Source organism: Bos taurus, chromosome 16, assembly GCF_002263795.3.
Source record: "Bos taurus isolate L1 Dominette 01449 registration number 42190680 breed Hereford chromosome 16, ARS-UCD2.0, whole genome shotgun sequence".
Lineage (NCBI taxonomy): Eukaryota > Metazoa > Chordata > Mammalia > Artiodactyla > Bovidae > Bos > Bos taurus.
The window spans coordinates 40,182,496-40,454,233 of NC_037343.1; the positions used below are offsets into that span (position 1 = coordinate 40,182,496).

The 271,738-nt window shown below is 39.9% G+C and overlaps 1 long non-coding RNA gene, 1 other non-coding gene and 1 pseudogene across 2 annotated transcripts; 1 reads left to right on the plus strand and 2 right to left on the minus strand.

The window, feature by feature from the left end:
* The first annotated feature begins 5,349 nt into the window (after window positions 1-5,349).
* Window positions 5,350-222,641, plus strand: LOC112441831 (uncharacterized). Its single transcript, XR_003029725.2, has 3 exons — window positions 5,350-6,891; window positions 105,503-105,807; window positions 222,501-222,641. It is a non-coding gene; the product is annotated as an uncharacterized lncRNA (long non-coding RNA).
* Window positions 87,778-88,721, minus strand: LOC784385 (nucleophosmin; annotated as a pseudogene).
* On the minus strand, window positions 92,663-92,735 carry TRNAC-ACA (transfer RNA cysteine (anticodon ACA)). The gene has a single exon. It is a non-coding gene; the product is annotated as a tRNA-Cys (tRNA).
* Window positions 222,642-271,738: the final 49,097 nt, after the last annotated feature.

The window sequence follows — 271,738 nt, forward strand, 5'->3', positions numbered from 1 at the left end:
CTTCTACTTACAGACACATGTCTCTGTTTTCTTCTAATAGAGAGCTTTCACTGTGCTTCAGTTCCATAACAAAAATCTACTTTTATACAGTTGAGATAAGTAGGACACAGATTTTTCAAATCAGATAAGTCACACCTAGCTTTAATTTCCCATTCATTTAAAAGGATAACACAATCTTAGACTAAGCTTCGCTTATGCTTGGGTTTGTTTCTGTTTAAAAAAAAGGGAAAAAAAAGTCAACAGGCCTAAGATGGAACCACTTGTCCCCAGAACAGCAAACCTAGACTTAATTGCAGCTTCTACTTCTCTCAGGAATGGAATTTCTGGAAATTTCTGGTCAGCACTGATGAGGTAGCTTTGCTTGAAACTTTCTTTTCTTTTGCTAATAACCTCTTTGTCCTGTTCCATTTCTGTAAAAGCATCCATTTTATACAGCTCCTTGGAGAACTCTCCTGTTTACTAGATGGTGTGCAGCTCAATTCATGAGTTGTTGGATAAAGCTAAATAGAAAGCAAAATTTCTCAGTTGAATTTTATATTTTAACTGTTCCAAACTCTCTCTTTTGTTCCTTTGGTCCTTTTGTCTGTTATTGGGCTAGTCGTTCTATTTTGATAACTGCATCTTTATGACTTTTTGTTGCTGGCAATTTTTATATATTTACTCTTCATGTGGAGTTTATAATCAACTCCTCCAGTGCCTCTCCCCTCATTCACTTACGTGCCAACTCCTATTGAACTTTTGATTGGAATTATATAAAATTTATTATAATTTAATTTGGAGGGAATTTGACTGCTTTACACTATGAAGTCTACCCTTCTAGGAAAATATGCTGACCTCTACGTCAGGCAATTTACACATTAGTTTCATTGTATCCTCATACTAACATTATTATTTGGATATTTATTATCTCTTTTTACAGAGGAAGAAACTAAGTCTTAGGTTAGTTTAATTGTTCAAGTTCATATAGCAGAGAATGGGTAAAATGAAAATTAAAACCCAGGTCAGCAGACCAGCAGGTTTCCAAAACTGATATCCCTTCCACTCGTGTATTTGTCTCCAGTGTCGGACGAGGAAAGAAATGAGGAAGGCCTGAATTAGAGTAAGAGCAGTGGAAAAAATAAGAAGCCTGATTTGAGAGATGCTTAGGATTCAGTGATTTATTGGATTTGGGGTAAAGAGAGAGATAAAGCTGGGGCATATAGGATTAATGGGTTGGGTGGTAGAGACACTCACCAAGAGATACAACATAGGAGAGGAGCAGGGTCTCTGGGGAAAGTTATGAGTTTCGTTTTGGACATGTAGCTTTTGGTGTCATTCAGAGGTGATTGGAGGTCTGCATGAATTGTAGTGGAAGGATAAGGGCAAGGAGAGATGAAGATCCTAGTAAAGGAGTTGTTTAAATCATCCCCCAGGCCACTAGACCCCTACAGTTTTTCACTGGTGAGTCAGCCCTCTGAATCTTCATGGGATGCAGCTCCCATTGTCTAGAGTGTTTGTGTCTTACCAAGGCCTTCAAAATACCTGCCATTTCTTGCTTATCTCAACTGACTAACATGGTGCCACCTGCGGAATATACTAATATATGTTCAGATGGTCCAAGTCCCTTTAAACTAGATTATGACAGAGGGAGAGAGTATCACCTTAGAGCAAAGCCATAACTACAATATATTGTCCCTTCCATGGGAACATGAACTGTTTCTGCCCTGTTTTGATAATATGGAAAAGAATTCTTTGACCAGATCAGTGATAAACTCTTTGTTGTCGAGACAGTGCCAGTGTGCTCTAACTAAAAATGGCATGTCTATCACCGCAGCTGCATGTAGAGGTAGTATGGATGGAGTTTGTTGCAGCCCAGTGTCATCCTCTAGGATCCACATGGTTTCCTTATGAATCAGACATGAATTAAATGGAAATACGGTGAGGACTACCACTCCTGTCGTCCCCCTGCCTAGCATGCAAGATTGTTTTGATTGACTATCTCAGCTGAAAGGTAACGGTGGTAGAGTTTGGTCTTCCCACCATAATATGCCACTTTGTGAATGACTCTAGTTTGCTCTGATGGCTAAGAGGAGGAGGTGGAAGCAAATTTTAATCTTTGCAAGTTTTTTTTTTTTTTTCTTGTAAGGCAGAGGCCTCTGTGTCATCTTCAAGCAAGGGGGAATGTTAATTTTTAATATGGAGGAGTGGGCCTCTTCTGCAGGCCCAGAAAGGTCAAGGGAATCTGATGTTTCAAGGATTTTTAGAGCACTGACTTAAATGTCCTATTTTCCAGTCTCAAGGTACCATGCTTTTTGAAGCAGGGTCCTTCCTCTGGCATCCTGGACTTGTCAGAGTTGAGATTTTAAACTTGTCTGGAGCACACTGAGGTTAAGTGAAATTGCTCAGTTGTGTCCGACTCTTTGCAACCCCATGGACTGTAGTCTACCAGGCTCCTCTGTCCATGGGATTTTCCAGGCAATAGTACTAGAGTGGATTGCCATTTCCTTCTCCAGGGGATCTTCCTGACCCAGGAATCGAACCTGGGTCTCCCTCATTGTAGACAGACGCATTACCGTCTGAGCCACCAAGGTTAAGACTGGGACCCAATTCTCAGATTTTTTTAGAGCTCTAACCTCCAGCTTCAAGGGTTAGTCTTTGATGTTGCCCAGGAGGCCCTTTGACTTTCTCATTCCTTAGCACTATCGACATTTTGAGCATGAGAATAAATCTTTGTTGGGGATGATATTGTATTGTGTGCTAATGGGTGGTTAGCAGCATCGTACGAGAGGCCAGTAGCAACCTCCACCCCCTACCCTCCCAGTTGTGGCAACCAAACACGTCTTCAGACAGTGTCAAATGTTCCCTTGTTGGGGCAAAACTGACTGTGTAGGGAACCACTGCCTGAGATAAAAGGACGTTAGGGTGGGGCAAGCGGATATTATGTGCCTCAACTACTCTGATGTAATATGCCCTTCACCCCCACCCCCAAAACATGTTGAACCTGACTCTGTCCAAACCTTAGAGCACACTTACACCACAGTGGGTAGCACGGTGCACTGCCCACATCGCTTCAAGACCAAGGCACGCATTTTCAAGCAAGGAGAATGTTGACCGTGGAAGGTTCACAGCTGATGGAAATTGCCCTCAGCTGAAAGCAGCTGCCTTCTGCAAGGTTTCACACCCTTCCTGTAGGTGTGTGCATCAGGGTCAGGCCGACATGATGGCACAGTGTCACTGCCACAGTCTAAAACAACCAGATTCGGAAGGTGACATTCTGCATGATTCCATTCATACGATATTTCAGAAGAGACTAAAACCACAATGGCAAAAATCAAATCAGTGGTCGCCATGGCAAAAAGGGAGTGGGGATTGATCACAAAGTCATGTGAGAGAACTTTTGGGGATGATAGAAGCATTTTATATCTTTATTGTGGAGGCAGTTATATGAGTGTGTGTGTGTGTGTGTGTGTCAAAATTCATAGAACTGTACACTAAAAAGAGAGAATTTAACTGAATGTAAATTTACTTGATAAACTTAATTTGGAAAAAATATTAAAAAAAACAAAACAAAACAATTTTGAAGGGCCATTCTATTCCCAGAGCTACCCATGGGATAAGTAGTGGCCTTTGTCACAACTTCTTTGCAGTTCAATTTCTCCCTTTGTCTAGTCCTGCTTCTTTCTCTCCCAGAAATGTGGTATTCCTGAGAACAAACACAAATGAGATCTTCCACAAATCTCTCTCTTGGTGTCTATTCCCAAGGAACCCAACTTAAGAAAGTCTGTCTGAGAAGGCAGACAAAAGAGGATTTTAGAGTTGGAGAGCCCATCAGCTAGCTGGCAATAAGAATCCTGTCACTACTGTTCTAATAGATGCTGGCATGTGGTGAAAGTGAAAGCCGCTCAGTCATGTCCAACTCTTCACGACCCCATGAACTGTAGCCCACCAGGTTCCTCTGTCCATAGGATTCTCCAAGCAAGAATACTGGAGTGGGTTGCCACTCCCTTCTCCAGGGGATTTTCCTGACTGAGGGATCAAACCTGGGTCTCCCTCATTGCAGGCAGATTCTTTACCATCTGAGCTACCAGGGAAGTGATGAGACATGTGGTGAGTAATACAAAATTGCTTAAACTTTTCGTACAGAGTGAAGAAAGAAAGAGAAAAGCAAACATTGTATATTAACACATGTATGTGGAATCTAGGAAAAATCGGTACAGATGAAACTATTTGCAGGGCAGAAATAGAGATGCTGATGTAGGGAGTGGATGTGTGAACGTGGGGGTGGATGGGATGAATTGGGAGGTTGGGACTGACGTATGTGCACTGCCACATGTAAAACAGAAAGTTAGTGGGAAGCTGCTGTATAGTACCGGGAGCTCAGCTCAGTGCTCTGTGGTGACCTAGACGGGTGGGATGGGGTGGGTTGGGAGGGAGGTCCCAAAGGAAGGAAATACACACACACACACACACAGCTGATTCACTTCATTGTACAGCAGAAACTAACACAGCATTGTAAAGCAACTATACTCCAGTTTAAAAAAAAAACAAAACTTTTGTTGGGAACTGAGATGGGATACAAGTGAAGAGAACATACTGACAGGTGCAGTATCCCAAGCATTTGAGAAGTTCAGTCAGTTCAGTCACTCATTCGTGTCCGACTCTTTGTGACCCCATGGACTGCAGCATGCCAGGCCTCCCTGTCCATCACCAATTCCCGGAGTTTACCCAAACTCATGTCCATTGAGTTGGTGATGCCATCCAAACATCTCATCCTCTGTCAGCCCCTTCTCCTCACACCTTTAATCTTTCCCAGCATCAGGGTCTTTTCAAATGAGTCAGCTCTTTGCATCAGGTGACCAAAGTATTGGAGTTTCAGCTTCAACATCAGTCCTTCCAATGAATATTCAGGACTGATTTCCTTTAGGATGGACTGGTTGGATCTCCTTGCCGTCCAAGGATGTGAAATTAGAAAAAGACAGTAAGAATTCTGATGATGAGAAAAGTTAGTAGTGCTGAGGTTGAGAATGCCTGATCTAATGGTTTCAGCTGCAGATGATTTTTCCTTGAGTCAATAGTTGATTTGCCATTTCCTTCGCCAGAGGATCTTCCCAACCCGGTGATCAAACCTAGGTCTCCCACATTGCAGGCAGCTGCTTTACCCTCTGAGCCACCAGGGAAGCCATCAATAGTTGATTAGGGTTTACAAATTCGGTCATTTTGAAAGGTTGTTGTTGAATCACGCGAATACACCGGGATTCTTGGCCCCCGGAGGAGAAGAATTCAATCCGGAGCCAGAGACGAGGCTTGATCACTCAGAGCTTTTGTGTAATAAAGTTTTATTAAAGTATAAAGGAGATAGAGAAAGCTTCTGACATAGGCATCAGAGGGGGGCAGAAAGAGTACCCCCCTGCTAGTCTTTAGCTGGATGTTATATAGTCACTAGCAGTCTGTTAATGAAAGAAAGGAATGTCTTAAAATTCAGAATGGCACCAGGCCCCTCACCCGTAAGATGCATTTTGGGATAATCTTGGCACCAAATGGTTTATCCTGGGCCATAAAATGATTAACTTGAATCTTGAAGAAGGGCAGACCACCATACAAATAGTTTCATTTACATAGATTAGGGGAACAATATCCATACTGGTTTGTCAAGTAGGTTCTGGGCCAAGAGGCGGAACCGACTTGGAGACAGAGTTCGGGGTAAAGGCATAGTACATTAGCATAGCTTAAGACAAACATTTCCATAAGAAAAAGGCATTGGTTATCTCTAGGCTCAAGAATAGCTAACTTCAGGTGAAACAGGGTGTCATTATGGCAACACAGTATTTTAAGAGAAACCTCCCTTTAAATTTGTATAGAGAAGGAAAAAATATTGCTAGTTTGTTTCCTCCTGCCGCTTAAGAGAGATAAAAATGTCTGACACTTGCAGGCTATTTCCTCCATTTGGAGACCCCTGGCCTTCCTGCCTGTTACCCTCTCAATTTCTTCCACATTTATTAAATGGAGTACTGTAAAAAAAAATAGAGCTTTTAATGATTACCTAGGTTTACTTGCTTTCTCTAATTTTAGGAACAACCAGCTCTGGAATAATACAGTTGCAATAGTCAGAAAATCGTTATAGTTTTCACTTTAGGCCTAAATTAAATACAGATAAAATGTAAAAATGAGAATCAATAAGATTTGATAAACAGTTCCTGAAGGTAGGAAGAAGTTATAACGACTCTTGGTTTTCTAACTGAGTGTATAGTGGTGCCAGACATTAAATAAAAGAGAACAACAAGCATGAAAGATTTGGAGTTATTGAGTTTGAGAAGTTTAGCAGATTGAATATCATTCACTTCCTTTTCTCAGCCTCTATGAGAAAACTGCTCTTCTTTGAGCCTTTGATGGTGTTCTTGGGTGCGTGGCTTGCAACTGATAGAATGCAGATGAAAAGGACAGCTGCCCTTTCAAAGCCTAAGCCATAGCAGCATTGTGTATTTGTGCTCAGGGAAGGCACTTCTACCATCTACCATGAAAATAAAAAGCTCTTTCATTCTGGGTCCCAGAACAAAACACATACAGAGCAGATCTGAGCTTAACCCACACTTTGGAGCAGAACTTCCTAGCCAAGCTCATTCTAGATGAGCTGAACGAACTACAATCAATCTGCAGATTCATGAGCGTGAGAATCAATGTTTCTTTACTATTGAATGTGTGGTAGTTTGTTACGTGGCAATAAGACAGAAACAAAAACCCTGAAGGACACACGTGAAAATGCACAGTATGGATCTGGATACGCAGGTCTCAAAATTAAGAGAGGATCACAAAGGAAAAAGAATGGTGTAAGAGAAGAACCAAAGTCAGAACCCTGGGGAACATTGACAAATTGGCCATTTGTCATTTGGACATGCTCAGTTCTGAGTACTGAAGGTATTTTCTGCTGTGATTGTATTATATACTTTAGGTATAAATGTGGATATATATGTATTATGTATTACTGTAAGAATTACCTGTATATTCTGCCCAGCCAGTTACAGCTGTGATATATACACAGACTCTGGATTACTCATATATGATTAAATACCGATCTGTATTTTTCGCCACAAAGTCTGTATTTTTCATTGCTGTGCATGGGCTTTTCTCTAGTTGCAGTGAGCGGGGGCTACTCTCTAGCTGTGGTGTGTGGGCTTCTTAGTGCAGTGGCTTCTTTTGTTGCAGAGCACAGGCTGTAGAACGTGGGCTCAGTAGTTGTGACACAGCATGTGGGATCTTCCTGAACCAGGAAACAAACGTATGTCCCCTGCATCAGCAGGCAGATTCTTAACCACTGGACCACCAGGGAAGTCCCAGGGCTGGTCATCATATTATGATTTTAAAAAGGAAATTGCTCTTGCTTCTATTCATTTTACATCCCAGCTTCTTTGGTTGCCTGAATTTTGCCTCCTTAACAAAACTTCTCTCCAGACTTCCAGGTCAGTTTCCATTAGAAGCCACTCAGTGTGTCAATCTTTGAAACTGATTAGTCAATTTCTCTTTCCTCAATATTCAGTTGAGAAAATTTTGTTTTTTGCTTAGGGCACTGAAGAATCTATTTTCTTCTGCAAAGGTTGGAGGCTCCTGTTTTACTTTAGTGCTCTCTCTTTTCTTCTTCTTTCTCCTCCTCACTCCCTCTCCTCCCCTTTTCTTCTTCCTCTCTCTCCTCAATGAACGCTCCCCGCTGAACTCCGCCATTCTGCTCCTTTTTGTAGGGACATTTTCTAGTTCCTTGAGGTACTAAGAAGAGGGTTAAGAGCTGTTTTTGCTCTTGCACCTCAAATTCTACAAGTATAAAGGAAAGTTTTTTTGCTTCTTAGTTTTGTTTGTTTGTTTTTAAAAATACTGTTGATAACACAATGTTCATCTTTTAAATGCTTTTAAATGTTCCTGTTAGCTACCAGAATCACAATAGCATCGTTGACCACAAAACATGCTTTCATTCTAATGGGGCCTGGAGCCTCTGCTCTAAGTCTAGGTGGAGACAGACACAGAATTGCATGTAAACAAAAGTTCATGAAGTGCGTTGCAGATGCTCTCCTCCAGCCAACTCTTCAGAGCAACTTCCTGTTCTCATGAGGAACAAACCAGAATGAATTGCTTTATGTAGACAGGATAGGAGAAAGATAGTGTCATTTTCTCATCTGAGATTATGACTTGATACTCATCTACTTAGTTCAGATCTTTAACAGAAAGGGGAAGTTCTGATAAAAAGCTAGTTATGAGGGAAGATGATGCATTTAATTTTAGAAACATTGAATTTCAGAATCTAGTGAGTTTTTGGAACACAGAATCCAGTTTTGAAGTGCGTATCATTAGGCTTTGAACACATGGAGTTTAAGGTTCAGCGAGATTTTCCTATGGAGGTGTCCAACTGTCAGAGCTGACATAGAAGAGGTATCAGGGCCAGAGTTACAGATTTGGTCATTACTTGTATGTTTGAAGCTTTGTGAGGTGATGGGGAAACTCCTGGACTGCCAAAGCAGGGATTGAGGATTGAGCCTTGGGTTATACCCAATTTGGTACATGGAAGGAGAAAGTGAAACCAAGAAAAAAAAAGATGAATAGATATGGTAGGGAGATTGTGACAATATAGCCTTGTGCATGCAAACACCGACAGAATTCTGAGAAGGCATGTGTGCTTATGTAACTAAGCAAGGGCTTGTGTGCCCACAAGGCAGAAAGCCAAACTCTGGTACCAATTATTTGCAGCAAAGCAAGGATTTATTTGCAGGGAGTCAAGCAAAGGAGTGGGAGACAGGACTCAGAGCCATTCAACCTTGGTCTTTCAGTTAGGGATATTGTTAAGGGGAAGAACAGAAAAACTGGGATAAATCATCATCCTGTGACATTTCTTAATCATGTTTTTAGGAGTCAAGAAGTGTCCAGTTTATGATTCTCTAGCCAGGTGGCCCAAGGCTTAGGGGTCTCTGAGCTCATCTTGTCCTGGAAAAGCAACTTTAGTTTGTATATTAATATTGAAATATAACAATAGCAACTTTAGACCATTGACAATATTTACGGACAACTGCAATCTTAATCATCTGATTCTGGTTGATTAGTGGTCAGCACAGAATTGAGGTCAGGGGATAAGAAAGGGAAAAAAGTTCTGGATAGAAAGATGAATCACAACTCAGTAAGAGAACTTGTTTTCAGGAGGACTTGTTTTCAGTTATGATTGTCTGCCACGAGAAAGAGACCAGTAGCACAAAGGCTGAGTAAAAGCCATCTGATTAGGTGATGAGGAGGCACTGGGAACCTTTGAGAGATGATTCAGTGGAGTTGTGTAGACTAGAAAACAGTGTCAGCAATTAGGGGGAGATTCATTGATGAGGAAATGGAGGAGAGGAAGACAGACAACTTTTCAAAAAAATATAGGCAGGAAACAAAAAAGAAAAAGAACTCCAGGATTAAAGTCAGATGTACCTACCCTGGTAGAAAAAACTCCAGGGATCCTCACTGCTCTGACATTGGACTACTTAGGATTTTGTGATATTTATCACCTTTTTAAAAATGTGCAATTTGTTCTATGAAGACCTACAAGAACTCCTAGAACTAACACCCAAAAAAGATGTCCTTTTCATCATAGGGGACTGGAATGCAAAAGTAGGAAGTCAAGAGATACCTGGAGTAACAGGCAAGTTTGGCCTTGGAGTACAAAATGAAGCAGGGCAAAGGCTAATAGAGTTTTGCCAAAAGAATGCACTGGCCATAGAAAACACCCTCTTCCAACAACACAAGAGAAGATTCTACACATGTACATCACCAGATGGTCAATATCAAAATCAGATTGATTATATTCTTTGCAGCCGAATATGAAGGAGCTCTATACAGTCAGCAAAAACAAGACCAGGAGCTGACTGTGGCTCAGATCATGAACTCCTTATTGCCAAATTCAGAATTAAATTGAAGAAAGTAGGGAAAACCACTAGACCATTCAGGTATGACCTAAATCAAATCCTTATGATTATACAGTGGCAGTGACAAATAGATTCAAGGGATTAGATCTGATAGACAGAGTGCCTGAAGAACTATGGATAGTGGTTCATAACATTGTACAGGAGGTGGTGATCAAAACCATCCCAAAGAAAAAGAAATGCCAAAAGGCAAAATGATTGTCTGAGGAGGCCTTACAAATAGCTGAGAAAAGAAGAGAAGCAAAAAGCAAAGGAAAAAGGAAAGATACACCCATCTGAATACAGAGTTCCAAAGAATAGCAAGGAGAGATGAGAAAGCCTTCCTCAGTGATCAATGCAAAGAAATAGATGGAAACAATAGAATGTGAAAGACTAGAGATCTCTTCAAGAAAATTAGAGATACCAAGGGAACATTTCATGCAAAGATGAGCACAATAAAGGACAAAATGTTATGGACTTAACAGAAGCAGAAAATATCAAGAAGAGGTGGCAACAATACACAGAAAAACTATATAAAAAAGATCTTAATAACCCAGATAACCACAATAGTGTGATCACTCACCTAGAGCCAGACATCCTGGAATGCAAAGTCAAGTGGGCCATCACTACAAACAAAGCTAGTGGAAGTGATGGAATTCCAGCTGAGTTATTTCAAATCCTAAAAAATGATGCTGTTAAAGTGCTACATTCATTATGCCAGCAAATCTGGAAAACTCAGCAGTGGTCACAGGACTGGAAAAGATCAGTTTTCATTCCAATCTCAAAGACAGGCAAGGCCAAAGAATATTCAAATTACCGCACAACTGCACTCATCTCACATGCTAGCAAAGTATTGCTCAAGATTCTCCAAGTCAGGCTTCAACAGTACATGAACCAAGAACTTCCAGATGTTCAAGCTGGATTTAGAAAAGGCAGAGGAACCAGAGATCAAATTGCCAACATCCGTTGGGTCATTGAAAAGGCAAGAAAATTCCAGAAGAACACCTACTTCTGCTTCATTGACTATGCTAAAACCTTTGACTGTGTGGATCACAACAAACTGTGGAAAACTCTAAAGAGATGGAAATATCAGACCATCTTACCTCCCTCCTGAGAAATCTGTATGCAGGTCAAGAAGCAACAGTGAGAATTGGACAGGGAACAATGGACTGGTTCCAAATTGGGAAAGGAAGGAGTACATCAAGACTGTATATTGTCACCTTGCTTGTTTAACTTATATGCAGAGTACATTAAGCAAAATGCTAGACTGGATGAAGCACAAGCTGGAATCAAGATTGCAGGGAGAAATAGCAATAACCTCAGATATGCAGATGACCCACCCTTACAGCAGAAAGCAAAGAGGAACTAAAGACCCTTTTGATGAAGGTGAAAGAAGAGAATGAAAAAGCTAGCTTAAAACTCAACATTCAAAAAATGAAAATCATGGCATCCGGTCCCATCACTTAATGGCAAATAGTTGGGGAAACAATGGAAACAGTGACAGACTTTATATTCTTGGGCTCCAACATCACTGCAGATGGTGACTGCAGCCATGAAGTTAAAAGATGCTTGCTCCTTGGAAGAAAAGCTATGACCAACCTAGATAGCGTATTAAAAAGCAGAGACATTATTTTACCAACAAAGGTCCATCTAGTCAAAGCTATGGTTTTTCCAGTAGTCATGTATGGGTGTGAGAGTTGGACTATAAAAAAAGCTAAGCACTGAAGAGTTGATGCTTTTGACCTGTGCTGTTGGAGAAGACTCTTGAGAGTCTCTTGGATTGCAAGGAGATCCAACCAGTCCATCCTAAAGGAAATCAGTCCTGAATATTCATTGGAAAGACTGATGCTGAACCTGAAGTTCCAATACTTAGGCCACCTGATGTGAAGAACTGGCTCATTTGAAAAGACCCTGATGCTGGGAAAGATTGAAGGTAGGAGCAGAAGGGGACAACAGATGAGACGGTTGGATGGCATCACTGACTCAATGGACATGAGTTTGAGCATGCTCCAGAAGTTGGTGATGGACAGGGAATCCTGGTGTGCTGCAGTCTATGGGGTTGCAAAGAGTTGGACACAACTGAGTGACTGAATTGAACTTAACTGAATTCATTACAATTTCTCTTCGAATTTTAAAGAAATGCTCACTTTGATACCTAATTGTATTTTCCTTGTTTTGTATACTACTTTATATAAGTTTCTTGTTGTCCACACTTGGATCTTCTCCAGCAAGGATGAATGTTCATGTAACAGACTTCTTTGCTCCCATCTTCTTGGATCCAAGAACAGTTTTGGTAGACCTGAGTTCTAACTCTTCCAGTGAATGACCAAGCAGATGTGGCAATTAGCTTACCCTGATTCTTGAATTGGTTCTTAATTTGGGCTCCTCTCAGTGCTGACCTTTCTTTCTTTTCCATTAACTACCCAGGAAAACAAACTGCTTTTCAGATTAGCTGCTATTTTTAAAAAAAATATTATTTATTTATTTTTGACGGCCCTGGGTCTTCATTGCTCTGGACAGTCTTTCTGCAGCTGCAGTGAGTAGGGGCTACTCTCCACTTCGGGCTTCTCCTTGTGGTGGCTTTTGTGGAGCACAGGCTCTAGGCGCAGTCTTCAGCAGTTGCAGCACGTGGCCTCAGTGGCGTGCGGGCTCTAGGGCACACGGGCTTCCGTAGTCGGGGCTCTCAGGCTTGGTGACATGTGGAATCATCCCAGACCATGGATCAGACCCTTGTCTCCTGTGTTGGCAGGTGGGCTCCCATCCACTGTACTGGAAGACCAGACTAGCTGCTATTACTTTGTAAGGTACCTTCATAGGTGGGATTGGATGACTCTGAGTTCTTTGTCAACTTGAGGTTCTATATTTGTTTCAAATAGCAGGACTTCAAGGGAAAGAAGGGCAGAACTTGAAGATTCAACTAGCATTTGTGACCCATAGGAGAAGGGGTGGCAGAGAGGGAATGGCATGAGGGAGGTGATGAGCCACTCTGAGGCAGGGTAGGGGGCCAGCATAGGAGGGATTGTCTGGGTGAGGAGTCTGCGGTGGGCGTGGCTGGGTTTGCCGGGGCTGACCGGGGATGCAGGGCGGGACTAATAGGACCAGGGAAGAGTGGAAGTTATGCCTGGAGGAGACCTAGCAGAGAAAGCAGTGCTGAGAGGGGAGGGCAAGGTCAGAGATGAGTGTGGCCACCTCAGAGACACCTCCAGAGCACCCTGCTCACAGGAAGAGCTTGTTTGATCACTGACTCATTGTGTGGCCTGCCCTTCCTGTGCTGCAGTTTCCCCTTCTGTGAGATGAGAAGCACAATAAAAGGCCATGGGGAGGAAAAGCTAAAAAAATAGACCAAGATGCTGGTGGTGGATATGTTCTTCTATGGTTTCTACGGTAATAATTCTGGGCTGAATTTAAAAAGAGAAACCACAAGCTGTGTAAAATACACATTCACTTAGTAGTAAAATGCGTTTCAAATTGATTTTCCTCTTCCAGGGGGCAGTCACTAAAAGAGATAATTCTCTTCGAGAAAACCCCTAGTCAGGGGGTCTCTGGTTTGTCACTGAAACACAGAAACTGAATTTGGCACACACATTTTTGGCCATAAAGAAAGAAATGGCAAACAAATGTTAGTTCTTTTATTCACAATAACATTTATTGAGAACTGACCATGCGCCAATCTGCCAGCGTTATAATCGGTAGTGAGATTACAAAAATGGAAAGCATAGATTTAGCCATAAACAAGTATAGAAAGGATGCAACTAATTACAGCCACAGGAGATCGAGGCTCTATTACACAGGCGTGTGCCAGGTTCTCTGAGAGATCAGATGAAGGAGCTAGGGATCCAGGGGACAGAGGTCAGTATAAGTTCTGGAAAGGAGCTGATGGGTGAGCTGGTTCTTGGACATGTTCAGTGAGGAGGTGCAGAGGAAGGGTGGGAGGACATGGGAGGAGAACTTTGCCACTTTGGCATTAAGTCTCAAGCCAGACTATTAGAATAACAGTTCCTTAGAAGCTGACCCCATGTTTGATTCATCTTCATATGTCCCAGGGACTTTTCCCAGACCTTTGTCCCCAGTGGCACCCAATATACATTTGTGTTTGTCCAATTCACTCCTCTGACTGAAAGGATTCAGTAGCTTTCCATGATGATGGATGAATTCCATTCCCCTCTTCTAGACTCTGAAGCCCTGTGTGATCTGTATCTGTCTTGAACTCCTCTTCCGTTCCCCAGCATGACTCCATGACTCATCATGACTGGCTATTTCTTATCCTCCAGCTTTCCATGTCAACCTTTTTTCCCCAGAGAGGTCTTGCTTTATCAGCTGATCTAAGTAGGTGCCTCATACTTTATCCTGATTGTCTCCATTTTTGTACCCTATTCCTAAAATACGGCTTCCCAGGTGGCTCAGCGGTGAAGAATCCACCTGCCAATGCAAGAGACACAGATTCAGTCCCTGGGTTGAGAAGAGCCCTGGAGAAGGAAATGACAAACCACTCTAGTATTCTTGACAGAGGAGCCTGGCAGGCTATAGCCCATGGGGTCACAAAGAGTCAGACATGACTGACACATTACATTATATTCCTAAAATATTTTTCAAATAAATGAAATGTTGATGGAAACAAAATGATAATAATAATATAAGCTAAAATTTATTGAATTCTTATTATATGTTTAGCATTGTGTTTCTTTCTTTTTTCCTTTCTTTACCTTTTTTTGTGCTGCGAACACTAAATCTACTCATTCCAGAGGTAGATACATTATTAAGTACAGTTATCATGCTTCACATTAGATCTCTGGAAATTATTTTCTAATAGAAAGTTTGTGTGTATGTTGGATGCTTACTTCTTTATACACAATTACCTTATCTAGTCCTCATAAAAATCGTATAAGGTAAGTACTATTATTATTTCTAATTTATAGAAGAGGAAACGGAAGCTTAGAGAGACCAAACAAACTGACCCAGGAACCACAACTCATGATAGAGTGACATCTTAGAAATCAGGATGTTTGCTTCAGACTCAAATGTATTAAGGCCTTTAAATACTGCCTCTTGAATGTGTTTGAAAGCTCAAAGTGTTAAGCCAATGATTATCGTGTATCTATTTCAGAACAGTTTTGTGTTCTATGAATTTTTAAATGATCAAGGACATTAATCTAGAGCCTTCTACTACAATTCCTATTATCATCTATGGCATCAAATGATCATCCTTGTTTATTAGAAAAAGGGAATATGAGCTGGATTCTCTCATTTCTCTTCCTCAAATTTCTGTTGGCCACAAGTCACGTGATACCAATGGGTTTACTGTGAGTGGAGGGCTCCAAGGCAGTGCATAGGAATATTTCTGTGCATAAAAATTGCCTGGGAATCTTATTTAAATACAGTCTCTGATTCATAGGCTTGAGGTAGGGGCGGTGAGTCTGCATTCTAACAGCTTCCAGGTGGGCCCATGCAGCTAGCTGGGGGTCACACCATGAGCCACATGTTCTAGGGGTGAATGTAACATAGAATATCTGGGTTTTTCTTCTGTCCCCAACAAGGCAAATGAGTTCTAGTAACTGGCACCCAGACACAGACCTTGGTGGGATAGGTAATCACACTGGAATTTAATCTCCAGGAGATCAGCGTCCTTTCCTTCCTTCTTTAGCATGTTTTCCATTCCTGGCACAGAATTAGAGCTCGATGATTATTGAAGGTAGAGAATTTTTCCTTGCTTGGGTGTTGGTAAGAATTCATCATCTCAATCTTCCATTTCTTTCCTGTTCTGAGGTGAGTGAGTAGAACCCATACTGCAGGAAAGTGAAAGTTCTTTCCTGTACAGTAGTCCACATAAAAAGTGACAGGTGACCTACGTGAGAGAAGGAAAGAGAAAATGAAATCCTAAGACTTGAACTTCTACTTTGATTAACAGTCAAGTCCTTTTTGGGTTTGATGTTCCTCATTCCAGGCAGTATGCAGTAGACAGTTCCCTATTGCTCTGCAGTGGAGGGGGCTGCTGAACACGTTCATCCACTCATTCAGCATATATGTGGAAGCAAAATTCCAGGGACTTGAGATATATTGGTGAACAAAGAAGACCTGTATCCTCACAGAGCTTTTACTGCAGTTGGTGGAGACAAATAGTAAATTAAATAAATATTATACACTGCTGCTGTAGCTGCTGCTAAGTCGCGTCAGTCGTGTCTGACTGTGCGACCCCATACACAGCAGCCTACCAGGCTCCCCCATCCCTGGGATTCTTCAGGCAAGAACACTGGAGTTGTTTGCCATTTCCCTCTTCAATGTGTGAAAGTGAAAAGTGAAAGTGAAGTCAGCCAGTCGTGTCCAACTCTTAGCGACCCTATGGACTGCAGCCCACCAGGGTCCTCCGTCCATGGGATTTCCCAGGCAAGAGTACTGGAGTGGGGTGCCATTGCCTTCTCCAATATTATATGCTATAAGGTTATAATAGCTCAGGAAAAATGAGTTGTATAACGAGGTAGGGGAACTATGGAGTATGAGTGGAAGCATGTTATAATATTAAATAACATGGTCACAGTAAGTCTCATTGGAAAAGTGATATTTGGGGAGAGACTTGACAGGAGTAAGGGAGGAAAACAGGCAGATTTCCAGGGCAAGCATGTTGCCAGGCAGAGGTGACAACTGGTGTACAGGACCTGGGCCAGTAGAGTGGCTGCAATATTCCAAGGAGAGCAATGAGGTCAGTGTGTCTCAGTTCAGTTCAGTTCAGTTCAGTCACTCAGTTATATCTAACTCTTTGCAACCCCATGCACTGCAGCACGCCAGGCTTCTCTATCACCAACTCCTGGAGCCTACTCACTCAAACTCATATCCATCGTGTCAGTGATGCCATCCAAACATCTCATCCCCTGTCATCCCCTTCTTCTCTGCCTTCAATCTTTCCCAGCATCAAGATCTTTTCCAGTGAGTCAGTTCTTCACATCAGGGGGCCAAAGTATTGGCATTTCAGCTTCAGCATCAGTCCTTCCAATGAATATTTAGGACTGATTTCCTTTAGGGTGGACTGGTTGGATCTCCTTGGAGTCCAAGGGACTCTCAAGAGTCTTCACCAAAACCACAGTTAAAAAGCATCAGTTCTTCAGTGCTCAGCTTTCTTTATAGTCCAACTCTCACATCCATACATGACTGCAGGAAAAATCATAGCTTTGACTAGACGGACCTTTGTTGGTAATGTCTCTGCTTTTTAATATACTGTCTAGGTTGGTCATAGCTTTTCTTCCAAGGGACAAGTGTTTTTTAACTTCATGACTGCAGTCACCATTTGCAGTAATTTTGGAGCCCTCCAAAAATAAAGTCTGTCACTGTTTCCATTGTTTTCTCATTTATTTGCCATGAAGTGATGGGACAGGATGCCATGATCTTAGTTTTCTGAATGTTGAGTTTTAAGCCAACTTTTCCACTCTCCTCTTTCACTTTCATCAAGAGGCTGTTTAGTTCTTCTTTGCTTTCTGCTGTAAGGATTGTGTCATCTGCATATCTGAGGTTATTGCTATTTCTCCCTGCAATCTTGATTCCAGCTTGTGCTTCATCCAGCCTGGCATTTCACGTGATGTACTCTGCATATAAGCTAAATAAGCAGGGTGACAAAATACAGCCTTGACGTACTCCTTTCCTGATTTGGAGCCAGTCTGCTGTTTCATGTCCGGTTCTAACTGCTGTTTATTGACCTGCATACATATTTCTCAGGGGGCTGGTCAGGTGGTCTGGTATTCCCATCTCTTTAAGAATTTTCCACAGTTTGTTGTGATCCACATACTCAAAGGCTTTGGCGTAGTCAATAAAGCAAAATTAGGTGTTTTTCTGGACCTCTCTTGCTTTTTCTATGATCCAACGGATGTTAGCAATTTGATCTCTCATTGCACTACCTTTTCTAAATCCAGCTTGAACATCTGGAAGTTCATGGTTCACGTACTGTTGAAGACTGGTGTGGAGAATATTGATCATTACTTTGCTAGTGTGTGAGATGAACAATTGTGCAGTAGTTTGAACATTCTTTGGCATTGTCTTTCTTTTGGATTGTAATGAAAATTGATCTTTTCTAGTCCTGTGACCACTGCTCAGTTTTCCAAATTTGCTGGCATATTTAGTTTAGCACTTTCTCAGCATCATCTTCTAGGATTTGAAATAACTCGGCTGGAATTCCATCACCTCCACTAGCTTTATTTGTAGTGATGCTTCCTAAGGCCCACTTGACTTTGCATTCCAGGATGTCTGGCTCTAGGTGAGTGATCACACATCATGGTTATCCGGGTCATGAAGATCTTTTTTGTACAGTTCTTCTGTGTATTGTTGCCACTTCTTCTTAATATCTTCTGCTTCTGTTAAGTCCATACCATTTCTGTCCTTTATTGAGCCCATCTTTGCATGAAATGTTCCCTTGGTATCTCTAATTTTCTTGAAGAGATCTCTAGTCTTTCCCGTTCTGTTGTTTTCCTCTATTTCTTTGCATTCATCACTGAGGAAGGCTTTCTCATCTCTCCTTGCTATTCTTTGGAACTCTGCATTCAGATGGGTGTATCTTTCCTTTTTCCTTTGCTTTTTGCTTCTCTTCTTTTCTCAGCTATTTGTAAGGCCTCCTCAGACAATCATTTTGCCTTTTGGCATTTCTTTTTCTTTGGGATGGTTTTGATCACCACCTCCTGTACAATGTTATGAACCACTATCCATAGTTCTTCAGGCACTCTGTCTATCAGATCTAATCCCTTGAATCTATTTGTCACTCCCACTGTGTAATCATAAGGGATTTGATTTAGGTCATACTTGAATGGTCTAGTGGTTTTCCCTACTTTCTTCAACTTCAGTCTGAATTTGGCAATAAGGAGCTCATGATCTGAGCCACAGTCAGCCTCCTGTCTTGTTTTGTGTACTGAGTGAATTAAAGGATGAGGAAAGTCATAAGAAGTGAGGTCAGAGAGGTAAGAAAGTAGATGAAGAATTATTCAGGTAGGTCCTTGTGGGACTCTGTAAACACTTTGGTTTATGCTCTGAGTCAAATAGGGAGTGTTACAGACTTTTAACACTTATGGTGATATGACCTGATTTGCATTTTAAAAGTATCTCTCTGGCTTCAGTGTTGTGAATAGGCTGTGGGTTCAGTTCAGTTAGTCATGTCCGACTCTTTGTGACCCCATGGACTGCAGCATGCCAGGCCTCCTTGTCCTTTACTATCTCCCAAAGCTTGCTCAGACTCATGTCTATTGAGTCGGTGAAGCCATCCAACCATCTCATCTTCTGTTGTCCCCTTCTCCTACCACCCTCAGTCTTTCTCAGCATCAGGGTCTTTTCAAATGAGTCAGTTCTTTGCATTAGGTGGCCAAAGTATTGGAGTTTCAGCTTCAGCATCAGTCCTTCCAGTGAATATTCAGGACTGATTTCCTTTAGAATGGACTGGTTGGATTTTCTTGCAGTCCAAGGGACTCTTAAGAGTCTTCTCCAACACCACAGTTCAAAAAAGGCTGTGGGTGGACAAGGGCAAAACCAGAGAGACCTATAAAGAGGTATGGCAATAATCCACAATGAAGGAAACTATAAGAAAGGTGAAAAGACAGCCTTCAGAATGGGAGAAAATAATAGCAAACAAAGCAACTGACAAAGAATTAATCTCAAAAATATACAAGCAGCTCATGCAGCTCAATACCAGAAAAATAAACAACCTAATCAAAAATTGGGCCAAAGAACTAAACAGGCATTTCTCCAAAGAAGACATACAAATGGCTAACAAACACATGAGAAGATGCTCAATATCACTCATTATCAGAGAAATGCAAATCAAAACCAAAGTGCGGAACCATCTCATACTGGTCAGAATGACTGCTATCAAAAAGTCTACAAACAATAAATGCTGGAGAGGGTGTGGAGAAAAGGGAACCCTCTTACACTGTTGGTGGAAACACATATTTGTACAACCACTATGGAAAACAGTGTGGATATTCCTCAAAAAACTGGAAATAGAACTGCCATACAATCTAGCAATCCCACTGCTGGGCATACACACTGAGGAAACCAGAAGTGAAAGAGACACGTGTACCCCAATGTTCATCGCAGCACTGTTCAAAATAGCCAGGACATGGAAGCAACCTAGATGTCCATTGGCAGACAAATGGATAAGAAAGCTGTGGTACATATACACAATGGAGTATTACTCAGCTATTAAAAAGAAAGAATTTGAATCAGTTCTAATGAGGTGAATGAAACTGGAGCCTATTACACAGAGTGAAGTAAGTCAGAAAGAAAAACACCAATACAGTATATTAACACATATCTATGAATACCTACAAGACCTTTTAGAACTAACACCCAAAAAAGATGTCCTTTTCATTATAGGGGACTGGAATGTAAAAGTAGGAACTCAAGAAACACCTGGGGTAACAGGCAAATTTGGCCTTGGAGTACAGAATGAAGCAGGGCAAAGACTAATGGAGTTTTGCCAAAAGAACACACTGGTCATAGTAAACACCTACTTCCAACAACACAAGAGAAGACTCTACACATGGACATCACCAGATGGTCAACACTGAAATGAGATTGATTATATTCTTTGCAGCCATAGATGGAGAAGCTCTATACATCCAGCAAAAACAAGACCGGGAGCTGACTATGGCTCAGATCATGAACTCCTTATTGCCAAATTCAGACTGAAATGGAAGAAAGTAGGGAAAACCACTAGATCATTCAGGTATGAGCTAAATCAAATCCCTTATGATTATACAATGGGAGTGAGAAATAGATTTAAGGGCCTAGATCTGATAGATAGAGTGCCTGATGAACTATGGACGGATGTTTGTGACATTGTACAGGAGACAGGGATCAAGACCATCCCCATGGAAAAGAAATGCAAAAAAGCAAAATGGCTGTCTGGGGAGGCCTTACAAATAGCTGTGAAAAGAGAAGCGAAAAGCAAAGGAGAAAAGGAAAGATATAAGCATCTGAATGCAGAGTTCCGAAGAATAGCAAGGACAAATAAGAAAGCCTTCCTCAGTGATCAATGCAAAGAAATAGAGGAAAACAACAGAATGGGAAAGACTAGAGATCTCTTCAAGAAAATTAGAGATACCAAGGGAATATTTCATGCAAAGATGGGCTCAATAAAGGACAGAAATGGCATGGACCAAACAGAAGCAGAAGATATGAAGAAGAGGTGGCAAGAATACACAGAAGAACTGTACAAAAAATATCTTCATGACCAAGATAATCACGGTGGTGTGATCACTCACCTAGAGCCAGATATCCTGGAATGTGAAGTCAAGTGGGCCTTAGAAAGCATCACTACGAACAAAGCTAGTGGAGGTGATGGAATTCTAGTTGCGCTATTTCAAATCCTGAAGGATGATGCTGTGAAAGTGCTGCACTCAATATGCCAGCAAATTTGGAAAACTCAGCAGTGGCCACAGGACTGCAAAAGGTCAGTTTTCATTCCAATCCCAAAGAAAGGCAATGCCAAAGAATGCTCAAACTACCGCACAACTGTACTCATCTCATACGGTAGTAAAGTAATGCTCAAAATTCTCCAAGCCAGGCTTCAGCAATACATGGACCATGAACTTCCAGATTTCAAGCTGGTATTAGAAAAGGCAGAGGAACCAGAGATCAAATTGCTAACATTCTCTGGATCATCGAGAAAGCAAGAGAGTTCCAGAAAAACATCTATTTCTGCTTTATTGACTATGCCAAAACCTTTGACTGTGTGGATCACAATAAACTGTGGAAAATTCTTAAAGAGATGGGCATACCAGACCACCTGACCTGCCTCTTGAGAAACCTATATGCAGGTCAGGAAGCAACAGTTAGAACTGGACATGGAACAACAGACTGGTTCCAAATAGGAAAAGGAGTATGTCAAGGCTGTATATTGTCACCCTGCTATTTAACTTATATGCAGAGTACATCATGAGAAATGCTGGGCTGGAAGAAGCACAAGCTGGTATCAAGATTGCCGGGAGAAATATCAATAACCTCAGATATGCAGATGAAACCACCCTTATGGCAAAAAGTGAAGAGGAACTAAAAAGCCTCTTGATGTAAGTGAAAGAGGAGAGTGGAAAAGTTGGCTTGAACTCAACATTCAGGAAACAAAGATCATGGCATCTGGTCCCACCTCTTCATGGGAAATAGATGGGGAAACAGTGGAAACAGTGTCAGACTTTATTTTTCTGGGCTCCAAAATCACTGCAGATGGTGACTGCAGCCATGAAATTAAAAGACGCTTACTCCTTGGAAGGAAAGTTATGACCAACCTAGATAGCATATTGAAAAGCAGAGACATTACTTTGCCAACAAAGGTCCATCTAGTCAAGGCTATGGTTTTTCCAGTGGTCATGTATGGATATGAGAGTTGGACTGTGAAGAAAGCTGAGCACTGAAGAATTGGTGCTTTTGAACTGTAGTGTTGAAGACTCTTGCGAGTCCCTTGGACTGCAAGGAGATCCAACCAGTCCATTCTAAAGGAAATCAGTCCTGGGTGTTCATTGGAAGGACTGATGCTAAAGCTGAAACTCCAGTACTTTGGCCACCTCATGCGAAGAGTTGACTCATTGGAAAAGACCCTGATGCTGGGAGGTATTGAGGGCAGGAGGAGAAGGGGACAACAGAGGATGAGATGGTTGGATGGCATCACTGACTCAATGGACATGAGTTTGCATAAACTCTGGGAGTTGGTGATGGACAGGAAGGCCTGGCGTGCTGCGATTCATGGGGTTGCAAAGAGTCAGACATGACTGAGTGACTGAACTGAACACATATATATGGAATTTAGAAAGATGGTAACGATGATCCTATATGCGAGATGGCAAAAGAGACACAGATAAGGATATTGGAGTCTGTGGGAGAAGGTGAGGGGAGGATGATTTGAGAGAATAGCGTTGAAACATGTATATTACCATATGTGAAATAGATCACCAGTCCAAGTTTGATGCATGAGACAGGACACTCAAAGCCGGTACACTGGGACAACGCTGAGGGATGGGATGTGGAGGGAAGTGGGAGGGGGGTTCAGGATGGGGGACACATGTATACCCATGGCTGATTCATGTCAATGTATGGCAAAAACCACTACAATATTGTAAAGTAATTAGCCTCCAATTAAAATAGATAAATTAATTGAAAAAAAGGAGTATGGCAATATCCAAGTGACCAGGAATCAGGGCATTGGGAATACAGGGCCTCAAAATGTTTGATCTGAACAGCCAGAGGGATAGAGTAACAGTAAACTAAGGTGGAAATATCTCAAGGGAAAGATTAAGGGTTCAGGTTTGAGAGGTGATGAAGGATTCTGTTTCTGTTGAATTCCAAGTGTAAATATGAAGTGGGAAGTTGTGGAATTGTGATTCTAGAGTTCAGGAGAGAGGTCTGCTTTGGGTATAGAAATCTGGGAGGCCTGGCATTTAGGAGCTGTTTAAAATTATGACACTGGGTAAGTGACTGTTGACAGAGAAGAACAGAGGACCAAAGGGCTCAATCTCGGGATAGATACTCCAGCATTAAGAGGTTGGGAAGAAGAGAAGGAACCAATAAAGGAGATGGAGAAGGAATGACCCATGATGTAGGAGGAAACTAGAGTTTGGGGTCCTAGAAAGCAGTTGACAAAAAATATATTAAGGAGTAGGAATGACCTACTATGTCAAATGCTTCTGATAGGTCAATTATGGTGAGAGATGTAAATTGCTGAGAACTGATGAAGGGAGCCAGCAAAGTGGGGGTCACTGAGGACTTTGATTAGAGCGGGTATGGTAGGGTTATGAGGACTAATGTCTGGTTGGAATGAGTTTAAGAAAAGAGTAAGAGAAGAACAATTAGAGACTAATACAGGGACTCCCTTGAGGATGTTGGTAATAAAGTATAGCATATTATCAAAAGACAGAATCATGTGAGAAAATTTGAGAAAGGAGTATAAATCAATGCCATAAGGCAAGATGAAGAGTAGTATGGAAACTGAAAGTTTTTTATTGGCATAAAAATAATAGGTAGTCAAGGTGATGTTCACCTCATTTTACTGAGCTTTCTGGGTGTCATTTCAAACACCAAAATAAAATTTTCTACCCACGCCTCTGCATATCTCTAAGGAGTGTTAAAACACTTTTAAATTTTTACATTTGATCAAACATGACAGAAATGGTATTGGAGGAAAGTCGTTTCTTAGTCTTGTAAATGGAGTAAGTATATGAGAAGACACAGCCAACCCAAGAGGGCTGATTCTGACTGGTGGAGGTCAGCTCCTCAGCCTCTTTCCTTAAACTGTCTTGTTTATTCAGGACGATGGCACCTTGTTCTTCTCTGCATTCATTTGGAATTGATGTTCAACTGCTGCTGCTGCTGCTGCGTCGCTTCAGTCGTGTCCGACTCTGTGCAACCCCATAGATGGCAGCCAACCAGGCTTCCCCTCCCTGGGATTCTCCAGGCAAGAACACTGGAGTGGGTTGCCATTTCCTTCTCCAATGCATGAAAGTGAAAAGTGAAAGTGAAGTTGCTCAGTTGTGTCCGACTGTAGTGACCCCATGAACTGCAGCCTACCAGGCTCCTCCACCCGTGGGATTTTCTAGGCAAAAGTACTGGAGTGGGGTGCCATTGCCTTCTCCGGATGTTCAACTAGTAACCTTTTATAGATACAGGATTCCAACTGGATTGAATGACAGCTTTCTTTATTATCTGCACTCTAGATTCTTTATTCTTTGTAATGGAGTACATGGGTAGAAATCAGCAATTTAGAGACATGGATTGGTAAAGGGGGGTAGGCTTCAGATTGATTTCTGGTTGTTACAGTGACTTTGGGAGAATTACCTCATTTTATATTTTATTTGTAAAATGAGATGACTGGATTTGATCATCTCCTCATAGTTAACATTTACTTTTAAATATTACCAAATATTACTTTTAAATATTACCATAGTTAACATTTACTTTTACATATTACCACTGTGCTAGATGCTGCATTTTAAGTCTTTAGCTTATAGCCAAGTTGGTAAGACAGAATTTACATATAAAAGGTTAGATGACCACAAAAGGATTGGAACCAAGGCAGTCCCAGGCTTGCTAAAGGCCAAGAAAAAGTAAAAGTTTTAGATCACCCTTGCTCTGAATTACAGGAAGGGGACATCATTATGGGATGAAAAGTTAACAGCCATTTCCAAAGAAGGTATGAGTTAAGAGTTGGACTTACATTCCTTGAAGGATGGACAGGAGTGGACCTGGTGGAGAGACTTGGCCAAAGGCAAGGGGCAGTAACATTCTTGGTGTGCAAGAAGTGATAAGTTGACCCCTCTCTGGCTAAGGCTGAGCAGATGCTTCATGGTTAGGGGAAGGTTTGGGCACAAATTAATGGATGGGGCCAACAAATCCTTTTAAGATCTCCTTTTAGTCAGTGGTTGTGTTATTTCCCCTTAATGAAACTTTAATGGCGTCACTAAGAAGAAACATAACTCAGAAATTATTCATCCTGTCAAAGCCAACCATCCCCCACCTCCTCCTTGCTATAAGTGGAACTTGTAGAGAGAACAGACCCGAGATGGGCAGAGAGAAAGAGAGGGTGGTGCCCTGGGCTGGTAGTCAGGGTCAGAGCCTGTCTGGACTTTTAAGAGAACACTCCTTGGACCTGGGCTGTTTCTTGCAGCCTTCCTTGTGTGTGGAGAGAAAGGTTCTTGTAGGTCAATCCAATGTATAAATGTCCCTCTTCATTAAGGTAGCCGTGGCGTAAGCAATATATGTACCTTCTCTCCACTTTTGTAACTTTGATCCCTTGTGTTAGGAGAAGGGACATAGGAGGAGCTTGCTGGCTCACCCAGCTCAGAGCCACGCAGGGAATTCACAGGGAAAGTGCTTGTGCCCTGGGAGGGTCTGAGGAACAAGGGTGAGTGTGTGTGGGTATCAAAGGAAGGGAACATGGGCACAATGTCCAAAGGAAAACATGCCAAGAGAAGACCTTGGCTCTGCCCCTTCCACAGCCACTTTCCCTGCCTGGATGGCGCTCTTTGTGATTTCTTCATGCCCTTTCCAAGTGCACTTTTAGTGACCCTCCAGGACTTCACTGCAGGAAACTAACCTCTGCTTCTCTAATATACGATGAGCCAGTTGTCAAAAACCAACCTTCCTGTTCCTAACTGTTGCTTCTGCTGGCCTACCTGTCTGAGTTCTCATTCTGAGTGAACAAATGATCCTTTTCTTCCAGAACAAAGGAAAGTGCTTTTGTGTGAACCCTTCCACCCTCCCCCCACCCCCAGTGAAAATGCATTTCCTGGCGTTGTACTGTGGTCTGGTCTGAAGATAGGTTTTGGTTGAGGTTTCAAAAATCCTTGTAACGAACAAGGGCTCTAGGTAGATTGGCTTAGATCAGAGTTGATTTTGGTAACTTCTGTCAACTGCTAGACAATTAGGGGGATTGATGATTCATCTTGACAGCTTTGGTGCTGTTTTTTACCATAATTGCCAGAGATTATACAGATTATTCAGAAAGAGGAAAATAGTGAGTATTGTTTGAGAAATCAATCAGTCAGACATCTTCCTCTGTCTTATAATGCTATGGTTATAGCTATTGGACAATAAAAGATTTTTTTAAATGAATCTTTTCTTTAAATTGAAGAATAATTGACTTACAATATTGTATTAGTTTCAGGTGTGAGGCAAAGTGATTTGGTTATATATACATATAGGCATGTATGTATATATGTATATACACATATGTATACATACATATATATTCTTTCTCAGATTCTTTTCCATTATAGGCTATTACAAGATACTGAGTTTAGTTCCCTGTGCTATACAGCAAATTCTTGTTGTTTATCTATTTTATATGTAGTAGTGTGAACAGAGGTTTTTATGTTTGTTTGTTTTTCGTTTGATAGATATCTTCTCCCAGGAAGACAGCTACTCATTTGTGTGCCTCTCATGCACTTCAAAAGAAAGAAAAAAAAGGACATAAGAAAAGCCCAAACCCAGAACCTGTTTCCCTCCCTGCTGCTACTGCAGCAGTTTCCTCCCTGCTGCTGCTGCTGCTAAGTCGCTTCAGTCGTGTCTGACACTGTGCGGCCCCAGAGACGGCAGGCCACAGGCTTCCCCGTCCCTGTGATTCTCCAGGCAAGAACACTGGAGTGGGTTGCCATTTCCTTCTCCAATGCATGAAAGTGAAAAGTGAAAGTGAAGTTGCTCAGTCGTGTCCGACTCTTAGCGACCCCATGGACTGCAGCCTACCAGGCTCCTCCGTCCGTGGGATTCTCCAGGCAAGAGTACTGGAGTGGGATGCCATTGCCTTCTCCGAGTTTCCTCCCTAGCCACTACCAAATTAAAAATCCAATTAGAGACCAAATAACATATACAATAAATAAGGGCACTCCTTTTAGGTGGCTTGGTTAGAGGAATTTTGTAACACTTTAACACAGTTGATGGTTGTTTTTAATCTTTTCCTTCTCAAGGAAAATATAATTCAGGTCACTTGCATGTCCTGTACCTTCTATATAGTGATCAGTAGAGAAGGCGCTGGCACCCCACTCCAGTACTCTTGCCTGGAAAATCCCAAGGGTGGAGGAGCCTGGTAGGCTGCAGTCCATAGGGTCGCTAAGAGTTGGACACGACTGAACGACTTCACTTTCCCTTTTCCCTTTCATGTATTGGAGAAGGAAATGGCAACCCACTCCAGTGTTCTTGCCTGGAGAATCCCAGGGACGGGGGAGCCTGGTGGGCTGCCGTCTATGGGTTCGCACAGAGTCAGACACGACTGAAGCGACTTAGCCGCAGCAGTTATTAACTATATACAGCAGCAAATATAAGTGACATAGATTTTTCCCAGCTGACAGTATACACATGTTATTTAATCATCGCCAGTAGATACCCCCAAGGCGTTTTCTAGGGCTGCCCTGTTTTCCTGTGTGGACCTGAACAGCAGGGCCAATGAACAATCACGTGCTGGAAAGGCCAGTGACGCCCCTTGAAACAGAATGAACTATGATTGTCCGGATGACGTGACTTTTCATCGAGAGACATAACCTGTACTGAGCGTGAGAAACCCAGGCAGCAGGACAGAAGCCTTTTTTAGGTTCGTTAGTTTTTGACCTCACTGAAGATCACTTCCAGTCATCTCAGCAGTGCAGAGCCCCTGTGCTGTGGTCATCTTGATGATCTTCAGGAAAGAGGGTGTGCAGCACACGGTGAGTCCCCACACGCAGCTGAGTCGCTGAGTCAGCTGGAAAACCACAAGGGTCAGGTGTGTGTGTTGATCTCGGGGGCTCAGTTCTGTGTCTGACTCTTCTAACTACCCAGATTCACTGCTGTAAATTAGGTCCCCAGAGCCCGCTTGAATCATTGACCAGCGTAGTTTTCCACAGAGAGAGTCAATTTTTCGGTCTCTCATGTACCTCCTCCCCCTGCTTGTCACCTCCTCTACTTTCCCTGTCCTGAATTTCAGTAAACAGCCTTGCCTTCTCCCTTCTTGCCCAGACCAGAGTGTTGGGGTATTGCTGATGACTAGTTCTTCACCCCATCCAACCCATTATCAAGTCCACCATTTATATGCTTTCCATCCCTTTATATACTTTCCGCTCCTGGTCCTTTTTGGCCTGCCTTTCTGCTGCACTCTTGAACTCCATCCATACATGCATCACCCTCTTAATAAAACATTCTTTTAAAATCATATACCTGACTGTACCACTCATTCCTTTACCATGGATTTTTACTAACTTAAGAACTTCGCTTCAAATTCTTTTTTTATATATTTAATTTTATTTACTTTTTATTTTTGGCTGTGCTTGGTCTTTGTTGCTGCACGGATTTTTCTCTAGTTGCAGCAAGTGGGGGCTACTTTCTATTTGTGGTACACGAGCTTCTCATTGCAGTGGCTTCTCTTATTGCAGATCACAGGTTCTAGGGTGTACAGTCTCGGTAGTTGCACCTCCCTGGCTCTGGAGCACAGGCTCAGTAGTTGTGGTACATGGGCCTAATTGCTCCACAGCACGTGGGATCCTCCCAGACCAGGGATCAAACCCTGTCTCCTGAACTGGCAGGCAGACTCCTTACCACTGAGTCACCACGGAAGCCCTAGCTTCAGATTTGTAACACGGCTTACCTACTGCTCTGGCCTCAAGCTACCCATGTAGCTACACTGACTATTATCCTCCAGCCCCAAGTGAATCTCCCAGGTTCTCTGCTCCAAGCAGTTGCTGTTATTTAGTTGCTAAGTTCCTACTGACTCTTTTGCAACCCCATGGAGTGTAGCCTACCAGGCTCCTCTGTCAATGGGATTTCCCAGGTAAAAATATTGGAGTGGGTTGCCATTTCTTTTCCCAGGGGATCTTCCCGACCCAGAGATGGAACCTGCATCTCCTGCTTTGGCAGGCGGATCCTGTTCCCTAAATATGACAGATGAGTTTCTTGCTGCCTCCAGGCCATCCCTTTACCTGGAAATTACCATTACTCCCTCCCCGTCAGCTTCCCACACATACAGTCTTGACTTGGAACAATTCCCATTTGCTCTTCAGGTCTCAGCTTAAACATCACTTTCTTCAGTAAAACCTTCTCTGATTTCTCAGACTCTGTTAGACCTCCTAGTTATCAGTGACTCTGGTCCCCAGTATTTGCACAGTAGAATTTTCTGAATAGTATTTGTGAAGGTAAAGTGTCTTCCCCACTGGACTGTACACTCCGTAAGAGGGAGTTCCTTTTCTTTTCACCACTGTGGACCCAGGGCCTGCGGTGGTGTCTGACACATAGGAGGAACCCCCAAAAATCTTCTGCTTAATGCTGACTGTCTGTATCAGGATGGTCCAGCAAGTTTGCAGCATTCCCAGACTCAGATGTCCTTAGAATATACAGTGTGATTCTTTCACATATTGGTAAGTTCACAGTGAGGGTAGACTTCAGGGTTTGTATTGATTTTTTTGTTTTTAATTGGAGGCTATTTACTTTACAATATTGTGGTAGTTTTTGCCATACATTCATATGAATCAGCCGTGGGTGTACATGTGTTCCCCATCCTGATCCTCTCTCCCACCTCCCTCCCCATCCCATCCCTTGAAGTCATCCCAGTGCACCAGCCCTGAGCACCCTGACTCATGATTTTACAGCCCAGATGGGACCTTTCCTTCTGCTTCCTACCATGCTGGCTCCCTCTTGGCTTGTTTTTCCTGTGTGGTGTCAGTTACTTCCCAGAGCCTGCCTTCCTGCTCAGCCACGCTGAGAGGGTGGGACGAATTGAGAGAGCAGCACTGACATCGCCAGGCGCCTCTGTTCTCGGGATTCTCCAGGCAAGAATACTGGAGTGGGTTGCCATTTCCTCCTCCAGGGAATCTTGCTGATACAGGGATCAAACCTGCGTCTCCCGCATTGGCAGGCAGATTCTTTACCACTGCGCCACTTAGGAAACCCCATATATATTTTATGGTTGATTTGTGTTGTTGTATGGCAGAAACCAACACAACATTGTAAAGCAATTATCCTCCAATTAAAAAAGAACAAAGCAAATTAACAAAACTATCACAAATACAAGAGTATATGTATATAAGAATATATTTTTAAAAAAGTTTTTTGAGGTCTCAATGACGTTCAGTCACATATTTAATCCAGATGGTCTCAATAACACTTAACCCTCCCAAGGCTGCATCCTTGAAAACGGTTCCAGCTGTGGGATCCCAGGATCAGAGAAGGGGGTGAGAAGGTTCAGATTGTCTGGATCTAGCTCCTGGATCAGATGATGGCCCTGTCCTCTCCGTGACCTCCTCCAACACCGCTGGCTTCACCTTTCCTGAAAAGAGGTATGGAGGCTTCCCGAATGCTTGGCTGCTCTGCTGCTAAGTTGCTTCAGTCGTGTCCGACTCTGCGAGACCCCAGAGATGGCAGCCCACCAGGGTTCCCCGTCTCTGGGATTCTCCAGGCAAGAACACTGGAGTGGGTTGCCATTTCCTTCTCCAATGCATGAAAGTGAAAACGGAAAGTGAAGTCGCTCAGTCGTGTCTGACTCCTAGCGACCCCATGGACTGCAGCCTACCAGGCTCCTCTGTCCATGGGATTTTCCAGGCAAGAGTGCTGGAACGGGGTGCCATTGCCTTCTCCGGCTTGGCTGCTCTAGTAACTTCTAAAATATTATCTTGTGTTCATTTTAGAATCTTATGGAGGTGCTTGGGTTCTAAATCAAAACAAGCAGTATTTAACATGTTTTTTCCTAAGGTAAATTCAAAATACTTGAATGTCAGTATACTGGGTTTAAACATCATGTTTTAAGTTTATTGTTGTTTAGTTGCTAAGCCCTGTCTGACTCTTTGCAAACTATAGACTGTAGTGTTCTCCAGGCAAGAATCCTGGAGTGGGTTGCCATTTCCTTCTCTAGGGAGCTTCTTGACTCAGGGATCTAACCCGAGTATCCTGCATCGGCAAGCAGGTTCTTTACCACTTAGCCATCCCAACAGCGACATACTGACTTTAAACATCACGTTTTAAGTTAGAAGAGCCTTAAGGCTTTTCCAAGAGTCTGTTGGAACCCAGAGTTAACAGAGATACAATATTTAAATTTAAAAAGAGTTGCATATGAAGCAAGAAAGCAGGGAGGGGAGACCACAGATTTCAAGAGTAAATAAATCAGCAGTTGGTTTTAGGGGTAAAACAACTGGCGTGTACTGTGTCTAGGACTTAATTCACTCGAATGACTTATTCTTGGACAATGTCATAATTGAGAAAATGAAGATCTTTGGTTGGTGGCTTACTGGAAAAGTATTCCTGGCCAGAATCAGGTGCTGGCATCAGGTTCCAAATGTGCTTTAATAATTAGAGCTCATTTTCCCTGACTTGCCGCCTGTTTTTTTTTTTTTTCCTGCTTGTAACGCGATTAGACTGCCTCATTGTTCTTTTCACCTGTGTGTGTTTCATTTTTTTGTTTTAAATTTCAGTGCTTTAAAGATACTGGAGAAATCTGTTTCTTCTCAAGTCAGAATTCTCTCTCCGAGTGGGAGGAAGAGGCGGGGGTCACCATGGGTATTCCCTGCTCTGCGGATTTTTGAGAGAAGACACCTGCTTCAGCTGATAGGCTGAAAACAAGCTGAACAGCTGAAGCTTTTTCTTTTGATCGCTCCCATTAGGTAGTATTTTCCCACCTCACGGTTTGCTGAGCATTGATTTCCACTCAAGATAGAAGCTACCTGAGAGCGTCACTCTTTCCCTCTATTTGTCAACTTTTACTTTTTGTTTAGTCAGGCAACCCCGCAGGGGTGGAATCTTATTCATTGTTCCAAGCAGTGCATCGTCAGAAAACCTGAGTGTGTTTGCAGAGTCCTTGGTGAATAAAGTAACTGTGTCTCGGGCTTCTTAGCTGCAGGTCTGATGGCTGTTTTCCATGTTAGTTTTGTAGGTTGGGCTGTGTCCTCTTGATGAGGTTGGAGGATGAGGTACAGGGGAGAAGAGATAAGAGCACTGCTTTTTTCTTTTCTGCTAACCTAGGCTTTAAAAAAAAAAGATAGCTGCAGAATACTTGAGAGTGTAACCTGGCTTTAAAGTAAGTTCATGCCTCTCCCCACATGCACACTCATTGATTTAGCAGCTGGGACTGGCTGATTGGGATAACTTCTTCATGTGAATTTGCTCTTTGTTGCTCCCTCTCCTGAAGTTTCAACCAGCAACAGTTGAGGCTGCATTTTCCTACCAGACAAGCTTCATTCTGTAGTCAAGAGTATTTAAATACTTTTCTCTTCGGGCTGAAGGATAAAATGGAATAATCAGAAAAAGACAAATCGGTTTCACAGAGTAGAGAACTATGCTTCTTTTACACTTGACACCCAAGCCCTGAAGGTGAATATGATAGAATAAAATAGCTTTATGTAATTGAAAAACTAAATTCATTCTGAAAAAGCTTAATAGCTTTTAAGAGAAATTGGTTTACATAGTTCGTGTGTTTCTCCATTTTCAGTCCAGCAACCAGAGTGATAGTTAAAAAAATAAATCACCCTTTCTACCTGTATTGGGCTTCCCTGATGATCCAGTGGTAAAGAATTCACCCGGCAATGCAGAAGGCCCAGGTTCGATCCCTGAGTTGGGACAATTCCTTGGAGAAGGAAATGGCAACCCACTCCAGTATTCTTGCCTGGGAAATCCCGTGGAGAGAGTGTTACAGAAACCAGTACTTGAGAAACCAAGCACCACACTCGGAGAGTTGGAGAACTCAGGTTTATTATGCTGGCGGGCCCAGAGGAGTTAACACACCAATCTGTGAGCCCTGAACAAAGGGGTTACAGAATTTTTATACATGGACAGGCATGATTAAGCGGGTTTGCAGGAGCTGGGTGATTGCAAAAAGCAGGACAAGGATGAGTGAGATAAGCTCCAGTTCATAGTATCGTGAGTCCCCACTTTCTGAGACTACATGACATAGGTGATCCAGACTTTGCAAGAAACAAGCTGAATTACAGAGGCAGAATGAGCAGGAGCTTATGTAAAATCTTAACTTTTCCTTTTCAAGAGGAGACTGGCAGGCTACAGTCCATGGGGTGGCAAGAATCGGACATGACTCAGCAATGTTCACCTGTATTAAATCCTTCAGTAACTTCCCAGTACTCTGAAATTTAAAATCCAAACTCTTGTTCGTGGCCTTTCTAACCAATATTTTCTGGTGCCTGCCTACTCCCCAGCCTCATCTCATGCTAGCTTCCCTGATGTCCACTAAGTGCCAGCCACACTGGCCCCTTCAGTTGCTGAACCACCACCCTCTCTTACCTCCGGGCCTTTGCACACACCATTTCTTCTACTTGAAATGCTCCTCTGTGGCTCTTTACAAGGCTGTTTCTTTTCATCCTTTGGCTCTTAGGCTATCCTCTCAGAAAGGCCTTCCACAACCATGCTAATGGGGTTCCTCTATTATTTTCTATTACTGCATTCTGTTCGTGTAATTATCAATTTGTTTATTTTCTTAGGCAGCATCAGTCTTTCCCTGTTGCACCACAAAGATTATGCCTGCTTTTTTTCATTTCCTTTTCTTTTTGAGATGGACAGATGATCTAGAAGAAATAATTCTCTGTAAATTTAATTACATAAAACAAGGAGGAAAGATTTTAAATGTTTAGTATGATTTTGACAATTATGTATACCCATGTAACCACCACTCATAATGATACGGTGTTTTTTTCATTATCCGTGAAAGTTTTCCTCATGGTCTTCTCCTTAGTTCTTCACCAAAAGTAACCATTTACTGATTTACATTACTTCACTTTTACCTATTTTTGGCTTTCTTTCAACACAATCCCTATGAGATTCGTTCAAGTTGCTGTAGATATCAGTTTATTCCTTTTATTGCTGACTAACATTCCATTGTATGAATACCCTAAAGTTGATTCTCCATTGTCTTGTTGATGGCACTTGGGTGGTTCCCAGGTTTTGGAATAAGGCTGGTATGAACATTCTTGTCCAAGTATTTTTACGCTCATATGTGTTTGTTTCTCTTGGACAAGCACCTAAAAGTGGAATTACTGAGTCATAGGGTAGGTGTATGGAGAAGGCAATGGCACCCCACTCCAGTACTCTTGCCTGGAAAATCCCATGGACGGAGGAGCCTGGTAGGCTGCAGTCCATGGGGTCGCTAGGAGTCAGACATGACTGAGTGATTTCACTTTGACTTATCACTTTCATACATTGGAGGAGGAAATGGCAACCCACTCCAGTGTTCTTGCCTGGAGAATCCCATGGACAGAGGAGCCTGGTGGGCTGCCGTCTCTGGGGTTGCACAGAGTCGGACACGACTGAAGTGACTTAGCAGCAGCAGGGTAGATGTATATTTAAACTTCTAAAAAATGACCAGTACATTGTCCACATTTGTTTTATTGAATTAAAATATACCTGATTTCTATTTCAGGGCCTGACAACACAGTAGCTATTTACTATCTCTTTGCTGAAGGATTTAATGTTCTTCTCAGTGTTCTGAATGCCTTGAGAGGCATCTGTCAGTTATTTAAGGATGGCATTTTTATAGAAAATTACAACTCTAAGGTACAACTGAAATCATTGTGATAGACTTTAAGGATACTATGCAAGGACAATTTTGAAATTAAGCTTCAGCCTTAGTATTTTGATTTGTTTTGCCTTTTTTCCTCTTTTTTTTTTTTTTTTTTTTACAATTGACCACTACTCCATAAGCAGAAAACCATTCCTGCCCTTTGCTTCCATATGTCAAGCTCTACTGTGGGTTATGGTTATGGGTTTTACTCTGAAGAGGTCAAGACTACTCTCTAAGGAGAGCTCAGTCATGTGGGGAAACTGATGGCTAGAGTTAATGTCTAGGGTCTTCAGAGGGTCAAGGGCAGAACTGAAGTTATAGTGCTCAGCTTGGTTTTGGTGGCCTTGGCTTGCAGTGGCTTGAAGCAGGGATTTGGTTCCTGGCCAGGGTTCAAGGTCGGGTCATGGCAGTGTGAGCACCTGGTCCTAACCACTAGGCCAGTGGTCAGTGGCAAGCCCTTGGCCCTTCAGCTTTGCTGAAAAGAATTCCCACAAAGACAGAAAGTAATGAAATAAGTAAACTGTTTATTAGGAGGGAAAATAGTACAGTATGTGTGGCTAGATACACGAGCAAACTTGGGGTCATGGCCTCATGGCAGTTTAAATCACTTTTATGGGGTATTTGCTCCAGATTTTCTTTGGCCAGTTGTCTTGCTTTGCTTGGTTCTGAGTCCGTATTTGGTTTATCTCAGGGCCCTCCCGTGTGTGTGCGTGTGCACCTCTCTCAGCCAAGATGGGTTCTGGCAAAGAGGCCTATGGGAAGACTCAGCATCGCTTCCTTTCTGACCTCCAAAGAGCTTTCTAGCCTAGAAGTTTCCTTGACTCTGAGAATTATACAGTCTCTTACCTTTTATCTGGCCTTTCTTGTCTTGCTGTGTATGTTTTGGAGTTTCTGTCCACAGGGAGTGCTTTCCCTGGGGGGACCCATCTACCTCCCGGCTGGAGCTGTCTTTATTCCTTACCAGGAACTCACTAAGAAAACTCATTACTTCCTCTCAATTCAGTGAGTCAGGCCAAAGTCGACATTTAGTGGGTGGAGACAATGGGTGCCTAATTTAGAGTGAAGTCTCAAGGAGTCTCATTCCTAATTTGAAATGACCCACATGGGTTCACACTTCTGTCTCAGAACCTTTATTTCTTTGATATATATTTTGTTTCCTGGAAACTTGTAAAGTCCTGAGGGTGTTCCATGAACAGGTGAGTGAACCTGGGCTGTGGGGAGGATGGGAGTGAGGCTGGGAGAAGGAGAAATACTGTAGTGGGTGGGTGGCAATTACATGGATTTAAAAAATCAGATGCTGGTTTCCTGTGTAACTCTGTATAAGGCAAAGTCCTTCTGCAGTTCATGAATATTTGCATAACAGCTCATTAAAGTGGGAGAATTGAATCACTGGAATGTCTTGGGGGCAGTTTATTTCTATCAAGACTGGTGGAATTTTTCTGTGGTGGGCATGGCCTGCTGAGGCCCTGTAACATAACAACTTATATCATCCCATGCAGAAGCTCCTTTGTTTCTGGCAGATGATTAGGGGTTGCAGAGCTCATGAGCACTGACTCAGAAAGTGTCTAGAAAGTAAATGGGGGAAGTAAATACCATATTAAAAAATATATATTTCTTTTCTCCAGGATAGGAAAGAACTCAGAAAATATCTAGATGGAAGGACTTAAAATATTTCTTCAAAACTGTTAAGAAAAACTTGTTCATCTTTCTCACTTTTCCTACTTCAAAAAATGTTTTATGTCAACTTATAATTAAAGTTTTAACAACTCTAAGTTGTTAAAAGTTATAGCATTTGTTGTTGTTCAGTCGCCAAGTCGTGTCCTACTCTCTGCGACCCCATGGACTGCAGCATGCCAGGCTTCCCTGTCCATCACCAACTTCCGGAGCTTGCTCAAACTCATGTCTATTGAGTCGGTGATGCCATCGAATCATCTTATCCTCTGTCGTCCCCTTCTCCTGCCTTCAGTCTTTCCCAGCATCAGGATCTTTTCCAAATTATAGCATAGGCCAGCTAAAATGGTTTAACAAACTATTTTAAGGGAAGACAGACAATTTTACATCAAAACTGATATGATATTGTTGGAAAATCAGGTACTAGATTTAGCTCTGATCTTAGTAGCCTTAGGAAAACAATAACTAAAAAAACAGACATGGTCCTTGTTATTTGATAATGGGAATCATAAAAATCCATTTAGAGGGTTTTTTTTTTTTTGGTATTGAATTCCCAAGAGAAATTAACTTAGTCTTGTAAAGGCTAATAAAGAAATGGACATGTCTGCAGAAATATCCTATGAGTAATTTTCTCTCACATTCATGATCCTTCAAAATTCAAAGGCATAATATTATGCCTTTGAATTATACAAACTTAAGGAGTTTGTATGGAGTCCTAAGCTAATATGTCTTATTTAAACATTATTTGACACAGAATTAGAATACTGAGAATTTATTGCTGGAGTTCTTTAACTTTCTTACACTATGGACCTCTCTTTAAAACACCATTTTATAGGTATGAAACAACACAGAATTACAATGAAATTAGTTGTATTGAAGTATGGATATTGATATATTTGAAAATTTGTGATATATTAATATGTTAACATATTAAGATATCAGCATGTCTGCAAAGTATTGTAGGTTAACATAGGGATAAATGTAAACACTGTTTTAATGTTTGTACAACTGTTAATGTGTTAAGGAAAATATCAGTGATCTCTGATAGCTACAGATATGGCTGATATTACTGTGATTTATTTCCTACAATCATAAAAGAAGATGTGTTAAATACCAGTTTAAAGTTAATGAAAAATCAAGATGCGTTTTTGTTTTCCCCATTCAGATTCAGGAATTCCTCTCTATTCTATCAATGGGCTCCTTGGGATCTATGAATATGATGTTAATGACCAATGATTTGGAGCTGGGGTCCCTAACCTTGAAGCTGTGGACAGGTATCTCCTGTCAAATCAGCAGTGGCATTAGGTTAGAAATAAAGTGCATAACAAATGTAATGCATTCAAATCATCCTGAAACCATCCCCCTCTATCCATGGAAAAATGGTCATCCGTAAAACCAGTGCCTGGTGTCAAGAAAGGTTGGGAATTGCTGATTTAGAGGAATTGAAGATGACAGAGGATGAGATGGCTGGATGGCATCACTGACTCAATGGACGGGAGTCTCAGTGAACTCCGGGAGTTGGTGATGGACAGGGAGGCCTGGCGTGCTGCGATTCATGGGGTTGCAAAGAGTTGGACACGACTGAGCGACTGAAATGAACTGAACTGAACTGAAAGTAACTCATCTTCCTTTGTTTTGGTCAGGAGCTTAATGAGTTGATCCAAGATTGCTTGAGTGAATTAAGGAAAGATGTTCTTTATAAATAAAGGGAGATCCATCAGCTTTAGATTATGAGAAACAAAGTTGATGTTATAAAAACATTTCTTAGTCTTCTATTTGATTTGATTTATTTATTTTTAATTATTTCTTGAACAATCCTTTAACAATAATGAAAACTATTTAATTTTCTTATGCCCTGGCCAAAAAAAAAAAAAAATACGGATGTTAAGAATAAGTGAAAGAATGAGTGAATAAATCTTTTTCTTGATATTTTTATTCTCAAGCTTCAGTTCTTTCAGTAAATCTTTCTCCAAGCTGCTAACAAGTAATAAATGTGTCAGATGGAATTTCGTTTCACCTCTCAATTTATTGGCTTGTGGATATTAGAGAGCTTTTAGCCAAAGAAAAAGAAAGGAGAAATCATGGAACTGAAAGATAAGAAAATTGTATCAGTACCAGACGTAGGGAAATTCTTGAATTTAAGAAGGACACCAACAAATGCCAGTCTGGTGCTCAGAAAGTCAAGAGGAGTGAGGCCTTCCCTTCTGCTTATCCTTTCTTCTCTTCTCTTCTGCTTTTCCATGATTCACAGCTGAGAATGCAAAGACAGAGCAGAAGGAAACCAAGGGGAAAGCAGAAAGGGTGGTGAGAAGGAGGAGTGGGAGGACATAAAGGAAAGTAATCTCTATTTGTGCCAAATATTTCACTAACAAGCCATCATTCATGGACCAGTTGGAGCTCTGTAGTGTATACCTATTGAGTGGTGGGGTTTCTAGAATGGGATATCTTAAAGTGTGGACCAAGGACCACCTGTAGTAGTTTGTTTCAAGTACAGTCTTCTAGGCCTATCTCACAGCCTACTCAGTCAAATATCCCTGTGCGTTTTCACTAGCTTTCCAAGTGGTTCCAGAGCCCTTAAATTTGGAGAACTACTATGATGAGAGAGCAAAATTTGCTTGACTCTTGCTAAGGCAAAGTAAATCTAATTCTATCCCCCTCCGCTCCCCTCCCCAACTTGTTAGGCAGGAAAGAAAATATGCTCTTTCACTCACAGGTACACTTATTGCACTAGAATTCAGAAATTTGGCCAAGCAACAGCTGTTTTCTCCCTTTCAGGCAATTATTAGCAAGGAAGTATGATAGGCAGCACTCTCAAGTTAATTTGCAGAAACCTCATGCCCTTCTTTTTAGCAAATAAAATAGAGAAGGGGTAGAAGCAAGTTCTCCTGCTGGTCCTGAGTATGGAAGTGTGTTGGGCTGGGGGAGAGATTTTTACCCATGAGTATATGCTGATCATTCTTAGATGACAGGAAGTAGATGTAGAATCTATATATTCAAATACATTTATATTATCCAGAGAAAAAGAATTATAAAAGCAATTCCCAAATAAGTTATATTGACTTTCAAAAGCAAGTTCTCTATGGTATCACTTTTTTTTGTGAGCAAAAATTACTTTGGCCATTGTAAAAATCCATTTTTTCCATCTTATGAGGACATACTGTAAAGCTGGAGTTAGGCAGTCCAAAGCAGTCTCACTTACCTAGATATTTTCTAGTGCAGTTTTCCATACTATTTTTTAGTTCATGATACTTCCATTAATTCCCAGGTCACACCAAATTACACATGAAGATCCTTCCCTATTCAGTCGTCTCTCTAGTCGTATTCTATACACCATGATCAGAAATGAAACTTCTTAAATATAAATATGAAAGTAAAACATAATAGATATGACTCTACTTGAACATACAATGAAATTCATGGGCTAGAAGTAAACTATAAACCTTCCCCTAGAAATAAATGAAATAAAAAATTTAAAAACACAAGGGTAGACTTTGAAACTTTTATTTTTGAAGTGAAAATAATGATGACTTTAGAGTTCCTCTTTGGTCTTCCTTTTACCTACAAAGTGAGCATTTAAAAACACACAGGGCTGAATTTTTTCACCACCATTCAGGTTATCTTTTAGACACATGGTATGAATTTGTCACATGAAGATCATTTCATTTGACATTTCAACAATTTAAAAACTCCCAATAGAGCATTTAACTCAGACACTGACCGTTTTCTTAGGACCATTGGGATTTAAGGGGATGAGGCCTAAGTAGCCTAAGTCCTGGAGAAATCGTCTGTTTCGGAATGATACTGTCTTTCTGTTAATCATCTGAATGGTTTGCTTTCATATTTTTATAGGTTAGACTCTTTGTCCTAAGAATTAGTCAATTTCACGTTATCCTGTAAATTTTTGTCATTTGGGGGACTTAATGTTATAGCATCACTTCAAAGTATAGTGTCTTGAAGTGTGACTTAGTGATTTAACATTTGTAAACTGGCTGGAAGAGACTTTGAGAAGCCTATCAACACCCATCCTCTTACACAGACTTTTGCCTCAATAATGCAGCATAGATGGTATATGTTCATATTTTAATAAATCCTAGAAGTTGCTAATATCACTCCTAGTTGCTGTTTTTATTTCATGATGCCCAAGGTTTCTTTGATAAATTCCTTCATTTATCAATTGCCTAATAGGAGAAACTTTTAACCATGTAAAGCTGACAAGAGTCTGTCTTAACTGGCTGTTGACTGGCTCCCCCTTTTTTCTTACAATCATCGTAGACTGCCATTTCTGCTCTGCTGATCTGGATTTGGTTGGTCTAGAATTGAAAGCTTACTAAGGACAGCTGGATTTTAGTTCAGTGGATAATAACATTTAGATATTTTATCCTTTTTAGGGAGAAGGCTGTAGAGGGAAGTTAGAAAGAGCATTTGTATATTGCTGACCTAAATGTGGTCCCAGGGACTGCTCTGTTGACCAGAACAAGGGAAGTGATCTTCTCCTTTCTGCACTAGATTGTACTTGGAGCTTACGTTTATTTCAGTAAGTCCCCTGTAGGAGTGTCCTGGACAAACTGGCACATCCAATGTAAAATGATCAGGACATATGAGATTTGGAACCCTTATTAGAGAGTTTAAAAGAACTAAGGTGTATATCCTGGAGAAGAATAGAGTAATAGACATCATAGGCATCTTCAAGTAACTAAAGGACTGTAATGTAAGAAGGTTTAATTTTGCTCCTTATGTGAATCCAGACAAAAAACTAAGGCCCATGGGGCCTTGCTATGGGTGGAGAGGTGGGGAGGAGTTGCAAGGAGTCAGATTTCTTTTCAGTGTAAGGAAGAGGTTTTGTGTGTGTGTTTTTTTTTTTTTAAAGATTTATTTATTTTTGGCTGTGCTGGGTCTTCATTGCTTTGCATGGGCTTTCTCTAATTGTGACCGGGGGTCTACTCTTCGTTGGGGTGTGAGGGCTTCTCATTGTGGTGGCATCTTTTGTCACTGAGCACAGGCTCTAGGGTACACAAGCTTCAGTAGTTACAGCACACAGGCTCAGTAGTCGTGGTTCACGGGCTCTAAGAGCACAGGCTCAGCAGCCATGGCACATGGGTTTAGTTGCCCCACAGCATGTGGAATCTTCCCAGATCAGGGACCAAATCTGTGTCCCCTGCATTGGCAGGCAGATTCTCATCCACTGTACCACCAGGAAAGTCCAAGGAAGAATTTTTTTTAACCAATTCTCCATACACAGAACATTTTGCTTTGAGGTATAGTAAGATCTCAACACTGAGGGTATACAAGCACAGACAGGACAGCAATTAAGTTATACTATAGAATAGACTTCAACAAGGAAGGTTTGATCAGTTGACCTTAAGTTCTCTTCCAAACCTTCAGATTTTATTTTAGGCATGTAACTTTAACCTCTGGGTCTTCATTTCTTTAACTTGAAAATAAGGGCTTTGTACTAAGTGACTTTCAAAGTTGCTCATAGCATTGACACTGATTCTAAGAAGGAGTCTACACTTATCTTGCTCTTCTACTTGAGGTCTGTGTCCATGAACCACAGCTCATCTAGGGGCTTAGGGGCTCAGCAGTGACCTCTCCTTAAGGACTCTTCTATGTGTCTCCAGTGAGACACCTGGCCAGTGGGTCTAAAATGTAATCCAGTTGTTCCTTCAGCAGAGTAGGGCTCTGGAAAGAGGTGGAATCAGAACAGTCCTGATGGTCATATGGCAGACATGTTCTCAATCCAGTGTTTGTCATGAAAGTAACAAAGTCAACTGACTTGTCCGTAATTCAACAGTTGAACTTAGTAGACTGTAATAAGTATTCTTATAGAGTATCACTCAGTAGGAAAGCTATGGTTTTTCCAGTAGTCATGTATGGATGTGAAAGTTGATGCTTTTAAACTGTGGTGCTGGAGAAGACTTGAGACTCCCTTGGACAGTAAGGAGATCAAACCAGTCAATTCTAAAGGGAATCAACTCTGAATATTCATTGGAAGGACTGATATTGAAGCTGAAGCTCCAATACTTTGGCCACCTGATGCAAAGAGTCGACTCACTGGGAAAGACCCTGGTGATGGGAAAGATTGAGGGCAGGAGGAGAAGAGGCAACAGAGGATGAGATGGTGGGATAGCATCATTGACTTGAAGGACAGGAGTTTGAGCAAGCTCTAGGAGATAGTGAAGGACAAGGAAGCATGGCATGCCGCAGTCCGTGGGGCTGCAAAGAGTCAGACGCCAGTTAGTGATTGAACGACAAGCGAGGGTTCAGTTACTAATCTGTAGACTTTTGGATTTGCTCTTTAGAGACATATGAAAACCCCTAACAGGTATTATTTCTCTCCCTCCTGGAGAAGCTGTGTTGGTGTCATCTAGAGCCTTATCTTGCATCTTCCTCCACTCATGCCTCTGCAGGGTTTCCTATCCTCGCCCCCTCTTCTCTCTCCTTGTGACTGGCTGTCATGTGGGTGGAAAAGTGCAGAGACTCATCTTGTTTTGCCACTCTCTGGGGAGACCGATCTAAAGTACAAACAGAAAACCGAATATCATGATAGAAAAAAATTGCTGAAATTATTTTGAACAGTCAATAAGAAAACCATGCAGCAAAACCCACATCAAAAGGCCAGTTGTTGGGGTATACCTTTCAAATTCTATTAACTGCAGAGGCCATGTACAGGGAGGGAGCTATAGAGGTGGAGATGTTTAAAGAAAGAAAATGTCAGATTGATAGTGAAAAAAAAATTGAATAACAAGTTTGAAAAAGTGAGACAGAATATTTCCACCACAGAGAATAAAGACTTTAGCTTCCAAGAGGTGTATGTGACCCCTTACCGTTGTTTCACTTTGTGAGAAGATACTTGCAAAGTCTTTCTGGTGGATGCCACTGGAAGGTGTTTTGATGAACTTCCCTGCCGTAGGCTTTTCTTGTTTTGTACTGTCACAAAGGGTAATTTTATAGGTTTGGTTAAGTGGACAGAAAACAATTGGAGCATAGTTGGGGGTAGGGACATTTGGGAATCTTTTCTAAGTAGAATGTGAGTGGAGACAGGAATTCTAAACTGGTATCATGCAGGTGTTTCAATAATACTGTGGGTTTGTTTGTGATCACCCTCTTACCCTCTTGGGAAGTTTGCTATGAGCCATATGTTTACACGGCCACTGTCACAACGTTGCCTTTGGCTCTGCTTTGCCTGGCAATGTCAATGACTAGACAAATACTCTGTTTTATCACCAGAGATCCAGAAAGGACTGGGTCTAAGCATAGAAAACAATCAGAAATCCATAGTAAAGATGCATAATTGATTCCTGGACTCGAAGTCATTCTAATAGTTCACTTTTGAAATCAAATAGAACAATCTTATTTGCATCTGGGAGTTCACATCATCAATATAGTAACATCTTAGTCCGGTGAATATGTGATCAGAAGAGGCTCTTTAAGAGTTCCATAGAAAATGTGAATATAAAAGAGAAGGGCTAAACAGCAGCTCCTAGCTAAAGCCAAAGGGAAGGAGGCATTTCCCTTCTTTGGGATGTTGGCATGTGAAAGTTGTAATTTGTAATCCACAGCTAAGGCTTGGGGGCCATGCCATGCCTGCATGCTTAGTTGTGTTTGACCCTTTGTGACCCTTGGGCTGCAGCCCACCAAAATCCTCTGTCCATGGGGTTTTCCAGGCAAGAATCCTAGAGTGGGTTGCTATTTCCTTCTCCAGGGGATCTTCCCGGCCCAGGGATTGAACCCATGTCTCTTGTGTTGCAGGAGGATTCTTTACCTGCTGAGCCATTGGGGAACTCCCTGCATGGCCCCCCCACCTGCCCCCACCCCCCAGGGCTTGGGGGCCAGAAAGCTCAAATTTTTCTTACAAATGGTATAATATTGGGCAATATTTTTAAGTCCTCATTTTCTTTTTCTTAAAACAGGGATAAATGCTAGTGCTTATATGAATCAGTTAAGATGCCTTTGATTATGAATAGTAGAAAACTCAAGATAGTTTAAGGGAAATAAAGTTTTGAAGTAGGCCTAGCTTCAGGTGTGGTTTGATCCAGCTACTCACAATTTCATTGGGCCTCTAGCTGGATTTCTTTACAAGTCTCTTGCTGCGTCTTCCTTCTTGCATCAGTTATGCCCTCAGACTGTCCCACTTCAGGGAAGCAACAATGGTCATGGCAGTTTTAGACCTTACACCCTCATATCCCACTATCTAAAAGAAGAGAGTTCTCTTCTGGTAATTTCCATGGAAGGAGGAAGAACCTTCTTTCCAAGAAGCCCTCAGCAAAAGTCTCCTATGTCTCAAAGGCCAGAATTAGCTCATGAGTACACTCTGAACAATCACTGGGCAAAAGGGGTGGGATGATAGACATAAGGGTCACTTCCAGAGCTGAGGGTGGTGTCAAACCCACATTAACCACCACGTGAAGACTCTAGGAGAGGCAATTCCTCAAAGAAAAATGTGAATCTTGTTCCAGGAAAAGGCGGAGAAAAATGATGCCAGAAGGCAACCAAAAGCAGTTCCCTAGATGGTGGTTGTAAATGTGTTAGCAGGGTTCCTGACTGTGCAAAGGAATAGATAAACATAATAATCACTGTTTATATTTATAATTTCCTTTTCCTCCTTCTCCAAGGAAATCTTACATAAATTTAGTAACGATTCAGGAACCCTATCTCCCAGTTTTATGGTTTAAAGAGAAAAGGCTTTGAAGTTAGATCAGGATTTGAATTCCAGCTCTGCTAGTGCTATGACTGTGGGCAACTTCATTCTCTGAGCCTCAACCTCCTTCACTGAACAAGGGAAGGAGTGGTAAATAATATCTGCTTTTCAAGCTTGACTTACACAAATGCGATAGAGTTGGAGTGAGACCCAAGTTAAAGTTTGTACAGTGGTAGAATCAATAGAACAGTGACTTGTATTTAGAAATGTATATTGGTGATTTCATCTGCTCTCATTTTTAATGTCTCTCATTTGCCTGGTGACTGCATATGTGATATTTCTCCTTCAGGGATACTGAGACATTGAATTGAGAGCTTTAAAAGTTTAAATTAGGAGGATGTGTGGGGATATAGCATAATGTGAAATCAGAGGACACATATTTCCTCCTCCCCTACCAGACTGATTCTCTCATATATGGCTCTTATAAATAATTAGGAAATATTGAACTACTTTTGTTTGTATCCATTCATCCTTTTCTTTTGTTTCTTTTCATTTTGTTTCCGCCCCTGCATACATGTTTGGCTTGCTGGTACTGACTAGTGGCAGCTGTAGGTACTGCTTAAGCTTGATAGTGGCATTAGTCTTTTAAAAAAAATTTTAAGCCATTTTATTGAGATATGATTGACATTAAAAACTGTACACATTTAATGTATGTAATCTGAATCTGGAGAAAAGTGTGTGTGTGTGTGTATGTGTATTTGTACCTGGTTTTACTGAGCTCTTCAGAATTCTGGCTCTGGTGTTGAGCTAGTACATAGCAGGATTATGTCCAAGTGATTAGCAACATGACAATAGTCTCAACTGAGGTTTTTCAAAGTTGCTGTGTGCGTTTGTCACTAGAGAGGGAAAGTTCATCCGGCCGCAGCCTGAGCGAGGACACTGAGAGCCTGCACCTGGCCTCCCCAGGCCCCTTTCTGTGAGATCCTGTGGTTGTACTGTTGATCCTGTGCTACTACTGTGTCTTTCGCCTGCTTAAGCTTTGTCATTTGGATCCTGTGAATTTTCTTTAACGATCCAACTCTGTTTAACTGCCACTGATAGGGAAGGAGTAACTCATTGTTGGCTTCCCTGGTGGCTCAGACAGTAAAGCGTCTGCCTGCAATGCGGGAGACCCAGGTTCAATCCCTGGGTTGGGAAGATCCCCTGGAGAAGGAAATGGCAACCCACTCCAGTATTCTTGCCTGGAAAATTTCATGGTTGGAGGAGCCTGGTGGGCTGGGGTCTCAAAGAGTCAGACACGACTGAGCAACTAACACTACTGCTACTTGCTGCAGTGACACTTGTTATTAGCTTTGCAACTTGGGTGATTTATCCAGTGTCTCTAGCTGAGGGTTTTAGGCAGTAAAATCAAGAAAGTAGTATTATCTACTATATCCCTCTAACATACTTCTTCTAAGATTCAAATGAGATATGTGTGAAAGACTGTGATTAAGTTTAAAGCATTATATACATATGTATTATCTCAATTATTATTAAAAAGTACTGCTAGTAGTTCTTAGTGTACTTAATCTTAGTGATAGTTGTAATACTCTGAAGTGATCGTAGAATAACTAGCCAAGGTAAGAGTAGAGAAACAGCTAGCATTAAGGGGAAGGTCAAGAAAAGGCACCATTTGAAAAAGAAAATAATGAAAGTCAACTGGTAAGTGGTACCCTTTGCAAAGCCATTTGTCAAAGCCCGCTCTGAGGAATAATTTCTGTGTAGCTGATGTGAATTTAGGAAATATACAGGTACAAATAAGATAAGTTAAATGAAACTCATTTTTACTAATTAAAATGTACATTGTAGTGACAATCTATATTAAGGTAGTAAGCATTTTTCTGTTTTGCTATCATGATTCCTGGTGACAGATATCAGTTGTGAGTATCAAATGTTAGAGCTTGAAGGGACTGTAAAGGACATTTGATCCATTCCGTTCCTTTACTGTAAAGATGTTTTAAAGATGAGGAAAACTGAGATCCAGACAGGGGGTGAGACTTTTCTGAGATCAGATTCAAGTTATTAACAGAGTTAGGAGTAACACCCAGTTCTGATTCTCTACCCCATGTTCTTTCAGATACATGGTTCGGTAGGTTTGATTAAAGTCCCTTGCAGTTCAGGGGTGAAGAGTACAGAAGGTCTCTGCCAGTAAGGATTTTATAGTCTAATGCAGGAAGCAGGAAAGAAACCAATTATACTAAGTGAGATGAGAGATATCATAAACATATAAGCAACATATCAATACATTTTTGGGGAAACATTTAGAGACAATTTATTCTCTATAGAAAAACTTCTCAAGTCTATATATATACAGCAACGATTGTTTTCAGAGCTCTAAAATAACAGGCAAAGTTCCTAGGAATCCTCCTGGTATGGTGGCCCAAGGTCCCTTGGGTAACAAATATAAAGAGACGGTGGTGCTTGGGGCATCAAAATGGAAATCCTTGACATATACACACTATTAATACTATATATAAAGTAGATAGCTAAGAAGAATCTGCTGTAGAGCATAAGGGACTCTACTCAATACTCTGTAATAGCCTATAGGGCTTTCCTGGTGGCTCAGGGGTAAAGATTCCCCCTGCCAATGCAGGAGACATGGGTTCAATTCCTGGGCTGGGAAGATCCCCTGGAGAGGGAAATAGAAACCCACTCCAGTATTCTTGCCTGGGAAATCCCAGGGCAGAGGAGCCTGGCAGGCTATCGTCCATGGGGTTGCAAAAGTTGGAAATGACTTAGTGACTGACCAACAATGGCCTATAGGAGAATCTTTTCAAAGGGCGGATGTGTGTGTGTATATATATATCTCTCTCTCTATATATAAAACTGATTGACTTTGCTGTACACCTGAAAGCAACACAACATTGTAAATCAGCTATACTCTAATTAAAATTAAAGTATAAATAAAAGCTGTTTTTGAAATATACTTTTAAAAAAAATGGCAATCTTGAGAAACAGACTTGAGACAAAGGCTACGTTTGTCCATCTCTGTTGGGCGTGTTGGAGCACTCCGCAGGACGGCAAGATCACCACCCTGAGGTTGTGTGGAAAGAAGGCACTTGCCTTGGGACACTTGTTATCTGTTGGTGATTACTGGTTTCCAGGATGGTACCAGGATGTTTCAATCCCCTCCAGCCTCAAACTCAGGAATTTATCCACACAGTGGGCTGTCATACACAGGCACTTAAAGAACTGTAGGAAGGAAACTGATGTTTACTGAACTTCTAATGTGGCCAAACGTAGCACTAGATGCTTTATATGTGTAATCTTATTACTCACAACAAAGCTTGAGGTAGAGTTAGATTTGGTTTGACTATAATTTCAGCCTTCCTTGAATCCCTCCTTACCATTTGTTCATTTCATGAGTATTTTGTGTGTGATTTCAAAAACCCTCTTTCAGGAAGCTGCTAAGTCGCTTCAGTCATGTCCGACTCTGTGCGACCCTAGAGACAGCAGCCCACCAGGCTCCCCTGTCCCTGGGATTCTCCAGGCAAGAACACTGGAGTGGGTTGCCATTTCCTCCTCTAATGCGTGAAAGTGAAGTCGCTCAGTCGTGTCTGACTCTTAGCGACCCCATGAACTGCAGCCTACCAGGCTCCTCCGTCCATGGGATTTTCCAGGCAAGAGTACTGGAGTGGAAGGGGCTTCTCTAATTCTTCTTCCTGAGCTGGAACCTTGTTAGGAAACTTTAGGAACCTTCTCCTTAGCCAGAACCTTTCATTAAGAAATTGGAAATGACCCATGTGTCTATCAATAGATAAATGGTGGAAAAAATTATGAAATACTAGGAACTATTAAGAATAAATACTGACCTGAAAACATGACTATGGTATGTTTTTAGCAATTTCAGTTCAATAGCATAGCATGACCTCGATACAAAACTGTGTGTGTGTGTCTAAAGTTATACAACAAACTGTTAATCACGGTTTCCTCAAGAAATGAACTTGGAACAAGTAGGGATAGAGGCAGGCTAAAAGGGTGTTGGAAATGAGAGGAACTACAACACATCTTTTACTTATATTGTGTAATTTTCACATGATGAAATTATAAGCAGCTTTTAAAAAGGATTATGAAAGTCCCTTTTATCCTTGTTTTGTTCTATTGGGTTTCAAATCGGAATCATCTAAACTCTCAATGTAATAGCAGAGATTGGGGGAAATCACTCACTTTTTAACCTTCTCTTTATTAGAGCTTTGCCTCAAAGATGCTGGCGTGACCTGTCAGCCTACTAGCAGACGCTCGGTGCTGTCTCTTCAACCCTGTCCTTAGACCAGGCACAAGGAGTCATTCTGTGTTTGAAAAACTTCCTTCCTTTGTATTTGAGGTTATTTGGTAGATTCTACAGATGTATTCAGACAAGAACTGACCTTCAGCATGAATACAACTGAGGCTATTAATCTCTGACCTCCATATGTAGGAATTATTATCTCCATCATATGACTGAGGCAGTTCAGAGAAGTTGAAGGGGCACTGAAATTAAAGAGTACAAAATTGCATATATGACTTTAATTACCTGCTAGATTACCAGATGAAAATTTGTGGTAAGTGGATGAAACAAGAGTTACAGTGAAATAAGTTCACAAAAAATCTTATTTTTGATCATTTTAATGTGATCATTAAAGTTCTGAGTGCTTTTTGTCTGATTTATTTTTATGACTATGAAAAAGGGCAGTTATTAAATACTGTTGGTGATTTGACTCTAAAATCAAAAATTTAAGACTAATAATTTCAAACTGCCTTGGTCAATTTAATTGAAGCTATCTTGAGATTTCTATGTTGAGCTGTTAAAATTTACAAGTGCTGGTCTGTCTGATTTGATTTCTAAAGTTCTGGCTCTATCAGTGTGTAAGGCATATAAGCTTGACAAACCAGTCATTTTCCTTCCCTGGTATCTAGTTTTCTGGTCTGTAAATTGAAGTGTTTGAACTAGATAATCATCAAGATTGGCATTATTCTGAGTCTCTGAAAGTTCTCTTTGGTTCACAGCTCACTTACATAATTAGGTAAATTTACTTCTGAGAACTTTTCAGCATATCCTCTGAATATTAATGTCAAAACTGCGTAAATATCTTAAATAAAATAATAAAGTGGCTTATAAGTAGATTAAATGCTTTCTTGTACTTTATTACTGAGTTCTTATTGAAGTTAACTTGTCAAGGACTAGTAAAAGCTATGTTTGGTCTAATTTATCTCTACACCAGTATTTCAAAAATATTATATAGGAATCTAAGACTAACATAATGCTTACCCAGAAAAAAGATAGCTTTTCTAAATTATATTTATCTAGATAAAAGAATCAAATTCTTAAATAAAAACTATTGGAAAAACTCTATAGAAAGACTTAAAAATGTGGAGGAGTGTCTTGCTCTATTCCATATTTAGCATATGACTGTGCAGGTTCTATGCTGCTCTGAATAATAAAGACTTGGACCTAAGAGAGAATATGTCACCTCCATTATCATTATCACTAAAAATAAAATTGATCTCCTTTATTTGTCCTCCTATGTGGTGAGGAGGTATCTATACAATATCAAATTATAGAATAATTGAATTTCAGAACTAAAATGGACTTTAAAGACAATGTATTCAAACCAGCTCATTTTATTTCATAAAGCTCGTTCAAATCCCAGTGATGTTTCTTTCTAATATTGAAGACACTCAAAGATACTTGTATCCACTTACTTTTCTCCTATTTTATTTATATGTGCATATATTACTCTTGCCTGGAAAATCCCAAGGGTGGAGGAGCCTGGTAGGCTGCAGTCCATGGGGTCACTAAGAGTCGGACACAACTGAGCAACTTCACTTTCACTTTTCACTTTCATGCGTTGGAGAAGGAAATGGCAACCCGCTCCAGTGTTCTTACCTGGAGAATCCCAGGCACGGGGGACCCTGGTGGGCTGCCGTCTCTGAGGTCGCACAGAGTCGGACACGACTGAAGTGACTTAGCAGCAGCAGTGCATATATTAATATTCATTCTATTTAGTATATATTTCTGAGTTTTCACAAATGTATGCAGTCATATCATTACCAATACAACCAAGATACAGAATGGTTTCATCATCCAACAATTCCTTATACAGCTCATGTATTAATTCTTCCTCCATCATCAACCCCTAGCAACCACTGTGTTCTCTGTTCCTATAGTTTCAACTTTTCCAGAAAATCAGAGAAATGGAATCAGACAATATGTAGCCTTTTCAGTCTGGCTTTTTTCCCCCCATTTAGCATCAATCATTTTTTGGAGATTTATTTATGTTGTTGTGTGTATCAGTAAAATACATACTTTTTGTTGCAGAATTGTATTCTATTTTATTGATGTATCACGGTCTGTTTATCCAGTCACCTGTTGAAAGACATTTGCTTTTTCCTAGTTTTTAGTGATTGTAGTAAAGCTGTTATAAACATTTGCAAATAGGTTTTAGTGTGAACATGTTTTTATTTTGGGAGGGGGAGGTAAAGTCAGTGAGTGAGTAAAGTCAGTAGGCTATTTTTTAAAAAGATTTTATTGGAGTATAGTTGTTTTACACTATTGTGTTTCAGGCGCATAGCTAAGTGAATCAGTTATACATATATCCACTCTTTTTTAGCTTCTTTTCCCATATAGGTCATTAGAGAGGGCTGAATAGAGTTCCCTGTGCTATGCAGTAGGTCCTTATTATCTATTTTATATTTAGTGGTGTGTTTATGTCAATCCCAATCTCCCTATTTATCCTCCCCATTTCCTCCTGGGAACCATGTTTGTTTTCTACACCTGTGACTCTATTTCTGTTTTGTGAATAGGTTCATTTGCATCATTTTTTTAAGATTCCACACAAAAATGATATCTTGATACTTGTATTTATCTGTCTGACTTACTTCACTCACTATAACAATCTCTAGGTCCATCTACGATGCTGCAAATGACATTTCATTCTTTTTATGGCTGAATAATATTCCATTGTATGTATGGACCACATCTTCTTTATCCATTCTGCTGTCGATGGACATTTAAGTTACTTTCATGTCCTGGCTATTGTAAATAGTGCTGCAATGAACATTGAGGTGTGTGTATCTTTTCAAATTATGGTTTTCTCTGGGTATCAGCCCAGGGATGGGATTGCTAGGTCATATGATAGCTCTATTTTTAGTTTTTTAAGGAACCTCCATACTGTTCTCCATAGTGGCTTTACCAATTTACATTCCCACTAACAGTGTAGGAGGATTCCTTTTTTCCCACACCCTCGCCAGCATTCATTGTTTGCAGATTTTGTGATAATGGCCATTTTAACTGATGTGAGATGATACCTCGTTGTACTTTTGATTTGTATTTCTCTAACAATCAGTGATGTTGAGCATCTTTTCATGTGCTTCATGGCCATCCAGCCATGTCTTCTTTGGAGAAATGTCTATTAAGATCTGCCTATTTTGGGATTGCTTTTTTAATTGAGCTGAATGAGCTGTTTGTATATTTTGGAGGTTAATTCCTTGTTGGTCACTTTGTCTGCAAATATTTTCTCTCATTCTGGGTGTTATTATTTCTGATTATGGTTTTATTTGCTGTACAAAACCTCTAAGTTTAGTTTGGCCCCAGTTGTTTGTTTTTGTTTTTATTTTCATTACTCTCTGGTGGCTCAAAAAATCTTGCTGCCACTTATGTCAGAGGATTCTGCCTATGTTTTCCTCTAAGAGATTTATAGTATCAAGTGTTACATATAGGTCTTTAATCAATTTTTGAGTTTATTTTTGTGTATGGTATTAGGAAGTATTCTAATTTCATTCTTTCACATGTAACTATCTAGTTTTCCCCACTTATTGAAGAGACTGTCTTTTCTCCATTGTGTATTCTTGCCTCCTTTGTCATAGGTGGGTGAGTTTATCTCTGGAATTTCAATCCTATTCCATTGATCTATATTTCTGCTTTTGTGTCAGTAACATACTGTCTTGATGACTGTAGTACAGACTGAAGTTAGGGAGTCTGATTTCCTCAAGCTCCATTTTTCTTTCTCAAGATTGCTTTGGCTACTCAGGGTCTTTTGTGTTTCCACACAAATTTTAAGATTTTTTTCCTAGATTTGTGAAAAATGTCACTGGCAATTTGATAAGGATTGCACTGAATCTGTAGATCATTGGGTAGTATAGTGATTCTGACAATACTGATTCTTCCAATCCTAGAACATGGTATGTCTTTCCAACTGTGTCATCTTCAGTTTCTTTCATCAGCCTCATAGTTTTTGGTGTATGAGTGTTTTGCCTCCTTAGGTAGATTTATTCATAGGTATTTTATTTTTTTTCATGTGATGGAAAATGGGATTGTTTATTTAATTTCTCATTCTGATATTTCATTGTTAGTATAGAGAAATGCAAGAGATTTCTGTGTATTAATTTCATATCCTGCAACTTTACCAAATTCATTGATGAACTCTTAAGTTATCTGGTAGCATCTTTAGGATTTTCTATGTATAGTATCATGTCATCTGCAAATAATCTTCCCTTGTAGCTCAGTTAGTAATGAATCTGCCTGCAATGCAGGCGACCCAAGTTCTATTCCTGGGTCAGGAAGATGTCCTGGAGAAGGAAATGGCAACCCACTCCAGTATTCTTGCCTGGAGAATCCATGGACAGAGGAGCCTGGCAGGCTACAGTCCATGGGGTCGCAAGTGTCAGACATGACTTAGTGACTAAACCACATCTGCAAACAGTGACAGTTTAACTTCTTTTCCAGTTTGTATTCCTTTTTTTCTCTGTTTTGCCATAGAATTCTAAAACTATGTTGAATAAAAGTGCTAAGAGTAATAAGACATCCTTGTCTTATTCCTAATCTTAGGGGAATAAGCTTTTGATGGTGGAGTATGATGTTAGCTGTGGGTTTGTCATATATGGCCTTTATTATGTTGAAGTAGATATGTTGAAGCCCATCTATGGGCTTCCCTGGTGGCTCAGACAGTAAAGAATCCACCTGCAATGTGGGAGGCCTGGGTTTGATCCCTGGGTTTGGAAGATCCCCTGGAGGAGGACATGGCAACCCGCTCCAGTATTCTTGCCTGGAGAATCCCATGGACCGAGGAGCCTGGAGGGCTACAATTCATGAGGTCGCAAAGAGTTGGACATGACTGAGCAACTAAGCACAGCACAGCACAGGTTCCCTCTATGCCCACTTTCAGGAGGGTCTCTCTCTGTCTCTCTTTTTGTTTTTAATCTTAAATGGGTATTGAATTTGAACTCAGCTTTTTTGTGTGTCTATTGAGATGGTCATACAGTTTTTATTCTTTGTTATATGGTGTATCACAATGATTTAATTAGATTGTCTTTTTATTTGCTGAAGTGTCTTTTGCAGAGCACAAGTTTTTAATTATGGTGAAATTCAGTTTACCAATTTTCTTCTTTTTTGGTCACGCTTTTGTTGCCATATCTAGGAAGTCTTTACCTAACCTAAGGTCACAAAGACTTTCTCCTTAATTTTCTTCTAGGAGCTTTTTTGGGCTTCCCTGTTTGCTCAGCTGGTAAAGAATCTGCTTGTAAACCAGGAGACCTGGGTTTGATCCCTGGGTTTGGAAGATTCCCCTGGAGAAGGGAAAGACTACCCACTCTAGTATTCTGACCTAAAGAATTCCATGGACTATACAGTCCATGGGGTCCAAAGAGTCAGACACAACTGAACAACTTTCACTTTTATTTATGGTCTTCCCTGGTGGCTCAGTCAGTAAGAGTCTGCCTGCAATGTGGGAGACTCGAGTTCAATCCCAGCTTGGGAAGATCCCCTAGAGAAGGAAATAGCAACCCACTCCAGTATTCTTGCCTGGAGAATTCTATGGACAGAGGAGCCTAGTGGGCTACAGTCCATGGGATCACAGTCAGACATGACTGGGGGACGAACACTTTCAATTTCAGGAACTTTATGGTTTTATGTTATGCATTTAAGTCTTTAATCTTTCTTGAGTTAAATTTTTAATATATGGTTATGCTGTTTCATTTTTCTGAATCAGTTCAGTCAGTCAGTTTGGTTGCTCAGTCATGTCTGGCTCTGCGATCCCATGAAGCGCAGCATGCCAGGCCTCCCTGTCCATCACCAATTCCTGGAGTCCACCTAAACCCATGTCCATTGTGTTGGTGATGTCATCCAACCATCTCATCCTCTGTCATCCCCTTCTTCTCCTGCCCTCAATCTTTCCCAGCATCAGGGTCTTTTCAAATGAGTCAGCTCTTCGCATCAGGTGGCCAAAGTACTGGAGTTTCAGCTTCAACATCAGGCCCTCCAATGAACACCCAGGACTGATCTCCTTTAGGATGGACTGGTTGGATCTCCTTACAGTCCAAGGGACTCTCAAGAGTCTTCTCCAACACCGCAGTTCAAAAGCATCAATTCTTCGGCACTCAGCTTTCTTCACAGTCCAACTCTCACATCAATACATGACTACTGGAAAAACCATAGCCTTGACTAGATGGACCTTTGTTGGCAAAGTAATGTCTCTGCTTTTTAATATGCTGTCTGCTGCTGCTGCTGCTAAGTCGCTTCAGTCGTGTCTGACTCTGTGCGACCCCAGAGACGGCAGCCCACCAGGCTCCCCCATCCCTGGGATTCTCCAGGTAAGAACACTGGAGTGGGTTGCCATTTCCTTCTCCAATGCATGAAAGTGAAAAGTGAAAGTGAAGTTGCTCAGTCGTGTCTGACTCCTAGCGACTCCATGGACTGCAGCCTACCAGGCTCCTCCGTCCATGGGATTTTCCAGGCAAGAGTACTGGAGTGGGGTGCCATTGCCTTCTCCAAATATGCTGTCTAGGTTGGTCATAACTTTCCTTCCAAGGAGCAATCATCTTTTAATTTCATGGCTGCAATCACCATCCGCAGTGATTTTGGAGCCCAGAAAAATAAAGTCAGCCACTGTTTCCACTGTTTCTCCATCTATTTGCCATGAAGTGATGGGACTGGATGCCATGATCTTAGTTTTCTGAATGTTCAGCTTTAAGCCAACATTTTCACTCTCCTCTTTCACTCTCATCAAGAGGCTCTTTAGTTCTTCACTTTCTGGCATAAGGGTGATGTCATCTGCATATGTGAAATTATTGGTATTTTTCCCTGCAATCTTGATTCCAGCTTGTGCGTCTTCCAGCCCAGCATTTCTCATGATGTACTCTGCATATAAGTTAAATAAGCAGGGTGATGATATACAGCCTTGACATACTCCTTTTCCTATTTGGAACCAGTCTGTTGTTCCGTGTCCAGTTCTAACTGTTGCTTCCTGACCTGTATACAGGTTTCTCAAGAGGCAGGTCAGGTGGTCTGGTATGCCCATCTCTTTCAGAATTTTCCACAGTTTGTTGTGATCCACACAGTCAAAGGCTTTGGCATAGTCAATAAAGCAGAAATAGATATTTTTCTGGAACTCTCTTCCTTTTTCCATGATCCAGCAGATGTTGGCAATTTGATCTCTGGTTCCTCTGCCTTTTCTAAAACCAACTTGAACATCTGGAAGTTTACGGTTCACATATTGCTGAATCCTGGCTTGGAGAATTTCGAGCATTACTTTATTAGTGTGTAAGATGAGTGCAATTGTGCTGTAGTTTCAGCATTCTTTTACATTGCCTTTCTTTGGGATTGGAATGAAAACTGACCTTTTCCAGTCCTGTGGCCACTTCTGAGTTCTCCAAATTTGCTGGCATATTGAGTGCAGCACTTTCACAGCATCATCTTTCAGGATTTGGAATAGCTCAACTGGGATTCCATCACCTCCACTAGCTTTGATCATAGTGATGCTTCCTAAGGCCCACCTGACTTCACATTCCAGAATGTTTGGCTCTAGGTGAGTTTGTTTATCTGGATATGAAAGTATAATTTTCCTAGCACTATTTGACTAAAAGACTATTGTTTCTTCAGTGAATTGACTTTTGCCTTTGTCAAAGTCAGTTGACTTTATATGTATGGATCTATATCTGAACCTTTTCTTCTCTTCCATTCATCTAAGTGTCTGCTCTTCTGTCAGTAAAACACTATCTTTCTCATCGTAGTTTTGTAGCAGGATTTCTCAGTCTCATCACTATTGATATTTTGGTCCAGGTAATTTTGCTGTAGAGATTATCATAGGCGATTTAGCAGCATGGTTGGCTTCTCTTTTCCAGACATCCCCTGAATCATGACAATCAAAAAAAAAAAAAAAAATCTCCAGACATAGCTGAAATGAACTAAGGGAAAAAAATCATCTCTGGTTGAGAACCACTGATTTATACAGTAAATCTTGACAATCATACTGTTTTCTTCTTTTTTCTAAACTGTGTTGGCTATTCTAGTTCCTTTGCTTTCTAACATAAATTTGGGGGTTAGTTAGTTGATTTCCATAGGAAATTCTGCTAGAATTCTGATTGGGATTATATTGCATCTGTGCATCAGTCTAGGAAGAAGGGACATCATAACACTACTGAGTCTTCCAATCCATAAACACAGTATATCTCCACATTTATTTAGGTCTCCTTTGATTTTGTTTTCATTAATGCTGAGTTGTTTTCAGCACAGAGTATATTGGTGTATGTAGATATATGCGTTTGTATCAAATATACATTTCCTAAGTATTTCATTTTTATGCTATTATAATTTTTTTAAATTCTAGTTACTCTTTGCTATTATTAAGAAATACAGTTGACTTTATATATTAATCTTATATTCTGTAACCTTGCTAAACTTGTTAGTTCTAAGAGTTTTTCTCATAGGTTCGCTGGGATTTTCTCCACATACAAACAATTTTATTTCTTCCTTTCCAATCTCTGTGGTTTTTCATTTTCTTCTTGTTTTGTTGTGCTAGTTAGGTGGGGCAACAGCAGTTATTGTTGTCTTGGTGTCAATACTAGGGAAACAGTCATTCAGTTCAGTTCAATCGCTCAGTCATGTCCAACTCTTTGAGACCCCATGAACCACAGCATGCCAGGCCTCCCTGAGACCCCATGAACCGCAGCACGCCAGGCCTCCCTGTCCATCACCAACTCCCGAAGTCCACCCAAACCCATGTCCCTTGAGTCGGTGATGCCATCCAACCATCTCATCCTCTGTCGTCCCCTTCTCCTGCCCTCAATCTTTCCCAGCATCAGGGTCTTTTCAAATGAGTCAGCTCTTTGCATCAGGTGGCCAAAGTATTGGGAGTTTCAGCTTCAACATCAGTCCTTCCAATGAACACCCAGGAGTGATCTCCTTTAGGATGGACTGGTTGGATCTCCTTACAGTCCAAGGGACTCTCAAGAGTCTTCTCCAACACCACAGTTCAAAAGCATCAATTCTTCAGCACTCAGCTTTCTTTATAGTCCAATTCTCACATCCATACATGACCACTGGAAAAACCATAGCCTTGACTAGACGGACCTTTGTTGGCAAAGTAATGTCTCTGCTTTTTAATATACTGTCTAGGTTGCTCATAACTTTCCTTCCAAGGAGTAAACAGTCATTATTTCTCCATAAAGTAGCATTAGTGGTATATTTTTTGTAGCTGCCTTTTCAGATTAATGAAGCTTTCTTTTGCTTTTGATAGTGATGTTGAGAGCTTTTAACACGCTGGACATTGAGTTCGGTCAAATATTTTCCTACCTGCATTGAGATGATTGTACAGTTTTTCTTTTAAGTCTGTTATGAATTATACCGGAGTGATTTTCAAAAGTTGAAACATCTTTGCATTCCTGTAATAAACCTCTCTTGCTCATAGTATATAATTATATGCTCCTGGAATTGATAAAATCTGTTGAACTTTGGTGTCCATATTCAGGAGGGATACTGTTTTGTAATTTTACTCTCTTGTAATGTCTTTGTCTAGTTTTTGTATCAGGCTAATGCTGGGCTCATAAAATGAATTAGAAAGTTGTTCCTTCCTATTCTATTTTCTGAAAGAAATGTATAGATTTGGTATTTCTCCCTCATATGCTTGGTTGAGTTTAGTAGAGCATTTCTTCTGGCCTCTATTATTCTCTGTTGAGACTTTTTAAACTTCATATTCCATTTCTTTAGTAGAATATTCAGTTTACTATGTTGTATCCCCCTCCCAGAAATATTTGATATGTGGTATTTTCATATTTGTGTAGTTTAAAATATTTTATACCTTCTCCTAGACTTCCACTTTGACAATGAGTGAGTTATAAGGATGTGGTTTAACTTCCAAAAATTGGGTAATTTTCAAATATCTTTAGTTTTAAATCTAATTCCATTATGGTCAGATGTGCTCTCTAGTAGTCTTCTCAGTTGACTATTATTTGGGCATTGTCTAGAACAGAGGTAAATAATTTTTTTGTAACGTGTCAGATAGCAAATATTTTGACATTTAAGACCATATAATTTATCCCTCAACTACTCATTTCTGCTTTTGTGGCACAGAAATAGCCACAGAAGAAATGCAAACAAATAGGCATAGCTGTGTTCCAATTAGACTTTATTTATAAAAACAGATGGTAGATTGAATTTGGCCTGCAGGTCATAATTTGCTGACCCCTGATCTACCTTGGTGAATGTTCCATGCACACTTAAAAATGTATATTCTGTTGTTGGATGGAATACTTTATGAATATTAATTAGGCAAAACAGGAATAATATTCAGGTCTTCTTAATCCTTGATTTTCTACTGTTCTGCTGATTATGGAGGTATTTTGAGGTCCCCAAGAATAATTGTGGATTTGTGTATTTTTCCTTTTAGTTCTCCATTTTTGATTCATGTATTTTGAAGCTCTGTTGTTTGCCATATACATATCTGGATTGTTTTGGGTTCTAGATATATTGACCCCTTTTTCTCCCTAGTGATCCTTGTTTTGACATCTGCCTGGATGTTAATATAGTCATTCTCACTTTCTTTAGTTGTGTGATGGCATGTTTTATCATTCTCCATCCTTCTACTTTAACCTGTATATCATATTTATAGTTTCTTGTAGACAACATGTAACTGAGCCTTTTTTGTTTTTCCTATCTGACAGTCTTTGTCTTTTAATTGGCATGTCGAGACCACTTTCTTTGAATGGAATTATTGATATGGTTGGATTTAGGTGTACTCTCTATTTATTTTAGATTTTCCTTTTCTCTGTTTTTTACCTATTCACCATTTCTCTGGTTTTTGTCTATTCACCATTTTCTGCCATGTTTTAGATTATTTCAGTTTTTTTAAAAAATATTTTATCTCTTGGCTTCATGTCTTTGTATTTTTTTTTAGTTGCTGTTTTAGGTCTTTCCAATATACATATCTAACCTTTCACAGTCTACTTAGAGTTAGTATTTTACCACTTCAAGTAAAGGTTGAAGTTTTAATCATGTAGTTTTCTTTATTTTCCTGTCTCCCTTTGTATTACACTTTTCATGCATATTACATTTGGGGTCCCAGGTGGCACTAGTGATTAAAGAACCCACCTGTCAATGCAGGAAACATAAGAGATGCAGATTTGATCCATGGGTTGAGAAGAGCCCTTGGAGAAAGAAATGGCAAATCACTCCAGTATTCTTGCCTAGAGACTCTCATGGACAGAGGAACCTGGTGGGTTATAGTCCCTGGGGTCTCAAAGAGTCGGACATAACTGAGCAACTGAGCACACACACCAGTGTATTACATTTATATGCATTGCAAATCCCATCAGACAATATTATAATTTTTGCTTTTAATAGTCACACCTACTTTAATGAATCTAAGAGGAAGAAATAAGCTTTTATCTAGATATCTTTAATCTCCATGTTGTATCACTTTCAGTTAGCCTGAAAAATTCCTTTAGCGTTTTTCTTAGAGCAATTTTGCTAAATATGAATTGTCTCAGTTTTCCTTCATCTTAAAATGCCTTAATTTCACTATATTTTTCCTTACTAGGTATTTCATTAGTTAAACACAGAATTCTGGTTTGCTAGTTATTACATTATAGTTACTTTAAAAGAAAATTGTGTCACTATCTTCTGGTCTCCATGTTTTCTGATAAGAAATCCACAGTAATTTGAATAATTTTGCCTCTTTTTGTAATGTGTCATTTTCCTCTGGTTATTTTCAAAACTTAAAAAAAAATCCTTGATTTCCTGCAAATTTATTATAATGTATGGAGGTATAATTTTCTTTGAATTTAACCTATCTGGGGTTTTCTGAGCCTTTTGAATTTCTTTCTTTCACAAAGTCTGGAAAGTTTTCAGCCATCCTTTTCCCCCTTTTCACATTTTTCTGTGATTCCAATAACTTAAATGTAAACCTTTTGATATTTTCCTATAGGCTCGTTCCCCCACCCCCACCCCCAGCCAGTATTTTCCCTTTCTGTTCTTCAGGTTTGAATAGTTTCTGTTGATCTATACTAATTTTCTGACTCTTTCCTTTTTTTTTTAATCTCCCTTGAGACCACCTAGTGAGTTTTGTATTTCAGATTCTAAAATTTCCTCTTTTTTTTTTTTTTTTTCCAGTTTCCCTTTCTTTATTGAGAGCTTCTATCGCTACATTTATTTCAGGAGTGTTTGCTTCTTGGAGTCTGGTTACTATAGCTGGTCTAAATTTTGTCTGATTCCAATATCTGTGTCATCTTACAATTGACTTTCATTGATTCTTATTTTCCTGTGAGTTGTCAAATTTCCCTGGTTCCTTGCTTGTCCGTAGATTTTTTTTTTTTTCAATTGTATCCAGACATTTTGGATTTTATATTGAGAGTTGGTCCTATTAAACTCCTCTGGATAAGGTTTTTCTTTTCTTTTTTTTGGCAGTTAATCTTTAAATTTAGATTGAGAGTTTTCTTTCATTTTCTCTTCGTGGCCTTTCAAGGTCTTTGCTCTTCTGCTTTTACTCTGTCCTGCACATGGGCACTCAGAGATGAATTCCGGACATGTGGCTTTATCCACAAAATTCAGAGATCTCCCTCTCTGACTGTTTCTCTCCAGTGTATCCCCTAAACTCTCTGGCTTCCAGGAGCTCCTTTTCCTGATCATCTGACTAGAAAAAAGTTTATTTGAAGTTCTAGTGATCTTATTACCCATAATTTATGCATGACTGGGGCAACCCTCAGTACCAAGTGGTGAGAATAAAGGGGGAGAGAGAGAGGCAAAAACATAAAAGTCATTTCTTCACTCTTTTTGTATCAAAAGGTTCCCTTTATTTGAGTTACTTTGGCCAGAAACATGGATTTTCTCCCAGGGATTTTGATGCTGGAGTAACGGTGATTACATTTCCGATTCATGATTCGGGTTGCCCTTGGTACAGGACTGGAAGGAAAAATAGGAGAAAAAAACAAAAACAAACAAACAAACAAAAAAACAGTGGGAATCACTTGGGTCAAAGTGGAAAGGCAAAAGAGGAAAAATACCAAAGAAACTCGTCTCTATATTAATTTCTCAAGTTTAGGTTCTCCTCCCTAATCTTCTTCAAGGTAGTTGGTTTTGTGTGTTTGTCCACAGTTTTTCTGTAATCGATAGGAGATACAGGCTGCAGGGGGCTTGCTCCACCTTGGCTGGCAATAGGGGTCCTTCATTTTTACTCATATTTGTGATGATTGTTAATTGCTCACAGTGTCTGACACCTAGAAGATGATCAATGAGTATGTATTGATTGAAAGGATAAATGAATAAAAAGTGAAGGAGAAAAGGAGGAAAGGAGAAAAAGGAAGGAATAGGAAATATTGGGAAGAGAAACAGAGGGATGAATTTAGAATATTAGGTTCCTAAAAGATTGCAATGGTTTCAGGCATAATTCTACATTATGGTCACTAGATGGCAGTAGAAACCAAGGTCTACTTCACAGTCTTTTAAAAACATACTCAACAATGATTATATAACAATATATTTATAGATTAGGAAATGAGAGGAGTGGTTGTGGAGAGGGGGTGGCCATGAAAATTAATAAGAGTCAATTTCTACCTTTCAGGATTTCACAAATTAACAGAAAGAAAGACTAACCATAGCATAAATCAGACTATGGTAATCCTACAGTAGAAGTGTAAACTAATATTAACATAAGACAGGAAGGGGTATTAATTCTGATTTACAAAAACTGAAGAAGTCTTCACTGAAAACTTTTGTGGTTGGCTTTGACAGTTGGGTAAAGGTTGAACATACCAGGTCGGAAGAGGGAGGAGGTATTCCAAATAGAGAGTACAGATCTGGGAAGAATACCTGGAGAACAATAAATCCTGAAATGTGGCTGCAGCATAGCATATGTGAAGGAAATCATGGAAGTCGATGTTGGGAAGCTGAGTTGGCATCACGTTATGGGAGTTCTTACATGGGGGAAGGGTGTTGTTTCTGAGTCCTGTGTACATGCTCCCGTCTCTGGCCAGGGTGCTGGGAGTGCTCGCAGTTTTTAGCAACAGTCCTCTGTGGTGGAGCAGCTTGTCCCAGAGCCTTGGACAGCTCCTGCTGGATCAGAAGCTCAAGACGCAACATCCTCTAGGGTCCCAGAGGGAAGTTACATAAGTGCCTTGGCTGGGTGGGCTCCTTGCCAGATGTGGTCAGTCTGAAGGTCCTGGGTGAAAGCTTGTTATCATGTGGTGACCTGGACCCCGTATTACTAAGTCTTCTAGTTTTTCAAGAGAGTTCGGAAATGCAAATTTATATGAAATTTCCTGGTTTTTTTTTTTTTTTTTTTTTTTTAATGCTGGCACTAATTCATAGTTTAGGAAGCACAGAGTGAGCCAATCAAAACTATCTGTGGGCTGGAGTGGGCCCTTGGGCAGCCACTCCTTCCTGAGAGTCGTCTGTAGGCTCCTTTCCTGATCTCTGTCATGGCTGAGGTCCAGACCTAAGTGTCCATGGAGGGAGTTCCTCTTTGCTGATTTTTCTGTCCGTGTGTGGAAAGGTTTCCTAATGGTGTGTCTCAGAGCGACTCCCCCCAGCCCTTCCTATGAGCTACCCCTATGCCCAGCCCTCTGCCTTCCCCTCTATGTAAAAGCCACCAGGCTGGCCACTCAGGGTGGTGGCTGGCACGCAAAGCACTGTATTCCTGGTGTTTCCTTATGTCGTGGTGTTTCCTTTCCTTATGTTTTCCTTAGGTACATCAGTTCAGGTTTTAACAGTGACCCTGATGGTTCTTTGGTGTTCATTCAGAAGTTACTGTGGTCTTCAAAATTTTCTTTTTAAATCTATTGGTTCTTTAAGCTTCTAGGTTGCATTTAAAATAGGATAGTCTACTTACATATCTATACATAGATTTTAATCACTTACTATTTCTTATTAATTAGAACTGGGGGAGAATTGGGGGTTTGTGTTTCTCTTGCTGTTGCCTTATTATAGCTCTGTGAACCCCAAAGGGTAATCAGTATTCTTTGTTCCCTGAGTCCATAGAAGCTGGGAATCTGGTTCAAGGACTCTAGGGTGCCTGAGAAATGGAAAATGGAGAAGCAAAGGATTCAGGTTCAGAAAGGAGATAGAAAGATTCTTTCCCTCTTTTTCTTTTCCTGTGATCAGAGCTCCAGGTAGCGTAGTAAGAGTCAGAAAGTCACAGCAGAAAAGAATGGATTCTGAAGCCATACTCTCTGAGGTTCTATTTCAGTTCTTCCCCTAATAAGGTGACTTTGGGGCCATCACTTAGCTTCTCTGTGCTTTAGTGTTCTTATCTGTGAAGTGGTGATATTAATAAATTATCTCATAGAGCTATCTTGAAGATTAAAATGGCCCAATGTACATGTAGAAGGTAAGCAGAGAGGTATTTGTGGGTGTGTTTTAATATGAATGCTGCTGTAGCATTTACTTTTAAAGACCAGTTAGAGATAAAATTGAAGAATTAACAAGATGATTCCAGCTTGTTGTGGATGATTCCAATCAACAAGGAATTCCAGCTTCACTTATCCCGCAGGAGTAAATACTTCTTTTGTGTGTCTATGTGAGCATGCATAGAGGTTGAAAGTCAGTGGTGACTTGTGTCCTATTTGATTATGAATTTTCACCAGGTGGCAGCAGAGTATTATGAGACATCACAGAATTCAGTGTCCTACTCAGACCACAGAGTAGAGACCAGCAAGCGATGGTGGCTTGAATATCTGTCCACTGATGTCGGTTGGGTGTTTAAGTTTCCTGCTATTATTGTATTCCTGTCAGTTTCTCCCTTTGTGTCTATTTCTATTTATGTATTTGGGTGCCTGTATGTTGATGAGTGTAAAATCCTCTTCTTGCATTGATCTTTTTTTTTTTTAATTAAAAGTATTGATTTATTTGTCTGCCCTGGATCTAAGTTGCAGCACGTGGGATCTTTGTTGAAGTATGTAGAATCTTTAGTTTTGGCATGTAAACTCTTAGTTGTGGCATGTGGGACCTAGTTCCTTGACCAGGGATCAAACCCTGGGCCCCCTGCATTGGAAGCATGGAGTCTTAACCACTGGACCACGAGGGAAGTCCCTTGTGTTGATTTTTTCCTCATTATATAGTGTCCTTCTTTACCTTTATGCGCTTTGTTTTAAAGTCTATTTCATCTGATATGAATGTTGCAACAGAGTTAGCAGATGCAAACTATCACATATAGAATTGATAAATAATAAAGTCCTACTGTATAACATAAGGAACTATATTAAGTATCCTTTCCATATGATGGAAAAGAAAATGAAAAAGAATATAAATATATATATGTGTGTGTGTGTGTGTGTATGTGTGCACACACATAATTAAGTCACTTTGATGTACAGCAGAAATTAATACAACATTATAAATCAACCATACTTGAATAAAAAAGAGTAAATGAGAAAAGAGAGGGGTTGGCTTATTCAGGGCAGTCCTCATTCTGAAAGCAGCTCATTAGATCTGGCAAGTCAAGCTCCAATATGAGTTCAAAAATACCATCTCCATATAAAAACTAGCAGAGAAATGTCAGGTGGATGAGGGGAGAGATGCTTGGAGAAATCAACATGGGAGTGACAAGAGAGTACCTCACTGAGTCAGTGTGTGTGGAAGTTCACTAGTGGGTATGAAATTCAGGGCCTGATCTGTATGTTGGAAGGAGAACCAGTTGTCTGTCTAGTTTGCCTGGTGAAGTCCTGAAGGTGTTCTGTTCCACAGTTTAGCCCAGGCTCACCATTATGGCTCATCTGGGTCAGCTTTTGTCTCTGGAAGATCACTGTTATAATGTAAGTACAGGACATCCCTCCAACCCCTTTGGGACAAAAGTTTAAGTCTTATTAACTGAGATCAATTCTTCGATTAGTTTATGCCACTTTGAAAGAGTGAATTGTCTCAAGGAAGGGAGTGGAAACCAATAGTTTTAAGCCAGAAGTGGAGGGAAAGGTTAAAGTCATACTACAGGATCAGAATTTAGGGTGAATTCCCACTCCTCATTTTGGCTGACAGCTAGGAGCTGGCCTGGCCCTATCAGGTAGGATATTGCTGGAGCTGGCCCTGTACTCTTGGCTAGGCTGTGGTGTTCTCCGGTTGAACAGAAACAATTTCACTCAACCCCAATATCTGACAAGGCCAGTCTGCAACCACAGTGGGCAAGGCAAAAAAAAAAAAAAAATTGTTACTCAGGTCTGAGCACAGATACAAATGAGAGCACTGTCAAAAGTGAGCAAAAAAATGACCAAACATGCTAATAATCTGATGAATATGAGTGAGTGAGTTATATTTCTTTGCTGATTAAAGTTTGGCCATGTTTCACTCCTCATACCTTCTTCTCTGGTGGCTCAGACAGTAAAAATCTGCCTGCAATGCAGGAGACCTCTGTTCGATCCCTGGATCAGGAAGATCCCCTGGGGAAGGAAATGGCAACCCACTCCAGTATTGTTACTGGGAAAAATCGAATGGACAGAAGAGCTTGGCGGGCTACACTCACGGGGTCGCAAAGTGTCGGATACAACTGAGTGACTGACGCACAGCACACACTCCTCACACCTTCTAGGTAAGAATGATCAGGATACGCAGTCATAGAATCCTGGCAGTATCCTGCCCAGACCAAGGCCTTGTTTCCTTAAATCCTCCCTCCAAATCCCCTAACACAAGGTTCAGTAAGAGAGTGCTGGATGTTTGGGAAGAGGATAGAATTGGAGAAGAACATGCCCCAGGAAATGGAAAGAAGGATGAGGACAAAAACCTCTCTGCTTCACAATGGGGCCTTGGGAAGGCCCTCATTTCTCTGTGTTCAGCGACCAGAAGCCAAGGACCCTGGCTGCATGTGTTGCTGACATTCATCCTCTGTTCCATATCTGAGCAAAGGAGCCTGTGGTCCTGCAGAAGCCTGGCATCTGGGATGGGGAGTGAGTTCATTCAGCCCACTGCCTCTTCTCCTTCCTAAGCAGCTGACTCCTTCTTCTGATGTGGTTTTGTGGTTAGACAGTAAGCAGCACGGCTCATGTGGACATGGTGTGCTTTCAGTTTCTGAAAGTGAGTCATGTTGACTTTCCTCTTGGGAGTAAGAGTGACCCTTGCTGAGAAGGACTATATGACTAGAAAGAAGAAACACCAAGGCCACCAGTGCCAGAGTGTTTACCACTGCAGGTAGTCACTAGTTTCTGGGAGTGGTATGTGTCATCGCTGTAAGCAAGGTGAACTAGGAAGAGGAATTTGGTTTTGAATCTTCAAGTATTTGCCAATGTTTGAAGTTTTTATTCTCACTCATCCATTGGAGTGATGCCAATGGCAAAAGAGCTCAGGATCTATCAGATTAGATCAGATCAGTCGCTTAGTCATGTCCGACTCTTTGCGACCCCATGAATCGCAGCACGCCAGGCCTCCCTGTCCGTCACCAACTCCCGGAGTTCACTGAGACTCACGTCCATCGAGTCAGTGATGCCATCCAGCCATCTCATCCTCTGTCGTCCCCTTCTCCTTCTGCCCCCAATCCCTCCCAGCATCAGAGTCTTTTCCAATGAGTCAACTCTTCACATGAGGTGGCCAAAGTACTGGAGTTTCAGCTTCAGCATCAGTCCTTCCAAAGAAAACCCAGCACTGATCTCCTTCAGAATGGACTGGTTGGATCTCCTTGCAGTCCAAGGGACTCTCAAGAGCCTTCTCCAACACCACAGCTCAAAAGCATCAATTCTTCGGTGCTCAGCCTTCTTCACAGTCCAACTCTCACATCCATACATGACCACAGGAAAAACCATAGCCTTGACTAGACGAACCTTTGTTGGCAAAGTAATGTCTCTGCTTTTGAATATGCTATCTAGGTTGGTCATAAGGATCTATAGATGGACTCAAATAAATTTATATTCGATCAGCTGGTATATGATGGGGAGGGTTTCCAAGAGGATTATTTGCTATTATTACATCTTTAATCCTTGTGTCTACTAACAAGCTCATGATACTGGACCACTCATAAAGGTCCTAAGAAATCATGGCATACCTGTTGAGAATTGAAGTTGAACTTGTAAAGAGCCAATAGACAAAAGAAGGACTTTCTTCTTTGTGGGTCCATTTGGTTAATCTTTCATGAAAGAATGTAAAGCCAGGAGGAAGCTATGAAGCAGTCATGTCACTGCTTCTGGGCCCTTGATAAGCATTGTTCTTTAATTGTAGCATTCTTTCACACTGAGCCAGGATGTAGCCTCAAGACATTTCTTATCTCTGTGCTCCAGACAGCCACTACACCAGATCCCAGTGGGCATCTAGAACATCCCAACGTCTGTTCTAGATTCTCAGTTTAACTTTGCTCTTGAGTATCCAGGTTATGGGAGTGCCACATTGAGGAGGTTGTATTTCTTTCCTCAATAAGTAAATCCTTTTTAGTTGAAGAAAAGAGCAAAGGGAATTATTCTTGAATTCTGCATCACTGATCCATCAACTATTACCTATTGCCTTGTTAAGTTATTTGGGTGAGATTAAGAGAGTTATGAGAAAAGGCCTATTGTGGAGAAAGATGAGGCATTCTAAACAGTTTGTGTCTATAAGTATGCAAATACGGCGGCCACTTCATGGGGCTGAATTTTCAAGGCAATATGACATTCAATTCTTTTTAGGTATTAGGCCTGTCATTTGGTAGTTGCTATGAGGTAGGGGGTAGCATCTATTAGGGCAGATTAGATTCAGTAAGGAGACTTATTAAACTGTTAACATTTTAGAAGATTTAGCATGTGATAGCTATTTATGCATCTTCTATAAAATGTACTTTTAAAATCATAATATATTATTAAATACAGTGCCACCTGAGTCTTGGTTGCACTTAATAGATATAAGCTCTAGATTATATCATCAGGAAAGGGACTTATTGGAAGGCAACTGCTTCAGAGAAGCAGCAAGAAGGTTAGAAAACAGACTTCCATCAAAAGACATTTGCTACACTTATGTCAGACTGACACAGGAGCTCTGTGCTTGTCTCACTTCTCTTCATACCTGGAGTCCTTACTCTTTTGTAACATGAACCCATTTGGCTATCAAATGAAGTCTATGAACCACTTCTCAGAATATTTTAAAATCTGTCAGATAAAGTATGCAGGCTTATAAAAGAAACCAGTTATACTGAAATATGGTTATCAAAATATTAAAAAATCCCATGTGTGGGATATATAGCAACATATATGCTTCTTTATTAATGCATTAGATAAACTTAACTGGTGACTCTAATATTGCAGCTTCAGGAATGATGAGCATAAGTGTATCTTGGGTATCTGTTAGTAGTTTACAATATCTGTAAGGATTATAAAGAAGATGAAAATACTTAATTTCAATAGGAGACAAGGTCACAATTACTGCTAATACTACTGGGGTTAGTTTATTGCCTACATTCTTAATTGAAGGACATGAAAAATTGTAGTTAGAAATTAGAGGAAATAATAGTGTATATATTTTTTCAATTCAATTTCATGGATTTCCCTTTATTCTGTTTATAGATTCCAGGTTAAGAATTCCTATTTTAGACTGTGAACTCCTAATTCAGCTTTGTGTGTATGTGATCCCCTTTTGTGAAACATCTGTATGTATTCCTCTATGTATGTATAACCCTAACCCTAACCCTAACCGTCTAGGTGGATAGCTTTTTTGTCTGTAATGAGTGGAACATTATTTTTCCCCCCAAGCACTCATGGAAATAACTGAAACATGAAGCAACAGATCCCAACCACAGTACAGATCATCATTCAGTACTGGTGGTTCTTGGCTTGCTTCTGTCTGGAAGAACTCCCGCTCAGCTCCTCTGCTGTCGTGGTACTCCTTGTTTTCCCAGTCATATCAGCCAAACGCTATGGTGCAGTCTCCTATGGTTCCACTGTGGGAGCTGGATGCTATTTTGGGTTGAATGGGTAGTGATACCCTAATATTTCCTCTGAGAGGACATGGGTTTTACAGTAGTGGTTGTCCACCTAACCCTCTCTGAGGAAAGGAAATTAACTTCTTTCTTGACAGTCACGATGATTTTCTGTCATCATCATACTACTATCATCGTCTTGATTTATCAGAGGATTTCTTTCTATCTCCCATTGCCCTACCTTCAGCTTCTCTGCCTTCCAGTTGCATATTATTTCTTGTTTTACAATTGTGTTAAATGAACTGGTGCTTTGTATGTGTCCAGTACGAGTCTATTATGACCATATTAATTGTGTTGTTTGTCCTGTTAGTGACCCAAATATCTATTACTTACTTGGATCTTTATATCTACATCTGTGATGCTTTTGCTCCAATGCCCCATGTTACAGTTCAATGACCCTCTGAAAGGAAAAAATTAGAACTGGAAATGACTTACAGACTGCACACGGTTATGTTTGTCTCCTTCCTGCCGCCTTTATTTCATCACAAAATATGGAAATAAAAACAATGTCAAGTGTGAAAACGTGGCATAGGGAAAAACTCTTTGAAATATCTGGTGGGTAAAAATAGTAACAATAACAACAGCAAATAAGTTTTCCCAGTGACCTGAGCTTTGAAAAACTAATAGGTATTGCTGAATATTTTTCATCTCATTGATCAAAGCATCTACCTCCAAGAATAACAAAGATGCTTTGAACTCAGAAAATGAATGAAGAAATTCATTCTGACCCACTCCACTCCATTTATTCCGTAAACATTTTTGGGGGGATTGTCTGTGTACCAAGAACTGTGGTTAGAGAACTTTTAGAAGACACTGTTGTGAATTAGATCATATACTGGTTTGGAATCACAACAATGCTGAGATACAGCAGAGATTATTATCCTTCTTGAAGAGATGAGGAAATAGAGCACAGAAAATGGAAATGACTTGATTAAAGTTGGCCATCTATTTTCTGTCAACAACAGAGCTAGAGTTCTGAGATTCTGAATTTGTATCTAGTTGTCCTTCAGAAGCACAGACACAAGTTCGTAAAGTAAAGTAACTTTTGAAGATCACTCTTCCAAAACTATTTTTATTCAGTTCTTCTAAAACCAGCTGTTTATTCACCGTGAGTTCATTTCTCCTTAAAAAAGCACCAGCCAAGAGCTCTGATTTGAGGAGCTTGAGTCCAGGCTTACCTTCAGTCATTCTAGACCAGTTGACTGTACTTTTTTTTATTAAACTCAGGAGAAAATAGAATTCCCTTCAGCATAATTGTCTCTTTCTTCAGGGCATTCCTATGTGACTTTAGTAAGTATTCATTGAGCAGGTGCTGTATGTAGAGTTTTGTACTCCTATTCACTCAGATGCCCAGTCCTTGGGACTTTTAGGCTGAAAAGACCTAAGGAGAGAATTACAGAGTTATCAGATATGGTGATCTGAGGTGTTTCTAAGACATAAACTACTACTGAGGTATGGCCTCAAGGGAAGAACAGTTGACCTACTCTTTCTCCTATACTGTGTGAAACTGTATTTTGATCCATTCCAGTAACTATTTGTGTGAGCATGAAATGAACTGAACTTTTGTTATGTAGAAATAATTATTTGAATATAAGATAAAGAAATAATTTCTTTTTGCTTCATTTTTCTTCCTTCCCTCTTTGTTCTCTTTTTCTATCTCATTTTATTTTTCCCAAGAAATACTGAGTTTAGAACCAACAAAGGAAGAGAGATATTGTATGAATAAAACATGATGTTTGCCTCAAGGAGATAGATATATGTTCCAGTGTAATGCAATGTGTTTTTCAGTAATGAAGCTATACATAAATAATTCAACCGCCTAGCTATTGGGGTTAGCCAGAGGAAGCTTTAGACGTGGGTGAAACCTAAGTAGGGTCTTAGAGAATTGAATAAAAGTCTGACAGATAGATTATTTGTGCTTATAAAGTAAAAACTCAATGTACTCCAAAAAATAAGTGTTAGAAGTCACACAGACTATTTTTCTGGTTACCTTTATTAGTCGTGAGGGAAAAGAAAACTTAGATTGAGAATTAGAAAATATTCGAGAAGCCTGACTCCAACTCATAAAATGTGGCCTTTAAGAAATTGGCCAGTGACTGAAACACTACCCATTTCTATTAGAGCATTTCCTGCTTGTAGGTGATCTGAGGGTTCTGGTGGAAGGTCTTTAGAACTGATGCCTGGCAGATTCTCTCCCCCAAATATAGTCTTTTCTAGCTCTTATGGGGGCCCCCAACAACTCAAAACTGAAATTGTTAGTTAAACCACAGCTTTAACTACTCAGCCCCCCAAGTCTTCAGTCATACTTGTCAATTACCCCTACGCCCACACAGAACCTGCCTTTTTTGTCTGGGTGATGCCAGTAAACCCACCTCTGACTAGGATCAGACCATATAGGAGGCTTAAAGCCCTATGGGATTTTCAGAATGTTTAATAGGGTGTCAAAACATCTATGGGGGACGGCCCCTAGAGACCCTGTGCCAACTGACTTCTACCCACCCTCATACGTCACATATATGGCAGCTTTATTCTGAAGTTCATTGGCAGTAAATTCTTATGAAAAAGTATACAACTTAAAAAGAATTATCAATTAACTCATTTCTGGAGACGTTTCATTTTTAGGAGGAAAAAGCCTACTGACAAAACTAAACTTCCGGGGGATCAATCCAGATTTAGTTCAATTTCCAAGCCTTCTATTCTAACGTGTGTGTTCATTGTATGAGACAATTAATACTCAGACTAATACCCTGAAAAAAATTGATTGTTGGCTATTTTGTACTTCTGAATGCCAGAAATATTAGAGCAATAAAATTTTAAACAAAGAAGAGTTAATGGTAGATTAACTATAGAATTAACTTGGAAGTTTTCTGTGTGCTTGGGTGAATTGATTTCTTAATGTATGTATTTCTTAATGTATTCTTATATTTTTTTTTTTAAAGAAAGTTTTAGAAGCACTGTTTTTCTGAGACAAAAAGAAAATGTGTTCAAAAAGAAAATGTGTGCACAGAAATGATACTTAATTACATCATATGCATTTAATAGCTTTTATTTCTTTGTACCTGATTGTTTCACGCCTTATTTCCAAATGAACATAAAGAAAATAGGTGCAAAAATAAATGCTTTGGCTCAGCCACAAATTCTATCTGCATTTAAACACAGTTGCAAATCAATCACTTGTGGAACTTTTTTAAAATTATGCTCCTCTCTCCACTCTCTGCCATTTTTATTCACCAAGTCTGGGATGATGTCTGAAAATATTGAGAGATGTTTTCAAAGTGATTCTGATGTTTTTCCATTTTGAGAACTACCCGTTTAGATTATTTTGTAGCCCTTGTATTCCCCATTTTACCTCTTCCCAGTTTGCTGCTTAATATTTATTGAGGGGACTTCCCTGGTGATCCAGTGGCTAAGACTCTGCACTCCCAGTGCTTGGGGCCAAGGTTTGATCCCTGGCCAGGGAACTGGATTCTGCGTGCTAGGAGTTCATGGGCTACAACTAAAAGACCCCATGTGCTACGGCTGGGACCTGGCACAGCCAAATAAATGAATAAAAATAAATATCTTTAAAATGTATGTATGTATTGACTAACTTTTCTTTGTCCTTGATTATTTCACATCTCCTTATTTCAAAATGAATACAAAGAATTTGGAGGCGATCCCTGGCAGTACCTAGAACGTCTAGTAGATCCAGCTGGTTCGAATGTAGCATAGAGTCCTGTAGAGGAGAGAGAGGTCTGAGGAGGAGAAAGTGGAGAAACTTGAGTACCCAGAGATCCAAGTGGGAGGCGGACAGACTGGCTACCTGATGGGGATGTAGGAGCGGAGGTCAGTGTGTGTGGGCCTGCTCACTCGTGTCCAACTCTTTGCGACCCCATTGACTGTAGCCTCTCAGGCTCCTCTGTCCATGGAATTTTTCCAGGCAAAATTCTGGAGTGGGTTGCCATTTCCTCCTCCAGGGGATCTTCCTGACCCAGAGATCGAACCCGAGTCTCATGCATCTTTTGCATTGGCAGGTGGGTTCTTTTCCACTGTGCCACCTGGGAAGCCCAGGAGCTGAGTCAAGGGCACTGGTATAAGGCTGAGGAGAGCCAGTTGTTATCTAGCTCTTCCTGTTCACAGGAATGATGCAGAGGATTGTGAATCTTAGGATGGAGCTCTTGATCTTTTGCTTAGTTGGATTCTTGGTTTCAGAGAGGAATTGATCATCTCCCTGGGACCTGCTAGAATGGATTCAAGCTATCAAAGGGATTGACAGTCTCCATTCAAATGGTTCCACAGAGCTTTAACTCTCAATGGAATGTTGACTTGCAATCTCTCCATTTTTATCATGTAAATACATACAGCTGAGAACATCACCGTGAACCAGGAAGTAAGCATCTACCATTAGTGGAAAACTGTCCAAAGAAGTGACTTGTAAAGGACAGGACTCTTGAACACAAATATTTTGGTCCTATACCAGCACTCTTCTCTACTTCTAACTTAAGCTTCTGATTTGAGTGCGCTGTCACCCATGGATTTGAAATCTGATGTCCTCTCAGTTTTTTGCTTTCCAACCTTGCAGGAATTTCCCCAGCATCCCAGCACCCCTTGAGTTTCACTCCCCACTTGAGTCGTAGCTTTCCAGGAGTTCTGTTGCTTCCTCTTCTTTCTTCCCCATTTTTACAAACACTGCAGCACAATGACTCTTCCTTGCCTTTTATGAAACCACATAAAGTCATAACAAGCCAATGATAATTCTCCAACAGGGTATATTAGAGTTTTATTCTTTCTATGTGTCTTGGGAAAGGGTGTATGAAATTTGTCTCAAATTTACTGTATTTCTAATGGAGATATGTGATCACTGTTCATTTTTTTCATTTTTCTTTGTCTTGGTACTACAAAGGTAATTAGTTCCTGAACCTTAGTGACACATTTGATGGATAAGGATGAAGTGAGATGATTTTCAAAAATGGTATTTCTCTCTTAAGAACAAAATGAATTCTCTTCAGAGAAGAACAATTCACATGATTGTGAAACAATATGATTTCTGTCTTAAAACTACTGGAAGTCTTTGGAAGGAATGATGCTAAAGCTGAAACTCCAGTCCTTTGGCCACCTCATGCGAAGAGTTGACTCGTTGGAAAAGACTCTGATGCTGGGAGGGATTGGGGGCAGGAGGAGAAGGGGATGACAGAGGATGAGATGGCTGGATGCCATCACCGACCTGATGGACATGAGTTTGAGTGAACTCTGGGAGTTGGTGATGGACAGGGAGGCCTGGTGTGCTTTGATTCATGGGGTCGCAAAGAGTCGGACACGACTGAGTGACTGAAGTGAATTGAAGTGAAGTGACTGTTGCTCAGCTGTGTCTGACTCTTTGTGACCCCACAGACTGTAGCCTGCCAGACTCCTTTGTCCATGGAATTCTCCAAGCAAAAATACTGGAGTGGGTTGCTATTCCCTTCTTCAGGGGAACTTCCTGACCCCGGGATCGAACCTGGGTCTCCTGCATTGCAGGCAGATTCTTTACCACCTGAGCTACCAAAGGACCCATAAAACTACTTGAAGCACTGAAATTTCTACTAATCTGGAATAAGACAAAAGTTAATTTTGGTAGATTCACTGTGTATAAAAAAGGATGCATTCATCATAAGCAGCATTTTAAAGCAAAAAATAGCATTAAGGGTTGTTTCAAATGTAAAACACAACCTCAAAAGACAAAGGAAAATTGAAATTTGCCAAAGTTTACCAGAATGTGTATATATACAAATTTACAGGTTCAATTTTCATGCCATTAGCTATTGAGCCTAGTAGACAAACATATTTAGGTATCATTTTTTATTTTCCTTTTTAAGTTAATAGACTTTATTTTTAGTATAATTAAAGAGGTTTACAGAAAAATGGAGAGTTGCCATACTGCTCCCTCTTCTCACATGCAGAATTTCCCTTATTCTTCACATCTTGCTTTGCTGTGGTGGATCTGCTACAACTGGTAAACCCATACTGATATATCACTATTGAAGTGAAGTGAAGTTGCTCAGTCGTGTCCGACTTTTTGCGACCCCATGGACTGTAGCCTACCGGGCCTTTCCGTCCATGGGATTTTCCAGGCAAGAATACTGGAGTGGGTTGCCATTTCCTTCTTCAGGGGAACTTCCTGACCCAGGGATCGAACCCAGGTCTCCCACAGTGTAGGCAGACACTTTACCGTCTGAGCCACAAGGGAAGCCTTGTAAACCCATATTGATATATCACTATTAATTAAAGTTAATAGTTCACGTTAGGGTCCCCTATTTGTGTTGTCCAGTTCTATGGCTTTTGACAAATGCATAATGTCCTATATCCACCTAATGGTATTGTATTGAATAGTTCTATCATCTTAAAATTTCCCTGTGTTCTGCCTAGTCATCCCTCCTTCCTTCTCCCTGAATTCCTGGCAGCTTGGAATTTAGGGAGAATGGACAACACAGTAGAGACTGTGTTTTTGCTGTCTCTATAGTTTTGCATTTTTCTCAAATGTCATGTAGTTGGAATGATATAGTATGTAGTCTTTTCAGACTGGCTTCTTTCACTTAGCAGTATGCACTTAAGATCTTTCCATGACTTAGTAGCTCATTTCCATTTATTTTATGAATGTACCATACCTTAATCTATTCACTTATTGATGGACATCTTGGCTGTTTCTAATATTTGGCACTTATGAGTAAAACTTCTATAAATGTTCATGTGTAGGTTTCTGGGTGGACGTAATTTTTCAACTCACTTGAATAAATACCAAGGGGCACATTTCTGGATCGTATGGTAAGACTGTTTAGTTTTGCAGGAAATTGCCAAGCTGTATTCCCTTCAGCAATGAATGAGAGTTCTTGTTGCTCCACATCCTAATTGGCATTTGATGTTGAATTTGGATTTTCACCATTCGAATTATTGTGTCATGGTACCTCACTGTTGCTTTGATTTGCGATTTTTCTAATGACATGTGATGCTGAACAAATTTCCATATACTTATTTGCCATCCATATATCTCCTTTAGTAAAATGTTTGTTCAGAGCTTCTGCCCATTTTCAAATGGAATCCCAAAGTGTTTAGTAATTAATTAATTGAAAAGTTTATTTTCCCTATTGTTGAGTTTTAAGAGTTCTTTGTAAATTATGGATATAATTTGCCAGATACTTGTTTTGAAAACATTTTCTTCCCATCTGTGGCTTGTCTATGCAATTTCTTAAGGGATTGTCTTTTTAAAACTAGGTGTGTTACACAAATAAGCAGTTTTCTTGGTTTTCTGGGAGTGTCCAGTTACAATGTTATGAAAGAGGAAGACAGGGAGATTTTATTTTAGTAAGAAAAGTTCTCTTAACTATGATATCGTAAAATGAATTATCACAGGGACTCAGAGGAACATGTAAATGTCAAATTTCATAGAATACACTGTAGGGGTAATTGGTGTCCTTTAAGAAGTAAACCCATACTAGTGGGACATGTATGTTCTCGCACAGGCCTGGTGCTCGTGACCTTTTATCCTGAAACTTCTGTCTTGCGCTCACTCCATTCTTTTAATTTCCTTCTCTCTTGACTTACTGATCACCCACCATTTACATCTCAGTCTGAACCCCTCATGTTTATTGTCCAATGTGTGGTATTGAATCAAGAGCTTGGGCTTTCTCATCAGGTAGGTTGAGCTCAGCTCTCTGATCTGTAAATCACAAGCTATGTGACTTTAGGGAAGTTGTTATCTTCTTATAGCCTGTTTCCTTCTGTGCCTGCCCAACAGTTAGTTGAGAAGATTGCTGTATATTCTCCCTACCTTTATAGCCTATAACTCTTTTTGACTTTCAGTTTTCCTTGTTTGAGGCTGAATATTTCTCCAAATAACATTGAAAGTGATAACTCCCTTCCTTCCTCCCAAGCAATTCCTCTCTTATAAGTGTCCTGTGGTCAGCCCCACGTGGTCTGTTCTGGTCTCTTGGTAAAGCCCCCAAACAGACATAGTTAACTGAGTCTTGGACCTGCAGCTTCCCTTTCTCCTTTAGCTGTTGCTATTTCTACCCTTTTTAGAGGCACTGAATTCATTTATACTAACAAGTGTTTAGTGATGAACTACTATGTACTTAGCATTGTGATGCAGTTGAGGGGCTCACAAAAAGGAAGAGAATGTCTTTCCTTCAGATTGATGATCTACTTGGAGAGACAAGATATAATGGTAAAACCGACCCCCATATTAGACAGTGTGTGCCTAGAGGTTAGGTACAGTCACGTGAGCTGGTGCTTTTGTAGTATTCACTGGTATGTCACCCAAGTGACCACTACCCAGGTTTGGGCCCCAGACTCTGACCAAGAGAGATACCTGTTGGCTAAAGGAATCCAGAGGAATGAACACAGCCTTGATAGTGAGGGACAATGAAGAGAGGTTTATAGCATGATTGGAGTCAGTAGCTGGGGATCATTGGAGACTATAGAAACCAGCTACTCTGAGGAGTGGGAAAGAATCTGACTATTAGACACAGGTTCCAGGAATAGGAGAATCTTCACTTTTTCCTCTCTCCCACTTTGTTCCTACCAATTTACTGTTAGTTTTATGGCTATGGACAAACATCTAGTGAGAACCAAAATTTGCAAGACTTCCATTATGAAATAAAATTACTAAATTTAATGTCAGATTTTGTCTTAAAAAAATTCAATGCTTTTTTTTTTTTTTTTAATAACCAACCTGGGTGCAAAGACTACTTTAGAAATCTTACAGAATGAAAAAAAAGTAAATGCATAAGACAAATGAGACATTGGGAAAAAAAGTGTGGGGGATACTAGATGAATCCAGGAGTGAAGTTAGAATGTAACATTTACGCTATAAAGTTCCCTACATTTGTTGGAGTTGGGCCTGTCTAGGAACTAACCAGAAAAGTGAACATGATTGTTTACAAAATTTATAGGATTCCCTAGGTAACAGTCAATCCGTGTAGGAATGTAAGAGGAAAGTAACCATTCCTGATACTAGGCCATGGAAAGTTTTTTCCCTCAGGGCCTTCATATAAAGATTTAGAATTTAAAAATTTGACTTCAACTTTTGTAAGAATTTCATTGTATGAGGGAAGGAGGAGAATGTTTACTAATCAGAAACCATCATCTTTGATTTCTTTACATCAAAATTATAGGTGCTCTGTGACAACCATACTTAAGGCTGATTAACATTGTTGTATGGCAGAAATCAACACAACATTATAAAGCAACTATCTTCCAATTAAAAAAAAATTAAAGGGTAAATTAAAAAAAAACTTTGCTTTTATACAAAAAAATTTATAGGCTTTCTTTTCTACTTGAATATACCCAAGACCTCTCCAAAATTTCCTCATGATCAACAAGGGAAGAGGGGGAGGGATCCTCATGACATTAAGAAAGGAAAGATGAGACATCTTGACATTGAATCCCCCATATTATTTCCTCTCCCTTACTTTCTGCTACGGACAATTCCTTGTGGCTCAGCTGGTAAAGAATCTGCCTGCAATGTGGGAGACCTGGGTTCAATCCCTGGGTTGGGAAGATCCCCTGGAAAAGGGAACGCAGCCCACTCCAGTATTCTAGCCTGGAGAATTTTCCATGGACTGTACAAAGAGTGGGACACAATTGAGTGACTTTCACTTCACTTCATGGATAATTATTTTCCCCTTAAAATTTGTATGTTGAGGTCCTAATACCCAGCACCTAAGAATGTGACTGCATTTGGAAACAAGGCCTTTAAGGAAGTGACTAAGTTAAAATGATTTCATTAGGGTGGGCCCCAATCTAGTGGGACTGATGTCCTAATAAGAAGAGATTAGGACACACAGACAGCGGCCCATCTCTGGTATGCACAGAGAGGCAACCATAAGAGGACACAGCAGGAAGGCAGCCAAACTGGCCAAAAACTTGACCTTGGACTCTGAGCCTCTACGACTCTGAAGAAACAAATTTCTGTTGTGAAATCCATCTAGTATGTGATACCCTTTTATGGCATGCGTGTGTAGTCACTTCAGTCATGTCCGACTTTTTGCAATTCCATGAAACATAACCCATCAGGCTCCTCTGTCCGTGGAATTCTCCAGGCTAGAATACTGGGGTGGGTAGCCTTTCCCTTCTCCAGAGGATCTTTCTGACCCAGGGATCAAACCTGTTTCTCTAGCATCTCCTGCATTGGCAGGCAGGTTCTTTACCACTAGCACCACCTGGGAAGCCCTAATAAATGACATACCTTCTAATTGGTCTTATATGCCACTGCAAGATTCCCTTGGCTCAAATTTACTTTGATCATGTCAGTATTCTTTTGAAAAACTGAAAGTTTAAACTTCCTATTCTCGTATTTATGATTTTCAAAAATCTGACCCCAATCTGCCTTTCCCCAACTTAATCCACACTACACAAACCTCCTCTAGTAAAACAGCTCCATATCATCTCCCAGGTGTGCTTTGTATCTTTCCTCATTCTATGTGGAATATTGAAATTTCCATCCTTTGAGATCTTACCCATCCCTCAGTATCCATCATCTCAACTTCCCACTCATCTATAAAGCCTTTGATTATCTTAATTATTAAAAGCATTTTTTCCTCTTCTGAGTTCTTACAACATTTTGTCATTATTTATTCACAAGTCTTATTCCTCCTGTTTGAGGGTAAGATCCTGAAAAGTTCAAGTCACATTTTTATGCCTATATGTAAAGTTCCTAGCACAACTTCCAAAGAAAAGGTGATTCATTCATTTATTCATCCGTACATTGCTCTTAGCCACGTGTTATATTAGTCTGTAGAGGATACAACAGAGAACAAAACAAATGTGGTCTTTGCCCCAGGGGACTTACCTCCCATTGGAGATGCAGATAAATGAGTAATCAAGTAGGTTAGAGGTTGTTGTTAGCACCTTGATAGAGAATAATGTCATGACTTATTTCAGATAGTGTGCTTTGGGAGGGCCTGCTAAGGAGGTGCCATTGAAGCTAAGACATGTAGGGAAGAAACCAGCCCCAAGAAGCAGGTTAAGCAAGGAATGAATTTTGTGCTCCAACTAACATGCTTAGAGCACAGTGAACAAGAGGGAGTGTGGCTGGAGGTGAGGGCAGAGAGGAGGCGACCACTAGGTCCTGCAATGCCTTGGGAAGGGGTTTGGGTTTTCTTAGGAAGCCTTCAAAGAATTTAAGCAGGCAGGTGTCATGGAATGCTTTAAAAATCTCTCTGCTATGCAGAGAATAAATTGTAAGAGTGAAAACACAGAGACATATAAGGAGAGTATTGTGGTATCCAGGTTAGAAGTGGTGGGTTGCAAATTAGGGTGGCAGTGGAGAAAGAAGTGGATGAGGTGTAATATTTTGGAGGTGGCCTTACAGATGGATAGGATGTGGGGAAACTGAAGAAGAAGGATTACTCCAAGATTTCGGTTTCTATTAGCGATGTTTTTCCTTATTTAATTGTAAAATAGGACCTAATGATTAAAAATAGTCTTACACAATATACACATACACACACTATAGGAAAATAAAGGCTCCCAACTTTGTTAAATTATGCTTCCCTAATAGCTCAGTTGGTAAGGAATCCACCTGCAATGCAGGAGACCCTGGTTCGATTCCTGGGTCAGGAAGATCCATTGGAGAAGGGATAGGCTATCTACTCCAGTATTCTTGGGCTTCCCTTGTGGCTCGGCTGGCAAAGAATCTGCCTACCATGCAGGAGACCTGGGTTGGGAAGATCCTTTGGAGAAGGGAAAGGCTACCAAATCCAGTATTCTGGCCTGGAGAATTTCATGGACTATCCATGGAGTTGCAAAGAGTCAGACATGACTGAGCAACTTTCACTTTCATTTGTTAAATTCTACTTGTCAAGGACAATAGCTTTAATAGTTGAATATATGCTGGGAGCTGGCCTGAGGAGCTCCACCTGTGGCAAAGGTCATGAGGGAGGAGGCTCGGCATACGCAAAGGCGGGGTCGAGCCTCAGGAGTCCCCCTGGAAATTCTCGAGCATCTACCCCCAAAACCAGAGTCTGCCTACTTTCTGCTTTGTGCTCTCACCTACACCTCTGACTTTATGGGGGTCTGTCCCCCACTACCTCTCTCTGAAAAAAGAGTTAGCTTACAGCTCCAGTTAATAATTCCTGGGTGTGACAGTGTTTCAACCTACAAACTCCTTTGGAAATCCTCTAGCCTGCCTGAATAGGTTTTTCCGGCCACATGTGATTGTTCAGAGCCTCCCAACTGTGAGAGGCAGGAGATGTTCTAAACTGTCTAAATACAGATTCCTTTGAGTAATTAAAAGATTGATTAGAAATTGTATTGGTGAAGGGTTTTTCACTTGTTGGGCCAACGTTTACTGCTAAGTCTCCATATCCCTTACCTACTGTGTCCTTGGCAGTGTATTGATTGATATAATGGGTGTATAGAAATGTAAGTAGTAGCCTCAATGTTTGTAACCTTGGACCCTTGAGTTAATTCTTTTTTTGATTGAGCCCACCTCACCTTTGCCCTATAGGAATGCAACTTTATCTAATGCTTTTTGGAGGCTGGTGCCTGACTTTAGAATAATCACCTTTAGAGAAAAATAAGTTTCTTAAAATGTTAACAGGCCTTCCTGGCCATAAGATGATGTAAATCACCTAAACTTTTGCATATGATAAGTTTGAAAGCCTGGCTTCGATTAGGATCAGGAACTGCTGTCCTTGCATGACTCTACCCCTTCCCCCATTATCCTCTATGCACAACTTAAGGTATAAAACTACTTTGGAAAATAAAGTACGTCCTTTTTTTCACTGAAATTTGGTCTCCCCATGTCATTCTTTATTTCACCTTCTGGCTGAATTTTTCCTCTGAGGCGGGGAAGCTCGTCAAGCCTACTAATTTTGCCTGGGCTTCTAAGCTCTGACCCGGGGAGGCCTTAGTGTCTCCTCTCCTTCGGGAGAACGGGAGGACGCCTGCGGCCTTCGTAGGTGACGTAAATTCCCTGCTTTGGAATTTTATTCAGCCTCTTTTCTTCACTGAATTTCTTCGCTGAGATATCCTTATTTCACCACTCTTTATATCCTTAATTAACGTTTAATTAAACAGTTGTTTCCTGATCCTCGCTGATACCGTCCCTGCTTTGAATTCCCTGGATCCACCGGGGCTGGACCCTGGCAAATATATGTTTAACACATATACATACACACACACACACACACACACACACACATATTTTTAATGCTTGTGGGTATATGTGTGTGGTAAAAATGGAAAACGAATGTCATTCAAAGCAAAAACCAGCTATAGCCACCTCTAACCTCTCTGGCATAGCAGAAGTCTATCTTATGTAAACAGTATCTTACTTAGAAAAATTACCTTGGAGGCCTTTTTGGTGAGTGTCCTGGGGAGAGAGGGGAAAACAAAGTGAAAGGTGAATTACTCTGAAAAACCAAGTGAGGGGATAACCTGATCTGTGGGTAGCCTGGGAGAGAGTTTCTGAAAATGAAAGATGGAGGGAGAGGGGACACAGATGGAGGGGCTATCCAGTAGGGAGCTGAGGAAATCCTTGGTATGTAGTGGATGTGATCAAGGAACTTTGGAACAGGAGTGACTCTTATTTCTACATGGTTCTCAGCTTTGCTGGACTCCCTCCTAAATTTTCATTAAACTTCTGTTACACATGACAGTTTCTAGTGGTGATTTAGCTTAAAGCTAAATAAAAATAGGAAATTGGTATTTAGCATGAGCAAGGCAGTCTTGGCAGTCTTGTGACTGATTGCCACAGGTAGTGAGAGTCAGGTAGTTGAGAGTAAGGAGAATCAGGCTGCAGAGTAGATAGGAAATAGACATGATTTCTTATCTCTGTTCTACGGATGAAAAATTCCCTCAGTTTGAATTTAGGGACTTAGGTACTTGTACCATTTTATTTAAGTAGTTAAAAAATATTTTATCCCTAAGGGTGGGCAGCAGAATTTGATTGTGTGTGTGTGTGTGTGTGTAACATATGAACTGTGTTCAGTGTAGATCCAGGTATCTGGCTATAGTTCTTTCATTATTTAAAATGCATCAACATCCCTGGCAAGGTATGACAAAAGCAGTAGTGGGCAAGAAATCTTTGCATTTTCAGGGTCTTGGATGGCCCCATAAATAAGAGTTGGCAGCATTGTTAGGTGACTTTTAAATTTAGGTTTTTCACCTATAAGTTGAAGTTTTTCAACTTCAGCATTTAATTATTCTGTATTTGAAAGGTCACTAGAAACCAAGAGTTTTTTTTGTTTTTTTTTTTTTAATAGTGTTGAAACTGGAAAAAAAAGTTTAATCAATTTCCATTCAAACCAAGCTCCCCTCTTGCATTTTTTTCCCTTTGGGGAGGTTATGGGGTAGATAGAGGTTGTGGAGAACAAGGCGGTTATTGTTTTTGTGAAACTTTTTGGTTTTGACTCTGACCTTTATCTTATAATAGAAGGTAGGGTGTTCTGTATTAAATGGAAGAAACCTGTGGTGAGGGAACAAAGAAACCGTAATAGGGGAAGCTTAGATATAACCTAACAGAGAGCCCATATTGTCTAGGGAGAATCATTTAGTAGCAGTAGATAAGTTCTAAGTAGGACAATGGGGTGACCTGTAGCTGAATTCCAAAGATCAGTAGTTCAAGGACATTTCATAGGCTTCAGAAATCTATTTGTCTTGCCAGTATTGATCAATACCACCCTCTTTCCCCCTAGCTATATTCATAGGTCTTCTTTTTTTATTTTTTTTAATTAGCTTATTTATTTTAATTGGAGGCTAATTACTTTACAACATTGTGGGTTTTGCCGTGCATTCACATGAATCAGCTCTTCTTGATTCTCATGATGTTTAGGAAAACACTGGCATATTCAGATGCCTTCAGAAAAACAAACAAAATCTTCAGGGTTACTCAAATCCACCCACAGCCACATCCTTCCAAACATGCTTATTTCCATAAGACCTATATCTTTAGAAGATGGGAGGAAGGAAGAGATGTGAAAGGTTTTAGATCCAGTTCACCCTTTAGTATTTCCCAGATTTATAATATGCATAAATGATAAAAGTGAGGTTTTATTCTTGGTTCTGTTGTTGATCTTGGGAAATTTCTAAAGAACCTAGGTGTTTTTTGTAACAAAGAACCCCAGGGCATTGTCAGGACCAAACTACTTTAAATCTTTTGCATGTTATTAACTTAATAAATGATTTTGCTTTCAACTTTTGTTGTTCTAGGTTATATACTTGCTTGCTAATCACAAGAAAGTGATTATTTCAGCTTTTTTTTGCTTTTTTTTTCATGAGATTCTTATTTTGTTTGCAGTTAGATTTATCACTTTCTAGGGTACTCCACAGAAAGCATAGTTACCTTGGGACACCAAATGCTTCATGAAAGTAATGATCTGGCAGCTTGTTAGAAGGGAAAACCAAATAACCAAATGAACCGTCTGTTTTTCCCTTTCCTTTAGACTCAATCAAAAGAATCCACAGTAAGTCTTCAGAAGGTGCTACCCCTAATCCCAGCTGGGGAATTCCTTGGTTCTTTCCAACAATTATGGTTTACCAAGAACTGTCCTTACTTTGTGCTGTAATCTACAGCATCTATAACACCATGCTTGCTCAAGAAGTTGCCTGCTTTTTGGCTTGAATGCCTACCATGTTTAGGCAAGAGCAACTTGAAGCAGAGAACTCTTTTAGGACAAAGATAGTGTCTTATTCATCTGTTCATCCCTAGGGCTTAGAACAATGCCTGGGACAATGGAAAGTGTTAAGTGTTAATCGCTCAGTCATGTCCAACTCTGCGACCTCATGGACTATAGCCCACCAGGCTCCTCTATCCATTGAATTCTGTAGGCAAGAATACAGAAGTGATTAGCCATTCCCTTCTCCAGGGGATCTTCCCAACCCAGGGATTGAAGCTGGGTCTCCTGCTTTGTAGGCAGATTCTTTACCATTGAGCCAACAGGGAAGCCCAAAGGGACACTATTTACCAAGGGTGTTGAGGAAGATCACTTCGGGATTGATCTCAAAATGGTGCAGCTCTCTGCATCCTGGCCGCACGTTGGGAAACATGTTCCTGGTTCTTTGGTAAAGAACTCTGTGAATTAAAATACCAGGCCTTCTTTGGGGATTGACTCTGAGCTGCTGGGATAATAAATTGTTAATAACAGGAATTCAGAAGTAGAAGTCACAGTGACGAGATTTGCAGCTGCCAGTGGCTGGTCTCTTAACTCTGGTGGGAGCAAGGACCCACTGCCAAGTGGTCAATGTGTTCTGAGCAGAGTAATGATTGTAAGGATAGAGGCTGCAGTGAGAGAGGTTGGCATCTATTCAGCGCAACAGGAAACCCTGGGATACCAGGGAAAGGTAAGAGTTGGGAGTTTGGAGACCATAGCAACAAAGTTCAGGGATTGAGGAGGTCAAAGACACTCAAATTGCTGTTCATCATGGGCAGATGAGGGCCTGGGGTAGAACAGGGTAGTCACAATACTCATAGATCCATTGAGTCAAACAGTTGATTTGATGAACAGACAGAGATGGCAGCTGGCTTTCTTAACAAGTCCATGATTCCATCGTTTTAGTGAGAGCAGATGATTTGTGAGTTCCCAAGAGAAAATTGTGCTGTTGAGCAGAGATGCCATTTTCCCATGAGGGAGGGGTGTTTGAGCAAGTGTGTTCTCTATATGAAAGGCCTCTGGAGATTAGATCAGATGTGCAGTTGGGGTTTGCGTAGGGGCAGCCCACAGGTGAGAGGCACCTCATTAAGTTTGTGTCTGAGTGGGCTGAGCAAGTGGGGAGGTTGCGAGGAGCCCCACAGGCTTCAGAACGTTGTCAGTTCCAGTCCCGTGTGAGTGGTTGGCTGGCTGCACACCTGCTGCTGTGTCTCTAGCACAGCTCTGCGTGCACACTTTGAAAGTGTTCTCACATGTAGATCCTGTTTATGTAAGAAGTTAGATCAAACACCCCCACAGTGCTTTAAGTACACACTGGATGGGTATCCTCTTACCCCTGCCATGACTCAATACACAGAGCAGAAATGCTGCTCTGTTCTCTAGACTCTGAATTTCCAAAGTAGAATCACTTGAGAATCACAGAAAACCATCCCTCTCTCAATAAGTGCTGTCCTGGCCAGCTAACCTCCATGGCTTGCACTGCTGCAGGGCTGGGGGGTTATTGATTAAAGGAAAAAAAAAACAATTTTTTTACAGATTTTTTTTAATGGACAATTTTTTTTTTACTTTATTAAAATACTGAGTTTATTTCACATGTATATTTTTGTCTCCCCACCATTTCCATCTGTTTGACCACCACTACTACTATTCCTATCATAACATTCCATACATACTTAAAACCAAGCAAAGGGTGGAGTTCCATCTTTAAAAACTAAACAGGCATTTTGGACAACACATTCTTGGCAATGGAACGTGGACAACATTTATCAGACACGGTAGGGAAAGTTCTCACTCTGCATTATAAAAAGGACAGCCAGATATCAACTGTTACAGAAATGAAATAAGACAGAAAATTTTTAACAAACTATTTAAACTATTTTCTTAAAGAGACTTCCTCCACTGCCAGAGATCTTGAATAGCCTCCTGGTCAGTCATCCGGAAACAATTCTTCACATAATTGATAAACTTGGCTTCCACTTTGGGAAGGGAACCACGTTTTTCTATACTTGCTTGCATTTTTGCTTTAATGTCTTCTACAGAGCTAGGTCCTTTCAGTGTTTTAGGTGTTTTTTCCTGTTTTTTGAAGGATTCTTGACCTTTTGATCTTGGTGTTGATGGTTTTGAGTCTTTTCCATTTTGGTTCGATTTTTGTGCATTTTTGGCTGGAGTATCTTGTACAGATTTCTTTACTGGAGCTTTTTCTTCAACTTCCTCATCAAAATCGTCATCATCTTCATCATCATCGTCATCGTCGTCATCATCTTCATCTCCATCAGCAGCAAGCTTCACTTTCTTCTGGGGAACCTTGCTGCCACTTCCAGGGGCAGAACGCTTTCCAGATATACTTAGGAGTTTCACCTCCTCCTCCTCCTCCTCTTTTGACTCTGCATCTTCCTCCACGGCTACTAAGTGCTGTCCACTGATATGCACAGGCCCTGAACCACACTTCAGCCGTAAGACCACAGGTGGTGTAATTTCAAAGCCCCCAAGAGAAACCGTTGGCTGTACAGACATTTCCAAAGTTGCCAGTGTTACTTTAATTGGACTGCCTTCATAATTCATCGCCTCTGCTTCAACAACGTGTAACTCATCCTTTGCTCCAGCCCCTAAACTGACCGTTCTTAAACATAACTGGTGCTCATTTTCATCATTATCCACCTTGAAGTGATAATCTCTGTCAGCCTTTAGTTCACAACCGAAAAGATAGTTCTGGGGCCTCAAGGGGCTCATGTCCATGTCCATTGAATCCTCCATGGGTTGGCTGCACGCACTTATGTGGGAGAGAAGCCGGAGGGAATTGAAAGACTACTATTGGAACCAGCAGCCGTGTAGGACGGAATCACACCAGGGTTAATGGACTATTTTTAAAGTCTTTAATTAGTTACAATATTGCTTCCATTGTTTATGTTCTGATTTTTTGTTTGTTTGTTTGTTTTTTTTGCTGCCAGGCGTGTGGGCTCTTAGCTCTGTGACCAGGAATCGAACTTGCACGCCCTGCATTGAAAGGTGAAGTCTTAACCATTGGACCTCTGGGGAAATCCCAGAAAAACCAAAATTAATATAAATGAATCACTTACTTTTTCATGTTCACTTTCTTCCATTCTGAAGCTCTCCTTCCTCTCTCTAGTATTTTCCTATCATCTTTCTCTTCAGTTAATTGGAATGAATTGCTCAACAAACTTGTTATTCAAACATGAGACATCTTTTTGCTCTTTAACTATTTGTTTGCCTGCTACACATTTTCTCAGCAAGGAAGCCAAAATTTCTCTTGAGGTTCTCCTACTTAAATTGCCTAGTAACTTCAGGGTTAACGCTATGTAAAAACAGAACGGGGGTCTGGTCAGTGGGGACTGTGAAGACCAGTCTTGCACCTCTCTGCAGCAGGGCTTGTCCACAGCAGCAGTGGTACCCTTGGTGGCCCTGACACCTCCATTTTATGCAGCGGTTCTTCATCTGCACTTGGCCTCTGTTGGCTTTCATATGGCTCTAGCAGAAGGTTCTTTTGGTTCACACACACAGACAACTAGGGGCAGAAACTGACCAACACTGAGAGGTTTAGTTGGGTTCTAATAACTACAGCGAAAGAAAGTGAAGTCACTCAGTCGTGTCTGACTCTTTGCGACCCCATGTACTGTAGCCTACTAGGCTCCTCCTCCATCCATGGAACTTTCCAGGCAAGAGTACTGGAGTGGGTTGCTATTTCCTTCTCCAACTACAGTGAAAAGAGAGTCAATATTCTCCACCTTTTCTGGTGACCATTATCACCCAAATGGTAGCACTCTTTTAAAGCCACAGAAAATTCAACATCTCTTTAATACTTTTCTCCTATGAAAAGAGTGCTTCATTGTGGTGGACAGAATATAATCATTCATAAATCCACTTTCCTCCCGTTCACATAGGAAGACTTCATTTTCCAGCCTTCCTTGCTTCAAGGTGGAAACTGTGATGAGAAACACACAGAAAATATGGGCCCACGTGCCCTATTGTCCCCAGGTTTTGCCATAAAACCTTTCCACGTGCCCTTTGCTTTATCTGCATGGCTGAAAGTAAAGGATTCCAAGATGGTAAAGCCATGAGTAGGGAATAGCCTGAGCCCTGAGTCACTGCTTAGAGGAAAGTCACCTATTAATAGGAAAGTAGTCAGTCTGCACGATCTCTTGGGAGCATGAGAAATATGTCTGTATTTTGTGAAGTCTTGAGATTTAGGGGTCTAATTGTTATCATAGAAGAGTCTATCCTTCTTTAACCGGTACACTTATTACTCAAGGCAATTTGTCACACCCCTAACCCAGACAATGTCATCCAGCTTATTTTTGCATAAGCAAGAGGAGCCTTTTATATTTACCCACAGTGAACAGAAAGGTTTGCTTCAGACAGACTTGCTTACTGACTCCTAGACTTTAAAGGGGTTGACATTTCTAGGATTACACCTACATCAGTCAGCTTGGCTCAATTATACTATGATAAAAAATGACCTCCAAATCCAAGTGGCTCCTATCAACAAAGGTTTATTTCTTGCTCAATTTACATTTCCATCACTGGTCAGTTGAGGCTCTTGCTCCATATCTTCATTGTGAGATCCAGAATGACGATGCAGCCTCTATCTGGGGCGTTGCTAGGCTCATGGAAGAGGGAAGTGGTCCCCAGTGAACTTCATGCTAGCTCTTAAACTTCTGCTTGTAAGTGGCAAGCATAACTTCTGCTTGCATTTGATGGAACAAAGCTTACACGGTTAAGCCTGATGTCATGGAGGGTGACATATAATCCTGCAGGGAAGAATACTACAGAAAGGGGAACTGGAATGTTTGAAAGAATAATAACATTATCTATCAAAATCCTCAAGGTACACCCTTCTTATTTTTGGTCTTGACAGGCATCCTGTTATTTTTTAAAAGGTGTAGGATAGGATGCTAGTGGGCATTTGCTTAACTTAAATATTTTGAAAATACATCCTTCCCTAGTGTTGAGTCCAGAAAGAGGCTTACTTCTTTTTTTTTTTTAATTTATTTATTTTAATGGAAGGCTAATTATTTTACAATATTGTATTGGTTTTGCCATAAGGCTTACTTCTTAAAAGAAAGACAAGAGTATCAACTAAGAAACTCAGTGCTCTTTATTTTTATTGGAGTGTAATTGCTTCACAGTGTTGTGTTTCTGCTGCACAATGAAGTGTATCAGCTATATGTATACAAATATCTCCTCCCTCTTGGACCTCCCTCCCACCTCCTCTGCATCCCACCCCTCTACCAAAACTGTCCTTGGATCCAAGAATATGGGAGAAAGAAGTCTGTTACATGAACATTCATCCTTGCTGGAGAAGATCCAAGTGTGGACAACAAGAAACTTATATAAAATAGTATACAAAATGAGGAAAATACAATTAGGTACAAAAGTGAGCATTTCTTTAGAATGCGAAGAGAAATCATAATTAATTCAGTTAAGTTCAGTTCATTCACTCAGTCGTGTCCGACTCTTTGCAACCCCATGGACTGCAGCATGCCAGGCTTTCCTGTCCATCACCGACTCCCAGAATTTGCTCAGACTCATGTCCATCGAGTTGGTGATGCCATCCAAACATCTTGTTCTCTGTTGTCTTCTTCTCCTCCTGCCTTCAGTCTTTCCCAGCATTACTCAGTGCTATTTAAATAAAATTTTGCAAAGGGATACACAATCTCCTTTGCTCCCTTTTCTGGTCAGCTTCTCTTTTTGTTAGCCTCATAACAGAATAACTTTCTTGGGCTATATCAGTTTTTTAGTGTTGCTATTACAAGTTATCACAAATTTAGCAGTTTAGCACCCATTTATTATCTTGTAGTTCTGAAGCACAGAGATCCAGTCACAGCATCCAAGACTCTGAGTCTCGTAGGACTGAGATGAGGCATCAACAAGGGTCTGGAGCTTGCTTCCAGGTTCATTCAGAATTTGGCCAGGTCCAGTTGCATGTTGGCCTGAGGGATCTGTTTCCTTGTTTGCAATTGGTCAGGATATGTTACTAGTTTCTAGAGGCTACCAATATTCCCTGACTTATGGCCCCGTTCCTCCATCTTCAAAGCCAGCAACCATGTGGGTTGAGTCCTCAAGCTTCTAACCCCTCTGACCTTCCCCTTCTGCCTCATCTGGCCTCCACTCACCTCTTTAGCCACACCTCTCTGAATCCTCTGCCTCCACTTCTGCTTTTAAGGGCTCATGTGACTATGTTGGGCCTACCCAGATAATCCAGGGTCATCTTCCTATTTTAAGCTCAGCTGATGTGCTATGCTAAGTCGCTTCAGCCATGTCTGACTCGTTGTGACCCTATGGACTGAAGCCCTCCAGGCTCCTCTGTCCATGGGATTCTCCAGGCCAGAATACTGGAGTGGGTGGCCATTTCCTCCTCCAGGGGAAGCTCAGCTAATGAGTGAACTTAATTCCATCTACAAAATCTCTTCACAGCAGTGCCTAGATTAGAGTTTAATGGCCAGGAGGTGAATCTCAGAGAAGGGTGGGGCACTTCCTTAGAATTATGCCTACCATGAGTTTTAGTTATATCTGTGCACCAGATAATTGGAAATTTTCCCTGCATCCTTTCATCTTGTCCTCAAGTCTAGTAGGTTTGCTGGTATAAAAATCTAGGAGAGAAAACTATAAACAAGGCAAGTCGCTCAGTCGTATCCAGACTTTTTGCGACCCCATGGACTGTAGCCTACCAGGCTCTTCCATCCATGGGATTTTCCAGGCAAGAGTACTGGAGTGGGTTGCCATTTCCTTCTCCAGGAGATCTTCCTGACCCAGGGATTGAACCTGGGTCTTCTGCATTGTAGGCAGACACTTTACCATCTGAGCCACCAGGGAAGTCAATCTAGGAGAGAAAACTCTATAAACAAGGCAAGTCCTAAGCACAGTGACTTCCCTGACTAGACCTTGAAGTTAGGAACAGAACTTTACACTCTTTCCTACCCAGCACCCTACAACTTGTGCCCAGTAGAGGGTCTATAGGAACTCGCTGTTCCTGCTGCTATTGCTATTTTTGCCTTGGCTGCTAAAGAATGAAATAGACCTACCTCTACATAAGTTTCAAGCAAATTCAGAGGGCCTGTGATGTATTACATGAAACACAGTCTTTTAAAATAGCTAAATTTCTAGCTCAGAAAATGGTCCCTCAGGATGGCTCACAACCTTTTTCCACCCATCAGCCTCAGCCTACAATGTAACCTCAGTTTATGGAGGAGTAGGGTGAATATGCGTGCATGTTTATTTATTAATATGAAACCTGAAAATGTGATGATTTCTGAAATTATTAACAGAAAACTTAGGTGGATTCTAGCAGAAGACTCTTTTACTCCCCACTTCATATTCTTCTGTGGTCCCCGTGGAAAGGAAGTTCCATCAACCCTTCCATCCTTTCTCGGAAGTACATGCAAGGGGGTTTCTGTGTTTCTTTCCACCTCTTACATGCTTGTCTCCAAGGGAAAAGGAATAGCTAGTCTTATGGGGCAGAGTCTGATGTCCTCTGGCCTGGGTCCTGTGTCTTAGAGAGTAGAGGAATGGACTTTCTGCTTTCCCCTGCACTGACTACAACGTGGGTAGGTAAGAACAGTGTGCTCCTTCCTCTTCCTCCTCCTGTATGAGAGCTGTACCAGGGTCAGTGCTGGGGTTTGCCCTCTGGAAGCAGGCACAGACAGAACTTTACTCTCCTGGGCTTTCTTGGTTTCTCTGTCCTACTGTTGATGTGCCTGTGAAGTAGCTGGGTAACAATTTATATAATCTTCTTAACAGACTTGATTGACTCTCCCAAGCTCTGGACTTAAGAAAGTCTCATTTTGACCTCAGGTCCACGGTGAGTGTTTTAGCAGGGAGTTCATTACTATGGGAGTTACTGGGCTTCATGAATAAACATTTACTTCTGATTTGGCACACCCTGAATTTACTCAGTGATGACAACCCAGAGAAGAGTTGGAGACCAGGATTAGCCCATCCTGGTCTTCATCATTATAGATATTTCTATCATCCTAAAGTAACAAAGAGTATTTCTTAAAAGGCTAGTACAGTTCAGTTCAGTCGCTCAGTTGTGTCCGACTCTTTGCGAATCCATGAATTGCAGCACGCCAGGCCTCCCTGTCCATTACCAACTCCTGGAGTTCACTCAGACTCACGTCAATCAAGTCAGTGATGCCATCCAGCCATCTCATCCTCTGTCGTCCCTTTCTCCTCCTGCCCCCAATCCCTCCCAGCATCAGAGTCTTTTCCAATTAGTCAACTCTTCACATGAGGAGGCCAAAGTACTGGAGTTTCAGCTTCAGCATCAGTCCTTCCAAAGAACACCCAGGGCTGATCTCCTTCAGAATGAACTGGTTGGATCTCCTTGCAGTCCAAGGGACTCTCAAGAATCTTCTCCAACACCACACTTCAAAAGCATCAATTCTTCAGTGCTCAGCCTTCTTCACAGTCCAACTCTCACTTCCATACATGACCACTGGAAAAACCATAGCCTTGACTAGATGGACCTTTGTTGGCAAAGTAATGTCTCTGCTTTTGAATATGCTATATAGGTTGGTCATAACTTTTCTTCCAAGGAGTAAGCATCTTTTAATTTCATGGCTGCAGTCACCATCTGCAGTGATTTTGGAGCCCAGAAAAATAAAGTCTGACACTGTTTCCACTGTTTCCCCATCTATTTCCCATGAAGTGATGGGACCAGATGCCATGATCTTTGTTTTCTGAATGTTGAGTTTTAAGCCAACTTTTTCACTCTCCTCTTTCACCTTCAAGAGGCTTTTTAGTTCCTCTTCACTTTCTGCCATAAGGGTGGTGTCATCTGCATATCCGAGGTTATTGAGATTTCTCCCGGCAATCTTGATTCCAGCTTGTGCTTCTTCCAGCCCAGCATTTCTCATGATGTACTCTGCATATAAGTTAAATAAGCAGGGTGACAATATACAGCCTTGACGTACTCCTTTTCCTATTTGGAACCAGTCTATTGTTTCATGACCAGTTCTAACTGTTGCTTCCGGACCTGCATACAGATTTCTCAAGAGGCAGGTCAGGTGGTCTGGTATTCCCATCTCTTTCAGAATTTCCCACAGTTGATTGTGATCCACACAGTCAAAGGCTTTGGCATAGTCAACAAGGCAGAAATAGATGTTTTTCTGGAACTCTCTTGCTTTTTTGATGATCCAGCAGATGTTGGCAATTTGATCTCTGGTTCCTCTGCCTTTTCTAAAACCAGCTTGAACAATTGGAAGTTCATGGTTCACATATTGCTGAAGCCTGATTGGAGAATTTTGAGCATTAATTTACTAGCGTATGAGATGAGTGCAATTGTGCCGTAGTTTGAGCATTCTTTGGCATTGCCTTTCTTTGGGATTGGAATGAAAACTGATCTTTTCCAGTCCTGTGGCCACTGCTGAGTTTTCCAAATTTGCTGGCATATTGAGTGCAGCACTTTCACAGCACCATCTTTCAGGATTTGAAATAGCTCCACTGGAATTCCATCACCTCCACTAGCTTTGTTTGTAGTGATGCTTTCTAAGGCCAGCTTGACTTCACATTCCAGGAGTCTGGCTCTAGGTGAGTGATCACACCATCGTGATTATCTGGGTCATGAAGATCTTTTTTGTACAGTTCTTCTGTGTATTCCTGCCACCTCTTCTTAATATCCTCTGCTTCTGTTAGGTCCATACCATTTCTGTCCTTTATCGAGCCCATCTTTGCATGAAATGTTCCCTTGGTATCTCTAATTTTCTTGAAGAGATCTCTAGTCTTTCCCATTCTGTTGTTTTCCTCTATTTCTTTGCATTAATCACCGAGGAAGGCTTTCTTATCTCTTCTTGCTATTCTTTGAAACTCTGCATTCAGATGCTTATATCTTTCCTTTTCTCCTTTGCTTTTCACTTCTCTTCTTTTCACAGCTATTTGTAAGGCCTCCTCAGACAGCCATTTTGGTTTTTTGCATTTCTTTTCCATGGGGATGGTCTTGATCCCTGTCTCCTGTACAATGTCACGAACTTCAGTCCATAGTTCTTCAGGCACTCTATCTATCAGATCTAGTTCCTTACATCTATTTCTCACTTCCACTGTATAATCGTAAGGGATTTGATTTAGGTCATACCTGAATGGTCTAGTGGTTTTCCCTACTTTCTTCAATTTAAGTCTGAATTTGGCAATAAGGAGTTCGTGATATGAGCTACAGTCAGCTCCTGGTCTTGTTTTTGTTGACTGTATAGAGCTTCTCCATCTTTGGCTGCAAAGAATATAATCAGTCTGATTTCGGTGTTGACCGTCTGGTGATGTCCATGTGTAGAGTCTTCTCTTGTGTTGCTGGAAGAGGGTGTTTGTTATGACCAGTGCAGTTTCTTGGCAAAACTCCATTAGTCTTTGCCCTGCTTCATTCTGTACTTCAAGGCCAAATTTGCCTATTATTCCAGGTGTTTCTTGACTTCCTACTTTTGCATTCCAGTCCCCTATAATGAAAAGGACATCTTTTTTTTTTTCGGTGTTAGTTCTAAAAGGTCTTGTAGGTCTTCATAGAACTGTTCAACTTCAGCTTCTTCAGCATTACTGGTTGGGGCATAGACTTGGATTACTGTGATATTGAATGGTTTGCCTTGGAAATGAACAGAGATCATTCTGTCATTTTTGAGATTGCATCCAAGTACTGCATTTCGAACTCTCTTGTTGACCATGGTGGCTACTCCATTTCTTCTGAGGGATTCCTGCCCACAGTAGTATATATAATGGTCATCTGAGTTAAATTCACCCATTCCAGTCCATTTTAGTTCGCTGATTCCTAGAATGTCGATGTTCACTCTTGCCATTTCTTGTTTGACCACTTCCAATTTGCCTTGATTCGTGGACCTGACATTCCAGGTTCCTATGCAATATTGCTCTTTACAGCATCGGACCTTGCTTCTATCACCAGTCACATCCACAACTGGGTATTGTTATAGTTAGACAATGAGTACAGTTAATATTCAAATTATCCTAAAAAAGAATACAAAAAAGATGAAAACCTTAAGTACAAAAATAGGTAAAAGGTCCATTTTGGGATCTGGTCCTGCCTCTCTCTGTGTCATCTCTTGTCACCTTGACCTTCTAGCTCAGATTTTTCTCCCTCATCCTGCTCACCCCAGAATGTGCTAGGCTGGTTGGTCCCTGTCTCTGAGCATCTGACTTTGCTATCAAATCTCTATTTTATTTCCTTCACAACAATTTTAATCATTGATATTTTTCTTTTTAAAAATTTGTTTACGTGGTGGGTTAATTTGCCAGGGCTGCCAAAACAAAGCATTAGAGATTGGCAGCTTAAACAACAAAGTTATTTTCTCACAATTTTGTAGGCTAGAAGTCCAAGATCAAGGTGTCAGTGCGGTTGATTTCTTCTATTCCTTGACTTGTTGATGGCCATCTTTTCCATGTTTCTTCACATGGTCTTCCCTCTCTATATGTCTGTGCCCTAAACTCCTCCTCTTATAAGGACACCAGTCAATTAGGGCCCACATCAATGACTTTATTTTAACTAAACTACCTCTATTAAGATCCTATCTCCAAATAGAGTCACATTCTGAGATACTGGGAGGTTTAGCCTTCAATTTGTGAATTTGGGGGAGTCACATTCAGCCTTTAACACCTATATATGGTTTATTTTTTCACTACCAAAATATAGGTCCTTTGGTATAAGGTATCTATTTCATTAGATGCTGTGTCCAAAGTACTTAGACTTGTGACTGGAGTGTAGTTAGTGCATGCATGCTCAGTTGCTTAGTCATGTCCAACTCTTGAGATCCCATGGACTGTAGCCCATCAGCTCTTCTGCCCATGGGATTTTCCCAGGCAAGAATGCTGGAATGTGTTGCCTTCTCCAGAGAATCTTCCTGACCCAGGGATCAAACTCATGCCTTCTGCCTTGGCAAGTAGATTCTTTACCATTGCACCACCTGGGAAGCCCATAGAGTTAGTTCTTAGTGTGTAAATATTTGCTCAATAAATGGAGGAATTTGAATAGGTTAGATATCTGTACAATTAAGACAGCTTGGATATTTACAGGATTTGATGGTCGATAACATCATTTAATGGGAAATAGATGGGGAGACAGTGTCAGACTTTATTTTTCTGGGCTCCAAAATCACTGCAGATGGTGATTGCAGCCATGAAATTAAAAGGCGCTTACTCCTTGGCAGGAAAGTTATGACCAACCTAGATAGCATATTCAAAAGCAGAGACATTACTTTGCCAACAAAGGTCCGTCTAGTCAAGGCTATGGTTTTTCCAGTGGTCATGTATGGGTGTGAGAGTTGGACTGTGAAGAAAGCTGAGTGCCAAAGAATTGATGCTTTTGAACTGTGGTGTTGGAGAAGACTCTTGAGAGTCCCTTGGACTGCAAGGAGATCCAACCAGTCCATTCTGAAGGAGATCAGTCCTGGGTGTTCATTGGAAGGACTGATGCTAAAGCTGAAACTCCAATACTTTGGCCACCTCATGCGAAGAGTTGACTCATTGGAAAAGACTCTGATGCTGGGAGGGATTGAGGGCAGGAGGAGAAAGGGACGACAGAGGATGAGATGGCTGGATGGCATCACTGACTCAATGGACATGAGTTTGAGTGAACTCTGGGAGTTGGTGAGGGACAGGGAGGCCTGGTGTGCTGTGATTCATGGGGTCTCAAAGAGTCGGACACGACTGAGTGACTGAACTGAACTGAATATGTGAAGAGCAAGGCAGGAAAATCTTAGATGATTTCTAACTTAGATGATTTAATGACTAGTGGTGCTTCTCAATGCAATAGGAAACACAAGAAAAGGATTGGGGTTTGGGGGAAAACTTTGCACATGCTGAGTTAGAGATAATTTGGAATATATTCAAGTGGAAATGTTAAGGAGACCTTGTATGGCATGTGGAGAATGCAGTGGAGAGATCTTGGTTAAAAATATAGATTTGGGGATCATCACTTCATAGTAAATACTAAAATCAAGATGGCAAATGAGATCACCCATGGTAAAGAAGCTGCCTGCAATGCAGGAGACCCAGATTCATTGTGAAGATCCCCTGAAAAAGGGAATGGCTATCCACTCCAGTATTCTTGCCTATAAAATCCCACAGACAGAGAAGCCTGTAGCTAGAGAAGCCTGGCTACAGTCCGTGGAGTTGGAAAGAGTTGAACACGACTGATCGACTAACATTTTCACTTTCAAAAAGAACATAGAAAGAGACCTAGGACAAAAGCAAGGAAAAAACTAAAGTTTAAGGGTTGAGTAGAGGAAGCAAAGTTTGAGAACAGAAAGAAGAGAGTAGAAACAGCATATCATAGAATCCGAGGAGGAAAAAATATTGAAAGTAGTGGTCACCTATGTCAAAGGATAAGAAGTGTTTCTCAAAGGCTATTCCAAGGAATAATCCTCCCATGAAATACTATTTGGAAAAAGATTCTGTGGGCAACTAAGTGAGAGAAATGCTGAAGTCTACTTACTTTTCTTGCAGAATCACACAACAATTTAGCATATTAATGTCTTTGAAAAGTGTTGATGTTAAGAAACCTATACATTTTAATTTCTAATGTAATGTTTCCAAAGCTTATTTGACCTTAAATCTCTCCCTGTTTTTCTCACATAACTAGTCTGAATAATAGCACAAAGAACTAGAACCCAAGGAATTCTCTTTGGGAAACAATGTGATAGCATAATCAATTAGGTAAGCATTGAAAATAGCCCTTTGCATTTGACAAGTTAAGGGGTTTTGTTGGTATTGCTAGAGTGGGTTTCTATTGAGTGATGGGACCTGAAGGAAAAAAAATTATACAGGAGGCATAATCTCCTTCTATAAGCTTGACCTCAAAGAGGAGGATAAGAATTAGGAAAGAGTCTTGCATGGATGCTGTGTGGTGGTGGTGAAGTTGCTAAATTGTATCCAACTCTTGCAACCCTATGGACTGTAACCTGCCAGGCTCATCTGTCCATGGGATTCTCCAGGCAAGAATACTGGAGTGGGTTGCCATGTCCTTCTTCTGTGTGGATGCTGTGTAATATTAGGTTAATACATTTAGGAGAGAAGGAAATGGCCAAGTTTATAGATAACAGAGACATTGAGAAAGAGGTAGCAAGAGAAACTGAATTATCAGCAGAACCATATCTATAAGGAAATAGGGGGAAACTGAGATCAGAAAAAAGTTCTCCAGAAAGGAAAGGAGATGCAATTGTCCATACAGGATAAGAGGTTGAAAAAGTCCATGATAATCTCAGTTCCTCAGACAAGAACACGTCTCGGAGTTTATCTTTGGTGCTGAAACAAAAAGGTGCTCTCCTCCAAATCCCCCTTCCCGAAAAAGCTCATGTCTGATCTTGTTCATGTGAAAGTCCTTTCCAAATCTTATTATTGCTATGGTCAGAGAGTTACTTCTGCTTTGAAGTCCTAGGTAGGCATGGTTTTCCTGAGCCTTTTAATCATCTAGTTTCCTTTAGGTCTCTGCCTCTGGGCAGAAACTTGTCCTATGCATTTCAGTCATGTCCAACTCTGTGCAACCCCACAGATATCTATACTTGGACTTTTTCCTTCCTAGTATTATTTTAATTTTTCTTAGTTTTAAGCTGCTAAAGGTCTTAAGTCCGATCCTATTTTTCTTCTTCAACTATTAGTCACCATCTACAAGCCTGAAAGCCATCTCACTTCTTTCCATGTGCTCAACAAATATTTATTTTGGCCACATACTATGCACCAACTATTGTTACAAGCACTGAAGATAAAAACATGGTAAATAAAAATATTATTGACTTTACAGAACTTCCATTCTAGTGAAGGACTCAGGCAAAGAAGAAGTAAAGATTAAATTAATTACAAACTTGCAACCATTACCTTGCTGACAAAGATCCATATAGTTAAAGCTATGGTTTTTCCAGTAGTCATGTATGAATGTGAGAGTTGAACTACAAGGAAGGCTTAGCACCAAAGAATTAATGCTTTTGAAGACTCTTGAGAGTCCCTTGGACTGCAAGGAGATCAAACCAGTCAATCCTAAGGAAACAAATCCTGAATATTCATTGGAAGGACTGATGCTGAAACTGAAGCTCCAATACTTTGGCCATGTGATGCAAAGAGCTGACTCATTAGAAAAGACCCTGATGCTGGGAAAGATTGAAGGCAGAAGGAGAAGGGGATGACAGAGGACAAGATGGTTGGATGGCATCACCGACTTGATGGACATGAGTTTGAGCAAGCTCCGGGAGATGATGATGGACAGGGATGCATGGTGTGCTGCAGTCCATGGGGTCGCAAAGAGTCAGACATGACTGAGCAACCGAATAACAACAAATTGATTTCTTAGGTTGGTCACCAGACAAGAGGAAAATTACTTAGAAGGAAGGTGTGGCTTGGACTGGATAATTGAACAAAAACTATTCAAAGAGCAAAGATGATAGGCAAGCTGTATCTGAAATACCAGACTAAAGAGTTGAAGGCAGTTTATCAGATCATATGAGAGAGCAAATCTATCATGATTCACAGTGGAAAGACCAACATGTGGGTAACCAAACAACATGTTTAAGACAGTGGGTAGCTTTTAGAGCTGCAATCTTTTGGGTTAACTTTATCCCTGTTTTCTGAAAGCAGCCCTACTTAAAAGTTTTTGTTAAATAACTGCCCAAAGGTCTAAGTCTATGCATTCTTAAGTTATCAGTAGCAGGGGAAAGCAGTCAGGAAGCATACTTTATGATTTGGATTTTCTGTTTAGGTTGTTCAACAGCCAGGCAGTTGTCATTGTATTGACGGAAGTAGTTCTCTCCCTACTGGATGCAAGAGGCTCTCTCTATTTCAGGAAAACAAGACTATTAGGAAAAATAGTCTTGTGTCAGTTATGAAGATGTTGAGTTTTTGGTGTCTATGAAAAGGCCAGTTACTTTAATGCCTCAACCTAGAGTTTAAGAAGGAGATCTGGGTTGGAGACAAAATATCTGGTATTGTCTTCTCCAATAGAAATGGACAAGACTGCCCAGGAATGGTGTACTGTGCTTTTTATTATTTAGAGCAATATGCCAGATAGGGAAGGAAGTGAGTCTGAAAGGGCTAACTGGGAGAAACTTGATTGGGTTATTAGATTGGTGGATCTGGTTAAGATGAAAAGCAGGTATAGGGAGGGTAGCTGAGTGAGAGAAATGGAAGAGTAAAAGAGACTGGGTGACTGACTTTAGTCTTTTGAATCTAGAGAAATTCTGAGGGACACAGTTGTAGATGTGTCTGAGGAGTGATTGACAATGAGGAGAGGTCCGGTAGAAAAGGATTGTTAGGGAGGGCATGAAGGAGGGGCAGCACAGAGTAGCTCTAATGGTGGACGCATAGGAGAGATTAGACCACAAAGGGGCTTCAAACACAGGAGGAGGGACATTAGAAAGGTGAAGTATAGTGGGCTCCAGTATGGTGGAGACACCTGGTCCCAGATGCCTTCTGGAGAGATCCCTGTAAGTAAACACACTTCAGTTCTTTTAGAGTCAGTCATAGCTTGAGATAGCTTATGGAGATTTATATACATATATAAATGAAGATTATTTATATACTTACTTTTGGTTGTGCTGGGTCTTTGTTGCTGCACCTGGGCTTTCTCTAGTTGCAGCAAGTGAGGGCTACTCTCTAGCTGCAGTGTGCAGGCTACGTGTTGTGGTGGCTTCTCTTGTTGCAGAGCATAGGCTGTAGGCGGACGGCTGTGGCACACAAGATTTTGTCGCTCAGGGGCATGTGGAATCTTCCTGGACCAGGCATCGAACCTGTGTCCCCTGTATTGGCAGGCAAATTCTTATCCTCTGTACCACCAGGAAAATCTGGGTTACATTTTTGAGGGAATATTGGTTGTTGAGGGTTTGGCAACTCAGATTTTTGTGACTCTCCATTGCATTGGTTCAGGGGTCAGAGTTGTTGATGTGCAGACTTACACTAGGGCTTCTGGGTAGAGGTCCTTGTTATGAGGGATCTGTAATCCAGGAGTTGTACCCAGTACAAGGAATCCGTACTGATCATTTGTCCCCTGAATCCCTTCAAATGTAGCATCCATCCTATGGGATTTATGCAAGCTCAGACAGGGATTGGGAGAGAAACAGGGCTCTATCTAACTTATTTCTGAGTACCCTAAAATCACTGTGGATGGTGACTTCAGCCATGAAATTAAAAGATGCTTGCTCCTTGGAAGGAAAGTTATGACCAACCTAGATAGCATATTAAAAAGCAGAGACATTGCTTTGCCAACAAAGGTCCATCTAGTGAAGACTATGGTTTTTCCAATAGTCATGTATGGATGTGAGAGTTGGACTATAAAGAAGGCTGAGGGCTGAAGAATTGATACTTTTGAACTGCGGTGTTGGAGAAGACTCTTGAGAGTCCCTTGGACTGCAAGGAGATCCAACCAGTCCATCCTAAAGGAGATTAGTCCTGGGTGTTCATTGGAGGGACTGATGTTGAAGCTGAAACTCCAATACTTTGGCCACCTGATGTGGAGACCTGACTCATTTGAAAAGACCCCGATGCTGGAAAAGATTGAGGGTGGGAGGAGAAGGGGACGACAGAGGATGAGATGGTTGGATTGCATCACCATCACAATGGCCATGGGTTTGAGTGGACTCCGGGAGTTGGTGACAGACAGGGAGTCCTAGCATGCTGTGGTTCATGGGGTCACAAAGAGTTGGACACGATTGAGCAACTGAACTGAACTAGGAAGTGACTGGAGGAACAAAGTTGAGAAGATAGAGAATGGAAGCACTTTGGAGCATTGTATGTTGAGATAAAAGTTTAAGTAGAGACTGAATGAATATCAGGTACAAGGTCAGAGCCCAATGTGGGGCCAGAAGTCACTTCCAAATTCGCCAAACCAAGGAGATGAAATGAGGTTAGTAGGTCACATGTATTCCAGAAAAATAGAGAATGGTAAGATATGAAGTGGGTAAAAAATGAGGTCTAGTTATTAATATCAGGGTAGAAGAAAAAGGAATTTGGTTATGTGCCATATAGCATATGATTGGTGTGGTATTAATAGTATGACTCCCCTTTTAAAAATAGAAACTATAAGCAAGGTGAAAATACAGCCTTCAGAATGGGAGAAGATAACAGCAAATGAAGCAACTGACAAACAACTAATCTCAAAAATATACAAGCAACTCCTGCAGCTCAACTCCAGAAAAATAAATGACCCAATCAAAAAATGGGCCAAAGAACTAAATAGACATTTCTCCAAAGAAGACATACAGATGGCTAACAAACACATGAAAAGATGCTCAACATCACTCATTATTAGAGAAATGCAAATCAAAACCACCATGAGGTACCATTTCACGCCAGTCAGAATGGCTGCAATCCAAAAGTCTATGAGCAATAAATGCTGGAGAGGGTGTGGAGAAAAGGGAACCTTCTTACACTGTTGGGAATGCAAACTAGTACAGCCACTATGGAGAACAGTGTGGAGAGTCCTTAAAAAACTGGAAATAGAACTGCCTTGTGACCCAGCAATCCCACTGCTGGGCATACACACTGAGGAAACCAGAATTGAAAGAGACACGTGTACCCCAATGTTCATTGCAGCACTGTTTATAATAGCCAGGACATGGAAGCAACCTAGGTGTCCATCAGCAGATGAATGGATCAGAAAGCTGTGGTACATATACACAATGGAGTATTACTCAGCCATTAAAAAGAATACATTTGAATCAGTTCTAATGAGGTGGATGAAACTGGAGCCTATTATACAGAGTGAAGTAAGCCAGAAAGAAGAACACCAATACAATATACTAATGCATATATATGGAATTTAGAAAGATGGTAATGATAACCCTGTATTCGAGACAGCAAAAGAGACACAGATGTATAGAACAGTCTTTTGGACTCCGTGGGAGAGGGAGAGGGTGGGATGATTTGGGAAAATGGCATTGAAACATGTATAATATCATATAAGAAATAAATCACCAGTCCAGGTTCGATGCAGGATACAGGGTGGTGCAGTGGGATGAGCCAGAGGGATGGTACAGGGAGGAAGGTGGGAGGGGGTTCAGGATGGGGAGTACGTGTACACCCGTGGTGGATTCATGTGGATGTATGGCAAAACCAATACAATATTGTAAAGTAATTAGCCTCCAGTTAAAATAAATAAACTTAAATTAAAAAAAAATAAAATTCAACATTCAAAAAAATAAATAAATAAAATGGAGAAAAATAGAAATAGTATAAATAAAAAATAAGCCAAAATATTGTTGCATCAGAGAATTAACTCTTGGCAACTTCTAGCTAGCATGGTGATCTTGAACAACCTCTTAAAAGTCTATGGCACTGTGTGTTTTCATCTGTAAAATGTAAGCAGTTGGATCAAGTGATCTCTTGAAGTTTCTAGTAGCTCTGTGATTCTACAGCATTTATTCTTTCATCTTTCAGACCCCTGCCATCTTCCCCCAACCCCTTCAAGGGTCCCATATCACATTGAAGGGGTCAGTGGCTTTCATGCAAGGCCAGCCTTAAAGATTTGTTTTCTTTCTAACATTTAGAATTGAAGTAACTGCAGACATTTGGAGAGGCATAGCTCATAGCCTACTGAAATTTAATGAATGACCTAACTTCTCTAGAAGATAAGATGACTGCATTGTTTATATTTTGTTGTTTGTTACCAGGCAATCAATATGGACTTCATTGAAATATCGTGTGTCAATTGGATTTCATGCCTTAATCACACTGGCAGGGAAAAGAGTGTAGTGGCTGCTTTGGAGAATGGAGGAAGCCGGAAAGAAAGTAAAGAGTGAAGATACAAGATGACAATGGGGTGAGATCCAGGGAAGAGAGAAGGTCATAGAGCTGAGAAGGAATTGACTTTTCTTCATGTTAAGGGTGGCAGAGGGGAAGAATTCAACTGATTACTAGACAGGTACATCTGGATCCAGGAATAACAAACCATATGGTGTCCAACTCCTTCAAAATGGTGAGTTTCATAAGCATTCTAATTTATCTCATGTGGACATTGCATAGTCAGAAGATGTATGCTGTGAACATTTCTTGATGGAAACAGGCCAATCAAAGTGAAGTTTTCCAAATTAGTCTTTGAAAGGACCATGTACCTTTAGTTGAGAAGCTGAGCTGAGAGGATTTGGATGAGGTGTTGGAAGTTATATATTTTTTGTTTTTCTTTTGAAATATGAGAGTTGGCTTGGACTACACAAACTATTTTCTTCTCATTCCTCTATTACCACACATTTAAAAAGTGTCAACAAGCTGCTGTTTTTCACTGACTGGCTTATTACAGGAACAATATCCTACAGGAAGGGGAGCAGAGTCATAGGGAAACTTAAAACTTTACTTATGGCCATGATGTCTCTTAATGCCGATTTCACAATAGATTTTTCTCTATATGACATACACATCCCTTCCCCACTTCAGTACTTGATAGTAACTCACTCCCTATAAGGAGATTAAGGATTTTCTCTCTTCTCATCCCTTTATCTCATCCCCTTCCTTCTAACAAGCTGAATTTGGATGTGAAGTTTATCAGAGGGATTCTTGGTTCACCCGAATTTGCCATCTCCAAATCATAACTTATTTTTAAAAAGAAAATTTGAATCCCAACTTCATAAATGTTGCAACAAATAGCTATCAATGCTACCTTTAAATACACCCTGGAAGCAAGTAACATCTGAGAGATTCCTTTTGACTCCAGGTTATTAGATTCTGTGATTCTTTTGTGATTTTAATTGGAAATGGGGGTGAAATACCCATAGGTGACTATAATCTACAGGGGTAAAGAAATTAGGAAAAAGATGTGATGTGGGCATAACAGCCTTGAAAAATGCATTGATATTTCTTTAAGAGAACATATTTTTTAGGGTGTAGTTTGAGTTGGATCTTTCATAATCTGGCTATCTTCTAATTTTTCCTATTTTCCTTCTAATCAGCACCACATTTAGTAAATTATTAATATTCAGTGATGATTTCCTTCATTAAAACAACCAGAAGAATTTTTTTTTTCATCTGGATATCATTAAACATGGAAGAAATTAGGGACAATTAAACAAGAAATGATTCTCAGCCAAATTTGACATTATTAAAAAAAAGCCTTCTGAGAGCTTAATTTAACTTGCACATGACCCCCCTGAGAGCAGGAAAATTATTTAATTCCAGACAAATTTATACAATTCTAGAAATATATGATCTAAATTTCATGCTGTATAAACAATTTTTTTTCTCTTAAGAATTGATACCAGTTACTTCCTGATTGGTACACTGGGTTAGAAATTAAAAGATCTTAAATTTGAATAAATAAGACAGATAAAGACAATGAAGCATGAAGAACTATTAAAAGAAAGTTTTAAAGAAAACTGCTTCTTATCTTTAATTCAACTTTTTAGAAACCATTGCTGTTTTTAAACTTTGAGAAATTCCTTCTGCTACATCACTCCCTCTTCTACTTTCTCTCTTCCTTTTCTTGTGCCTGTACATGAAATTATTCAGTCACAACTTGACCAGTAGCCTGCTTATATTGTCTGGACACAAAGAAATTGTGCCCACATGTGTGGAAACCAGTCCCAGTTCAGCAGGAAGGGAATTCAATTTGGATCTCAAGACCCCAGAGGAAGTTCTGGATTTTCCTTTTACAGGTTGTGTGACTTTAGGTGAATCATCTAACTTTTTGAACTTCATTTTATCATTTGAAAAATCAAGGCAATAAAACTTATTCCATGAAGTTCTTATGAGGATTATATAAGGTGTTTATGAATAATACTTTACCCAGTAGATTGCTACTCAGTTTGTAGTTAAAGAATTAATCAAATTTAGAACCTGAAACAGATATGTGGTAATTCATCTGAGGGTCTTCTAAGGCAGAACTCACACTTACACATTTTCCTGAAAGGCCTTGGATTATATCACGTGGCAAAGTTCCTTTTTGTGTAAATGCTACCTGTGGGTGTAATCACTTGTTAGTATTTGGTTACATTGTTACTATTTTCTGATTAATTATGAGAGGGGAATAGTTTCTGTCCTGGCAGCATTTTTCTTTTATTTTGGTGCTTTTTGTCAGATATCTGTGAGATACATTTCCCCCTAAGTTCTGACCTTTAGGTTAATGTGGAATGAATATTACAGCAAGATAAGAGCTCCACAGGGTGTAAATAAATGTCACTTTTCAAATAGAAACCAGCATATGTGCTAGAAAAGAAAACCGAGATTTTTGGCTGGTCCTGTCTTAGAAACAGTAGGCTCTCTAATAGAAGAGGCTTCACATAAGGATCTATAGGTGGTGCAGAATAAAACTTAAAACTACTGAAAGACCTAACAAAGCAATATTTCCCAAGATTATACACTGCAGAAGATATTAGAAACAACTAAATTTATCACTCCATTTCATTCCTCAGGATCTCAGATGTCAGGAAAAAGATCAAGGTCATTAACTCAGATGGTGCTTCTATTGGTCAGGTGCGAGCTCTGCTGCTGCTGCTGCTGCTAAGTCGCTTCAGTCGTGTCTGACTCTGTGCGACCCCATAGACTCATTGGAAAAGATCCTGATGCTGGGAAAGATTGAAGGCAGGAGGCAAAGGGGACAACAGAGGATGAGATGGTTGGATGATATCACCGACTCAGTGGTCATGAGTTTGAGCAAACTCTGGGAGATGGTAAAGGACAGGAAAGCCTATGCTTTAGTCCATGGGGTCGCAAAGAGTCGGACACTACTGAACGACTGAACAGCAAGATTTTTAGATCAACATGAACTCAAGTTTTATTTAAAAATTTTATTCCATTTTAATTGTATTTATTTAGCCATACCATGAGGCATGTAAGACCTTAGTTCCTCCAATAGGGGTTGAACCTGTACCCTCTGCAGTGGAAGGGTGGAGTCCTAACCATTGGACCCACCAGGGAAACTCACATTGCATTCTTCAGTTCTTTATTTTTCAAAGTCTTTTCATATCCATTATAAAGTTAGGGAAGTCCCCATGAACTCTAATTTTATAATGGATATGAAAATACTTTGAAAAATATAAAATTGCATGCAAATGTGAAAGCTTATTATTTTAAAAAGTAGGATGTGAGAGTTAACATTTACTTCTCTTAAATTCATTTGGGCCCCAAAGATGAAGAGCACACCTCAAGAGAGTAGAATTTTGTCCAATCTAAACTTCTCTGGTTGGTATTTCCCTTTTAAATTGTACTCATACCTAGTTTCTTTGTTCACTTATAATCCTTATGCAGTTAAATGTCTGATTTGAAGAACCCGATGTGTAATTTCCTTTTCTTATCATAAACCCCAAACACAGCATTGTTCCATCTCAAGATGGCTAAGCAGACTAACAGTTTGTACCCCTGAAAACCTGGAAAAGTTCTGATGTCCCAAGTGCTTCAAGGAAAACTGCCACAATCTCTTGGTGAAATCTATTTCTCCCAGATTTTTCTTGGATATCTTTGACTGTAGATTTCTATAATATGCTCAGAATTGTGAAATGTGTAACTAATTGTGCAACAGAATTATGAAGTGTTCCTTCCCTTACGTAGCTTATAGTGTGACTAAGGAAGTAGGAAGAAAAAGTCCATCCATGAAATTAAGAAACAAATACAAGTTATTACTAATTCAGATACTTACTGAAAAGCTGCTTTAGGCTCACTCTAGGGGTTTTGCCTGGAAAATCCCATGGATGGAGGAGCCTGGTGGGCTACAGTCCATGGGGTCTCGAAGAGTTGGACACGACTGAGCGACTTCACTTTCACTTCTCACTTTCATGCATTGGAGAAGGAAATGGCAACCCACTCCAGTGTTCTTGCCTGGAGAATCCCAGGGATGGGGGAGCCTGGTGGGCTGCTGTCTATGGGGTCGCACAGAGTCGGACACGACTGAAGTGACTTAGCAGCAGCAGCAGCAGGGGTTTTGCAGGGAAAGTATTTCAACCTTGTTTCTGAATGCTACATTATAGCAGTTCAGTCCATTATGGAGGTCAAAACTCTTAATATTATTGAGCATTGTCCTTTGAAATTATTTTACCAAACCACTGATAGAGTGGGAAGGTGAATGTCACGAGTAATTCCCCTTCTTCATTCTTCTTTTTCCTCAACACCCCATCAGGGAAAAACCCCTCCTATCTCTAGAACTTGCACGAAAAACCAGTGAAATAATCCGGCGATACTAAGATTAGTGACCCAACCCCTGCTTAACTAGCACATTTCAAAACCACATATGTCAAGGTCTTCTCTACATATAGGTCAGTGTGTGGTTTCCTCCGCTGTGGCTACTCTGGGAAGAGAAAGCAACAGTTTTCTTGTTTAAAAAAGGTGCTCGATGTAGCAAAGACTAAGGGGGAGATCGTGGGCTGAAAAAAACACAGGAGGACCTGAAGGTCATTTTATTCATCTGGAAATTCTCCCACTGGCCACTGTTCCTCTCAGGCCATTGCTCTTGTTTTGTGTAAACTGGTTTTGCTCTAGTTGAGCAGGTCCCATGCTGAGGAAGGGCAGTGTGGCTTGGTGGGCAAAGTGAGGAGATGGCCATCAACATATGTGGGCTGAATACCCACTTTCTTGTGTCTCTTACATCAACAGTCAAGTATTGCTGCTAAAAGACCCTTGAAGACTGAGGGAGAAGGGAAAAAGGCATGTGTTCATGAAATAGTAGTGGAATACTGGAGGAGACAGGGGGAGATAAAGACATGGTAACTGCTTATGGGGGGCGGGGGCGGGGAGGTATTCTGTTTTTCAGTGTCTGGGTGGTGGGTCGTGGGAAATACATCAGGGCATTCTCGTGTCAATTCAGGAAAAGGGCTGATTTTAAGTCAAGAACAGGGTAAATCTTTCCATGCTTCTTTATCATCAGAAGAGATCTTGGGTTATAGTCTATTAGGTAATTTCTCCTCCCTTGAGGCAGAATAAGGTATTGGTTAAAAGTTCAGAATCTTTTTAAATCACTTTAAAGTGTGATTTAAAAATCGATTTCCAACACGATTGGAAATGTGTGATCTCTGACAATTTATGTAACCTCTCTATGCCTCAGTTTCCTCTCACTTGTACAATGGAAATGAAAAAGCATCATCTCACAGAGAATTACAAGGATTAAATGGGTACATAGACATAAACTGCTTGGCACATCATCAGCACTTAATAATTATTTCCCATGGAAATCACCTGCTAACCGTCCCCTGCCCTCTCCCTGCCAAGCCCAGGCCGCATAGCCTAGTGGTGGAATGCATGAGATTTATGGTTAGATTGGGTCTGGAGTCAGCCCAGTTGTGCCCCTGGCCTGCAGTGGGATATGGGACAAGTTATTTAATCTTTCTAAGCTTTGTTTACTCCATCTGTACGTTGGGATAATAGTGATATTTACCTCATAGTTTGTTCTGAGGAATGAATGAATGCAAGTTCCTCTTGCAAGATCTGGCACACAGTAGATGCCACTTCTCTAATACATGCACACATATCACACACACAGACCACATTTGCACATACAAAATGATTTTTCATCTTACAAGATTGCCTCTTCCTTCCTTGAAAAGAAAACCTGAAGAAACGTCATCTTTCCTAAGGCAGTGCAGAATAATGACCCTGAACTGATTACTTATGCCTAGGTCACACTAGAGGTAAAGAACCAGCCTGCCAATGCAGGAGATGTAAGAGACATGGGTTCCATCCCTGGGTCAGGAAGATCCCCTGGAGGAGGGAATGGCAACCCACTCCAGTATTATTGCCTGGAGAATCCCATGGAGAGAGGAGCCTGATGGGCTCCAGTCCGTAGTGTTGCACAGTCGAACATGACTGACATGACTTAGCACCCATGCACTGAGAAAAATATATCCTTTTCAATTCTCCCTTACATTTTCCCTTTCTATCTGCTACGTCAGGAGCAGAAGACCAGGGAAATTGATGACAAAACGGGGGAGGGGGGTGGGGAACAGAAGAGGACCAAAGCTGACTTAGCATGTGTCTGCTTTTCTCATGAATAACTGACTTTCAGGACTGGATACATAATTTGTAGGGCTCAGAGCAAAATGAAAATGCATGGCCCCATGTTCAAAAGTAATTAAGAATTTCAGGACAGTGACATCAGGGCATTAAACCAAGCACATGGCACACACAGCCACGGATCTGTAATGCTGGCCCTGCTCTCAGTTCTAGGGCAGCTGGAGAGGGGAGGCACTGAAGCCCCTTTTGTTGTTGGTTTGAAGCTAACTTGTCTGTTCTTTCTATCTGAGTCTAAATGAGCCATGTGGGCTTACTTCCAGGGGTATGGGAGCCTGGAGACTGGGAATATAAAGTATCAGATACCCCTACCTCTGAGGGGAGGTGAAGAGAAATTGGGTTAGAACTGTCTAACCCAATCAATTAATCAATCAATTTGATCAGTTCATAGGAAATCCTCATAACTGTAGGAGGGATTGTCATACACAGGGGTGAAAAGTATAGTAATACCAGTCATTAGAGAATATTTGTGGGTGTGGCTGTGGTCTATAATGATGTAAAATGGTCACTTTCATGGTCTTAGAATCAGTTCAGTTAATTTCTTCTGCTTAACAAAATTTTAAACTCTTAAGAGGATTTATCTACCTCTTTTATTCACTTATTAGAGAAGTGAAAGCTTGACCTTCCTTCTAACCTTGTTAGAGACTACTGTACTAGCTTGAGGGCATTAGGAGGAAGATAGGCAGTAAACACATTTCAGTCTTCGTGCCTGCATGCATGCTAAGTCACTTCAGTCTTGTCCAACTCTATGCAACACTATGGACTATAGCCCACCAGGCTCTTCTGTCCATGGGGATTCTCCAGGCAAGAACACTGGAGTGGTTTGCCATTTCCTCCTCTAGGGGATCTTCCGGAACCAGGGATGGAACCCGAGTCTCTTATGTCTCTTGCACTGACAGGAGGTTTCTTTACCACTAGCGCCACCTGGAAGCCCATTTCAGTTTTCAGGAGCTAGAAATGCATATCATCCTTTATATCCATATTATCCATATCCTTTTATCTATTTTGTACCTTGCAGGGTAAATTTGGTGATGAACTTGAATTCTTTGAGAGACTAACAAGAACATATAGGCCATGGACAGAGGAGCCTGGCGGGCTGCAGTCCATAAGGTTGCCAAGAGTCAGATGCTTTGGCTCTTTAATTCTTTGAGAGACTACCATGTGGCTCAAAAGGCCTATATGTTCTTGCTCTGTGACCAAGTTTGGGAGGGTGGGCCCTGGAGATGCAGCAGCAGAGATCCTGGGAATGAATGTGGGGATAAATAGGGTAGAGAAGGGGGTTTCAAGGAAAGCTGCTAGAGTTAGAGGAAGGAGAAAGGTGGTGAGGAGGAGAGAGTTTTGGGGAGAAGGAGGTACTGCAATGGGGGGCTGGAGAGAGGAAGAGAGAGCCCTGGAATAAGGAAGTCCAGGTTGAAAGGTTCTGAAGTTAACTTGTAGGTTAGGAAGTCCCAGGAGGAGGGGAATAGCAGGCCCTTTCCTTTCTTAGACAAACTGAAAGCCCCGAGGGGCCACGGAGAGAACTCTGTTCATTGTAGATCCACTGGCACTACCACCCCTTAACTCTTTGGGTGGTTCTCTACTTCTCCCAGCAATTCAGAGTTCTTACCTGGAGGATTCCATGGATAGAGGTGCCTGGTGGGCTACAGTCCATGGGGTCACAAAGAGTGACTAAGACTCCCCCCTCATCCCCCGCCCCAGCAATTCAGTCCTTTAAATGCAAAGCCAGGGTGTGCAACAGGGGATTTCTAATCCCAGTCTGAGCCAGACCACAGATTCCAGGGGAGCGAGTGATTGAGATGGAGGGAATAGGTCAAAGAGAGAGAAGGAAAGCACACGAGGAGATCAATGATGGGTAAAGAAGGAAGGAGAATGGAGGGGACTGGCTGGGGTAGAGTGAAGCATGGGCATTTTTGTCTGTTATGTCTTTCCTACTTTTTTAAATAACAATTTTAAAGTGATATTTGAACACCATATATCTCATCTTTTAAAAGTATATAATTCAGTGTTTTTTTAGTAAAGTTATAAACTTGTGCAACAATCACAACTAGAATTCAAGAACATTTTTATCACCCCTGTAAAAAAAATTACCCGTTAGCAGTCACTCTGCATTCTCCCCTTGCCCCTAGTCCCTGGAAACCACACATCTGTTTTCAGTTCCTGTAAATTAGCCTGTTCTAGACAGTTCATGTAAGTGGAATCATACAATATGCAGTCTTTTGAAACTGGCTCCTTTCACTTAGCATTAAGTTCTTAAGGTTCATCCAGGTTATAGCATGTATCAGTTTTGTTTTCACTTTTTGGGTATAATAAATAATGGTGCTAAGAACCATTTTTTTTTTTTTAAATTGGGGTATAGTTTCTTTACTGCTGCTACTGCTAAGTCGCATCAGTCGTGTCCGACTCTGTGCAACCCCATAGATGGCAGCCCACCAGGCTCTGCCGTCCCTGGGATTCTCCAGGCAAGAACACTGGAGTGGGTTGCCATTTCCTTCTCCAATGCATGAAAGTGAAAAGTGGAAGTGAAGTCATTCAGTCGTGTCCGACTCTTCGAGACCCCATGGACTGCAGCCCACAAGGCTCCTCCGCCCATGGGATTTTCCAGGCAAGAATACTGGAGTGGGCTGCCATTGCAATGTTGTGTTAATTTCTGCTGTACAACAGCATGAGCAGCTATGTATACATACATCCATACATATTTCCCTTTCTCTTGGACCTTGTACCCTGCCCTATCCATCCCTCTAGTTCACCATAGAGCACCAAGCTGAGCTCTCTGTGCTATACAGCAGATTCCCACTATCTATCTGTTTTATATATACAAGTTTTTGTGTGAACATATGCTTACATTTCTCTTGGGTATGTAACTAGAAGTAGAATTGTTGGGCCATGTATAATTCTGTGAGGAACTGCCATACACTTTTCCAAAATGCTGTGCCAAGTTTCTCCAGTCTACCGCATGGACTGTAGCCCACCAGGTTCCTCTGTCCATGGGATTTCCCAGGCAAGGATACTGGAGTGGGTTGCAATTTCCTTCTCCAAAATGGCTGAACCATTTTAGAACTTCACCAGCCATGAGTGAGAGTTCTAATTTTTTCACATCCTTGCCAGCACTTGTTATTTTCTGTCTTTTTGCTTTTAATCATCCTAGTGGGAGAAGACAATGGCACCCCACTCCAGTACTCTTGCCTGGAAAATCCCGTGGACGGAGGGGCCTGGTAGGCTGCAGTCCATGGGGTCTCGAAGAGTCGGACACGACTGAATGACTTCACTTTGACTTTTCACTTCCATGCATTGGAGAAGGAAATGGCAACCCACTCCAGTGTTCTTGCCTGGAGAATCCCAGGGACGGGGGAGCCTGGTGGGCTGCTGCTATGGGGTCGCACAGAGTTGGACACGACTGAAGCGACTTAGCAGCAGCAGCAGCAGTGGGAATGAAATGTTATCTCATTGTTTTTTTAATTAAAGTATAGTTGGTTAACAATATTATGTTAGTTATAGGTATACAGAAAAGTGATTCAGATATATATACACAGCACATATACAGACTATTTTCCATTATAGGTTATTACAAGATAGTGAATATAGTTCCCTGTGCTATACAGTAAATGCTTGCTGCTTATCTATTTTATATATAGTAGTTTGTTAATCCCATACACATAATTTATTCTCCCTTTCCCCTCTTGTAACCATAGGATTTTTTGCTCTGTGAATCTGTTTCTGTTTTGTACATAGATTAATTTATATATTTTTTGATTCCATATATAAGTGACTTTTATCTTTCTCTGACTTGACTAAATATAATACTCTCTAGGTTCATCTGTGTTGCTGCAAATAGCAATATTTCATTCTATTTTATGATGGAGTACTATTCCATTGTGTGTATGTATGTATACATATTGCTATTTAGTCTCTAAGTCATGTTCAACTCTTTTGTGATCCCATGGAGTGTAGTGTGCCTGGCTTCTCTGTCCATGGGATTTCCCAGCAAGAATACTGGAGTTGGTTGCCATTTCCTTCTCCAGGAGATGTTCCCAACTCAGGGATTGAACCCACATCTCCTGCACTTGAAGGTGGATTCTTTACCACTGAACCACCAGGGAAGCCCTATGTGTACACACACACACAGACACACACACACACGCAAACATATACACATACAACACGCGTACATATGCTACATGCTTTTAAGCCAGTCATCACCTGGTGGACACTTGGGTTGTTTCCATGCCTGGCTATTGTATTAATGCATAGTGATGCTATGGACATTGGGCTACATGTATCATTATGAATTGGAGTTTTGTCTCTTCTGGACATATACTCAGGAGTGGGATTGCTGAATTACCTGGTAGGTCTATTTTTAATTTTTAAGAAAGCTTCATATGGATTTACATTTAAAATATTGTGTTCTTAAGCCACTTAAAATAATTACTTTTACAAATAATAAACAATTAGTAAAACTGTTTTTAATTCTGTTTTTAATTCTCAAAAATTGCTACGTTTTTCTATTTGATTTAATTTTAGTTTTAATTTTTAAAATTGAAGTATAGTTGATATGCAATATTGCATAAGTTATAGGTGTATAACATAAAGATTCACAATTTTTAAAGGTTTATATTCCATTTATAGTCACTATATAATATTAGGTATATTCCCTGTGTTGTAGTTTATTTATCTTATACACAGTAATTTGTACCTCTTTGTACACATCTCTGGAGAAGGCAACGGCACCCCACTCCAGTACTCTTGCCTGGAAAATCCCATGGACGGAGGAGCCTGGTAGGCTGCAGTCCATGGGGTCACTAAGAGTCAGACACGACTGAGCGACTTCACTTTCCATTTTCACTTTCATGCATTGGAGGAGGAAATGGCAACCCACTCCAGTGTGCTTGCCTGGAGAATCCCAGGGACAGGGGAGCCTGGTGGGCTACTGTCTCTGGGGTCGCACAGAGTCGGACACGACTGAAGTGACTTAGCAGCAGCAGCATACACATCCTATACCATGATTCTCTCCCTTCCCTTCTCCTCACTGGTAATCACTAGTTTGTCCTCTATATCTGTGAATCTGTATCCTTTTTGTTATATATAAACCATACAGTGGTTTTTTAGATTCTACATATAAGTGATTGTCTTTCTCTGTCTTATTTCACTTAGCATAATACCCTTCAAGTCCATCCATGTTGTTGCAAATCTCTCATATCTTCTTTATCCTTCCTTTGTTGATAGAAATACAAATAATGCTGCTATGAACATTAGGGTGCATGTATATTTTCAAATTTAGTGGGTTTTTTTTTTTAAGATGTATACTCAGGAGTAGAATTGCTGAGTTATATGAAAGTTCTACTTTCAGTTTTTTGAGAAGCCTCCCTACTGCTTTTCACAGTGACTGCACCAATTTACATTCCCACCAATAGTGTGTGAGACTTCCCTTTTCTTCACATCCTCACCAACATTTTTTGTGTTTTGGCCATCTGCATGTCCTCTTTGGAAAACATGTCTATTTAGTTCTTCTTTCCATTTTTAAATCTTTTAAAAAAAAAGTTGAATTATTTTTTTGTAAATTAATTTATTTTAATTGGAGGCTAATTACTTTACAATATTGTAGTTGTTTTTGCCATACGTTCACATGAATCAGCCATGGTGCACACGTGTCCCCCATACACGTACGTTAATGTTGAATTCAATAAGCTGTTTATATATTTTTGATATTAAACTCTTACTGGTCCTATTATTATCAAATATGTTCTCTCATTCAGTGGGTAGTCTTTTTGTTTTGATGACTCCCTTTGCTGTACCAAAACTTTTAAGCTTAATTAGTTCCCATTTGTTTATTTTTGCTTTCATTTCCTTTGCTTTAGGAGACAGATCCAAAACAAATATATTATTTCAATTGATGTCAAAGACTGTTCTGCCTAAGTTTTCCTCTAGGAGTCTTATGGTTTCTTGTCTAACACTTAGGTCCATTTTGACTTTATTTTTGTATATGGTCAGTCAGTCAGTTCAGTCGCTCAGTCGTGTCTGACTCTTTGCAACCCCATGGGTTGCAGCACACCAGGCTTCCCTGTCCATCTCCAGCTCCTGGAGTTTACTCAAACTCATGTCCACTGAGTTGGTGATACCGTCCAACCATCTCATCCTCTGTCATCCCCTTCTCCTCCTGCCTTCAATCTTTTCCAACGTCAGGATCTTTTCCAAAGAGTCAGATTTTCACATCAGTTGGCCAAAGTATTGGAGTTTCAGCTTAAGCATTAGTCCTTCCAATGAATATTCAGGACTGATTTCCTTTAGGATGGATGGTTGGTTCTCCTTGCAGTCCAAGGGACTCTCAAGAATCTTCTCCAACACCACAGTTCAAAAGCATCAATTCTTCGGCACTCAGCTTTCTTTATAGTCCAACTCTCACATCCATACATGACTACTGGAAAAACCATAGCTTTGACTAGACAGACCTTTGTTGGCAAAGTAATGTCTCTGCTTTTTAATATGCTATCTAGGTTTGTCATAGCTTTTCTTCCAAGGAGTAAGCGTCTTTTAGTTTCACGGCTGCAGTCACCATCTACAGTGATTTTGGAGCCCCCAAAATAAAATCTGACACTGTTTCCACTGTTTCCCCATCTATTTCCCATGAAGTGATGGGACCAGATGCCATGATCTTCGTTTACTGAATGTTGATTGTTAAGCCAGCTTTTTCACTCTCCTCTTTCACTTTCATCAAGAGGCTTTTTTGTTCCTCTTCACTTTCTGCAATAAAGGTGGTGTCATCTGCATATCCGAGGTTATTGATATTTCTCCCAGCAATCCTAATTCCAGCTGTGCTTCATCAAGCCCAGCATTTCACATGATGTACTCTGCTTATAAGTTAAATAAGCAGGGTGACAATATACAGCCTTGACGTACTCCTTTCCCAATTTAGAACTAGTCTGCTGCTCCATGTCTGGTTCTAATTGTTCCTTCTTGACTTCCATACAGATTTCTCAGGAGGCAGGTCAGGTGGTCTGGTATTCCCATCTCTTTCAGAATTTTCCACAGTTTGTTGTGATTCCACACAGTCAAAGGTTTTGATGTGGTCAATAAAGCAGAAGTAGATGTTTTTCTGAAACTCTCTTGCTATTTCTATGATCTAATGGATATTGGCAGTTTGATCTCTGGTTCCTCTGCCTTTTCTAAATCCAAAATATTAGGAATATATTTAAAAAGGAGCTCCCCTGGTGTCTCAGATAGTAAAGAATTTGCCTGCAATGCAGGAGATCTGGGTTCAATCCCTGGGTTGGGAAAATCCCCTGATGTTTAACAAAAGAAATGAAAGACTTTTACATTGATACTATAAAACATTGTTGAAAAATATTTTTAAAAGACATAAAAAAAATGGTAAAACAACCAACTTTAATGGATTGAAAGACAGCATTTTTGAGATGACAATAGTCCCCATATTACTTAACAGATTCAACATAATGCCTATCATATCAAGGACAGCTTTTGAGGGTATAAACTAGCAAATTGATTCAAGAAATTAATGTAGAAATACAAATAAATACGAATAGCCAAATACCAAAAAAACAATTATCAAAAAAAGACACAAAGAAGAAGAAAGTTTGAGGATTCATGTTTAATGATTTCAAAGCTTACTATAATGCTACAGTAACAAAACCAGTGCGCTGGCATTAGGATAACAGGGGTTCCGGGGAGAGAAGAGAGAAGGAAAAATATCAATCATGTATTTGAAAAAATTATGATTGAAAATTTCTCAAATCTAATGAAGGAAACAGATATCCAGGTACAGGAAGCACAGAGGGTCCCACACAAGATGAATCCAAACAGACCTACAATAAGACATACGATTAAAACAGCAGATGTTAAAGATAGAGAGAATTCTAAAAGCAGCAAGAGAGAAACGAAAAGTCAGTTACATGTGAAACCCCATAAGGCTATTAGCTGGTTTCTCGTCAGAAACTTTGAATGTATGACAGTCTGAAAAGGACTGCTGCTGCTGCTGCTAAGTCACTTCAGTCGTGTCCGACTCTGTGCGACCCCAGAGACAGTAGCCCACCAGGCTCCCCCGTCTCTGGGATTCTCCAGGCAAGAACACTGGAGTGGGTTGCCATTTCCTCCTCCAGTGTATGAAAGGGAAAAGTGAAAGTGAAGTCGCTTAGTCGTGTCCGACTGGTAGCGACTTCATGGACTGCAGCCCACCAGGCTCCTCTGTTCATGGGATTTTCCAGGCAAGAGTACTGGAGTGGGGTGCCGACTACAAAGTCCTAAAAGTGAAAAACCTGCAACTTTACCAAGTAAGTTTATCATTTAGAAAAGGAGAGATAAAGAATTTCTTAAGCAAAAATAAAAACCCACCATCACTACCACCAGCATCAACAACAAAACTATAAAAGAATTCAGTGATACTAAATCTATTCTAAAAGAAATATTGAAAGCTCTTCTCTAAATCATAATAGGAATGGCAAACATACAAAAGTATTGAAGATCACTTAAATATGCAAGTACGTAGATTTAAAAACAATAAAAAATTTTTGTAAGAGTTATTATAACACTATAATTAAATTTTAGTGCTAAAATTAATAGCAAAAAGATAAGCATGAAAATGTAAATAGGGCATAAAATTACAAAATGTGAGGGAGAGAAGTAGAAAAATATAAATTTGTTTTGTGTTTGAACTTGTACAACTATCAGTTTAATGCAAGAAGCTATAGTGATGGGTCAACCATACTTGAACTCCAGGGTAGCCACAAATCAAAAATATAAAATAGATTCATAAAAAAGAGAAAGTAACTCAAGCATACTACAAAAGAAAATCATCAAACCACTAAAGGAAAAACAAAAAGAAATAAAGAACTACAAAAACAACTGGAAACAAAGTTTACAATGACAGTATTTGTTTATGTTAGTTGCTCAGTTGTGTCTGACTCTTTGTGATCCCTATGGATAATTACTCTAAATGCCAATGAACCAAATGCTCTAATCAAAATGTATAAAGTGGCAGGCTGCATTAAAAAAAAAAGAGGACCTACAGTACGCTGCCTACAAGAGACTCACTTTAGGGTGAAAGACATGCAGACTGAAAGTAAGGGGATAGAAAAATAGAGTTTGTGTAAACATAAATAGCAAGAGAGCAGGGGTAAGCCATATGCATATCAGACAAAATAGATAGACTTTAAAACAAAGGCTATAAAAGCAAAGATATTATATAACAGTAAAGGTATCAGTACAAAAAGATATTATACTCGTTAACATACATATGCGCAGTACAGGAGCACCTAAATATATAAAACAAATACTAATAGACATGAAGGGAGAAACTGACAGGAATACAATAGTAGTAGAGGACTAACACTCTACTGAAATCAATGGACAGCTCATTCAGACAGAAAATCAGTAATGCAGAAGTCCTAAATAACCCGATATACCAGTTGGACTTAACTGATATCTACAGTCAACTATATCCAACAAAACAGACCATACATTCTTTTCAAGCCCTCGTGGAATATTGTCTAAGATAGACCATATATTAGGTCACAAAACAAGTCTCAGCAAATTTAAGGGGACATTGTTTCAAACATCTTTTCTGACCACAATGGTATAAAAGTAAAAATAAACCACAGAGAGAAAAACGAGGGAAGAACAAACACAGAAAGAACAAAGAACATACTAAAAACAACAACAAAGGAGTCAATAATGAAATCAAAGAATAAGTCAGAAAATACCTAGAGATAAATAAATGAAAATATAACTTTACAAAATCTATAGGATGCAGCAAATGTGGTTCTAAGAAGGAAGTTCATAGCAATAGAGGCATAACCCAAGAAACAAGAAAACTCTCTCCCTAAAATCTAGGAATAAAACCACCATATGATCCAGGAATCCCATTATTCAGCCTATACCCTGAGGAAATCAAAATTGAGAAAGACACATGTACCCAACTATTCACTGCAGCACTATGTATAATAGCTAGAACTTGGAAACAACCTGGATGTCCATAGACAGATGAATGGATAAAGAAGATGTGCTACATATATACAATGGAATATTACTCAGCCATTAAAAGGGACACACTAAATGTGTTCTAATGAGGTGGATGAACCTAGAGTCTATTATACAGAGTGAAGTAAGTCAGAAAGAGAAAAATAAGTATCATGTACTAATGCATATATGTAGAATCTATAAAGTTAGCATTGATGAATTTATTTGCAGAGCAGCAATGGAGAAACAGACATAAAGAACAGACTTATGGACATGAGGGGGTGGAAGGGAGGAGGGAGAGGGTGAGATGTATGGAGAGAGTTACATGGAAAGTTACAGTACTAAATGTTGAATAGCCAATGGGAATTTGTTGTATGTCTCAGGGAACTCAAACAGGGACTCTGTGACAATCTAGAGGGGTATCAAGAGGGATATCACCGGCAGCATCTGGGAAACTCACAGAAAACTACTACAGCTTATCTATGAATTTGGTTATGGTTGCAGGATGAAAAATTAATATACAGAAATCTGTTGCACTTCTCCACACTAGCAACAAACTATCAGAAAGAAACAGAAACAATCTCACATATCATTACAACAAAAACAATAAAGTACCTAGGAATAAACTTACCTAAAGCAGGTACCCTGCTTATTTAACTTATATGCAGAGTACATTATGAGAAATGCTGGGCTGGAGGAAGCACAAGCCGGAATCAAGATTGCTGGGAGAAATATCAATAACCTCAGATATGCAGATGACACCACCCTTATGGAAGAAAGTGAAGAGGAACTAAAAAGCCTCTTGATGGAAGTGAAAGAGGAGAGTGAGAAAGTTGGCTTAAAGCTCAACATTCAGAAAACTAAAATCATGGCATCTTGTCCCATCACTTCATGGCAGATAGATGGGGAAACAGTATCAGACTTTATTTTGGGGGGCTATAAAATCACTGCAGATGGTGACTGCAGCCATGAAATTAAAAGATGCTTACTCCTTGGAAGGAAAGTTATGATCAACCTAGACAGCATATTAAAAAGCAGAGACATTACTTTACCAACACAGGTCTGTCTAGTCAAAGCTATGGTTTTTCCGGTAGTCATGTATGGATGTGAGAGTTGGACTATAAAGAAAGCTGAGCACTGAAGAATTGGTGCTTTTGAATTGTGGTGTTGGAGAAGATTCTTGAGAGTCCCTTAGACTGCAAGGAGATCCAACCACTCAATCCTAAAGGAAATCAGTCCTAAATATTCATTGGAAGGACTGATGCTTAAGCTGAAACTCCAATACTTTGGCCACCTGATGCAAAGAACTGACTCATTGGAAAAGTCACTGATGCTGGGAAAAATTGAAGGCAGGAGGAGAAGGGGACGACAGAGGATGAGATGGTTGGATGGCATCACCGACTCAATGGATATGAGTTTGGGCAAGCTCCAGGAGTTGGTGATGGACAGGAAAGCCTGGCATACTATTGTCCATGTGGTTGCAAAGGGTCAGACACGGCTGAACAGTAAATTGAATTGACTAATATTTTGTTTTTTTTATGATATTGTAAATGGAATTATTTCTTTATTTCTTATTCAGATTGTTTATTGTTAATGTATAGAATGCAAGTGATTTTTGTATATTTATCTTGTCTCTTACAAGTTTTATGAATATGCTTATATATTTTAATAGCTTTCTTACTGATTCCTTCAGTTCAGTTCAGTCACTCAGTCGTGTCCGACTCTTTGCGACCCCATGAATCACAGCATGCCAGGCCTCCCTGTCCATCACCAACTCCCGAAGTTCACTCAAACTCACGTCCTTCAAGTCGGTGATGCCATCCAGCCATCTCATCCTCTGTCGTCCCCTTCTCCTCCTGCCCCCAGTCCTTCCCAGCATCAGAGTCTTTTCCAATGAGTCAACTCTTCGCATGAGGTGGCCAAAGTACTGGAGTTTCAGCTTTAGCATCAGTCCTTCCAATGAACACCCAGGACTGATCTCCTTTAGAATGGACTGGTTGGATCTCCTTGCAGTCCAAGGGACTCTCAAGAGTCTTCTCCAACACCACAGTTAAAAAGCATCAATTCTTTGGCGCTCAGCTTTCTTCACAGTCCAACTCTCACATCCATGTATGACCAGTGGAAAAACCATAACCTTGACTGGACGGACCTTTGTTGGCAAAGTAATGTCTCTGCTTTTCAATATGCTATCTAGGTTGGTCATAACTTTTCTTCCAAAGAGTAAGCATCTTTTAATTTCATGGCTGCAGTCACCATCTGCAGTGATTTTGGAGCCCCCCAAAATAAAGTCTGACACTGTTTCCACTGTTTCCCCATCTATTTCCCATGAAGCGAGGGGACCAGATGCCATGATCTTCGTTTTCTGAATGTTGAGTTTTAAGCCAACTTTTCACTCTCCTCTCTCACCTTCATCAAGAGGCTTTTGAGTTCCTCTTCACTTTCTGCCATAAGGGTGGTGTCATCTGCATATCTGAGGTTATTGATATTTCTCTCGGCAGTCTTGATTCCAGCTTGTGCTTCTTCCGGCCCAGCGTTTCTCTTGATGTATTCTGCATATAAGTTAAATCAGCAGGGTGACAATATACAGCCTTGACGTACTCCTTTTCCTATTTGGAACCAGTCTGTTGTTCTATGTCCAGTTCTAACTGTTGCTTCCTGACCTGCATACAGGTTTCTCAAAAGGCAGGTCAGGTGGTCTGGTATTCCCATCTCTTGAAGAATTTTCCACAGTTTATTGTGATCCACACAGTCAAAGGCTTTGGCATAGTCAATAAAGCAGAAATAGATGTTTTTCTGGAACTCTCTTGCTTTTTTGATGATCCAGCTGATGTTGGCAATTTGGTCTCTGGTTCCTCTGCCTTTTCTAAAACCAGCTTGAACATCAGGAAGTTCACAGTTCACGTATTGCTGAAGTCTGGCTTGGAGAATTTTGAGCATTACTTTACTAGTGTGTGAGATGACTGCGATTGTGCGGTAATTTGAGCATTCTTTGGCATTGGAATGAAAACTGACTTTTTCCAGTCCTGTGGCCACTGCTGAGTTTTCCAAATTTGCTGGCATATTGAGTGCAGCACTTTCACAGCATCATCTTTCAGGATTTGAAATAACTCCACTGGAATTCCATCACCTCCACTAGCTTTGTTCGTAGTGATGCTTTCTAAGGCCCACTTGACTTCACATTCCAGGATGTCTGGCTCTAGGTGAGTGATCACACCATCGTGATTATCTGGGTTGTGAAGATCTTTTTTGAAAAGTTCTTCTGTGTATTCTTGCCACCTCATCTTAATATCCTCTGCTTCTGTTAGGTCCATACCATTTCTGTCCTTTATTGAGCCCATCTTTGCATAAAATGTTCCCTTGGTATCTCTAATTTTCTTGAAGAGATTTCTGGTCTTTCCCATTCTGTTGTTTTCCTCTACTCTGGGCTGGAAGAAGCACAAGCTGGAATCAAGATCGGCAGGAGAAATATCAATAACCTCAGATATGCAGATGACACCACCCTTAGGGCAGAACGTGAAGAGGAACTAAAAAGCCTCTTGATGAAAGTGAAAGGGGAGAGTGAAAAAGTTGGCTTAAAGTTCAACATTCAGAAAACTAAAATCATGGCATCTGGTCCCATCACTTCATGGGAAATAGATGGGGAAACAGTGGAAACAGTGTCAGACTTTATTCTGGGGGGCTATAAAATCACTGCAAATGGTGATTTAAGTCATGAAATTAAAATACGCTTTCTCCTTGGAAGGAAAGTTATGACCAACCTAGGTAGCATATTCAAAAGCAGAGACATTACTTTGCCAACAAAGGTCTGTTTGGTCAAGGCTATGGTTTTTCCAGTGGTCATGTATGGATGTAAGAGTTGGACTGTGAAGAAAGCTGAGTGCCAAAGAATTGATGCTTTTGAACTGTGGTGTTCAAGACTCTTGAAAGTCCCTTGGACTGCAAGGAGATCCAACCAGTCCATTCTAAAGGAGATCAGTCCTGGGTGTTCATTGGAAGGACTGATGCTAAAGCTGAAACTCCAGTACTTTGGCCACCTCATGCGAAGAGTTGACTCATTGGAAAAGACCCTGATGCTGGGAGAGATTGGGGGCAGGAGGAGAAGGGGACGACAGAGGATGAGATGACTGGATGGCATCACTGACTCGATGGACATGAGTTTGGGGAAACTCCGGGAGTTGGTGATGGACAGGGAGGTCTGGTGTGCTGCAATTCATGGGGTCTCAAAGAGTCGGACACGACTGAGCAACTGGACTGAACTGAACTGGGGAACTTCACATCCATTCTCTTCCCTCCATTCATTGCTGGGCTGCTGGTTTTCACAGCTACCATGCTTCTAGGGTTGCTGGATTTCAAGGCTAGCTTGGAGCTAAGGAGAGGACCATGGGAATAGAGTAAGTTAAAATGTCACAGAGCTTACTGTTCTTACTGAGATTAAGCTGTTTTTCTTTAATAAATACCCCTCTGATTTTTGTATGACCTTGGTTAATTTCCAAAGTTCAAAAAAAGTTGATTTTGACACATCCTTCCCAAATTTTCCTGCTTTTATGGAGGAACAGATTTTTGGGTGCCTTACAATGCCATCCTAGAAATATTCCTTTTCCCTAATATTTCAAACTTTTTCTCTCCTGATTATAGAATAAAATTTAGAAAGTGCATAAAAGCATGCAGACATTTAAAAAGTCACCTTTGAATATAAGTTCATCATCACTTTAAGTATCTCTCTTTCTGGATTTTGTTTTATGCATTTCCTTAAGTTTATTAATTACTTAATTAATTATTTTCCCTGACTGAAGTAGTCATGAAGGTGAGGAGTAGAAAAGAGATTTGAGGAGAGGAGGATATTGTACCTGGAGCCTGGAGAGAAGGTAGAGTTGAGGAAGAAAGAAGTTCAAGTTGAAAAATGCAGAATAATGTAAGGGAAAAAAATAGAATTCCACCTTCCAGCAACAAATACTGGTGGTATATTGGGGTGTCTAATTTTCTGTTGTGTCTATGAATACATGTATAAAATATACACGTTATAGCTACATGTTCACATATATACTTATATGGACACACATAAACATATGTGTCTGTGTGTGAGTGTATTTTTAAACAAATTGCAATCATATGGTTTTATGCTTTTCCCTTATATAATCAACATTTGCTGGAAGTCTTTAAGTTAATTTGGAAGCCCGTTTTTCCATTAAGTAGATATATTTTAGTAAAACACAGTTCTATCATATTGGGCAGCCACACAGTTTCCAGTTTTGCAGTATTTTTAAAAATATTACCTCAAATTTCCTTGTGTACTCCTAACCTGAATTTCTGGTTAGTTCATTAATATAAATTCCTAAAAGTGTCCCTTTATAATTTTTAGTAAAACCTGTAGTACATGTTTTCAGTTTTACACAAGGGTGAACACTGGGTTGAACAAGGGCGTCAAAGACTTCTTCTATTCCTACTATGTTAAGTAATTTTTAAAAAATAGAAAGGTACAGAAAAGTACACAGACCAAAGTGAACACACCAGTGTGCCCATCATCCATATCAAGGCGACAGTAGTGATGACAGCAGTAGTGATGAGAATGCGGTACAGCACTGTGCCAGGAATCGTGGGAGAAACGAGAGACACAGAGAGATTGTCCTTTTATGTGCACATGCATATATTACTAGTTGTATGTCCCTTAAAGAGGTCCAGCTATCCTAAGGTCAAGGATGCTGGGGAGAGAATTTTCAAGTGAGGAGTGTTAATCAAGGGAAGCAAGGGAGTACCCAGACAGGTGTGTTGTGAGAGGAGACAGTACAGTGGTAATAACAAGTGAGCTTTGGGGCAGTCCCATAGTGTGAGATGAAGAGAGACGCTTTTTGCTTGACTTTATGTCTCTTACCTTAAAAGTTGTGGCTCACTCTCTGAAAGCTTACTATGTTCCTAGAACTGAGATGGGCCCTATGCAGGTGGGATAGTAGGATCTTAGAGAGGTTAATCTGGGGCTGAATTTCAGTGTCTCTACTTTCTATCCAGGTGATCTGGGACAAGATACTCAAATTTTCTGCAACACAAGTTCCTCTTTTGTAAAGCAAGAATAGAAATGTGTACCTCACAGGATGACTGTCAGTATAAAATGAGCCAACTCAAATTTAGAGCATGCAGCATAGTGCCTGAAATGCGGTGAACACGTAATAAACAAATATTATTCCTTTTTTCCTCTCACAGGATACAGACTCTTTTCTCAATGAATTTATAGTTAACGTCTTTTTTTTTCCTGATTACTCAAGATTGTATTTATTATTTTTTTAAATATAAATTTATTTGTTTTAATTGGAGGTTAATTGCTTTACAATATTGTATTGGTTTTGCCATACGTCAACGTGAATCCACCACAGGTATACACATGTTCCCCATCCCGAACTTCCCTCCCTCCTCCCTCCCCGTACCATCCCTCTGGGTCGTCCCAGTGCACCAGCCCCAAGAAACCAGTATAGTTAATATCAAGGCAAGAGAAGAGGGAATTCAATAATTGGAGACCACGTGTACTAAAGTATGAAGTGATGTGGTCAGATAATAGGAGAAAGAATGGTATAGAGAATGAAAACATAAGTGATCCTTCATTTGCTGTACTTCCCTTTCTTTTGATTAAAATGTTTTTCATGTGCCAGCCTATACAATATACTCAACCTAATTAACCATAGGTGTCAAGATCTATGAGACTATATAAAAATTTTACAAGTTAGGTGAGCTGTTCACCTTTGGTCAATTTAAGAGACAAATATTGGGCTCCCCAAACATGGAATAAAAAAATGGTAAGTATCTTGTTCTGGAAACTTGCTCAGTTTGCTGCATATCTTCTCTGGATTCCCAAGAAAATTTTTGCTGTTTTATTCTATAGCTTCCTCACCAGTTATCAGAATTTAAGTAGATAAAATGTGGGCACAATTTGCCAAGAGAAACTGTAAAGAAGGGAGATATAGAAGAGGAATAAAAGGGTGATTCTTTATAATTTTGTCAACCTTATCCCTTCTAACCTGTTAAGGCTTATGTGTCTTCCTTTGTTACAGTGAGTGAATAAAGTTTACAGGTGAAGGGAAGAAGCTTGAAACAAGGACATTTAGCTATACACCAGTGCTGGTCTGTAAAATTCTAAAAGATACCAAAAGGGTCTGAAATAAAATATGAGGATACAAGTAAAAGACATTTAAGAATTATAAAATTTTTCTTCTAAATAAAATTGCAGAAGCCAAACTTTATATAATCTGAGAGAGGCAGAAGGGTAAAAGTAATGTAGGCAGAAGAGCAATGAAATGGAACTTTAGGGAAAAAAGAGAATTTTACAAAAAGGGAGGTAGGTTGGAAGAGGATGCAAAAAAGAAAGTAAGAAGGAAAAAAAATACGAGTAATCCCACAAGGAAAATAAACACAGAAGTCAAACTGAGTGAGTAAGAATGAGTGTGTGAAATAAAGATGGAATGAACCAACAGGGGACTGGGGAATGCCCAGGGTAGGAGCAAAAAATGGGGACCTTGAAAAAAATGAAAAGAGAATAATGTAATAGTATTCAGTAATGGTTGAGGAAATGATCAAAAGTCAATGATGGACAAGGGTGAAGATTGGGAGAAAAATGGTCATCGGATTATGTTGACATGAAAGTGAAAATAAGGCTATGCCTTTGAATCCTGATCTGTGTGAAGTAAAGCCAAAAGCACAGACTTGTTAGCTTATGAAGTGACATAAAGGGTTATCAAGGGAGACAGACTAAGGGCACCTAGTATCCGTTCCTATTACAACTCTTCCAAGAATCCTGTTCTATCCGAGAACCTTGGGGGAATGAATACCTGGTAAGAATAACATACACAACGTATAGATTCCTAGTTCATAGCATGTAAGGGTTAGTTAAAAACACACCAAAAAATAACGAAACAAGGAAACGTACAGACCCATCCTGAAGCACATTTATAGGACCCATCTCTTCATCTCATTTATTTACATAAATGTAAAAAAGTCGACCAAGTCTTCAAGTGGTTTGTTAACTATTTTACCTACTAGAGAAAGGTAACTATTTTCATTCAGCAGAAAATTCATTCAACAGATCTTCATCAATAATTTACTGTATGTCAGATATGTCCTCTAGGCAATGCGGATCTAGTCAGCCAACAATAGAATAGAGTTTCTCTTTTTCTTCTAACTTGGGTCTCTTTGTGCACTCAGTTTGGGGACAAGGCGGGAATTCTGGCAATGTTGTTAATGGTAAACATGGAAGGATTATCACAGGGATAGCTTTATTAATCCCATCTTATAACGAAGCACTGACTTGAAAATCTCCTTAGTGGTAGGTACAACTTTGCTGCCCATAGGGCCCCACGTTTGGTGTTGCCACATTCAGGGTGCATGAGATCAGAGCTGTGCAGTGACTCGGAGCAGGAGCAGGATCAGAAGGGGAAACGAGAATGTGGTACTCTTCATGAGGGGATGCAGCCGAACGTTAGAAGAGACTTACTTGCTTATCTATTTTTAGCACATCCTTCTGCTTCTAGCGATATTCAGGCATGACAGGCTGGCTTGAACTGGCTACCCAGTCTAAATTTCCTCTTTATTTACAATACAGTAGATTGGGAAGGGAGGTATATGTGAGTGTGTAGTTTCTGATGCTTACATTATTAACAAAATGGATTGTGGCTGCCCTGAATGTTCATTTAAATGCAATAAAATATTAAAAAAAGAAAACTTAGCATGACCTTGGCACCTGGGGATGCTCAGTTATGTAGCCTGTGAATAAAAGCCCTATAGGGGCCTCACTGTGTGACTTTTCACCACCTCTCAGTTCTTACTGGCCTCCTCCCTTCTAAGCCTCAGCTGAGGGGGTCACCCAACAGCAAGAGATTTGTTTTCTGTGACATTTGCTATTTGTTGCTGGCTCACTGTTTCGGTGGGGGAGGTGTCATGCTAAAGTTTCTAGGGGCAGTAGACCATGCACTTTTTGACACTATTACTCATTTCTCTCATGGAGAATGTCACCAATGTCACTTCCCCCATTTTTTTTTTTTTTTGGTGTATTGGAGCTGCCCAAGTTCGTGTTGTCACTCAGGCGGCAAGTGGCAGACTTCACAGCCTCAGAGAAAGTGGGGGAGGAGGTGGCTCACCTCGTCTCTCCTTCTCTGTTCAGATGTTTCTGTGCTGAAGAGTGCCCGTTCGGCTGCCGAGTCTGCTGCCCCTTCAGCTGGCTTGGTTTGCCCTTCGGGGCTTTGTGGTGGGAAGCCTCTTGCTTATGTTAGCTAGTCTGAGATCGTTGATGGGTTGTCGGGCTCCAGAAGGTGAACCCTTTAACAGAAATGTCTGTTGGTTTCAGTTTCTGCTCTTGACTCTGTGAAACCAAGGCACGGGGTAAAATTTCTCAGTTTTGTTTTCTCGTGTTCCGAGGTCTTTCTTTCTTCCCTCCAACATTTTAATGCACGAGAGGGCTTGCTTTCTGAGCATCAATTTAAATTTATGTTTAAACTCTATTTTCTCCTTAGCTTGAGAGGAATATTAAAAACACCCTGGGTTTCCTCTGTGTGTGCAGGGCATGCCTCAGAGCCTCAGGCCCGTGTTCCCACAGGTCAGCTGCTGTAATCAGTCTGAGCAGCACTGGATCAATCCAGGTTGTAGGGTCCTCTGGAGTCAGTCAACACATGTATGTCACTGAGTCTTCCCATGACCAGACCCTGAGTGGACGCTACAGACAAGGGGCCTCATGCCTCCTGGAACATCCATTCTTTTTATATTGTATACCATCTTTGGGGCCTGGGCTGCTAAAAAGCACACTTCCAGCTTGAAGAAGCTCTCATCTATTATTTTAAAATCCCCCCAAAAGATGATTCCACAGTGACTCTCCCTGTTATGTTCGGGGAGGATTGTTGTCTGGTAGACTTTCTGTCCAAGTTATATGGTGTTGGTGCTCAGCCAGGCAGTTCACCCAGTGCAGGGGAGGAGAGCAGCGTCATCCTGACCCAGCCGCTGTGTACGTGCCTCCGTTTCCTCCTGGTGACCCATGCTTCCACTAGTCTCATTGGTGTCCGAAAACAAACCTGAGAGCCAGAGCATTAAGGGAACCACCGGTGACAATGGCTAAGCCTCTGGCCAAGGCTCTCATGATCTCTAATTTATTGCCAGCTGGCTGTGTGACCTCGAGTCAATGACTTATCTCTGTCAGCCTCAGGTTTAGGGCTATTGACAAATATTAGATGAAATAAAATATTTTCAAATTTAGCATTATGCTTAGTACATAGCAAAAATTTGATAAATAACAGTTACTTTTATTAAGGAGCGTCACCTTAACTATTGTTTAAGAGTGTCACTGTCACAAGAATGTTACAGCCCATCTCACTCATCTGCCCACTTGGGACCTTGATCTCCTGTCATTCATCTTTCTCCTGTCCTTGCTCCTCCCCACCATCACCATCATAATTTGCCAAGCTCCGGCTATGCCAGGTGAGGTGAGCAGTGAGAGCATTTAATTGCACTGTGTCATGTAGTCCCTACATCACTCCTTTCAGTCTTGGCTCAATTTTTTTCTTTTTGTTGAAGCTGACTTTCACCCTTTTATTTAAGATTGCAAACCTGACCCCCACACTTCCAGTTTCCTGCTTTTTCTCCCTCTTGGACTTACCTTCTAATATACTGCATGCTTACTACATTTCCTTAGTGTTTATTTTTTGTTTATATCCTCCTTTAGAATGTAAGTACAGGAGACTTCCTGGTGGCCCAGTGGTTAAGAATCTGCCTTCCAATGCATGGAATGCCTGTTCCATCCCTGGTCAGGGAGCTAAGATCCTACATGCTACTGAGCAACTTAGCCCAAAAGTGGCAAGAACAGGTGCACGAGAACTAGAGAAAGCCTGCACAGCACAGTAAAGTCCTAGAACAGCCAAAATAAATAATAATTTTCAAAAAAAAATGTGAGTTACCATAAGGGCAGGGATTTTTTTTTTTTTTTAAAGAAATCTCACTCTGTCTTTAACAGGTGCATCTTAAGTACCAATAGAATGCCTGACACAAATAAATGCACAAGTATTTCTTCATCTAATGCGTGAATGGTATTGATTGGGCAAAAAAAAAAAAAGTGTGACCATAACAATCCTCATTTTACAGATAAAGAGAATGAATTCTGGTAAGTTATGTAAACTGACTAAGGTGAGAGCTAGTAGGTTTTGGAGTCTGGGTTTAAGTTAATCTGAAAGCCCAATCTCTCTATCATTTTCCTCTTCCACTCTTGTCACTTAAGTACACTTGGGAATTTTTAAGGAATGTTTCCTATATGCTCACACTTGCCAGGTAGCAGCACAGCTATGGGCTTGAAGCCCTTAGGTGGCAGAGCTAGGTGGTCTGTCAATGTGGAGGAGAAGATCTCTGTTTTCTTGGTGTTCCTCCCTTTTAGAAGCACCCCCAGAGAAGTGTTTCCTGTAGACTCATGCTTCCCAGAGGGTGGCTAAGTCTTCAGTGTGACTTACAGCCATGAGTACATGGGCTGGACTAGGTGTGACTGAAGTAACAGCTGCCATGCTGCACTCATTCATATCTTCACTTTCCTCTGACAACTGATGTTTGTAGTTCATGCTGGTGTGAACAGTGTCGTGTGATTTTTGAAAAATCTGAGTGATAAACAAACACATGAAAAGATGCTCAACCTTGCTCATTACTAGAGAAATACAAATCAAAACTACAATGAGATACCAACTCACACCTGTCAGAATGGCCATCATCAAAACGTCTACAAACAATAAATGCTGGAACGGGTGTGGAGAAAAGGGAACCCTCTTCGCATTGCTGGTGGGAGTGTAAATTGATACAGCCACTATGGAAGACAGTATGGAGATTCCTTAAAAACTAGGAATAAAACTAACATATGACCCAGCAATCCCACAACTGGCATATATCCTGAGGAAACCATAATTGAAAAAGACTTATCTCCCAGTGTTCATTGCAGCACTATTTACAATAGTCAAAACATGGAAGCAATCTAGATGTCCATTGACCATCAACAGATGAATGGATAAAAAAGTTGTGGTGCATGTATACAACTGAATAATACTCAGCCACAAAAAGGAGGAATGCATTTGAGTTAGTTCTAATGAGGTGGACGAACCTAGAACCTATTACACAGAGTGAAGTAAGTCAGAAAGAGAGATATAAATATTGTATACTGACGCACATATGTGGAATCTGGAAAGATGGTACTGATGAATTTATTTGCAGGGCAGCAATGGAGAAACAAACATAAGAGTACAGACCTATGGACACAGGGGGAGGGGAGGAGGGAGAGGGTGAGATGTATGGAAAGAATAACATGGAAACTTACATTACCAAATGTAAAATAGATAGCCAATGGGAATTTGCTGCATGCATCAGGGAACTCAAAAGGGGGCTCTGTAACAACCTAGAGGGGTGGGATAGAGAGGCAAATGGGAGGGAGGGGACATGGGTGAACCTATGGCTGATTCTTGTTGCTGTTTGACAGAAAGCAACAAAACTCTGTAAAGCAATTATCTTTCAGTTAAAAAATAAATTTAAAAAATCTGATCAATAAGCATAGATCTATTTGTATATAGAAAGAGCTCTATTAGCAATGTTGTGGCTGTTCCCAGGAGGTGAAGTGCTGAATAGCATCTCTGAATCATGGTTTGGCTTTAGTTTTTCTGAGAGTTTATAAGATCCCCTTGGGAAAGTCAGTGGGCAAGATGATGATTGAGAAACAGGAGTCACCACATAGGTGACCCCATAGTCATCCTCATCTTGCAGGGCTGTTGTATGGGACCATGCTTTGGGCATCTGATAGAAATGTCATCAAATGGAGTGGCTGCCCTGTATTTTCTGCTTCTCATCTCACCACCACATGCAGCCCTCAGGAGCAGGGCAAAGCAGGGGCATTCTCTGGTGTGAAAAGAGCATCCTCAGCTGGCTGAAGGTGAAGAGGTAGAGGAGTTCATAGGAGCTTCAATCAGCACAAGGGCATGACAAGCCAAAACATACGAATGTGGACCTGGCTTCCTAACATATTCTGTATTAAAGTTAAAAAAGATGATCTGATTGAGGTGAGAGACACAGTGAAGATAGTCCTCATCATATCTGTGTCTTATATCACATTGCTTAAGTTAGACCAGTTGGCTGGATTCCTACCAGAAGTGTAAGGGTCTTTTTGCTAGAGTTCTCAAAGTAGGGGAAGATGGCAAGAGTTTGTCACATTCAACATTCACTATGGACCGCCTCTCACTCAATGTTCTTCTTGGTTAAACTGTTTATTTTGTATTGGGGTATAGCTGATCAACAGTGTTGTGATGCTTTCAGGTAAACTGAAGGGACTCAGCCATACATATACATATCCACTCTCCCCCAAACTCCCCTCCCATCCAGGCTGCCACATAACTTTGAGCAGAGTTCCCTGTGTTACACAGTAGGTCCTTGTTGGTTATTCATCTTAAATATAGCAGTGTGTAACTTACAGTTGCTGGGGGGAAGGATGGGAAAAAGAGTTAGGGAGTTTGGGATGGACAATTATTCAGCATTTTGGAATAGGTGCCAACACACCCAACTGTATCTGTGTCTTCCAGATCTAGAGTCTCTCTGTTTTCTTTTCAGAGAACAAATCTTCAGATTTCTGCAAAACTAGGAAAAAGGAAATAGAGAAGATGAGGGAACCTAGGGACTCTTAACAGCTTCTGAGATAGTATTCCACTCAGGCTTCCTTATTTCAGACATCCCTTTGACCCCAAGTTCCAGAGACCCTGGGGCTTCTGGTTCCTGAGAACTCTGCAGGTTCTGTGATGTTAACTGGGTTGGTTCTCCCCATCTTTGTCTACTGTTAGGATGGGACATGATGGGACACTTGCCCATCTCTTGCTAGCTTCCAGACTGTGGAGCTGGGGTCTCTTCAGTTCTCCCATTGTTATGGAGTTGGGTCTTGTTAAAGCTCCCTTTACTGCAGTTCTGGTTTCAGGAAGGGTTGAAGGTAGATGGGTGTATTAAGTCATCCACCTTAGCCTTTAACCTGCTGTTGCTGCTGCTGCTGCTGCTGCTAAGTCGCTTCAGTCGTGTCCGACTCTGTGCGACCCCATAGATGGCAGCCCACCAGGCTCCCCCATCCCTGGGATTCTCCAGGCAAGAACACTGGAGTGGGTTGCCATTTCCTTCTCTAATGCATGAAAGTGAAAAGTGAAAGTGAAGTCACTCATTCGTGTCCAACTCTTCACGACCCCACAGACTGCAGCCCACCAGGCTCCTCTGTCCATGGGATTTTCCAGGCAAGAGTACTGGAGTGGGGTGCCATCACCTTCTCTGAGCCCTTAACCTAGATTCTCCCCAAATACAACTTCTTTCTTTTGCCAGGAACTCATTTGATCTTCAGGGGGACTCATCTGCTGGCTATCAAGGTAAAAAAAAAAAATAGTTTGATAACGTAATCAGTTCCTTTATATAATGCTCAGTCTCCCTACGGGAAAAATGCATTCTCTCTGGTTGCTCCCTTTTCCTCCTGTGTTTCTCCCATGTATCTACACATGTGGGGAAGGAGGTTCTAGGAAGAGGACTTTGTGTCTTTGGGTCCCATGTTCTCTGGAATCCAAGTGAGGTTCCTGTTTACCTGGCTGCTATTGGCTTTGCTGGCATTTTCTTGTGCAGTTGGTAACTCTCATCTTGCTGCCCCATTTCTCTCCTGGCTTCTCATAACCTGGCTGTGCCCCTTGGGCTGGGATGGCTTATACCTGGTTCCCACTGGCTGCAGGCCTGAATCTCTGCCATGTGCTACTGCTGATCCACTGGCCCACAGGTCCACCTCAGAATCAGAAATAGGGCCACTGTCACTGGGGAATCAGTGGTTGATCTGTCGGTCTTGCCTCACCCCCAACAGACCATGAGAACCAAAACTTTGGAAAGCTAAACTTTTGAGATTTCTTCCTCCCTGGGCCTCCTAATTGATGTGGTCATGTGCCAGGCTGGTGCAGGAGGTAATTATTTTCCAGGTCGAGTAGGGAGGAGAAACTCCTCCTGACCACAATGTTACCTGACTGTAGCTCCCCTTCTAGGGGCCAAAGCCTGCAAGGGGGGCAATTGGGACACATGTGGTTAACAATCTTCCTCTTCTGCCTCCCCCAACTTTCTTTTATTAAAAAATGAAGTGAGGATGACTTTTTCTTTTACCTCCTGAGTAATTTATTCCTTTTATCTTTGCGCATCAAGCCTCCCCAGGGACTTGCCCATCATTGGTCCAAGGTTCTATCATTCCCACACTACAGGTGATCTATATAAATGTTGGGTTAAGGGGCTTTATTTCCTCCATATGGACTCTATTCTGACTGTACGGACTCTGTAGCCCACCAGGTTCCTCTGTCCATGGGATTCTCTAGGCAAGAATACTGGAGTGAGTTGCCATGCCGTCCTCAGGAAAATAAAAATTGTCTTCTGAATAAATCTATTTTGTATATCAGAAAATGAATATTTGCTAATTTTTCCCCTTTGCATTTCTTTTGTAAAGTATTCTAGTATTTTCCCCGAGAAATGGACTCCTTGGACTGACGTAGTCAAAAAAGGGAAAAGAGAGAAGCAGGTATTTTTTTCAAAATATTACACACAGAACTTGTGATATAATTACATTACTGTAGGTTGAAAAGAATCAGAAAGCCTGGGATTGGTTAAGCATTAAGTTCCTGAAAAGGTCTTGAGCTGTGGGCTTCTGGTTCCTGGAACAGAGTTTTGGGCAGAAGCTGACCATATGAATATTAGCTTATGAGGTGAGACCATTTCTAAACATCTTTCATTGTAAAATCGGGGTGATTAAATGAGAACTTTGCAAAGCACTTATAAGAGCTTCATCTATTGTTCTCATCATTACGAATACATACATGCATGCTTAGTCGCTTCAGTTATGTCCGACTCTTTGCAACCATATGGACTGTAGCCCACCCGGTTCATCTGTCCTTGGGATTCTCTAGGCAAGAATACTGGAGTGGGTTGCCATGCCCTCCTCCAGGGGATCTTCCCAACCCAGAAATCAAACCCACATCTCTTCTTTCTCCTGCATTGCAGGCAAATTCTTTACCCACTGAGCCACCTTGGAAGCCATTACTAGCACTACTTCTATTAATGCTGCATTCAGCAGAAGTCTATTGTTTTGATTTGAAACATTTCAAATGTTGTAGTCTTGCTAACTTAGGGTGCTCCTTTTCCAAATGACCTAGAATCAGTGGAAACATCTTTGAACTGGGAGAAAAATAGTTGTAGAGAGAAGCCAACACAGTAAGGAATTTCAGAAATAATTAATGGTAACACACTGATGAACAAATGAGTGGTTTGGCTGGAGAGGTCACCTTGGACAAAGCTTGCCCAAACTTTGTCAACCTTGGTCTACTTTTGTTCTTTGACATTTGTTTGAAGTCTCCAAATTGGTGAATATTTTGGTCAGGTGGACTTAAAGGGTGAAAGAACTTCTATACATATGAAAAAAACAATTTAACTCTTAACTAATTCCATGGAATAAATAAAATGACTAACTTTTTTGTATATATATACACATATATACCCACACACATATATTAATTTGAAGTATAATGGATTACAATGTTAGTTTCACGTGTACTACACAATGATTCAGATATATATATGTGTGTATGCATGCGTGTGTGTATATATTTACTTTTTCAGACTATTTTCCCTTATAGGTTATTATAAAATATTGACTATTGTCCCCTGTGCTATGTTAAAATGACTAGTTTGATATGTTTAACTTAAAACATTTAGAAAACATTGAATGTGCCAAAATCTTAAAGGTTATTATTAGGCTATGGAATTTTGAGTGATTTTTAATACTTTTCTTTCCCCTATGAAATCTCCAAGCTTTCTTTATGATAACTGTTACTCAGATCATCAGAGAAAATGATATATGGAAAAGCAAAAAGATAACATAGAACTGAGTTTTATATCTTTAAAAAAAATGTATTTTTATTTATATTTGGCTGTGCCAGGTCTTAGTTATAGAATGGAGGGTCTTCATTGCTGCATGCGGAATCTTCTAGTTGCGGCAGGCAAATTCTTAGTTGGAGTGTGTGAGATCTAGTTCCCTGACCAGAGATCAATCCCAGGCCCCCTGCACCATGCTGCTGCTTCTAAGTCACTTCAGTCACGTCCGACTCTGTGCGACCCCATAGACGGCAGCCCACCAGGCTCCCCCGTCTCTGGGATTCTCCAGGCAAGAACACTGGAGTGGGTTGCTATTTCCTTCTCCAATGCATGAAAGTGAAAAGTGAAACTGAAGTCACTCAGTCGTGTCCGACCCTCAGCGACCCCATGGACTACATACAGTCTTCCAGGCTCCTCCGTCCATGGGATTTTCCAGGCAAGAGTACTGGAGTGGGCTGCCATTTCCTTCTCCACCATGAGCAGAGTCTTAAAACTGGTCCACCAGGGAAGTCCCTGAGTTTTATATCTTAAGATAATTGATCCTAAGGCTTGTTTCCTATTTTACCATTCCATGTGAGCCTACATACATTTTTAAAATATAATTTGAAATAGCTCAGTTTATACAAAGTATCATACTAATCTCCTAGCAATGTGATTGTTGCTAAAGATTAGTTTAGAAACAAAGATCAGCGCAAGTTGCTGCCTTTCATCAATGTTAATGTTAAAACTTAAAACAAGGGAATCTGATAAGAATGTTATTCCTGGGTTTAAATGAATATTTAAAGATTTTGTATGTGTATATAAAACATATATTTGTGTATATATGTGTGTATGCATGCAATCATTCACATATGCACAAGATATAATATGCAAGTAAAAATAAAAAGATATTTTGAAAAATGAAGCAAGTCTTTCTCTGTATGATAAGAAGAGTGCCCCTAAGGTCTCCGCCAACTACAGAATTCTCTTTTTCTGTGATTCAAACCAGAACTATATAGCATCAGTATTCATTGGAAGGACTGATGCTGAAGCTGAAGCTCTAATACTTTGGCCACCTGTTGGGAAGAACTGACTCATTAGAAAAGACCCTTATGCTGGGAAATATTGAAGGCAGGAGGAGAAGGGGACAACAGAGGATGGCATCACCAACTCAATGGCCATGAGTTTGAGCAAGCTCCGGGAGTTGGTGATGGACAGGGAAGCCTGGTGTGCTGCAGTCCATGGGGTCACGAAGAATCAGACACGACTGAGCGGCTGAACCGAAGGTCTCCACCAGCTGCAGATTTCTCTTTTTCCATGATTCAAACCAGGACTACTCATGGGAGAAAGTTGAGAAAAACTCACAACTGGCCACATGGTGGTGCAGTGACTCCTCATAGAAATAGTGTTGCCCAGCTTCCAGAAAGCAAATCATTACACCCCAAAGTTAAGTTATTCCAGAAGATGCCTGACCACTTTGACAAGTGTCAGGTTCCTGGCAGGAGCAGAAACTTCATCATCTTCCTGTACACAAAGATGTGGTTAGAATCCTGGCAAAGTCAGTACTGGTGCATGTGACTTTATTATCTTCTGGTCTTGTGACTGAAAAAGATATTTGGGTATTGAATTGTCTATAGACTGTTTTCTCTTGTTCTCCTTAAAGCAATGAATTAAATAATGACTAGTTTACTATCTGCCTCTATAATAATTTTTCCTTTAGCCTTAGTCAGCTGTCTCTTGGCCCTGCCTCCCAACTACTGCTGCTGCTGCTGCTGCTGCTGCTAAGTCACTTCAGTCGTGTCCGACTCTGCGATCCCATAGACGGCAGCCCACTAGGCTCCTCTGTCCCTGGGATTCTCCAGGCAAGAACACTGAGTGGGGTGCCATTTCCCACTAGTTGTGTTCTAATTCTTCTCCTTTCCTTCTCGGCTAAGTTAACACTACCATGTCTGTACTTCATCTACTCTTCAACTCATCTCAGTTTGGAGTCCACATTCGCTTTTACAGGTCATCAATGAACTTTACATTGCCATGCCAGAGGATGCTTCTGCAGTCCTTATCCATACACCCCATCCTAAAAGTCTCTGGCCTTTACTTCCTTAACTCCAATTTGTCCTGGCAGTCCTCCTAATTCCTTGGTTATTCCTTTTTGGTCTTCATGAACTCTTCCTATTGTGCATATCCATTGACCATTAGTGTATCCCAGGGTTACAAAGCTGGAGGCTATTATACGGAGTGAAGTAAGTCAGAAAAAAACAAATGCTATATATTAGCGTATATATATGGAATTTAGAAAGACGGTAACAATGATCCTACATGCAGGGCAGCAAGGGAGACGCGAATGTAGGGAACAAACTTTTGGACTCAGTGAGAGAAGATGAGGGTGGGACAATGTGAGAGAATAGCATTGAAACATATACATTGTCATATGTAAAATAGATAACCAGTGCAAGTTTAATGCATGAAGCAGGGCACTCAAAGCCAGTGCTCTGGGACAACCCATAGGGATAGGGGGTGGGAGTTAGGAGGGGAGTTCAGGATGTGGGGGGGACACATGTAAACCTGTGGTTGACTCATGTTGATGTATGGCAAGAACCATCACAATATTGTAATTATTCTCCAATTAAAATAAATGTTTAAAAAATAAAAAAATTTATTTCTGTCTGTACACACTTTGCTTGGGCAATCTCATCACTATCATTATTTTATCCATCAGTGGAATAATGATCAATGCCAAATTTTTATCTTTAGCTTTGACTGTCATTCTCTACTGGCCACCTTCAGGCCTCGCCATCAACCCCCACCCCCACGCCTTACAATGCTGCGTGGCTTCTTTGTTGCTAGTTTACTGGTACTACCATCTAGTTGCCCAAACCAGAGACTTAAAGAGTCATGTGAGATTTCTCATTTCCCTAAACCTCCTATGTCTAGACAATCAGCAACTTTAGCTCTTAAATATTTTTTCAAATCTGTCTTTTTAGCCCTGTCCCTTGTATCAGTGATGTCGTGCAGGCCCTTAGCCTCTCTTTCTTGGTGCACTGTAATATGTAGTCAGTCTCCTTTCTTCTGTCTTGCTTCCCTTCAATTTAGCCTCTACAATGTAGAGAGAATACTCTACAAAACCACATCATTTAACCTCCTTCTTTAAACAATTTTAGTGGCTCCTCCTCATTTACAGATCAGAGTACAAAGCTCTTACTATAGTTTACATAGCCCTACAGGCCTGGCTTACTCCCTCTGGTTGATTCCTGAATTCTCTCTCACCAGTTCTTGTTCTCAACATTACAACCTAATAATACCGCCTCTAGTTCCTCACTCCTTCCCCATTGTCTGTGTCTCTGGATTTATTTATTTTGTTCCTTTTGTCTCAAACTCTCCTCCCATTTTACTTTGTCTTAATAGCTCTTACTCATCTTTTAACATTCTTGTCACATGATATCTCTCTGGGATGTTTTCCTGGAAATCCTAGTTGAACTAAATGCCCCCCTTTCTCACTCTCATAGTACTGTGTTTACCTACAATCTAGAACTTCCCAGGTTTTAATAAAATGATATATTTTGATAAGTACTTGTCCACTTCAATGGGCATGAGCTCCTTGAGAGGAGGGGTCACATCTACTTATTTTTCTCACCACCAGTTCCTAGCACAGGGTTTTGTGCATAATGAGTGTTTGATAAATTTTTATTGAACAAGATTTAAGATTTCTTGAGCCTCAGAGTCCTTGAGGGTGCTCTCTGAAGTCTGCTCTAGTTCTTAGAAAATTAAATATGGTTTTAGTTGGGGCCAACTTCCTGGAAGAGAGAAGACTTGAGCTGTGCTGTGAAGAATTGGGTGGATGGTGTTTGAATGATAATCAGACGGAACACTAACATTGTGTTTCTGACACAGAGTAGGGGGAGATGAGTTTGGGTTGGTAGAATTGGCTTATTAGAAACTTCTGATGAGGGGCAGGTGGATTTGGGCTTATCTACACAGGCAGAAGAAGCACTTGAGATTCTTGAACAGAGGAGTGATATTTTCAGAGCCATCCTGCAAGAAGAACAATCCAGCACAAGATACAAAACCAACTACGTGGGAAACAGGTGGGAATCAGTGAGGCCAAGGAGATATCAAGGCTGTTCAACAGGGGCCAGATGCTGAGGGCATGGATCAGAGTGGCAGTTGAGTGAAAAAAAAAAAAGAGTTTGAGCCATTAGAGGAAAAATAAACAAAGACTGATTGCATGTCATAACAACAGAAAGCAAAGAGTCATGACATTTTCAGATACAGCAGCAGAAAGTTAGGGATATAATGAACAAAAAAGGAATTTGGAGAGGAAGGATGGTTTATGGGTTAGCAGGTGACTTTAGTTTCAAATCTTTTAATTTGAGATGATGAAACATTGCAATACTTCATAGGTACTGCTGCTACTGCTGCTGCTAAGTTGCTTCAGTCGTGTTCGACTCTGTGTGACCCCATAGACAGCAGCTCACTAGGCTCCTCTGTCCCTGGGATTCTCCAGGCAAGAATACTGGAGTGGGTTGCCATTTCCTTCTCCAGTGCATAAAAGTGAAAAGTGGAAGCGAAGTCGCTCAGTCATGTTCGACTCTTAGCGACCCCATGGACTGGAGCCTACCAGGCTCCTCCATCCATGGGATTTTCCAGGCAAGAGTACTGGAGTGGGGTGCCATTGCCTTCTCCGTCATAGATACTAGGTATGCTTAAGAGATGCTGTATGCATTTGAGTGGGTGAATGAATGAATGGAATCTTAATGAAAGAGTTCATCAGGCATATGGAATCTCTGACTGAAATCTCTTGTCGGATAGACCATGTCTGGAACTGTGACTTAGATTTATAAATTATCAACTTAGAGTTGTGAGAACTACTGGAGTACATGAACTTCTGGAGGAATTTTTAGAGGGGGAGAGAAAGGCAGAGGACTCAGGTGTGAGCCTGGGGTGCTTTCTTTCTCTGAAGTAAACAGAAGATCCATTGAAAGCCAATGAGTGTGTTAGGTTAGCTAGATACAGATCTGTTGCTCTGAGCCTGAATAGTCTATAATACAGTTACACAGCTCTCAAATATAACAGAGTTGTTGGAATCTATCAGAAAACAAATTTGCAGTCATGAAAGCTACTTTTCAACATACGTGGCATATAAGTAGTCAGAATATAAGAAAGTTTTTGTAGATTAATAAGAGAAAAATGAATATTCCAACAGAAAAATGGGCAAGAGGTATAAGCAGGAAATTTTGAAGATAAATATAAAAGTATAAGAAATATGCAAAAGTGTGTTCAAGCGCACTGGAAATAAAAATAAGATAATACGATCTTGCTCTTAGCAAGCAGGAAAATTTTTAGTTAAAAGCAATACCCATGGTTTTAGTGCTTCGCAGGTGGCTCTAGTAGTAAAGAACCTGCCTGCCAAGACAGGAGATGTAAAAGATGTGGGCTCGATCCCTGGGTCAGGAAGATCTTCTAGAGGAGGAAACCCACTCTAGTATTCTTGCCTAGAGAATCCTATGGACAGAGGAGTCTGGTGGGCTACAGTCCATAGGGTCACAAAGAGTCGAACATCACTGAAGCAACCGGGCACATACACATGCACCCAGAGTTAGCAATGGTGTGGGAATCAGACACTTTGTGAAAAAGTAAACTCATGAAAACCTTCTGGATGCCAGTGTGGTGATAACGATTATATTTAATGCATTGATTTAGTTCTGTGAGTTCTTGAAATTTGAAATAATAATTGCTTCGCACTGATATAAATGTGTGTTTATTTCAACTTTGTTTACAGTTATACAAGGTATAATATAAACATCTTGCTGATCTTAGTAGTTATTAAGGTGAATCTGTACATTGAATTGTTTTTAACTATCATTCTGAATATCTGGCATTGCAACTCTCATAATTGTAACTATTTCTTATGTTATGCTCAGACACACTGATTATTTTCATCTGGTATTTAATTTGATTTATTAATGACACTTAGCTTTCCTCATTTACACTTGCACTTCCTCTCCTTCAAAATTCTCTATCAGCTTCATTCTTGTTGAATCTCATTTTGATGTGGTGAACTATCTAGTCTCCTCTTTTCTCTTCTTAATTGAAATATAGTCTATGATATTGTGTTAGTTTCAGATATACAACAAAATGATTCAGTTATCTATTTCAGATTTATTTCCATTACAGTTTACTACAAGATATCAAATATAATTCTCAGTATTACTGCTGCTGCTGCTAGGTCGCTTCAGTTGTGTCTGACTCTGTGTGACCCCATAGATGGCAGCTGACCAGGATCCTCTGTCCCTGGGATTTTCTAGGCAAGAATACTGGAGTGGGTTGCCATTTCCTTCTCCAATGCATGCATGCATGCTAAGTCGCTTCAGTTGTGTCCGACTCTGTGCGACCCCATGGACAGCAGCCCACCAGCCTCCTCTGTCCATGGGATTCTCTAGGCAAGAGTACTGGAATGGCTTGCCATTTCCTTCTCCACTCTGTATTACAGTCCTTGTTTATTTTACCCAGGGACGGGGGAGCCTGCTGGGCTACTGTCCATGGGGTCACCCAGAGTCGGACACGACTGAAATGACTTAGCAGCAGCAGCAGCAGTATATATCTATTAATCTCATACTTTCAATTTATCTCTCTCCTCCTTCCCTGTTTGGTAAGCATAAGTTTGTTTTCTATGTCGGTGAATCTGTTTTGTAAATAAGTTCATTTGTATCATTTTTTTAGATTCCATGAGTAAGGGATATCATATGATATCTGTCTTTCCCTGATTGACTTCACTTAGTATGATAAACTCTAGGCCCATCCATGTTGCTACAAATGGCATTATTTCATTCTTTTTTATGACTGAGTAAGATTCCATTATATATAGGTACCACATTTTCTTTATCCATTCATCTGTTAATGGACACTTAGGTTGCTCTCATGTGTTGGATACTGTAAATTTTCTGGTCTCCTCTTAATGTTTCAGGGACATATCTTTTGCAGTTTATCACAATGTCTTGTGCTCTGATTTACTGCATAGAAATCAGTAATTTTTATGCTTCTTAAACTATTAAATCTTTGAAAAAGTGAAGCGGTGGTTCATAAATGCAGAAAATAAGCTGTCAGAAATACATTTTTCAGATACATTTATACTCCAGATCAAGATAAAAATAGATGATTTGTTTAACTTTGCATGCTTTAAATTCTAAATCTACTTTCTAAAAAATATTGAGTAAATACAAACTTGGAGGCTTATTTGCTTATTGTTTAATTGCGAAGTTGTGTCCAACTCTTTTAAACCCCATGGATTGAAGCCTGCCAGGCTCCTCTGTCCATGGGATTTCCCAGGCAAGAATACTGGAGTGGGTTGCCATTAAAGTGAATAAACTCATCAATTGCCATGATCAATACGTATAAAGAATTTAGTTAACCCTAAATGTTACTAGTTTTATTTGCCAGGGGGATAATATATAAACAACTTCCTCCTGACTCTTGGGAAGTTATCCTAATGCTTTCTAGATAATGATAGATAGATGACGAATATTTGGATACACTGGGAAATTGGTTAAAAAATTATAAATACACAACAAACTAAACTATTTTACTTTTCTAACAAACACAGAATGAGGTAAGTGACTGCAGTTGTTCGTTACTGCTTGTTCAGTCTTTGTTTCTTTGATATTGCCAAGAACCAGGAGGAGAAAAGAAGCCCAGTTATTAGTCATTAGGCATGTCAGAATGGGTTACATGTTCAAGTTCAGTTTAAGTTTATACTGAAGTTTTACACTGCTGCTCATTTTTACTGAACTGGTTTTTTTCTCCCTGAGGCAATGACATATATTTGGCATATTTACAAATGCTGAGCAGCATGATTTCATTATTTTGTACTGAAGGGAGTCAGAACATGCACAGGTGGTTTTTAATTTATGATGGTTTGATTTAGAATTTTTCGACTTTACAGTGGTGCAAAAGCAGTATGAATTCAGTAGAAACTTTACTTGGAATTTTGATCTTTTCTTCAGCTAGCGATATGCAGTAAGATACACTCTCATGATGTTGGCCAGTGGGAATGAGCCACAGCTCCTGTCAGCTACGCTATCACAAGAGTCAACAGCTGATCAACTTACAACCAGCTGCCCCCAGCCAGCCATTCTGTTTTTCATTTTAAGTTCAGTATCCAATAATATGAGATATCCAGCACTTATAAAATAGGTTTGTGTTAGATGATTTTGCCAACTGTAGGCTAATGAAAGCATTCTGAGGACATTTAAGACAGGATTGACTAAACCATGATGTTTGGGAGGTTAGGGGTATTAAATGCATTTTTGACCCAGGATATTTTCAACTTATGGTGGGTTTATGGGGATATTACCCCATTGAAGTTGAGGAGGATGTGTAGCTTTATACAAATCTCATTTGAAGTATTACCGTAACTATGGAAACATATTATTTCTCATAGGTGTGCTGTGCAGAGAAAAGATCACAAATGTTGATCATCAATAAAGATCTGATGTCCCAAGGACAAGTCACTGGACAATTCTAGTCATCTGTGGTGGAGGGCTTTAAAGATTCTAGGAGACACCTTAGAGAACTTGTTCCAGGTTCATGCTGCCCATCTCACAGGAATGGAGTTAAATATGTTTATGCTTCAGCTTACCAGTGTTTTTAAAAAATCTGTAAATGATTTACTATTTCTGTTGTGTTTGTCATGTGGATAATTCTGGTATTTGGCCAGAGATCTAGGGTTGCAAATCCTAGAGTTCTTTGAGGCTGAAGCTCCTGACCCAGACATTCCTCCCAAGAGAAATCAATGAGGTTCAAGTAAGGCAAAGCACATTTAGTATTTCTATGGAATCCTCGATTCAAAGACCAATATGGTTACTTGTTATGGAGTTAGAGACTCCTCTTTACCTAAGTCCCTACTGAAGTAATTCTGTCTCCTTGCCCTTCCTGGCCCTGTCCAGTGTTGGCTTCTATACCATTCAGTTCTCAATACCAGAGGAAGCAAATCCAAGGAGGTGCAAAATAGAGAGTATTTTTTTAGGATCTAGCATATCTGTGGTTTAACCTGTATGCCTCAGGGGAGCATACTCAGTCACATAAGTGAAAGTTACTTACTGAGGCTTGGAGTTTTAATGTTTGTTTTATAAAAAGCTCTATTTCCTAGTTCTTTAGTTCTGTTAATGTTTTTGAATTTAACCCAAAAATGATGGTTAGGGGAAGTAGAGAGGAAGACATCAATAAGTAATAATTATAGAGAGACAGGATGGAAGAAATATATCAAAGTGGTCAAGAGAGGCTTTGTTGCCAGATTGCCTAGATTAAAACGCTATTTCTGTCACCTCATAATTTAGCCAAGTGCTTAATGATTTTGCTCTCCTGTTTCCACATCTGTGAAATGAAGATAATAATAACTGTAAGAATTAAAGAGGCAAACGTTTATATGCTCTAGGTGCTTCACGTGTTTATCATTATTCAGGCATATCATTCCTCCATGACCACAGTCATGTTTCTAGGAAGTGGTCATCAATGTCCAGAAAATTTTAATATTGACTTTACAGTGGACACAGGTACCCTTGTTTGCCTTAACTGCTCAAATTGACTGATTTTAAAAATAGGCAGACAATATATACTAAGTTGTAATGGCAAGTACAGTTGTTGGTAACGTAGAATGTTTTGGTCTGATTGGTCAGTTCTCTTTATGTGAAAAAAAAATTGGGGAGAGTAAAATTGTAAAAAAATTGGGTAGTATTATATATAAATATTAAAAATTATGGGCAGCCATCGCAGCGATGGCGTCGGGGAGGCGACGCGGGGGCCGCGGAGAGCGAGCGGCTGACCTTAAAGAAAAAAATAAAAATAAAAAAAATAAAAATTATGTATAAATTGGGTTGTAAAATTATAATCAGAAAGTTGAAAGAAAGACAAAATTATGTCTTCATAGATTATGAAGATATTATGTAAGGTGTTCAACTTTGATCAAATGAACTCATCATCTCTCTTAGAACAAACATGTATGTTGGTAGGTTAGAACTATCTTTATCAAATGCCATAGAAAACATTAGGCAAAACTGTGCTTTTTAGGCTTCTTATTTCTAGACTCCAAGTAATCTGTCTCCAGTGCCATTAATAGTTTTCAATTTCAGGTAGAAAACACTAACATGGTTGAATTTTCAGGTTCATTAATTGCAGTCATATTGTAGTCTTATTTTTCTGAGTTTACATGCTGTTTTCCCTGATTCAATTCGAGGTTTGCAAATCTCAGGCACATAGTTTTAGAGATACCGTTTTAGAGTATCGCTTGTCAAATGTTAATGAGCACAGGAAGTACCTGGACATCTCGTTGAAAAGCAGAATGTGGCTCAAGAAGTCTGGAATGGGACCTGAGTCTCTGAGCTTCTAACAGCTCCAGGTGCTATCAGTGATATTGGTCCAAAGATGTACTGTAAGTAGCAAGTTTGTAGGTGACTTGTGCATCCTAATGTCCCCTATTGCCTCTAACTTTTTCCTGTTAGAAAAAAAATACAATTTTTAAGTTCCGGAAATGGCATATGAAGTGAGTAGCTGCACACAGGGGATTCTCTTTTGTTTCCGACAGCATATCACTTCTCTGATCATTTCATATGGCTCTTATTAGAATGTTTATGAGAGTGTTTTGTAAACTGTGAAGAGTTATACAAACTAAGTGGCCTGCCTGCATCATTAACCATCTCATAATAAATAAATCATCCTGGCCATGTAGGTTGTCCGTGTACCTGCTGCTGCTGCTAAGTCGCTTCAGTCGTGTCCAACTCTGTGCGACCCCATAGACGGCAGCCCACCAGGCTCCCCCGTCCCTGGGATTCTCCAGGCAAGAACACTGGAGTGGGTTGCCATTTCCTTAGCAAAGCAATGCCTGTTATTCATAGCATCTGTCCTTGTATTTTGACATGGGTTTTTGTTTGAATTCATTGTTGTGTTTTGTGAAGTCTAGCACAGGGAGTGCTCCTTCCAAGGAATGAGTCTTTTGTTTACACTTTCTGTGAACATTTCTTTGAACAAATTGCCAAAGTGTATTTTTTGGTACACCACAATCTCTGTTGTAAGTTGATATTTCAAACATATGCTCCATATTTGATGAAAATTTGTTTTGCTATTTTCACTTGATGGAGTAATAAACATCATACTTGCTTTTAGACACTTTGGCCACCTCATGCAAAGAGTTGACTCATTGGGAAAGACTCGGATGCTGGGAGAGATTGGGGGCAGGAGGAGAAGGGGATGACAGAGGATGAGATGGCTGGATGGCATCACTGACTCAATGGACGTGAGTCTGAGTGAACTCCGGGAGTTGGTGATAGACAGAGAGGCCTGGCGTGCTGCAATTCATGGGGTCGCAAAGAGTCAGACATGACTGAGCGACTGAGCTGAACTGAGACATTGTTGATACTTTTAGGCATTATTGATATATGTAGATTTAGATTTATTTTTAGATATTGTTGATACATTTTAGATATTTTTAGACATTGTTGAATTATCATCATAACAACTACCATTTTTGGAGTTCCTACTTTATACCATTAACTGTATATAATGTACGTACATTTATTTTTTCCTAATCATTGAAACGTACTTGGAATGCGAGGATTTTGTATTGGTCAGGACAGGTTCAACTAAGCTGTGGTAACAAATCGCCCCTAAAATTTCAGTGCTTTAGCAAAACAAACATTTATCATCCAGTCATGTAAAGTTCAATGCTGGTCAGGAAGGATTCTTAATCCTATAAGACCATCATCTTGATTTCTGCCTGGCTCTTAATTTATAAAGATGACTGAGTGACAACATAGGAGATCAATGGCATTGAAAGAAAAGTTTGTCATTATTCCCTGTTCCCCTAGAAATAGCACCTTGACTTACCATGCAGGGATACTGGGGGAAGCACCAAAGTTAGTTAAGAGGCAGAAGCAGGAATAAGGGGAAACACATAGGTCCAGAATCTTTATTGTGTTTTCTGTGGGAAAGGCAAAGCAGGGCAGGGAAACTGCTTAGGACTGGTTTGAATTATGTTGGTAGGCTCTGGGCAATAGGGTTGGTCTCTAGTTCTCTGGTACCTGGCCCTGAGTGATTTAGGGCAGGAGAAATGCTGGCCTGGTATATGAGAGTTAGATAAAGAAGGCAGCTGAATATAAGGACTTGGGATTTGGTTGGAGGGTTTGTAATGTAATTTTTGTGCACTCAAGAAAGCTGGGTCACAGGGGAGATGTAAACAACTTTGGCCATTTGGTTCTGATTAATGGGCTTCCCTTGTGGCTCAGCTGCTAAAGAATCTGCCTGCAATGCGGGAGACCTGGGTTTGATCCCTGGGTTGGGAAGGTCCCCTGGAGAAGGGAAAGGATACCCACTCCAGTATTCTGGCCTGGAGAATTCCCATGGACTGTATAGTCCATGGGGTCACAAAGAGTCAGAAACGACTGAGTAACTTTCACTTTCACTTCATGTAGACAACTACAGAAGCTAAGAAAGCACAGAGCACATCTTGACACATGGCCTCTGAGTTTACCATAGCATGAGAAGAGAGACCTGAATGTGTCCATGGGATATTTTTAAAGATCAAATCTCCCTTTCCATATCCTACTTCTAATGGCCTTAGCTCACTCCTTGGAAAGCTGAGAAATGCAATCTTTGTATTGATTAGAAAAAGAAAAACAAGGGTTTGGTGAACACATGTGTTGGCTCTGCCATACTACAATTATCTCCAATTTATAAAAGAGCAAACTAAAGTTCTGGTAGATTGTGGTTTATTCAAACTACTCATCTTGCAAATAGAAAAGCCAGGGATTGAGTCTAGACTTTCCAAAGTCCTCACCTTTCCCTGTATCACATGACCTCTGAACTGAATATGATAATCCTGAGCATGATAGATAAAATGGGCTGACTGATCATATTTCACAAACGTGTAATTGAGAAGGCACTTAGGGGGAGTTTAATTTATTTTAATTTTTTAACCATTTTTAGAATTGAAGTAATTAATTTACAATTTCCCTGGTGGCTCAGATGGTAAAGAATCCATTTGCAAGGCAGGAGACCAAGGTTCAATCCCTGGATTGGAAGATCCCCAGAAGAAGGGAACGGCAACTCACTCCTGTATTCTTGCCTGGCAGGCCCCAGTCCACGAGATTGCAAAGAGCTGGACACAACTGAGCAACTAACATACACGCACACACACACACACACACACAGAGTTAATTTACAATGTTGTGTTAGTTTCAGGTGTACAGCAAAGTGATTCAGTTATACCTATATATGTGTATATCTATCTTTTTTCAGGTTCTTTTCCATTATAGGTTATTACAAGATATTGAATATAGTTCCCTGTGCTACATAGTAAGTACTTGTTGCTTATCTAGGTACAGGGGTTATAATTAATAAGTGTAAAATTCATAAAATAATTGAATGAAGAGTTTAGAAACCACCTGGGTCTTAGTCCCATTCAGATCATTAAATACAAAGAAAATTGTCTAGTTTTTCAGTTGCATTATCAAATTTGGAAGATCAATAGTTGGAGGCTTAAATGAGCCTGGTAAATAACAGTTAAAGACCTTCAATTTTTCTCTGAAGAGAGAGAGATGAAGAGCATAGTCTTATCACTAGCAGGTACTTTTTGGTGAAGTAGATTGCTGAGAGTCTGGCCACCATTCTTGGGGTCACCATACCACATTCTTGTCAGTGGTACCTAGATAACACTGCTGGGGAGAGTGTTATCATTGCTTCAACATTGCTGCTGATGAGGTCAAGGAGGGTACTGTCCAACACACGGGTACAGAAAGTCCCCAGTTTTCACCACAATGAGTTCCTGGAAATTATGTCAAAAAGCACATAAACTGGATCTTATTTTGGCAAATAATATTACACTTTGGGGGAGTGAAGGTTGTCCTACTGATCAAGTCGTAAATATCAACTAACTTGATTTTTTTTGAGGGGGGGGGCCTGTTGGTAAGTCAGAATTTTTTTGTCCAATGTGATGTAGTTTTTTAATATACTTCACAGATATATATATATTGGTGTATGCATGTATATATATATATACCTGCTGCATTCTAGATGCTATACTTATAAAGGAGGACTGCTGTTTCATCTTTTTTCAAAATGTCATGATCCAGGGGTATAAAGTTTACAGTGCTGAGACCATCATTTCCAGAGGCATGAGGGATGCTGAAAAGGGCTTTGTAGTGGGACTCTGGAGACCTTTACTTATTGGGCATAACTATTCATTGGCTGGAGAAGGAAATGGCAACCTACTTTAGTATTCTTGCCTGGGAAATCCCATAGACAGAGGAGCCTGGGTGGGGGGCGGGTGCGGAGCTACAATCCATGGAGTCGCAAAGAGTCAGACACGACTCAGCGACTAAACAGCATTCATCGGCTCCGTTGTCAAGGGCAAGTCATTTATTTGGGGGCTATTGTTTTCTTCTTGTATAATTATGAGGAGGCTGATTTTCTTAGGTTCTTTCTACCTCTGTATCCTAGTTACGTTGTGTAGGATATTGATCTGGGTCATCTTAGAAAGCATTTCCCCCTTTGTACTGCTATTGAGGCAAGAAAATGAATGTGTTTTGAAATAAAAATATATTTTATAGTTTGTTGCATAAATAACACACATTTTCCATGGTGATCTGAAACACCACAGGCTTATGGTGAACAGTTATTACCTCATCTCTTACTCGCATGTCTGTGAGTAAGTCACACATGTAGCTGAAAACTGCAACTTCTCTCTCCTCCCAGAAAGTGTTAGGAATGTATCCTTTGTCTATTGTATGACATTTATTTACAATTTAAGGAGGAAGAAAATTAATAATGAAACTTGAATAATCACCCATAATGTTACTGGTTTCCATATAGCCCATTATTGAAGACTCATTTATTTATCTCTTGCCATCTGTTGGCATTTGATCAAAAACCAAAAGATGCAAAAATGAGTCATGGCTTCGTGAGTCTTACTCTCTCTCTCTGTACCCTTTACCTTTATGGCTGCAAGTGAGAAAGAAGGTGTGTCATACCCAAACCCACTGATAGCCAGTAACAGAGGAAATGAAGGGAGCTCTTCAAAGCCCAAGCCAAGAATGTGTGTTTGTTGTGGTGACTAGCTTGGAAAATGAAAGTTTGATGTTGTTTTTCTGTGATAATTATTTTGATCTTCCAATGTTATACTCCTGAGAGAGGAGAAAAAGCAGGAAACAGAATTTGGTGTAGTGCACGTTTCCTGAAAGAATGGGGATTCCATAGCTCTTGTGAATGTTTTGACATTTGGTGTCACTGAACAAAAACACTGCTACGGGTTAAATGTTCGTGTCCCTCCAAAATTCATATCTGAAGCTCTAAGCCCTGATGTGATGTTATTAGAAGGCGGGCCTTTGGAACAGAATAAGGTTTAGATGAAGTTGTGAGGGTGGGATCCTCATTATAGGATTACTGTCTTTTTAAGAAGAGGAAGAGAGCACTCTCTACGTACCCAGGATGGGCTATGTGAGCACAGAGTGAGAAGGAGGTTGTCTGCAAGCCAGGAAGAGGGCCTTCACCAAGAACTGAGGGCTTTCACCACTATCACCTTGACCTTGGACTTTTCAACCTCTGAAACTGTGAGAAATAAATGTCTGCAGTGTAAGCCTCGCAGCCTATGATACTTTCTTACAGCAGATGCTGAAGATGATGTTTACTATTTGTGAATAAACTGCTTTGGCATTTAAATTCCCCAGGATATATAGATTCCTAGTAAACAGAATGTAAAGAGCCAACTCATTGGAAAAGATTTTGATGCTGGGAAAGATTGAGGACAATAGGAAAAGGGGTGATAGAAGATGAGATGGTTGGTTGGCATCACTAAATTAATGGACACGAGTTTGAGCAAACTCTGGGAAATACAGGATAGGGAAGCTTGGTGTGCTTCAGTCCATGGGGTTGCAGAGTCGGACATGACTTACCAACTGAACAACAACAAACAGTATTACTTTCTGACTCTGGTACTGGTATAACCATATTATCCCTCTTCTCACCTCACACCTCCTATGCTGAGATAACCTACCACCAGCTGAGCTGACCAAGACATACACCTTGTATTGAATGAAGTGTACCTGTTACAAAGGGGAAATCAGAGTACTTTTCCTCCCATAAGGGTGGCTCCATCCTAAAATAGCCAATAAGACTTCTTTGCTAGAACCCGATCAAGTAGCTATTTTAGGTAAAGGGAGCTATCCTGTAGCACTGGTATATAGTATCACCAAAGTACTTTTTAAATCTTGAATCATAGATAGTCAAATTGAGGAGGAGACCTAGCAGTCATCTAGTGTAATAGATGAAGAGACCCAGGAAAGTTGGTGATTTCTCCTGGTTCCATAGTCATTAACCATCACTTTTAGCACCTTGATCTCCTGCAGCTAAATCTGGTGTTGCTCCCATGGGGTTACTTAGAATACATCAGATAACAATTCCTCATATCTCTATCTATTAATATCTGTCTGTCTATCTATCTAGAATATGTTTGCTTTTATTTAAGAATTTGAAATAGGGCTTCCCTGATGGCTCAGCAGCAAAGAATCGACCTGCCAATACAAGAGACGTGGGTTCAATTCCCTGGAGATAGAATTTCAGTATTCTTGCTGGGATAATTCCATGGACAGAGGAGCCTGGCAGGCTATAGGCAATGGGGTCTGAAAGAGTCAGACATGACTTAGCAACTAAACAACAACAACAAGAAGAATTTGAAATACCATGTATGGTATATACTTACACGAATTTATAATATCTTAAAAAATTTTTTTATTCTGGTAAAAGTCACATAATATAAAACATACTATTTTAACCATATTTAACTGTACGGTTCAGTGGCACTAAGTGCATTCATGTTGTTGTGCTACTTCCACCATCATCATATAATATTTTAAAGACACTTAGTATTATACAGTGGAGAAGGCAATGGCACCCCACTCCAGTACTCTTGCCTGAAAAATCCCATGGACAGAGGAGCCCCTTAGGCTGCAGTCCTTGGGGTCGCTGCGAGTCGGACACGACTGAGCGGCTTTGCTTTCACTTTTCACTTTCATGCATTGGAGAAGACAATCCAACCTACTCCAGTGTTCTTGCCTGGAGAATCCCAGGGACGGGGTAGCCTGGTGGGCTGCCGTCTATGGGGTCACACAGAGTCAGACACGACTGAAGCAACTTAGCAGCAGCAGCAGCAGTATTATACAGTACCTATTTGTTATTACCTATTTAGCTCTTTTTCTTCTTCCCTTTTTTTTGGAAATGTCTCTTTTTATTATGGTAAGAACACTTAAAATGAGATCTACCTCATTAACAAATGTATAAGTACATAGTACGCTATGGCTAAATATAGTCACTGTGAGGAACAGCAGATCTCTAGAACTTCTTCATATTATAGAACTGAAACTTTCTACCCGTTGAACAGCAACTCTTCATTTCCCTCTTCCCCCAGCACCTGGCAACTACCATTCTACTCTCTGCTTCTATGAGTTTGACTATTTTAGATCCTTCAGATAAGTGGGTTCATGCAGTATTTGCCCTATTTAACTCAGCGTGGTGTTCCCCAGGTTCATCCATGTGTCTGTATATGGCAGGATTTCCTCCTTTTTAAGGAGGACTAATATTCAATTATATATGTGTATATATACACACATACATTTTCTTCATTCATTCATCAATGTATTTTATAGATTTTTATCTTCAAATGATTTTCACATGTAGAACAAGAAACAAAAAACAGGAAGCTTTTATTCCTCTTTTTTCCTCTATTATGGTGAGTACAGTGTTTTGTACATGATTGCTACTCAATTTTCATTTACTATTTTACTCTGTAAAATATTGTTAGAAAATGTATTAACTATTTCAGCCTAACCATTGTAGAAATTAAGGCAAAGGCCTGTCTGGCTCTACCAACTCTCTGTGCCTCAATAGTCTTAACTAAAGTTTGGAGATGACTGTACCCTTTCCTGATAGGATTAGTGCATCAGATAGAAGATGACTACAAATTCTTGGCTACTTTCCCCATCAACATCTGGTGACTATTTCTCCTTCCCTTGAATCTGGGCTGGGCTGTGACTGCTTTAACCAACAGAGTAGTTTGGAAGTGATGCCATGTCAACTCAGCCCTAGCCTTTAAGACAACAGAAAGCTTCTTCCAACTTTCTAGAGCCTGAGCTTCTATGTCTCTAGCATCTCCTGCATTGGCATGCAGGTGCTTTACCAGCTGAGCCACTAGGGAAGCCCATTATGCATTATAGTATAGTATACTATAGTGTCATATGTTATAGTATAGTATATAATATTAATCAGAGATAGTCACAGGCCTCTTGGGACCATGAGATTTCAATTTAGCATATTGGTGGCTCAGATGGTAAAGAATCTGCCTGCAATACAGGAGACCTGGGTTCAATCCCTGAGTAAGGAAGATCCCCTAGAGAAGGGAATGACTACCCACTCCAATATTCTTGCTTGGAGAATTCCATGGACAGAGGAGCCTGGTGGGCTACAGTCCATGGGGTCACAAACAATCAGACACGACAGTGATGAACATTAACTTCAACACAGTATATTAACTTGAGATATGAGATTGAGCCATGAGATTTCAATTGGTATATTACTTATGGGTTTATACTCTTCATTCATTAATTCACTTAACAAATGTTTTTTGAACATGAAAACTGTGGCAGGAGCTGTGTGAGTTCCTGGGAAAACAGGAATGAATTAGCAGACAAGCATCTTGCTATCAGGGTGCTTAGTTTTGTGGGAGCAATTTATTAATAAGTGAACAGATAATTATCTTTCAAAGAAAAGTGTTATGCAGGAAATAAATGTTATTGTGAGACTGAAACACAGAGAGAAGCATGGCAGACAGGGAGGTCAGGGAGCAACTATATTGGCGATAAGTTCAATTCAGTTGCATCTGACTTTTTTACGACCCCATGGACTGTAACATGCCAGGCTTCCCTGTCCATCACTAACTACCAGAGCTTGCACATACTCATATTCATCAAATTGGTGATGTCATCCAACCATCTCATCCTCTGTCATCCTCTTCTCCTCCTGCCTTCAATATTTCCCAGCATCAGGGTCAGTTCTTCATCTCAGGTAGCCAAAGCATTGGAGTTTCAGCTTAAGCATCAGTCCTTTCAATGAATATTCAGGACTGATATCCTTTAGGATTGATTGGTTTGATCACCTTGCAGTCCAAGAGACTCTCAAGAGCCTTCTCCAATGCCACAATTCAAAAGCATCAATCTTCAGCACTCAGCTTTCTTTATGGTCGAACTCTCACATCCATACATAACTACTGGAAAAACCATAGCTTTGACTAGATGGACCTTTGTCGGCAAAGTAATGTCTCTGCTTTATAATATGCTGTCTAGGTTAGTCATAGCCTTTCTTCCAAGGAGCAAGCATCTTTTAATTTCATGGCTGCAGTCACCATCCACAGTGATTTTCGAGCCCAAGAAAATAAAGTCTGTCACGGTTTCCATTGTGTCCCCATCTATTTGCCATGAAGTGATGGGACTGGATGCCATGATCTTAGTTTTTTGAATGATGGGTTTTAAGCCAACTTTTTCACTCTCCTCTTTCACTTTCATCAAGAGGTTCTTTAGTTCTTTTTCACTTTCTGCCATAAGGGTGGTGTCATCTGCGTATCTGAGGTTATTAATATATCTCCCTGCAACCTGATTCCAGCTTGTGCTTCATCCAGCCTGACATTTCATATGATGTAGTCTGCACAGAAGTTAAATAAGCAGGGTGACAGTATACAGCCTTGATGTACTCCTTTTCCAATTTGGAACCAGTCCATTGTTCTGCGTCTGGTTCTAATTGTTGCTTCTTGATCTGCATACAGATTTCTCAGGAGGCAAGTAAGATGGTCTGGTATTCCCATCTGTTAAAGAATTTCCCACAGATTGTCATGATCCACCCAGTTAAAAGCTTTGGTGTAGTCAATGAAGTAGAAGTAGATGTTTTTCTGGAACTCTCTTGCTTTTTTGGTGATCCAACAGATGTTGGCAATTTGATCTCTGGTTCTTCTGCTTTTTCTAAATCCAAGTTGAACACCTGGAAGTTCTCAGTTCATACTGTTGAAGCCTGGCTTGGAGGATTTGGGGCATTACTTTACTAGCGTGTGAGATGAGTGCAAGTGCATAATAGTTTGAACATTCTTTGGCATTGTCTTTCTTTGGGATTAGAATGAAAATTAACCTTTTCCAGTTCTGTGGCCACTGCTGAGTTTTCCAAATTTGCTGGCATATTGAGTGCAGCACTTTCATAGCATCATCTTTAATGATTTGAAAGAGCTCAACTGGAATTCTATCACCTCCACTAGCTTTGTTCATACTAATGCTTTCTAAGGCCCACTTGACTATGCGTTCCAGGATGTCTGGCTGAAGGTGAGTGATCACACCACCATGGTTATCTGGGTCCTGAAGATATTTTTTTGTACAGTTCTTCTGTGTATTGTTGCCATCTCTTCTTAATATCTTCTGCTTCTATTAGGTCCCTACCATTTCTGTCCTTTATTGTGCCCATCGTTGCATGAAATGTTCCCTTGGTATCTCTAATATTAGAAATAGGCTCCCTTTTGTCCTCCAGGCCTCAGCCTAACTGTTTTGTCTGGGGATGTTACTCCAAGCAAAGAGGAGCAAGTGCAAAGTTCCTGAGGGAGGAAAGTTCTAGAAAAGAAAGGGAGACAGAGTGCCTGCATCCTACTGTGAGATGAGGGTGGGGCGGGGTGGGGGAAGCTGAGTAGGGACCTTATGATTCAGGGCTTTGTTTACTCCATCTTAACAGGAACTTTGGGTTTTACTCTAAGTGAGAAGGAAGCAAGGCTTCCCTGGTGGCTTGGTGGTAAAGAATTCCCCTCTAATACAGAAGACACAGGTATGATCCCTGGATCAGGAAGATCCCCTGGGGAAGGAAATGGCTACCTGCTCCAATATTCTTGCCTGGGAAATCCCATGGACAGCCTGGTGGGCTACCATCCATGGGATTGCAAGAGTCAGACATGACTTAACGACTAAACAATAATGAGAGACAGGCCTGGTTTATATTTGAGAAAGACTTTTCAGAATGATGTAGAGAGAATGGATTTATAAACAGAGAAAGTGAAAATGAGAGAAGAGCATTTAGGAGGCCACTGTGGAAGTCCTCAGAGAAAAGGGAACAGATTCGAGGAAAAACAGAGATGCTGGGCTGGATGACTTACAAGCTGGACTCAAGATTGCCAGGAGAAATATCAACAACCTCAGATATGTAGATAATACCACTTTAATTCCAGAAAGCAAAGAACTAAAGAGCCTCTTGAAGAAGGTGAAAGAGGAGAGTGAAATAGCTGGCTTAAAACAGCATTTAGAAAACTAGGATCATGGCATCTGGTCCCATCACTTCATAGCAAATAGATAGGAAAAGGAAAAAAATGGAAACAGTGATAAATTTTATTTTCTTGGGCTCCAAAATCATTATGGATGGTGACTGCAGTCATGAAATTAAAAGACACTTGCCCCTTGGAAGAAAAGCTATGACAAACCTAGAGAGTGTGTTAAAAAGCAGAGACATCACTTTGCTGACAAAGATATGTCTAGTCAAAGCTATGGTTTTTCCAGTAGTCATGTGTAGAATTAATGAGAATTGTACCATAAAGAAGGCTGAATGCCGAAGAATTGATGTTTTCAAACTGTGGTGTTGGAGAAGACTTTTTAAATTATTTTTTAAAATTTATTTATATTTTAGTGGAAGGATAATTGCTTTACAGAATTTTGTTGTTTTCTGTCAAACCTCAACATGAATCAGCCATAGGTATACATATATCCCCTCCTGTTTGAACCTCCCTTCCATCTTCCTCCCCATCCCACCCCTCTAGCTTGATACAGAGCCCTGTTAGAGTTTCCTGAGCCATACAGCAAATTCCTGTTGGTTATCTATTTTACATATGGTAATGTAAGTTTCTATGTTACTCTTTCCATACATCTCACCCTCTCCTCCCCTCTTGCCATGTCCATAAGTCTATTCTCTATGTCTGTTTCTCCCTTGCTGCCCTGTAAATAAATTTTTCAGTACCATTTTTCTAGATTCCATATATATGTGTTAGAATATGATATTGACCTTTCTCTTTCTGACTTACTTCACTCTGTATAATAGGTTCTAGGTTCATCCACTTCACTAGAACTGACTCAAATGCATTCCTTTTTATGGCTGAGTAGTATTCCATTGTGTGTATATACCACAATGAACGTTCCTTAAACATTCATCTGTTGATGGACATCTAGGCTGCTTCCATGTTTTAGCTATTGTAAATAGTGCTGGAATGAACAATGGGGTACATGTGTCTTTTCCAATTTTTGTTTCCTCGGGGTATATGCCTAGGAGTGGGAATGCTGGATCATATGGTGGCAACCCACTCCAGTGTTCTTGTCAAGAGAATCCTATGAACAGAGGAGCCTGGTGGGCTGCTGTCCACAGGGTTGCACACAGTCGGACACAACTGAACGACTTAGCATGCATGTACACATGTATTGGAGAAGGAAATGACAACTCATTCCAGTAATCTTGCCTAGAGAATCCCAGGGACAGAAGAGCCTGGTGGGCTACAGTCTATGGGGTCGCACAGTCAAACATGACTGAAGCAACTTAGCAGCAGCAGCATGGTGGTTTTATTCCTAGTTTTTAAAGGAATCTCCATACCACCTTCCATAGTGGCTGTATCAATTTACATTCCCACCAACAGTGCAAGAGCGTTCCCTTTTCTCCACACCCTCTCCAGCATTTATTGTTTGTAGACCTGATTATGGGCTTTCTTGGTGGCCCAGATGGTAAAGAATCCGTCTGCAATGCAGGAGACCCAGGTTCAATCCCAGGGTTGGGAAGATCCCCTGGAGAAGGAAATGGCAACCCACTCCTATATTCTTGCCTAGAGAATCCCATGGACAGAGGATCATGGTGGGGTATAGTCCATGGGATGGCAAAGAGTTGGACACAACTGAGCAACTAACAATTTTACTTTCATTTTCAGACCTGTTGATGGCCATTCTGACCAGTGTGAGGTGATATCTCATTGTAGTTTTGATGTGCATTTCTCTAATAATGAGCAGTGTTGAGCATCTTTTCATGTGTTTGTTAGCCATGTGTATGTCTTCGCTGGAGAAATGTCTGTTTAGGTCTTTTCCCACTTCTTGATTGGATTCTTTGTTTTTCTGGCATTGAGTTGTATGAGTTACTTGTATATATTGGAAATTAATCCTTTGTCAGTTGTTTCATTTGCTATTATTTTTTCCCATTCTGAGGATTGTCTTTTCATCTTGCTTATAGTTTCCTTTGCTGTGCAAAAGCTTTTAAGCTTAATCAGGTCTCACTTGTTTACTTTTGTTTTTATTTCCATTACTGTAGGAACCGTGGGTCATAGAGGATCTTGCTTTGATTTATGTCATCGAGTTTTCTGCCTATTTTTCCTCTAAGAATTTTACAATTTCTGGCCTTACATTTAGGTCTTTAATCCATTTTGAGTTTATCTTTGTGTATAGTGTTAAGGATCCTGACGCTGGGAAAGATTAAGGGCAGGAGGAGAAAGGGATGACAGAGGATGAGATGCTTGAATGGCATCACCGACTCAATGGACATGAATTTGGGTAGACTCCGGGAGTTGGTGATGGACAGGGAGGCCTGGTGTGCTGCAATTCATGGGGTCGCAAAGAATCAGACATGAGTTAGCAACTGAACTAAACTGAACTGATAGTGTTAAGAAGTGTTCTAATTTCATTCTTTTACATGTAGCTGTCCAGTTTTCCCAGCACAACTTATTGAAGAGGCTGTCTTTCCCCCATTATGTATTATTGCCTCCTTTGTCAAAAACAAGGTACCCATAGGTGCATGGATTTACTTTTGGGTTTCCTACCTTGTTCCATTGGTCTATATTTCTGTTTTTGTGCCAGTACCATACTGTCTTTATGACGGTAGCTTTGTAGTATAATCTGAAGTCAGGAATGTTGATTCCTCCAGTTCGATTCTTCTTTCTCAAGACTGCTTTGGCTATTTGGGGTATTTTGTGTTTCCATATCAATTGTTAATTTTTTTGTTCTAGTTCTGTGAAAGATGCCATTGGTAATTTGATAGGGATCACATTGAATCTGTAGATTGCATTTGGTAGTATAGTCATTTTCACAGTATTGATTCTTCCTACCCAGGAACATGGAATATCTCTCCATTTGTTTATGTAATCTTTGATTTCTTTCATTAGTGTCTTATAATTTTCTGTGTACAGTTCTTTTGTTGCCTTCAGTTCAGTTCAGTCACTCAGTTGTGTCTGACTCTTTGCAACCCCATGAATTGCAGCATGCCAGGCCTCCCTGTCCATCACCAACACCCGGAGTTCACTCAGACTCACGTCCATCGAGTCAGTGATGCCATCCAGCCATTTCATCCTCTGTCATCCCCTTCTCTTCCTGCCCCCAATCCCTCCCAGCATCAGAGTCTTTTCCAATGAGTCAACGCTTCGCATGAGGTGGCCAAAGTACTGGAGTGGTCAGTTCAGTTCAGTTCAGTGCAGTCGCTCAGTTGTGTCTGACTCTTTGCGACCCCATGAATCGCAGCATGCCAGGCCTCCCTGTCCATCACCAACTCCAGGAGTTCACTCAGACTCACGTCCATCAAGTCAGTGATGCCATTCAGCCATCTCATAAGTAAGTTTACTCCTAAATATTTATTTCTTTTTGTTACAGTGGTGAATGGGATTGATTTCTTAATTTCTCCTTCTGATTTTTCATTGTTAGTATATAGAAATGCAAGTGATTTCTGTGTATCGATTTTGTTTCCTGCAGCTTGGCTAAATTCACTGATTAGCTCTAGCAATTTTCTGATACTGTCTTTAGGGATTTCAATGTACACTATCATGTCATCTGCAAAGAGTGAGAGCTTTACTTGTTCTTTTACAATCTGGATTTCTTTTATTTCTTTTTCTTCTCTGATTGCTGTAGCTAGGACTTCCAGAACTATGTTGAATAATAGTGGTGAAAGTGGACACCCTTGTCTTGTTCCAGGTCTTAGGGAGAATGCTTTCAGTTTTTCACCATTGAGAATAATGTTTGCTGTAGGCTTATCATATATGGCTTTTACTATGTTAAGGTAGGTTCCTTCTATGCCCATATTTTAAAGAGTTTTAATCATAAATGGGTGCTGAATTTTGTCAAAGGCTTTTTCTGCATCTATTGAGACTATCGTATGGTTTTATCTTTCAATTTGTTAATATGGTGTATCACATTGCTTGATTTGCATATATTGAAGAATGTTTGCATTCCTGGAATAAACCCAGCTTGATCAAGGTGTATGAGCTTTTTGATGTGTTGCTGAATTCTCTTTGCTAAAATTTTGTTGAGGATTTTTGAATCTATGTTCATCAGTGATATTGGCCTGTAGTTTTCTTTCTTGTCTGATGTTGTTGTCTGGTTTTGGTATCAGGGTGATGGTGGCCTCACAGAATGAGTTTGGAAGTGTTTGTTCCTCTGCAAATTTTGGAAAGATTTTTAGAAGGCTAGGCATTAGCTCTTCTCTACATGTTTGATAGAATTCTCCTGTGAAGCCATCTGGTTCTGGGCTTTTGTTTTCTGGAAGATTTTTGATCACAGCTTCAATTTCAATGCTTGCAATTGGGTTGTTCATAATTTCTATTTCTTCCTAGTTCAGTCTTGGAAGATTGAACTTTTCTAAGATCCTATCCATTTCTTCCAGGTTATCCATTTTATTGCCATACAGTTGTTCATGATAGTCTCTTATAATCCTTTGTATTTCTTCATTGTCTGTTTTAACCTCTTCTTTTCTATTTTTAATTTGTTGATTTGACTTTTCTCTCTTTTTCCTTCTGAGTCTGGCTAAAGGTTTGTCAATTTTGTTTATCTTCTCAAAGAACCAGCTTTTAGTTTTATTAATCTTTACTATTGGTTCTTTCATTTCCTTTTCATTTATTTCTACTCTGATATTTATGATTTATTTCCTTCAATTTTGGGGGCTTTTTTTGGTTCTTCTTTTTCCAGTTGTTTTAGTTGTAAAGTGTGGTTGTCTATTCGATATTTCTCTTGTTTCTTGAGGTAGGATTGTATTGTTATGAACTTCCCTCTTAGAACTGTTTTGCTGCATCCCATAGGTTTTGAGTTGTCATGTTTTCATTGTCATTTGTTTCTAGAAATTTTTTTATTTCCCTTTTGATTTCTTCAGTAAACCATTGGTTATTTCAAAACATGTTGTTTAACCTCTATGTGCTTTTGTTTTTTACAGTTGTTTTTTTTTCTTATAATTGATATCTAGTCTCATAGAGCTGTAGTGGAGAAGATGCTTGATACAATTTTCTTAAATGTACTGAGGTTTGGTTTGTGACCCAAATCAAGCCTGGTCTACCCTGGAGAATATTCCATGTGCACTTGAGAAGATGATGTATTCTGCATTTGGATGGAATGTCCTGAAGATATCAATGAGATCCATCTCATCTAATGTATCATTTAAGACTTGTGTTTCTTTATTAATTTTCTGTTTTGATGACGTGTCCATTGGTGTGAGTGGGGTGTTAAAGTCTCTTACTATTATTGTGTTATTGTCAGTTTCTCCTTTTATGTCTGTTAGTGTTTGTCTTATGTATTGAGGTGCTCCTATGTTGGGTGCATAGATGTTTACAATTATTATATCTTCTTCTTGGATTGATTCCTTGATCATTACGTAGTGTCCTTCCTTATCTCTTGTAATCTTCTTTATTTTAAGGTCTATTTTGTCTGATGTGAGGATTGCTACTCCAGCTTTCTTTTGCTTCTCATTTGCATGGAATATATTTTTCCATCCTCTCACTTTCAGTCATATGTGTCTTTAGGTCTAAAGTGGTTTTCTTGTAGACAGTGTATGTATGGGTCTTGTTTTTGTATCTATCCAGCCAGTTTGTGTCTTTTGTTTGGAGTATTTAGTCCATTTACATGTAAAGTAATCATTGATATATACGTTGCTATTGCCATTTTCTTAACTGTTTGGGGTTGATTTTCTGGATCTGTTTTCTTCTCTTGTATTTCTTGACTATATAAGTCCCTTTAACATTTGTTGTAAAGCTGGTTTGGTAGTACTGAATTCTCTCAACTTTCGCTTGTCTGAAAAGCTTTTTATTTCTCTGTCAATTTTGAATGAGATTTTTGCTGGGTGCAGTAATATTGATTGTAAATATTTCCCTTTCAGTACTTTAAATATATTCTGCCATTCCCTTCTGACCTGCAGAGTTTCTTCTGAAAGATCAGCTGTTAAACTTATGGGGTTTCCCTTTTATGTTACTTGTTGCTTTTCCCTTGCTGCTTTTAATATTCTTTCTTTGTGTTTAGTCTTTGTTAGTTTGATTAGTATGTGTCTTGCCATGTTTCTCCTTGGGTTTATCCTGTATGGAACTTTTTGTACCTCTTGAACTTGATTGACAGTTTCTTTTTCCATGTTGGGTAAATTTACAACTATAATCTCTTCAAAAATTTTCTCATATCCTTTATTTTTCTCTTCTTCTTCTGGGACCCCTATAATTTGAATGGTCATGCGTTTGATACTGTCCCAGAGATCTCTGAGACTATCCTTAGTTCTTTTCATTCTTTTTACTTTATTCTTCTCTTCAGAGCATTTTATCTTCCAACTCACTGATTCGTTCTTCTGCTTCAGAGAGTCTGCTACTGATTCCTTCTAGAGTATTTTTAATTTCAGTAATTGTGTTGTTTGTCTCTGTATGTTTATCCTTTAATTCTTCTAGGTCTTTGTCAATTGATTCTTGCATTTTCTCCATTCTGTTTTTGAGGTTTTTGATCATCTTTACTATCATTATTCTGAATTCATTTTCAGGTAGTTTGCCTATTTCCTCTTCATTTATTTGAACTTCTGTGTTTCTAGTTTTTTCCTTCATTTGTGTAGTATTTCTCTGCCTTTTCATTTTTTTTTTTTTAACTTATTGTGTTTGAGGTCTCCTTTTCCCAGGCTTCAAGGTTGAATTCTTTCTTCCTTTTGGTTTCTGCCCTCCTAAGGTTGGTCCAGTGGGTTGTGTAAGCTTTGTATTGGGTGAGATTTTTGCTGAGTTTTGTTTGTCTGTTTGTTTGTTTTTCCTCTGATGGGCAAGATTGAGTGAGGTGGTAATCCTGTCTGCTGATGAGTAGGTTTGTATTTTTGTTTTGTTGTTTAGATGAGATATCATGCACAGGGTGCTACTGGTGGTCGGGTGATGGTGGGTCTTGTATTCAAGTGGTTTCCTTTGTGTGAGTTTTCACTATTTGATACTCCCTAAGGTTAGTTCTCTGGTAGTCTAGGGTCTTGGAGTCAGCACTCCCACTCCACAGGCTCACGGTTTGATCTCTGGTCAGGAATGAAGATCCCACAGGTGGTTTATTATGGCATTAAGTGAGATTAAAACAAATACCCAAAAACAAGTAACCAAAGATGAACCCCAGATGGCAGTTACAAAATCAGGCAAATACTAAATAATGGAATGCACACATATACATATATACCCATACGTAAAATCAAAGCAATCCAGCAAATATAAAGTACAATAGATTGACCTGGCAAAGAAAGGAAATAAAAAATTATACCTACCAGTTAAGAACAAAACTAACTAAAGCACAAACTGGAAAACAAAACTAAAGCAAGGTGCCAACTGGGGAATAAAGCAATCAAAACAAAACTAACAAATATATTGAGAGGAAAAGAAAGAAAAAAGAAAGAAAGAACAGACACCCAAAGTTAAATAGATGTAGATAAAAAGGATTTATATACATTAAAAATTAGGTTCAAGGGGAAAAGAGCAGTAAGAGAAGCAACAAAGAAATAAATGTAGAAAAAATAATAACAGGTTTAAAAAAATAAAATTAAAAAAGAGACAAAAAAAAAAAAAGGAAGAAGAAGAAGAAAAGAAAAAGGAAAACTCCACAGAACAGCAGAAGCCCAGTGTAGAGGCAGAGGTTTATAACAACAATAAAAAATGTAACTGGGAAAAAAAAAAAAAAAACCTCAAAAGCTTAATTAGATTTCACAGTGCCAATAAAATCAATAACTGCAATGGGGCAGGGTGGGGGAGGGGAAAAATCTGAAAGTATCTACAGAACAAGTAAAAACAAAAAAATAATAAATGTTTTTCTTGGGTCACTGCTATCAGTGTCCTTTCCCTCACTGGGAGTCACAGTCCACCTCACCTCCCTAGGATGCCCTCCAACACTGTGCTGATCTCTGCACCTGCTGTGGGGGCAGCTCAGATGCTAATCTAGTCCTACTCCTGTGTGTTCTTGCCTCCAATGTCCACAGCTATCAGAACTAGTGCGTTTTGTTTTGTGGGAACTCTCAATGTCCTTTTATGTATGCCATAGACACAGAGTCTGCCTAGCTGGTCATTTGGATTTAATCTTCAGCTTGTACAGCTTGTGGGAAGGTTTTGAGTCTTCTTCCTTAGCCACACTGCCTCTGGGTTTCAAGAGTGGTTTTATTTACACCTTTGCATGTGGGTCATCCACTGGGGTTTGCTCCTGAGGCTGCCTTGGAGGATTTGGGTCTGCCACAATGAGTGCCAGGTGTGGAGGTTGCGCAGTTGCTTGGGTTACAGGGATTCTGGCAGCACCAGCCACTAAGGGGAGTTGGTAGCTAGGGCTGCAGGAAATACAGTGCTTTAGAAGGGTATGGCAACCAGTATTGGCCAATACGCTCCAACATTCTTGCCTGGAGAAGCCCCTTGACAGAGAAGCCTGGCATGCCACAGTCCACAGGGTCATAAAGAGCTGGATATGATTGAAGTGACCCTGAATGCATGGATTCAAAACTTTTTTGCCTGTGACAGTTCTGCCCCAGTGAGGTTGAGCATGAAGGTAGCACAGCTGCTTGGCTTACAGGGACCCTGGCAGCACCAAGTGTGCAGGGACATGGACTGTCTCTGCCACAGGAGTTATGGCCCTATCAGAGTCTTTTTTTTTTTTTTTTGAGCCTCTTGTAGCAGCTTATCAGAAGGCCTCTTTGGCCAGTTTTTCTCCATAGCTCTCCCTATTCAGACACTTAGAGGGCTCCCTTACCTGGGATCCTTCTCTGTTGTTCGGCACATCAGGCATATAGAGGGGACCCCCTGGCTGCAGTCCTACTGTAGATCGGCATGTCAGGCACTTAAAGGGGCACCCTGGGTAGTGTCCTACTCTGTAGTTCAGTGTATCAGGCGTATGATGGGCCAGCCTCTCTGTTGTTCACCTCTGGATGCTGGAGTGTGGGGAGAGAGAGGCTATGGTGACGGCTCCACCAACTACGTGTTACTCAGCAGTATCACCTTATTCCATGGATGCCTGTCTTTCCTCCACAGACATTTCCCACTACAGTCTCTTCCCTCACATCCCCTCTATCCCATCTCTCTGCAGTCAACAGCAGCCCTCGTACTGGGATTTCTCCACAATCCCTAAACTCCAGCTCCAAGCTGCTGTGCCTTCTAGGGGACCTGCATTGCCTGTCCAGGGTATGTATGGCTGTGGCAAGGCCTGTCTGATTCTCATTCCATTTAGGGTGCCACAAGCAGCTGTTTCACTCTCAATCTTAAATGTTTCTCCTCTGACTCAGACAATTGCCCAGATGTGGGGATCGGACCCCTGCTTCAGTTCCCCCACCTGCCAAGGGCATGTCCAGTCCTACTAACACTCCTGTTTTTCCCCCTAGTTCCTTCATCCTACTGAGTCTTGCTTGGTTCTGTATATTCTTTTCCTCTGGTCAGGTACTCCTGTCCCCTCTGAGCTGGTGTTCTGCATGCACTTCTGTGTCTGAAGGTGTATTCCTGATGTATCCATGGAGAGAGATGTATTCCACATCCACTTACTCCTCTGCCATCTTGGAGAAGACTCTTGAGAGTCTCTTGGACAGAAAGAGACCAAACCAGTCAATCCTAAAGGAAACCAACCCTGAATATTCATTGGAAGGATTGATGCTGAAGCTGAAGCTCCAATGCTTTGCCACCTAATGAGAGCCAACTCATTGGAAAAGACCCTGATGCTAGAAAAGACTGAAGGCAGGAGGAGAAGGGACGTATGTATGGGTGTGAACATGTAACTGATGATTTTTTGTAAGCCTCTTAAGGGTTAGAACTTTGCCTAATTTACAGGGTCTAAGACAGTGATTTCCAACCAGGACAGAGGTGGGAAGGGCCAACAAAAGTCATCTATGAGTTTCCTTGCAAGTACAACCTTTCCCACCTCAACCTCCCTCTCCTGGAAGATTCTGAGACAATCATCAAAATAAGCCATGATTACTGATGAGAACCTATGTTATTCCTGAGATGTTTTTGCATAAGAAAAATGATGAGAACCCAGATCCTAAACAATAATATTGCATATTTGTTTAATTCAATTGAGAATGGTCATGTGCTTCATGGTATTTCAAAGTTATAGATATATATAATTATAAGATTATGTCAACTATGTCAATTATTGGAAATGTGAGATAATGTGAAGTAAGTAGGATATACTCATATAAAATAATATGAATACAAAGACTTTATTTATGTAAAATATTCAGGATATTTTACAGAACTGAATAATGCAACTGAATAATGCAATTGGCTTTTGTTTAAATTTTATTGGATCCTTTTCTTTCAAAATTGGGTAAATACAAACCTCAGTATTCCATGACAGATCTTCTATACAAAATTAACTCTCCAGATGCTTCTAGCAATCAGGATCTTTTTACCAAATTAGTGTACGAATGACTTCTGTAGAAATCCCCCTCAGAAATACACAGAACATAAAGTCCTAAGGATAAATCCTTTTTTTTTTTTGGTTTGTACTTTTCAGCTTTCTTAAGACACACTTGACCCCCAAACTCTTTCCCCAAGGGACACCTGTTAATATTTCCCAGACCTATTATCTGCATAACAGCCTCAGGGAAAATATGGGTTCAGGGTTTATTTACCCATGTCCATGGGCTTTGGTGACTCATCATGAGTTTTTCCTGTTATAACAGGATGAGGAGCCCCTTTATAGGATCTTAAAATTCTGTTTTCTCTTTACCTTGTCAATCATTTAAAAGGACTTTGAATATTATATCTGATGACATTTTCAATACATATTTCTCTAGACTCTTTTCTTGAAATATATTGGTCAAAATGAGACTATCATAAGATAGGACAAATCCTATAGCACTTATTATATACTGCCAGATGACCTTCCAAAGTGATTGAACAACTTCATTATTTTATGAAATATAAATGTATTTTTACATTAATTCACTGAATGTAAAGTAGTGGCTTACACTTGTTTTAAATTATATTCTTTAATTATTATAAAGGTTGAAACTTCCCCACATGTTTTGTCACCATGTTTACTAATCTATAAATTACTCACATTGTCTTAATTCTTGTTAAACTTGGCTATCTTTGTGAAAAGTTAGAAATATACTCAGGAAGTAGAAATGGAAACTGAATACAAACTACTTGATTTTTTTTTTTTTTTACATGGGACTAAAAAATCAGGCCCAGTTGACTGAACTAGAAGAAGGCAGCCTCACCTCTTCCCTCTCCCCACATCCCACCCTCTCTTCTCTCCCCAGAGAATGTAAGCTTCATGAAAGCAAGGAGCATGTCAGTCTTTTCATTTACACTGTGCTTGTCATGTAGTTGGTACTTAATAAATAGTAATGGAGAGAAAGAAGAAGGAAACAAGGGAGGATGGAGGGAGGCCTTGTCCTTCTCAAAAATGTCCTAGTAATTACATTATCCTTGAATTTATTTAGCATTTAACAACATAAAATGTACTGTAATTATTTTTTTTTTTCATATTTTCTTGATCAAGTCACATAAACCGACTGGCTCCATTTTACTGGACGGGTCTGGGAGGAGATTCTCTGAGGTTCCATTTGGTCTTAAGATGATGCTGTGATCTGAAAGATATATTCCAAGAAGAACTTCAGTCCAAACTTCACTAGAGAAAAAAATTTACATATCCAGTACAAGCAGGAGTGTCCCTTTTTTGGACTTTCCCCATCCCTTGCACGAATGGGCACACACACACGATCACACACACACACACACACACGCACACACACATGATCACAGGCTAATTCCTGCCTGAGAATCTTTGCTCAGGGAATTTCCCCTCCTAAAATACCCTATCCTTCCCTCTCTGCTCACCTACATCCTTCCTACCCTTCAAAGCTTTGCATAAGTTGTATTTGAAGCCAAAGAATCGTAAAGCTGCTGCCTCTATATTGTCTTGACTTTCTGTTTTTCCTCTTAAAAGTTTTAAGATTCCTGTGAGCCCCTCCAGACTTCTCCAGTAAAGATGGCCAGTAGCTCCAGCAGATCACCAGGCAGGGACCCTGTCCCTGCCCACTTCTGATGAAACTCTCAGACCTTGGAGAGGTCCCTGGCCATGCCCCGGGGCAATCCCCCCGGGGCCTGGAGCTGACGTGGTTTGAACTCCCACGCAGAGCTGCTCTGCCCTACTTCTGGATTTTACTGTAACTTGCTTAGCAGCCAGAGGTGCTGAAGATGCAGAAAGGCCCTGTGGGTTTGCTTTTGATAATGTTTCCAAAACTGTTAGCATTTCCTGCCCTTGTTAATAGTCTCCTTGAACTCTTTTTTTTTTTTTTTTTCTTTTTTGTGGTCATTGCCTGTCCTTCCTGGGCTTCATCCCATTATTCCTTATTATTCATTTTGATTATTCACAGTTCTCTTTCTCAGTGTTTCTCATCAGCATGCTATGACTTTTCCACATTCCATTTCTGTCTCCTTTGCCCCATACTACCCTCCCCCAAACACCCTGATCTCCCCTGCCTTTCTTCCTTCTGTAATCACTGTGATATCTTTCCTCTGGCATCCAGTCACTGTCCCTTACTTCCGTTAATGTTATTTAAGTAACAAGCTTCTTAAGGAAAAAAGAATCCACAATTTAGTGGAATATTTGATACCAGACCAATCTTAGTTCAAATTTGACTTTTGACCCTATTTGTTTGACCTTGGGTGAGTTACTTTAACTGATTTGAGTCTCAGCTTTAACCTCTCTTAAAGAAGGATGATGGGGCTTCCTAGGTGGTGCAGTGGTAAAGAACCCACCTATCAATACAGGAGACATAAGAGACATGAGTTAGATTCCTGGGTCAGGAAGATCCCCTGGAGAAGGAAATGGCAACCCACTTCAGTATTCTTGCCTGGGAAATCCTATGGACAGAGGAGCCTGACAGGCTACAGTCTGTGGGGTTGCAAAGAGTCAGGCACAACTGAGTGACTTTATACACACACACATACACACACACACACACACACACACACACACACACACAAAGAGGGATGATACATTTCAAATTTCACATATTGTAAGGTTCAACGAGTTACTTTCAGAGAGTGCTTGATATCTAACAGGTAATATTTCTCTTCTATTTCTATTTTCTACCTTTTTATGATGAAATTACTCTGTTTGTCTATGATTGTTAGCTTTCTATTCGTTCATTTATCCAGCAAGCACTTGAGCTCTGAGTACAGGGGAGGCACGGGTAGGATTGGAGATACGTTGATGAAATGTGCTAGGCAATGTCACTGCTCTCAGAGTTTATGGTCTAGAGGGAGACTCAGGCAAGTAAACTGGCATCCTGCTCATCATCCTCCCTGCCCCCCGCTTAGGAAAATCTTCATGAGCACATGTTTCCATGTGTCAGATACTGTGTTTCATGTTAGAATCCCACATGAGTACCACTTCCCCTTGAGGAGCTGCAGCTTTGCAACTGCTTTATGTGTCAGATAGAATGATAATTCAAAGAAAGAAGTGACCATTTATGGAGCGGATCAGAGAGAGGAGAAGGGTGGGGTGGGCTTCACTTAAGAGGTGAGTCTGGGAGGGGTTGCAGATCATGTTCAGGGTTGTGGAGTAGGGTTCCAGAGCGAGCTCTATATCTGAAAGATAACAATATGAAGTCATATGGCTCTCCTGGGCAATGAGAGTGCTGCAAGGAATTTAGTTCTGCTGGTGTATAAGCAACAAGGTGGAGAATGGTAGGAAATGTGCTGATTAGTCATGAGGGACTTGACTTGAATGCCATGACTGAGAGTTTGTGTTTCGGAAGCACAGGAGAGTCAGTAAAGTACATACAGAAATTCATTTAAGAAATCTAAATCTACTGGCTTGTATAGCACAGGGGACTCTACTAAGTATTCTGTAAAACTTATATAGGAAAGGAACTTGAAAAAGAATGGGGAAAAAATGTAAGTCACTCAGTCATGTCCAACTCTTTGAGAACCCACTGACTGTAGCCCACCAGGCTCCTCTATCCAAGGAATTCTCTGGGCAAGAATACTGGAGTGTGTAGCCATTCCTTTCAGTAGAGGATTCACAACCCAAGGACTGAATCTGGGTCTCCTGCTTTGCAGGCAGATTCTTTACTGTCTGAGCGATGATGGATAGATATATATAAATACTGGACTCACTGTGCTGTATACCTGAAATTGGCACAATACTGTAAGTCAACCATACTTCAATTAAAAAAAATTTTTTTAAACAGGTAGATAGGGAAGAGTCAGAAGGCAGGGGATCTAGGAACTAGGATGCTGTGTCTCTCTAACAAATGAGGAAACTAAGGTATGGAGAGGAAAAGGAGCAGTTTTCAAGGTCATAGAAGGGACAAGATGGGATTCAGACCTAGGTAACCTGACTCTAGAGCCTACATTCTAGCATGTTTGATGAACTGAAAATGAAATAACACAGATAATTGTAAACCTTAAACTTTAGTCACTCATAAGCTTTATGTTTAATTTTTAAAGTTCATTTATTTTCATTTGTAACTGACATGGAGTATAGTTGCTTTACAATGTTGTGTTAGTTTCAGGTGTACAGTTAAGTGATTCAGTTGAACATATACATATATCTATTCTTTTTCAGATTCTTTCCCATATAGGTTATTACAGAACACTGAGTAGAGTTCTTTGTGCTGTACAGTAGATCCTTATTGATTATTTTGTATATAGTAGTGTATATATGGTAATCACAAACTTCAAATTTATCCCTCCAACCCCCCTCCACCTTTCCCCTTTGTTAATCATAAGTTTGCTATCTAAGTCTGTGAGACTGTTTCTCTTTTGTACAAACACTTTTCTACACTGAGTACAATTTTTGTAGGTTCCACATATAAGTGATATCATATATTTGTCTTTCTCTGTCTGACTTTATATGATAATTTCTAGGTTCATCTATGTTGCTGCAAATGGCATTTCATTTTTTTTTTTATGGCTGAACAAAGGTCCGTCTAGTCAAGGCTATGGTTTTTCCTGTGGTCATGTATAGATGTGAGAGTTGGACTGTGATGAAAGCCGAGCACTGAAGAATTGATGCTTTTGAACTGTGGTGTTGGAGAAGACTCTTGAGAGTCCCTTGGACTGCAAGGAGATCCAACCAGTCCATTCTGAAGGAGATCAGCCCTGGGATTTCTTTGGAAGGAATGATGCTAAAGCTGAAACTCCTGTACTTTGGCCACCTCATGTGAAGAGTTGACTCATTGGAAAAGACTCTGATGCTGGGAGGGATTGGGGGCAGGAGGAGAAGGGGACGACAGAGGATGAGCTGGCTGGATGGCATCACCGACCCAATGGACGTGAGTCTGAGTGAACTCCGGGAGTTGGTGATGGACAGGGAGGCCTGGCATGCTGCGATTCATGGGGTTGCAAAGAGTTGGACACGACTGAGCGACTGAACTGAATATCCGATTGTATATATGTACCACATCTAAATACATTCATCTGTTGGACATTTAGATTGCTTCCATGTCCTGTTGTAAATAGTGGCTGCAATGAACATTGGGGTGCATGAATCTTTTTGAATTATGAATTTCTTCAGGTATATGCCCAGGAGTGGGATTTCTGGGTCATATGGTAGTTCTACATTCAGTTTTTTCAGGAACCTCCATATTGTTGTCCATGGTGGCTGTTCCAATTTATAGTCCCTGCATTCCAGCTTACATTTCCTACAGTGTAGTAGGGTTGCCTTTTCTCCAAACTCTCTCCAGCATTTATGTTTGTAGACTTCTTAATGATGGCCATTTCTGACTGGTGTGAGGTGGGACCTCATTGCAGTTCTGATTTGTGTTTCTCTAATAATTAGCAATGTTGAGCATCTTTTCATGTGCTTTTTAACCATCTATATGCTTTGGAGAAATGTGCATTTAGGACATTTAGGTCTGCCCATTTTTCAACTGGGATTTTTTTTTTTTTAATTGAGCTGCATGACCTGTTGCCTTGTCATTTGTACTGTTTGCAAATAATTTTTTTTTTTCTCATTCTGTGGCTTGTCTTTTCATTTTGCTTATGCTTTCCTTTGCTGTGCAAAAGCTTTAAATTTAATTAGGTCCAAATTGTTTGCTTTCATTTTTCATTACCTTAGGAGGTGGATCCAAACTATATTTTTATTGCTGTGATTTATGTCACAAAGTGTTCTATGTTTTCCCTCTAAGGGTTTTATAGTGTCCAGTCTTTCATTTAGATCTTTAATCCATTCTGAATTTATTTTTGTATATGGTATTAGAGAATGTTCTAATTTCACTCTTCTACATGTAGCGGTCCAGTTTTTCAAGTGCCACTTATTGTAGAGACTGTCTTTGTTGTATATTCTTGCTTCCTTTTGTCAGATTATTTGACCATAGGTGTGTGGGTTTATTTCTCCTGTTTCATTGATCTATAAGTCTGTCTTTGTGCCAGTGCTACACTATTTTGATTTCTGTAGCTTTATAATATAGTCTGAAGTCAGGGAGACTTATTTCTCCAGCTCCATTTTTCTTTCTCAAGATTGCATGTACTATTTGGGGGCTTTTGTTTTTCCACACAAATTTTAAGATTTCTTGTTCTAGATCTGCAGAAAATAGTATTGGTAATTTGATAGGGATTGCATTGAGTTTGTAGATTACTTTGGGTAGTATAGTGATTTTGATAATATTGATTTTTCTGATCCAAGAATATGGCACACTTTTCCACCTGTGTCATCTTCAATTTCTTTCATCAGTATCTTATAGTTTTTGGAGTATAGGTCTTTTGTCTCCTCAGATAGGTTTATTTCTAGGTATTTTATTCTTTTTGATGTAATGGCAAATGAAATTGTTTCCCTAATTTATTTTTCTCATGTTTCATGGTTAGTATATAGAAATGCAACCAATTTCTGCATATTAATTTTGTATCCTGCAATTTACCAAATTCTGACTAACTAATAGTTTTCTGGTAGCATCTTCAAGGTTTCTTGTGTATAGTATCATGTCATCTGAAAACAGTGACAGTTTGACTTCTTCTTTTCCAGTTTGTATTCTTTTTTATTCCCTTTTTGCTCTCTAATTGCCATGTCTAGGACTTTCAAAGCAATCTTGAATAAAAGTGGCCAGAATAGATCCTTGTCTTGTTCCTGATTGTAGAAGAAATGCTTTCAGGTTTTCCCTGTTGAGTGTGATGTTAGCTGTGGGTTTGTCACATATGGCCTTTATTGTGTTGAAGTATGTACCCTTTATGCTCACTTTCTGGGGAGTTTTTATCATCAATGGGTGTTGGATTATGTCGAAAGCTTTTCCTGCATCTATTAAGGTGATCATATGGTTTTTATGCTTCAGTTAGTTAATGTAGTATATCACATTGATTGATTTACAAATATTAAATAATACTTGCATCCTTGGGATAAATCCCACTTGATCATAGCATGTGATTCCTTAATTGCTGGATTCTGTTTGCTAAGATTTTGTTGAGGATTTCTGCATCTATGTTTATTAGTGATATTGGCCTATAATTTTCCTTCTTTGTTGTATGTCTTTCTGGTTTTGGTATTAGAGCGATGGTGGCCTCATAGAAAAATTTTCGAAGTGTTCCTTTCTCTTAAGTTTTTTATAATAGTTTCAGACGGATAGGTGTTAACTCGTCTCCAAATGTTTGATGGAATTTATCCATGAAGCCATCCGGTGCTGGACTTTTGCTTGTGATTGGTCTGTTCATATTTTCTGTTTCTTCCTGGTTCTGTCATGGGAGATTGTAGCTTTCTAAGGATTTGTTCATTTCTTCTTGGTTGTCCATTTTATTGGCATATAGTTGTTTGTAGTATTCTCTTATGATCCTTTGCCTTTTTGTGGTATTAGTCGAAACTTTTCAATTTCTAATTTCATTGATTTGAATCCTCTCCCATCACTTATTTCTGCTCTGATCTTTATGACTTCTTTCCTTCTACTAACTTTGAGTTTTGTTTATTCTTTTTTCCCTAGTTGCTTTAGATGTAAGTTTAGGTTGTTTATTTGAGATTTTTCTTGTATTGCCATAAACTTCCTTCTTAGAACTGCTTTTGTTGCATCCCATAGGTTTTGGGTCATTGTGTTTTCATTGTCATTTGTCACTAGGTATTCTTTTATTTCCTCTTTGACTTCTTCAATGATCTATTTATTGTTTAGCAGTGTATCATTTCTCTTCCATGTGTTTATGTTTGTTTGTTTGCTTTACAGGTTTTTATTTTTCTTTTAGTTGATTTATTATCTCATAGTGTTGTGGTTGGAAAAGATGCTTAATATGATTTAAACTTTCTTAAATTTACTGATGCTTGATTTGTGGCCCAACATGTGAACTATTCTGGGGAATGTTCTAAGTGCACTTGAAAAGAATGTGTATTCTGCTTTCAGATGGAATGCTCTATAATTATCAATTAAGTCTGTTTGGTCTAATGTGTCATTTAAGGCCTGTGTTTCCTTACTAATCTTCTGTCTGGAAGATCTGTCCATTGATATAAGTGGCATGTTAAAGCCCCCCACTATTATTGTGTTACTGTCAATTTTTCCTTTTATGGCTGTTAGCATTTGTCTTATATATTAAGGTCCTCTTATGTTGGGTGCATACGTATTTGCAATTGTTATATCTTCTTGAATTGATCCCTTGATTGTTATTTAGTATCCTTCTTTGTCTCTTGTAACAGACTTTATTTTAAAGTAAAGACTGTTACTATTTTGTCTGATATGAATATTGCTACTCCAAGTTTATTTTGATTTTTATTTGCATGGAATAGCTTTATCCATCCCCTCACTTTCAGTCTCTCTGTGTTCTTAGATCTAAAATGGGTCTCTTGTAGACAGCATATATATGGGTCTTATTTTTGTATCTATCAAGCCAGTCTATATTTTGGAGCATTTAATCCATTTACATCTAAGGTAATTATCAATATGTGTGTCTTACTGCCATTTTGTTAACTGTTTTGGATTTGTTTTTGTTTTGTTTTTTCCTTCCCTGTTTTGTTCTCTTCTTTTTCGATTTGATACCTATCTTCAGTATTATGCTTGAATTCTTTTTCTTTGTGTGTATGTGTATATCTAGTATAGAATTTTGGTTTGTAGTTACCATGAGGTTTTCATACAGGAGTCTACACACACACACAAGTTGTCTTTAAGTTGCTGGTCTCTTAATTTCCAATGCACCCAATATCCTGCATTTGTATTCTCTTCTCATGATTGCTGGTTTTGAGATTACATTTGTGTGTGGATGATTTCCTATATTTTTTGTATGTTACCTTTACCAGTGAGCGTTCCCATTCATAATTTTCTTGTTTCTAGTTAAGCCCTTTTCTTTTCCATCTAGAGAATTCCCTTTTGCATTTCTTGTAATGTTGGTTTGGTGGTGTTGAATTCTCTTTAGCTTTTGCTTGTCTGTAAAGCTTTTGACTTCTCTGTCAGCTCTGAATGAGAGCCTGGCTGGATAGAGTATTCTTGGTTGTAAGTTTTCCCTTTCATAACTTTAAATATATTGTGGCACTACCATGAAATTAAAAGATGCTTACTTCTTGGAAGTAAGGTTATGACCAACCTAGACAGCATATTGAAAAGCAGAGACATTACTTTGCCAACAAAGGTCCGTCTAGTCAAGGCTATGGTTTTTCCAGTGGCCATGTATGGATGTGAGAGTTGGACTGTGAAGAAAGCTGAGCACCAAAGAATTGTTGCTTTTTGAACTGTGGTGCTGGAGAAGACTCTTGAGAGTCCCTTGGATTGCAAGGAGATAACCAGTCCATCCTAAAGGAGATCAGTCCTGGGTGTTCTTTGGAAGGACTGATGCTGAAGCTGAAACTCCAATACTTTGGCCACCTCATGTGAAGAGTTGAGTCATTGGAAAAGACTCTGATGCTGGGAAGGATTGGGGGCGGGAGGAGAAGGGGACGACAGAGGATGAGATGGCTGGATGGCATCACTGACTCGATGGACATGAGTCTGAGTGAACTCCAGGAGTTGGTGATGAACAGGGAGGCCTGGCATGCTGCGATTCATGGGGTCGCAAAGAGTCGGACATGACTGAGCAACTGAACTGAACCGAACTGACCCTCTGACCTGCAGAGTTTCTGTTGACAAATTTTCTGATAATCTTTTGGGGATTCCCTTGCATGTTATTTGCTTTTTTACCTTGTTGCTTTTAATGTTTTCTCTTTGTCTTTAATTTTTGTCAATCTGGTTAATGTGTGTCTCTCTGTGTTCCTTCTTGGGTTAATCTTGTATAGGATTGTTTGCACTTCCTGGACTCTTGCCTGGAAAATCCCATGGATGGAGGAGCCTGGTAGGCTGCAGTTCATGGGGTCGCGAAGAGTTGGACACAACTGAGCGACTTCACTTTCACTTTCCACTTTCATGCATTGGAGAAGGAAATGGCAACCCACTCCAGTGTTCTTGCCTGGAGAATCCCAGGGATGGGGGAGCCTGGTGGGCTACCATCTATGGGATCGCACAGAGTCGAACATGATTGAAGCGACTTAGCAGCAGCAGGACTTGGGTGACTGTTTCTTTTCTTGTTAGGGAACCTTTCAGCTGTTATGTCTTTAAGTATTTTCTCAGGCCATTTCTCACTTTCTTCCCCATCTAGGACCCCTGTAATGTGAATATTGGTGTGTTTAATATTATTCCAGAGGTATCTTAATCTGTTCTTATTTCTTTTCATTCTTGTTTCTTTATTCTGTTCCACAGCAGAAATTTCCACCATTCAGTCTTCCAGGTCACTTATCTATTTTCCTGTCTCATTTATTCTATTAATTCCCTCTAGTATATTTTTCATTTCATTTATTGTATTATTCAATTGTTTGTTCTTTATATCTTCTAGCTTTGTTAAAAATTTCTTGTATCTTCTCACTCTGTGCCTCCATTCTTTTTCCAAGATCTTGAATCATCTTTACTGTCATTACTCTGAATTCTTTTCCTGGTAGATTGTCCATCTCCATGTCACTTAGTTGTTCTTGGGTTTTATCTTGTTCCTTCATCTGGGACATACTCCTCTGCTGCCTCATTTTGTCTAATTTTTTCTGTCTGTATCTGTTCCGCAGGCTATAGGATTGAAGCTCTTTTGCTTCTGGTGTCTGCCCCCTAGAAGGTGAGACTATTCTAGAGGCCTGTGCAGACTTCTTGTTGGGAGGGACTGGTGCTTGCCCACTGGTGGGTCTTGTCCCTCTATTGGGCAGACCATGTCAATGACTGTGTTTAGAGGTGACTGTGGACCACGGAAGACTTTAGACAGCCTGTCAGCTGGTGGGTTGGGCTGTGTTCCCACCCTGTTCATTGTTTGACCTGAGGCATCCCAGCACTGGAATCTACAGGCTGTTGGGTGGGACTTTATCTTAGCATCAAAGTGGTAGCCTCTGGGAGAACTCACACCAATGAGTACTCCCCAGTACTTCTACCACAAGTGTCCTTGTCCCCACAGTGAGCCACAGCTACCTCTGCCTCTCCAGTAATCCCTCCAAGATCAACAGATAGGTCTGGCCCAGTCTCCTATGAAGTCACTGGGTCCCAGTGGGCACAAGACTTTGTTTGCACCTTCCTAGAGTGTATTACAGAGAAGGCAATGGCACCCCACTCCAGTACTCTTGCCTGGAAACTCCCATGGATGGAGGAGCCTGGTAGGCTAGAGTCTATGGGGTCGCGAAGAGTTGGACATGACTGAGCGACTTCACTTTCACTTTTCACTTTCAAGCATTGGAGAAGGAAATGGCAGCCTACTCCAGTGTTCTTGCCTGGAGAATCCTAGGGACGGGGGACCCTGGTAGGCTGCCATCTGTGGGGTTGCACAGAGTTGGACACGACTGAAGCGACTTAGCAGCAGCAGCAGAGTGGATTCCTCCAATCCTGTGGAATTTCTGCAATCAAGCCATGCTGGCCTTCAATGCCAGGTGCTCTGGGGGCCTCTCTTCCTGATGCCAGACCCCCAGACTGGGGAGCCTGATGTGGGGGTCAGGATTCTCACTCCTGTGGGAGAAACTCTGTGATAGAATTGTTTTCCAGTTTGTGGGTTGCCCACCTGGAGGGTATGGAACCAGTGGTATTGCAAATATGCCTCTCATACTGTCTGTGGCTTCTTCTTTGTCTTCTGATGTAAAATAGCTTGTTTGTTAGGTTCCAATCTTTGTGGATGGTTGTTCAGCAGTTACTTGTGTAATTTTGATGTTTTTGCTATAGGGAGTGAATTCAAGTCCTTCTACTCTGTCATCTTGACTTCCTCCCCTTCCGTTTAAAAAACCTAAATTTTAGCATCAAAATCCCCCAAAGATTTGTTAATGCACATATTGCTGAGCCCCATCTACAGATTGATTCAGTAGGTGTAAATGGGGCCTGAGGATTTGAAATGCTAATGAGTTCCCAGGTGATGCTGAGACTATAGAAGTTGAAAAGATGGTGAAATCAGAGCATTAGAGTACTCAAGAAAAGACAGTGGTATAGTTAGTAAAAATATGCCTTGATGCAAAGGGAGCATGTTCATCAGGAAATTGAGTGTAGAGTCTGTTCGAGGCAGGGAAGCTGATATGAGCAGGGCATAGCTGTGGGAATGTGATGAGGAATTAAGGCCTCACAGAAAGGTGGGTTCATGTTGGAAAGACATGGAAGATAGGACTGGAGATAAGATTAGAAATACAATCCTATCTCAAGACAGATTCCAAAGGGTCTTGAATATCTAGCTATTGAGCTATGGATCCTCTGTGTAGATAATTTAAAGCTTACTGGAACTGGTTTACTCAGAGTATTTATTTAGGGGTGGTATAAATTATAAATTGGAGAAAGGAGATAAGTTAGAGGGAGACCCCAGTCCCCACCCTCATTGCTCGAGCAGAAGAAGAGCCCCAAGTATGTTCCTCAGACGTTCATTCCTGAGTTTTCATCTGGCTTCCTCTTCCTCCTTTACCTAGTTGCCTAAACTTTAAACTTTATGTTCTTATTTATTTTCCATTTCTTTCTCTAACCTGTTTTTCATATTTAATTCATTTGTTAATCTTTTATTTTGTTTAATCTGTAAGTCTGACTTTTTAACATTTCAAATATTTTATATCATTGATGAAATATCTTTAGACATAATCTTTTATCTTTTCCTTTATTATTTTAAGCTTCTTATCTATTTAAACTTTGGCTTCTTATTTATTTAAAGGATCCAGATTTTATTTTTTTAAGTCAAATCATAGGATCTTTAGTAAGAAGGTTTCTTTGGTACTATCTCTCAAATTTAATTCTTATAGCTATTTTTGTTGCATTTATTTTGTTTGCAGGTTCAGAATTTTATTTTCAAAATTTAATACTTGTTCTCATCTTAAATTTTAACCATTTTTGTAAGACTTTGAGGTTTTTATTTTTCTTTCCTTTATTCTCATTCATTTATTTTCTCTTTTCTATAAGGTGTAGAACATCTTTGATTTCCTGGAAATTGTATACTGAAATTTCATTTTTTGCCCCTTTTTGATAAATACAAGCCTTAAAAATCTAAACCTTCTGATATGTATAGTTATATGTATTACAGAGAAGAATAAAATAGGAAAACAGTGATTGTGAGTAGAGGGAGGGCCTATCTGCAAACTGACATTTAAATAGTGGCCTGAATACAATGAAAGATGCAGCCTCGTATATTTTTGGTATAAGAACCTTTGAGATAACTTGAATAGCATGTACCAAAGCCCTGAGGTAGGAGCATGTCTGATAAGTTCAGACTTAAGGAGACAGTGGCTGAAGGGGCAAAACAGTCAAAAGAAGAGTATTAAATAACATTAGGGAGGAGTGGTGAGTTATAGATATTCATGTATGGCCTTATAGTCATTTTAGTAACACTGGATTTTATTTTCATAAAATTGAGAAGTCCTAAGGGCTTCTAAGTTAGAGAAGGGATATGTTCCCCTTTATACTTGTATAGGATCCCTTTGGTTCTCTTTTGAGAATATACAAGAGAAGGGGAAGGGGAAGAAGAAGGAAGCTAGTCCAATAATCTGGACAAAATATGAGGGTGCAGTTGGGCTAGGGTGGAGGCCATGAAGGTGGTGAGAAGTGGTAAGATTCTTGATAGATATAGAAGTGTGAGTTGACAGAATTTGATGATGCAGTAAATGGGGGGTATGAGAGAGAAAGAGAAGTTGAGGATGACTGAAAAAAATTTGATCTGAGGAGCCAGAAAATAAATTGCCTTATTTTGAGATGGGAAGACTACAAGAGAAGCAGGCAGTACATACGGAGAGCATTGGGGTGGAACCAGGTTTTCGGATTTGATGAGATTAGTTTTCAATAGATTGATTTGCAAGTTTGGATGGTAGACATCCAAATTGAGATATCAAGTACGTAACTGAATAAATGAGTCTGGAGTTCAGCAGTCAAGTTCCATAGAAGATACAAGTTTGCATTTCTGAAGTATTAGCATAGAGATGGTATTTAAAACTGTGACGCTAGATCAGATCACCTAAAACAGTGCTTTTCACTTTAGGACCACAGCTATAGTGAGAAATGCGTATCATGCTACAATGTGGTACACAGGCACACGCATGCTGATTCAAAATGGATGAAACAAAACTGATCCTCACCACAGATGTCGTACTCTGACATTTTCAGTGATATTTCTTTTATTTCATTAAAAATAACTGGTAATTGCCCTCCAACTTAACCTCACCATCCACTAATGGGTGGCAGCCCACATTTTGAAAAGCCTTGACTTAAGATATGAATAAAAGCAGAGAAGAAAAGAGGTTTGAGGATTGAGTTATGGTGCCCAGGGAAAAGTTTGGTGTTTAGGAAATGAGGAGGGGCCAGCACAACAGCCTGAGAAGGTGTGGTCAGTGGAGAACCAGTCCTCTTGGACACCACATGGTCTGTATCTCTGCTCCCAACCCCCCTGGTTCTGGCTCTCTCTCATGTCCCCTCCTCTGGCCGCTCTCCTCTCCACTACTTCATTCCATGGATGGGCATTGTATTTCTGATCATCCTATTCGTGATGCCAATTGTCTTGCTGCATCTCACTGTGTGTACTATTCATTGAACCTGGGGTAGGCAATGCATGAGCTGGAAGACTGGAATGAAACTCAAGTTGCTGTAGGAACTACACATGCGTTTATTCTCTCCTGGATGGTACAGTACCTGTAACAGCAGACACACTATATCCTCTCCTCTCCTGGCTGACCCAACAAACACAGCCATGATGCAACAGTAATATGCCTCCCCTTTTTAGGTGGAGGTTATACATGTGTTGGAGAAGACTCTTGAGAGTCCCTTGGACTGCAAGGAGATCCAACCAGTCCATTCTAAAGGAGACCAGCCCTGGGTGTTCTTTGGAAGGAATGATGCTGAAGCTGAAACTCCAGTACTTTGGGCACCTCATGGGAATAGTTGACTCATTGGAAAAGACTCTGATGCTGGGAGGGATTGGGGGCAGGAGGAAGAGGGGACGACAGAGGATGAGCTGGCTGGATGGCATTACCGACCCAATGGACGTGAGTTTGAGTGAACTCTGGGAGTTGGTGATGGACAGAGAGGATTGGTGTGCTGCGATTCATGGGGTTGCAAAGAGTCGGACACGACTGAGCGACTGAACTGAACTGAACTGATACATGTGCATAGCACAAAGTAGCCCATGACCAAGCAAGTACCTCCTGATGTGGATGCACAATGCTGTAAGTGATCTCAGCTGTTACATAGTCATTATTTACAAAAGGTGGGGCAAGAGAGCCTGAACACGCAATCTTGGCTAATTTGCTCTCTCCCCATAGGCATGGAGGCATCCCCTTCGCTGTCTAGAAACTAGTGTGTTTAACTGACATAGATCATGTGTTTGGGACTAACATAGTGGGATTACAGCCCATGCAGAAATGAGGTATAAATCAGTGTTAATTTTTTTTTCTTTCTTTTTAAAATATAGTTGATTTACAGTATTTCAGGTGTACATCAAAGTGATTCAGTTTTAAAATTTATTCTTATTTTTTTACCATTTTTAAATTGAAGAATAGTTAATTCATAATGTGTTAATTTCAGGTGTACAACAAAGTGATCCAGTTATACGTATGTGTATGTGTATATATCTATTCTTTCTCAGATTATTTTCCATTATAGGTTATTATAAGATAATGAATATAGTTCCCTGTGCTATATAATAGGTCCTTGTTTATCTGTTTTATATATACTAGTGTGTATCTGTTAATCTCAAATTCCCAGTTTATCCATATTTTCTTTTCTTAACATTTCTTAGCAATCTGCAGCAGAGCAGACTTCTCACTGGCCCTATTTCTTGTTTGCTGTGCTATGCTGTGCTAAGTTGCTTCAGTTGTGTCTGACTCTTTGCGACCCTATGGACTGTAGCCCATCAGACTCCTCTGTCCATGGAATTCTCCAGACAAGAGTACTGAGTTGGGTTGCTGTGGCCCCCGCTAGGGGATCTTCCTGACCCAGGGATAGAACCCGTGTCTTTTATGTCTTCTGCATTGTCAGGCGGGTTCTTTACCTCTAGTTTAGGCCTTAGGTACTCACCGCAATTTCAGGTCTGCCCAGCCCCTTCTTCCCCCAAGTTCTGTTTTAATTTCCTTTCCCATGTCTAACCAGGAGAGCATGCCAAAATTCTGTTTGTCTATTAAATGGAGAAATGCAGCTTAACTTTGAGCCATCTTTCTCTTTCAGACTAAACATGGGGTCTATTTTTACGTAAGTAAGGGCTTATTAAGATGCTTTTCTAAACAAAAAAGAAGTTTTCTTCCCCAAAATAACTCTGCACACCTCTTGAGGGAAGCCAACCTGAATATACAGAGCTTTCAAAACCTAATTTTTCCATTCCTGAATGCTATGTCTGTTGTTATGTACCACATATTGCTTTTCTAATTCTTGGACTCCAAAGAAGAGTTCTGGCAACTGCAACAGTTGGGTGGATTGCCACAGTTGCTGATGATAATGCTGTTTCTATTATACTTGATTATTTTAATTTTGAAATAGCTAGTTATATAATTTTATTTATCAAAATGAGTGTATAAACAAAATATAACCAAATATTGAAAAACACACTTTAAAAAATACAAACCCACTTAAAACTTTAAAAATCCAATGTGATAAACTATATTTAAAGCAGGATATCTGACATGATGTCAATATTCAATTAAGGAGACACAAGTTTGTTGTCAGAGGTATAGCTCCCAGGGCTACGATAAAGAAACTTATTTTAAAATTTCTTCTGTAAAAGACTATAAAATGACTCTGTTATCATAGAGCATATGCCAAAGGAATCATTAGTTGCACAGGATATTATGCAATAATGTCAAATATTAAGGCTGTACATTTAAGCTAATTTCCACATTGTTTGACTCCAGGGTTGCATCAGCATGAAAAAAAAAAAAGTGAAGTGATTGTGGAAAATGTTCTTGCTTAGAACAGAGGTTGGTCTGGCATGCTTCCTATTTTGTAAATAAAGATTTGATGGAACATAGCCAAGCCCACTTATTTAGTATTATTTCTGGCTGTTTAGAATAGTGAAGTTGAGCAGTCAGACAGAAACTTTACGGCCTTCCCACTGCCCTTTAAGACTAAAATATTTACTACCTGCACCTTTATAGATAACGCTTGCTGATGGCTTTAGAAGGTCAAAAACTGTTGCTCAAAGTTTTCAGTCTTACTGTTATGATGTCTTTCAGTTCAGTCGCTCAGTCATGTCCGACTCTTTGCAACCCCATGAATCGCAACACGCCAGGCCTCCCTGTCCATCACCAACTCCCGGAGTTCACCCAGACTCACGTCCATCGAGTCAGTGATGCCATCCAGCCATCTCATCCTCTGTCGTCCTCTTCTCCTGCCCCAAATCCCTCCCAGCATCAGGGTCTTTTCCAATGAGTCAACTCTTCACATGAGGTGGCCAAAGTATTGGAGTTTCAGCCTCAGCATCATTCCTTCCAAAGAACACCCAGGACTAATCTCCTTTAGAATGGACTGGTTGGATCTCCTTGCAGTCCAAGGGATTTCCAAGAATCCTCCAACATCACACTTCAAAAGCATCAATTCTTCGGCACTCAGCTTTCTTCACAGTCCAACTCTCACATCCATACATGACCACTGGAAAAACCATAGTCTTGACTAGATGGACCTTTGTTGGCAAAATAATGTCTCTGCTTTTGAATATGCTATCTAGGTTGGTCATAACTTTCCTTCCAAGGAGTAAGTGTCTTTTAATTTCATGGCTGCAATCACCATCTGCAGTGGTTTTGGAGCCCCCCAAAATAAAGTCTGACACTGTTTCCACTGTTTACCCATCTATTCCCATGAAGTGATGGGACCAGATGCCATGATCTTAGTTTTCTGAATGTTGAGCTTTAAGCCAACTTTTTGACTCTCCTCATTCACTTTCATCAAGAGGCTTTTTAGTTCCTCTTCACTTTCTGGCATAAGGGTGGTGTCATCTGCATATCTGAGGTTATTGATATTTCTCCCAGCAATCCAGCTACAAATATGAAAAATTAATTTTGATTCTATTAAGATATTTGATGAGAGAAATTTAATTATTGTGAAAGTCTTGAATTTGTTCTTTTAGTATATATGGTAATATTTTTCCTTTTCTATAAAGTGGCAAACTTGAGAGATTATTTTGGCAAACCACTCACACACAAGTGTATGGATTTTTTTAAAGTTTTCTGTAAAAAACTGGGAAACTAATAGTTACTGCTAGGTATGATTGAATGAGAGACATTTGCAATAAATCAGTTTATGTATTTTGTTATTCTGCTTGACATGTAAGTTATAATAAAGCATTTATGTTTACATGATTTAAGAGGAGATATCAAAGTAATTATGTAGTGATTAGCCAAAGAGAAGACACATTTGTTTTACTCTAATACAAGGTTTCTGAGATTAATGCCAGCTCCCAGAAGAATGTTAATAAATGTAATAGACCATTATTTTAAAGAGATACTTAGAAACTCTTAACTCAAAAATTCAATATGGGTTTTATTTAGCACCTCCTATGAGTCATTTTCCTGGAGGAAGAAATCAGGACTCCCTCAATTTCCTTTTCTTCTACCTCCAAACTTATGTAAAGAGTCCTTTTTTCCTCTCAGGAAAAGTTGTATCTTCTCTAAGGCTGACCTCCCATGTATGAGTACACATCATATGTCCTGTTTCTGCTGAAACCTTATTCATTCATCAAGCCCCATTGCCTCCTATATCTTTGGTCTGTTCATCTTCACTAGAATCTTCCTACCAGACTCAGTTTCTGCCCCGCCCTTGATAGAGTCTCTGTGTTGTTGTTTAGTCTCTAAGTCATGTCGGACTCTATTGTGACCCCATGGACTGTAGCTCTCCAGGCTTCTCTGTCCATGGGATTCTCCAGGGAAGAATACTGGAGTGGGTTGCCATTTCACCTTTCAATTTTGACACTTTCATTCTTTCACTTTTCACCAGGAACATTCTTAAACTACTTGTTCCACTGATTGTTCCTGTTCACTGAACCCTTGTTGATCTGACTGCTACTCGCTCGTGTTGCTGAAAGTGCCGTTCCTTCAATTACTAACAACCATATTGCCAAATCCAGGGTTCCATTTTCACTCTTCAAACTGTTAACCATTCTTTTCCTTTGACTTCTGGCACTTCCTTTCTCCTTGATTCTTTTTCTATGACTTTGTTTCTTTCTGGATCTGCCCCTGGCTGCTCCCTGCACTTTTTTGTAGCTCTGGATTTTCTTTCCTTTGTTGTTTACCACTTCCCCTTTCATTCCATGTCTCTAAACTTATAGAGACTCCAGCATTCAGGCCCTTATGAATACCTGTTCTTAAATTCTATCTCCTGTCTACTTGACCCAGACACCAGGATGCATCACTTCAGTGCTCTCTTGCCAGAAAACTCATCATCCTAATTACCCTGTCCTTCTTCCATTATTTCCCCAAATTCCTTGACATTGGGTCTATCCAACACACTTTTTCTCACTTTCCTCTGGGCTATTTCATTAAGCTGGAGAAAAATCACAACTCTTGCTCTTCGGACTGAACTGAGTGTGGCATAGCAATCCTTTTATGTGCACTTGATCCCCTCTTTCTTTGTATTGCTCTAGAGGATTTTATTTCATATATTTTTCATTTAAACTTCTTAACCCTCACTCATTATTCTTATTTAGAGCAGATATCCTTGTCTATCAGTTTAGTCAGTTGCTCAGTCATGTCTGGCTCTTTGCAACCCCATGGACTGCAGCACGCCTGGCTTCCCCATCCATCACCAACTCCTGGAGCCTATTCAAACTCATGTCCATCTTGTCGGTGATGCCATCCAATCATCTCATCCTCTGTTGTCCCCTTCTTCTCCTGCCTTCAATGTTTCCCATAATCAGGGTCTTTTCCAATGAGTTGGTTCTTCACATCAGGTGGCCAAAGTATTGGAGTTTCAGCTTCAGCATCAGTCCTTCCAATGAATATTCAGGACTGATTTCCTTTAGGATGAACTGGTTGGATCTCCTTGCAGTCCAAGGGACTCTCAAGAGTCTTTTCCAACACCACAGTTCAAAAGCATCAATTCTTCAATTCTCAGCTTTCTTTATAGTCCAACTGTCACATCCATACATGACTACTGGAGAAACCATAGCTTTGACTAGACAGACCTCTGTTGGTAAAGTAATGTCTCTACTTTTTAATATGCTGTCTAGGTTGGTCCTAGCTTTTGTTCCAAGGAGCAAGCATCTTTTAATTTCGTAGCTGCAGTCAAGTAATAATTTGAGATTTATTCAATTTTTTTATCCCTTCACTTTGAAACTTCATTCAGTTCAGTTCAGTTCAGTCCCTCAGTCGTGTCCGACTCTTTGCGACCCCATGAATTGCAGCACGCCAGGCCTCCCTGTCCATCACCAACTCCGGTTGGAAGAGGGTGTTTGCTATGACCAGTGTGTTTTCCTGGAAAAACTCTGTTAGCCTGCCCCCTGCTTCATTTTGTACTCCAAGGCCAAACTTGCCTGTTACTCCACGTATCTCTTGACTTTTTACTTTGGTGTTCTAATCCCCTATGATAAAAAGGATCTCTCTCTCTCTCTTTTTTTTTTTTGGTGTTCTAGAAGATCTTGTAGTTCTTCATAGAACCATTCAACTTCAGCTTCTTCAACATAAGTGGTTGGGGCATAGACTTGGATTACTGTGATGTTAAATGATTTGCCTTGGAAACAAATTGAGATCATTCTGTCATTTTTGAGATTGCACCCAAGTATTGCATTTCAGACTCTTTTGTTGACTGTGAGGGCTACTCCGTTTCTCTAAGGGATTCTTGCACACAGTAGTAGATATAATGAATTAAATTACATCCTTTACTCCATTCCTACTAACTCTTCCTCCATTTCTACATCTTTAACTTCTCCTACTCTGAGGAGGAGGTATCTGTCTAAAAATTTGCCTAATGGTAATTTTGGTGCTATACTCTAAATTCCCTCTTCTCCTCTAGGACTTGGATCTTTTATTCAACAGTCACATCATCCCCATTATGCATTTTCAACCTCTCCTCTGTGAGTTAAATCTTTAAAGCCTACAAACATGTTCATATCTCTCCAGCATTTAGCAACAACTACAGCTAAAACCATAACCAGCTCACTCTCACTGAATTGAAACTCCTGCTCATAAATGGCTGTGGGGGCCACCTTCCTGGAAGGTAATTTGATAATATGTAAACATTCATAAAATATTGATTCTTTTAGCTACCAACTTTTCTCTACCTATACATATAACTTAGTGGAGGGGATTGGAAAATTTACTATTTAAAAAATTGTGTCTCTTTCCAAATCTAAATTCCACTGTGTGATGTATTTAATAAATGATAGTCATCTATATTTAAGGAGATTCTCAGTCAGCTAGAAAAGTAAAGTCAGATGAAAATGGCTCATTCAAATCCTTCCTAAATTGTTGATGTTAGGTATTATTCCATTGTTTTGGGACAAAATCTAACTTAAATATGTTTAAAAATTTAAAGATATTGTTCACATAATGAAAAACATTAAAACTGAGATTAATTTCAGCTAAGGCCTGACACAGTAGCTCAATTTGTCTCCACAGAATTTGTTTCTTTCTGTTTTCCTGTTCTGCCCTCTGTGGTGTCAGCTTTATTCTCAAAAATCATGCTGGTTCCCCATCCTGCATACCCATGGTGCAAATTTCACATCTTCACACTACCCAACCGGAGACCAACGGAGAACCTATTTCTGGTAACTACTTCATAAATTATAAATTAATTTCTTGGCTTAAGGAAATTAAATACTGATTTTGTTATTGTTCGGTCACTCAGTCATGTCTGACTCCGAGAGCCCATGGATTGCAGCATGCCAAGTTTACTGTCCTTCATTATCTCCCAGAGTTTACTCAAACCCATGTCCATTGAGTTGGTGATGCCATCCAACCATCTCATCCTCTGTTGCCCCCTTCTCTTCCTGTCCTCAATCTTTCCCAGCATCATGATCTTTTCCAACGAGTGCTGATTGGCTTAGGCTAATTTTAGGGCCCACATCTGGAGCCAGACTGAGGTCAGTCTTATCTAAGTAGTATGACTAAGAATGGGGAGGGCTGAATTCTCCAAAGAAAAATGAGAATATTCTTTGTGAGACATGAAGGAAAAGATGAACAAATGTCTACCCTTTCCATCTGCATGAGCCCATCTCAAATTGAACACAGGCTGGTAAGAAAAGGAAGAGTTCTACATGGGTGTGGCAAAACAGAGAAGGAAGAAATAGCCCCAAAAGTCCACCTTTTTAAATACCCATTCCTTAGTTCTAAGCAGGAGGGTTTCCTGGTTTGAGTTATTAACTTTTGGGGTGGATATGACTGATATCACATTGGTATTAGTGACCTTTCCTGTTTAGTCTCCATTAAAAATCAGATTCCCAAGAATATCAAAGAGTTCATGCATATCTGCATGCAGAATAAGAAGGATATGTACCTTAGCAGTCCAACCTTATGACCAGCAGCATCTCCTCTCCCTGCGCCCATCTCCCCAGACACTGTTATATTAAAATAAGAGGTGCTTTTATCATTTTTTTATCTTGATCTACATACTCATTATGATAAAGAATCTAATGATTATTCATTCCGTTATCTCATTTAAGGGGACTTGCCTGGTGGTCCAGTGTCTAAGACTTTACCTTCCAGTGCAGGGAGTGTGGGCTTGATCACTGGTCAGGGAGCTAAGATTACACATGCCTTGTGACCAAAAAAAAGAAAGTCCCCAAACCCCCCATTATCGGAAGTACTATTGTAACAAATTCAATAGACTTTTAAAAAGGGTCCATATAAAAAAAAAAAAAACTTTAAAAATTATCTTGCTTAATAGCATAGGCAGTAAAACTCTAGCAGTCTAACAGGCACAGTTACTGCTACTGTGGTCTTATCATAGTTCCCCATAGTTCATCAGTGAACTTAACACATATTCTTCTTGCTTTATCATCTAGAACAAGAAATCACAAAGTGATCCTAGAAAAAAAATCACATATTTACCATATAATGAAATCTGTAACACTCTTAAAAATCATTTTCTAAAATATTTAAAAGTTAGAATATATCTTTATGATATTTAACAATTTTCAGAAGCAGTATGCACAACTATATAGCAGATTTAATCCCAAGTTGCAAATACATATTTACACAGATAAATTTATAAAAGACAATATAGAAATACACCAAAATGTTAATGATGGATATCTCTCAGTGCTGACATTTATGACGTTTATTTTCATTTTCTTTTTTTTTTTTTTTAATGGCTAATGGGCATAAGTCTCGGTCCATAATAAGAGGGAAGAAAAAAAAATTTTCTTTAGTTTTTCTGCAAATAAGTGTAAGTTCTATTTCAAACCCTCAGTTGAATGGGGAGGTAGAAATTTATTCAGAGTTTCCGGATCTATGACTAAGTTGCGGGTATATTTGGCAGGCCAAGGCTGTGATTCTGGGAACCAATGAGCTAGCTCTCTGCCATCATCTGTCTGTACTGGCAGAAGGTCGAAGTCAACTCCTATCTGGCTTCAGATGTCAGTTCACACAGCTCAGCGCTCTGCTCTCTTGCTGCAAGGCCTCTCTGAGTTTGGTTTTCTCTCGGCTAACTCTATGGCCTTCTTGGGTGTTCCTATGCCATCCAGAGCATAAGAAATTTGATAAGTTGTGTAAATCCCAGTCGTCCATGTAGCTAGTCCTCTGCCACTGCTCCCAAGCAAGCTAGGTTCAGAAAACTCCAAAAATCCTGCCATTTTTTCAAATCACACGTAGAAAACCAGGCACACGTTTCTTCTTCTCTGGAGTCTCTCACACTCACCTGGATTTTCAAGCATGACCCCCTCCCTCAATTCTGAACTAGAGCCGGCACCAGGGATACATCAATACGGAAGTTCTTCAACTTTCCCTTCCCTTTTTCTAAGTCTGGAGGCTGATTTGTGATGGGGCTGGGAAAAACTGATTCTTATATATCACATATTTTCCCAAATCTTTTTAGTTATGACACAAGGTAGATGCATGGAATTCTGTAAGGCAAAATGTTTTTGAATCTCAAAATATTAGGTACTTTGGTTTTAAAACCCTAAGTAATTTTCTCTATTTCCAAAGCATTTTCCTTCTCTTGAGAAAATGTGTATGTTGCCTTTTAGTATAAATGAAGAAAAAAAACATTGTTAACAAGGAGTGGAAGTGAAAAATATATAGATAATTTGTATATCAAAATATGATCTCTGCATTTATTTCCAAATTTTTTCTTTTTGAATAAATTTAACATATAACATCATATAAATTTAAGATGTACAATGTGTTGCTTTGATACATTTGTACATTGTGATATGATTACCATTGTAGTGACATCATCACATTACATAGTTATAGTATACTGTTGTTGTCTATATTGATTATACTGTGCATTAGATCTCTGTGGCTTATGTATTGTTTGTTGCAAGTTTATAGCCTTAAACAACATACATTTTGTCCCCTTGCCCCCATTCCCTGGTAACCACCATTTACTTTCTGTTTTTAATGAGTCTGGGTTTTGTAAGATTCCACATAAAAGTGATATCATATGGCACTTGTCTTTCTCTGTTTTCCTTATCTCACTTATAATGAACTTAAGGCCTATCCATGTTGTTGCAAATGGCAGGATAGCCTCATTTATCATGGCTGAATAATATTCCAAATGTTTTTTGTAAAGCATATTTGACTTTTGTGATCAGAAAAAAAAAGACATTAGGTAAACACACAAACCACCCTCCTTGGATCCTTTTCCCCATGTGGGTTCTACTGCTTCTCTTGCCTTCTCTTCCCAGTTGCTCTCTTCCACAAAATGTTACTCTTAGCTTCCTGTTATCTTTAAACCACTTCTGCCAAATATAACAGACTCTTTAATGTTTGTTTTGACCACTTCTCTTTCACACTGCCATTTCCGATTCCTCTCAGGTTGGCAATCTTCCTTCTCCTGGAGTCTGAGACATCCCTGTATTTTGGCATCTGCACATCTGTCTGTTTTCCTTCTCTTTTGCAGTGTCTCTTCTTTCTTTGCTTTTGAATGTTGGCTTTCACCAGAGTTGAGCTGTTGACTTTCTTTTTGCTCTGTTAGCTCTCTCTTGGCTGATCTTTACTGTGTCAACCTTGGCTTTAATTACTTACCACTGATAATCTGCTCTTGGCAAACATAGATCCATACCTATAATCTCTCTACTGGGCCCTAGAAGTCAGCTTCTCATATCCATGACATCCAAACTAATCTCATTTTCTTTCTTCTTAATTTGTTCTTCCTCCCATACTTCCTCTCTCTAAGAATGGCACTTCCATAGATGCAATTATAAAAGACAAAAATGTTGCAGTTATGACATGTTCCTCTTTTACTTTTGTTTCCTCCCTAATTGATTGCTGACCATGTTGTATTTGTCCTCATTCCTCTATTCCCACTGAAACTGCATTCATTTGGTACAGATTATCCCTTTTCCTGAACTGCTGCTATAGGCTTTTAACTAGTCCCTCTGATTTCCATCTCCTATGATTTCAATCCATTCTCCTTTCTGGATATCTGTAGGGTGCTACTGTTTTCAAAAATAAATTTATTTTCATGTTAATCAAAGTTACTCATATACATGATTTAAAAGAACTAAACATTCTAGAAAGCTGCTTATAAAATAAAGTAGGTTCTGCCACTGCCTCCTGTATCTAACCCCATTCCTGCATTTTGCAGGCTATTCCTTTTGCATTTCCTTCACAATTCTAAAAGCATTAATATATGATTATATCTCATTTGTTTCAGTTTCAGGAATTATCTATTGACTTTCCATCATGGAAGATAAGGATTTATTGCTTTCTTACTGAGGCTCCACTCCAACACCATCAAACACACACACACAAATTCTCCTTCAATTATTTTTGAATCCTAATTGTATTTTTATAATTATATTGTAACTTTGGTAAGATCAGTGTTCAGTTTATGTTATTATAATTGTTTGAACACTATTCAAAGCCCGACTGTGTCTGGTGTTCTCCCCTTCCTTACGTCAGCCAAACTTGACACCAATTCCTGGAGTTAGGGTGGATTCCACAGACTACAGACCTCACTTCAGACATTAGTCTCAAGTATTAGGTTCCTCAAGTTACCTCTACTTCTGTCCAACTTGGCTACAAATCCAGGGGTTCAACAGTGTCCTCCTTAGACTTAGTAATTGCTAGCATAATTCACAGAACTTAGGATGGTTGTTTCCTTCCCCTTACTAGATTATTTTAAAGGACAGCACTTAGGAACAAACAAATGGCAGAAATACACAGTGCAAAATCCCCTGGAGAAGGGAATGGCTACTCACTCCAGTTTTATTGTCTGGAGAATCCCATGGACAGAGGAAGTGGGTGAGCTACAGTCCACAGGGTCACAAAGAGTCAGACACATCTGAGCAACTAACACTTGTCAGGAGGGTGGAGGAGCAGAGCTTCCACGCCCACTCTGGGAACACCACCCTTCTGGCATCTCAATGTGTGCATCAACCCAGAGCTTTCCAAACCCTGTTGTTTAGGGATTTTTATGAAAATTTTATTATTTAAGCACGAATGATTAATTCATTGGCTGTTGGTGATTCAATGCAACCTCTAGCCCCTCCCCCCTTCCTGGAGGTTGGGAGGTTGAGCTGAAAATTCTAGCCTTCTAATCAAATGGTTGGATCCTCTGGCTACCAGTCCCCATTCTGAAGCTTTCTAGAGTCCCACCAATAGTCACCTCATTAGGATAAACTCAGGTATATTTAAAAATGGATTATTATGAATAACAAGGGATACTCCTATCACTGAGGAAATTCTCAGGAAGCTCTGTACTGGGAACCAGGGACAAAGATCAAATGTATTTCTGCTTACACCACTCCATGTAGGAAACTACAATTAAATATATCTCTTTTCTTGTACAACTTTTTGGTTTCTGTTTTCCCTGAAGTTAACAATTGTCTTTCTTTGGTGTGTTTGTTTGGTTTTCTTAGATTCTCCCCCATAAATATAAATCCTCCCCACAATTTTAAACCACCAGATGTTCTAATATTTTTATCTTCTTGGAAATCTCTTTCTGGAGATTTCTGAATGGCTGCCCAAATCTGCACTTGTTTTTCTAGGCCTACTGCACACCTGCCACCTTGGGATCTCCCTTTCCTATTACCCCAGGGATTTTCCTCACCTCTCTTCTGCATTAAATCCCTGATTGCCATTCGTGTCTTCATTTCCTTATTCTGGTGGAGTATATCTGCAAGGAGCTTCTTGATAAAGAGTATACAGAAAAAAAGTTATTTGAAACCTCACGTGTCTAAGCAATTATTTTCATTCTTTTGTGTTCAACTAATATTTTGACAGGTGTGGGAAAAATGGCTGGCTGTCCACAAGAAATCTGTGCTCTTCCTTTCATTGTAAAGAGCTGTTGGTAGAAATTCTTGGCTACCCAGAAACTAGATTTTCTTGACTCCCATCATCTAGGAGTTGGTAGATGACTAGTTCACACCTGTAGTAGGTGAAGAAAAGGGGTATGAATCACTTCTAGGTCAATGAGCTGAATAAGTCTGTCTCTTCCATCCCCTTCTTTACTCTCCTTTTCATCCTTAATCTGAAGGTGGCTGCTGCTGCTGCTAAGTCGCTTCAGTCGTGTCCAACTCTGTGCGACCCCATAGACGGCAGCCCACCAGGCTCCCCCGTCCCTGGGATTCTCCAGGCAAGAACACTGGAGTGGGTTGCCATTTCCTCCTCCAATGCATGAAAGTGAAAAGTGAAAGTGAAGATGCTCAGTCATGTCCGACGCTTAGCGACTCCATGGACTGCAGCCTACCAGGCTCCTCCGTCCATGGGATTCTCCCGGCAAGAGAACTGGAGGGGGTTGCTATTGCCTTCTCCAAATCTGAAGGCAGAGGACTACAAAGTCCATGAAGACAGAAAAATCATAAAATTTTAGAAGATGCTTTTCTGAATCAATAAGCAGAAGGCCATTTTTCCATACAGGAATACATACTGCTTTGTAAGTAAATAAGAAGTAAACTTTTATTGCATTAAACCTCTGAAGTTTGGAAGTTTATTTGTTACAATAGCTAGTACTATTCTTAAAAATTTTATTTGTACTGGGTTTAAAATTTCAGGTCACAAATCATCGTCCCTCAAAAACTTGGAATGACTGATCCATTATCTTCTAGCTTTCACCTTTGTTGTTGAGAAATGCAATGTTGTTTTAATGTCTAATTACTGTATGTGACCTTGGTTTTCTTTTCCTTGGATGGTTTTAGAGTATTCTTTCTATGGCCAGAGTTTGAAACTTCATGGTGATCCATCTTAATTTAGAGTGTTTCCTCTGAAATATTTGATGAGTAGTTGGTAGGAGCGGTCAAATTGAAAATGTAACTTTCTGGGAAATTTTATTGAATTATTTCTTTGATAATACTCACTCCCCGCTCTTTTCTTATCTTACCTGCAAGAGAATTCAAGCTAATCAGATTTCAGGCTTTTTTTTTTTTACAATTCTCCCAACTCTAAACTTTTCTCTCCTATTTTCTTAATTTATCCTGTAAACTTTCTATTGTACTTTTTATTCTGCTATTGTTTTCAATTTCCAAGAGCTCTCTTCCCCCATTATGCTTTCATATTAGAAATTTTTCATATTTTTGTTTATAATATTTTCTTTTATATATCAGAGAATATTAGTGATGATTCAAGCTGGATTTCTTCCAAATTGTCTGATGTCTGTTCTGAAGGTTGAAGGCTTTCCTTAAATATCTGATAATTCTTGCATGTCTGCTTACATTTGGATGGTAAACTAGAAAATTGACCAGAAGCTTTATGGAGTTTAGTGGGATTTGTTGACCATTGGGCTTCATTTCATGATGACTTGACCTGGTTGTGTTTGGGGGACCCACCAACTTGTCAGTATTTGTAGGTCTTTTTTATAGGATTGGGTTGAATATTCAGTTAAGAATCTTTTCCTCTTATGCCTAGAGCATATAAGCCTGGTTACTAGCATCTGGGAGATGAATGGGAAACCAGGATGGGGATTCACCATTTAAGATGTAGACCGTTACTCAATCTGAGTTAAAACAGAACCCTCAGGGGTGCCTATTATCCATCATCCATCTCTTCTGCTAAACTTTTTATCGAGAATAAACATCTACTTTTCTTCAAGCAGAGGTAAGGAGCTAGCTCCCATCTATGTGCAGAGAGTACCTGGACTTTGTTGCTTCTTAAACAGATTTTTTTCATCCAGTCCCTTACTTCCAGCCCTGTCCTCATTCATCATTTTAGGGATAGCTAAAATCACCAATTTCTGAACCAGTTTTGGTTTAAAAGGCGAAAGATTTATACAATCTGAAGAGAAAGCAAAGTATACGCCCACTGCTGGTTTAAGGTTAAGCTTCTTGTTTACCACAGATTAAGGTTCACTCATCCAATTTTCAGCTTCAAAATTTTGGTCTTCTTCTCTCATCTATATTTGTCCTTTTGATATGCCTTTTAAAAAGTGTATGTGTGTGTTTATAGTTTTATCATGGAAGTGTGCATCCCTAGATATTCTAGTTTAATTTTGCTATTAAAAACTTGTTCACATGCCATTTAAATCTCTTTTAATCTAAAGATTTATCTTCTGTTTCTCTTTTTCTTAAAGTGTATTTGTTGGAGAATTTGGGCCATTGACTTGCAGAGTTTCCTATAGACTAGATTTTGCTGATTACACACTAATGTATTTCAACATTTTCTCTTCTTTTGTATTTTCTGAATTTGGTAGTTGGATCCAGAGGTTTGATAAAACTCATGTTTGTTCAGTTTCGTAAGATTAGAGATAATGTTATATATTCTTTCATCAGGAGGAAACTAACCTTTGTTTTTACTCTCTTCCTGGGTTAGCAGCTGTTAATAGTCAGATACTTAGATTCACTAGTATACTGAAGGTTGTAAAATGTTGATGTTCTAGTTATATCATATTGTTTTCATTTTTAGCTGGAGTAATTTTCTATGGAGACATTTTCATTCATATATTATTTTTTCATGCAGTGATCTGTTCTAGACTGTGGATTATCTTTTCATTCACTTATCAAGTGCTCTTCACAGAGAAAATTTTTAACTTTTGATAAAATTCAGTAATTTAAATTGTACTAATGAAAGAACATCTATAGTACTTTCCATGTAGTAAAAGTTTAATCTGGAGGGGGGAGTGTTTCTTTTAATAACTCTAAAATTACTTATTAGCAATTCCATTTCTGAGAAGATGGAGTAGATGTAATTTCCCCTTATCTTTCCTATAAGTATAACTAAAACCCATGGGGAGTATATATAAATAAAACATAAGAAAGATTTGAAAGAGAAATGAGGACAGATTAGTAGAAATTTCAGGACTGTGGAAGGTCACAGTGGTAAGTTTCCAGAGGTTTCTGTTTATCTTATATATCCCAGATTTGAAATTGAAGGCAATAAACTGGAAATAAAAAGGGGCACAGACAAAAAAAGACCCAAAAAAAGCCTTCTATCTTTAGCCAAAGGAATAAAATGGGACACCTAGTGATATAGAAAACTTTGGTATAATGACTACTCTACTCTAGCCAAATATCACGGAAAAAACTGTGGCCTTCCCCAAAGCAAAAAAAAAAAACAAAAATGCTGAGTGGGGAGATTAGACTGAAACCCTCACCAGGCTGTAACAAGTTTCCCTTATCACCACTATCATCACATCATCCTCCCACACCTTCCTCTCCCTGGGGAATGGGGGTAAGGAGACTGAGTAGTAGGTATAGTAGGGATTCGTTAAGTGCAGTAGGGAGGTTGAATAGTAGGCATAGTAGGAATACTGAGTAGGGAGCCAAGACTTTTTGTCTTTACCAAGCAGAAGTAAGGCTACATTCTCCTCTATGGTGTCAGTAGAGGCCACAAGAAAAGCTGTCATTAGGTACTTTACCTCTTCTGGCCAGGGAAATATCCGTGGAAGCCCCTACAGAGCAGGACTCCTAGTCCTCCCTTCAGTAATGAGGAGTTCCCTGGTTGGGTGTCAACAGAGGCCATGTGAAGCACATGAACTTTTATTAATATACCCACCTGGCAATGTTAAGGTGGTATATTCCTCTTCCCAGTATCAATGGAAGCAAGCTACACCAGTTTAAATATAATTTGGAGTCTTATAAGTACCCAATTTGTGGAGAAGGCAATGGCACCCACTCCAGTACTCTTGCTGGAAAATCCCATGGATGGAGGAGCCTGGTGGGCTGCAGTCCATGGGGTTGCTAAGAGTCGGACACGACTGAGCAACTTCACTTTCACTTTTTCACTTTCATGCATTGGAGAAGGAAATGGCAACCCACTCCAGTGTTCTTGCCTGGAGAATCCCAGGGGCAGGAGAGCCTGGTGGGCTGACGTCTATGGGGTCACACAGAGTCGGACATGACTGAAGTGACTTAGCAGCAGCAAGTACCCAAATGGCCATGTTTATCAATAATCCCTCATTACATCAAGAACCAGGAAGACATCTAACTGAATGAAAAAAAATCAATAGATACAAACACTGAGATGACAGAGATATTAGAATTATCTGACAAAAATTTTAAAACAACCATCATAAAAATGCTTCAATGAGCAGTTATAAACACGCTTAACCAAATGAAAAAAAAAAAGAGCTTTAGCAAAAAAAAAAAGAAAAAAGTGTTCAACAAAGAATTAGAAAACATAAGAACCAAATGGAAACTTTAGAATTTAAAATGCAATAGCCAAAATAAGAAAACTCAATGGATGAGTTCAATAACATAATGTAAGGAACAGAGGAAAGAATCAGTGATTTGAGGATAAAACAGTAGAAATCACCCAAATCTGGAAAAAAAGAAAAAAGCTGGGGGAAAAAAAAAAAAAAAAAACAATCAAGCAAAACCTTACATACGTGTAGGGCTATAACAAAATATATAACATTCATGTTATTGTTAGAGTCCTAGGAGAAGAAAGTTTATAGATTCAAGAACTTAAGGGGGCACCAAACAGCATGAACTCTCTAAAACTTCACATCAATACACATTATAGTATAGCTTATGAAAACTAAATTAAACTTGCTCGGTCATGTCCGACTCTATGACTCCCATGGAAATTCTCATGCCAGAAAACTGGAGTGGGTAGCTGTTCCCTTCTCCAGGGAATCTTCTCAATCCAGGAACAGAACCCAGGTCTCCCACATTGCAGGCAGATTGTTTATTAATTGAGCCACATGGGAAGTTTTATGAAAACTAAAGACAAAGAAAAAGTTTTAAAGCAAGAAGAAAGAAGCAACATCTTAGCTTTTGAGGAAGAACAGTTTGAATGATGACAGGTTCTCATCAGAAACCATATAAGCTAGAAGTGATACATTTTTCAAATGGTGATAGGAAACTACTATCAACCTGTTATCCTATATCTAGTGAAAATATTCTTCAGGAATTAGAAGATAATTAATATATTCTTAGATGAAGGAAAACTAAGAGAATTTCTTTCCAGTAGATCTATTGTACAAGAAAGCCTAGGAAAACATTTCACAGTATATACAATTTGTTATATATTTGTTAATATATGGGCTTCCTGATAACTCAGCAGTAAAGAAACTGCCTGCAATGTAGGAAGCTTGCAGGAGACATGGGTTTGATCCCTGGGTCAGGAAGATCTGCTGAAGAAGGAAATGGCAACCCACTCTAGTATTCTTGCCTGGGAAATTCCATGGACAGAGGAGCCTGGCAGGCTACAGTCCATGAGTTACAAAGAGTTGGACATGACTGTTAATATATAGCAGATTATTACATTGTACACTTTAACTGTGTTCCAATTATATTTGTCAATTGTACTTTAGTATAGTTAGAAAAAAAATTTGTTAAGATTATTTTATAAACTTCAAGAAAAGAAAAAAGAAAGGCCAAATGAAGTTTTCTAAACAAAAGAAACAACACAAAAAGGAATCTTGGAATATCACAAAGAAAGAAAACACAGTAAGGAAAAAAATGGATAATACATTAGACATTCATTCTTCTCTTGAGTTTTGTAAATTATATTTGAAAATTGAAGCCAAAATATAACATGTTTTAATTGGTTTTAAACGTATGGAGAGAAAATGTTTATGACTATAAGCTAGAGTGGATAAAGGAAGATAAAGGGAAATAAGAATTGTGAGAGTTAATTTCATGTATCAATTTGCCTGGGCTGGGTTATGCTCAGATAGCTGGTAAAACATTATTTCTGGCTATGCCTGTGAGGTATGTGAGGTATTTCTGGCAAAGATTAGCATTTGATTTAGTAGACTGAATAGAAAGAGCCACTCTTACCGACGTGGTCAAGTATCCAAACGTCTGAGGATTTGAATGGAACAAAAGAGTGAAGGAAGGGCAGATTTTCTTCTTTAAGCTGAAACATCTCTCCTTGCCTACCAGTGGACATTGGAGCCTCTGGGTCTAGGGCTTTTGGTCTCCAAGTCTTTTACCAGTAAGCCCCCTGTTTCTCAAACCTTCAGATTAATACTGACCATCTTTCCTGGTTCCCAAGCTTGCACACAGCAGATTGCAAAACTTCTTGGCTTTCATAACTGCGTAAGCCAATTTCTATAATAAATCTCCTCTTATATGTCTATCTCTACATCTATATATCCTATTGGTCTAATTTCTCTGGAGAACTCTAACACAACATTTCTGCCATTTATTCAAACTAGTAAATGACCACACCAGTGGGCTATAATAAATTATGCATATATAATGTAATATCTAGAGCAACTACTAAAGAGTTATACATAAAGATACAATAAAATACTGTATAGACAATCAAAATGGAAATGTAAAAAATTCTGAAGCAAACTGCATGGAGATAAGAAAAGGAGACCAGAGAAATGAAAAACAGAGAGGAAAGCAGAAAAATCAAACTGGCAGATGTGAAGCCCTAAATATACACAATTATTTTAAATGTAAATGATCTACATGCATTGATTAAAAGTAAGTGATTCCCAGAGTGTATTAAAAATTATAATCTGACTATATATTGTCTATTAGAAACTCAAATATAGGAAATTTAGATATATTGATATAAGCAAGTTAAAAGTAAAAACTTCTTGCGCATATTAAAAGAAAGCAGGAGTGGCTATGTTAATATCGGATACATTAGACTCTAAGAAGAGAAAATTACCAGAGAAAATGTATGTAATTAAAGAGTCAATCCATCAGTAAGACATAAAATCTTGTGTCTTGCCAAAATATTGGCACTAAATATATATGTGCCAAATAATAGAGTTGCAAAACATGTGTAGCAAATACTAACAGAACTGGAAGAAGAAATAACAAATCCAGACTAACATGTTGGAAACTTTAACATTCTTTTCTCAAAAATTTGACAACTAAGCAGAAAATCAGCAAAGGTATAGAATTCAATACCATCAACGAGCAGTTATAATTGGCATGTGTAGAACAATTTACTCAACATACATTCAGTACAAATTACCCAAGAAATATATACCAAGATAGACCATATCATGAGCCAGAAAACAAATCTAAATAAATTTTTAAAAATTTAAATCATACAAAATATGTTCTCTGATCACAAGAAATCACTTACAGAGACATAAAAGGAAAGTCTTCAAACACTTGCCAAGTAAACATCACGTTTCTAGATAACCCATGGGTCAAAAGCAAATCTCAAAAGAAACTTAAAAAAAGTACACTAATGTGATTGAAACATAAATAGCACCATATTAACATTTTTAGGACACAATTAAAACAGTTCTGAGAGAAAAATTTATAGTACTAAATAAATACACCAAAAATACCAAAAAATCTCAAATAAATAAGCTTCCATCTTGTGTTAAGGAAAATAATGGCTCCCTAGAACCTGTGAGAGTTGGACTGTGAAGAAAGCTGAGCACCGAAGAATTGATGCTTTTGAACTGTGGTGTTGGAGAAGACTCTTGAGAGTCCCTTGGACTGTAGGGAGATCCAACCAGTCCATTTTAAAGGAGATCAGCCCTGGGATTTCTTTGGAAGGAATGATGCTAAAGCTGAAACTCCAGTACTTTGGGCACCTCATGCGAAGAGTTGACTCATTGGAAAAGACTGATGCTGGGAGGGATTGAGGGCAGGAGGAGAAGGGGACGACAGAGAATGAGATGGCTGGATGGCATCACTGACTCTATGGACGTGAGTCTGAGTGAACTCCAGGAGTTTGTGATGGACAGGGAGGCCTGGCGTGCTGCGATTCATGGGGTCGCAAAGAGTCAGACACGACTGAGCGACTGATCTGATCTGATCTGAGAACCTGTGAACATGTTATCTTAGATGGCGACTGCAACTTTGTAAATGTGATTAAGTTAAGGATATTGAGATGGGAAATTATCCTGATAGTACCAATGTAATCACTGCTGCTGCTACTGCTGCTAAGTCACTTCAGTCATGTCCAACTCTGTGTGACACCATAGACGGCAGCCCACCAGGCTCCCCCGTCCCTGGGATTCTCCAGGCAAGAACACTGGAGTGGGTTACCATTTCCTTCTCCAATGTAGGAAAGTGAAAAGTGAAAGTGAAGTCGCTCAGTCATGTCCGACTCTTAGCAACCCCATGGACTGCAGCCCACCAGGCTCCTCCATCCATGGGATTCTCCAGGCAAGAGTACTGGAGTGGGGTGCCAGTGCCTTCTCCAAATGTAATCACAAGGCTCCTTAAAAGACAGAGTCAGAAGTGTCAGAGTGAGAGAGACTTTAAGGTACTGCTATTGACTTTGAAGATGGAAGAAGGAATCATGAGCAAAGAATACAGGCAGCCTCTAGAAGCTGGAAAAGGCAAGGAAATATAGTCTCCTCTAGAGCCTTCAGAAAGAAAGCAGACCTACTGACACTTTGACTTTACCCCATGAAACTTCTGACCTACACAAGAGTAAGAAAATAAATTTAAGTCATTAAATTTGTGATAATTTGTTATAGCAGTAATAAACTAATATAGATTTTGGTGCCAAAACCAAAATCCTGTTGTAGTAAACCTTTATAACTGGAAGTGGCTTTGATATTGGGCAATTGCAGAGGCTGGAAGAATTTTGAGAAACATAATAGATGGCTTCCTAGAAACTTGTTGTTTAGTTGCTAAGTCGTATCCAACTCTTTTGGGACCCAATGTGCTGTAGCCTTCCAGGCTCCTCTGTCCATAGAATTTCCTAGCCAAGAATACTAGAGTGGGTTGCCATTTCATGTTAATGTCTGCTAGTGAGAACTCAGAAGTGAGGAATTTGGTAAAACAAAACAAAACATATTGTCTTGGAGAATACCTTAATCATCATGAGCAGACTTTTTAGAAATATGCATATTACAAAAGCTACTGGTGAGGGCTCAGGTGAAAATGAGGAACAGGCTATTGAAAGTGTGAAAAAAAAGGCTCCTTGTTATATACGAACAGAAAACTTAGCTGAATTGTGTCCTTCTGGTTATGTGGGAAGCAGAACTTGTAAGTGATGAACTTGGAAATTTAGCTGAGGAGATTTCCAAGCAGTGTTGAAGGTACAGCATGTTTTCTTCTTCTTCTTCTTTACAGTAAAATGGGTGAGGATAGAGATAAATTAAGGGAAGAACTGTTAATTAAGAAGAGAATAAGGCTCGATGATTTGGGAAATCCTCAGTCTGTCCAAACTTACAAATATGCTAAAGTTAGAAGAGTCACTGCCAGGAAAACACTCTGATGAGAAAGCGAAGGGTGTGGCTAGACAATCTTTTGTTATTGCCTTGAAAGGAATCAAATACCACTGTATTCAGTCATACAGGGGTCACTGAAGAAATTAGATGCGTGACTCATGAAGCCCCTCAGCCACCTCAGCAGAAGCCAAAACTAAAAATAACATTATCTAGGGAAGATCCATGGAGCGGTCTGTTGTTTCATGGAGTAAATCCCCTTACATACAAAGGAGACCCACAAGTTTCTAGAAGGTTTTCTACCAACAGAAACACTGTCCACTTGGACTTAAATGAATAGATAGAGAATAAAATGATAGTTGACCTTCCAAAATTCTACAGGAGAGAAGTAGGTTGATGAAAGTATTTATCTTCAAACACATATACTTCATGAAAAAGGAAGGAAACCCCAAAGGCAGAGCCTCAAGGTCAGAGGGAAAAGCCTCAAACTCAGTGGTTGGAGCCATGAGCCACTAAGGATTACTTTTAGGTCAGAAACCCAGTATTGTTTGCCCATCTTAATAAATAAAACTCAGCCACATCTTAAGTAGTAATGGAGGAAACAGAAATTATAATCCTTTTCAAATTAAATGACTGTACTAAAAAGAAAGTCTTCCCTGATGGCTCAGTGATAAAGAAACCTCCTGCCAATGCAGGATACACAGGTTCAGTCCCTGGGCTGGGGAGATCCCCTGAAGAAGGAAATGGCAACCCACTCCAGTATTCTTGCCTGGGAAATCCCATGGACAGAGGAGCCTGGTGGGCACGGGCCACACAGGAGAATTGAGTGGGGATGTACTGGGACACACTGCTTCTGCATCCCTCAAGTCTTTCGTGGTGACACTAATCTTTGCAATCCCTCCAGCAGTGTGATAGTACCTTTGGTTTACTATTTTCCTAGCAAGAGGCAGTTCTAGTGGCTTCCACTTTGCCTTTCCTATGATTATAGCCCTCACTCTACAAGTCAGGGCACTAAGGAGATTCTACCAACTGCTGAGCATGTATTCTTGAAATAGAGAGACAGCCACAGAAGGGACTTCCCTGGCAGTTCAGTGGTTAAGACTCCATGCTTCCATGTAGTGGGTACAGGTTCAATCCTTGATCAGGGAACTAAGATCCTACGTGCCACATGGAAAAAAAAAAGAAGAAATAGCCACAGAATAGGTTTGGTGTCCCACCACTCCCTCTCTGAGATGGATCTGAGCTAAAACTCCACCTCTTTACCTAAACTTTATAAGCCTCTGCTCTGCCTGGTGGACCACAGTGATGTTTTGGGTCTCCTGGAATTTGTGTTAGTTCAGAGTCAGTGTCCAGTATTCCATGAAAGGTCTGACTATTTCCTTTTCTCCAGTGCACAGTAACTCTGGTAAAAAGCCATATATCCCTTTGCGGAAGGCTGGGGAAAAAGTTAACAGTATACATCTTATCTATCTCAAGAGGTTTATTGTGAGTAATTGACTCATATAGTTATAAAGACTGAGAAATCCCACAATCTGCCATTTGCAAGCTGAACTATACACCAGGAAAGCTGGTGTATAGTTCTAGTGAAAGTCTGAAGGCTTGAGAACAGGCATACCAATGATGTAAGTCCCAGTATAAGGGCAGGAGATGACCAATGCCAAAACTCAAGTAGTCAGAGAGCACAAAGTCTCCTTTTTCTGCCTTTTTATTCTTTTCAGGCCCTCATCAGATCTAATGATGCCCACTCACACTGGAAAACACAATGGACTTTACTCAGCCTAGTTATTCTAATGCTAATCTCTTCTGGAAGCCCACCCTCCCTCACACACCTAGAAATAACATTTAATCAATTATCTGGGCATCTTGTGACTAGGCAAATTGGCATAAAATTAACCATCACATTTCCATTGCTCCCTATTACCTCACTAGCTCAGGTTACCATGGCAAGCCTCTCACAATCAGGTATTTCAAGGCAAAATGAAGGCACATATCTTTAGGAACATGAGATTATGACAAGCTTGCCTCAAAATTTGATTGCAGCATCATTAATTCTGCCATTCTGTAAGCATCCAGTCAGGGATTTATACACCTGTTTCCCTTTCCTAAATACAGTCTTCCAAACCAACTGGGGGTTTTCTTGGGACCTCCCTTCTCATTTCTCTTGGGGTACTAGAGGAGGAAGCTGCTCTGTCTTCTGTAAGAACGAAGAAGCTGCTTAGGGTGAGAGGAGCTGGAGGAGAACTCTGGCAAGCACCCAGAGGTCTGGGAGGTTCTATCATGTTTCCTCCAATTTTTTTTTTTATACTCTTGTTCTAACCTCAAGGTAATACCAGAAAAACAGAGTCTAAATTTGTGAGGTAGAAGTAGGAGCTGGGAACACAGACCTACTGCTAATTTGCATATCCAAGTTCATTTAAAAAAAATACATATGGAGCTCTCTCCTCTCTGGCCCTGATGCCTTGCTCTGCTGCTGCTGCTAAGTCACTTCAGTCGTGTCCGACTCTGTGCGACCCCAGAGACAGCAGCCCACCAGGCTCCCCCGTCCATGGGATGCTCCAGGCAAGAACACTGGAGTGGGTTGCCATTTCCTCCTCCAGTGCATGAAAGTGAAAAGTGAAAGTGAAGTCGCTCAGTCGTGTTCGACTCTTCGCGACCCCATGGACTGCAGCCTACCAGGTTCCCCCATCTATGGGATTTTCCAGGCAAGAGTACTGGAGTGGGGTGCCATTGCCTTCTCTGGATGCCTTGCTCTAGGTCATGTTAAATAGGTTTATTAATTTCTGATTTGTTGTTTCTCTAATTTTGCATGGCATTGGATATTAAAAAAACAGACCTTTCACTTTTAGGAATGTATCATATGGATATAGTTGTCTGTGTCAAGGATATGTGTACACGATGTTCATTCTGACACTGAAAGTTGAAAAAACTTATTATTCAGTAAAAGGAGAGATGGTTCAGTAAATTATGATCCATCTGTGGAGGCAATACATGGAATAGTGGTTAAAAGCATGGGCTCTGAAGCTAGAGGGCTTCCCTGGTAGTTCAGCTGATAAAGAAATTGCCTGCAATGCAGGACCCGGGTTTGATTCCGGGGTTGGGAAGATTCCCTGGAGGAGGGATAATTTTGGGGTTTCCCTGGTAGTTCAGACGATAAAGAATCTGCCTGAAATGCAGAAGACCTGGGTTCTATCCCTGGGTTGGGAAGATTCCCCTGGAGGAGGACATGGCTACCCACTCCAGTATTCTTGCCTGGAGAATTCCCATGGACAGAGGAGCCTGGCGAGCTACAGTCCATGGGGTCGCAAAGAGTCAGACACAACTGAGTGTCTAAGCGTGGCCCACCACTCTAGCTGAAGCTAGAATGTCTGTTTCCAAATTTTGACTCTAATATTTACTAGCTGTGTGACTAACCCTCAACTTCCATATCTATAAAATGAAGATACACTAATCCCTACCTAATATAGTTATTGTGTGACTTTGAATAAATTTTTTGTTCTGCTTGAAAAAATTAAAAAAATAAGATCTCCAATGTTATCAGTGACAAAACTTGAAATGTTCGTATACTTCACAGGCAGCATTGAGAAACTATCAATATTCAACAGTATTTTACATTTTTAAAGAACTTGCATTTTTGTACAGGTTCAGTTCAGTTCAGTTCAGTCACTCAGTAGTGTCCAACTCTTCGCGACCCCATAAATTGCAGTACGCCAGGCCTCCCTGTCCATCACCAACTCCCAGAGTTCACTCAGACTCACGTCCATCAAGTCAGTGATGCCATCCAGCCATCTCATTCTCTGTTGTCCCCTTCTCCTCCTGCCCCCAATCCCTCCCAGCATCAGAGTCTTTTCCAATGAGTCAATTATTCCCATGAGGTGCCCAAAGTACTGGAGTTTCAGCTTTAGCATCATTCCTTCCAAAGAAATCCCAGGGCTGATCTCCTTCAGAATGGACTGGTTGGATCTCCTTGAAGTCCAAGGGACTCTCAAGAGTCTTCTCCAACACCACAGTTCAAAAGCATCAGTTCTTCAGTGCTCAGCCTTCTTCACAGTCCAACTCTCACATCCATACATGACCACAGGAAAAATCATAGCCTTGACTAGATGGACCTTTGTTGGCAAAGTAATGTCTCTGCTTTTGAATAGGCTATCTAGGTTGGTCATAGCTTTCCTTCCAAGGAGTAAGCGTCTTTTAATTTCATGGCTGCAGGTTAGTTAATATCTAAAACCCAGGTACTCTCCAGACAAGCTGGCCATCTCTAGATATCTGCCCAAATCTTCATGTTACACATGGGACTATGTCACTAAAGGCCAACACCCTTGGCCATTGCTGAATCAGGAGAAAATTCCCCTAGGAGTTCCCATCTTCTGCTTTCCTAATGTTCCAATAAAGAGATTATGAGCTGATCAACCACATAGACAGAGAAGTTCAGGACGCTCCCCATATCTCAGTGGTTTCACTGTGGAAAGACTTCATTAGACTTTCAACAGCAACAAAGTTGACAGGTGGTGGCCCAGCTGCAGGTTTACTTCGCACTATTTGCATCTGAGCCTTTGCTAACACAGGGCTTCACAACCTATACAATTCCTTCATTTTTTTCCTTAACTTAAAGCTTCTCAGATTTATTTTTCTTAAGGCCTATGCATTTTCCCTAGAGCCTCAGCCAACTCTTACCTGACTTTCCTCCAAACTATTTCACCACTTCCTTTCAGTTTTCAGTTCAGTCACTCAGTAGTGTCCAAACTCTTTGCGACTCCATGAATTGCAATACACCAGGACTCCCTGTCCATCACCAACTCCCGGACTTCACCCAGACTCATGTCCATAGAACGGTGATGCCATCCAGCCATCTCATCCTCTGTCGTCCCCTTCTCCTCCTGCCCCCAGTCCCTCCTAACATCAGAGTCTTTTCCAATGAGTCAACTCTTCACACGAGGTGGCCAAAGTACTGGAGTTTCAGCTTTAGCATCATTCCTTCCAAAGAAATCCCAGGGCTGATGTCCTTCAGAATGGACTGGTTGGATCTCCTTGCAGTCCAAGGGACTCTCAAGAGTCTTCTCCAACACCACAGTTCAAAAGCATCAATTCTTCGGTGCTCAGCTTTCTTCACAGTCCAACTCTCACATCTATACATGACCACTGGAAAAACCATAGCCTTGACTAGACAGACCTTTGTTGGCAAAGTAATGTCTCTGCTTTTGAATATGCTCTCTAGGTTGGTCATAACTTTCCTTCCAAGGAGTAAGTGTCTTTTAATTTCATGGCTGCAATCACCATCTGTAGTGATTTTGGAGCCCAGAAAAATAAAGTCTGACACTGTTTCCACTGTTTCCCCATCTATTTCCCATGAAGTGAGGGGACCAGATGCCATGATCTTAGTTTTCTGAATGTTGAGCTTTAAGCCAACTTGTTCACTCTCCTCTTTCACTTTTATCAAGAGGCTTTTTAGTTCCTCTTCACTTTCTGCCATAAGGGTGGTGTCAGCTGCATATCTGAGGTTATTGATATTTCTCCTGCCAATCTTGATTCCAGCTTGTGCTTCTTCCAGCCCAGTGTTTCTCATGATGTACTCTGCATGTAAGTTAAATAAGCAGGGTGACAATATACAGCCTTGATATACTCCGTTTCCTATTTGGAACCAATCTGTTGTTCCATGTCCAGTTCTAACTGTTGCTTCCTGACCTGCATACAGGTTTCTCAAGAGGCAGGTCAGGTGGTCTGGTATTCCCATCTCTTTCAGAATTTTCCACAGTTTTCCTTTGACTGTGATCCACACAGTCAAAGGCTTTGGCATAGTCAATAAAGCAGAAATAGATGTTTTTCTGGAACTCTCTTCCTTTTTCCATGATCCAGCAGATGTTGGCAATTTGATCTCTGGTTCCTCTGCCTTTTCTAAAACCAGCTTGAACATATGGAAGTTCACGATTCATGTATTGTTGAAGCCTGGCTTGGAGAATTTTGAGCATTACTTTGTTAGCGTGTGAGATGAGTGCAATTGTGTGGTAGTTTGAGCATTCTTTGGCATTGCCTTTCTTTGGGATTGGAATGAAAACTGACCTTTTCCAATACGGTGGCCACTGCTTAGTTTTCCAAATTTGCTAGCATATTGAGTGCAGCACTTTCACAGCATCATCTTCCAGGACTTGATATAGTTCAACTGGAATTCCATCACCTCCACTAGCTTTGTTCATAGTTATGCTTTCTAAGGCCCAGTTGACTTCACATTCCAGGATGTCTGGCTCTAGGTCAGTGATCACATCATCGTGATTATCTGGGTCGTGAAGATCTTTTTTGTACAGTTCTTCTGTGTATTCTTGCCACCTCTTCTTAATATCTTCTGCTTCTGTTAGGTCCATACCATTTCTGTCCTTTATCGAGCCCATCTTTGCATGAAATGTTCCCTTGGTATCTCTAATTTTCTTGAAGAGATCTCTAGTCTTTCCCATTCTGTTGTTTTCCTCTGTTTCTTTGGATTGATCGCTGAGGAAGGCTTTCTTATCTCTCCTTGCTATTCTTTGGAGCTCTGCATTCAGATGCTTATGTTTTCTTTTCTCCTTTGCATTTTGCTTCTCTTGTTTTCACAGCTATTTGTAAGCCCTCCCCAGACAGCCATTTTGCTTTTTTGCATTTCTTTTCCATGGGGATGGTCTTGATCCCTGTCTCCTTGTACAATGTCATGAACCTCCATCCCTAGTTTATCCGGCACCCTGTCTATCAGATCTAGTCCCTTAAATCTATTTCTCACTTCTACTGTGTAATCATAAGGAATTTGATTTAGGTCATACCTGAATGGTCTAGTGGTTTTCCCTACTTTCTTCAATTTCAGTCTGAATTTGGCAATAAGCAGTTCATGATCTGAGCCACAGTCAGCTCCCAGTCTTGTTTTTGCTAACTGTATAGAGCTTCTCCATCTTTGGTTGCAAAGAATATAATTAATCTGATTCCGGTATTGGCCATCTGGTGATGTCCATGTGTAGAGTCTTCTCTTGTGTTGTTGGAAGAGGGTGTTGGCTATGACCAGTGCATTCTCTTGACAAAACTCTATTAGCCTTTGCCCTGCTTCATTCCATATTCAAAGGCAAAATTTGCCTGTTACCCCAAATGTTTCTTGACTTCCTATTTTTGCATTCCAGTCCCCTATAATGAAAAGGACATCTTTTTTGGGTGTTAGTTCTAAAAGCTCTTGTAGGTCTTCACAGAACCATTCAACTTCAGCTTTTTCAGCATTACTCGTTGGGGCATAGACTTGGATTACTGTGATACTGAATGGTTTGCCTTGGAAATGAACAGAGATCATTTTGTCATTTTTGAGATTGTATCCAAGTACTGCATTTCAGACTCTTTTGTTGACCATGATGGCTACTCCATTTCTTCTAAGGGATTCCTGCCCACAGTAGTAGATATAATGGTCATCTGAGTTAAATTCACCCATTCCAGTCCAGTTTAGTTCTCTGATTCCTAGAATGTCTGGAACTCCAAGTGATGAGACTAGTTTCTTCTAGCCCTCAGTTACTTTAATGAATTCCCTTATTCCCTTTATTGAAACAAACAAACAGAAAAATGCAATTCTCTATTTAACCTCTGTTTCCTTCTTGTCCATCCTGTCTTATGGAGGCTGCATATTCCTCTTTATTCAACAAATTCATCTCTATCAAATTCTCATTACAGAGCTTCCAGAGTAATGGTTCTGAAAGAATGGTCCCCAAACCTGGAAATTGACTAGAAAAGCAAATTTCTTGGCTTTACTCTAGGTCTATTAAAACAGAAATTCTGGGAATAGGGTTCAGCAATGTGCTTTTGAATAAACCCTCCAGATGATTCTTAAGCACAATCCCAGTTGTTCACCACACTTAAAACATTTATTCTCACTTTCCATAGCTGAACAGGTCCCCTAAATCAAAGGCAAAATCAAAGTGCACAAATACTAATCTCCTCAGTTTCTCACTTCTATATCTAGAAGCTTACTATCAGTAGCATTCTTTCCCTATTTCCATTCTATTTCATAGGATATGGTGGTACCATCCATATACAATATTCTCTAGCCTCGTTTGGAGTCTTGGTCTACCCTGGTGGCTCAGTGGTGGAGAATCCGTCTGCTAATGCATAGGTTCAGTTTGGTTCAGTCACTCAGTCATGTCTGACTCTTTGTTGACCCCATGGACTGCAGCATGCCCAGCTTCCCTGTCCATCATCAGCTCCTGGAGCTTGCTCAAACTCATGTCCATCGAGTTGGTGATGCCATCCAACCATCTCATCCTCTGTCATCCCCTTTTCCTCCTGCCTTCAATCTCTCCCAGCATCAGGGTCTTTTCAAATGAGTCAGTTCTTCATATCAGGTGGCCAAAGTATTGGAATTTCAGCTTTAGCATCAGTCCTTCTAGTGAATATTCAGGACTGATTTCCTTTAGGATTGACTGGTTGTTCTCCTTCCTGTCCAAGGGACTCTCAAGAGTCTTCTCCAACTTCAGAGTTCAAAGCATCAGTTCTTCATTGCTCAGTTTTCTTTATGGTCTAACTCATATCTATACATGACTATTGGGAAAACCATAGTTTTGACTATACAGACCTTTGTTGGCTAAGTAATGTCTCTGCTTTTTAATATGCTGTCTAGGTTGGTAAACGGAGAAGGCAATGGCACCCCACTCCAGTACTCTTGCCTGGAAAATCCCACGGACGGAGGAGCCTGGTAGGCTGCAGTCCATGGGGTTGCGAAGAGTCGGACACGACTGAGCGACTTCACTTTCACTTTTCACTTTCATGCATTGGAGAAGGAAATGGCAACCCACTCCAGTGTTCTTGTCTGGAGAATCCCAGGGGCGGGGGAGCCTGGTGGGCTGCTGTCTATGGTGTCACACAGAGTCGTACACGACTGAAGCGACTTAGCAGCAGCAGGTTGGTAATAACTTTTCTTCCAAGGAGCAAGCATCTTTTAATTTCATGGCTGAAGTCACTATCTGCAGTGATTTTGGAGCCCAAGAAAATGAAATATGTCACTGTTTCCATTGTTTCTCCATCTATTTGCCTTGAAGTAATGGGACTGGATGCCGTTATCTTTGTTTTTTTTGAATGTTGAATTTTAAGCCAGCTTTTTCCACTCTCTTCTTTCACCTTCATCAAGAGGATCTTTAGTTCCTCTCACTTTCTGCCATAAGGGTGGTGTTATCTGCATATCTGAGGTTATTGATATTTCTCCTGACAATCTTGATTCCAGCTGTGATTCGTCCAGCCTGGCATTTCTCCATATAAGTTAAATAACCAAGGTGACAATATATAGCCTTGACATACTCCTTTCTCAATTTAGAACCAGTCTGTTGTTTCATGTCTGGTTCTAACTGTTGCTTCTTGACCTGCATACAGGTGTCTCAGGAGGCAAGTAAGGTGGTCTGGTAGTCTCATCTCTTGAAGAATTTTGCACAGAGTGTGTGATCCACACAGTCAAATGCTTTAGTGTAGTCAGTGAAGCAGAAGTAGATGTTTTTTCTGGAATTCTCTTGCTTTTTCTATAACCCAACAGATGTGGCAATTTGACCTCTGGTTCCTCTGCCTTTTCTAAATCCAGCTTGAAAAAAAACAGGCAAAACAAAGGAACAAAGTCTCTGAAACCAGTTAAGGTTTTATCTCATTCTTTTCATTGGTTATCAAGTTTTTTAAAGTTACCCATATTTTCTGTAAACAGTTCCTCAGCTCTTTCTTTTCCAGTAAAAATAATGTATTACAATCACTTCCCTGAAACTGCTGTCTCCAAGGTCACCAAAACACTTCTAAACACCAAATCTATTTAACTGGAAGACAGCTAAGGAACTCTCTCTGGGTCTAATTTCTATCTCTCTGGACACTCCTACTTGTTTTTCCCCCAGATATTGTTGTTTTTACTTGTTCATTATATATGTTTGTCCCACAGGGTTTCATCTTTCATCCTCTTCTCACAGTGAACACTTTCTCTGGGTGACCTCATTCCTGCCTATTTCCTTCACTGCATCCAAATCACTGTCTCTGGTGTAGATGCTCCTGAGTTCCAAATCTAAATGTCCTGCTGCCCATGGATTTCTCCATCAAAATTTCTGTTAGGCACTATAGACTCAACAGATCATAACCAGGATCATAGTCTTTCTCATAAAATCTGCTTCCTGTTTTATCTGCATGCATGTGAGCACTTAGTCATCTGGAAGTCATTCTTCTGCTCCTTATCCCCATAAAGTTGTTCTTATTTGACTTTCTTCACACTCCTTCATACATTCCTTCTCTTAGTTCATCTTATCCATAGTCATTGCAATATTTCCACCATTGTCTTTCTTGTCTGCTTTCTAACCTGCTTTTAACCTCAAGCTTTCTACTACTGTTATTTGGTTCCTATTCCAGTCAGATAAGTCAAAGGGAAAAGCTATGTTCAAGAAGCCAAGGTGGAGCAGAGTGGTGGTGTGTAAGGAATAGCTTCTTACCCCAAATTGCAATATATCATGCTAACTCATGAATATCAATATTATGTCCAGAGGGTAGAAAGTCTAAATCAATGTCATTAATGTAAGGCAGAAATGAATGGTGAGACTCCGAGGATGGACCATAGAACCAAATGGGGCAAAGAATCCTGGAAATCTTTTGGAGAATTTTGAAGTGTGTGGTGGGTATAATGGATGAGTTGCAAGGTGGGGCACAGGTGCTTTGTTTATGTGGTTTTCCATAATAAGTAATATAGGTCACCTGGAAGCCTTTAGGGGCTTCTCTGGTAGCTCAGACAGTAAAAAATCTTCCTGCAATGCAGGAGACCCAGGTTTGATCCCCAGGTCAGGAAGATCCCCTGGAGAAGGGAATGGCTATGCTTTAAATGATTATATGGAACAGAAAGTGCTAGAAATATATTCTAGAAGGAAAACCACATCATATTAATTTCCTGCTTAAACTACCATATCAGTTCAGTCACTCAGTCGTGTCCGACTCTTTGCGACCCCTATACCACATGATAAAGTCAAAAATTCTTGCCATGATTCACCAGACTCATTGTGATTTGATCCTTGGTTAACTGCACAGCCTTCTTTCCATCCCTCCTAACACATGTGCCTCAGACACAGCCAGTTACTTAGAAGCTCCTGAAAGTAGCAAGCCATTTGGTATCGTAATGTAGGGTGCTTTTCAGGAATGCCCATTTCCTGACCTGCCAGTCTGCTATTCTCTGGATTATTCTTTGAGACTCATCTTAAACAATTCCTCTTCCTTGACGCACTATGTGTTTTTGAGCAGATCTATGACATAATAAAAGGAGGGCATAGCAACCCATTCCAGTATTCTTGCCTGGAGAATCCCATGGAGAGACGAGCTTGGTGGGCTATAGTCCATGGGATCACAGAGTTGGACATGACTGAAGTAACTTAGAACATGACATCAGTTCAGTTCGGTTGCTCAGTCGTGTCTGACTCTTTGTGACCCCATGAATCGCAGCACGCCAGGCCTCCCTGTCCATCACCAACTCCCGGAGTTCACTCAGACTCACGTCCATCGAGTCGGTGATGCCATCCAGCCATCTCATCCTCTGTTGTCCCCTTCTCCTCCTGCTCTCAATCCCTCCCAGCATCAGAGTCTTTTCCAATGAGTCAACTCTTCACATGAGGTGGCCAAAGGACTGGAGTTTCAGCTTTAGCATCATTCCTTCCAAAGAACACCCAGGGCTGATCTCCTTTAGAATGGATTGGTTGGATCTCCTTGCAGTCCAAGGGACTCTCAAGAGTCTTCTCCAATACCACAGTTCAGTAATGTCTCTGCTTTTCAATATGCTATCTAGGTTGGTCATAATTTTCCTTCCAAGGAGGAAGCGTCTTTTAATTTCATGGCTGCAGTCGCCATCTACAGTGATTTTGGAGCCTAAAAAAATAAACTCTGCCACTGTTTCCACTGTTTCCCCATCTATTTCCCATGAAATGATGGGACTAGATGCCATAATCTTAGTTTTCTGAATGTTGAGCTTTAAGCCAACTTTTTCACTCTCCTCTTTCACTTTCATCAAGAAGCTCTTTAGTTCCTCTTCACTTTCTGCTGTAAGGGTGATGTCATCTACATATCTGAGGTTATTGATATGCGTATCTCCTCACCGCTGCCCTCGGGGAGTAGTTCCTCTTGGCCCTCCTGTGCCTTTGCAGCACATGACATAATAAAAGATGTATTTTAGAAACAGAACTCCATGGCTACAAGAAAAAAAAGAAAGGCAGAGACACTAGTTCTACCTGCAATGATCATAGAATAAAGTAATGGCTGTGTAGGGGTAGAGACATGACTGTAACAAACAAACCAAAACAAATGTCATAGGCTTTTTATGATTGTGATATATTAGAGTAACTTTAAATAGCATCTATTGGGTATTTTTGCTGTTGTTCATTAGCTCAGTCCGACTCTTAGCAACCCCAAGGACTGCAGCCTGCCAGGGTTCCTTGTCCTTCACTATATCCCAGAGTTTGCTCAAACTCATGGTCATTGAGTTAAAGATGCCATCCAACCATCTCGTCCTCTGTCACCCCTTCTTTTCCTGCCCGTCAACCTTTCCCAGCATTAGGGTCTTTTCAAATAGTCAGCTCTTCCCATCAAGTGACCAAAGTATTGGAGCTTCAACTTCATCATCAGTCCTTCCTATGAATATTCAGGGTTGATTTCCTTTAGGATTGATTGGTTTGATTTCCTTGCAGTCCAAGGGACTCTCAAAAGCTTCTCCAGCACCATGGTTTGAAAACATCAGTTCTTCAGTGTTCAGCCTTTTTATTCTCATATCTGTACATGACCACTGGAAAAACCATAGCTTTGACTACAGGGACCTTTGTCAACAAAGTGATGTCTCTGCTTTTTAATATGATGTCTAGGTTTGTAATAGCTTTATTCCATGAAGCAAGCATCTTTTAATTTCATGGCTGCTCTGTTTTTGGAGCCCAAGAAAAGAAGACCTGTCACTGTTTCCATTTTTTCCCCATTTATTTGCCATGAAGTTATGGGACCAGATGCCACAATCTTAGTTTTTGAGTATTGAGTTTTAAGCCAGTTTACTCACTCTCTTCTTTCACCTTCCTCAAGAGGCACTTTAGGTCCTCTTTGCTTACTGCCATAAGGGTGGCGTCATCTGTATATCTGAAATTATTGATGTTTCTCCTGGCAATCTTGATTCCAGCTTGTGATTCATCCAGCCTGGCATTTTGCATGATATACTGTGCATATAAGTTAGATAAGCAGGATAACAATATACAGCCTTGACATACTCCTTTCCCAATTTGGAACCAGTCTGTTGTTTCATGTCCAGTTCTAACTATTTCTTCTTGACCTACATACAGGTTTCTCAGAAGGCAGGTCAGGTGGTCTGGTATTCCCATCTCTTTCAGAATTTTCCACAGTTTTTTGTCATCCATACAGTCAAAGATTTTAGCATAGTCAATAACACAAAAGTAGATATTTTTCTGGAATTCCCTTGCTTTTTCTATGATCCAAGGGATATTGGCAATTTGATCTCTGGTTCCTCTGCCTTTTCTAAATCCAGCTTGTACATCTGGAAGTTCTCAGTTCATGTACTGCTGAAGCCTACCTTGAAGGATTTTGAGCATACTCTTGCTAGCATATGAAACGAAAGCAATTGTATGTTGAACATTCTTTGGCATTGCTCTTCTTTGGGATTGGAATGAAAACTGACATTTTTCCAGTCCTGTGGCCACAGCTGAATTTTCCAAATTTGCCAAATTTTCCAAATTTCCAAATTTGTTCCATATTGAGTGGAACACTTTAAAATATCACCTTTAAGGATTTTGAGTAGCTTAGCTGGAATTCCATCACCTCCACTAGCTTTGTTGGTAATAATGCTTCCTAACACCTACTTGAACTTCCCTGGTGGCTCAGATGGTAAAGCATTTGCCTACAATGCGGGAGACCTGGGTTCGATCCCTGGGTCAGGAAGATCCTCTGAAGAAGGAAATGGCAACCCACTCCAGTACTCTTGGCTAGAAAATCCCATGGATGGAGGAGCGTGGTAGATTACAGTCCATGGGGTTGCAAAGAGTTGGACATGACTGAGAGACTTCACTTCAAGACCTACTTGACTTCACACTCCAGAATGTCTGGCTCTAAATGAGTGATCACACCATCATGGGTATCCAGGTCATTAAACCTTTTTTTGTACAGTTCTGTGTATTCTTGCCACCTCCTCCTAATCTCCTCTGCTTCTGTTAGTTTCTTAACATTTCTGTCCTTCATTGAAGACTTTCTTATTTCTCCTTGCTATTCTTTGGAACTCTGTATTCATTTGGGTATATCTTTCCCTTTCTTCTTTGCCTCTTGCTTCTCTCCTTTTCTCAGCTATTTGTAAGGCCTCCTCAGACAACTTTTACCTTCCGGCATTTCTTTTCTTGGAGTGGTCTTGATCACTACCTCCTGTACAATATTACAAACCTGTGTCCATAGCTCTTCAGGCACTGTCTATCAAACCTAATCCCTTCAATCTATTTGTCATTTTCACTTTATAATCATAAGGATTTGGTTTAGGTCATACCTGTATGGCCTACTAATTTTTCCTACTTTCTTCAACTTAAACCTGAATTTGGCAATAAGGAGTTCATGATCTGAGCCACAGTCAGCTCCCGGTCCTGTTTTTGCTGATTGTATAGAGTTTCTCCATCTTTGGCTGCAAAGAATATAATCAGTCTGATTTTGTATTGACCATTTGGTAATGCCAATATGTAGAGTCGTGTCTTGTGTTATTGGAAGAGGTTATCCCCCACCCAGTAACTAAATAAGATAGTCTTTTTAAGATCTACAGTTTATTTTAGGTACTCTTGATTTTAGAGATCCCCACCTCACATAATGCCAAATGAATTGCTCCCCGTCCGACATTAAATATATTAATTACAAAAAGACTGAATCATGTTCATTATTGAAAAATGTTATGTTTTGTTAATATTGACAAAAAGCTGTTTGTTACATTTTTCTGGGCAAAGTGTAATAAGAAATATGCATAGGTCCAAATCACCATGGCAGAAAAAAAATGTCTTGTATTGAGATTTTGGGCCTCCCTGAGGGCTCAGCAGGTGAAGAATCTACCTATAATGGAGGAGACACAAGAGACACTATTTCTGTGCTAGCAAGGAATAGAGAACTGATTAAAAGGTCAGTGACTTCCAGGATTCAGAATGATGTTTTTCAAAAAATAGTAAGTCTTTATCAACACTAAATGGTAGTTTTCATCTTCCACATTTCTCCTTCTTCTCATATTCAGCCTTTTCAGTGATAATATTATAAGCCAATACAATCTTCCAGAAAAAATAATAATTTTTTGAGCTAGAAGGAATTATTAACAATTTTCTTTTTTCCCACTGCTAGTTCTCTCCAAATACTCTTCTGGGGCTGGACCTACAGTACTTAATGTGAAACAGGTCTTGAGGCCATGTTTGTTCCTTTCATCCCTGACTGAGTGGAATACTTCAAGTATTTAACTAGGCTCCAATATCCTGAGGGAGTATTCAGCATCAAATCATAGAAAAGCATGACTCATGAAGCAATTGTGTAAAATGATGAAAATTCTTTTACTGTTCTCCTTTAATCTCTCTTGCCTGTGTTGATTAGGTCTCCAACTACCAAAGCTGTAAGGCCAAGGGAGGTTTACCTCGTATTGTGAGAAAAAGAAAATAAACCTGACAATTTTCATCTCTTCTCTAAGAAACTGAAGTCTATCTACAAGAAAACCAAGGCTTCCTTTATTTTTAGGTAAGAGAAAACATTGCATTTCTTGTGGGAAATTCTTAGAGCCACTCGCACATTGTCAGCCACTTTTTGAAGTCACAAACAAGATCAAACAACATCCTGCAAAGCCCTGAGTATATAGTGAAAGAAAAACTCCTTGTGTCTCTCTCAGGGAGATACCCAGGCAGAAGGAGAAACCTGGCCTACCTATTTTACTTCTATAAATATCTAGATAAAGGGAGTCATTTATCCTTTATGTTTTAGTCTTTATGCTTTATGTTTCAGTCTTTTGGTGCTATTGGAAATGAAGTATTTCTTTTTCAGTAAATTTTCCATTTAATGGGAACTTATTTCTTTAAGCACCACACTTTATTTTTATCACTATTAATTAAAAGATCTCTTTAAAAATATATACTGTTTTGCCGTGTTAAATAATATACTGGATAGCATTTAATATTCACTTGGTAACCTTAGGTTATCATTATGATGTCAGTTACTAAATTTCATTTTCCTGAGAGGATTCTGAAATATATAAAATGCTACTTGTCACCACATTAATCTGCCTTAGGTAGTACTAAATCCTGTAGCTTTGCTGTGTGGACTTTATCACTCTTACTGTTTTGTCTTCAAGAAATATTTTGTTCTTGGGGAAATTAAAAGAGACATAAATGACTAGACAGATATATCATGTTCATGATTCAAAAGATACAATATTTTAAAGATATCAGTTACTCAAAAATCTGTGTGTAGATTCAATGTAATCACAATCAAAATCTTATCAAGTTTTTTTTTAATTGAAACTGAAAGCTGATTCTGAAATTTCCATGTAAATGCAAGAGACCCAGAATATCCAAGACAATTTTTTAAATGAAGAACAAAGTTACAGTACTCAGATTTTAAGAATTATATAGCTATAAAACTATAACCATAAAGCTACAGTAATGAAGTCAGATGGTTAATAGGGTTAACTGATTTTCAATAAAAGATATTAACCCATTCAATAAGGAAAGTATAAACTTTTTAACGAGCAGTCCTAGAGCAATTGGTTATCCTTATGCAAAAGTAATATTGGGCTTTCCTGGGAGTTCAGCTGGTAAAGAATCTGCCTGCAATGCAGGAGACTTGGGTTCAATCCCTGGGTTGGAAAGATCCCCTGGAGAAGAAAAAGGCTACCCACGCCAGTATTCCGGCCTGGAGAATTCCATGGACTATATAGTCCATGGGCTCACAAAGTGTTAGACACTACTGAGCAACTCTTACTTTCCTGCAAAAGTAACCTTGACCCTTAACTCACACAATACATAATACTTAATTTGGAATGGATCATAAATCTAAAGAGAAGATATCAAACTATAAAAGTCTAAGAAACAAAACATAAGCAAAAAGTCTACAAGACACCAGATTTGGCAGTAAGCTCTTAGGTTTTCTGTGACCAGATAGGCTAGAGTTCACAGGGTTGCACAGAGTCAGATATGACTGAAGCAACTTAGCATGCGTGCATGACTACAGATGGACAGCAGAAGGGAATTTTAAGGATGATGAACCTAGTCTGTATGGTACTGCAGTGGCAGATAAAGGTACTCTGTGCTTTTGATAAAACCTCTAGTAGTGTGCATCACAAAGAGTAAACTTCATTTTATGCAAATTTTTGAAAAATCAAGTAGGATGTTGAAGAGATCCTGGAATAGAACACAGACTGTGTTAAACAAATACAGATACATGACATAATCTTCCTGAAAAGGATGAGGGAGAAAGGAACCATCACAGACTAAGAAAGACTAAAGGAAAAATGACAATAAAATGTAATATGGCATCCAAGATGGGCTCCTTGAACAGCAAAAGACATTAACAAGAAAACTGATAAAATCCAAATAGAGTATGGAATTTAGTTAATAGTGATACAAATACTAGTTTATTAGTTTTGGTAAATATGCCATAGTAATTTAAGTTAGTTGTGTTAGGGGAAATTGAAACTGGGTGAGGGATATATGGGAATTCTTTTGCAACTTTTCTGTAAATCTAAAATTATTTCTAGATAACATGTTTAAATGAATTAATAAATACCTAAGAACCTATAATATGCAGTTTATGTATACTAATTTTATATAAACCTAATTTATGTATCTTGATATAAATGATGGAATAAATAAATAACTGAGGAAGAATGAACAAATCTTCCTTACAGAAGAATTGCAAATAATAAATGCAGAAATAGCAGATTCATGTTGATATATGGCAAAACCAATACAATATTGTAAAGTTAAAAAATAAAATAAAAATTTAAAAAATAAAAAAAATAAAGTTATGTGTTATAAAATAAATAAATAAATAAATGCAGAAATAATGAGAGAAATACAAAATCACCATTACAACACCAGAGCAATTATTGGTGCAGGCGGAGTCTATTGATGGGTACTAAAATTAGCGGGTAAAACTTTAAGGAGAAAGAGAATACTTGCAGTTTCAAAGTAACTGCCCCAAATATGAATTGCCATGGTGGTTTTAACATATGGCCACAAATTTTTTGATACCCTTTTCTCCAGGAAGTGGAGGTTTGAGTATGGGTTGAACTTAGTGACAAGCTTCAAATGAATAGAATATGAGCTGAGAAAAATAATCACTTTACAATGACGAAACCTGGAAGATACCACCCTACCAAGTGGTCAAGTTAACATCACCAGTAAAAAGTCTCCTTGATATCGTGTATTGCTGATAATACAATGAAAATGTCACTTCACCTTGTTCTATTCTTCATCTTCTAAATGCATAACCTCATAAGAAAAAAAAAATTATAGTCATGAGAAAGCCTCAGAAAAACTCCAACAGAGGGATATTCTACAAAATACCTGAGGCATACTCTACCAGTGTCAGTCATGAGAAACGAGGAAAGTCTGAAAAACTGTTATAGACTAATGACTAAATGAATTGGATCTAAAAATGGGAACAAGTTAAAAAAAAAAACAACTGGAGAAATCTGAATAAAGTCTCTAGTTAACAGTCTTGAACCAATGCTAATTTCTGGTTTCAATAAATGTAATATGCTTATGTAATATGACATTAAGGGAAGCTGAATGAAGGGTATATGAGAATTCTCTGTGCTATCTTTTTAACTGGAAAATAATAAATCTGAAATTATTTTGAAATCAAAAGTTAAGAAAAATCACAAAGTATTTTAAAGTTATTGCTTCCATTGCAATAATTTTAAGATACTTTGTGATTTTTTTTAACTTTAGATTTCAAAATTATTTTAGACTTATTATTTACAGTTGTACAGCATTGTAAAGCAGTTTTTCTCCAATTAAAAAATAGAAATAAAATAGTTATTGCTTCCAAATATTATTGCATATTTGAATAAAATATGTTAGAATTAGCTTAGTAAAATAGTGGTTAAGAATGAGAGCTTTAATTTTAACCAAATAAAACTCAGTTCTGCCTTTTATTAGCTCTGTAACTTGGGCAAGTTGCATAATTCTTCCAAGTCTCAGTTTCTTATCTGTAAAATGGGAATGATATTAGATAACTTCTAGGTTTTATAAGGATTAAAGAAGATAATGCATAGAATCTAGCACATAAGAATTGCATAATATATTTATTATTGTTATTAAAAAATACTACTACCGTTGCTTATGTCTAAATAACCAAATATAAATGAAGACTATCCTCTGTGCTGAGATTTTTCACTTTAACCTACAAATAGGGAGAGAATACATTGTGAAGGTTTCGCAGATACTGGCAAAGAGGCCCTCAGCATGGCTGCTTTTAGCTGAGCAGACAGCTGGCTTTTATGGGAGGCAGGGGGCTGCCAGGAAAGGGTTGGTGGATCATGGCTCAGATGGTAAAATTCTTAGCCAAATATGAAGAGCAAGAAAGTCCCAGGAAGATATTGTGCTGGTCTTTTTTTTTTTTTTAATGTATTTTATTTACTTATTTTTGGCTGCACTGGGTGTTTGTTGCTGGGCACGGGTTTTCTCTAGTTGCAGTGGGTGGGGGGTTTCTACTTGCAGTGCACATGCTTCTCTTGTTGCAGAGCACAGTCTCTAATAATAATACGGTTGTCTGTAGTTGCAGCACACAGGCTTAGCTGTTCATAGCATGTGAAATCTTCCCAGGCCAGGGATCAAACCCACGTCCCCTGCATTGGCAGGCAGATTCTTATCCACTGGACCACCAAAGAAGTCCTGTGGTCATCTTCAGTCAGTCAGTCAGTTCAGTTGCCCAGTGGTGTCCCACTCTTTGCAACCCCAAGGACTGCAGCACGCCAGGCTTCCCTGTCCCTCACCACCTCCCGGAGATTACCCAAACTCATGTCCATTGAGTTGGTGATACCATCCAACCATCTCATCCTTTGTTGTTCCCTTCTCCTCCTACCTTCCAATCTTTCTCAGCATCAGGTTCTTTTCAATTGAGTCAGCTCTTTGCATCAGGTGGCCAAAGTATTGGAGTTTCAGCTTCAACATCAGTCCTTCCAATGAACACTCAGGACTGATCTCCTTTAGGATGAACAGGTTGGATCTCCTTGCAGTCCAAGGGACTCTCAAGAGTCTTCTCCAACACCGCAGGTCAGAAAAATCAATTTTTCAGTGCTCAGCTTTCTTTGTAGTCCAACACTCACATCTATACATGACTACTGGAAAACCTTGGCCTTGACTAGATGGACTTTTGTTGGCAAAGTAATGTCTCTGCTTTTGAATATGCTGTCTAGGTTGGTCATAACTTTCCCGCCAAAGAGTAAGCATCTCTTAATTTCATGGCTGCAGTCACCATCTTCAGTGATTTTGGAGCCCCCAAAAATAAAGTCTGACACTGTTTCCACTGTTTCCACATCTATTTTCCATGAAGTGATGGGACCAGATGCCATGATCTTAGTTTTCTGAATGTTGAGCTTTAAGCCAACTTTTTCACTCTCCACTTTCACTTTCATCAAGAGGCTCTTTAATTCTTTGCTTTCTGCCTTAAGGATGGTGTTATGTGCATATCTGAGGTTATTGATTTTTCTCCTGCCAATCTTGATTCCAGTTTGTGCTTCATCCACCCCAGAGTTTCTCATGATGTACTCTGCATATAAGTTAAATAAGCAGGGTGACAATATACAGCCTTGACATACTCCTTTTCCTATTTGGAACCAGTCTGTTGTTCCATGTCCAGTTCTAACTGTTGCTTTCTGACCTGCATATAGGTTTCTCAAGAGGCAGGTCAGGTAGTCTGGTATTCCCATCTCTTTCAGAATTTTCCACAGTTGATTGTGATCCACGCAGTCAAAGGCTTTGGCATAGTCAATAAAGCAAAAATAGATGTTTTTCTGGAACTCTCTTGCTTTTTCGATGATCCAGCAGACGTTTGCAATTTGATCTCTGGTTCCCCTGCCTTTTCTAAAACCAGCTTGAACATCTGGAAGTTCACAGTTCACGTGTTGCTGAAGCCTGGCTTGGAGAAATTTGAGCATTACTTTCTTAGCGTGTGAGATGAGTACAATTGTGCGGTAGTTTGAGCATTCTTTGACATTGCCTTTCTTTAGGATTTGAATGAAAATTGACCTTTTCCAGTCCTGTGGCCACTGCTGAGTTTTCCAAATTTGCTGGCATATTGAGTGCAGCGCTTTCACAGCATGATCTTGCAGGATTTGAAATAGCTCAACTGGAATTCCATCACCTCTACTAGCTTTGTTTGTAGTGGTGCTTCCTAAGGCCCTCTTTACTTCACATTCCAGGATGTCTGGCTCTAGGTGAGTGATCACACCATTATGACTATCTGTGTTGTGAAGATCTTTTTTGTACAGTTCTTTTGTGTATTCTTGCCACCTCTTCTTAATATCTTCTGCTTCTGTTAGGTCCATACCATTTCTGTCCTTTATTGAGCCCACCCTTGCATGAAATGTTCCCTTGGTTCTCCTAATTTCCTTGAAGAGATCCCTGGTTTTTCCCATTCTGTTGTTTTCCTCTATGTCTTTGTACTGATCACTGAGATAGGCTTTCTTATTTCTCCTTGCTATTCTTTGGAACTCTGCATTCAAATTGGTATATCTTTCCTTTTCTCCTTTGTTTTTAGCTTCTCTTCTTTTCAAAACTATTTGTAAGGCCTCCTCAGACAGCCATTTTGCTTTTTTGCATTTCTTTTTCTTGGGGATGGTCTTGCTCCCTGTCTCCTCTACAATGTCACAAACCTCCATCCATAGTTCATCAGGCACTCTGTCTATCAGATCTAGTCCCTTAAATCTATTTCTCATTTCCACTGTATAATCATAAGGGATTTGATTTAGGTCATGCCTGAATGGTCTAGTGGTTTTCCCTACTTTCTTCAATTTAAGTCTGAATTTGGCAATAAGGAGTTCACGATCTGAGCCACAGTCAGCTCCCAGTCTTGTTTTTGCTGACTGTATAGAGCTTCTCCATCTTTGGCTGCAAAGAATATAATCAAGCTGATTTCAGTGTTGACCATCTGGTGATGTCCATGTGTAGAGCCTTCTCTTGTGTTGTTGGAAGAGGGTGTTGGCTATGACCAGTGCATTCTCTTGGCAAAATTCTATTAGCCTTTGCCCTGCTTCATTCTGTATTCCAAGGCCAAATTTGCCTGTTACTCCAGGTGTTTCTTGACTCCTACTTTTGCATTCCAGTCCCCTATAATGAAAAGGACATCTTTTTTGGGTGTTAGTTCTAAAAGCTCTTCAAAGAACCATTCAACTTCAGCTTCTTCAGCATTACTGGTTGGAGCATAGACTTGGATTACTGTTATATTGAATGGTTTGCCTTGGAAACAAACAGAGATCATTCTGTCGTTTTTGAGATTGCATCCAAGTAATGCATTTTGGACTCTTTTGTTGACCATGATGGCTACTCCATTTCTTCTAAGGGATTCCTGCCTGCAGTAGTAGATATAATGGTTATCTGAGTTAAATTCAACCATTCTAGTCCATTTTAGTTATCTGATTCCTAAAATGTCAACGTTCACTCTTGCCATCTCCTATTTGACCACTCCCAACATGCCTTGATGGCAACCCACTCCAGTGTTCTTGCCTGGAGAGTCCCAGGGACGGCAGAGCCTGGTGGGCTGCCGTCTATGGGGTCGAACAGAGCTGGACACGACTGAAGCAACTTAGCAGCAGCAGCAACATGCCTTGATTCATGGACCTAACATTCCAGGTTCCTATGCATTATTGCTCCTTACAGCATTGGACTTTACTTCCATCTCCAGTCACAGGCAGAACAGGGTATTGTTTTTGCTTTGGCTCCATCTCTTCATTGTTTCTGGAGTTATTTCTCCACTGATCTCCTGTAGCATATTGGGCACCTACCAACCTGGGGAGTTCATCTTTCAGTGTCCTATCTTTTTGCCTTTTCATTCTGTTCATGGGGTTCTCAAGGCAAGAATACTGAAGTGGTTTGCCATTCCCTTCTCCAGTGGACCACATTTTGTCAGACCTCTCCACCATGACCCGTCCATCTTGGGTAGCCTTACAGGGCATGGCTCATAGTTTCATTGAGTTAGACAAGGCTGTGGTCCACATGATCAGATTGGTTAGTTATCTGTGATTGTGGATTTCAGTCTGTCTTCCCTCTGATTGAGAAGGATAAGAGGCTCATGGAAGCTTCCTGATAGGAGAGACTGACTGAGGGGAAAACTGGGTCTTGTTCTGAAGGGCAGGACCATGCTCAGTAAATCTTTAATCCAATTTTGTCATGATGGGTGGAGCTGTGTTCCCTCCCTCCTAGTCATGCTATGGTGGTGGTCTTAGTCATGCTATTTTTCACTCTGACTTTCCAGACACTGCTATTTATTCCTCTGAGAAAGGGAAAAACAAACACATAAGGGCATTCTTGATCAGTCTCTTCAATGCTCTTTTCACTTTCACCCAGTGGGAAACTCACATAGCTCTAAATAGGTGTTTTTATATAGGAGTAACAAGACTTCCCTCATAGCTCATTTGGTAAAGAATCTGCCTGCAATTCAAAAGTCCAGGGTTCAGTTCCTGGGTTGAGAAGATCCCCTGAGGAAGGAAATGGCAACCCACTCTAGTATTCTTGCCTGGAGAATCCCATGGACAGAGGAGCCTGGCAGGCTACAGCTATAGTCTATGGGGTTGTAAGAGTCAGACACAACTGAGCGACTAAGCACAGATACACGCAACAAGGCCATACAGTACTAACCCTGAACATTTTGATCCAAAACCAAGTTGACATCATGAACATGATGAAGTTGGATATAGTCCCTGAAACCCTGCATGTTAGTCCCAGCTTGATAGTTCTGTGAATATTTGTGTATGAGTGAGTGGTTATTAGTGTTCACTTGGTTAAACCAATAAAACCAATGTTATTCCTTCCATGCTAACCCAAACCTCAGATGCCTGTTCTTTCAGTAAATATATCACACACCTTACATGTGAATAGGTTTTGCCATGGGCAAAGCTGTCTCTCAGGCAGCTTATTTAAGTTTTTATTATTATTTAAGGCTTTAAATTATTTAAGGTTACTTTTAAAAGTTTATTATTATTATTTAAGGTCTTACATTTGAGGTCTTTTGGGTAATAAAACACTCAGTGATTTCTGCTTTTTTTCTCCAGTGCCCCCTTCTCTTCCTCACCCTTCTTTTCTACTAGGAATAAGGTCTTTTGCTGCATGCAACTACCCCATCTCCACAGCTTCATAATTTTAGCATAGCATTGGGCTTCCCAGGTGTTGCTAGTGGTAGACAATCCGCTTGCCAAGGCAGGAGACTCAAGAAACATGGGTTTGATCCCTGGGTCAGGAAGATTTCTGAAGTAGGAAATGGCAACCCACTCCAATATTCTTACCTAGACAATTCCATGGACAGAAAAGCCTGGTGGGCTACATCCATGGGGTCTCAAAGAGTCGGACTCAACTTAGAAACTGAGCGTGCATGTAATCTTTTTTATTGCTCCTACTGGCTCAGCACATAGTATGTGTGTGATTGAGATCCACAATTTCCTGTGTTGGCTGAGCAATTAGTATTTTGATAGAAAGACAGAAAAGATACATGCAAATGGGTCAAAACAGGGTAATAAGTGAGCTGCTGAGAATGCTGGATCAAAGGTAGTTTCAAAAGATGACAAGTAATAAAGAAAAGGAAAACAGAGGCAAAAAACAAACAAAAAAAACCCCTCACCTTCTTAATTTTCCTCATGTGAGCTCAGATAGTGAGGAGCCATGGTGATACTAGCATTTCCACAGCCCTTTCTAAGGAGTTTTCATAACTGTCTCATCTGATGCTCAGAGCAAGCAGTGAGGTGGGAAAGGAGGATGCCCCAAGGGCCCAAGGTCAAACCAGGTTTTAACGTTCCAAACCCAGAGTTGTTTCCCTTCCCCTACCAACTTCTAGAGGCTCATCTACATGGGAATGGACTCTAGAGGGGAAGGGCTTATTCTTAAAAAACCATTTATACTGAGAAGAGCAGAGGAAGCTGACTTTACCTGATGACTCAGAACTAGAAAGCACTGCCATGCACACTCATCGGACATCTCTGCTATGAGGATGCATAGATGCATCATTCCCTCAGTCTCCGGCTTGGGTAGGGTGTGCTGGGACAAGCTCTCCACCTTTGCTGCACTCATGTCCTGTACCCTTCCCTATTCCATCACCCAGGAGAGACTCCACTATCTGCCTTTTTCAGGGGGACCCTTACCAGCCCAGAACATGTGGTATAACCAATTCACCATTTATTATTAAAATTCTTTGATGTCCTTCTTTTAGTAAAAATTTTAATTGAACTATAGTTAGTTTACAATATAGTCTTTGTTTCTGCTGTATAGCAAAGTGAGTCAGTTATACATATATTCACTCTTCTCTAGATTCTTTGGTCATTGTATAGGTCATTACAGGATATTGAGTAGAGCCTCCTGTGCTATACAGTAGGTCCTTATTAGTAATCTATTTTATATATGGTAGTGTGAAGTTTAAAATGTTGATTCTATCTTGAACTTACATAAAAGTTACAACAAATCAATTTTTTTCTGAAACATTTGAGAGTAAGTTTTGACAGGATGCCCCTATCATACTTTAAAGCTAGATTGTACTCTTAACAAATGAGGATATTCCCCTGTATAACCACAGCAACCATCAAAATCAGGAAACTAATACTGACATATGCTATTAATACCATCCTATCTTATCCTTTCACTGAGGTTTCAGTCAGTGTCCCAGTGATGTCTTTATAAGGAAAGGATCCAGTTCAGAATTACACACTGCGTTTAGTTGTGTCTCTTTAGTTTGCCTCTATCTTTGGTCTTCTTTTCTTGACTTTCAGGATCTTGGTACTTTGAGGGATTACAGAATTGTTTTTGTTTTTTTTTTGGAGAGTATCCAGTTTTATTTCTCTCAGGCATAGCATAGAAGTGATGCTGCATTCTTCTCATTGCATCTTGTCAAAGAGCATGTAACTGATTTGTCACATTACTAATGATTCTAGTTTTATCATTTCATTAAGATGATATTCCCCAAGCTTGTTCAGTTGTTAAGTCATGTCTGATTCTTTTTGACTCCATTGACTGTAGCATGCCAGGCTCTTCTCTCTCCACTATCTCCTGGAGTTTGCTTGAATTCATGTCCATTGAGTTGGTGATGCTAGCTAACCACCTTATCCTCTGCTGCCCCCTTATCTTTTTGCCATCAATCTTTCCCATCATCAGGATCTTTTCCAATGAGTCGGCTCTTCGCATCAGGTGATGAAAGTATTGGAGCTTCAGCAACACTCCTTCCAATGAAAATTGGTTGATTTCCTTTAGGATTGACTGGTTTGATCTCCTTGCAGTCCAGGGGACTGTCAAGAGTTCTCTCCAGCACCACAATTTGGAAAGCATCAATTCTTTGGTGTTCAATTTTCTTTATGGTCCAACTCTCACATCCATACATAACTATTGGAAAAACCATATCATTCTTTACTAAAGGGGACCAGAACTCCTTAGAGAAATGACTGATTCCATAGCTGGGGTAGGGTTGTTGACATTTCTCCTGGCAATCTTGATTCCAGCTTTTGATTAATCCAGTCCAGCATCTTGCATGAGGAACTCTGCATATAAGTTAAATAAGCAGGCTGACAACATACAGCTTTGACATATTCCTTTACCAGTTTGGAACCAGTCCATTGTTCCATGTCCAGTTTTAACTGTTGCTTCTTGACCCATGTACAGATTTCTCAGGAGATAGGTAATGTGGTCTGATATTCCTGTCTCTTGAAGAATTTTTCACAGTTTGTTGTGATCCACAAAGTCAAAGGCTTTAGTGTAGTCAATGAAGCAGAAGTAGATGTTTTCCTGGAATTCCCTTGTTTTCTCCATGATCCAATGAATGTTGGCAATTTGATCTCTGGTTCTTCTGCCTCATCAAAACCCAGCTTGTACATCTGGAAGTTCTCAGTTCACATACTGCTGAAGTGTAGCCTGAAGTATTTTGAGCATAATCTTGCTAGCATGTGAAATGAGCACAATTGTGTGATAATTGGAACATTCTTTGGCATTACCTTTCTTTGGGATTGGAATGAAAACTGATCTTTTCCAGTCCTGTGGCCACTGGTGAATTTTCCAAATTTGCTGACATATTGAGAGCAGAACTTAAACAGCATCACTTTTTAATATTTTTTTATTACATTTATTTATTTTAATTGGAGGTTAATTACTTTACAATATTGTATTGGTTTTGCCATACATCAACATGAATCCACCATGGGTGTACACGTGCTCCCCATCCTGAACCCCACTCCCACCTCCCTCCCCATACCATCCCTCTCGGTCATCCCAGTGCACCAGCCCCAAGCATCCTGTATCCTGCATTGAACCTGGACTGGCGATTCGTTTCTTATACGATATTACACATGTTTCAATGCCATTCTCCCAAATCACCCCACCCTCTCCCTCTCCCACAGAGTCCAAAAGACTGTTCTATACATCTGTGTCTCTTTTGCTGTCTCACATACAGGGTTGTCGTTAGCATCTTTCTAAATTCCATATATATGCGTTAGTATACTGTATTGGTGTTTTTCTTTCTGGCTTACTTCACTCTGTATAATAGGCTCCAGTTTCATCCACCTCATTAGAACTGATTCAAATGTATTCTTTTTAATGGCTGAGTAATACTCCATTGTGTATATGTACCACAGCTTTCTTATCCATTCATCTGCTGATGGACATCTAGGTTGCTTCCATGTCCTGGCTATTATAAACAGTGCTACGAGGAACATTGGGGTACACATGTCTCTTTCAATTCTGGCTTCCTTGGTGTGTATGCCCAGCAGTGGGATTGCTGGGTCATAAGGCAGTTCTATTTCCAGTTTTTTAAGGACTCTCCACACTGTTCTCCATAGTGGCTGTACTAGTTTGCATTCCCACCAACAGTGTAACAGGGTTCCTTTTTCTCCACACCCTCTACAGCATTTATTGCTTGTAGATTTTTGGATCGCAGCCATTCTGACTGGCGTGAAATGGTACTTCATAGTGGTTTTGATTTGCATTTCTCTGATAATGAGTGATGTTAAGCATCTTTTCATGTGTTTGTTAGCCATCTGTATGTCTTCTTTGGAGAAATGTCTATTTAGTTCTTTGGCCCATTTTTTTGATTGGGTCATTTATTTTTCTGGAATTGAGCTGCAGGAGTTGCTTGTATATTTTTGAGATTAGTTGTTTGTCAGTTGCTTCATTTGCTATTATTTTCTCCCATTCTGAAGGCTGTCTTTTCACCTTGCTTATAGTTTCTTTTGTTGTGCAGAAGCTTTTAAGTTTAATTAGGTCCCATTTGTTTATTTTTGCTTTTGTTTCCAATATTCTGGGAGGTGGGTCATAGAGGATTCTGCTGTGATTTATGTCGGAGAGTGTTTTGCCTATGTTCTCCTCTAGGAGTTTTATAGTTTCTGGTCTTATGTTTAGATCTTTAATCCATTTTGAGTTTATTTTGGTGTATGGTGTTAGAACGTGTTCAAGGTTCATTCTTTTGCAAGTGGTTGACCAGTTTTCCCAGCACCACTTGTTAAAGAGATTGTCTTTTCTCCATTGTATATTCTTGCCTTCTTTGTCAAAGATAAGATGTCCATAGGTGCATGGATTTATCTCTGGGCTTTCTATTTTGTTCCATTGATCTATATTTCTGTCTTTGTGCCAGTACCACACTGTCTTGATGACTGTGGCTTTGTAGTAGAGCCTGAAGTCAGGCAGGTTGATTCCTCCAGTTCCATTCTATTTCTCAGGATTGCTTTGGCTATTCGAGGTTTTTTGTATTTCCATACAAATTTTGAAATTATTTGTTCTAGCTCTGTGAGAAATACCATTGGTAGCTTGATAGGGATTGCATTGAATCTATAGATTTCTTTGGGTAGTATACTCAGTTTCATTATATTGATTCTTCCCATCCATGAACATGGTATATTTCTCCATCTATTAGTGTCCTCTTTGATTTCTTTCACCAGTGTTTTATAGTTTTCTATATATAGGTCTTTAGTTTCTTTAGGTAGATATATTCCTAAGTATTTTAATCTTTTCGTTGCAATGGTGAATGGAATTGTTTCCTTAGTTTCTTTCTATTTTCTCATTATTAGTGTATAGGAATGCAAGGGATTTCTGTGTGTTGATTTTATATCCTGCAACTTTACTATATTCATTGATTAGCTCTAGTAATTTTCTGGTGGAGTCTTTAGGGTTTTCTGTGTAAAGGATCATGTCATCTGCAAACAGTGAGGGTTTTACTTCTTCTTTTCCAATTTGGATTCCTTTTATTTCTTTTTCTGCTCTGATTGCTGTGGCCAAAACTTCCAAAACTATGTTGAATAGTAGTGGTGAGAGTGGGCACCCTTGTCTTGTTCCTGACTTTAGGGGAAATGCTTTCAGTTTTTCACCATTGAGGATAATGTTTGCTGTGGGTTTGTCATAGATAGCTTTTATTATGTTGAGGTATGTTCCTTCTATTCCTGCTTTCTGGAGAGTTTTTATCATAAATGGATTTGAATTTTGTCAAAGGCTTTCTCTGCATCTATTGAGATAATCATATGGTTTTTATTTTTCAATTTGTTAATGTGGTGTATTACATTGATTGATTTGTGGATATTGAAGAATCCTTGCATCCCTGGGATAAAGCCAACTTGGTCATGGTGTATGATCTTTTTAATGTGTTGTTGGATTCTAATTGCTAGAATTTTGTTAAGGATTTTTGCATCTATGTTCATCAGTGATATTGGCCTGTAGTTTTCTTTTTTGCGTGTGGGGGATCTTTATCAGGTTTTGGTATTAGGGTGATGGTGGCCTCATAGAATGAGTTTGGAAGTTTACCCTCCTCTGCAATTTTCTGGAAGAGTTTGAGTAGGATAGGTGTTAGCTCTTCTCTAAATTTTTGGTAGAATTCAGCTGTGAAGCCATCTGGACCTGGGCTTTTGTTTGCTGGAAGATTTCTGATTACAGTTTCAATTTCTGTCCTTGAGATGGGTCTATTAAGATATTTTATTTCTTCCTGGTTCAGTTTTGGAAAGTTGTACTTTTCTAAGAATTTGTCCATTTCTTCCACGTTGTCCATTTTATTGGCATATAATTGCTGATAGTAGTCTCTTATGATCCTTTGTGTTTCTGTGTTGTCTGTTCTGATCTCTCCATTTTCATTTCTAATTTTATTGATTTGATTTTTCTCCCTTTGTTTCTTGATGAATCTTGCTAATGGTTTGTCAATTTTATTTATCCTTTCAAGGAACCAACTTTTGGCTTTGTTGATTTTTGCTATGGTCTCTTTTGTTTCTTTTGCATTTATTTCTGCCCTAATTTTTAAGATTTCTTTCCTTCTGCTAACCCCGGGGTTCTTCATTTCTTCCTTTACTAGTTGCTTTAGGTGTGCTGCTGCCTAGTCACATCAGTCGTGTCCGACTCTGTGTGACCCCATAGACAGCAGCCCACTAGGCTTTCCCCATCCCTGGGATTCTCCAGGCAAGAATACTGGAGTGGGTTGCCATTTCCTTCTCCAATGCATGAAAGTGAAAGTGAAGTCACTCAGTCGTGTCCGACCCTTAGCGACCCCATGGACTGCAGCCTTCCAGGCTCCTCCGCCCCTGGGATTTCCCAGGCAAGAGTACTGGAGTGAGGTTCCATTGCCTTCTCTGTGCTTTAGATGTAGAGTTAGGTTATTTATTTGAATTTTTCTTGTTTCTTGATGTATGCCTGTATTGCTATGAACTTTCCCTTAGCACTGCTTTTACAGTATCCCTCAGGTTTGGGGTTGTTATGTTTTCATTTTCATTTGTTTCTATGCATATTTTAATTTCTTTTTTGATTTCTTCTGTGATTTGTGGGTTATTCAGTAGCGTGTTGTTCAGCCTCCATATGTTGGAATTTTTAAGTTTTTCTCCTGTAATTGAGATCTCATCTTACTGCATTGTGGTCAGAAAAGATACTTGGAATGATTTCAATTTTTTTGAATTTACCAGGGCTAGATTTATGGCCTAGGGTGTGATCTATCCTGGAGAAGCTTCTGTGTGCTCTTGAGAAAAAAGTGAAATTCATTATTTTGGGGTGAAATGTCCTATAGATCTCAATTAGGTCTAACTGGTCTATTGTATCATTTAAAGTTTGTGTTTCCTTGTTTATTTTCTGTTTAGTTGATCTATCCATAGGTGTGAGTCGGGTATTAAAGTCTCCCACTATTATTGTGTTATTGTTAATTTCCCCTTTCATACTTGTTAGCATTTGTCTTACATATTGCAGTGCTCCTGTATTGGGTGCATATATATTTATAATTGTTAGATCTTCTTCTTGGATTGATCCTTTGATCATTATGTAGTGTCCTTCTTTGTCTCTTTTCACAGCCTTTGTTTTAAAGTCTATTTTATCTGATATGAGTATTGCTACTCCTGCTTTCTTGTGGTCTCTATTTGCGTGGAATATCTTTTTCCAGCCCTTCACTTTCAGTCTGTATGTGTCCCCTGTTTTGAGGTGGATCTCTTGTAGACAACATATATAGGGGTCTTGTTTTTATAACCATTCAGCCAGTCTTTGTCTTTTGGTTTAAGCACTCAACCCATTTATGTTTAAGGTAATTATTGATAAGTATGATCCCGTTGCCATTTACTTTATTGTTTTGGGTTCGAGTTTATATGCCTTTTTTGTGTTTCCTTTCTAGAGAAGATCCTTTAGCATTTGTTGGAGAGCTGGTTTGGTGGTGCTGAATTCTCTCAGCTTTTGCTTGTCTGTAAAGCTTTTGATTTCTCCTTCATATTTGAATGAGATCCTTGCTGAGTACAGTAATCTGGGCTGTAGGTTATTTTCTTTCATCTCTTTAAGTATGTCTTGCCATTCTCTCCTGGCCTGAAGAGTTTCTATTGAAAGATCAGCTGTTATCCTTATGGAAATCCCCTTGTGTGTTATTTGTTGTTTTCCCTTGATGCTTTTAATATTTGTTCTTTGTGTTTCAGTTCAGTTTAGTTCAGTTGCTCAGTCATGTCTTTGTGGTTGATCTTTGTTAATTTGATTAATATGTGTCTTGGGGTGTTTCGCCTTGGGTTTATCCTGTTTGAGACTCTCTGGGTTTCTTGGACTTGGGTGATTATTTCCTTCCCCATTTTAGGGAAGTTTTCAACTATTATCTCCTCAAGTATTTTCTCATGATCTTTCTTTTTGTCTTCTTCTTCTGGAATTCCTATGATTTGAATGTTGTGGCGTTTAAAATTGTCCTGGAGGTCTCTGAGATTGTCCTCATTTCTTTTAATTCATTTTTCTTTTTTCCTCTCTGATTCATTAATTTCTGCCATTCTATCTTCTACTTCACTAATCCTATCTTCTGCCTCTATTATTCTATTTGTTGCCTCCAGAGTGTTTTTGATCTCATTTATTGCATTATTCATTATATATTGACTCTTTTTTATTTCTTCTAGGTCCTTGTTAAACCTTTCTTGCATCTTCTCAATCCTTGTCTCCAGGCTATTTATCTGTGATTCCATTTTGATTTCAAGTTTTTGGATCATTTTCAATATCATTATTCAGAATTCTTTATCAGGTAGATTCCCTATCTCTTCCTCTTTTGTTTGGTTTGGTAGACATTTATTCTGTTCCTTTCAGTTCAGTTCAGTTCAGTTGCTCAGTCGTGTCCGACTCTTTGTGACCCCATGAATCGCAGCACGCCAGGCCTCCTTGTCCATCACAAACTCCCGGAGTGCACTCAGACTCACGTCCATCGAGTCAGTGATACCATCCAGCCATCTCATCCTCTGTTGTCCCCTTCTCCTCCTGTCCCCAACCCCTCCCAGCATCAGAGTCTTTTCCAATGAGTCAACTCTTTGCATGAGGTGGCCAAAGGATTGGAGTTTCAGCTTCAGCATCATTCCCTCCAAAGAAATCCCAGGGCTGATCTCCTTCAGAATGGACTGGTTGGATCTCTTTGCAGTCCAAGGGACTCTCAAGAGTCTTCTCCAACACCACAGTTCAAAAGCATCAATTCTTCGGCGCTCAGCCTTCTTCACAGTCCAACTCTCACATGCATATATGACCACAGGAAAAACCATAGCCTTGACTAGATGGACCTTTGTTGGCAAAGTAATGTCTCTGCTTTTGAATATGCTCTCTAGGTTGGTCATAACTTTCCTTCCAAGGAGTAAGTGTCTTTTAATTTCATGGCTGCAGTCACCATCTGCACTTGGAGCCCAGAAAAATAAAATCTGACACTGTTTCCACTGTTTTCCCATCTATTTCCCATGAAGTGATGGGACCGGATGCCATGATCGTTTTCTGAATGTTGAGCTTTAAGCCAACTTTTTCACTCTCTTCTTTCACTTTCATCAAGAGGCTTTTTAGTTCCTCTTCACTTTCTGCCATAAGGGTGGTGTCATCTGCATATCTGAGGTTATTGATATTTCTCTCGGCAATCTTGATTCCAGCTTGTGTTTCTTCCAGTCCAGCGTTTCTCATGATGTACTCTGCATATAAGTTAAATAAGTAGGGTGACAATATACAGCCTTGACGTACTCCTTTTCCTATTTGGAACCAGTCTGTTGTTCCATGTCCAGTTCTAACTGTTGCTTCCTGACCTGCATACAGATTTCTCAAGAGGCAGGTCAGGTGGTCTGGTATTCCCATTTTTTCAGAATTTTCCACAGTTTATTGTGATCCACACAGTCAAAGGCTTACCTGCTGGGTATTCCTCTGTCTCTTCATCTTGTTTATATTGCTGAGTTTGGGGTGGCCTTTCTGTATTCTGGCAGTCTGTGGAGTTTTCTTTATTGTGGAGTTTCCTCGCTGTGGGTGAGGTTGTATGGGAAGCTTGTCAAGGTTTCTTGGTTAGCGAAGCTTGTGTTGGTGTTCTGGTGGGTGGAGCTGGATTTTTTCTCTCTGGAGTGCAATGAAGTGTCCAGTAATGAGTTATGAGATGTCAATGGGTTGGAGTAACTTTGGGCAGCCTGTATATTGAATTTCAGGGCTCTGTTCCTGTGTTGCTGGAGAATTTACATGGTATGTCTTGCTCTGGAACTTGTTGGCCCTTGGTTGGTGCTTGGTTTCAATGTAGGTATGGAGGTGTTTGATGAGCTCCTGTCGATTAATGTTCCCTGGAGTCAGGAGTTCTCTGGTGTTCTCAGGATTTGGACTTAAGCCTCCTGCTTCTGGTTTTCAGTCATCTTTTAATATTTTAAATAGCTCAGCTGGAATGAGAATATTTTTTTTTCAGAAGTAAAAAATACATACATACATATATATATATATATACACACACACACACACACATACATACACACACACACATACACACATATATACAGAGCCTAGTGAGGAATGTATGTAGATGTATCTGTGTGTGCACACCCATTTTTGTCTATATTTATCTCTGTGTGTGTATATGTATATACACATGTACAAAAAAGCCCAATTGGCCAGTACCTTCAGTTACAGTCCAACACTACATGGTTCATTCTAGTTTTCTTCCTTCCCACATTTATAACTCTTTTCCAACAACAAGAAAGCATATACTTCTTATTTGATCAATCTCCTTGTTTGTAACTAATCTCTTATTGTCATTGTCCTAATCCTGCCATGAACCCCTGTCTAACATCACCTGAGTTCAGATATCCTGGGCTGACTACATCTTCAGGCTGAAGCTCCCTGGTGCCTCATGGGCTCTAATGTTTCCAACAGGATTCCTCTCCTCATCTTGCTCAGGTTATATTTACACGAGGTGCCCCCTTCATCTCCCTTGGATACAGACACTTATGCAGGGCACCTACATGGATACTCTCATCCACATACTTAGACTCTTCCACCCATATCAAGCTGCCCTCCTGTGTAGACATCCTCCTTATCTGCCTCTTGGGCTCTAATACCCCCACCCTATGCTCCTTTCTTTGTTGACCTTCTCTGCATCTTTCTGTGCTTCTGCCACATCATGACCTTCCTGCCAGCCCCCTGCCAGGATGAATACTTTGTTCTCTTCTCACTCTCATTGGACCATTTTGGAAGCCTGACTAACTTCCTTTAGGCTCTCCAACATATGCCAGGCCACTCTTCTTCACAGACACCCTCCTCACCCTCCTTGGGCTATGGCTTTTATGCAGACACCACCCATCACTCATAGGCTCCCACATCTTAGATCAAGATGTTCCCTCTCCTCTCCCACATTTCAGTGCCTGTCTTGCTCAGCCCTACCTATTGCCTTCGAACTGTACAGCTCAGGAGGGGTGGGGAAAAGGGATGAGAACCATTTCTGAGATTTTTTCCTTTTCCTTTTTTTGGCTTATTTTATGCATTTGTCTTTTTATTTTAATTTATTTTTAATTGGAGGATGGTTGCTTTACAATGTTGTGTTAGTTTCTGCTATACAATAACATGAATCAGCCATAGGTATATTTATGTCCCCTCCCTCTGGAACCTCCCTGCTACTCCACCCCCCATCCCACCCCTCTAGGTCATCACAGAGCACATGGCTGGGCTCCCTGTGTTATACAGCAACTTCCCACCAGCTATTGATGTTACACGTGATAATACTGTTTCTTATTTCAAGATTCTTGGACTCCACATAGAAAAGCAACTGAACATAAAGTAAATTTAGTACCAAGATTTTTAAATAATTGTGAAGGGAAGTAGAATTGAGTTAAAGCCTAAAATAAAATGACCTTTGAAAATCTTAAATAAGAGATTTCAAGTTTCCAGGATTTTTGTAAGAAGGGCAAGTCCCAATTTATTTCTCCAAGCTCCTTATGATATGTTGATGCCTATGCTCTGCCTGTCAAAATAGTTTACATTTCCAAAATTAGTTTAGGCTGCATGTTCAGAAAAACCTCCTTTATAAGTTCTGGCTCTTGGGAGGTGGGAAGGGGGTTCAGGATGGGGAACACATGTACACCCATGGCTGATTCATGTCAGTGTATGGCAAAAACCACTACAATATTGTAAAGTAATTAGCCTCCAATTAAAATAAATTAATTAAAATTAAAAAAATAAGTTCTGGCTCTTGCACCTCTTCAACTTGACTACTCAAAACAAGAATTCTGAATCATTTGATTATAACTGACCTTTGATTATAAAATGCCCTTTTTTACTTTCCAATTGTTTTCCATGTGTAGTAACAGACTGCTCCACAAGTTTGTGAAAATTTTTTGTAGCCCCTCCTCCACCCAGAGTCTAACAGAAGGTTAAGCTCACTAAGCTAGATTTGATGTAACTGATACTTCAGAGACAAAAAAAAAAAAAAAAAACACCACACCCAGAGTCAGAAAGGGGACTTCCCTTGATATCACTCTTTCTCTGTCTCCCCTTAACCACCCTGACCTCATACCTACCCCCAGCCTCCTGCTGCATCTAGATTCGTTTGTGTTGTTATTGTCTGAGGCATAGGGGAGGCAGAAGCCATTTATTTACTGAAGGTATTGCTTGCTGAGTAATACTTGGAGAAATACATGGGTTTCTGACACAGTCACCAGGGACCAGCAGCTTCTACCACAGTTGATGTGTTCATCTTTGGTCAACGACATAAGAACACATTGGAATTTCCCTGCGCTGCTGAGAGGAATGGAAGAAGTTGAGGACAGGCTGAGAGGAGAGAAGTACATTCTTAGGGGTGCAAACTCCAAGTTGTTCTGATAACCAGAGATGCCAGCTTTGTTTTCCCTTTTGTTTGTATTAACAGAGAAATTATTCGCTGGGATTGCCTCAAATAGGGGGCTTACCAGGTGGCACCCCAGGTGGCACTACTAATAAAGAAACTGCCTGCCAATGCAGGAGACATAAGACATGTGGGTTCAATCTCTGGATTGGGAAGATACCCTGGCTTAGGGCATAACAATCCACTCCAGTATTCTTTCCTGGAGAATCCCACGGACAGAGGAGCCCGAAGGGCTGCAGTCTAATGGGTGGCAAAGAGTTGGACATGACTGAAGCAACTTAGCATGCAGGCATGCCTCAAATCGGGATTTGTCTTGTCTAATATTACTGACTACCTTGACCTCATTGAGAGTCTGGAGACTTTGTTAGAAATAACTTTGAATAATCCCTTGGATACCCCATTTCTTTTAAAATAAGTAAAGGGAATGTATACTCAATCTACTTGAACAGATACTGCCTTCTCAGAAAGCATGGCTTCTTCATAGAATATTATTATTACTTTCACATATTATTATGTTCATTCTTCTTTATTAAATTATTAATATACCTGTTTCTTAATTAGCAGTAATGTTATGATATTTAGGATTTTTTTTTCTGTGAATGGATAAATGATATTTGTATTTTTCAGAGTTTTTAAAACCACTTTATTGAAGTATGATTGACGTACAAAAAGCTATACATAATCAATTGTGCAGTTAGTGAATTTGGAGATAAGTATACAGCAATGAAGCCACCACCTCAGCCAGTGCCATAAACGTATCTCTTACTTCTGTAAGTTTATTGCCATCCACCATCTTTTATTTGTGGTAAGAACTCAATCTAAGTTCTATCTACTTAGCAAAATTTTAAGAATATGATATGGTATTGTTTACTGTAGGCATTGTGCTGTACAGTAGGTCTCTAGGATTTATCTTGCATAACTGAAACTCTGTATCCTTTGACTCATCCTCCCCATTCTCCCTTCCCTTTTCCCCCCTGGAAACTCTCTGCTTTTATCAGTTTGACTATATTTTTTTCTTTTTATTTTTTAGTTTGACTATTTTAGATTCCTCATAAAGGTGAGATCATTAGTAACTGTTTGTCATTCTGTGTCTGGTTTATTTCACTTATTATGCTATCTCCCAGATTCATCCATGCTGTTCCAAATGGCAGGGTTTCCTTCAGTTTTAAAGGCTGAATAATATTCCATTGTATGTATATGCCAGAATTTTCCTTATCCATTTATTCAATGATGAATACTTAAGTTGCTTTCATATCTTTGCTATTTTGAATTATGATGTAATGAACATGAGAACACAGATATCTTTTCAAAATCCTGATTTCAATTTCTTTGGATATACACTCAGAAACAAGATTGCTGGATCTTCTGGAAGTTCTATTTTTAATTTATTAAGGAACTTCCATACTGTTTTCCATGATAGCTGCATCAATTTACAATCCTACTAACAGTGTACAAGGGTTCCCTTTTCCCCACATTCTCAACAACACTTGTTACCTTTTGATTTTTGACAATAACCATTGTAACAGTTGTAAGGTAATGTCTCACTGTGGTTTTGATTTTCATTTCTCTGATAATTAGTGATTCTGAGCACCTTTTCATCTACCTATTGGCCAACTGTATGTCTTCTTTGAAGAAAGGTCTATTCGAGTCATTTGGCTATTTTTTAATCAGCTTTTTTCTTTCAGTTGTAAGAATTTCTTATATATTTTGAGTACTAACCTTTTATCAGATACATGGTTTTCAAATATTTCCTCCCATTCTATAATTTGCCTTTTCATGTTGGTGATTGCTTCTTATGCTGTGCAGTTTTTTAGTTTGATGCTATTCCTCTTGTCCTTTTTTTGTTGCCTGTGTCCAGGATTTTATTTCTGAAGTTGCAAGAATAAGAAAAACACAGATTTTAGGCACAATTTTGCATTATTGGCTTCAAAATTTAAACTTATTTTTTAAATAAGATGAAACTTTACTGTTGAATATATGTGATTTACCCAATGTGTATTGATTATCAACTATGTGCAAGTTGCTGCCTTGGGGTTAAGAATAGAAAAGGATAAGCAGAGAGAAAAGAGACAAATTCTCCATCTCTGGGGGCATTATAAGTTAAAGGGAGGAAATTAAATAGATAAATAACAAAAAGATATTTTGTATTGAGTGAATTAATTCTCCTGAAATTAATTCTTCCTGAGAAAAATTTTCCAAATGAGACAAATTTGTGAATTCTCTTTTAATAGATCAAAGTCTGAAAGCATGAGAAAGTAAGAATTCAGGGAAAGACAAGCAGTAGACTGGGGCTATAGCAAATGATCCCTAGGCAATATATGTAGGAAATAATTCTGAAGAAGCAGTTTGGAGTTAGATTATGAAGTCTTAGTTTCTACATTAAGGAACTTGCAGTTTATTCTCATAATGGTATGGGAGAGGCTTCTAGGAAACTGAGTGACATGAACTGATTTTCAGTGTGGGGACTGAGCAGTGGAGTGAATGGGAGTTTGTATCATAAAGTAAATCACCTATTTGTTTATTCCACAAACACTTGTTGAGTATCCAATGATTGCTGGTGATACTGAATCTGATAAGACAAGATTTCTGTGATTGAGAAGCTTCTGGCCTAATGACAGATATAGTGCCAAGTAATCAGTGCTTTGGGGCTTCCCAGTTGGCACTAGTGGTAAGGAACCTGCCTGGAAATGCAGGAGATGTAAGAGCCTTGGTACAGTCCATAGGGTCACAAAGAGTTGAACATGATGAAGTGACTTACCACACATGCACAATCAGTGCTTTGATAGTGGTAGCATAGGATAGATTTAAATGAGACTGGTAGGTAGAGGTAATGATAAAAGAAAGCTATATGGGTCAATGACATGGGTTTGCAAAAATAGGTCCACATTAGCTAGACTTGTATTAGAGGTGTGTGTATGGATTTGTGTGACAATGGTGGTGAGGGGTGTGTAGAAATTGGGTACTTCAGGTAGAGAGGTTTTCATATATAAATTCGTGGACATGGGACACATTTTCAGAAGGGATATGTACCAAATTATTTCATGTGAATGAACTGGACTGTCTATAGTGGGTATGGTAGGAAATGAGCCTAGAGAAGAAGGCAGAAACTAAATTGTGGAAGACTTTAGTTGGTCCATGAAGATTTTTTTTTTTACTTTAATACTGTTGGGTGGGTCAAAGAGTTCTTTTCCTCTCTTGTGTATCTCTAGTGCTTGGAATGCTAAATACCTTATTTGTTAGAAAATGAATAAGTCGGTTAATGAAAAGTGAAGGCAGGAGAGGACGATACATTATCTTCTTCCAAAAGTCCTCTTCCATTTTAAGAATAAAACTTTTTTTTTCATGATAGAATATGATCTTTATTTTGGAAAATACAGCAATAAAAACATAAAATAATGTGGACATATTTGATATCAAGCATTTCTTCATAAATTCATGCATTTACTTAAAAAAAAAAAAGTTCATTCAGGTTTTCCATACCATCTTATGGAGAAACACAAATGGACTTTTTGGCCTATCCAATAAATGCAATGGGAATCTGTAAAATTTAAGTAGGAAGTGGCATAATCATATTTGGACTTGAGAAAGATCACATGTAGTTATTTGTAAATAGACACTAGCCAAATTAGAGGTAAGAAGTCTGGTTGAGAGAGTGTTGTAGTTGCCCAGGTGAAGAGTAATGAGACTCTGAATTAAGCCAAAATGGGGTGAAATTGATGGATTGAAGACTTTTAAGACAGTAAAAGCTATGGAGTCAAAAGAGAGGTTGGGTTTGTAAGGCTGAGTGAGAGGGAGCATTCTACTAGGATGCTTAGTGTTTGGCTGTGAACACATAGAAAAGCAGGATGTCATGGATTGGAATAGAAAATATTGGAGAATACAAATTGTGAAATTATTTGTTCTAGCTCTGTGAAAAATACCATTGGTAGCTTGATAGGGATTGCATTGAGTCTATAAATTGCTTTGGGTAGTATACTCATTTTCACTATATTGATTCTTCCAATCCATGAACATGGTATATTTCTCCATCTATTAGTGTCCTCTTTGATTTCTTTCACCAGTGTTTTATAGTTTTCTATATATAGGTCTTTAGTTTCTTTAGGTAGATATATTCCTAAGTATTTTATTCTTTCCATTGCAATGGTAAACGGAATTGTTTCCTTAATTTCTCTTTCTGTTTTCTCATTATTAGTGTATAAGAATGCAGGGATTTCTGTGTGTTGATTTTATATCCTGCAACTTTACTATAATCATTGATTAGTTCTAGTAATTTTCTGGTGGAGTCTTTAGGGTTTTCTAAAACCTCGAATAGCCAAAGCTATCTTGAGAAAGAAGAATGGAACTGGAGGAATCAACCTGCCTGACCTCAGGCTCTACTACAAAGCCACAATCATCAAGACAGTATGGTACTGGCACAAAGACAGAAATATTGATCAATGGAACAAAATAGAAAGCCCAGAGATAAATCCACGCATCTATGGACACCTTATCTTTGACAAAGGAGGCAAGAATATACAATGGAGAAAAGACAATCTCTTTAACAAGTGGTGCTGGGAAAACTGGTCAACCACTTGTAAAAGAATGAAACTAGAACACTTTCTAACACCATACACAAAAATAAACTCAAAATGGATTAAAGATCTAAATGTAAGACCAGAAACTATAAAACTCCTAGAGGAGAACATAGGCAAAACACTCTCTGACATACATCACAGCAGGATCCTCTATGACCCACCTCCCAGAATATTGGAAATAAAAGCAAAAATAAACAAATGGGACCTAATTAAACTTAAAAGCTTCTGCACATCAAAGGAAACTATTAGCAAGGTGAAAAGGCAGCCTTCAGAATGGGAGAAAATAATAGCAAATGAAGCGACTGACAAACAACTAATCTCAAAAATATACAAACAACTCCTGCAGCTCAATTCCAGAAAAATAGATGACCCAATCAAAAAATGGGCCAAAGAACTAAATAGACATTTCTCCAAAGAAGACATACAGATGGCTAACAAACACATGAAAAGATGCCCAACATCACTCATTATTAGAGAAATGCAAATCAAAACCACTATGAGGTACCATTTCACGCCAGTCAGAATGGCTGTGATCCAAAAGTCTACAAATAATAAATGCTGGAGAGGGTGTGGAGAAAAGGGAACCCTCTTACACTGTTGGTGGGAATGCAAACTAGTACAGCCACTATGGAGAACAGTGTGGAGAGTCCTTAAAAAACTGGAAATAGAACTGCCTTATGACCCAGCAATCCCACTGCTGGGCATACACACTGAGGAAACCAGAAGGGAAAGAGACATGTGTACCCCAATGTTCATTGTAGCACTGTTTATAATAGCCAGGACATGGAAGCAACCTAGATGTCCATCAGCAGATGAATGGGTCAGAAAGCCGTGGTACATATACACAATGGAGTATTACTCAGCCATTAAAAAGAATACATTTGAATCAGTTCTAATGAGGTGGATGAAACTGGAGCCTATTATACAGAGTGAAGTAAGCCAGAAGGAAAAACATAAATACAGTATACTAACGCATATATATGGAATTTAGAAAGATGGTAACAATAACCCGGTGTACGAGACAGCAAAAGAGACACTGATGTATAGAACAGTCTTATGGACTCTGTGGGAGAGGGAGAAGGTGGGAAGATTTGGGAGAATGGCATTGAAACATGTAAAATATCATGTAAGAAACGAGTTGCCAGTCCAGGTGCGATGCACGATACTGGATGCTTGGGGCTAGTGCACTGGGACGACCCAGAGGGATGGTGTGGGGAGGGAGGAGGGAGGAGGGTTCAGGATGGGGAACACATGTATACCTGTGGCGGATTCATTTTGATATTTGGCAAAACTAATACAATTATGTAAAGTTTAAAAATAAAATAAAATTAGAAAAAAAGAAAAAGAAAAAAAAAAAAAAGAACTGCCTTATGATCCAGCAATCCCACTGCTGGGCAAACACACCGAGGAAACCAGGAGGGAGAGACACATGTACCCCAATGTTCATCGCAGCACTGTTTATAATAGCCAGGACATGGAAGCAACCTAGATGTCCATCAGCAGATGAATGGATAAGAAAGCTGTGGTACATATACACAATGGAGTATTACTCAGCCATTAAAAAGAATATATTTGAATCAGTTCTAATGAGGTGGATGAAACTGGAGCCTATTACACAGAGTGAAGTAAGCCAGAAAGAAAAATACCAATACAGTATACTAACACATATATATGGAATTTAGAAAGATGGTAATGATACAAGACAGCAAAAGAGACACTGATGTATAGAACAGTCTTATGGACTCTGTGGGAGAGGGAGAGGGTGGGGAGATTTGGGAGAATGGCATTGAAACATGTATAATATCATGTATGACATGAGTCGCCAGTCCAGGTTTGATGCACGATACTGGATGCTTGGGGCTGGTGCACTGGGATGACCGAGAGGGATGGTATGAGGAGGGAGGAGGGAGGAGGGTTCAGGATGGGGAACACATGTATACCTGTGGCAGATTCATTTCGATATTTGGCAAAACCGATACAATATTGTAAAGTTTAAAAATAAAATAAAATTTAAAAAAAAAGAAAAAATATTGGAGAATAAAGAAGAGAGGGTTTGGGGAGAAAACTGCTAAAGTTAGGATTGGACATGTTGAGTTTTAAGATACTTATGGGCCATAGTTCTGTAGCCATTAACAGAGCCCTGAGTAGCCCTGGTATTTAAGAGTGGGAAAGAGGGAACTATGAAGAAGAAGGAGGGAAATCAAAAGCATGGTGTCCTATAAATGAAGAAGACAGAGTTTCACAGATGTGTCAGTGAGCAGCAATATCAGATATCACGAGAACAAAGAAGGAAAGAGCAGAAACAAGCTTGGAGCTTGTTGGAGACATTAGAAGTATGGTAGAGATAGGAGCTAGATTGCTATGAGTTGAGAAATGATGAGATCTGTAAATTAAAGGAAGAGGAAGCAGCAAGCCCCCTCCCCTTTCTCTTTTAAAAGAAGCATGGATTCTTAGAACGAATCATTGCCATTGATTTGGCATTGCTGGGTGATGTTTAAATATGTATATGTTGATGGAGCTGTACAGTTGCTGTGCCCACTACAGCTTCCCTAACCTGACGTTTGCTCTCTTCTCTGATCTTCGAATGCAGTGCAGCCAGGTGAGGACAGCTAGAAGGATGAGACCCAGTCACCAGAATGGACTAGGCACTTGCTGAGGACAGTGAAAGTAATGTTTTGTGGCAGATAGAACAAAGAACATGAAATGGACAAGCATCTGGTTTACATCAAGGAGCAGCTTAAGAATGGGTAGACAGAGGGGTCCCAAAACCAGAAACATTGGCAGAAAAGACCCAGTGGACCCAAAACATTTCAAAGTTCTTGAGATTAAATGCTAGTTCATGTCTGAGTAATAGAAAACCTGTAGGCCGTGGCTTTAGAACCACAGCATCATTCTTATGTAGGAATTCTGGGAAAAACCCCAAGGGGTTATCTCTTTGGGTTAGATGGAGCTGCCTGCTTGCAGACATGCAAATAATAATAAATATGTTTGATCTTTACCCATTTACTAAATTATAAGCTTCTAGATGCCGGGAAATCTGGGAGAGCAGGGTTTGTTTTTTTCAAAAATAATCATCATCATGTTTTGATAATTGAAGATACAGGCTTATTGGAAAACAGAAATGTTTAATTACCGAAATGTGTAGAAAGTGAAAGTTTCCCATAATCAACCACCCACCCCCATAACCACTGTTAATTGGTATATCTATGCAATTACCTGGGTTTTTTTTTTTTTTACAAGAATGGATAATACTGTATATGTTTTGTGACTTTGTGATTTCAGTGATGAGTGCCCTTTCTGTCAATACACAGAGACAACTTTCAGGCTTCATCTTCCTTAACAAACCAACAGAAACAAAACTTGTATTCTGTAGTGTACAGATTAATGAAATTATTTTAACAAATTCCTGTCAACAGACATGTGGGTTGTTTCTGGTCTCTCACCATTTCAGATAGACTGTAGTAAGCGTTCTTGCATATGGATCTGCATAAGCATTTCTATTGGATATATGTCTATTTCTAAAAATGCATTTATAAAAATTATGTATATTTTGCCAAACTGCCCTGGGATAGCTGTTAAAGAAGTTGCAAACAGTATCAGTAGCAGGGGTTCTCATCTTGGATTACGTGAACCATGGATATGATCAGAGTGTCTGAACTACAATGGGAAAAAAATTAGCATCTTCATTTTCTCTCACCTCTGAAATTTAGCTTTCAATTGCTAGTAATAACAACAAACCACAGTAGTTTTACCAATAGTTGTGATTTTCTCACTAATCGAATTCATTGTTGCTGTCAATATCTTGAAATATTATTTGTTTTTTCACTACTTTGAAATTAAGGTGGCTTTAATTCCTGTCAGTGTATCTTATTATTTAATGCGTTTAAAAAGTAGGTATATTTCAATATCACAGGTTTTAAAATATTGATAAATATTTCAATATACTTACTTCCTTTGTAATAGTGTGTACTTTATGTTTTTACGAGCATTTTTATGACAAATGGTCCACAGCCTTCTCCATACTGTCATAAACTGTGGCGCAAGAAGTGTTGCAAATTCCTAAGGCTTAGAGGCAAGTACATGAAGTGAGAATTATAATAGAATTAATAAGAAATACTTATGGTGCTATGACAAGCCAGATGCTATTCTAAGTACATTACTTATATTAACTCATTTAATCTTTACAACAACCCAGTTAGGGAAGTTATCTATTTTCACTTATAGCAAAGAAAATAAAGCACAGGGAGGTGAATTTGCCCGGGGTCACACTACTAAACCAGTTGTGTAGGCAGGCTGTGACCTCAGCATTGCACTTCAGGGTCTGTGTACTTACCTCCTTGGATAAACTGGTTTCAGAGAAAAGTATCTGCATGTGTGAAATAGTGAAGTCTTCACCTGGTCACCCTGACTTCACACCCTGACCTGAAAAGTGTGATTCGATATGTGCATCTTTACCTACTGTGTTGATGGAAACATGGGGGCAGGATACATAAAAGAACTAACAGAGAGCACAGACTCCCTGCTTCTGAATATAGTTAATATCTTCTTACCTATGATGATTCTCATTCACTCACAAATTCATTTATTCCACAAATATCTTGTACCAGGTACTTTCCCTGGCACTGGGGATGTAGCAGAGCATCAGAAAAATACAGTTCCTACCTTTCTAGATCTTATACTGTGGTCAGGAAATTGAGACAAATAAACAAATCCATGGGAACAAACAAAATGAACAAGGTCATTTCATAAAAGATAAGTGCTATGAATATGCTAAAACAGGGTGATGGGACAGAGTGACACAGACAAGGGTGGGAGATGCAACTTCAGCTGAGTGGTCAAGAAGGGCTCTACCCCAGGGTGGCATTTGGGCTGAGACAACAGAGATTTAGAGGACCCAAGCTCTCTGAGGACCTAAGGGACAGTGACCACTCCATGGTCAGATGTCCGAATGTATGAAGGAGATTGCTGAGACAGGGTCAGGTCATGGGAGAGGAGTGGGTGGTGAGAATGGGCCACCTTTTGGGGAAGATGTCTTCTCTGACTAACTGGTAAAGAAAGACACTTTGAACCTTCCCTTCTCATACTTTCTCAGCAGGAATTTCTCAGCATCAGAGCCAGCCCTTAAAAATCTCTAGTGTTAAATGCTCTTGAGACAGGATCAAGTCAGATCTCTCCTTCACTAGCTCTCTGCCTGAACCCTTTTTCACTTGACCCTTTCCACCAGCACGTGTTGTCTTTACATGTTTTCAAGTTGTTCTTCACTCCCCCAGGGACAAAATACCGGGAAGGAAAGAGACTTTGCCAGTTACAGAATACTGACAACACACTGTCACCCCAAATAGGCAGACTCATCTCCAGAAAAGTGAGTCTGTCCACAGTTTCGACTTTCAGTTCTGTTTTGTTGTCTCACCACTGACCAATTTTCTGTCAATAGAGGGTGAATTGACTTTAGTGGGAGTGGTTACTTCTACTGTGAATCTAAGAAAATCAAAGTAAAAAGTACAGGAATAAAAGAGATTTCAGTGTAGCCCAGAGGAGATCAATAAAACCAGGGTAGCAGAGGTGTGGGCTTACACTCATAAAATCATTAGCTTCCTTTCAGCTTTGTAGGAAGCCTCCAGGTGCTAAGGGAAGAGATGCTGAGCAGCTTCTCAGAGGGACACATATTCCTGTGGGGGTTCACACTGTTCCCAGGAAAGCCCTAATGAGCTGGCCGTGGAGGCATACGCTGTCTGTGGTTGTGAAAATTTTTTTTAAAGGGAAGGGAGTTTCACCCTGAGTTTTTAACTTAAAATGGGCTAACGTTAAAATATTTTCTGCCTTTCTAAAGCAAAGTCAGATTCCTTCCTCCTCCCACACAGATTTTTCAAACTGTCATCTGATCTTCTTCAATGTCTTAGAGCAAGGAGGGGGAAGACAGGGCAGAATGACTCAAATAATTAAATAGACCCTAGCAGGCAGGAAAATAAGAGGCCATAAGATAGAAACCAAGAATCCTAGAGAAGCTCCCATTATATACAATTGACCCATTTCAGAATTTTACATATTTTTATTTATTTATTTTCATATTTTTCTTTTTTAATATAAATTTATTTATATTAATTGGAGGCTAATTACTTTACAATATTGTATTGGTTTTGCCACACACTGACATGAATCTGCCATGGGTGTACATGTGTTCTCCATCCTGAACCCCCCTCCCACCTCCCTCCGCATGCCATCCCTCTGGGTTCATCCCAGTGCACCAGCCCCGAGCACCCTGTATCATGCATCGAACCTGGACTGGTGATTCGTTTCACATATGATAATATACATATTTCAATGCCATTCTCCCAAACCACCCCACCCTCTCCCTCTCCCACAGAGTCCAAATTTTAATTGGAGGATAATTGCTTTACAATATTGTGTTGGTTTCTGCTGCGCAACAGCGTTAGTCAGCCGTAAGTATACATATATCCCCTCCCTCTGGAGCCTCCCTCCCACGCCCCTCACCCCACCCCTCTGGGTCATCATAAAGCACCTGGCTGAGCTGCCTGTGCTATACAGCACCTTCCCGCTAGCTAGCTATTTTACACATAGGAATGTATATATTTCAATTCTACTCTTTTAGTTCATCCCACTCTCCTTCCACTGCTGGGTCCACAAGCTCATTCTCTCTGTCTGTGTCTCTATTCTTGCCCTGCAAATCAGTTCATCAGTACCATTTTCTAGATTTCATATATATGCATTAATACGTACATGTTTTTAAAGTCCTTTCTAGCTAAGCAGAAAGATCACACTTAGTCTGCTTTCCATTTATTTTTGTGTGTCAGTCACTCCTCAATGATTGTAAACCAGTCTTGATCTCCTTCAGTTCAGTTCAGTCACTCAGTCATGTCCAACTCTTTGCAACCCCCTGCATCGCAGCACGCCAGGCCTCCCTGTCCATCACCAACTCCCAGAGTTCACTCAGACTCATGTCCATCGAGTCAGTGATGCCATCCAGCCATCTCATCCTCTGTCGTCCCCTTCTCCTCCTGCCCCCAATCCCTCCCAGCATCAGAGTCTTTTCCAATGAGTCAACTCTTCGCATGAGGTGGCCAAAGTACTGGAGTTTCAGTACTTTGGCCTGAAAAGCATCATTCCTTCCAAAGAAATCCCAGGGCTGATCTCCTTCAGAATGGACTGGTTGGATCTCCTTGCAGTCCAAGGGACTCTCAAGAGTCTTCTCCAACACCACAGTTCCAAAGCATCAATTCTTCGGCGCTCAGCCTTCTTCACAGTCCAGCTCTCACATCCATACATGACCAGTGGAAAAACCATAGCCTTGACTAGACGTACCTTTGTTGGCAAAGTAATGTCTCTACTTTTGAATATGCTATCTAGGTTGGTCATAACTTTCCTTCCAAGGAGTAAGCGTCTTAATTTCATGGCTGCAGTCACCATCTGCAGTGATTTTGGAGCCCAACAAAATAAAGTCTGCCACTGTTTCCACTGTTTCCCCATCTATTTCCCATGAAGTGAGGGGATCGGATGCCATGATCTTAGTTTTCTGAATGTTGAGCTTTAAGCCAACTTTTTCACTCTCCTCTTTCACTTTCATCAAGAGGCTTTTTAGTTCCTCTTCACTTTCTGCCATAAGGGTGGTGTCATCTGCATATCTGAGGTTATTGATATTTCTCCTGGCAATCTTGATCTCCTTAGAAAAGGTTTAATATACATATATGTGTGAGAGTGTGTATGTGTGCATGTGTGTGTGCTATGTGCATGCTAAGTCGCTTCAGTCGTTTCCTACTAAAGCCTGCCAGGCTCCTCTGTACATGGGATTCTCCAGGCAAGATACTGGAGTGGGTTGCCATGCCCTCCTCCAGGGGATACACACACACACACATACATATATATATGATTAAGTCCAAGACCATTGTGTCAGTGATACTGAGCATGATGCTCTTCCATTGAAGAAGATCAAGGAAAAGATTTGAAAATAGGCATTGAGACCATTCGACACAGTTTCCAGGCTTTGAGTTAAGTACTCAGTGTCTTCCTGGTAGTATCATGTTAATGCCCTAGTGATATTTTGATTTTATTTTGTACCACATTTTTTTTTTCAGGAAATTAATGTGTACATATGACATCATTAATGCAAAAATAAAAGCTATTCCACCTTCCTGAACTTTAAGTTTAATTAACCAGCATATGGCTCAGTAAAGCCCAGATACTAAAGCTTCTTCAGGGAATAGGTCAGGAGCATTTCTTTCAGAGTATTTGTTCTCGGCATGGTGCCCTGTCTAGCGGCCTGATTAGATTCGCCTGCATTTCATTTTCTCCCTAGTTGGCTTCTTCCTAACTCCACCTCCTTTATCTTGTACTCATGTCTCTAAAGTTAACAGGAGTGACTCTCAGTCCTCTATGTATTTGTTTTGGCAAAAAATGTTCACCATCCTAAATTCCTTCCAATTTTTCCTACTGTATTTCAGGAAGAACTATTACCAAGTCAGTCACATTGGATACATTTCTGTTGAATGTATCCAATAGACAATAACCACTCCCCCAAGAGAGTCATCAAATAAGAATTTTCCAGACTAAACAAAGGTCCTGTGCAAAAACTACACAATCTTTTCATTGCATGACAGTGTAAGTAGATAATTTATCCAATAAACAGCCCACAAACCATTCTTAAACTGACCCAAGTTTAACCTTTTGAAGTAGTCTATGAAAAATATAAAAATTGAAGTGATCACTGATGAAACTCCAAATATGCAAAGACAGAGAAGTAAGATTTTAATTTCATTGAAGTATAGTTGATTTACAATGTTGTGTTAATTTCTGCTGTACAACAGCAACTCAGTTATACACATATATATTCTTTTCCATTATGATTTATCATAGAATATTCAATTTAGTTCCCTTCTGTGCAATAGAACTTTGTTGCTCATCCTATATATAATAGCTTGCAGTTCCTAATGCCAAACTCCCAGTCCTTCCCCCTCCCACACCCCTCCATATTGGCAACCACAAGCCTATTGTCTTGGGGCAACCACAAGTGAGTTGTGAGTCTGTTTCATAAATCTGTTCATTTATGTTGTATTTTAGATTCCACATAAATGATGTCATATGGTATTGTCTTCCTCTGTTTGACTTCCTTTGCTTAGTGTGATAATCTCTAGGTCCATCTATGTTGCTGTAAATGACGTTGTTTCTTTATTCTTTATGGCTGAGTAAAGTAATATTCCCTTTGCTCCGAAACCTGGAGAGAAAAGATTTTAAAATGTACTCATGCACCATAGAAAGAGAGCATTCAAACATAAAAGAGAATGCCATTTTAAAAGTAAGAGCTGGTTAAAAAGAAGCAAGACAACTTTAAAAAAGTAATTGATGAGTCTGTGTTAAAATAATGAAATTTAAAGTAGCAAATCTAAGATGGTCTAAGGATCATACAGCACGTCAAGAAAATTGAGCTGCTGAGTGAGTTTCACCTGTTTACTTGAACACATGGAGAAAATAGGGCAGCCAGTCTGGACAGTTGGTAACCAAGAGCCATAAAATAAAAGGGCTGGAAAATATCTTGGAGATATTTATACCAATATTCTTATTTTATTGATGAGGCAATGGAGGCCTAGGGAGCTTGAATGGCTTACTCAAATTACACAGGAACTTAATGACAGACCCTAAATAAGAATCTGGTCCCTTGGCTCCAGCCCAAATTTCTTGTTGCATAGGTCCCTGCCTCTCCGCTTGTCCTTTTCTTCCTTAGTTTGATATTGGTATTTTTACCCCATGGTAAACTCTTCTTCCACTCTCCTTCCTTAGGTAGAGTGGCCCAGAAATAACTTCAGACACTTAATTCCATCTGACTTTCTCTGAGCCTGGTTCCTATATAATGGCAGCTTTCTGGTACTGAAGGCGTTTAAAAGAATAATGAAGTCAGAAGAATGAGGTCCAAATCACTTACTAGCTATGTTGCAGGAATGATTTCCACTCTAAAAATAATTTTGAGACTATTAAATAAACATACTCCTACATACCTCAGTGACTAGGATCAAGTAAGAACTGAATAATTCCTAAAATAAAAATGATAGCAGAATAAAAAAATTGCCCAGGACTTCTGAATAACTAACAATCTCACATTTTCTTACCATCCCTAGTTAATATAAAGCATATGGTAACTGACATAATTTAATAAAAAGGTAAATTACAATATAGAAATGTAAATAAATAAATGAAGTTCATCTTATAGATGAAAATATCATCTAATCTGAAACTCCAAGATACTCTTCTAAAAACATTTTAACCCTGAATGAAATTTGCACTTTAAATCAAAATAATTTGACTTCAGAATAGATGCTTTGATGATTATTTTTAAGCATTTATGTGTCTATCCACTACAGTACCTATCAGAATATCTAGTATACATGCTCAGCATATATTTGGTGAATTTATGTAAATTAAAGTGAAATTCAGAAGAGCTTAGCAGAAACTATTTAGTTGTAGGTCTTTGGATACTAACTTTAGGCCTTAGAGGTGGCAGTGAAAATAAATGTATAGAATAGATTTTACAAATATGCTTGAAACTAATTAGCATTGATTTTTATGAACTAATACTTAAGATCAAGGATTTCCCAGGTGATGCAGTAGTAAAGAATCCACCTGCTGACACAGGAGATGCAAGAGACCCAGGCTTGATCCCTGCGTTGAGAAGATTGCCTGGAGTAGGAAATGGCAACCCACTTCAGTATTCTTGCCTGGGAGATTCCACGGACAGAGGAGCCTAGTGGGCTATAGTCCATGGCATCAGAGTCAGACAAAACTGAACAACTGAGCACACATATACTCTTAAGATCAATTTAATGATTTACATTTTCTTTTCTTATTTTTTGACATCTATATAAAAATATAATTCACATATCAAAACATTTACCCGTTTAAAATGTACAATTCTTTTGGTAGAATCAGAGAGTTATGTGATCATCACAGTCTAAATGTATTTTTCTCTTTCCCAAAGGAAATATTTTTCCTTTCAGTAGTCACTCCCCATCCTCTGATCTGAGCCTAGGCAAGCGCACGTCTACGTCTCTATAGATACGCCTGGTATATTACATTGATTGATTTTCTACATTAAACCAACCTTGAATTTATTAATTATCCCAGAAAGACAATTCTCATGTAATTATGAAACATGATCCTTTTAAAATATTGTTGGATTAAGTTTGCTTGTACCTTTTGAGGATTTTTTGCATCTGTATTTCTGAGCATACTGGCCTGTAGTTTTTCTGCAGGAGGTGTTTTTGTTTTTATGGTGATTTTTTTTCCTGTTCAAGGATCAGATAATTGTCTCATGTAGTAAGTTGGGAGGTGTTCCCTCCAATTATGTTTTCTGGAAGAATTGGTATTAATCCTTCTTTTCACATGGTAAAATTTATTGATGAAACTACAAACTCCTGGGGTTTTCCTTATGAGAAGTTTTAAAATTACTAATTCAATCTTACTAGTAAGTTAAAGATTGTAGGTGTATTCAAAGTAGGTATAGCACGAAAGTTTTGAGATCTTTATTATGTGTTCAAAATAGACATTTACAGCTCTAATTTTCCCACTGAGCCCTTCTTTAACTGCCTTCCATAAGTTTTGGTATGCAATGTTTCAGTTTAAATCATGAAAATATTTTCTCATCTTATCTGTTAGTATTAACTTATTTATTCAAGAGGTTTAATTATTTTTACATATTTGTGAATTGCCCAACTTCCCTTTGTTATCAATTTCTAATTTAATTTAATTTTTGTCTGAGAATATACTTTGTATAATTTCAGTCCTTTTAAATTTATTGATATCTGTTTTATGGTCTATACTGGAGAATGTTCCATATGTACTGGAGAAGAATGTGTCTTCTGCTATCATTGGGTGGAGTGTTTTACAGATGTCTGTTAGTGCTATTTGTTTTATAGTCTTGTTCAAGTCTTATTCTGCTATTGATCTTCTGCCTAGTGATATCCGTTATTTAAACTGAGTCTTGAACTCTTCACCTATTATTGAATTATCTGTTTCTCCCATCAATTCTTTCAGATTTGTTTCATGTATTTCTGACCTCAGTTGTTAGGAGAATGTATGTTTATTGTTTAGTCACTAAGTCATGTCCAACTCTATGAACTGTAGCCCTCCAGGCTCCTCTGTGCATGGAATTCTCCAGGCAAGGAAACTAGAGTGGGTTGCCATTTCTTTCTCCAATGTATGTTTATAGTTGTTACATATTACTGATGGAATGACCTTTTCATCATTGTAGTTTCTTTATTATCTTTAGTAACATTTTTTGTTTTAAAATTTATTTAGTCTGAAATTAGTAAAACTGTTCAAGTTCATTTTTTAGATACCTTTCCACCCTTTTACTGTCAACCTACCTGTATCTTTGATCTAAATTGTATTTCCTGTACATAGTATATCAGAGAAGGCAATGGCACCCCACTCCAGTACTCTTGCCTGGAAAATCCCATGGACAGAGGAGCCTCATGGGCTGCAGCCCATGGGGTCACTAAGAGTCGGACATAACTGAGAGAGTTCACTTTCATGCATTGGAGAAGGAAATGGCAACCCACTCCAGTGTTCTTGCCTGGAGAATCCCAGGTATGGCGGAGCCTTGTGGGCTGCTGTCATGGGGTCACACAGAGTTGGGCACAACTAAAGCGACTTAGTAGCAGTACATAGTTGGTTTTTTTCTTTCGATTTTTATTTTCCTTCATTTTTTAATTAAATAGAGTTAATTTACAATGTGTGTTAGTTTCAAGTGTAACAAAGTGACTTGTGTGTGTGTGTGTGTGTGTGCGTGCGCTTTTTCATATCCCTTTCCATTATAGGTTATTACAAGATACTAAGCATAGTTTCCTGTGCTATTTAGTAGGTCCTTGTTGTTTATTTTATATATAGTAGTATGTATAGGCTAATCCCAAATTCCTAACTTATCCTCTCCCCTCTCTTGCTATCCCCTCTGGCAGCTGTACGTTTGTATTCTATGTCTGTGGATCTGTTTCTGTTTTGTATATAAGTTAATTTGTGTCATTATTTTTTAGATTCCACAAATAAGTGATATTAGATGAGATTTATCTTTCTCCGTCTGACTTATTTCACTTAGCATGATCATTTCTAGGTTCATCCATGTTGCTGCAGATGGCATTATTTCATTCTTTTTAATGGCTGAGTAATATCTTATTGTATGTATATACTACATCTTCTTTATCTATTCTTGTGTCAATGGGCACTTGGGTTGCTTCCATGTCTTGCTATTTTCAGTAGCTGCAATGAACATTGCTGGTGCATGTATCTTTTCAAGTTAGAGTTTTCTCTGGATATGTGCCTGGGAGTGGAATTGTAGGATTATATTGTAGCTCTGTTTTTAGTTTTTTAAGGAACCTCCATACTGTTCTTCATAGTGACTGCACCAATTTATATTCCCTCAACAGTGTGGAAGGATTCCCTTTTGTCTACACCCTCTCCAGCATTTATTATTTGCAGATTTTTTAATGATGGCCTTTCTGACCAGTGTGAGATGATACATCACTGTAGTTTTAGTCTGCGTTTTCTAATAATTAGAAAAACTATGTTGAACATCTTTTCATGTGCTTTTTGGCCATCTGTATGACCTGTGAATTTCTTTATAATATTTCTCACCAGTTTTGCTGGCAAATTGCTGAAATTATCTTACTTTTTCCTTTAATCTAGGAATTTATTTGTTTTTGCCTTTATTTTTGAAAGATAGTTTTACTTGATGATGTGAAATTCTTAGTTGAGGAATTTTTTGCTTTCAGAATTTTGTATGTTCTCCTACTACCTGGGCCTTCCTGGTGGCTCAGATGACAAAGAATTTGCCTACAATTGAGAATATCTGGATTCAGTTCCTGGGTTGGGAAGATCCCTGGGGAAAGAAATGGCAACCCACTCTAATATTCTTGCCTGGGAAATCCTATGGACAGAGGAGCATGGCAGGCTACTCACTGGGGTCACAAAGGACATGACTGAACACTTTCACTTTCCTACTGCCTATCTGTCCTCTATTGTTTCTGATGAGATGTCAGCAATGCTATGTTATAGTTCTCTTCTGGGTAATAAGTGAAGTGAAAGTCACTCAGTCATGTCCAACTCTTTGCAACTCTATGGACTAAACAGTCCATGGAATTCTCCAGGCCAGAATACTGGAGTGGGTAGCCATTCCCTTCTCCAGGGGATCTTCTCAACCCAAGGATTGAACCCAAGTCTCCCACATTATAGGCAGATTCTTTACTGTCTGCATAAGAAGTTGTTTTATTCTTACTGCTTACCAGTCTTTCTCTTTATCTCTAGATTTTAACATGCTATTGTGATGCAATTGAATGTAAATATGACCAACCTAGATAGCATATTTAAAAGCAGAGACATTACTTTGCCAACAAAAGTCCATCTAGTCAAGGCTATGGTTTTTCCAGTGGTCATGTATGGATGTGAGAGTTGGACTGTGAAGAAGGCTGAGCGCCAAAGAATTGATGCTTTTGAACTGTGGTGTTGGAGAAGACTCTTGAGAGTGCCTTGGACTGCAAGGAGATCCAACCAGTCTATTCCACAGGAGATCAGCCCTGGGTGTTCTTTGGAAGGAATGATGCTAAAGCTGAAACTCCAGTACTTTGGCCACCTCATGTGAAGAGTTGACTCATTGGAAAAGACTCTGATGCTGGGAGGGATTGGGGGCAGGAGGAAAAGGGGACGACAGAGGATGAGATGGCTGGATGGCATCACCGACTCGATAGACGTGAGTTTGAGTGAACTCTGGGAGTTGGTGATGGACAGGGAGGCCTGGCGTGCTGCGATTCATGGGATCGCAAAGAGTTGGACATGACTGAGCGACTGAACAGAACTGAACTGAACTGAACTGAGGATACTTGGAGTTGATAGTGCTTCTTGGATGTGTAGAATATTTCATTTTGTTTTTTTTCAAATTTGAGAAATTAAAAAAATGGTGGGGGGAGGCATTATTTTTTGAGCATTTTTTTTGTCCTTTTTCTTCTTTTCTGATATTCTCATTATACATATGGTTAATTTCCTTAATGGTGTCCCAAATCTGTCTGAGACCTCACTTTTTCTTTTTTCTTTACCTTTGTTATTCAGGATGTATAATTTCTATTGATCTACTTCTCAGTTTGATAACTCTTCCTTTGGTCAGCTCATATTTACTGTTGATCCCTTCTAATGAGTTTTTAATTTTATCAAACTTTTTAACTCCAGAACTTTCATTCGATCTCTTTTATAGTTTTTATTGTGTGTGTGTGTGTGTGTGTGTGTGTGTGTGTGTGTGTGTGTGTTTTCCTGTATTTGATGAGACACTGTTATCATTCTTCAACTCCTTAGGTGTGGTTTCTTTTAATTTTGAAGATATTTATGATGACTGCTTTGAAGTGATCATCTGCTGAGTCTACCACCTGGGCCTCTTCAAGCCAATTTCTATTGCCTGCTTTTATTCCTGTGTATGGATTGCAGTTCCCTGTGTCTTTCCATGTCTTATAATTTTTAATTGAAAGCTAGGCATTTGAAATAATATAATATAGCAACTCTGAATACTGTACTCTACCCCATCCGCAAAGCCTTGATCTTGTTATTGCTTGTTTGGTCATTTGTTTAACAACTTAGCTGAATTAAGTCTTTGCAGTTTACTTCCCTTCCCAGTGGTCAAAAAGCTCTCATATCCCTGCTTAATTTAAAAAAAAATCTTTTAGCTTAGATACCTAAGGATTGCTCCTACTTCAACATAAACCACTTATTTGTCAAAAATTGTGCTTCAGTCTACTTGGCCAGTTAGATTTTTTCTTTTTACCATTGAATGTGTGTAGGTATGGAGGCTGCTATAAAGATTCAAGTTTACATTTTTGCCGCCACATTCAACCAGAAACTAGTACCTTGGATTTTTTTCTCTCCAATTACTCTTAAAAGGACATGGCCTTTTGCATGTGTGCAGTCTTCCAGACATTCAAGGGTGGGAATGATTTTCCTAGGAGTTGCTTCTGGGTCTTCATAGATTATTGTTCATTCAGTATTTGATCAGAGGTTATGTTTATGCCACTAGTTCCTGTGAGATATTTCCTGGAATATGCTTTCACTTGCTGTGAACATTATATCAAGTTATTTAACCTTTTTAAGCCTCCTATATTTTTTGCTTTTGCTTTTCTAACATGTAAAATGAGAGCAATAACAACTATTTCAATCAAATATTGGTATTAGATAAAATAATTTATACAAGTGCCTCGTTGTTCAGTCGCTAAGCCATGTTCGGACTCTTTGTGACTCCATGGACTGCAACACGTCAGGCTTCCCTGTCCTCCCCTGTCTCCTGGTGTTTGTTCAAGTTCATGTCCATTGAGCTGGTGATGCCATCCAACCATCTCATCCTCTGTCACCCTCTATACAAGTGCGTGGTATACTGTTTTTTTACAGAATAAAATAAGGGTTGTGAATTATTATTTTATTATTATTAGGTATAATCAATGCTAATATTAAGAATAATAAATCCTTTAGGTAGTAAATCATATAAATATCCCAACTCTATCAGTTAGGATGCTTTGGGTCAAATAACAGAAAAATCAGCTCAAAAATTTCTTTCTTACAAGAAATCTAGAGGGAGGGAAATTTCATGGTTGGTTGAGTTAATGACCCAGAGGTATCATCAGGAAGCAGATTTATGCAGTCTTTTAGTTCTTCAGTCCTCAGAGTTTTCCTTGTTGTCTTAGGTTGATTCTTTTCAAGGCATAAGATGGCAATTATAGTTCTAAGTTTCACACGCAGGTTGCGAGAGCCACAGGCTGAAAAGAAATTGAATCTGTCTTTCATTCCTTTTTAAGGACAAAAACAGCTCTCCCTAAGTTAAAAAGCTTCCCCTCAGCTCTCATAAACCAGAATTTTGGCACACACCCATTATTAATACATCACTGATAAAAGGGTTCCGATTACCACCACAGGTTTACAAAGATTAATGAAGATTTACCCCTCTTCCCCAGCTGCTGGAGAGGATTAACATCTCTGAAAGCAGGTTGTATTGTAGTACCTGAATATAATTGGGTTTCTATGGGCAAGGGAGAAGAGGAGAAAGGATTTGAGTAGATAATAACATTTATTACATCTGTGCTAGGGATTAGGGGACTTAGAGATCAATAAGATAGTTTATCTTCAAGAAAATTATATTTATTAATAATATTACGAAAAAAAATAGTATCATGATTATTTTGCCCATGATAACTGATACATTGCCCTGTCAATGTCTTTAATGTCATGGGTTTAAAAGAAAATGAGACATTAAATAAACTTGTTGACTCTCAAACTCATTTCATTTCCTTCATTCTGACCAAGACATTCTGTTTAGTCAGCATTGCAGATACAATTAATCAAATTGGCTAAAAACAATAAAGGGAAATTTGAAAACTATCCCTCAGTGATGGGAAAGTATCACTAATACCTAGAAAAGTTAGTTTATTTTATCTGTAAAGAAACTAATTCATGTTGATTTGAAGACTCATCAATTGTTATTCTAGACTGTTTTGAAGAAATCACTCAGGGTCTGTCTAGTGGCTCAGACCTTCCAAGTTTCTACCCACAGAGTAACACATTCTGTCAAGTAGACATTTGAAAGTTTTGCAGAAAAGAATAATAGAGATTTAGTTCTGTTTTGAATGAACACCTAAGAAAGTCTATTCTTCACTATAGTTTGGGGTAGAGAATACAGTTGAATGTGGTTTAAATTTTAGTGTCTTATACTTGGTAGTGCGTTAGAGAGAGAAGTGCCAGTGTCTAGATTTATGAAGCATGTATTATTTGTCCAAAATTTCTTTGTTTATTCATTCCACAAATTACACAGCTAAGTAGCTAATATGTGCTCTACATTTTGGTGGGAAATGATGAACCCCACAAAGTGAAAAAACTTCAAGGACTTTAATATGAGCATATTGTTATAATACAAAGAAGCAAGTGATAAGACAGTTCCTGCTATAGAACTTATGCAGAAGGAAAACAATGTCTATTGCAACTAGAACAATATTTTATTGCAACAATAACAATTTTATTGCAACAAGAGTTGCAACAAAGAAAGATAAATACAGATATGAACATAATAATACATGGCACATACACATAGATACATTCATCAATTATTTATTGGGTCTTTGCTATATATAAGACCCTATGTCAAAAAGATACAAAGAAAAAGAAAACATTTCTGCATTCAGAAGGTTTACAAGATCACAAGAAAGATAACCTGCATACTTAAAGTACTAAAAACTAAGAAGGAAAAAAAATCAATAATTTTTAATAAAATAGCAAATGCACACATAGGGGTTATTATGTGCCAGGAGTTACCCTAAGCATTTTAAATACATTACTACTAACTCATTTAAACTTCACAGTCTGCACTATTCTTCCATATCGCAGAGGAGGAAACTGAGGCACAGAAATACTTTGCCCAATGTTGCATAGCTAGAAAGTGGGGGGGGTGGGTCAAGACTACAGGCCAGGCAATATGGCTCCAGAATCTATGCTGTACATGGTGCTTCATAATTACATGCAGTAACTTCACAGACTTCATATATAGGACAGGACAAGGTATACAATTTGAAATTTTAAGGAAGATATGAAGAAAACACTTGGAGTCTCCAGATAAATGAGATATTGTTTCTAATTCAAAGGATAAAATATGCCATTCTGGAAAAGAAAGCATTTGGAAGATGTGGAGGATTTAGGCATGAAGGATTAGGCAGGTACAACCTGGGAAAGTATGAGGTATTATAGGGAATGAAGGCTTTTTCAGTGTAGTTTGGAATATAGTTGGTTATAGGAGATTAACCAAAGGTTAAAGTGGAAAGAATCCTAAACTGTTAGGACTGGCGGTGCCTTTGTTGTTGCTCAGTCCCTAAGTCGTGTCTGACTCTTCACAACCCCATGGGCTGCAGCATGCCAGGCTTCCCTGTCCTTCACTCTCTCCCAGAGTTGGCTCAAACCCATGTCCATTAAGTTGGTGATGCCATCCCAATCATCTCTTTCTCTGTTGCCCCTTCTCCTCCTGCCCTCAATCTTTCCCAGCATTAGGGTCTTTTCATTGAGTCAGCTCTTTGCATCAGGTGGCCAAAGTATTGGAGTTTCAGCTTCAGCATCAGTTCTTCCAGTGAATATTCAGGGTTAATTTCCTTTCCATCAATTAGTCTAGTTCATTCATTTACTGACAAAGAAAGTGAAACCCAGAGAGAATGACTGGATCATCATCCCAGTGGTACTATGACTGGCAGAGCCAGGGTCAGACGTCTGTTCTGTGTTACAGGCCAGAAGTTTTCATATTCCATTAACTTACAGGAGTAGATCAAGGAGAAACTTTATATGTAAGTAACAGTAAACTACTAAAGGGTTTTGAGTAGGGAAGGAAGACCTGACTTTGAATTCCACATCCTTAACCTGCCAGTTGTGTGATTTGGGAGGATTTTACTTAACTGCTTTAAATTCAGTAGGTTCATCTGTAAAATGGGGATAATAAAATGCCTTTGTCATGGGGTTGCTTTGAGAAGTCAATGAGGTGCCTTACATAAAATTGTTGCTAAGTCGTGTCTGACTCTTGCAACCCCATGGACTGTAGCCCACAAGGCTTGTCAGTCCATGTGATTTCCCAGGCAGGAAAGGTTGCCATTTCCTTCTCCAGGGGACCTTTCAGCCCAGGGATCAAACACGAGTTTCCTGCATTGGCAGGTGGATTCTTTACCAGCCAGAAAAGCCCACACAAAGTAACAGTAGTTGCCAAATAAATAAAATCCCCACCCTCCACTTCTTTCTATTTTTCTTTCTTCTTTTTTTTTTCTTGTTTTGTTTTGTTAAACTTTTCTTTCCCTCCCCCCTCTTCTTTTTCTCTCTCTATCAGTTAGAAAGGTGGGGAAAGGCAGACACTGACCAGCCCCATGCCCACCTGCAGTGTGCTCCTATCTAGGATCTGTACCTCCTGGCCTGGAGGTTGCCTTGGAAGCATGCTACGCCCAAGCTCATGACAGATCAGAAGTGCCAGAATGCCCATAACCCTCCTCCCCACCTGCAGACCCCACCCCAGCCCCCACCAGAGAAGCCCTAAAGCAACGGCTGAAGGAATCTGGCTGAAGGAATTCATCAGCTTCTTCCTTGACACACAGATAAGATTCCTCTGAGGTACAGGTTCCATATCATTTCCCAGGGTTTCCCCACAGAACTGACTTCAGTGCTCTCTGGGATAGCACACCCTTCACTGGCTTCCTTCCCTTCCCTGACTCACTTCTTTTTTTAAACTTTTTATTTGTATTGGGACAGAGCTGATTAACAAACAATGTGATAGTTTCAGGTGAACAGTGAAGGAACTCAGGCGTACACATGTATGTATCCATTGTCTCCCAAACTCCTCTCCCATCCAGGCTGTCACATAACACTGAGCAGAGTTGAGTGTGCTATACAGTAGGTCCTCGTGGGTTATCTGTTTTAAATATAGCCGTGTGCACATGTCCATCCCAAACTCCCTAACTCTCCCTTCACCCCAACCTTCCCCCCACCCCTGGCAACCATAAGCCCATTCTCAAAGTCTATGAGTCTGTTTCTGTTTTGTAAGTTCATTTGCATCATTTCCTTTTAGATCCCACACATAAGGGATGTCTTACGATATTTCACCTCTTCTGACTTACTTTACTCAGTATGACATTCTCTAAGTTCATCCATGTTGCTGCAGATGGCATTGTTTCATTCTTTTTAATGGCTGCCCTGACTCACTTCTTCATTCCCCTTTCAACCTTTCAAATAAACTACCGCTAATGACTATTTGAATGCTTTGGGGGGATTCCACACCAAGATGGGATGGGATCTTAAATGGTAGAACTGGGTCCTAGAAGATCAGGGAGAAATGGGAATAAAAGCATAGATTTCCCCTAGTCCAAGGGAAGAAAAAGAACATTTTTCGGGTTAGAACTGGCAGTTTACTGACAGCCAAGCTAGCTCTGTTACCTGTTATCCTATCCTCTCATCATTTCTTAACATTCCAGACCTAAACAACATAATCTCAGAAGTCTCGTTATAATGTCTACTGGGAAATCCTGAATGGCCCAGCATCTGGGTTGACCTTTCTTTCCCAAGGCTGTTGCTCTCTTTGGCTTTTTGATGGTAGAATGAGGAGGTGGAAGCCACTAGTGCTAACATGCACTGTGATTCTGGGAACAAGGGTATTCCCAATATACAGACACCAATAACTGTCATTTTCAGAATTACTGTAGTGGTGCTGGTGATGAAGGCAGCCCAGAGAAGTTGCCTGCTTATCTAGATGACAGTGAGTTTTCTGAAACTGTGGAGATGGGTCTGGGCCAGGAGGAGACTTTTCCCTGATAGTGCATGAGATTTGCCCACAAAAGCAGAGAACTCTACAGCCTATCCCTACCCTTGTACTGAGCAGAGTGCTGCCTTGAGCAGGGCAAGGCTGTGTCTCCAGTTTCACATATCCATCTAATAAATAATCCTTTTTTGTGCTACAAGGCAGAATCCAGGAGAGTCTGTTGTGCGCAAGGAAGAGGAATATCTTTAGCAGACACCCACAGAAATATCTTTTAAAAGTCTAGAGCCCTAGGAGAATGAAACCAACTGGTGCCCAAAATGGCCTTTTAACATTCCAGGGAAACAAAGACCTTCAAGTTTCAGGGGTTATCATGACTAGACTTTTGAGGGGGAAAAAAGTGTAGCTGCTCAGTTATGTCTGACTCTTTGTGACCCCATGGACTGTAGCCCACCAGGCTCCTCTATCCATAAAGATTATTGCTAATATGGCCTGTGTCTAGATGACAATGAAGTCTTTTTCATGCAGTAAATACCTAGACTACACAAATAATGTGAGAAATAGTTTCCTAACACATTGAGGTTTGTAATATGACCTGTGTTTAAAATTTTAAATGGAGGTATAAATATGGGCAAATTGAAGGTAGGTGATTTTTCTGAAAATCAATTGGTTGAGAACAGTTGTTAAAATCAACGTGTGGTGGTGGTTCAGTTGCTAAGTTGTGTCCGACTCTTTGCAACTCCATAGACTGCAGCACGTCTGGCCTCCCTGCCCCTCACCATCTCCTGAAGTTCATTCAAGTTCATGTCCATTGAATCGGTGATGCCATCCAACCATCTCATCCTCTGTCACCCTCTTCTTTTGCCTTCAATCTTTTGAAGAGTCAGCTGTTCACATCAGGTGACCAAAGTATTAGAGATTCAGCTTCAGCATCAGTCCTTCCAATGAATATTCAGTTTGATTTCCCTTAGGATTGACTAGTTTAATCTCCTTGCTGTCCAAGTGACTCTCAAGAGTCTTCTCCAGCACCACAATTCAAAAGCATCAATTCTTTGACACTCAGCCTTCTTTATGGTTCAACTCTCATATCCATACATGACTACTGGAAAGACCATAGCTTTTACTAGACAGACCTTTGTTGGCAAAGTGATGTCTTTGCTTTTTAATACACTATCTAGGTTTGCCATAGCCTTTCTTCCAAGAAGCAAGAGTCTTCTAATTTCATGGCTGCAGTCACCATCCACAGTGATTCTAGAGTCCAAGAAGAGAAAACCCATCACTGCTTCCACTTTTAACCTCTCTCTATTTGCCGTGAAATGATGGAACCAGATGCCATGATCTTAGTTTTTTTAATATTGAGTTTTAAGCCAGCTTTTACACTTTCCTCCTTCACCCTCATCAAGAGGCTATGTAGTTCCTCTTCACTTTCTGCCATTAGAGTGGTATCTGCACATCTGAGGTTGTTCATATTTCTCCCAGCAATCTTGATTCTAGCTTGTAACTCATCCAGCCCAGCATTTAAAATTAGGATATTGGTCAAAAATTGATATTTCTAATCATGGTAACTTTTCTTTCAGTGATGCTTACCACTTCATTATAAAAATCATTTGTTCACAAATGGGGATAGCACTTATCATGTATTGAGTATTTAGGGTGAATAGTACAATAATGTCTATAATTATTAGAAAATTAAATCAATAAAATGGGCTTCCCAGGTGGCTCAGAATCTGCTTGCTAATGCAGGAAAATCCAGTTCAATCCCTGGGTCAGGAAGATCTACTGGATGAGGAAATGGCAATGCACTCCAATATTCTTGCCTGGAAAATTCCATGGACCTAGCAGGCTGTAGTTCGTAGGGCCACAAAGAGTTGGACATAACTGACCATGCATGCATGTAAATCAATAGAAATTATCTATAAAGATTTCCAGTATCTTTATTTCTTATTCCACTCTTAAAACAACATTCTAAACCATAGTGCTCTTTCTAAAAATACTTGACAAAAAGAAAAGAAAAGCATTCATTTGTTCATTTTGGAAGTTTAATTTTCTTTATAGAGAATTGTCACAGTTCCTTATGTTATAAAAAGTCAGGAAAATGTAGTTAAATATCACTGAAAGTGGACAAAATAGCTTTTTAAATGTGTTTTTAAAATTTTAAATTATTGTAGGTTGCTTAAATATTAATTGTATGCAAGCAAGTGGTTAGA